Source organism: Bufo bufo, chromosome 4 (assembly GCF_905171765.1).
Source record: "Bufo bufo chromosome 4, aBufBuf1.1, whole genome shotgun sequence".
Taxonomy (NCBI): domain Eukaryota; kingdom Metazoa; phylum Chordata; class Amphibia; order Anura; family Bufonidae; genus Bufo; species Bufo bufo.
In genome coordinates, this window is record NC_053392.1 from 81000387 (window position 1) to 81288744 (window position 288358).

Below are 288358 nucleotides of genomic sequence, written 5' to 3' on the forward strand. Positions count from 1 at the left end.
GGCTGTGCGGGGCTGGAGCTGTGGCAGAGAAAGAAGTGCATCATGGGCTTTGTTGAATACAGCAACAGGAAGTGCTACATACAGGATCGAAGTATACCAGAGTGATGGACAGATGGACAAAAAAAACATGGACAGATGCCGTCCATGTACGGGCTATTTTAATGGATGATTGTAGGGAAATGCAGGGGGGTCATCTTTACTTTGGGGGAGTCCGTTATTTAGGGTCTTCATTTGTTGGCCAGAGTAGAGGCTGTTACAGGATGGTTCTCCTATCTCAGTTGTGTCCAGCCAGTTAATTTATAGCTCAGTGTATTGTGTTACAATATGGAAACTTATGAGACCTGTTTCCCTCCTATGCGTTTTATACCATACTGAAGGTATAAATGGTGGCAGAGCCAGACTTATGAGAAAGTCGCCTCACTCTGGAGGACGTGTCCTTTTCTGTCCTGCATTACACAAACACCCCATTGATGTGACTGGCCACCCTGTAATGCTTTGTTTCCCCTGTTGTGGCGCCACAGGAAAATCGAACACTTACTGGAAGGGTTTTCTCCAAGGTTCCAGCTGAACGCTGGAGAAGTCATCCAAGCAGGAAGAAAGCTTGAGAACAGCTTAACTTTCTAAGAAGTAGGGATTGTACATAGCAGACACCCTCTTTAAACTTTTAAATGCAAGCATGAACTGTGTATATATGATATATATATGTGTGTTTGTGTGTGTGTGTGTGTGTGTGTATGTATATATATGTGTGTGTATACATATATATATATATATATATATATGTACTGTACATATATACAAAGCCTGTCCCAAAAAAAAAGTCGCCACCAAAAGAAAAAGCCTTTAGCTTTGATTACTGCATTGTTTCGATAAGCTTCTGCAATGTCACAAGATTTATTTCCATCCAGTGTTGCATTAATTTTTCACCAAGATCTTGCATTGATGATGGTAGTCGCAAAGCCTTCTCCAGCACATCCCAAAGATTCTCAATGGGGTTAAGGTCTGGACTCTGTGGTGGCCAATCCATGTGTGACAATGATGTCTCATGCTCCCTGAACCACTCTTTCACAATTTGAGCCCGATGAACCCTGGCATTGTCATCTTGGAATATGTCCGTGCCATCAGGGAAGAACAAATCCATTGATGGAATAACCTGGTCATTCAGTATGTTCAGGTAGTCGTTGACCTCATTCTTGGAGCACTTACTGTTACTGAACCTAGACCTGACCAACTGCAGCAACCCCAGATCATAGCACTGTCCACACAGGCTGGTACAGTAGGCACTAGGCATGATGGGGGCATCACTTCATCTGCCTCTCTTCTTACCCTGATGCGCCCATCACTCTGGAACAGGGTAAATCTGGACTCATCAGACCACATGACCTTCTGCCATTGCTCCAGAGTCAAATCTTTATGCTCCCGAGCAAATTGAAGCCTTTTTTTCTGGTTTTCCTCACTGATTAGTGGTTTTCTTACGGCTACACAGCTGTTCAGTCTAAATCCCTTGAGTTCCCTTCACATTGTGCGTGTGGAAATGCTCTTACTTTCACTATTAAACATAGCCCTGAGTTCTACTGTTTTTCTCCGATTTGATTTCACCAAACATTTAAGTGATCGCCGATTACGATCATTCAGGATTTTTTTCTCGCCACATTTCTTCCTCGAATACGATGGGTCCAGTTTTTAAAGGGTTTCTGTCATGGGAGAAATCGTTATTTAGGTGACTGACATTAGCGATGTGCTAATGTCAGCAGTACATAACAGTATGTTTGTTAAAGGGAACCTATCATCAACTTTATGCTGACTAAGGGCTGTATAAAGTAGTGACAGAAATGCTGATTTCAGCGGTGTGTCACACATCAGCTAAAAGTTAGTTTTTGCCGAGAACCAGCATCATAATCATTGCAGTCCAGGCCTTAAAAAGAGTCATGGCCACCTGAGAAGAGTCATGGTTATTCATAATCTCCTGCTCTCCTGCCCATCTGCTGATGATTGGCAGTAATCTCCTAGAGAGAAAGGGAGGAAACTAGGTACAAGCCTGTCCGTCATCAGCAGGTGGGCGAGGAGAGCAAGAATTCATGAATAACCATGACTATTCTCAGGTGGCCGTGACTCTTTTCAAGGCCTGGGCTGCAATGATTATGATGTTGGTTCTCGGCAACCACTAGCATTTCTGTCACTACTTTATACTGCCCTTAGTACGGTCAGCATAAAGTTGATGACAGGTTCCCTTTACAGTATGCAAAGTAAAATAGTGATGGAAGGGTTAAAAATAAAAATAAATTAACTCGCCGAGTCCACTTGATCGCGTAGTTGCGGATCTCTGTCTTCTGTAATGTTGAGCTGCCGGCTAAGGACCTGTGGTGACGTCACATCACATTCATATGTACCCTAAAATAGTACCAACAAAACTGCCACCTTATCCCGTAGTTTCCAAAATAGGGTCTTTTTTTTTTTTTTTTTCTGAGTTTCTACACTAGGGGTGACATGGCAGCTTAAAATTATGCCAGTGAAATCTGCCCTCCAAAAACCATATGGCGCTCCTTTCCTTAGGCGCCCTGCCATGTTCCCGTACAGCAGTTTACGGCCACATATGGGGTGTTTCTGTAAACTACAGAATCAGGGCAATAAATATAGAGTTTTGTTTGGCTGTTAACCTTTGCTTTGTTAGCAGAAAAAAATTTATTAAAATGGAAAATCTGCCAAAAAAGTGAAATTCTGAAATTTCATCTACATTTTACTTTAATTCTTGTGGAACACCTAAAGGGTTACCAAAGTTTGTCAAATCAGTTTTGAATACCTTGAGGGTTGTAGTTTCTAAAATGGGGTCATTTTTGGGTGGTTTCTATTATTATGTAAGCCTCACAAAGTGACTTCAGACCTTAACTGGTCCTTAAAAAGTGGGTTTTGGCTTCTAACGTCCCCAAAAAATAAAATTGCATTCACAAAATAATCCAAACATGAAATAGACATATGGGGGAGATGTAAAGTAATAACTATATTTGGAGTGATTACTATCAATTTTTTTTTTATAAATAAAAATGAAATATTTTTACTCCATTTGACCACTGTCATGAAGTACAATATGTGACGAGAAAACAGAATGGCCTGGATAAGTAAAAGCGTTTTTAAGGGCTCTTTCACACTTGCGTTCTTTTCTTCCGGCATAGAGTTCCGTCGTCGGGGCATTCTGAATGGAGAGAAATCCGTTCAGGATGCATCAGGATGTCTTCAGTTCCGGACCGGAAAGTTTTTTGGCCGGAGAAAATACCGCAGCATGCTGCGCTTTTTGCTCCGGCCAAAAATCCTGAACACTTGCCCCAAGGCCGGATCCGGAATTAATGCCCATTGAAAGGCATTAATCCGGATCCGGCCTTAAGCTAAACGTCGTTTCGGCGCATTGCCGGATCCGACGTTTAGCTTTTTCTGAATGGTTACCATGGCTGCCAAGACGCTAAAGTCCTGGCAGCCATGGTAAAGTGTAGTGGGGAGTGGGGGAGCAGTATACTTACCGTCCGTGCGGCTCCCAGGGCGCTCCAGAGTGACGTCAGGGCGCCCCACGCGCATGGATGACGTGATCACATGGATCACGTCATCCATGTGCATGGGGCGCTCTGACGTCATTCTGGAGCGCCCTGGGAGCCGCACGGACTGTAAGTATACTGCTCCCCCGCTCCCCACTACTACTATGGCAGCCAGGACTTTAATAGCGTCCTGGCTGCCATAGTAACACTGAAAGCATTTTGAAGATGGATCCGTCTTCAAATGCTTTTAGTTCACTTGCGTTTTTCCGGATCAGGCGGGCACCTCCGGCAAATGGAGTGCACGCCGGATCCGGACAACGCAGGTGTGAAAGAGCCCTAAAGTTATTACCACATAAAGTGACCTTTTCAGATTAGCAAAAATCAGCCTGGGATTTAAGCTGAAAAGTGGCATGGTAGTGAAATGGTTGACTGTGTATGTGGAGACTAAAAGACTGCAAGCTTCTATTGGCTGATAAAGGTCATGTGACCAAGCTTCTATTGGCTAATGCATTTTTGGGGTCCTAGAGAGCTGAGACCCGGTCTAAAACCTTCCCGGACACCTAATGTACCTGTGGGCCAAATTTCGACATTGTAAATGCGACTGTGCAGATTCCTTTAGCGGACATACATACATACACTCAGCTTTATATATTCGATATATATATATATTATTATGTTATGCCTATTTTCATCTTCTGTTTTCAGAGTTCAATTATTCACAGAAGTCATCTTGAAGACCTGGGATGTACAGCGTCTGAGTATAAGCTGGTGGCTGACTGCTTCTGCTCCTCATTAGAGGCTGTGGCACGAAGTTTGGAACACGATGGCGGGGAAACACTTACGGACTTACAGGACGGCCATGTGTGGTCTATAACTCATGAAGTCACTGTCGATGTTGAACAGACAGAAGCTGTACATGTGTGTGGCTGTCAGCTTCTCCAGAGGAGAGATGGTCTAACGTGGTCTGTTCTTGGGAGCCCATCTGAGCCGTTCAGCCCCCGGCATCGGACAGAAATCTCTCCACTATTATTAGCTAAAGAACCTCTAGTTTTAGATAGCCTCTCTGCAAAATGTAACGGTATAAGGGTGGCTGTGGACACAGCTGGTCTGATCTTGGATCTGGCATATATTGTTAAAGATGAAAATTAATTTGATAGTTTTACAAATAAAATATTTTATTTCTTTTTGTGGAGAATTATCACTGTTTCCTTGTGTCTACATCTCATACTCATCTACAGGTTCCTGCAGTCCACTCCATGGTCATATGTTTATGTATTTATGCAAGGAACCTGCCAAAAATACATCGATAAACTGGCCATATTATATCTTGTAACGACCATTTATGTACTTGGACAAAGTCATCTTGTATTATCTTTAACCCTTTCACTACTGGAGGTTTTTTCCAATTTTAGCGTTTTCATTTTTCTTCCTTGAGCCAAAACTTTTTTTTTATATATATTTCCGTTAACATAGCATAACAAGTTGTACTTTCTAATGCGACCATTAATTATGGCATACAATGTAGTGGGAATTGATAAAACAATTCCAAATGGGGTGGAATTGGAAAGAAAAAAGCAATTCCTCTACCGTTTTACATGTTTTGTTTCCACAACGTTTTGTTTGCCGCAAAACTGACCCACGCCCTTCATTCTCTGGGTCAGTACGATTACGATACTATATATATATATATCAAAAAATCGGACTGCACTCCAGATGTATCTTCAGTAAAGTGTATATTTATTCACCCATATGGTGACAAAAGCGACGTTTCGGCTCGTACATGAGCCTTTCTGATGTACGAGCCGAAACGTTGCTTTTGCCACCATATGGGTGAATAAATATACACTTTACTGAAGATACATCTGGAGTGCAGTCCAATTTTTTGTTCCGTATAAGTGGGTAAGCACCAGTTACCATACTTGGACGTTGCACCCACCCTCTTTTTTTTTTCTCTACACTGTTTTGGATGGTGCTGCCAGTTATTTTTTTCTAAATAATATATATTATATAATATATAAAAATATATATATATATATATGTGTGTTGTGTATGTCTAAATGGTGTATAAATAAATGTAAACGTTAAGGACAAATTTTTTATTTTTTTACATTACCATAATCTGACCCCCATAACTTTTTTTTTTATACTTATGTCTACTGAGCTGTATAGGGGCTAATTTTTTTGGTGGGACAATCTGTAGTTTTTATTGAGAAGCATTGAAAAAATGGCAGATCGTCCATTTTAATCCTTTTTTTTTTCCATTACGCCATTTATCGTATTGGATTTTTTTTTATTTTTAGATTTTAATAGTACAGGCGTTTTCGGTCGCGGTGATGCCCATGATGTTTATATTTTTTATTAAGGTATTTATTTTATTATACGGAAAGAGGGCTGATTTTAAACTTTTTTATATATTAACTTTTTAAATATTTCTGTAATGATTTTAAAACTTCTATATGAGCCTATAAATCAGCGGTGGGGAACCATTTTGCTGCCAAGGGCCATTTGGATATTTGTAACATCATTCGGGGGCCATACAAAATTCTCAATAAAAAATTTTTACTGCTGTATTTGGTCAAACATATAATTGACTTAGGGATAAGTTACAGAAATTGCACTTCAATTAAAATAATCTAGAGGGCTGTATTTTTGCAGCACAAAATAGCGCCTGCACTATATATATACAGTATATTACATACAATACAGGCGCCATATTGACCACACATAGCAGTCTAATTTTTAAGTTCAGAATGTTACTTATTTGACATTAATGGCAGGAAGCTAAACCCAGGGGGTCCAGAGAGGGGTTCACCCAGCTTTCACTCTCCCTGCCTCTTTCTTCGCAACTGTCCCTGCCTTTGTCCCTTTCTCAGCAAAATATCTGCCCCCACCTCAATCAGCCTGAAATCAGCCTCCTATCAGACCCCCCAGGCCTACATCAGCCTCAGATCAGACTCCCATCAGACCTCTAAGCCTCAGATCAGCCCCCATCAGACCCCCCAGGGTCAGATCAGCCCCTATAAGACCCCCCAGCCTCAGATCAGACCTTCATAATACCCTCCCTAGCCTCAGATCAGCCCCCATCAGACCCTCCCCAGCCTCAGATCAGCCCCCCTAGTCTCAGATCAGACCCCTATCAAACCCCAGCCTCAGATCAGACACCCCCAGCCTCAGATCAGACCCTCCCAAGCCTCAGATCAGACCCCCATCAGACCCTCCCCACCCTCCTTTAGCCTCAGATCAGCCCCAATCAGACATCAGATCAGATACTGTATTTAAGATAAACAAATAAACTTACCTCTCCAGCTCCGTACGGCGCTGCCTCTTGGCAGATTCACTTACCCTCCCTGTTCTTCTTCCTGCCGCACTATATTGTCACCTCACACCGCACAGCGTCAGGTCATAGTGCACGTCTACGTGCACTGCGTCCTGACGCTGGATGTGTCAGGACACAGTGTGGGGCTGAAAGAAGACCAGGGAAGGTGAGGACAGCCAGTGCAGTGCTGTTCTCACCTTCCTGTGCCTCCCGTATGCTAATGACCGCTTCCATAATGGAAGGGGTCATAAGCATTTTCACATTATGTTCTGGCAGGGGGCCGGGGGCCACATGAAATGATACCGTGGGCCGCATACGGCCGGAGGTTCCCCACCCCTGCTATAAATGATGTTTTTAAATTTTTCATTTTGTACAATCAGGGATTTTTAACCACCTCAGGACCGCCGTACGCAGGATTGCGTCCTGGCGGCGGCCCTGTTGTTCTCGCGAGAGGCGAGATTTCCTGTGAACGCGCGCACACAGGAACCGAAGGTAAGCGAGTGGATCTACAGCCTGCCAGCGGCGATCGTTCGCTGGCAGGCTGTAGATGCGATTTTTTTATTTTTTTTTTTTTAACTCCTAAAAGGTATATTAGACGCTGTTTTGATAAGTGTCTAATATACCTGCTACCTGGTCCTCTGGTGGTCCCTTTTGCTTGGATCGACCACCAGAGGACACAGGCAGCTCTGTAATAAGTAGCACCAAACACCACTACACTACACCCCCATCCCCCGTCCTGACACTTATTAACCCCTGATCACCCCATATTAGACTCCCTGATCACCCCCCTGTCATTGATCACCCCCCTGTAAGGCTCCATTCAGACGTCCGTATGTGTTTTGCAGATCCGATCCGCAAAACACATACGGACGTCTGAATGGAGCCTTACAGGGGGGTGATCAATGACATATAGCCCATATAGACTCCCTGATCACCCCCCTGTAAGGCTGGCTCCATTCAGAGGTCCGTATGTGTTTTGCGGATCCGTGGATCGGATCCGCAAAACACATACGGACGTCTGAATGGAGCCTTACAGGGGGGTGATCACCCCATATAGACTCCCTGATCACCCCCGTGTCATTGATCACCCCCCTGTAAGGCTCCATTCAGACGTCCGTATGTGTTTTGCGGATCAGATCCGCAAAACACATACGGACGTCTGAATGGAGCCTTAAAGGCGGGTGATCAATGACATATAGCCCATATAGACTCCCTGATCACCCCCTGTCATTGATCACCCCCTTGTAAGGCTGGCTCCATTCAGAGGTCCGTATGTGTTTTGCGGATCCACGGATCCGCAAAACACATACAGATGTCTGAATGGAGCCTTACAGGGGGGTGATCAATGACATATAGCCCATATAGACTCCCTGATCACCCCCCTGTAAGGCTGGCTCCATTCAGAGGTCCGTATGTGTTTTGCGGATCCGTGGATCGGATCCGCAAAACACATACGGACGTCTGAATGGAGCCTTACAGGGGGGTGATCACCCCATATAGACTCCCTGATCACCCCCGTGTCATTGATCACCCCCCTGTAAGGCTCCATTCAGACGTCCGTATGTGTTTTGCGGATCAGATCCGCAAAACACATACGGACGTCTGAATGGAGCCTTAAAGGCGGGTGATCAATGACATATAGCCCATATAGACCCCCTGTCATTGATCACCCCCTTGTAAGGCTGGCTCCATTCAGAGGTCCGTATGTGTTTTGCGGATCCACGGATCCGCAAAACACATACAGATGTCTGAATGGAGCCTTACAGGGGGGTGATCACCCCATATAGACTCCCTGATCACCCCCCGTGTAAGGCTCCATTCAGACATTTTTTGGCACAAGTTAGCGGAAATTGATATTTTTTTATTTATTTTTTCTTACAAAGTCTCATATTCCACTAACTTGTGACAAAAAATAAAATCTCACATGAACTCCCCATACCCCTCACAGAATCCAAATGCGTAAAATTTTTTAGACCTTTATATTCCAGACTTCTTCTCACGCTTTAGGGCCCCTAAAATGCCAGGGCAGTATAAATACCCCACATGTGACCCCATTTTGGAAAGAAGACACCTCAAAGTATTTTGTGAGGGGCATGGCGAGTTCATGTAAAATTTTATTTTTTGTCCAAGTTAGCGGAAAGGGAGACTTTGAGAAAAAAAATATAATAATAATTTCCGCTAACTTGTGCCAAAAAAAACAACTTCTATGAACTCGCCATGCCCCTCACGGAATACCTTGGGGTGTCTTCTTTCCAAAATGGGGTCACATGTGGGGTATTTATACTGCCCTGGCATTCTAGGGGCCCTAAAGCGTGAGAAGAAGTCTGGGATCAAAATGTCTAAAAAATGCCCTCCTAAAAGGAATTTGGGCCCCTTTGCCCACCTAGGCTGCAAAAAAGTGTCACACATGTGGTATCGCCGTACTCAGGAGAAGTTGGGCAATGTGTTTTGGGGTGTCATTTTACATATACCCATGCTGGGTGAGATAAATATCTTGGTCAAATGCAAACTTTGTATAAAAAAGATGGGAAAAGTTGTCTTTTGCCGAGGTATTTCTCTCACCCAGCATGGGTATATGTGAAAAGACACCCCAAAACACATTGCCCAACTTCTCCTGAGTACGGCAATACCACATGTGTGACACATTTTTGCAGCCTAGGTGGGCAAAGGGGCCCACATTCCAAAGAGCACCTTTCGGATTTCACAGGGCATTTTTTACACATTTTGATTTCAAACTACTTCTCACGCATTAGGGCCCCTAAAATGCCAGGGCAGTATAACTACCCCACAAGTGACCCCATTTTGGAAAGAAGACACCCCAAGGTATTCTGTGAGGCGCATGGCGGGTTCCTAGAATTTTATTTTATTTATTTTTTGTCACAAGTTAGCGGAAAATGATTATTTTATTTTTTTCTTACAAAGTCTCATATTCCACTAACTTGTGACAAAAAATAATAACTTCCATGAACTCACTATGCCCATCACGCAGGGCCGGTTCTAAATGAAATGGGGCCCTGGGGCGGAAAACAATAAGGCCCCCCCCCCCCCCCACATGACACATGCCACCATAATGTACCAGTCTAAAATACCCCTATATAGTGCCCCCAGTAAATGCTGCATAGTGCTCCTCTCCCCACTTCCTCCTAGTGCCCCCATAATGTACCAGTATAAAATGCCCCTATATAGTGCCCCAGTAGATGCCCTCAGTGTCCCCCATAAATAATTTGCAAGCATAAAATACCCCTTCTTAGTGCCCTCCGTAGATGACCCCATAGTATTCCTCTCCCCCCTTCCCCATAGTACCCACCATAATGTGTCCCAGTATAAAATGCCACTGTACAGAGCCCTCCATATAACATACCACTTCTTTGTAGCCCCAGTAGATGCCCCAAAAGTGCCCACCAATAATGTGCCAGCAAGAAGTGCCCCCATAGTGCCACCTAATAATGTGGCAGTAGTAAGTGCCCTCATAGATGCCCCCCAATAATGTGCCAGTAAAAAGTGCCCCCATAGTGCAACCTAATAATGTGCCAGTAAAAAGTGCCCCCAATGATGCCCCCCGGGCCTCAATGTCACATTTCTCCCCCTCCATGTCACGTCATCACCCCCTTCGCGTCACATTATTCCCCCCCTCCATCATGGCAGCACACTTCCCACCCTCCACCCCCCCCAAAAGCACATTTCTCCAGTAAAACTGACTCCAAACAGAACCAGGGCGGGCTAGTACACCACTGGCACGGGTGAGATGGTGCCTGGGATGGATCCGATCCAGTTTAATCAACCAACCTACCAGACTGGGATGGATCACGATCCAGTTTAATCAACCAACCAGTTACTGGTAGGTTGATCGATTAAACTGGATCGGATCCATCCATCCCAGGCACCATCTCACCCATCCCAGTGCCAGTATACTAGCCCCCCCTGGTTCTGTTTGGACAGTTGGACTGGAGAAATGTGCATTTGGGGGTGGGGGCAGTTACTGGTGGTACCAGTAACTCCCCCCCCCCCCCCCCCCCAATGCACATTTCTCTAGTCCAACTGACTCCAAACACAAACAGAACCAGGGCCGCAGGCCGGGCTAGTAGTACACTGGGGCGGCCCGGACGGGTAAGATGGTGCCGGACTAAGTAAGTCATTAAGTGGGAAACACTGGGAATGGATAGATGGATCATGGATCCGATCCAGTTTCATTAACAACAACAAAACAATGTAACCAATGAATTATGAACCTACCAGACTGGAAGTTGGCTGGGGGCTGGCTGCCTTCTGACTGTGGGCCTTCCCTGGCGCTTCTGGCAGAGTGTCAGACTGGGCTCTCTGGGCTGGGCTGTGGCTGGTTCTGGCTGGCATGGCTGCCAAATGCCAATGGTATCCAATCCGTATCCGCTTGCTTGCTGCTTTGCTTTACTAGTTGCTCCTTCTCCAAGTTCTCCTTGCCTTAATGCCATTGCCAATGCCTCCTGCTCAGTGCACCTTAAGTACTATCCGATTCCTCCAAGTTCTCTGCTCTGGGTGGGGGGGCGGAGCCTGTGGCAACGTACGTCAGCCAGACGCAGACGTGCCTGCCTGCGCCATGCATGCCGCTGCTGCTCCAGTCTTGAATCTCTTAAAGAGACAAACAGCGGCAGCGCAGGCACAGTCAGCGGCCACCTGCGCCCGGCGGGGGGGGCCCCTCCACACTTGACTCCAGAGTGACGAGTCCAGACACTCCAGTCACCAGCCGCCCAGCGAGTGAGTTAGTTTAATTTATTAATTACATTACTGACGGCTGCCGCGCGGCGCCGGCCCGCTGAGTCCAGACACTGTCTGTCTGTGTCATTGTTGTGAGTGTGACACTGACACCAAGAAGACCAGAGAAATCGAGAATTAATTATTCAATTATATAGATAAGATAATATAATAATAGGGCCGGCGCTAGGGGCCGGGGGCCCCCTAAGGAGCAGGGGCCCGAGGGCAATTGCCCCCCTTGCCTCTATGGTAGCGCCGGCCCTGCCATCACGAAATACCTTGGGGTGTCTTCTTTCCAAAATAAGGTCACTTGTGGGGTAGTTATACTGCCCTGGCATTTTAGGGGCCCTAATGCGTGAGAAGTAGTTTGAAATCAAAATGTGTAAAAAATGCCCTGTGAAATCCTAAAGGTGCTCTTTGGAATTTGGACCCCTTTGCCCACCTAGGCTGAAATACCACCAAATGAAAGCTCTATTAGTGAGAAGAAAAGGAGGTAAAATTTCATTTGGGTGGTAAGTTGCATGACCGAGCAATAAACCGTGATAGTAGTGTAGTGCAGAATTGTAAAAAGTGGTTTGGTCATTAAGGGTGTTTAAGCTAGGGGGGGCTGAGGTGGTTAAAATGAGTTTGACTGTCAATTGCTCATTTCTTATGTTGGCCTGCCATCTGGTGGCCAAAATAAGAATTGCAGCGAGACTCATAGTATTCAGAGCAAGGAAGGCCCGGAAGTGTGAGCTTGAACACAGCATCTAAAGCCTTTAATTATCGTGATCGGCATTATTGCCAGTCACAGTACTTAGCCGCAGGTCTCTGCTTTTTGAAACAGCAGACTTGCCGGTCCTGACGCCCGCTGCATGTGCAAGTGGGTGCGATGTTCGAACATCGCTCCAGTGCCGTACATGTACAGCGCTGGTAGCAAAAGGGTTAAAGGAGTTTTCTGTGAATTTATATTGATGACCTATACTCTGGATAGGTCATCAATATCAGATCGGCAGGCTATCCTGGAATCAGCTCTTAGAAGAGGATGGCACTCTGTAAGCGCCGCCGCCTCTTTGTAGGCCAGTGATAAAACGCGCAGAGACTATACAATGTACATCGATGTTCTTGGAAAGCTGCAGGAGCCAGTTGCGCTCACCAGAGCTCCGGTGAGTGTGGCAGATCCCTATAACAGGTGATGATGATGACGTATCCTGAGGATCGGCAGTAAAACATGAGTAGAAGCAGCACCACACGGTCCTTGGTCGATGTAAACACATGATGCAACAGCCTCACCATTGACCCACGATCCAGCAGGCCATGAGATAAGCGAAAAACAAGATTGGCATCGGCAGCATCTCACATCATCCAAATTTTATTGCGACCTCAAGACATAGTACGATAAACACAGCAACGTTTCGGCTGATACTCAGCCTTTGTCAAGCCTAATGACATCATCATAATTACACATATATATACCCCACATATAAAAGCACACCCCCTCACGGTCACCAATGATAATCGCTATCTCCTATGTATTAGCCTAATAGGTTATTACCTTTCACCTGATCACAAGCATGGTGTGGCGGTATTAGCTATGTCGGCCTTGTCACATGTGATGTGCGCAAATGCGCACAGCTGCACTTACTTAATAGGGTGTATCCATGGTAGCTGACGGCGCTAGTTCCTACAGCTAATCGGCTGTTCTAATCACATCATGGCGCACGCGATCATGTGATACGCCCGCTGACGTCATCAAGACGCGCAACTGCGCGTCCGATGACCATAGCACGTGATCGGCACTCACGCACGGCGTCATTACAGTGCAGCATCCACAGTGTCATGGTAACGGGGACACATCCTAGATATAATAATTCAAATAGAGTCATTACCACAGCTATAGCAGGAGGGATCCATTTGGATCAACCAATCTGTAAATCGCATGGAGCAACTCCGATTATCATAGCCAAAAAAAAACGCCTAGTCTACATGGTCATATAGCATTGATACATACAAATTATTTACATCAACGGCATTGTAGAACCCATAAATACATTGTATACATCCCCTATTCACAGAGTCTGACACACCGGATTGATTAAAGACCTATGGTCACCTCAGGGAGTGGGGGATGAATCATTAAAAATAATTTTACATGTTTTATAAAAACAAGATGTCCCAATATCCAAGGGACATACTACCAACTTATCTCAATCAATGGAGGTGACGTTAAATTCTATATTAAGGCCAAATGGTTGTAGAGACCTAATGGTGTGAATCCATTTTAGTTCCTTTCTTCTCAGGATTTTCTTTCTGTCCCCACCCCGTCTCAGATATCCTACACTATCAATGGCACGAAACCTTAATTGATTTATGGAATGATTATGTTCAATAAAATGTTTTGCAACCGGTTTATCCAATGCACCCTTTCTTATTGTACTTTTGCGTTTATTAATTCTTTCTCTCAATTCCATCGTGGTCTCACCCACGTATATCAAGCTGCATGGGCACTGTATCATGTATACCACATCTGTGGATCTACATGTATAGTGTCCTCTAATTTTAAACAATTTACCACTATATGGGTGTGCAAAACCGTCGCCTTTCATGATGCCACTGCAGTTGCAACATGAAAGGCAAGGGAAATTGCCACCTCTCAATGGTGCCAACCTCCTCTGTCTTTCAACATCCTTACCCCCTACATCTGCTTTGACAATTTTATCCCGTAGGTTCTGACTTCTCTTATAAGCCATCATTGGGGGAGCTGTAAATTCAATGACATTAGGCAATCCTTTATGCAGAATTTGCCATTCTTGTCTAAGAATGGCGGCAATATTTCCATTATCTCCCCCATAAATGGACACAAAGGGAATCCGAGAACCCTCTTGCTTGTGGGACCTCCTTGTAAAGGTAGAGCCACGATCGGTAGTCACAATTTTCTGTCTAGTGCGTTGAATCAATTTTTTAGGATACCCTCTATTACTGAACTTCCTACACATTTCCTCCACTCTATACTCAAACTGATCTTCATCGGATACAATGCGTCGTACCCTAAGCAGCTGACTCCATGGTAAAGAGTTCACCATACTATGAGGATGGCTACTATCATACATCAATAAAGTATTTTTATCTGTAGGTTTTTGGAACAAATCAGTTTTGATCCTCCCCTCCTGAACCAGAATTCGGACATCGAGGAACTGCAGCTCACTGGCAGAATGTATCACCGTGAACTGCAGGCCCCGGACCCCAGAATTCAGGTGTGCATGGAATTCATCAAGTTCCGATGTGGTACCCGTCCAGATTAAAAATATGTCGTCGATGTAGCGCCACCAGCACAGAACTCTCTCAGCAAATCTGGAGCGATATACCAGCCGATCCTCGACCTCCGCCATGAAGATGTTTGCATAGTTGGGGGCCACATTGGACCCCATGGCCACACCCCGCTTTTGCTGGTAGAAGGTGCCCCCAAAGAGGAAATAGTTCCTCCTCAGGACCACCTCCAGGAGGGCAAGAATCAGCCGGCGAGCTCCAAGAGAGAGATCTGTGCTGGCCAGGGCCACATCGACGACATTAAGACCATAAGTGTGGTCAATGGACGTATAGAGTGATACAACATCGAAACCGACCAACACATAACTATCTGCCATTCTAAGCGAACTCAACTTGGTTAGGAAATGACCAGTATCCCTGATATAGGAGGGGGCCGTGGTCGCATGGATCCGTAGAATTTTGTCCAGAAAGATAGAGACAGTATTAAAGATGGAACCCCTGCCCGACACAATTGGGCGGCCAGGGGGATCAACTAAAATCTTGTGGATCTTCGGTAATACGTATATCACAGGGGTGATCAGATGGTCTACACGCAAATAACTGTTCAAATCTTCCTTGATGATTCCTTTGCTCAAGGCCTCATCCAATATCACCCCTATGGCCAATGCATTTTGTACAAAACCATCTGAGCCTGTCTGCCGAACGTCAAGGCGATCTCTGTTAGACAGGTCCTAACACTAAATACTACCTGTTATGCGCCATAATGGCCGCCATAAAGTTCAGGAAGTGTTGGATCCAAATGCATGCTGGATCCACTTTGCCGTTTACCATTTTTCGTGCCATAATGGCCTCCATTACAAGGGATGCAGGTACCAACATGCAGGCCGAGCCCACTCTATACCTTTCTTTGTGCCAGACAGCTTCCAATGAATGTAGTGAGAGCAGGCTACAGCTTTATACTGAAACTAATTAAAATCAGCCTATGGGGCAGACAGGCTAATCAGGAGTGCACGACTCGCTGGAGTGTCACATCTCCAGCATTGAAAATCTGCAAAGAAAAGGGGGTTAGTCAGCACCTCCCAGTGCGCAGGTGCACGCTGCCATGGCAAAGACCTAGAAGAAAAAAAAGACAATGCAGCAGCACTCTGCAAATCAGTCGTGCCTCAAAAGGTGGAATAAAAACAATCCAAAAAATTGTATGTACCCCAAAATACCAATAAAAACTACATCTTACTGGCAGAACTTTTGAATTGAAAGAACCATTATATATACAGTTGCAAGAAAAAGTATGTGAACCCTTTGGAATGATATGGATTTCTGCACAAATTGGTCATAAAATGTGATCTGATCTTCATCTAAGTCACAATAATAGACAATCACAGTCTGCTTAAACTAATAACACACAAAGAATTAAATGTTACCATGTTTTTATTGAACACACCATGTAAACATTCACAGTGCAGGTGGAAAAAGTATGTGAACCCTTGGATTTAATAACTGGTTGAACCTCCTTTGGCAGCAATAACTTCAACCAAACGTTTCCTGTAGTTGCAGATCAGACGTGCACAACAGTCAGGAGTAATTCTTGACCATTCCTCTTTACAGAACTGTTTCAGTTCAGCAATATTCTTGGGATGTCTGGTGTGAATTGCTTTCTTGAGGTCATGCCACAGCATCTCAATCGGGTTGAGGTCAGGACTCTGACTGGGCCACTCCAGAAGGCGTATTTTCTTCTGTTTAAGCCATTCTGTTGTTGATTTACTTCTATGCTTTGGGTTGTTGTCCTGTTGCAACACCCATCTTCTGTTGAGCTTCAGCTGGTGGACAGATGGCCTTAAGTTCTCCTGCAAAATGTCTTGATAAACTTGGGAATTCATTTTTCCTTCGATGATAGCAATCCGTCCAGGCCCTGATGCAGCAAACCAGCCCCAAACCATGATGCCCCCACCACCATACTTCACAGTTGGGATGAGGTTTTGATGTTGGTGTGCTGTGCCTCTTTTTCTCCACACATAGTGTTGTGTGTTTCTTCCAAACAACTCAACTTTGGTTTCATCTGTCCACAGAATATTTTGCCAGTACTGCTGTGGAACATCCAGGTGCTCTTGTGCAAACTGTAAACGTGCAGCAATGTTTTTTTTGGACAGCAGTGGCTTCCTCTGTGGTATCCTCCCATGAAATCCATTCTTGTTTAGTGTTTTACGCATCTTAGATTCGCTAACAGGGATGTTAGCATATGCCAGAGACTTTTATAAGTCTTTAGCTGACACTCTAGGATTCTTCTTCACCCCATTGAGCAGTCTGCGCTGTGCTCTTGCAGTCATCTTTACAGGACGGCCACTCCTAGGAAGAGTAGCAGCAGTGCTGAACTTTCTCCATTTATAGAGAATTTGTCTTACCGTGGACTGATGAACAGAAAGGCTTTTGGAGATACTTTTATAACCCTTTCCAGCTTTATGCAAGTCAACAATTCTTAATCGTAGGTCTTCTGAGAGCTCTTTTGTGCGAGGCATCATTCACATCAGGCAATGCTTCTTGTTAAAAAAGCAAACCCAGAACTGGTGTGTGTTTTTTATAGGGCAGGGCAGCTGTAACCAACACCTCCAATCTCATCTCATTGATTGGACTCCAGTTGGCTGACACCTCACTCCAATTAGCTCTTGGAGATGTCATTAGTCTAGGGGTTCACATACTTTTTCCACCTGCACTGTAAATGTTTACATGGTGTGTTCAATAAAAACATGGTAACATTTAATTCTTTGTGTGTTATTAGTTTAAGCAGACTGTGATTGTCTATTGTTGTGACTTAGATGAAGATCAGATCAAATTTTATGACCAATTTGTGCAGAAATCCAGTCTACTGATTCCAGCCATTGATCCATCCATCTGATAGACCTATCTGAGAAAGCACCTACAGTGGATATAAAAAGTCTAAACACCCCTGTTAAAATGTCAGGTTTCTGTGATGTAAGAAAAAAATGAGACACAGGAGATGCCCTTACAATCTGACAGATTTGGAGTGTTTTTGCACAGAAGAGTGGTGAAATCTTGACAAGTCAAAATGTGCCATGCTGATAGACTCAAAAGACTGAGTGCTGTAATAAAATCAAAAGGTGCTTCAACAAAGTATTAGTTTAACCCCTTAAGGACACAGCCTTATTTCACATTAAGGACCAGGCCATTTTTTGCAAATCTGACCAGTGTCACTTTAAGTGGTGATAACTTTAAAACGCTTGGACTTATCCAGGCCATTCTGAGATTGTTTTTTCGTCACATATTGTACTTCATGACACTGGTAAAATGAGGTAAAAAAAAAACACATTTTTATTTCTAAAAAAAATAGCAAATTTACCAAAGATTTGTAAAAAATTGCACATTTCCAAGTTTCAATTTCTCTACTTCTATAATACATAGTAATACCTCCAAAAATAGTTATTACTTTACATTACCCATATGTCTACTTCATGTTTGGATCATTTTGGGAATGATATTTTATATTTTGGGGATGTTACAAGGCTTAGAAGTTTAGAAGCAAATCTTGAAATTTTTCAGAAATTTTCAAAAACCCAATTTTTAGGGACTAGTTCAGTTCTGAAGTCACTTTAACCCATTTTTTCCACTAACAAAGCAAGGGTTAACAGCCAAACAAGACTGTATCTTTATTGCCCTGACTCTGCCGAAACACCCCATATGTGGTCGTACACTACTGTACGGCCACACGGCGGGGCATAGAGGGAAAGGAGCGCCGTGTGGTTTTTGGAAGGCTGATTTTTATGAACCGGTTTATTTACACCGTGTCCTGTTTCAAGCCCCCCTGATGCACCCCTGGAGTAGAAACTCCATAAAAGTAACCCCATTTTGGAAACTACGGGATAAGGTGGTGGTTTTGTTGGGACTATTTTAGGGTACATATGATTTTTGGTTGCTCTATATTACATTTTTGTGAGGTAAGGTTACCAAAAATTGAAATTCTTAAATTTAATCTCCATTTGCCATTAACTGTTGAGGAACACCTAAAGTGTTAAAGTTTGTAAAATCAGTTTTGAATACCTTGAGGGGTGTAGTTTCTTAGATGGGGTCACTTTTAGGGAGTGTCTACTCTAGGGGTGCATCAGGGGGGCTTCAAAAGGGACATGGTGTCAATAGAAAAGGCCATCAAAATCGGCCTTCCAGAAACCATGTCGGTCCTTTCCTTTTGCGCCCTGCCTTTTAGTGATACACCAGTTTACGACCACAAATGTGGCGTTTCTGTAAACTGCAGTATCGGGGTAATAAATATTAACTTTTGTTTGGTTGTTAACCCTTGCTTTGTTACCGAAAAAAAAGATTGAAATGGAAAAGTGCCAAAAATAGCTGTTTTGGCACCATTTAAATATTATTTTTTTTGGACCGTGTTAATCTGGGGGGTGAGGTCATGGGGTATTTTTATAGAGGAGATTATTACAGACGCGGTGATACCTAATAAGTCTACTTTTTTTTTTACAATTATTTAGGTTTTAGACTATATTATCCTTTTTGATACAAAAAACATTTTAGAGTTTTTTTTTTGCCGATTTTATTAAGTAGGGGCTCATTTTTTGCGGGATGTGAGGAGGGTTTTAATGGAACTATTTTGGGGGCTATATGACTTTTTGATCGCTTGCTATTAAACTTTTTGTTTTGTAAGGTGACAAAAAAAATCTTTTTTCGCACTTTTTTTTTGGACTGTGTTAATCTGGGGGGTTAGGTCATGGGGTATTTTTATAAAGGAGAATATTACCGACGTGGCGATACCTAATTTGTATACATTTTTTTTTTTTATCATTTTAGTTTTACAAACTTTTTGAACAAATTTTTTTTGGGTGTCTCAAATCTGAGAAGCATAGTTTTTATCGATTGTCAGTGGCTAAATGGAAAAGGGTATTATAAATTTAGTACTCCATGGAAGTGTGGTACTCCCTGAAGCAACCAATAATGCAGAGGCCCGGATGATCGGGGCACGTGTCACACTGAGTAGTGGTGTCCTTCTGTATCCCCCTCCTGTGACACACTCTGCACCTTTTTTGGGTCCGTCCCTTCTTTCCAGTATGGGGGACCACACCTGGAAAGTGTTGCCCAGGGACGATCCGTCCGCCTCCAGTTCCCGAGGTACTCCGGCATGCTCTTTCCTGGTCTGAAAAGATCAGGGCCTTGAGGACTGCCTCATAGAACTGAAGGAATGTCCCTGTGTTGCCAGCGCTCCGGGACAGCACAAAAGAGTTGTACAAGGCAACCTGCACCAAGTAGACCGCAACTTTTTTATACCATGCCCGGGTTTTGCGCATGGCGTTATATGGCTTGAGGACTTGATCAGAGAGATCAACTCCTCCCATATACCGATTGTAGTCGACGATACAATCGGGCTTGAGGACCGTTGCCGCGGTACCTCGCACAGGGACAGGGGTGATGCCGTTACCGTGACTTGTGGACAGTACAAGGACATCCCTCTTGTCCTTATCTGACCAGCAGCAGGTTTTCACTGGTAAGGGCACGGGTCTCACCCCTGGGGATAGGTACCTGGAGGGGGTAGGTAGGGAGGCCGCGTTGATTTTTCCGCACGGTCCCACAAGCAGACGTGGATCTAGCGGCAAGGGACCTGAACAAGGGGATACTAGTATAAAAGTTATCCACATAAAGGTGGTAACCCTTATCTAGCAGTGGGTGCATAAGGTCCCACACAAGTTTCCCGCTAACACTCAGAGTGGGGGGACATTCTGGGGAGTTGAATACGGGAATCTCGCCACTCGTACACACAAAACTTGTAAGTGTACCCTGAGGTACTCTCACAAAGTTTGTACAGCTTTGAGGGAACATACTGGTGGAAAATGAGTCTCCCCTTGAAAGCAATGAGAGACTCATCAACCGCGACCTCCCTTCCAGGTACGTAGGCCTCCAAAAATTTGGCCCCAAAGTGATCGATGACCGGCCTGATTTTGTACAGGCAGTCATAGGCAGGATCACCTCGGGAGGGGAGGGGGACGGGACATGCTGCATTATCAGCGTAATGCAGGCATTTCCGGATGGCCTCAAACCGGGAGCGTGTCATGGCCGTACTGTAGAGTGGGGTCTGGTAGAGGACGTCCCCACTCCAGTACAGCCTGACACTAGGCCCATGTGCAGCACGAGGCTCCAAAACGTCCTCATCTCGGCTGCACTGACCGGAGTCCAGCCACTGGCCCTAGCCAAAAAGGAGCCCAGGTTTTGAGCGACGAACTGTTGGGCGTCACTGAAAAAATGACTAAAAAAGTCGTATTTAGTATAGCCCACTGTGGAAATCTGTATTCCTGGTTGTCCAACAAAATCAGGAATCGTGGGCTCAAAGTTCTCTGGGGTACACCAGACAAGTTCACCTGCAGGGGGCTCAGGTGAACTGACCTGGTGGGCCGGAAAACTAGTACGAGCCCCAGAGCTGCTCGTACTAGGGTGGGCCACAGGGTCCCCTCGATCGGCCTGGCGGCGTCTTGATGTTGATGAGGAGGACGAGGAAGACAAAAGGAACATGGGGTCATCCTCGTCGTCACTGGGGCTCTCGGACTCTGAAGCAAGGAGGGCATATGCCTCCTCGGGCGAGAACGTCTGGCGGGCCATACGGGAGTGTGTGTGTGCGTGTAAATCTTTATTAGGTGTGCGTGTGTGTGGGGGCACGGGTGTTCCCGGACTTTTTCCTAAACCTAACAGGGAAAAAAAATAAATAAACTAAACTAAAAAAAATAAACTAAAAAAAAAATAAAAAGAGCCCGAAAAAAATGGAAAAATAAAATAAAAAAAATCTAACTCGCTGATCACTAACAGTGGCCGGACGCTAAAGTGTGCCGGCCACTGACAGCGCGCCGGCCACTGACAGCGAACGCAAAAAATTTAAAAAAGCTTGCGCCCCAAAAAAAAGCAAGCAGCTGCATCCCTGGGGGGGTCTAGGGTCACACAGCTGTGCTATGGACCCCAGACACCCTAAGAGGATGATGCAACACTAAAAACCTTAACTTTCAATAAAATGTCTCCCTGCCTGAACTAAAACTTTCCCTACCCTGTCCCTAACCTACCTTTTAGTGCCAGATGGCACTGTGGAGGATCAAAAGAGGGGGTGCAGGATCTGAAGATTGGGTAGCAGGCTGCTCTCCAACGGCCGAATGGAGGAGGAGAGGAGAGCACCTAGGCATTGTGCAGGACCCCCCTAGGCATTGTGCCAGGGTGCCTGCCGAATGATTTCGGCAGGCACTCTGTTCCGATCACCGCCCGCCGGTGATCGGGACTACACAGGACGTACAGGTACGCCTTGTGTCCTTAAGGGGTTAAGGGTGTGCACACTTATGCAACCATATTTTATTTTTATATGTTTTCTTCCCTCTACCTAAAAGATTTCAGTTTGTTTTTCAATTGAGTTGTACAGTTTATAGGTCACATTAAAGGTGGAAAAAGTTCTGAAATGATTTATCTTTGTCGCAAGCTAAAATGGAAAAAAAAAATCCTAACTCATGACAACCGTGTAGGTAATAAAGTAATTTTAGACAGCACTCCAATATTAGATTAATGCTTTTTTATTTTGCCGGACATAGAGGTCCTTTTGGGACTGAATTAAAGCAACGTTTCGGGCAAATTATATGCCCTTCATCAGGCTGATGTAATACAAAAAGGAAGAAAAGAAAAAGAAAAACAATAATGACGGGTAATGTATGGATACATACAATATACAAAGGTTCAGTGGGACCATGATTAGAACAGAAAATTAACTAAGGTATTGTAAAGACAATATCTGTGGATACATACAATAGTAAACATGATGATGAAAATGAAAGGATATATGAATACATGATTCAAACAAATAATTGGTTGCAATGCAATCATAATTAACATGATTCAGAAAAAATGCATGATTATTAATGAGATTTCATATGTTTCAAAAAACGAATGTCCAGCCAAATAGCTGACTAACACCATGTACTAGAAGTATGCAGTATTGGTTACATCAGGCATCAGAACAAAAATGGACCACTAGAGTAAAAGTGCACAGCAAGTGGGGTGAGAGGAAAAAAGAAGAAAGAAACAAACAGAGGGAAAATGTGGGTCAGAGTGTATATACACATTGTGCGCAAATGTGCCCATATGTGTATATAGGGAGGGATCCCTGATGAGAAGGATAAACGGCACAGACAGCAGCATGATGTGGGGTCATAGGAGCAAGAGGCATGTAGTCATATTAGGCTTACCTAGTTGCGTGAGTGGATTCGCAGCGGGCCGGCATGCCTGAGCTGCGTTTGTGAGTGATTTAAATAGGCGTGTTCCCGCCTTCTGGATGACGCTCATGATCTCGCGGTATTGCGAGGATCATAGCGCCGGCCGGTCGAGTGACGTGTGGTGTAAGTCGACGCATGCGCACGCTGTCCGGGAGGTAGAGAATAGCCTTTCTGGTTGTAGTAATGGATCAAATGTCAGCGCATGCGCACCAGAGGTGGCTGAGACAAGACAGTCATAAAGGGATACTCTGACTGTGCGTATATTGGGGGTCCAAATGACCGATGCTAATTATTATAATGTAGGTTGGAGTGTCAACATGGGACACTAATGGGAGGTTAGGTAAAGGGAAAGAAGAAATATATCTTGGGACATAGTATATTAAGAAGCACATATCATAAGTCCTAAATTTATAGGAAAAGGATATGAGTGAAATGACTCAAGGAATGTTGCGACCTGAATTAGTGTACGGCCCTGGAAAGAAGTGGATGGATATGTGACGTGTATATGTGACAAAGAAGAGACATCACAGGTACATAATGGATAAATATCACATAAGACATATATACCAACGGCTAGGGCGTGCTTCGCGGGTGTCGCCACCCGTTATTAGACGGCTCTGGCCCTGAAAGAAAAAACATAGAAGGGGGTTAACATAGAAGAATGAACTAGAAAAAAGGGGGGAGAGAGAAAAGGGAGGAGGAAAGAGGATGATTGGTTAGTCTAAGATGTAGTCTTTATTGAGACCATAAGGTTCTAGAGTATTGAGACGTCGGATCCAAGACATCTCTCTCTCCTGTAACAGCAGCTTGCGGTTACCTCCTCGTCTAGGTGGTGGTATCCAGTCAATGACTTGGAATCGAAGTTGACTGACTGAATGGCCATATTTGGTAAAGTGTTGGACAAGGGGAGCTTCTAATTTAGTAGTGCGTATATTAGACTTGTGTTGAGATATTCGTTCTTTTATTTATTGGATGGTTTCCCCGACATATCCTAATCCACATGGGCATTTGATTAGATAAACAACATAATTGGACACACAAGAGTAGTGGCCATGAATGTTGAACCTTTTACCGGTGGATGGGTGGGTGAAGGTGGGGCCTTTAGTGACATTCCCGCATTGAGCGCAGGATAGGCAAGGGTATGTGCCTTTAATGGGAGAACCAGTAATTGTAGCTTGTACACTGTGTATTTTGTTGGAACCAAGATCAGACCGTATGATATTATCCCTAATATTTTTTGCTCTTTTGTAAGACATGAGAGGTTTGTCTGGGAAAATGATAGGGAAATTTGATAAGATGGACCAATGTTTATATATGATCCGTTTGATGTCAGGGCTCAGATGGGAAAATGTAGTGACGCACGGGATGCGTTTCTGTGTCGATCTAGACTGTTTGGGTTTGAGAAGGTCAGTTCTGGACAAATGAGTGGTTTTTTCAATATGTTCTTCCAGAACATGTTTGGGGAAACCTCTACTGAGAAATTTGTTCGCCATTTCTATGATTCGGGAATTAATGATATCCGGATCTGATACAATGCGTTTGACTCGCATGAGTTGTGAACAAGGTAAGGAGTGAATGAGCCCTGGAGGATGAAATGAATTGTGCCTAAGGAGACTGTTCCTGTCTGTGGGTTTGGTGTAGAGGTCTGTTTGCAGTGTATTGTTGCTTACCCTTACTAGGACATCCAAAAACTAAATCTCAGTGTCGCTGCAGGTCAAGGAGAGAGAGATAGAATCTGTGGCCGAGTCGATGGTACTATGGAAAGTGTATAGGTCTTCCATTGGGCCCTGCCAAATGCAGAAGATATCATCAATATATCTACACCAACATTTCACATGATGGGCAAATAATTCATTAGTATATACAAACGACTTTTCAAAGTGGTTCATATAGAGGACTGCAAAGGTTGGTGCTACATTACAGCCCATGGCTGTCCCGGAAATTTGAAAGTAAAATTGATCTTCAAAAAGAAAATAATTCCTTTTAAGTACAAATGTCAGAAGGGAAATTATAAATTCTTGTTCTGGGATAGAGAATTCTGCTTGTTGGCAGATAGTTTCTCTAACACATTCTATCCCGGCATCAGTGGGGATGTTGGTGTACAGGCTACTGACATCCATAGTTACCAAAAAGATATTGTCACCCTCCAGGTTCAGGCATTGAATATTATTAAGAAAGTCAGTGGTGTCCTGGATAAAGGAGGCACCCTGTTGTGCATAGATCCTTAATAGGTAATCTAGCATTTTGGCTGCTGGTTGAAAAACGGACTCGCAACCGGAGACTATTGGTCTGCCTGGCGGGTGATCAATATTTTTATGAATTTTGGGCAACACATAGATGACCGGAATACGGGGGTAGGTTGGAACAAGATAATCTGCTGCTTTTTTGTTAATAATACCGTCGTTGAGAGCAGTCTCAACTATAGTAGAAAGTTCATTAAGGCATTCTCTAGTAGGATCATAGTCTATAGGTGAGTAAATCCCTCGATCACCAAGTTGCCGAAGGATCTCCTGTCTATAGTCCATTTTGTCCATCACGACAATGCCTGAGCCTTTATCAGCCGGCTTGATGATTATGTCCTTATCATCACGCAGGTTTTTCAAGGCTAGAGTTTGGTTTTTAGTTATATTATGTCTTACCTTGATAGAGGAGGATTTTTTCTCTAGTGATCTGAGATCTTGTAGGACGTGTGAAATGTAGTCTTCAACCACCTCATACCTTGTAGGGGGGAGAAATTTACTGGGAGGTTTGCACCTTTTGATGCGATCCTGAAATGGAGGAAGGACATCTTGGTTTGTTTGGGTCCATGATGGTCTTTCGATTTCGATGTAGGCCCGTAGTCTGATGGCCCTAAAAAACTTTGACATTTCTTTGTCTAGGAGATAAGGGTCAGTGAGATTCGTCGGGACGAATCCGAGTCCCAGGCTCAATGTGGAAATCTCATCGGTCGACAGGGTTTTATGTGATAAATTGATGACTAGATCCTGCGGGATGGATTCCTCAGTCTGGGTGTTCATAATTGGTAGGTAGATCTCATGCGAATTGGTTCCCGCTGTTGTTGATAGTAGTTGCGCAACTACTATCAACAACATAGTGCATCGCCCACCCCAAATTTTACTTTCAAATTTCCGGGACAGCCATGGGCTGTAATGTAGCACCAACCTTTGCAGTCCTCTATATGAACCACTTTGAAAAGTCGTTTGTATATACTAATGAATTATTTGCCCATCATGTGAAATGTTGGTGTAGATATATTGATGATATCTTCTGCATTTGGCAGGGCCCAATGGAAGACCTATACACTTTCCATAGTACCATCGACTCGGCCACAGATTCTATCTCTCTCTCCTTGACCTGCAGCGACACTGAGATTTCGTTTTTGGATGTCCTAGTAAGGGCAAGCAACAATACACTGCAAACAGACCTCTACACCAAACCCACAGACAGGAACAGTCTCCTTAGGCACAATTCATTTCATCCTCCAGGGCTCATTCACTCCTTACCTTGTTCACAACTCATGCGAGTCAAACGCATTGTATCAGATCCGGATATCATTAATTCCCGAATCATAGAAATGGCGAACAAATTTCTCAGTAGAGGTTTCCCCAAACATGTTCTGGAAGAACATATTGAAAAAACCACTCATTTGTCCAGAACTGACCTTCTCAAACCCAAACAGTCTAGATCGACACAGAAACGCATCCCGTGCGTCACTACATTTTCCCATCTGAGCCCTGACATCAAACGGATCATATATAAACATTGGTCCATCTTATCAAATTTCCCTATCATTTTCCCAGACAAACCTCTCATGTCTTACAAAAGAGCAAAAAATATTAGGGATAATATCATACGGTCTGATCTTGGTTCCAACAAAATACACAGTGTACAAGCTACAATTACTGGTTCTCCCATTAAAGGCACATACCCTTGCCTATCCTGCGCTCAATGCGGGAATGTCACTAAAGGCCCCACCTTCACCCACCCATCCACCGGTAAAAGGTTCAACATTCATGGCCACTACTCTTGTGTGTCCAATTATGTTGCTTATCTAATCAAATGCCCATGTGGATTAGGATATGTCGGGGAAACCATCCAATAAATAAAAGAACGAATATCTCAACACAAGTCTAATATACGCACTACTAAATTAGAAGCTCCCCTTGTCCAACACTTTACCAAATATGGCCATTCAGTCAGTCAACTTCGATTCCAAGTCATTGACTGGATACTACCACCTAGACGAGGAGGTAACCGCGAGCTGCTGTTACAGGAGAGAGAGATGTCTTGGATCCGACGTCTCAATACTCTAGAACCTTATGGTCTCAATAAAGACTACATCTTAGACTAACCAATCATCCTCTTTCCTCCTCCCTTTTCTCTCCCCCCCCCCCCTTTTTTCTAGTTCATTCTTCTATGTTAACCCCCTTCTATGTTTTTTCTTTCAGGGCCAGAGCCGTCTAATAACGGGTGGCGACACCCGCGAAGCACGCCCTAGCCGTTGGTATATATGTCTTATGTGATATTTATCCATTATGTACCTGTGATGTCTCTTCTTTGTCACATATACACGACACATATCCATCCACTTCTTTCCAGGGCCGTACACTAATTCAGGTCGCAACATTCCTTGAGTCATTTCACTCATATCCTTTTCCTATAAATTTAGGACTTATGATATGTGCTTCTTAATATACTATGTCCCAAGATATATTTCTTCTTTCCATTTACCTAACCTCCCATTAGTGTCCCATGTTGACACTCCAACCTACATTATAATAATTAGCATCGGTCATTTGGACCCCCAATATACGCACAGTCAGAGTATCCCTTTATGACTGTCTTGTCTCAGCCACCTCTGGTGCGCATGCGCTGACATTTGATCCATTACTACAACCAGAAAGGCTATTCTCTACCTCCCGGACGGCGTGCGCATCATGCTGCTGTCTGTGCCGTTTATCCTTCTCATCAGGGATCCCTCCCTATATACACATATGGGCACATTTGCGCACAATGTGTATATACACTCTGACCCACATTTTCCCTCTGTTTGTTTCTTTCTTCTTTTTTCCTCTCACCCCACTTGCTGTGCACTTTTACTCTAGTGGTCCATTTTTGTTCTGATGCCTGATGTAACCAATACTGCATACTTCTAGTACATGGTGTTAGTCAGCTATTTGGCTGGACATTCGTTTTTTGAAACATATGAAATCTCATTAATAATCATGCATTTTTTCTGAATCATGTTAATTATGATTGCATTGCAACCAATTATTTGTTTGAATCATGTATTCATATATCCTTTTCATCATCATGTTTACTATTGTATGTATCCACAGATATTGTCTTTACAATACCTTAGATAATTTTCTGTTCTAATCATGGTCCCACTGAACCTTTGTATATTGTATGTATCCATACATTACCCGTCATTATTGTTTTTCTTTTTCTTTTCTTCCTTTTTGTATTACATCAGCCTGATCAAGGGCATATAATTGTCACGGATGGTGTACAGGAAACAATATGATACAAATAACAAACGATGACTAACTGGATCCACAACTAAGGAACAAAAGGGAGACCCCTGCAATCGACCTGCCGCTCTCCCTTATTGCTCAGCCTATGCGACCACTCTAAAGGTGAATGGGCGCATATCCACGTACCTCGGCTATCTTAACCTGAAGGCCCTACAATAGTGAGGGGACACGACCACCGGCTCCCTACACAGACACGGAGGGAGTCAGGGTCACCTGGATCCAGACAACAGAAAATCATAAATACTAAAACAGCACTTATCTGCAGACGACTGTGAACTGAGAACTGGTAGCTGGAAGCTGGGAGCTGATCTGCAGACGTTGCCATTTGGCAGGAGAGGAACCCTGAGACAAGACCGCCCCCACCCCTACCTCAGAAGCATCAACCTCAACTATGAAGGGTAAGGAAACATCAGGTTGTACTAGCATGGGAGCGGAAGCAAAACTCTCCTTGATATCAGAAAAGGCCTTACGCGCCTCTACCGACCAGGAAGAAAAATCTACCCCCTTTCTGGTCATATCCGTGAGTGGTTTAACAACAGAGGAATAATTCAAAATAAATTTCCTGTAATAATTAGCAAAGCCCAAAAAACGCATCAGCGCCTTCTGATTCTCAGGAAGCTCCCACTCAAGCACAGCGCGGACCTTCTCGGGGTCCATGCGAAAACCAGAAGCGGAGACAAGAAACCCCAGAAATTGGATCTCTGGAACCGCAAACACACATTTTTCCAGTTTCGCGTATAATTTATTCTCCCGCAGGATGAGTAAGACCTGACATAAGTGTTCCTTATGAGTTTTGAAATCAGGAGAAAAAAATCTAAATGTCATCCAAATACACTAATACAAATTTTCCCATTAAATGATAAAAAATGCTGTTGACGAAATGCTGAAAAACGGCTGGGGCATTCATCAAACCAAAAGGCATAACTAAATTCTCAAAATGGCCCTCAGGGGTATTGAAAGCCGTCTTCCATTCTTCTCCTTCTCTGACCCTAACCAGGTTGTATGCCCCTCTTAGGTCTAATTTGGAAAAGACTTTCGCCCCAACAACCTGGTTAAGCAAATCTGGGATTAAAGGAAGCGGATAAGGGTCACGAATAGTGATACTGTTCAGCTCCCTGAAATCCAGACAAGGTCTTAAAGAACCATCTTTTTTCTTAACAAAGAAAAAACCAGCGGCAACAGGTGACTTCGAGGGTCGTATGTGTCCCTTTCTCAAACTCTCAGAGATATAAGCACGCATCGCGACCCTCTCAGGTTGGGAAAGATTGTATAAACGAGATTTAGGCAGCTTGGCACCTGGGATAAGATCAATAGGGCAATCATACTCCCTGTGCGGAGGCAAATCCTGAACTCCACTCTCAGAGAAGACATCCAAAAATTCAGAGAGGAAAGGTGGTACAGTTTTAGTAGAAACCTCAGAAATAGATGTTATGAGGCAATTCTCTCTGCAAAAGTCACTCCAACCATTTATTTGCCTCGCTGGCCAATCAATGGTGGGGTTATGTTTAGAGAGCCAGGGTAGCCCCAACACTAGAGGAGTAGGCAAACCGCTGAGGACGAAACATGACACATCCTCAACATGAGTATCATTCACAACTAAACGGATATTGTGAACTATGCCCTTTAATGATTTCTGAGAAAGTGGAGCTGAATCAATAGAAAAAACAGGAATATTTTTTCGCAAAGTGCATACCTGGAAACCATGAGTTATTGCAAATTGGTTATCAGTGAGGTTGACAGCTGCTCCACTATCCACAAAAATCTCACAAAAAATGCTCTTGCTCTCTAGCGCCACCCTAGCAGGCAGGACAAAACGGGAACTACAAGCAAAAGACAATTCTTCAATTTCCGCCTCAACCCTGCCAATAGTAACAGACGGAATATTCTTAAAAGATTTCATCCTTTTTGTCTCTTTATTACTCCCAGAAAACTGCCTGAATCTCCTAGAGGGACAAACATTTGCCAGATGATTTATACCTCCACAACAAAAGCAAACCCTGCCCTGCGGGCTGAATCCTCTATTGTCAGAGGCAATCAACCCCAGCTGCATGGGCTCCTGCTCAGAAGGGGCTGACAGCGACTGAGACCCCTGTGCACAGAATGACACTGGTGCACTGTCCCGGGACTGAGCATGACAAGAAGGAGAAATCTCTCCTCTTTCTCTAAGACGCCTGTCAATACGAACAGCCTGAGACATAGCAGAATTCAAGGAGGTAGGTCTTTCATGAAAGGCAAATGCATCTTTCAATCCCTCAGAAAGACCATAGCAAAATTGACTTCGGAGTGCAGCATCATTCCAACCCGTATCTGCTGCCCATCTCCGAAATTCTGAGCAGTATATCTCTGCGGATTGTTTACCCTGGCATAACAGACGTAGTCTAGACTCAGCCAGAGCAATACGATCCGGATCATCATATATCTGACCCAGGGCTAAAAAGAATTCATCCACTGAACGGAGGGGTTGTGCCCCCTCCGGCAGCGAAAAGGCCCAGGACTGAGCATTACCCCTGAGCAGCGATATAATGATGCCCACCCTTCGTTCTTCATCACCGGAAGAATGGGGAAGAAGGCGAAAATGGAGTTTGCAAGCCTCTCTAAAACGTACAAAATTCTCACTACCGCCGGAAAACGTATCCGGGAGCGAAATCTTAGGCTCAGCACAAACTCCATGAACGCAAGCTGAACCGGTCACTTGAAACTGAGAAAAAGTCTTACGGAGATCAGCTACCTCCAATGAAAGACCCTGGAAGCGTTCAGCCAAAAGTGAAACCGGATCCATGCTTGAGACGGTTTTGGTTGCTGATAATGTCACGGATGGTGTACAGGAAACAATATGATACAAATAACAAACGATGACTAACTGGATCCACAACTAAGGAACAAAAGGGAGACCCCTGCAATCGACCTGCCGCTCTCCCTTATTGCTCAGCCTATGCGACCACTCTAAAGGTGAATGGGCGCATATCCACATACCTCGGCTATCTTAACCTGAAGGCCCTACAATAGTGAGGGGACACGACCACCGGCTCCCTACACAGACACGGAGGGAGTCAGGGTCACCTGGATCCAGACAACAGAAAATCATAAATACTAAAACAGCACTTATCTGCAGACGACTGTGAACTGAGAACTGGTAGCTGGAAGCTGGGAGCTGATCTGCAGACGACTGTGAACTGATAGCTGGTAGCTGGGAGCTGAAGACAGCATGCACACTCATTCCAGGAAGTTGTATCAGCCACACCCAACTACCTTATGGGGGAGAATATAAAGGGAGGTAATGAGTCTGACTGCATGACAGCTGAGATAGCCTAACGAGGTGAGGAGCAGAAACCAAAACAAAGAAACTCAAGGGGGAGGATCTGAACGGCTCCTGTCAGAGCTTCTCAGCTGTCTGCTTGTGACAATAATTTGCCCGAAACGTTGCTTTAATTCAGTCCCAAAAGGACCTCTATGTCCGGCAAAATAAAAAAGCATTAATCTAATATTGGAGTGCTGTCTAAAATTACTTTATTACCTACCAGTTCCAAGAGGTGGAGCCAGGAACGTACCTAGACGCGCACCCTAAATCTACCATACTTAGATAGAGTGCCGTGGTCGCCTTGTGATTTCTACAATGACAACCGTGTATGTCATGAGTTGGGTATCAGAATGGAGGAGTTACAGGATGTTCAACTACTGGCGGGTCTATGTGATGAGGGTCAGAGAGACATTGGGGATGGCCCATTCACAGATTTGAGGAATCCTTCAAAAATATTTCCACCCATGAATGACATCACGCCTATTGACACCTTTATCTCGGTTGTCACCCAGGACCTTCAAAAATTTAAGGGTCAGTACTTTAGTGCTGACAACCTCAGTCCCCATGAAAGAAAAGCTTTGGGAGACTTAGAGGGAGATTCTAATATAGTCATAAAGCCCTCAGATAAAGGGGGCAATATTGTCATCATGGATCAGGAAACATACTGTGAGATGTGCCTCAGAATTTTACAGGATACCACCACATATAAACGTCTCTCGTCGGATCCGACTCCCATTTTTGGCAAACAGCTATCTGAACTTCTCAATGAAGCCCTAAGGGATAAGCTTATTAATAAAGTGGAACTGGACTTTTTGTTACCTAAGTTTCCGGTTCAGGCTGTGTTCTATAGCTTACCCAAGCTTCACAAGCAGAGCACACCTATGAAAGGCAGGCCCATAGTGTCAGGTATTGGCAGTCTCACGGCCAATGTCAGTACCTACATTGACGTGATACTAAGGCCTTTTGTGGCAAGTTTACCATCTTTTGCACGTGACACTATGGATGTCTTACAGCGCCTGGAGGGATTCAATGTGATGAAGATACCTGGCTTGCGAGCTTAGATGTGGAGGCCTTGTACAGCTCTATTCCACACGACACTGGTTGTCTAGCTGTACGGGCCTTCCTTCAACAGAGGGGTGCACACCTCAATCAACATAACGCTTTTCTAATGGAAATATTGGACTTTGTCTTGAGTCATAATGTGTTCCTTTTTGATAGTCAATTTTTCCACCAGCTCAGGGGAGTTGCGATGGGCAGTCCCTGTGCCCCTACCTACGCAAATCTCTACCTGGGCTGGTGGGAAAAAGAGGTCGTCTTCAGTGATGCCATGGAGCAGTACACGTTGTCGATAATAATCTGGATCAGATATATCGACGACGTGTTTATACTGTGGAAGGGGACCAAGGATTGGTTCACCCAATTCGTAGCTGAACTTAACAACAATCAGCTAGGTCTATTCTTTACGTCTGAGATTAATGAGCGGGCCATTACGTTTTCGGACCTAACTGTTGCTGTGGGGACAAATAGGAAGATCACGACTAATTTATTTCGCAAGCAGACCGCTACTAACAGCCTATTGAGGTGGGATAGTGGCCATCCCCTGGCTCTCAGGAGTGGCATTTCCAAAGGCCAGTACCTGAGAGCCAGGAGAAACTGCTCAGAAATGAGGGATTTCAAAGTGGCTGCTAATGACCTGAGGACACGGTTTAAGCGCAGGGGATATCCTGAGCAAACACTCAAAAGAGCATACCATCACTCTATGAGTGTTAGCCTTGACCAATTACTGATTCCTAAACAGAGGCCGCAGGGCCAGAATTTTCCAAGGATTATAGCAACGTATGATAAAGCAGAGAAACGTGTACGTGATATCCTTCAGAAACATTGGCCCATTTTGCAGTCTGACCCAGACATTGGCGAGTTAGTGCTAGATCGTCCCCCCCATCACATTCCGCCGTAGTTCTAATATACGTGATCGTCTGGTCCACAGTACTTACTCACACCTAACATCTGACACATGGCTCAATACACTTACTGGCACCTTTCCTTGCGGTACATGCATCATTTGTGGTAACATCATGAAGGGGGCATACTTTACCAGCCAAGTGACTAAGGAAAGATTTTCCATCAGATCTTTCATTAGATGCAGATCAGTGGGAGTTGTGTATCTATTGACTTGCCAATGTGGTGTACAGTACGTGGGTAAGACCAGACGTGAATTATAGAGACGTATTAGTGAACACCTACTGGACATCAAAAATAAGCGTGATACATCTATGGCACGCCACGTGTGTGATCATCATGGGGGCAACCCAGATGTGCTGAAGGTCCAAGGGATCGAGCACATTGTCACATCTATTCGCGGAGGGGACATTGATGTGCCATTGCTCCGCAAAGAGACCGAATGGATTTTTAAACTGGACAGTATATCCCAAGGGATTAAATTAGGCAGTTTCGTTTTCCTGCTTTATTTAGATACCAGATGTGTGAAATACGTGGTCCATAATCTTGCCACAGTGACTTTGGGTGGCACTCATCTATGAGTGTCTATTGATTGATGCTACAACCTCGCATGGTTGCAGAATGGTGGCTCAATTTATAGTCACTCAGCTTAATTCATATGCTGTCTGTGTGGACTATCTAAGCAATTAGGCACTTCTCATGTTTCGATCCTCCTTGTAAACCCTGATCAATTCTTCTAAGGCTACTTTCACACTAGCGTTCGGGGGCTCCGCTTGTGAGGTCCGTTTGAAGGGGCTCACAAGCGGCCACGAACGGATCCGTCCAGCCCTAATGCATTCTGAGTGGATGCGGATCCGCTCAGAATGCATCAGTCTGGCAGCGTTCAGCCTCCGCTCAGCAGGCGGACACCTGAACGCTGCAAGCAGCGTTCGGGTGTCCGCCTGGCCGTGCGGAGACAAGCGGATCCGTCCGGACTTACAATATGGCTCAATCTTCAAACGGATCCGTCCCCCATTGACTTTCAATGTAAAGTCTGAACGGATCCGTTCAGGCTACTTTCACACTTAGAATTTTTTTTAAACTATAATGCAGACGGATCCGTTCTGAATGGATCCAAACGTCTGCATTATAGGAGCGGATCCGTCTGAGGAAACATCAGACGGACCCGATCTGAACGGTAGTGTGAAAGTAGCCTTAGTGTGGTCATTCGACGATTCAAACCGCATTCGAATATTCCCCCATATAATTGAGCATAGTTATGCTCCTCCTTGCGAGTGTATGATGCTGTACTGTGCGACGGTCTTGTCAGGGAGTGCGTCAGAGGACGCGCCTCCATCCCTGATTGGAGACCAGAGCCGGCACACACTCTCGGGGGGCGGGGCTTAGATTATTTATACCCGCCGTGTAGCTGGCCGCACACGGCCATCACAGCGCCGATGCATGCACGTCACAGTGCAGTAGCTTCACCTTACTTGGCACTGTAATGTAGCAATCTTGCTCCTGATGATACATGAGATACATCCGTCATGTTGAAACGCGTTGAGCGATTGCTGTGTCATCTATTGCTCACGTAAGAAGGCAGTTTTATCAAGTGATAATCGTGTCATAAGAACTGTCTATATGTGAGCGCATTTAAGCAGACACATTACTCAATTGTGAGGGCAGCAGTGTCAGGGTGCACCACTAGAGCTGCTTTAACTGCATTGACTGTCCACGGCATTGCTAGGAACTTTGAGCAAGTGCAAATGATAAGTGGATCAGATCAATAGCGTCAGTCCCTGTACTGAGTGGGTGTGTTCACAATACCCTGTGGATATAGGCTATACGTCAATCAGTGTGCTCCAACACTGGACGCTGACCATATACACAGGTTACTAGTCAGGCTCCCAGAGTGCCGGATGGACTATTTATTACCTGATCCCTCTCCGCATCTCTGATTTCCTGTATGCCTGATTTTATATATACCCCTTGATTGAGTTCTAATAAAATATTTATTATTTTCATATTTAACGTTCCTTCAGGCTGTGAATCATATTTTCCATTGAACGTGTACCGCCAATATCACCCTTCACTGTGAATTTACATTTTTTTTTACATCACAGAAACCTGACATTTTAACAGGGGCATGTAGACTTTTTATATCCACTGTAGCTGTGATATATCTTAGATACCTATAGCTTAGATATAGATGTAGCTTAGATGCATATAGCTGATACATATAGCTGAGATACATAGAGCTCTGATATAGCTTAGATACATATAGCTGTCCTATAGCTTAGATACATATAGTTGAGATACATACAGCTGTCATAGAGCTTAGATACATATAGGTGTCATAGAGCTAAGATACATATAGCCGTCATATAGCCTAGATACATATAGCTGTCATAGCTTAGATACATATAGCTGTCATAGAGCTTAGATACATATAGGTGTCATATAGCCTAGATACATATAGCTGTCATATAGCTGAGATACATATAGCTGTCATATAGCTGAGATACATATAGCTGTCATAGAGCTGAGATACATATACTGTAGCTGTGATATATCTTAGATACCTATAGCTTAGATATAGATGTAGCTTAGATGCATATAGCTGATACATATAGCTGAGATACATAGAGCTCTGATATAGCTTAGATACATATAGCTGTCCTATAGCTTAGATACATATAGTTGAGATACATACAGCTGTCATAGAGCTTAGATACATATAGGTGTCATAGAGCTAAGATACATATAGCCGTCATATAGCCTAGATACATATAGCTGTCATAGCTTAGATACATATAGCTGTCATAGAGCTTAGATACATATAGGTGTCATATAGCCTAGATACATATAGCTGTCATATAGCTGAGATACATATAGCTGTCATATAGCTGAGATACATATAGCTGTCATAGAGCTGAGATACATATACTGTAGCTGTGATATAGCTTAAATACATATAGCTTAGATATAGATGTAGCTTAGATGCATATAGCTTAGATACATATAGCTGTGATATAGCTGATACATATAGCTGAGATACATAGAGCTGTGATATAGCTTAGATATATATATAGCTTAGATATAGCTTAGATACATATAGCTTAGATATAGATGTAGCTTAGATGCATATAGCTTAGATGCATATAGCTTAGATACATATAGCTGTGATATAGCTGATACATATAGCTGAGATACATAGAGCTGTGTTATAGCTTAGATACATATAGCTTAGATATAGATGTAGCTTAGATGCATATAGCTTAGATACATATAGCTGTGATATAGCTGATACATATAGCTGAGATACATAGAGCTGTGATATAGCTTAGATATATATATAGCTTAGATATAGCTTAGATACATATAGCTTAGATATAGATGTAGCTTAGATGCATATAGCTTAGATACATATAGCTGTGATATAGCTGATACATATAGCTGAGATACATAGAGCTGTGATATAGCTTAGATACATATAGCTTAGATAAAGCTGTCATATAGCTTAGATACCTATAGCTTGACAAAAACATGATGTGAACACAGCCTGACAAGCACCCCATCAGGTCACTCTCCGGCTGCTGGCACAGTGGCAAGAGTTTGCTGCAGCACCGTTAAAATAAAAAAAAGGCACACTGGCAGTCACTAAGGGGTTAATATAAAAAGGCCTGACTTCTTACAGAAAAAATAATGAGTTTTGTGTAACTGCTGACTGCTCAGGGTATTATAACGCACTTAGGGTACTTTCACACTTGCGGCAGGACGGATCCGACATGCTGTTCACCATGTCGGATCCGTCCTGCGGCTATTTCGCCATGCCGCCGCTCCGTCCCCATTGACTATAATGGGGACGGGGGCGGAGCTCCGGCGCAGCACTGCGAAAGGCCGCCGGACTAAAATTACTGCATGTCAGGCTTTTTAGTCCGGCGGCTTTTGCCGTGCTGCGCCGGAGCTCTGCCCCCATTATAGTCAATGGGGACGGAGCGGCGGCACGGCGAAATAGCCGCAGGACAGATCCGACATAGTGAACAGCATGTCGGATCCGTCCTGCCGCAAGTGTGACAGTAGCCTTAGGGTCCATTCACACGTCTGCAAAATGGGTCCGCATCCGTGCAGACCCATTCATTTTCAATAGGGCCGGAATGTGCTATCCGCATCCACTGATCCGCACTTCCGCATCCGTGCTTCCATTTCCACAAAAAAATAAAACATGTCTTATTCTTGTCCGCAATTGCAGACAAGATTAGTCATTTTCTATTATAGTGCCGGCGATGTGCGGTCCACAAATTGCGGAATGCACATTGCCGGTGTCCGTGTTTTGCGGATCCGCAGAACACTTACTGACGTGTGAATGGACCCTTATTCCCCTCAGTTTCTCTCCTCTCCTCCTCATAAATCCTTCTCCTTTTCCTCCTCGGTTCATTTTTCTCACAAAAACCGAGAACTTTGATAAACAAACGCCTATTTTGTTCTGAAATGTACGCGCATCCCCTTCACACACGGTAGCGACTAAACTCCAGACACAAAACTGACCTTCTGACGTCACACTATCACGTGACCTTTCTAGGTCACGTGGGTCGGCAGCCAGCGCGCGCTTAGTATTACAGTCAGGACTGTCAGTGCTGCTACCATTACAGTAGGAAGGTTAGGCATGGCTGCTCTGCGCACCAGCGTCTTTAGCACTGACAGGGGAGAGTGTCTGCCTGAGAGGTACATGTGAAGCTTGGGGGCTGACAATTCTGTGAGGGGGGACTGTCCTGTGGGATTGTATGATGGGGGGGCTGCCATGTGGGATGGGGGGGTACTACGGTGTGAGATTGTACCGTATGATGGGGGGCTGCTGTGTGGGATTGTATGATGGGGGCTGCCATGGGGGAGGGGGGACTATGGTGTGGGATTGTATGATGGGGGGCTGCCATGGGGGAGGGGGGACTATGGTGTGGGATTGTATGATGGGGGGGCTGTCATGGGGGAGGGGGGACTATGGGGTGGGATTGTATGATGGGGGCTGCCATGGGTGATGGGGACGACGACTATGGTGTGGGATTGTATGATGGGGGGGCTGCCATGGGGGATGGGGACGACGACTATGGTGTGGGATTGTATGATGGGAGGGCTGCCGTGTGGGATGGGGGGGACTACGATGTGAGATTGTATGATGGGGGGGCTGCCGTGTGGGATGGGGGGGACTACGATGTGAGATTGTATGATGGGGGGGCTGCCGTGTGGGATGGGGGGGACTACGATGTGAGATTGTATGATGGGGGGGCTGCCATGTGGGATGGGGGGGACTACGGTGTGAGAGGGGGGCTGCCATGTGGGATTGGATGGGGGGGGACTGCCGTGTGAGATTGTATGATGGGGGGCTGCTGTGTGGGATTGTATGATGGGGGGCTGCCATGGGGGGACTATGGTGTGGGATTGTATGATGGAGGGCTGCCATGGGGGAGGGGGGACTATGGTGTGGGATTGTATGATGGGGGGCTGCCATGGGGGAGGGGGGACTATGGTGTGGGATTGTATGATGGGGGGCTGCCATGGTGGATGAGGGGGACGACTATGGTGTGGGATTGTATGATGGGGGGCTGCCATGTGGGATGGGGGGGACTACGATTTGAGATTGTTTGATGGGGGGGCTGCCATGTGGGATGGGGGGACTACGGTGTGAGATTGTACCGTATGATGGGGGGCTGCTGTGTGGGATTGTATGATGGGGGCTGCCATGGGGGAGGGGGGACTATGGTGTGGGATTGTATGATGGGGGGCTGCCATGGGGGAGGGGGGACTATGGTGTGGGATTGTATGATGGGGGGGCTGTCATGGGGGAGGGGGGACTATGGGGTGGGATTGTATGATGGGGGCTGCCATGGGTGATGGGGACGACGACTATGGTGTGGGATTGTATGATGGGGGGGCTGCCATGGGGGATGGGGACGACGACTATGGTGTGGGATTGTATGATGGGAGGGCTGCCGTGTGGGATGGGGGGGACTACGATGTGAGATTGTATGATGGGGGGGCTGCCGTGTGGGATGGGGGGGACTACGATGTGAGATTGTATGATGGGGGGGCTGCCGTGTGGGATGGGGGGGACTACGATGTGAGATTGTATGATGGGGGGGCTGCCATGTGGGATGGGGGGGACTACGGTGTGAGAGGGGGGCTGCCATGTGGGATTGGATGGGGGGGGACTGCCGTGTGAGATTGTATGATGGGGGGCTGCTGTGTGGGATTGTATGATGGGGGGCTGCCATGGGGGGACTATGGTGTGGGATTGTATGATGGAGGGCTGCCATGGGGGAGGGGGGACTATGGTGTGGGATTGTATGATGGGGGGCTGCCATGGGGGAGGGGGGACTATGGTGTGGGATTGTATGATGGGGGGCTGCCATGGTGGATGAGGGGGACGACTATGGTGTGGGATTGTATGATGGGGGGCTGCCATGTGGGATGGGGGGGACTACGATTTGAGATTGTTTGATGGGGGGGCTGCCATGTGGGATGGGGGGACTACGGTGTGAGAGGGGGGCTGCCATGTGGGATTGGATTGGGGGGACTGCCGTGTGAGATTGTATGATGGGGGGGCTGCTGTGTGGGATTGTATGATGGGGGCTGCCATGGAGGGGAATATGGTGTGGGATTGTATGATGGGGGGCTGCCATATGAAATGGGGGGGACTATGATGTGGGATTGTATGATAGGGGGCTGCCATGGGGGAGGAGGGACTATGGTGTGGGATTGTATGATGGGGGGGCTGCCGTGTGGGATGGGGGGGACTGCCGTGTGAGATTGTATGATGGGGGAGGCTGCTGTGTGGGATTGTATGATGGGGGGACTATGGTGTGGGATTGTATGATGGGGGCTGCCATGTGGGATGGGGGGGACTACAGTGTGAGATTGTATGATGGGGGGGCTGCCATGTGGGATGGGGGGACTACGGTGTGAGATGGGGGGGGACTATGATGTGGGATTGGATGGGGGGGACTGCCATGTGAGATTGTATGATGGGGGGCTGCAGTGTGGGATTGTATGATGGGGGCTGCCATGTGGGATGGGGGGGAACTATGGTGTGGGATTGTATGATGGGGGGCTGCCATGGGGGATGGGGGGGACTATGGTGTGGGATTGTATGATGGGGGACTGCCATGTGGAATGGGGGGACTATGGTGTGGGAATGTATGATGGGGGGCTGCCGTGTGAGATTGTATGATGGGGGGGCTGCCATGTGGGATGGGGGGGACTACAGCGTGAGATTGTATGATGGGGGCTGCCGTGTGGGATGGAGGGGACTACGATGTGAGATTGTGGGATGGGGGGGACTACGGTGTGAGAGGGGGGCTGCCATGTGGGAAGGGGGGGACTATGGTGTGGGATTGGATGGGGGGGACTGCCGTGTGAGATTGTATGATGGGGGGGCTGCCATGTGGGATGGGGGGGACTACGGCGTGAGATTGTATGATGGGGGCTGCCATGTGGGATGGGGGGGACTATGGTGTGAGATTGTATGATGGGGCTGCCATGTGGGATGGAGGGGACTACGATGTGAGATTGTATGATGGGGGGGCTGCCATGTCGGATGGGGGGGACTACGGTGTGAGAGGGGGGGCTGCCATGTGGGAAGGGGGGGACTATGGTGTGGGATTGGATGGGGGGACTGCCGTGTGAGATTGTATGATGGGGGCTGCTGTGTGGGATTGTATGATGGGGGGCTGCCATGGGGGGACTATGGTGTGGGATTGTATGATGGGGGCTGCCATGTGGCATGGGGGGACTATGGTGTGGGATTGTATGATGGGGGGCTGCCATGTGGAATGGGGGGTACTATGGTGTGGGATTGCATGATGGGGGGGCTGCCATGGGGGAGGGGGGACTATGGTGTGGGATTGTATGATGGCAGGCTGCTGTGTGGGATGGGGGGGACTGCCGTGTGAGATTGTATGATGGGGGGCTGACATGTGGGATGGGGGGGACTACGATGTGAGATTGTATGATGGGGGGACTACGGTGTGAGAGGGGGGCTGCCATGTGGGATGGGGTGGGACTATGGTGTGGGATTGGATGGGGGGGACTGCCGTGTGAGATTGTATGATGGGGGGGACTGCCGTGTGAGATTGTATGATGGGGGGCTGCTGTGTGGGATTGTATGATGGGGGGGCTGCCATGGGGGGGACTATGGTGTGGGATGGGGGGCTACGGTGTGAGATTGTATGATGGGGGGCTGCCGTGTGAGATTGTATGATGGGGGGGCTGCCGTGTGAGATTGTATGATGGGGGGCTGCCGTGTGAGATTGTATGATGGGGGGCTGCCGTGTGGGATTGTATGATGGGGGGGCTGCCGTGTGGGATTGTATGATGGGGGGGCTGCCGTGTGGGATTGTATGATGGGGGGGGCTGCCGTGTGGGATTGTATGATGGGGGGCTGCCGTGTGGGATTGTATGATGGGGGGGGGGCTGATGGTGTGAGAGGGGGGGCTGCCATGTGGGATGGGGGGGGACTACGGTGTGGGATTGTATGATGGGGGGCTGACATGTGGGATGAGGGGGACTACGGTGTGAGATTGTATTATGGAGGGCTGCCGTGTGGGATTGTATTCTTGGGTGGTTGTGTAATATTGTATGCGGGGGGCCCCGTATAATATTGTATGCAGGGGGGGGCCCTGTATAATATTGTATGCAGGGGGGGGCCCGTATAATATTGTATGCACGGGGGGGGGGCCCCGTATAATATTGCATGCAGGGGGGGCCCCGTATAATATTGTATGCAGGGGGCGGGCATTGTAATATTGTGCAGAGAGGGGGCCGAGTAATATTGGATGCAGGGGGGGTGCTGTGTGATTTGGTATGTGGGGGGGGGGGCAGTGTGATTTTGTTTGCAGGCTGCTATCTGGGGGGCCACGTTGTATGTCACATATTTTACTAAATAGAACAGGTTTTCATCTTCTCCGCACCCGATATTTATTCTTATATATTTTCTAATGTACAAGTCGAAGTGAAAGCTGCAGGTTTTACTGTTTTTAATAAAAACTTATTGTTGAACCAAAAAAAAATGTATTCTATATTTTTATGTTCATTTCTCAATTTTTTTTATTAATTATTTTTTATTGCAGTTCTTCTGTATTCTCGGCGCTTGTAGCTGTAGACGGACGCAGACGTAAATAATGGTCAGTGTTGAGTGAAGCTTCAGATGCTTCATTCAAAACTTGGGAATAATACTGTACAGTGATTCGTCTCTGTACAGTCTTACAATGTATGGGCTCCTCGGAGCCGAAGTAAGTTATTCACGAAGTTGCGCGAGACTCCATTGAATAACTCAGGTAGTTGATTTTTAAAGTGGAAAAACACTTTAAAACTTTAATCAGAACTCTGCTTCGGTTCAGAGGTTCTAGACGGGACCGAAGCCGAGTTCGGTTTCAAGTTTTAAAGTGTTTTTCGACTTCAAAAATCAACTACCTGAGTTATTCAGTGGTGTCTCGCGCAACTTCATGAATAACTAACTTCGGCTCCTCGGAGCCCATACATTCTAAGACTGTACGTAGATTAATCACTGTACAGTATTAATCCGAAGTTTTAAACAAAGAGACTTCGGATGAAGCCTCCAGCGCTCACTGCCCTTGACACCAACAATGGCCTAACAGACGCACACATTACACCGCCGCGCGGATCTGTGAGGAGCAGCATTTACCGCTACAAGGGGACTCCCTGTACAATGCTTTAACCCCTTTCTGACCACCCAACGTAAATATACAGTCCTGATCAAAAGACCACTTGAAAAATGGCAAAAAATCCTATTTATCATGGCTGGATCTTAACAAGGTTCCAAGTAGAGCTTCAACATGCAACAAGAAGAAATGGGAGTGAGACAAAACATTTTTTGAGCATTCAATTAATAAAAACAACAAATAAACTGAAACAGGCTGTTTTTCAGCTGATCAAAAGTTTAGGACCACACCTCCAAAAAAAACTAACCCCCCCAAAACAGAAATCCAACTTCCAAACATGAACTCAGGAATGAGTAGCTCCGCCGTTATTGTTTCGGCATGCTTAATGCAAGCGTTTCCATGAGGCGAGTGGGAACATTTCTCCAAGTGGTAAAGACGGCCGCACGAAGGCCATCTACTGTCTGGAACTGTTGTCCATTTTTTGTAAACTTCCCTTCCCATCCATCCCCCAAAGGTTCTCAATTGGATTTAGATCAGGGGAACACACAGGATGGGCCAAAAGAGTGATGTTATTCTCCTGGAAGAAGTCCCTTGTCCTGCGGGCATTGTGTACTGTAGCGTTGTCCTGTTTAAAAACCCAGTCGTTACCACACAGACGAGGGCCCTCAGTCATGAGGAATGCCCTCTGCAACATCTGGACATAGCCAGCGGCCGTTTGACGCCCCTAAACTTCCTGAAGCTCCGTTGTTCCACTGCAAGAAAAAGCACCCCAGACCATTATGGAGCCCCCTCCACTGTGATGCGTAGAAAACATCTCAGGTGGGATCGGCTTGACATGCCAGTAACGTCGGAAACCATCAAGGTTACATTTTTTCTCACCAGAGAATAAAACTTTCTTCCACCTTTGAATGTCCCATGTTTGGTGCTCTCTTGCAAAGTCCAAACGAGCAGTTCTGTGGTGTTCAAGGAGACGAGGTCTTTGAAGACGTTTTTGTTTTTGAAGTCCTTCAGTCTCAGATGCCGTCTGATGGTTATGGGGCTGCAGTCAGCACCAGTAAGGGCCTTAATTTGGGTCGAGGATCGTCCAGTGTCTTGACGGACAGCCAATTGGATCCTCCGGCTCAGTGCTGGTGAAATTTTTTTGGGTCTTCCACTTGACTTTTTTGTTCCATAACCCTCAGGATCATTTAAAGGGTTTCTACCACCAGAAATACTGTTATGTAGCTGACTGATATAGCGATGCGCTAATGTCAGCACTACATAACAGTATGTTCCTAACATTAGTCCCTGCAGCCGTTTTTTGTAAAAAAAAAAGCACTTTTATTATATGCTAATGAGCCTCTAGGTGCTATGTGGGCGTAAAATCAGCACCTAGAGGCTTCGTCCACTCACCCTTTATCCCGCCCAGGTCTAGTGTTCAGCCCGCCCAGCTCCTCATGATTGATGCCACTGTTCCCTGCATCGTTGGCGAAATCCTGCGCCTGCGCCGTTCACGCAGGCGCAGTGAGTGAAGGCCGCTCTCCTGATGCCGGCTTCCTCACTGTGACGTATCCGGCACCAGGATCGCATCATTCACTCACTGCGCCAAAGACAGAAGTGAACGGCGCGGGATTTCATCAACGATGCGGTGGACTGTGCCATCAATCAAGAGGAGCTGGGCGGGCAGAACAGAGGTCCTGGGCGGTATAATGGGTGAGTGGACGGAGCCTCTAGGTGCTGATTTTACGCTCACATAACACCTAACGGCTCATTAGCATATAATAAAAGTGCTTTTTTTTACAAAAACGGCTGCAGGGACTAATGTTACTGTTATAGCGATGCGCTAATGTCAGCACTACATATCAGTCAGCTACATAACAGTATTTCTGGTGGTAGAAGCCCTTTAAGAAATTCCAAATGACTGTCTTACTGCGTCCCACCTCAGCAGTGATGGCGCGCTGTGAGAGACCCTGCTTATGCAGTTCAACAACCTGACCACGTTCAAAAAGGGAGTTTTTTTGCCTTTGCCATCAAAACGTGTGACTACCTGACAGAAAATGACAATGAATCCACATCTTTACACAGATTTGGCCTTTTAAAGGCATGTGTTCCTAAACTTTGGATCAGCTGAAAAACACCCTGTTTCAGTTTATTCGTTGTTTTTTATTAATTGAATGCTCAAAAAATGTTTTGTCTCACTCCCATTTCTTCTTGTTGCATGTTGAAGCTCTACTTGGAACCTTGTTAAGATCCATCCATGCTACATAGGATTTTTTGCCATTTTTCAAGTGGTCTTAAACTTTTGATCAGGACTGTACCTTGGTGGGTGGGTATTTAAATATGGCAACCGCTCTCGAGCACCATAGCTGCTGGGTGCTGTTTTAACCCCTTAAGGACGCGATTGATCGCGTCTGCTCAGTTTGCGCTACAAGTAATTTTATTTTTTTTGCAGAAAATGTTTTTGTTTTTTTAGAACTTTTCTTCTAATTTGAAATGTATTACATGTATGTCATATCTTGATGGGACTTAAAGACCCATGACGTACATGTACTTCATGAGGTCTGGGGGAAGATCGGGGTGGAATCTCTGCACCATGGCTGCTCTTACCGGTAGGCAGCTATGCCGGGAAAGAGCAGCATGGTGCCGATCCACCCCCCCCTGCAGCTCCAAGCGCTGCGATTGGATGGGTCACATCGCAGCACAGGAAGCTGTCAGCAGCTGCGGGGAGGGTCGGGAGGAGGTCAGGGGACAGTGGCTGGTGCTGAACTGGTCAGCACCGGTCACATCCGAGGTGAGGCAGGGGACACCAGTGTTTTGGGTCCCCTGCCAGCGCTGCGATTATCTGAAACAACGCTCCAGCCAATGGCAGCGCTATAGCTGCACAGGAAGAGGCAGAACGTCCCTGCATGCAGCCATTCTAGCTAGTGACTGCCTGCAGATAGGTTCTGTGCTGCTGTGGCTTGCTGGGACTTGTGCTGTACCAACACTACGAATTTAACGCCTTTGCTGCTGAAAAGAAGAACGAACAACAACATCTGGATCTGGAATAGCTGCACAATTTTTTTTTTTTCATTTGCAGCTGTTCCAGATCCCTCTGTTCCTGTCCCCCCCCCCATTCTTTTTTTTACGGACACCATTTGGACGTGCCTTTTGCAGCCACTGAGCACCGATCAGTAGTGTCCATTATTGATCGCGTCTGCTTAGTTTGCGCTACAAGTAATTTTTTTTTTTTTGCTGAAAATGTTTTTGTTTTTTTAGAGCTTTTCTTCTAATTTGAAATTTATTACAAGCCCCTTCACGTGTGAAAACACTACATACACTCCCCACACTAAATAAAGGTTTACACGTTTCACACGTTACACCCCAATAAAATAAAAATGTCCCATTCATCCCAACGACTATACTCAGCTGAAGAGGCATACGCCATGCTTGCCTCCGATACAGAGTCTGCCAGTGGAGAAGAAGAGGATGCCACTTTCCTCTACTCCCTCATCATCATCCGCTGATGAGAGACCCTTTAGAACAGGCATGCTCAACCTGTGGCCCTCCAGCTGTTGTAAAACTACAACTCCCACAATGTCCTGCTGTAGGCTGTTCGGGCTTGCTGGGAGTTTTAGTTTTGCAACAGCTGGAGGGCCGCAGGTTGAGCATGCCTGCTTTAGAAGGCGCCACAGGGTAGCAGCGGAGGCAGCCCCCCAGAGTGAGCCCACATGGACCCCACCCCCTGACGATTATCAGCCCCAAAATCCGGAGTTCATGGGCCACTCAGGATTTCTGATAGATTGTGCGGACTTCACTGAGCTATATAAGTTGGCCCAAACCAACTTATACGCCCAACAATTCATTGCTCAGAACCCTAGTTCGCCATACGCTAGACCCCTAGGTTGGACCCCAGTAGATGCAGCAGAGATGATGAAGTTTTGGGGACTCGTGCTGCATATGGGCGTAGTAAAGAAGCCAAACGTCAGACAATATTGGAGTTCTGACATTTTCTACCAGACTCCAATTTACAGTCAGACCATGAACTGGAAGCGGTTTGAATGGCAGCTAAAATTCATGTCTGCCAATTCAGGCCTGCAAAAACCATATTTTGCACTTTGCCTGTAGAGGCCTGCTGTGCGCCAATACAGCAGGCTACGAGCACATATGGGGTGTTCGCAAAATGGGGAACATATACTGGGGTGCATTTTCTCCTTTAACCCCTTGTGTAAGTGAAAAATTGGGGTCTGCTAGTAATTTTTCATTTTTACAAATGTGTGCTTTGAAATCCTCTCTCTAGTATTTCTGCCTTCTGTGAGACACCTGTTTGGTAAAAAGTACCCTTTCCACCACGTAAAATGTTTGTACGAGGGTGTAGATTCTGGAATGGGGTCACTTTTGGGGGTTTCCACTCTAGGGCCACCTCTGGGTGTCTTCATATGCGACATAGCTCCCAATTACCATTCCAGCTAAATCCTCTCTCCTAACCGCCACATGGTGCTTCTTCCACTCTGAAGCCTGCCGTGCGGCTATACATCATGTGGGGTGCATTTTGTCCTGTTACCCCTTGTGAAAGTGAAAAATGTGTGTGTAAAGCAACTGTTTCTAAAAAAAATTGTGTGTGGTAGACAGAGGTAGATTTGGTTAGCAAATGTTTGGCAAAAGAAAATCATTTCTAGGTTCGTCTACTAGTAACATGTCCGCTCCTGCCGCCACTGCAAACCCACCACAGCCAGACATCATCTCCTGCACCTTGTCCGTCATGTTCCACACTGTCACTGCTACTACAACTGCAAGGCCAGACATCTTCTGCACCCGTATTGCTGTCTGGTGTATGGGAAATAGACAGTTCACTGTGAGCAGGCTAAACTCCATGTCTGAAGAGGACCTCACCAGCAGGAGACCTCTCTGTATATAACACATAGAAAAGGTCCGTCTGGTGTATGGGAAATAGACATTACACTGTGAGCAGGCTAAACTCCATACCTGAAGAGGACCTCACCAGCAGGAGAACCTCTCTGTATATAACACATAGAAAAGGTCCGTCTGGTGTATGGGAAATAGACAGTTCACTGTGAGCAGGCTAAACTCCATACCTGAAGAGGACCTCACCAGCAGGAGAACCTCTCTGTATATAACACATAGAAAAGGTCCGTCTGGTGTATGGGAAATAGACAGTTCACTGTGAGCAGGCTAAACTCCATACCTGAAGAGGACCTCACCAGCAGGAGAACCTCTCTGTATATAACACATAGAAAAGGTCCGTCTGGTGTATGGGAAATAGACAGTTCACTGTGAGCAGGCTAAACTCCATACCTGAAGAGGACCTCACCAGCAGGAGAACCTCTCTGTAGGTAACACATAGAAAAGGTCCATCTGGTGTATGGGAAATAGACAGTTCACTGTGAGCAGGCTAAACTCCATACCTGAAGAGGACCTCACCAGCAGGAGAACCTCTCTGTATATAACACATAGAAAAGGTCCATCTGGTGTATGGGAAATAGACAGTTCACTGTGAGCAGGCTAAACTCCATACCTGAAGAGGACCTCACCAGCAGGAGAACCTCTCTGTATATAACACATAGAAAAGGTCCGTCTGGTGTATGGGAAATAGACAGTTCACTGTGAGCAGGCTAAACTCCATGTCTGAAGAGGACCTCACCTGAAGGAAAAATGATGGGGCCACATGCTGAGCTTTCCTTTGACCATGATGACGGTGAAATCACAGGTTACCGCCAGAGTATTGCAATCTGAATGTATACTTTGATAAGAACATTTCACAGATAACTCTTGATGAATAGAAAATTTGAGCCGATACTTTAGTTTTCTCGTACACTGGAAGGCGGACATTTCTCAGTGATTAGAGGCTCCTCTGCAGCATCATCTGAGCTCAAACCTTGTTCTCACAGGACTCGGGGTGAAGGGCGTCCATGATACGAATTTATGTTTGATGGCGATATTAAACAGTTAGGCCTCCTGCACACAAACGTTTTTTGTTTCCGTTTGGCAGAACGCTTTTTCAATCCCATATATGGATACATTAATTTCAATGGGTCCGCAAAAAAACGGAATGTACTCCGTATGCATTCAGTTTCCGTTTTTCAGTTCAAAGATAGAACAGGTCATATTATTGCCCGCAAATCATGTCCCGTGGCTCCATTCAAGTCAATGGGGCTGTAAAATGAACGGATACAGAATGCATCCGTATGTTTTCCGTATTTGTTCAATGTTTTGTGGAACAGTCTATTGAAAATGTTATGCCCAGCTGAATTTTAGAATGTAATTACTGTATATGCCTTGTTTAAGTTCCTCAAAAAACACAACCCAAACGGAAAAACGGAACGGAAACTGAGACAGTACTGAAACAAAAAAAAATGTAAAAACTGATCTTTTAAAACGGACCGCAAAACCATCCAGTCTTCTGCAGGAGGCCTTATAAGGATTAAAAATAAAAAAGATTTTCTACCACTCATCTGTTCAACTTTATTTGGCAAAATTAATTGTAATGGATCACATACCACAAAGGGTTAATAAGGTCCTTACGGAGTATGGAGTTTAGCCAATTCACTTTGAATCAGCTACATCCCATCAATAGTTCCGTACCTGACCACCAGGGGGCCGAGAGGTCCGTACCGTGTCTGGAGTTTAGCCAAATCAATGTGAGCTGGCTAAACACTAGCTCTGTTCCGGACCCGTCCACTAGGGGGCTAAAAGGTAATGAGTCTGGAGTTTAGACAGCTCTTAGAGACCTGGCTATTTCCCATACTGCAAAAGGACCAGGTCGGTTTGGTGTCTGGAGTTTAGACACAACCCTTCACACACCGGCTTTAAAATGGTCGCTCTGCGCGTCGCGCCCCGCCTATTTATACCGTCTCGCATCCTCCTTCCCACAATGCACCCTGTCTCCCAGGAGGTGGAGGACCAAGATGGCCGCCGTTATTTTTTTCCTCCCCATTATTATTATTATTATTATTTTTTTTTTTTATGGGCGGGAACAGTGGGAGTACTGGGAGGAGTCTGGAGTAAAGGAGGCTGAACCTAGGCCTGTGCCCGGGCATCCCTGTCCATATGGTGGATGCTAGAATGGAATTGTTAGAAGGAGGTTTGTGACGTCGCTGGTCACCTGCTCTTTCATGGTCACATGACCAAAAGTGGGCAGTGCTGGCAAACACCGACTGCGAGAGCTTGTGGAAGGAGGAGGGGCTGTGTTCCCGCAAGCTCCTGCAGTCGGTGTTTGCCAGCACTGCCCACTCTTGGTCATGTGACCATGAAGGAGCAGGTGACCAGTGACGTCACAACCCTCCTCCGGAGAGACTGGCAGGAAGACTGCGGGGACAGGCGGCAGCGGTGCCAGGAGGTCAGTCCGTGCTATGTTCTCTCCTCAGGTGACATGTTATATGTAAGGCCAGGGGTAGGACATGTATGTATATTGTATGTCCGGAGATACAGGTGACATACTACTGGTAGGTGGAAATTTGCAGGTGGCATGTTCTGGCTCCATGGGTTTGGATATGTGTCATGTATGTAACCAGTCCGTGTGTGGAGACATGAGAAGCGCATGTAATGAGTCTGAGGGGTTAGGACACGTTACATGGATGTGCTCCATAGGACATGTAATATGTATGTACATTCTGTATTGAGGAGCTGTAGGTGACTTGTCACATGTATGTAATCACCATGTATGCACAGGTTAGGTCATGTTCTCCTTCCTAAGTCCTCAGGTACATGGGTTGGGACATGTACTGTGTATGTATGGAGGGATAGGTGACATATATGTATGAGCTTAGGTGATATGTTATATATGTGCTTAGTGCACAGGTGATGAGATATCATATGTACGTGCTAGTTCTCTAGGTGACATCTACAACTCTGTTTATGTGAAGTGACAGATTACATATATGTTCTCAGTCACTGCATATACGATGTCATGTATGTGCTGAGTACACGGAATAGGACATGTTCTAACTATGTACATAAGTGATTAGTCCATTGATAGTTACAGGTGGTAGTGCCTGCGGAGTGACATGTGCTGGTCACCTGCCCGCTCCCCGTACCTGTAGACTGTCCTGCGTGATCAGTAATACATTACACGGTCATACATGTAGTGCAGACACCAGCCTAATGGGTGGCTGCATTCTTTAATCCGGCATTTAATAATCCAGAATGTCTGATAATCCACCACCTTCTGCACAGAAGCGCCATATTGTGTGATCTGTCACAGGACCTGGTGCAAGAGGCTGAGCAAAGTGTGAACAGGTCTCTCCCATACGAGTTCATGTATTTCTCATAATCCAGAATATCTGGTTCTCCTGCACCTATCAGCTCTGGTGCTGACCCCATGCTGTAGGTTGAAGCTTTCTTTCCCGTGTCCCATCAGGCCGGGCGCCGACCTCACCAGCTGTAGGCTTAGTGCCGGGCGCCGACCTCACCAGCTGTAGGCTTAGTGCCGGGCGCCGACCTCACCAGCTGTAGGCTTAGTGCCGGGCGCCGACCTCACCAGCTGTAGGCCTAGTGCCGGGCGCCGACCTCACCAGCTGTAGGCCTCGGGCCGGGGCGCCGAGCTCACCAGCTGTAGGCCTCGGGCCGGGGCGCCGAGCTCACCAGCTGTAGGCCTCGAGCCGGGGCGCCGACCTCACCAGCTGTAGGCCTGGGGCCGGGGCGCCGAGCTCACCAGCTGTAGGCCTGGGGCCGGGGCGCCGAGCTCGCCAGCTGTAGGCCTGGGGCCGGGGCGCCGAGCTCGCCAGCTGTAGGCCTGGGGCCGGGGCGCCGAGCTCGCCAGCTGTAGGCCTGGGGCCGGGGCGCCGAGCTCGCCAGCTGTAGGCCTGGGGCCGGGGCGCCGAGCTCGCCAGCTGTAGGCCTGGGGCCGGGGCGCCGAGCTCGCCAGCTGTAGGCCTGGGGCCGGGGCGCCGAGCTCGCCAGCTGTAGGCCTGGGGCCGGGGCGCCGAGCTCGCCAGCTGTAGGCCTGGGGCCGGGGCGCCGAGCTCACCAGCTGTAGGCCTGGGGCCGGGGCGCCGAGCTCACCAGCTGTAGGCCTGGGGCCGGGGCGCCGAGCTCACCAGCTGTAGGCCTGGGGCCGGGGCGCCGAGCTCACCAGCTGTAGGCCTGGGGCCGGGGCGCCGAGCTCACCAGCTGTAGGCCTCGGGCCGGGGCGCCGAGCTCACCAGCTGTAGGCCTCGGGCCGGGGCGCCGAGCTCACCAGCTGTAGGCCTCGGGCCGGGGCGCCGAGCTCACCAGCTGTAGGCCTCGGGCCGGGGCGCCGAGCTCACCAGCTGTAGGCCTCGGGCCGGGGCGCCGAGCTCACCAGCTGTAGGCCTCGGGCCGGGGCGCCGAGCTCACCAGCTGTAGGCCTCGGGCCGGGGCGCCGAGCTCACCAGCTGTAGGCCTCGGGCCGGGGCGCCGAGCTCACCAGCTCTAGGCATACCAAAACTTAGAATTCGATTTCGATACCCTAAAAAAAAGTATTGCGATACTCAATGCCATTTGATACCATGCGAAAGAAAAATAAAATGCCAAATCTGTGTGCAATCCACATTTTTGGGAAAGTCCAGCATATAACAGAACAGTCCTATCTTATTTTGTGAGGGGACAAGGTGACAAAAAATGGCGAATTGCTTTTTTTTCATTTTTCTGTTACGGCGTTCACCGCATAGGAGATATTTTTCAATAGTTCAGTCTTTTTTGGATGCGACAATAAGTAAAATGTTAATTTTTTTTATTGTTTTATATATTTCTATATGTAAAATTGGGAAAGGGGGGTTATTAAAACTTTTAATATTTTGGTGTTTTTCAACTTTTTAGATCCCTTGTCCTATTCACCCTAATAAAGCTTTATTATGGTGAATAGGACTTAACATTCTCCCTGCTGCCCTGTGCATAGTACACAGTAGAGCAGCAGGGAGCTTACCATGGCAGCCAGGGCTTCAGTAGCATCCGGGCTGCCATGGTAATCGATCAGAGCCCTGCGATTTCACCGCAATGACTGAGAACGGCGATCTCGACTAACCCCTCAACCACCTCTGCGGCGCTCCATACATTTGCATTTAGGGGTTAATTATTTTCATTGATGGCGCAGTGGCAGCTTCACAGTTCCCTCCCATTAATGTTTTAATTGGTGTCAGTGGCGGCCGTCTTACAGGCACCGGGCGGGGCGCTGACCTCTCCAGCTGTGGGCATCGGGCCGGGGCGCTGACCTCTCCAGCTGTGGGCATCGGGCCGGGGCGCTGACCTCTCCAGCTGTGGGCATCGGGCCGGGGCGCTGACCTCTCCAGCTGTGGGCATCGGGCCGGGGCGCTGACCTCTCCAGCTGTGGGCATCGGGCCGGGGCGCTGACCTCTCCAGCTGTGGGCAGCACCTCTTGCTGGCGAGCGCTCAGTCTCTGTTCTCACAGCCCCTCACATATATACAGTAGCTATGTTGTTCCTATCTACAATGGGAAGGGGAAAGCAACAGGAAAGACGGGGGGGGGCAGTGTTTCCTTGCATTGAAATCCCTTGAAGGGGTCTTCGAGTCTAGATAACGCATTTTCATAGAGCTTATTGGGAAATTCTCACTCGCTGTTTTACCACTGCTTGGCCCTGTCAATTAAAGCCATGAGGGAGGGACTGGACACAGAAAGGAGTGGAGCTTCAGTGCAACAAGAGCAATGGTGACGCCCTCATTGCACCAACAACCTACTTTGCATATTGAGAAAATGTCGTAACTCTGAAATGGAGCCTCGGATCAACAAAAGAAAAAGAGCATCATCCACACAAAAGAAAAACAGCGTGATCCACCGCTATGTGTCTGTGCAAACAGTTTGATAGGGAGGTAGCTGCTGACAGATTCCCTTCAAATTTATTTATATATTTTTTTTTAACAGAAGGGTGTGGGGGTTCCCTTCTAGAGGTCCTGCCCTGTTTTACGGGCATAGTGCAGTGCTTCATTTTCCCTGTGGTGGTGCTAACATAGGGAGTGTTCAAAGCAGGTAACCCCTTTAAAGGGCATCTGTCAGCAGTTTTGTACCTATGACACTGGCTGACCTGTTACATGTGCACTTGGCAGCTGAAGGCATCTGTGTTGGTCCAATGTTCTTATCTGTCCACATTGCTGAGAAAAAGAATGTTTTATTATATGCAAATGACCCCCTAGGAGCAATGGGGGCGTTACCATTACACCTAGAGGCTCTGCTCTCTCTGCAACTGCCGCCCCCTCTGCTCTTTGATAGGACCAGGCAGTAAAAACATCTTCACGCCTGGCTATGACAATGAATGTGCAGAGGGCGCAGCAGTTGCAGAGAGAGCAGAGCCTCCAGGTGTAACGGCAACGCCCCCGTTGCTCCTAGAGGCTCATTTGCATATATTAAATCTTAATTTTTCTCAGCAATGAGGACATATATGAACATGGGACTAAGGCCTCATGCGCACGACCGTTGTTTGGGTCCCCATCCGAGCCGCCGTTTTGGCGGCTCTGATGCGGACTCATTCATTTCAATGGGGCCGCAAAAGATGCGGACAGCACTCCGCGTGCTGTCCACATCCGTGGCTCTGTTCCGCGGCCCTGCAAAAAAATATAACATGTCCCTTCTGTTTTTTGCAGATCCGCGGCTTGCGGACCGTAAAAAAACGGCGCGGTCGTGTGCATGAGGCCTCACACAGATGTTTTCAGCTGTCAAGTGCACATGTAACAGGTCAGCCAGTACCGTACCGGCGCCTCTTCATTACTCCGGCGGACCCGGTCCTGGGGCCATTAAGACCGGCGTCTCACGCAGTGTAACACATCTCCGTCGCATAGAGTTGATCAGGTTGTTGATTGTGGCCTGTGGAATGTTGGTCCATTCCTCTTCAATAGCTGTGCGAAGTTGCAGAACATTGGCAGGAACTGGAACACGCTGTTGTATACGCCAATCCAGAGCATCCCAAACATGGTTACACGTGGTCTGCGGTTGTGAGGCCGGTTGGATGTACTGCCAAATTCTCTGAAACGCCTTTGAAGACTGCTTATGGTAGAGAAATGAACATTCATTGCACGGCCAACAGCTCTGGTAGACATTCCTGCAGTCAGCATGCCAATTGCACGCTCACTCAAACGTTGCGACATCTGTGGCATTGTGCTGTGTGATCAAACTGCACATTTAAGGCTACTTTCACACTTGTGGCAGAGAGATCCGGCAAGCAGTTCCATCGCCGGAACTGCCTGCCGGATCAGGCAAAATGTATGGCAAGTGATGGCATTAGGGCTCTTTCACGCTTGCGTTCTTTTCTTCCGGCATAGAGTTCCGTCGTCGGGGCTCTATGCCGGAAGAATCCTGATCAGTTTTATCCTAATGCATTCTGAATGGAGAGAAATCCGTTCAGGATGCATCAGGATGTCTTCAGTTCCGGACCGGAACGTTTTTTGGCCGGAGAAAATACCGCAGCATGCTGCGCTTTTTGCTCCGGCGAAAAATCCTGAACACTTGCCGCAAGGCCGGATCCGGAATTAATGCCCATTGAAAGGCATTAATCCGGATCCGGCCTTAAGCTAAACGTCGTTTCGGCGCATTGCCGGATCCGACGTTTAGCTTTTTCTGAATGGTTACCATGGCTGCCAGGACTTTAGCGTCTTGGCAGCCATGGTAACCAAAGTGTAGCGGGAATCGGGGGAGCAGCATACTTACCGTCCGTGCGGCTCCCCGGGCGCTCCAGAGTGACGTCAGGGCGCCCCACGCGCATGGATGACGTGATCACATGGACACGTCATCCATGCGCATGGGGCGCCCTGACGTCATTCTGGAGCGGATCCGGCATTCAGGCAAGTCTTCAGTTTTTTTTGCCGGAGATAAAACCGTAGCATGCTGCGGTTTTCTCTTTTGCCTGATCAGTCATTAGACTGAACGGATTACTCTCCATTCAGAATGCATGGGGATAAAACTGATCAGTTCTTTTCCGGTAATGAGCCCCTGTGACGGAGCTCTACACCTGTGCAATATTCATGCTGTCTAATCAGCACCTTGATATGCCACACCTGTGAGGTGGGATAGATTATCTCGGCAAAGGAGAAGTGCTCGCTCACAGATTTAGGCCTCGTGCACACGACCGTGCCATTTTTTGCAGTCCGTAAACCGCGGATCCGCAAAAAACGGAAGCCGTCCGTGTTGCCTTCCGCAATGAATGTAACGGGCGCCAGCAATATAAATGCCTATTCTTATCCGCAAGGCGCGGACAAGAATAGGACATGTTATATTTTTTTTGCGGGGCCGTGGAACGGAGCCACGGATGCGGACAGCACACGGAGTGCTGTCCGCATCTTTTGCGGCCCCATTGAAGTAAATGGGTCCGCGGCTCGGATGCGGACCCAAACAACTGCCTTGTGCATGAGGCCTTAGACAGATTTGAGAGTAATGGGTCTTTTGTGCATGTATAAAATGTTTCAGATCTTTGAGTTCCGCTCATGCAAAATGGGAGCAAAACCGAAAGTGTTGCGTTTATATTTTTGTTCAGTGTATAATGGGGTCTGGCAGAGATTCGGCTGCTATCTGGCAAAAATGGTGAGAAGCAGCCGGATAGAAATAGCTGCAGTTTTTGTTCCGCCGATTCCCGACATTCTGTGCCGGATCTTGCTGCTGGATCACGATGCCAGTGATGTGAAACTAGCCTAAAGCCTATCACAGATATGTACTTTCTGTGGTCTCCGAGCACACCTATCCATTGACTTCAATGTTTGGTCTTCCACTGTCCGAGATGACACCATTATTGTGGATTTCTCTCATACATTATAGTCTGTGAAAACCACGGACACAACACCGGTACCATCCGTGTTACGTCCACCGCTAGCCTGTGCTGTGGAAATTAATTTTCAGCCTGACGGTGTCTGTTGGATACGCATAATACACGGAGGGCTTTAAATGGACGCACAGACCAGACACGGATCCTTCATGGATGAACCCCTGACCGTCTTGTCACAGATGTCATCACGGACGTGTAAATGAGGCCTAACCGTCTTGGACCCCTCCAACCTATCCTCAACTCTGCTGCCCGGGTAATCCACCTGTCCCCTCGTTTCTCCTCTGCCAATCCCTTCATGGCTTCCTACTGCGCAGCAAAGTCAGTGCAAAATGCTAACAACTACATACATGGCCGCCCACAACCTGTCCCTCCTTATTAGGGCTCATTCAGACGGCCGTATGCTGTCCGCAAAAATACTGAATGCTATCTGTTTTTTTGCGGATCCGCAAAAAAACGGATCTGCAAAAAAACGGATAGAATTCAGTATTTTTGCGGACCCATAGACTTCAATGGGGCCATGTCCTGATTTTCACGGACAAGTATAGGACATGTTTCATTTTTTTTTTTGCGGATCCGCAAAAAAAACGGATAGCATTCAGTATTTTTGCGGACAGCATACGGCCGTCTGAATGAGCCCTTACTCTGACCTGCTTTCCCGATACATCCCTACACGTAATCCCCGATCCTCACAGGACCTCCTCCTCTTGTCTGTTCTTCACACAGTCGTCTACATGATTTCTCATGTGCATCCCACCGACTCTGGAACTCCTTACCCCAGTACATCAGACTCTCCAACCCAACATCCAAACCCACCTCCTGTAATGAGCAGCTTCTACCCTCACCTACCGTCTCTCTCCCTTGTAGATTATACGGCCTGGCGGGCAGGGTATGGTAATAAGTTTATGCCTATTGCACTTGTTTTATATTATGTATGTGTAAACCTCTCCATGGAATGACTGTAATGGTACTTAAAGGGGTTATCCAATTTCACGAACAGCCATCCCCCCAATGTGTCAGGACCCTCACAGGTAATATACTTAACCCGCTGCTGCTTCTCTCTGTACACGGATAATAATATCCGGTGTCTTTGGAGCCGCCAATGGCAGACGGGGATGAGCCTCCCTAGCGTCACCCGCAATGCTAGGGAGGCTTGTCCCCATTCCCGCCTGCCATTGGCTGCTCCCCCCGACCCCGGATGTTTTTTCATCAGTGTACAGGAAGAAGCGGGGACCAGGAGCGGGGTAAGTATATTACCTGTGAGGGCCCGGCACATGGGGGGATGTCTGTTTGTGAAATTGAATAACCCCTTTAAAGGGAATAGTCACACTGAACATGGTGTCTGATCTGCCGGCAGCAGGTTATAGAGCTGGAGGAGCTGAGCAGATTGATACATGGGAAAATATTATATTTCATGCATTTGTATCTCTGCTCATTCTGGGCTTTGAAGTCAAGGAGACGGTCCTATCAGTGATGACGGCCTTCCCTCTATGACTGTGTAGACAGAGAAAGCTGTCAATCACGGATAGGACCGCCTCCTGGACTTCAAATAATTTATTACGTTTTACTGAATATTTTCCCATACAACTATATAGTAGTCTGCTCAGCTCCTCCTGCTCTAGAACATGCTGTCTGCAGGTTATACTGCATTTTGGGGGGGGGATAGGTTTCCTTTAAAAAAATATGCAACAATCCTCGTCGCAGAGTCCTGGGAGCGCTGACGCCGGGTCCCTCCACCATGGATCAGGCAGTGATGATGAGCGTGGAGAAAACCCGGTAATGATTTATTAGACATGCACTTGTCCTGCGGTACGTTAAGAGAGGAATGAAAGTTATATTCAATGTCCTAGAGCAAGGCGCCAGCAATGTCTGCCTGGGCTTCACAAGAAACCTGACTGCTGCTATTAAATCATTGTAATGAATCAGCTGTGCCGTCGGTATCCGCATCGTGCGCTCTGCAGAGCTGGCCGTACAGTATAGAGCCGGCACCACTGAGGTCGGCATCTATAGGAGACGGGCACACATGGAACCTACTTACCGCTGCAGGACCGCAGTCATGTGCTACTCATGCCGTTGTGGCCGCAGCCGGCGTGGGACCGGGCCGCTTCCTGGTCCTTCGGGGACTGGAAACAGCTGGGAAAGGATCAGCACCAAGACCACGGACAGGTAGGGGGGGGGGTTGTCATTTTATGGTCAAGGGTAAGACCGTAAAGGTTGTCTGCTCCGAGGCTGAGCAAGTCTGGGAATATGTAAGTGAACAGATGATACTTACCTGCTTCGGTCCTCCGTGCTGGCTCCTGCGTCTCCATCTTCCAGTCATTGGCATGGCCGCCAGATCCTGTTTAGCCAACCACTGGCTTAAAGGGTATGTGCAGTCAGTATACATTGATGGCCGATAGGTCATCAATATTCGATTGGTGGGGTCTGACACCCAGCTGTTTGAAGAGGAGGCGGCGAAGCGTGCAAGCGTTTTTCCTGTTCATTACATTGCTAGTCGTCGTAAAAGTCATCAGTATCTGATCGTGGGGGTCTGACACCCAAGACTGCCGCCGATCAGATGTTTTTCGGAAGGCGCTGGCAATCGCAGTAGCGCCGTAGCCTTCTCTCAGCTTTTCCTAGGACATTGAGTACACGTTCATTGGTCCTGTGGCCGAGGAGCAGCTCGGCTCCTTAGGGGCTGAGCTCCAATACCAAGCACAGCCACTATGCAATGTATGGCGCTGTGCTTGGTGAGAAGGCCACGGGCTCCTCAAACAGGTGATCGGCAGTGATCCCGGGTGTCGGACCCCCACCGATCACATACTGAAGACCTGTCCGGAGGACATCAATATTAAAATCTTGGAAGGCCCTTTTAACCGGGCCATCTTGTCTATGGAAGGAGCTGCAGTAAAGTATCGTCGTAGCCTCTTGTTTCCTCCATTACGCACATTGTAACAGGAGTGTACAGGCGATGTGGTGATTAGGACACCTGTGAGTCACTGTGATCTCTTCTAGAGTCAGGGAAAGGGGTGTATTTGTAGCTCCAGTAACTAACCAGAAATACAGCAATGTTGACAGTGATTTATACTGGGGTTACAGGTTTTCTGTGGTATTGCTTTAATTCCAGTGGCTCTACAAGAAATCGCAGTCTACGTGACATCCCTTTACTCTGCTTCTGTACAGTACTGTAAAAACACTACTGCACCCAACAGGATCCACGTCATCACTAATTCCCTAATACATGCTGTAAAATAGATGTGTACTTCATCATTAGAGAGGATCTGTCAGCTCTCCTGTGCGGTGTAGTATAGAGGATCTGTCAGCTCTGCTGTGTGGTGTAGTATAGAGGATCTGTCGGCTCTGCTGTGTGGTGTAGTATGGAGGATCTGTCAGCTCTGCTGTATGGTGTAGTATAGAGGATCTGTCAGCTCTGCTGTGCGGTGTAGTATAGAGGATCTGTCAGCTCTGCTGTGCGGTGTAGTATAGAGGATCTGTCGGCTCTGCTGTGTGGTGTAGTATAGAGGATCTGTCGGCTCTGCTGTGTGGTGTAGTATAGAGGATCTGTCGGCTCTGCTGTGTGGTGTAGTATAGAGGATCTGTCGGCTCTCCTGTGTGGTGTAGTATAGAGGATCTGTCGGCTCTCCTGTGTGGTGTAGTATAGAGGATCTGTCGGCTCTGCTGTGTGGTGTAGTATAGAGGATCTGTCGGCTCTGCTGTGTGGTGTAGTATAGAGGATCTGTCGGCTCTGCTGTGTGGTGTAGTATAGAGGATCTGTCGGCTCTGCTGTGTGGTGTAGTATAGAGGATCTGTCGGCTCTGCTGTGTGGTGTAGTATAGAGGATCTGTCGGCTCTGCTGTGCGGTGTAGTATAGAGGATCTGTCGGCTCTGCTGTGTGGTGTAGTATAGAGGATCTGTCGGCTCTGCTGTGTGGTGTAGTATAGAGGATCTGTCGGCTCTGCTGTGTGGTGTAGTGTAGAGGATCTGTCGACAAGTTCTCCTATAAATAAAATCTCCATAGAGAATTGGGGCAAGTGAAGTATAAATATAGGAGGTTACGTAGGCCTTGAAGATCCTCTGGACGTCGGACTGAATCCTACATGAAGACTATTTGGCTGACGTCAGCTATTCCAGAAGTGATGTCTTTGGTTGCAGGACCAGGACCTGTCTCCATGGTTCTGGCGGTCCTATCCACTTCCTCCCTAACTGACGGACGACATGTATAAACATTTGTATAGTGGAATCTGTCGCTTTATTACGGCTACTTTGAAGCATTCTGTTGGTTTCCCTTTTCTTCCGATCTGTCCCTGGAGGTATCGGGTGTTTCCTTGCACGCAGCAGGATTTGTGGCTAAAACCTGAGAAGAGTCACATGATCTCGGTCCGTGAAGCACGCGCCGCGCAATGGCTGCGTTTCCTGAACCGGACACTGCTCCTCGGACGAACATTCGCCCTGTGAAAGTGGTGTTGCCCGTCCCGTCCGTCCCGCTGTGGTCTCTGGCGTAGATCAGGCTGCAGTGCACTATGACACACATCTGGGAACCAACCTTTCTTGTTTTACATCCTGACATTCGCTCGGCAGCGCTATCAGCCCATCTTACGCTCTGAGGAGTTCATTGCGTCTTACTTAATCGTTTTATAGATATACCTGTGATCACGTGAAGATTTTAATGTGGATTTCACTCTTCTACTTTTAAAGGAGTGAAATCTGCACTAAAAATCTGCAGACCGGAGCATAAGTAGAAAACCCGAGATCCTCCAGCCACAACTCTCCCCGGCTCCATTCTCCTTGTAGGTGCGGGTCCCTGCACCTGCACCTATCAGATATCGCCTAGCGATATGCCCCCATTGTCTAAGATGGGATAACCCCTTTAAGGCTACTTAAATACCGGATCTGTCTCTCCGGTGTCATCTGGAAAAACGGATTCGGGTTTTTCTTTTTTCACATTTTTAAAGGTCTGCCCATGCGCAGACTGCAAAACCGGATCCGTCAATGCGGCAATTTCCTGAACACTTGGTACCGGATCTGGCATTAATACATTTCAATTTGCATGCTGCAGTATTTTCTCCGGCCAAATACCGTAAAAGGGACGGAATGGAAGATATCCTGATGCGTACTGAACGGATTGTTTTCCATTCAGATTGCCTTAGGATAAAACGGATGCGTTTTTTTTCCAGTATTGAGCCCCTAGGACGGAACTCGGTGCCGGAAAACTATTGTGAAAGTACCCTAAGTAGAGTTAACCTTTTTATAAGATGTGTGGATATAGGGCCTGGTGTCTAAGGGGGCCGATAGCCTTAGGGCTCATGCACACGATTGTATGTATTTTGCGGTCCGCAGAACACGGATCCGCAAAAAATGTGGATGACATCCGTGTGCATTTCATATTTTGCAGAACGAAACAGCTGGCCCCTAATAGAACAGTCCTATCCTTGTCCGTAATGCGGACAATAATAGGACATGTTCTATTTCTTTGCGGAATGGACACGCGGAGTAACTTTATTTGTTTTGTTTTTTTGCAGACCCATTGAAATGTATAGTTCCGCATACGGTCCGCAAAAAAAGGAATGGACACAGAAAGAAAATACGTTTGTGTGCATGAGCCCTTACTAACATATAAGGCGCCACCTGGTTCACCCATTGGGGAAATTGTAGATCGGCGGGATCCTAGTTCCTCTTCCGCCGCTCGATGGCGTGGTTTTTATCACTATGCGTCACTAGCTTTGTGGTCGTGAAGGGGTTACTCGCACGTTGCTAAATGCACAATCTGCTTACAGCTTGGAATTGCAAATGAAGGGCTGCCATGGGTTCACATAATGTGTTTTTTATGGAAACTAAAGCACGGAGGCAGAATGTGCTGCTTACCCGTGGAGCGAGAGCAGGCGTTCCCATGAGATCTCTAATTATAGCGTGTCTGGGGTATAGGATCTGTATCTACGATGCGCATACATTTCTCGCATTCATCAGTGTTTTCTAGGAGTGTTAATTGGTACACGGCTTATGCAGTAGTCAGGGTGGAACAAACCAGGATGCATACAAAATATATCCTTACAGAGCGGTATTAATAACCCTGGCCGTTCTCCGCTTTCTGCTCCCAGTGCACATGATTTGCAGGCTTTCTGGTTCCCGTCCTCCATATTGTTATACTACGTGACCGTGTGCATTCTAGTTTCTGCTTCCTGTTGCTTTGTGGGAAGAACCTAAAACCAGTATGTGTACTGTACAGCGCCAGTCTCTTGTATAGCAGTGGACTACAACTCTCAGCATGTTTTGCCAGAGAATTCTGCGAGGTTTAATGCACTACAACTCCCAACTACAGAGCACTTGCATCTACAGAAGGGGCCATGAGAGACCTGGAGCAGTTGTCCGAGAGGGCAGGCGAATCCACACGCGTAGAAATGTTTGGATAGCCCGTAAAGGGGTTGTCCCACGAAAAATATAATACTTTTTTCAAACCAACACCTGGATCCCAATACTTTTGTAATTGCACTTAATTAAAAATTCTATAAAATGTATCTGTATAGCGCCACCTGCTGTTTGTTCTTTTTCTTATTTCTTTGTCCGGTTCACTGAGATGGCCGCACATGCTCAGTTTAATCCTTAAACTGCGTCCTGAGCTGTGATTGGGAGAGCTGAGACACGCCCCCAGAGTTGATAGGGAGAGCATGGACACGCCCCATTAGCTGCAGCAGAGAAGACACTCCCCTTGAGCTGTCAGCTTGATATAAATCTAGCGGAGCAATGAATGGGGAGATCTCTGGATCCATGTGCAGTCCAGGGCTGGTTCTAGCTTTGTCAGAAAGAGATCGTCATGTTCTATATGAGGTCTGATTTTAATTTTTTACATTAATCATGGCGTAACCCCTTTAAAGCATCACAAATTTTTCAGAAAACTTTTGATATGTCATAGAAACATAGTTTAGATCAGTGGTGGTCTGAGTGCTGAGAACCCCACCGATCTCTAGAATGAGCGGAGAGAAGCTCTGCAAATGGCGTGCTCTCTTACCTCGCTGCAGGAGATGGTCTCCATAGAAGTCTATGGGCCATCTCCATCCTCAGCAGTAAGGAGAGAGAGATATGTATGTCCGATGTATTGGAGGCCATTTGGCACCAGGAGAGGTAGAGAGTGGGCTCAGCATGCATGTTGGTTCCTGCGTTCCTGGATTTAATGGAGGCCGTTATGGCACCAAAAATGATAAAAAGCAGGGTGGACCCAGCATGTACGTGGAACCTGCACTCCCTGAATTTTATGGTGGCCATTTTGGCACATAACAGGTAGGATTTAGTGTTAGGTTCCCGTCTGATAGAGATCGCCTTGACGTTTGGCAGACGGGCCCAAATAATGTTGTACAAAATGAAGAATGTATTTGCCAAGAATCTCAAATTTGCTAAATAAGCGCAGCATTAGCACCAGAATGTTTTCCATAATTATGGCATTATTATTGGTCTCGGCACTCGGAGCCCTCCCGATCACAACTTTTTATGTCTCCATGAAACATAATAAGTTTTGTGGAATGTTAGTGATGCTTTTAATTGTTATATCTCCAGTTATAGGAAACTGGTAATTGATTGATGGGGTGTGGGAGCAGTGACATCCCCCCGGCAGTCACAGACCACCTTGCCCCTTTGGCTTATTTTGTCTTAATTCTGGCGAGGTAAAAGTGGATTATTTACTATCATTACAGTCTACGGCTTTCTCCACCTCTCATACATAAAGGCGAAGGAAGCCGGACAGGGCAGATTGGGAACTTAAAGCGCCTTGAGAAGAAAAAAAACTTAAAGTGGTCCCAAGTTGTACTGCCATCAGAACCAGATACCACGGTGCAGCACAATATACTGCCCCAGCAGAACCAGATACCACGGTGCAGCACAATATCCTGCCCCAGCAGAACCAGATACCACGGTGCAGCACAATATCCTGCCCCAGCAGAACCAGATACCACGGTGCAGCACAATATACTGCCCCAGCAGAACCAGATACCACGGTGCAGCACAATATACTGCCCCAGCAGAACCAGATACCACGGTGCAGCACAATATACTGCCCCAGCAGAACCAGATACCACGGTGCAGCACAATATACTGCCCCAGCAGAACCAGATACCACGGTGCAGCACAATATACTGCCCCAGCAGAACCAGATACCACGGTGCAGCACAAGAACCAGATACCACGGTGCAGCACAATATACTGCCCCAGCAGAACCAGATACCACGGTGCAGCACAATATACTGCCCCAGCAGAACCAGATACCACGGTGCAGCACAATATACTGCCCCAGCAGAACCAGATACCACGGTGCAGCACAATATACTGCCCCAGCAGAACCAGATACCACGGTGCAGCACAATATACTGCCCCAGCAGAACCAGATACCACGGTGCAGCACAATATACTGCCCCAGCAGAACCAGATACCACGGTGCAGCACAATATACTGCCCCAGCAGAACCAGATACCACGGTGCAGCACAATATACTGCCCCAGCAGAACCAGATACCACGGTGCAGCACAATATACTGCCCCAGCAAAACCAGATACACTTTGCCAGATTTGATAGGTCCCTGGGACTGGTAATGCCCTATACGCGGGCACGGTTTTTCTTCTACTTGCAGCTGCTTCTATGTGCAAACATTAGATGTTGTGTTGCTCACGTGTAGGAGGGAGAACTAGAAGACATGTAATTTACTCCCCACGTTGGTTGTGATACCGGCTGACTCACTGTAGCTTCTTATTGTTCTCAGCACTGTTACGCCCAGAAGTTTCGTAAGAGAAAGCAAAAATATCATGTCCAAGACATCTAACCTAAACCTGCCCTCCACTATTGAAACCACTTAAAGGGGTATTCCGTGTGTGAGATGTTATCCCTTAGCCACAGGATAGAGGATAAGTACTGGATCGGTGGGCATCACTAGATCGGTGGCAGTCATACCACTGGGAACCCCCGATCATGAGGACAGGGATCCATACCCCTTGGAGGCCACCCCCCTTCCCAAAATGAATGGAGCATGCGCATTGCCTCTCTTGTTGCTTCTTTCATCTCTATGGCCGAGTACAGCGATCCGCTATTTGCGTAATTCCCATACAGATGAATGGAGAGTCGGTGTGCACTCCCAGCCAGTGGCTCCATTCATTTCGGGGGGCTTTGAGGGGGTACAGGATCCCTGTTCCCGTGATTGGTGAGGGTCTCCACCAATATCCTATTTGCACTGGTTTACTTTGCTGATAAATGCAAGACGCGCCGCCCTGTTCCCACCTCGCCCACTGGCGGTATAACATTATTAACTCAGATAATCCTAGCGGAAAATTCCATTATTCAAATTCTTCTACATTATTAACCTTCCCATTGTAATCTTTACTGCATGTGCTCAGACTACCAGAGGTGGCCCAAGTACCTTTGTCTGTGGATCTCCCGGCGCTTGCTCAATGGGTTTAGGCGGTGACGACCACATTCCTGAGCTCAGGGCAGTTGTCAGTGCTCAACAGGGGGGCAATAATGAGCACAAAAGGAAGATTATGAAATCTGCTTTTTTTTTCCTTAACACGTTTGCAGTATAAAAACTTTGTTCCAATAAACTTTTTGTAAAATTACTTACAACTTTCAAGATCTCTGCTTGCTGTCATTCACTGGATACCTTCACAGTTTACCCTCAGTGGATAAAAATCTATTATCTTTAAAGGGCATCTGTCATTTTTCAGACTGTAAAATTTCAGAAGTTTTGACTAGTGGGGTCTGGATGCCGAGACCCCCTACAAAAAAAAAAAAAGTTCTCAGCGGAGCGCTGTGCCCCTTCATTTGTGCTCGGTTCTCCCTGGAGATCGGAGCGAGCGGTAAATGGATTTGTAGGAAGTCTATAAGCTTTCTGTGGATTTATGCTCAGAATGTATTTTATTTCTGTGTCCCGTTCTGTTTATTTTGCGGACTGTATACGGAACCATTCAACTCAATGGGTCCGCAAAAAAAACTTAAGGTATTCTGTGTGCATTCCGTTTCCATATTTCCGTTCCACAAAAAAAATAAAACCTGTCCTATTATTGGCCGCATTGCGGACAAGGATAGGACTGTTCTATTAGGGGCCAGCTTTTCCGTTCGACAAAATACGGAATGCACACGGACGTCATCTGTATTTTTTGCGGATCCACAAAATACATATGGTCGTGTGCATGAGCCCTTACTTTCTGGAATTTCTTGGGGGGGGGGGGGGGGGGTCGTCTCAGAGCCCAGACCCTCGCTGATCAAAACTTCAGCCATGTCATAGTCGGTAAAAATGATAGTTGCCCCTTAAAGGGGTTGTCCGGGTTCAGAGCTGGACCCGGACATACCCATATTTTCACCTAAGCAGCCCCCTTGATGTTAGCATCGGAGCATCTCATGCTCCGATGCGCTCCCTTGCCCTGCGCTGGATCACGCAGGGCAAGGGCTCTTTTTTTGTTTACAATAACACACTGCCGGGCGGAAGCTTCCGCCCGGCAGTGTGTTCGGTGACGTCACCGGCTCTGATGGGCGTGCTGGCTAGGGCAGCGCTAAGGCCCGCCCATCAGTGTCACCGGGCTTCCTGGTACCCCATGGAGAGCCTGGTTCGTCACCGAAACTCCTGAAAATGCCTAAATTGCGCAGGGCAAAGGAGAGCATCTGAGCATGAACTGCTCCAATGCTCAAGTCGGGGGGCTGCCTGGGTGAAAATGGAGGGATGTCCGGGTTCAGCTCTGAACCTGGACAAACCCCTTTAAGACTGTTAATAAGTAGCGCCCCCCCAGCTGCGGGGTGTAGGTCTTCTGCCTTTTTCTTCTGGTTGGGTGCATCGGAACATGGTTTCCTAGTACCACCCAGTGTAATGACATGTTGCAGCACATGCATGAAGCTGACGGAGTGACTAGGGTGAGGTGGAGGATTGTGCTGAAGACGCCAAAAAATTTGGATACCAGCCCTTTATAAATCCTGGACCGGCCCTGGTGTCAGATTTGCTTCTAGGTATTATCAGAGTGATCAGTCATTGGTTAATTCCGGGTTACAATGACGTCTTGTCATAGATTGCTTTTATTCAAGGGGAGCTGTCGCCTCTCCTGAGATGTCTGCTTTATCCGTTACTTGCATCCCCCCCCCATGTAGTAACCATCTACGAACATCTGTTCTTATGACTGTACGTTGTGCCGCTCCTCTGTTATTCCTACCAGAAGCTTATGAATGAATTGCTGTTTCAAAGATTCTCTCAGGATGCGTTCAGGGTGCATTCACTAGAACTCGCAAAATTTCGCAAGCAAGTTCAGTGAGTTTAGTCTGCAATTGAGTTCAGTGTTTGAGTTGTTTCCCCGCACGGGTGCAATCAGTTTTGATGTGTTTTTCACGCACGTGAAAAAAAATAATATGAATAATTACATCTCCTAGCAACCATCAGTGAAAAACGCATTGCGTCTGGACCGCATCCAGGTTACATCCGGATGCAATGCGTTTTTCACTGAAGCCCCATTCACGTCTATGGGGCCAGGGCTGCGTGAAAAACGCAGAATATAGAACATTCTGCGTTTTTAACGCAACGCAGAACTGATGCGTGAAAAACAACGCTCATGTACACAGACCGGTCAGGATTCAGTGCGGGTGCCATGCATTCACGCATCGCAACGGCGCGGAAAACTCACTTGTGCGAAAGGGGCCTTAGCTTTCTAGTAGCAATAATAGAGGAATCGGTACAACTTAGTTATATGACAAGATTCTCCAGAATGATTATTTCACGCGGGTTAAAGTAAGTTACTAAGACGCACGTGAAGGGTGGCCGGGTTGTACAGAGACCCCTATGGGACCAGACAAGGGAGCCGCCTAAGCGCCACGGGAGTTGAATATTCAGATTTTATTTTCGTCACGTTTTCTGCAAGTGAAACCCACAAGTAAATCTGCTGCAAAAATCCCCCTGGTTTGGTGCAGATTTGCTGCCGCGGGTTACCCTATAAATTGGTGTGAAAATGATGCAGCAGTTCCTCTCACACTCGGACATTGATCTAGACTACAGGGATACGGGGGCACACTTTATGGCCGCCTCGTGTATCCATGCAGCAGATCACAGAGTAGGTGTATGTAGCATCAGGCCTGGTTTACACATTATATAGACGGGTATTGCTAAAGTCTCACTAGCTGAGTGGAGGTTTAGGCCTCATGCACACTGCTGTAAGCATGTCGCACTCCGCAAACCACGGAAGGTGTGTGTTGTGCCGTTTTGGAACCTTTTGTCTTCAGTAGGTCCGCTGTCCACATTTTGAGGACAAGTATAGAACATTTTCTGTCTTTTGCAGAATGGAGATCCCGATGCGGAAATCACCCGGAGGTCCTCCATGTGCTTTCCACATCCATATGTCTGCAACAAAATACGGCGTGTACACAGACCGCGTCCATCTTGTGCAGCTCTGCGGAGAGCAGAATGGTTGTGTGCATGAGGCCTTAGGCTACTTTCACACTGCCGTTTGGTGCGGATCCGTCATGGATCTGCACAAACACATCCGTTCAGATAATACAACCGTCTGCATCCGTTCAGAACAGATCCATTTGTATTATCTGTAACATAGCCAAGACGGATCCGTCTTGAACACCATTGAAAGTCAATGGGGGACGGATCCGTTTTTTATTGTGCCATATTGTCAGTGAAAACTGATCCGTCCCCATTGACTTACATTGTGTGTCAGGACGGATCCGTTTGGCTCAGTTTCGTCAGACGGACACCAAAACGTTGCAAGCATCGTTTTGGTGTCCGCCTCCAAAGCGGAATTGAGACTGAACTGATGCGTTCTGAGCGGATCCTTTTCCATTCAGAATGCATTAAGGGCAAAACTGATCCGTTTTGGACCGCTTGTGAGAGCCCTGAACGGATCTAACAAACGGAAACCAAAACGGCAGTGTGAAAGTCGCCTTAGATGGATGTCACTATGTCATAGCTGTACACGTGGCCGCCATGGATTATCTCCCAGAGACTTTCCAGCACTGACCAGTGATCGCTGATCCCACCAGACCCTATAAATCTATACTGGAATCGTTTAACCCTAGTATTGCTTTACGTATAAGTCTTATCTTCTGATATTTATGTGAATGCGCCGTTAGTGGCTTTTCTCATCCACATCTTCTCTTTGGGGATCCAGACTAAAGGGGCTAAAGATCGGACAACAACCCCAAGAACGGGGCGTCTGGTCCACCGTCCCTGGTGGCCCCTTTCCTTGGGGAGATCACCAGGAAAAACTGCTTCAGAGCAGAAGATTTTTTGCGGCATTTTTGTCCTGATCTGTTCGCCTGTGGACTTGCGTTTCCCTGGTCTCTGCAGACCTTTCCTCTGAGTCCATCCACATGCCGGAGGAACAGTCACTCTGCACTTGCTATGTTTTTGGCGGGGCCACTATGTCATCACATAAACCAGCCTCTTCCCACCCTCTACAAGAATGCAGCAGGCGACGTGCAAAGTCAAAGTCCCTGCAGAGTAATCACAAGGTCAGTCCTTAGTACCTTGCCTGGTCCCTGATTCTAGTGGACATTGGGTGCATTTTACAGATCAGTTGCTCCCATAAGTCCCTGAGTTGTCCTTATGTGTGGCCCAAAGTGACATGGTACTCTGCGTACACTCTTGCTGATTAATATGTCATTCATGGTGTCTGGAAAGCTGAGTGATACTCCCAGTTGCCTTGGTAATGACTACCATCCCTGTTAGGGTTGCAGGAGATTACAAAAACATGGCTGCTCTCCTCCAGAAACAGTGCCACGCTTGGTCATAGGCTGCATCTGGAATTGCAGCTCAGCCCTATTTACATGAATGGGGTAATGCCGTAATACCAGACACGTAGAGTGGCACTGTCTATGGAAGAGATCGGCCATTTTTTTGTTTGTCCTACGCAGGCGCTCTCACTAGGGAGAATGGAGTAAGTAGCTTAACCTTATGACAACAAGGATCGGACATGTTGAAATCCCGCAGCCTGCTCTTTCTCTCCCTCAGCATCCTGAGGATAGGTTATCAATATTTAAAGGGCATCTGTCAGCAGTTTTGTACCTATGACACTGGCTGACCTGTTACATGTGCACTTGGCAGCTGAAGGCCTCTGTGTTGGTCCCATGTTCATATGTGCCCGCTGAAGTATAAGGAAAAGTTTCTAGTCAGCAGTATTATAACAAGAGCTGCCTGTCTGTAGAAGGAACTGCTATTATTGTAATCAGAGCTGCAGCTATTCTCGTATGTATGCATGGATGTATATAAGGCCTGTATGACAAAACAATAAATAGAACTGTTACTGACATGTTCTCCAGACGTCTGTCTTCGGGGACAAAGGATGGAATCGAGGTGCATTGAGACGGAATATACTCTTTCACCCGCATTGCTGAGAAAAATGATGTCTTAAAATATGCTAATGAGCCTATTGGAGCAACGGGGGTGTTGCCGTTACACCTAGACACTCTGCTCTTTTTGCAGCTGCCACGCCCTCCCCACTTTGACAGGACCAGGCAGTGTAAACATCCTAATGTGTGGACCTTTCAATCAAAGTGGAGAGGGCGCAGCAGTTGCAGAAAGAGGAGAGCCTCCAGGTGTAACGGCAACGCCCCCATTGCTCCTAGAGGCTCATTTGCATAAATTAAAACTTTTATTTTTCTCAGCAATGCGGGCACATATGAACATGGGACCAACACAGATGTCTTCAGCTGCCAAGTGCACATGTAACTGGTCAGCCAGTGTCATAGATACAGATCTGCTGACGGATGCACTTTAATCCCCAGAAAACACGTCTAGGCTTTGTTGGCAATGCGGCTTTTGACATTGGAAATTTGGCAGATTCGGCAGCATAAAGCTTGCAGAGGCCGTGCAGAATCTCCCAATCTACCACTAGAGGGAGTTTACCGTATACAGTGTTTTCTAGTTGAGCTTATACACAGTTTGCGGTAATCTCCCCTTAGTGGTGAACTTTATAATGTAACTATGTTTACTCAGAAGCAGGGTGGATAAAAATCTATGATTTTTTTTTATTTAAAATGCTTTTTGAGGAAAATAATTTACCATCTAAAGGTTATTGAAATAAAGATTAGTTTTTTTAATTATGTAGAATAAGGCTGTACGTGGACTCCCATATTGTTGAATGGATTAGGCAGTGGCTGAGGGACAGACAACAGAGGGTTGTAGTCAATGGGGTATATTCAGACCATGGTCTTGTTACCAGTGGGGTACCTCAGGGATCTGTTCTGGGACCCATATTGTTTAATATCTTTATCAGCGAAATTGCAGAAGGCCTCGATGGTAAGGTGTGTCTTTTTGCTGATGACACAAAGATTTGTAACAGGGTTGATGTTCCTGGAGGGATACACCAAATGGAAAAGGATTTAGGAAAACTAGAGGAATGGTCAAAAATCTGGTAACTAAAATGTATTGTTGATAAGTGCAAGATAATGCACCTGGGGCGTAAAAACCCAAAAGCAGAATATAAAATCGGTGATACAATCCTTACCTCAGTATCTGAGGAAAGGGATTTAGGGGTCATTATTTCAGAAGACTTAAAGGTAGGCAGACCATGTCATAGAGCAGCAGGAAATGCTAGCAGAATGCTTGGGTGTATAGGGAGAGGAATTACCAGTAGAAAGAGGGAGGTGCTCATGCCGCTCTACAGAGCACTAGTGAGACCTCATTTGGAGTATTGTGCTCAGTACTGGAGACCATATCTCCAGAAGGATATAGATACTCTAGAGAGAGTTCAGAGAAGAGCTACTAAACTAGTACATGGATTGCAGGATAAAACTTACCAGGAAAGATTAAAGGGAATCTGTCACTAGCAATTTACCAATTTTTTTTTTTCACGAATCCATGTTTAACAAAGTACCTTATTTCCATATGTCTTGTTCTTTTGATTGTCAGTCTTGTCATTTCTACTAAAAATTGATTCTTATGATATGTAAATGACGCTGTAAGGAGCCCAGAGGGGCGTTATTCTTTCTCCACGGTGCCCAGGAACGCCCCTCTGAAGTGCCGTGCCCGCCGAAATTTGAAAACTAATAACGCCTCCAAGTTCATCTAAATCGCCTCCCAGAGGCGCGGCTAAGTGCTCAACACCCCCCCTCCTCAGCGCCGCGCTCTGCGGCAAACACCCTGATCCTCCTCTCGCCGGCATCCCAAATCCCGCGCAGGCGCAGTGCCGGCGATTGCCTGCGCTATGATAAGATGACTGACGGCACTGCGCCTGCGCGGGATTTGGGATGCCGGCGAGAGGAGGATCAGGGTGTTTGCCGCAGAGCGCGGCGCTGAGGAGGGGGGGTGTTGAGCACTTAGCCGCGCCTCTGGGAGGCGATTTAGATGAACTTGGAGGCGTTATTAGTTTTCAAATTTCGGCGGGCACGGCACTTCAGAGGGGCGTTCCTGGGCACCGTGGAGAAAGAATAACGCCCCTCTGGGCTCCTTACAGCGTCATTTACATATCGTAAGAATCAATTTTTTGTAGAAATGACAAGACTGACAATCAAAAGAACAAGACAGATGGAAAAAAGGTACTTTGTTAAACATGGATTCATGAAAAAAAAATTGGGGTAAATTGCTAGTGACAGATTCCCTTTAAAGGACCTTAACATGTATAGCTTGGAAGAAAGACGAGACAGAGGGGATATGATAGAAACTTTTAAATACATAAAGGGAATCAACAAGGTAAAAGGAGAGAATATTTAAAAGAAGAAAAACTGCTACAAGAGGACATAGTTTTAAATTAGAGGGGCAAAGGTTTAAAAGTAATATCAGGAAGTATTACTTCACTGAGAGAGTAGTGGATGCATGGAATAGCCTTCCTGCAGAAGTGGTAGCTGCAAATACAGTGAAGGAGTTTAAGCATGCATGGGATAGGCATAAGGCCATCCTTCATATAAGATAGGGCCAGGGGCTATCCATAGTATTCAGTATATTGGGCAGACTAGATGGGCCAAATGGTTCTTATCTGCCGACACATTCTATATGTGTAATTTTTTTGGTAAATAAATTCCATTAATCCATTCACAATGTCATGCTCTTCCAGAGGTTTTTGTAAGATTATTGGGCAGTTTCTCTGCCTACAAGATATTATCACAGATGCTTGGTTGACTTTTGCAGTTCTCAAAACTGAATTTGACTCAGCAGAGATCACATGCCTCTTCACAGCAAAAATGTTATAACATGAACAGAGTTGAGAAAAAGACCTTAATCCTAACTTCTACAAACCTATCAATGCAGAATCAACCTAATCAAACTAATATGAAAAGTTGTTATTCTAAAAATCTTCATCTACTTGCATATTATAAGTTATACCAGCAAGAATTAGTCTTTATGTAGAAAACTAGGATTTAAATCAAGCCTTACTAACTAGTGATTTAAATTGTGATTTAAATCAAATCCACGCTGCTCAGAAGGTTTGGAGCTGTGCTTCAGGAACATTAGAGCTATGATGATGTTTGGGGTCGCTGCCAGCTCTGCAGGAGAGGATGTGGAATTTCACAGCCTGATCGCTGCTCAGATAGATAATAGGGAAGAATTTCAATAATGCCCCGATTACAGGAATGTATTCATGTGCTGTAATTTATGGACAGAAATGACTTTGTGCCAGGTGTGAATATTAACCCTGTGATACCTACTTCTTCCGCCTGCTGCAGCGGTTTGGTGGCCGCTCCAGCCTATATAAGTAAAGGTTCATCCTCCTCTGCATAGGATACTGTTCCATACAGATAGAAGTGCAAGGAATTTGTAGATTTTGACTAAATATTTAGTTTAATGGGAGCCTGTCAGCAGTTTGGATCATACAAAAAATAGTAGGGACTAAACAGAGAGCAGGACAAACATACCATTTTGCAGAGCTTTTATTAGGAGTAGTGAAAAGATGAAGTTTTCTGCCAGTGCCCTCCAGGCGGAGCTTCACTGTGAAGTGCTTTATCTAGCCCCTCCCCTCCCGGAGTTGTACTGGTCTCTTGTTTGGATGCCACACTTAACACTCAGCAGCTCCGCCTCCTGGTCACTTGCAGGAGCAGTTTCGGGCAGAATAAAACATAATATTCTCACTATATTCTCCTGATAATTAAAGCTATGTTTGTGCTGCTCTCCCCAGCCCCTAGTTGGTGCTATCAGAAGTTTAGCCTGGTTAGCACTGCTGGTGGATTCCCCTTTACTCACTTAAAAAGCATAGAGTGAATTTTCCCCTGTAATTGCGAGATTAATCAAATATCAAGTATCAATGTGACTAGGCCATAGCATCACAATCTAAGAATACACAAAGAGATATAGCATATACTTGTACATAGGAGGCAGCAGTATAGCAGTTATATACGTGTACATAGGAGCAGTATTATAGTAGTTATATTCTTGTAGATAGGAGCAGTATTATAGTAGTTATATTCTTGTATATAGGAGGCAGTATTATAGTAGTTATATTCTTGTACATAGGAGGCAGTATTATAGTAGTTATATTCTTGTACATAGGAGCAGTATTATAGTAGTTATATTCTTGTACATAGGAGCAGTATTATAGCAGTTATATTCTTGTACATAGGAGGCAGTATTATAGTAGTTATATTCTTGTACATAGGAGGCAGTATTATAGTAGTTATATTCTTGTACATAGGAGCAGTATTATAGCAGTTATATTCTTGTACATAGGAGCAGTATTATAGTAGTTATATTCCTGTACATAGGAGGCAGTATTATAGTAGTTATATTCTTGTACATAGGAGGCAGTATTATAGTAGTTATATTCTTGTACATAGAGGCAGTATTATAGCAGTTATATTCTTGTACATAGGAGCAGTATTATAGTAGTTATATTCTTGTACATAGGAGGCAGTATTATAGTAGTTATATTCTTGTACATAGGAGGCAGTATTATAGTAGTTATATTCTTGTACATAGGAGGCAGTATTATAGTAGTTATATTCTTGTACATAGGAGGCAGTATTATAGTAGTTATATTCTTGTACATAGGAGGCAGTATTATAGTAGTTATTTTCTTGTACATAGGAGGCAGTATTAGGCCCCTTTCACACGGGCGAGATTTCCGCGTGGGTGCAATGCGTGAGGTGAACACATTGCGCCCGCACTGAATCCGGACCCATTCATTTCTATGGGGCTGTGCACATGAGCAGTGATTTTCACGCATCACTTGTGCGTTGCGTGAAAATCGCAGCATGCACCTCTTTGTGCGTTTTTCACATAACGCAGGCCCCATAGAAATGAATGGGGTTGCATGAAAATCGCAAGCATCCGCAATCAAGTGCGGATGCGATGCGATTTTCACACACGGTTGCTAGGTGACGATCGGGATGGGGACCCGATCATTATTATTTTCCCTTATAACATGGTTATAAGGGAAAATAATAGCATTCTGAATACAGAATGCATAGTACAATAGGGCTGGAGGGGTTAAAAAAAAAATTATAATAATTTAACTCGCCTTAATCCACTTGTTCGCGCAGCCGGCATCTCTACTATTTTCATCTGTGAGCAATAGGACCTTTGATGACATCACTACGTTCATCACATGGTCCGTCCGCACACGCGCTAAAAACTGAACAACTGAAAACTGACTGCAATTGCATACCTACGTGCGCGAGTTTGCCGCAACGCATCCGGGACGCATCCGGACGTGCTTTTCTGCAGGGGGCCTTATAGTAGTTATATTCGTGTACATAGGGGGCAGTATTTTAGGAGATGTATTCTTGTACGTCGGAGGCAGTTTTCCTATACTTTTTACTCTGGGTCCCCAGTTTTCCTTGCTGTTTTTTGTGCATTTACGTTGTTTCTCCTCCATAATAGACTGAACGTGTCGGGGCAGTAAATAAAGGTGTTGTCTGGAGGGTGGATTGAAGAACATATGGTTTATCAGATGCCTTTGTTTGTATGTGTGATTGATTTTGTGCAAAACATATGGAAGTCAGTGAGTGTTTGACTTTCAGCACATGTTTTATTGCTGTGGAGCTATACCATAGATCTGAGGTCTGCACACTGGATGGGATATGCCTGTCTCCCCACTGAGAACACCTGCATGCTCAGTCGGGCTGTGCATGCATGTGTACGGAGGAATCAGAAGGAACAACCAAATAATCATTCAGCACATGGCCACCAAACGTTTATGACAGGTGTGAACAAATTCCAGGAACCAGGTATCAAGTGAACTTAGAAATTTGCTGCTGGCATCTAAATTTTAGGATTTTTTTGTCTCAATTTACTGTAGTAGCTTAAACATCATCCAAATGTCATACTGATATAGAGTACCTGAGAATATTGCTTCTCAGATCTGACATCCCCCGCTCCGTTTTGGGGTACGGCCACACGGTCAGGTTTTGGAAGCTAAAACCAGTTGTGAATAAAAAAAAATATAAGAAGTATTATTTATCTGTCCTTTTAATACTTTCCCTTTTATGATCCACTCCTGATTTTGGCTTCCAAAACCACATGCAGAAATCTGATTGTGTGACTTCCTGTGAAGAAATGGCAACCTAGGCTGCATAGTCCCATCGAATATGAAACCGTGCTGAATTTAATGATTAATAAAAGATATCAATCAAATAATATGAGGCTTTAAAAAAGTCAGTATTGCCCCCTATGTTTACACTGCTGAGCAGCTTACTGTGGGCAGGATTGTAATTCAGGCAGTGAGATGGTCAGCTAGGCTTGTTTGTGATTTTCATTCCTTGGGGCTCGTAATCTTATTTTTGCAGATCTGTGACCGTGAAGAATGGTAGTGCATTATAAGCCACACCCCTTCCTGATTAGCCATGCCCCTTTCTCGTGAAGACATCCCCCTTTCCTAATAAGCCATGCCCCTTTCTTGTGAAGCCACGCCCCTTTCTCGTGAAGGCACACCCCTTTGCTAATAAGCCATGCCCTTTCTCGAGAGGGCATCCCCCTTCCTGATAAGCCATGCCACTTTCTCGTGAGGGCATCCCCCTTTCTTGATAAGCCATGCCCCTTCCTTGATAAGCCATGCCCCTTTCTCGTGAGGGCATACCCCTTTCCTAATAAGCCATGCCCTTTCTCGAGAGGGCATCCCCCTTCCTGATAAGCCATGCCCCTTTCTCGTGAGGGCATCCCCCTTTCTTGATAAGCCATGCCCCTTTCTTGATAAGCCATGCCCCTTTCTTGATAAGCCATGCCCCTTTCTTGATAAGCCATGCCCCTTTCTTGATAAGCCATGCCCCTTTCTTGATAAGCCATGCCCCTTTCTTGATAAGCCATGCCCCTTTCTCGTGAGGGCATCCCCCTTTCTTGATAAGCCATGCCGCTTTCTTGTGAAGGCACACCCCCTTCCTGATAAGCTATGCCCCTTTCTCGTGAAGGCACACCCCTTCCTGATAAGCCATGCCCCTCTCTCGTGAAGGCACACCCCTTCCTGATAAGCCATGTTCCTTAGTGGACAATGTGTTCACTGACAGCTTTTTGGTGCAAATTGCGCTAGAGTTCTGCTGCATTTGTGATAATAAATCTCTCCCACCGTCTCCCATTAGTCTTCCCACCTTCCTTCTCCCTATAGTGAATCACAGCAATAGTTGTAAGGAGGATAACGAAGTGTGACTACTAGGAAATCCCATGACTTGTGTAATTAATGCTGGTAAGTGTAGTAACACGTTGGGGAATTATGGATGAGGTGGAGGAGATGTGAGGAGAACAGCCGCTCAGGACCTCTCCATCTTCTCCTATCCCTATGAAGGTGTCAGGAGGGAGCCATCAGGGCTTGGGTAACGCTCTCCTACAAGCTGGGACCTGCTCCTGCTCAGCATGGACAATTGCACCTCTGGGATGTTGTAGATAGTAAAACGAATGTATGGGGTCAACTTCATACTTTTTGGTTTTGTTTTTTTTACATTTTTTTTTTTTATTTTTATTTTTTTTAACCACTCATCCAGATGGATTGGGAAACTGATGATAAAATCATTCGGCCCACGTCTCCTTCATTCATTGTCGTAATAGAAAAAAATCTACTCGTAAGTTCTGAATTTAGTTGGATCCCAAAGTAAGTGGATGGAATCCGTAAATTAAAGGGGTAATTCCAGGTTTGGATTTTTGATGTGGAAAGAGAGGCAGAGACCTGATGATACAGACCGTCCATGTCAGTCTTGCATCAGGGTGGGGGTCACATATCACAATTATGCTGGAGGACTCCGTGCCGATGTTCACGGGCATCCTGCCCAACTCTGATGGCGCAAGCTTTATCATCGCAGCGTGACGGGCCGCCCAGCAGTCTCAGACCCGGCCGATTTTCACGATATCGGCTATTCACTCTCAATTAAGAAAATAATGTTTCCATTCACTTAGAGCAAGCAGCGATCTAGAAGATGGCCCAGGAGCCTGGCCTTATAAAACTGGTATAAGGGCTCATGTACACGACTATATATTTTGCAGTCCACAAATCACGGATCCGCAAAAAAAAATACGGCTGACGTCCTTGTGACATCCATATTGCATCCGTTTTGGAGTTTTTTTTTGTTTGAGGATCCATTGAAGTGAATGGTTCCACATACGGGCTGCAAAAAAAAAAAACGTAACCGACACGGGGGCGGGGAATACATTAGTGTGCATGAGCCCTGATGCAGGTGACTTACCTCCGTATAATATAAGCAGCCCTTGGTGCCCTCTTGTGCGCCCTCCTCCTCTCACACAGCCGCAGCCAGCTAGGTGTCTGGCTGGGGCTTCACGGCGACCCAAGATATAACTGGACTTGTCGCAATGTGACTTGCAAGTTGCTGCGACCCAATCTGCCCCCGATTCTGGGGTTGTGGTCGTGCTTCCTTGCAAGTTGTGTTGCGACCCCATTCGCCTGCCTTATTTTGCAAACCCGCAGCTCTACACAGCGATCTTTAGTCGCCATGCAGCCCCAGCATGAGGCCTCTTTCACACGTCCGTGTCTGTGATGACATCAGTCAAGATGGTCAGCGGTTCATCTGTGAAGGGTCAGTGTTTGGTCCCGGTGTCCGTTTTTGCCCTCAGTGTGTCATCTGTATTCTACAGCAGTGCTTAGCTGAAAATCAACGAACAGATAAACCGTAATAGGGCATGCTTCCGAAATAGTAACCAGAGCCCCACTGACCATGGAAACTTATGGATGTGTGAATACACATATTAAAATCAATGGAGAACACAGACCGCGCACATCCGTGATTCCGTGACGTGTGAATAAGATGCAGGACCATCCATGTAGTACAAGGACAGCTCAAATCTGCCGCTACAGGAGGAGTTCCGACAGAGCAGCTCCCCATTGTGGCTGATAGGGCGGCCCTGAGCGGGGGAACCCCTCTCTCATGTCCGTATGCCCTAATGGAGTATATGGACAGGGGTTACCTTAAAGTGGTTTTCCAAGACTTTAATACTGACGACCTATCCTGGATAGGTCATCAGTATGTGATCGCTGGGGGTCCGACACCCGGGAACTTTGCCCGACAAGCTGTTTGAGAAGGCAGCAGCGCTTGTGGGCCTTCTCTCAGCTTTTCCTAGGCCAGTCTCATGGCTTAGGCCTCTTGCACACTCGCCGGGCCGGAGCATGCGCACTGCGATGCCAATTGTTGGCACGGCATCGCTTTAACTACTGCGCATGCTCCGGCGAACGGCGCAAAACCAGCGGCAATGTGGCGTTTTCCGGCTCATGCGCAGTAGTTGAAGCGATGCAATGCCCACAATGGGCATGCTCCGGCCCGGCGAGGCAGTGCACAGTCGCAGGATCTCGGCCGGACCTTAGGATGACACAAGGGAATAGGAGGGCGGGCATATGCAGAGGTCGGGGCGGGGGAACAATGAAAAAAGGCAGGGCAGCTTGGGCACCAACACAGTGAACGCTGCCCCTGGGCACTTGCGGGGGCTCATTTGCATATCAATCAAAGTTCGTTTTTCCAGCTTCTGCAAGTCTAAAGACAAAGGTACCATAACATTCATGTATAGGTGTGCTATAGGGCAATGTAAGCGCTGTATATGGCCATATGGAGAGGACAGACTTCCTATAAACGCTTCTATGCAGTCATTTTCCTTGTTGAATTGAAAAAACATACTCTTTCTTTTCCCGTAGATCTGTATGAATAATGGAGTTGGGCTCCTGGGATACACTGCGATCTTGACTAATTCCCGTTTCATGTTTATTAATGGCATACTTGGCCATGCATGGGAAAAATCCTAAAGGGGTTGTGGTTCATGGGGACAGAAAGGGTCAAGCAGAACTGGCGAGGAGGAGATCCGGTTGCAGCAATTAACCGCCGGAGGTGGAATGGATCTTCAGAATGCGGTCTCTACAGCCGGATGGTCTGAACATCGACCTAGATTTGAAACCTTGTTTGGTGGAATAGTAATTTTTATTTTATTTTTATTTATTTTTTATTTTTTTACTGCTGGTATTAATTGTGAGGGTTAATGCTCCTTGTGAGTAATGGTTTGATCATATATCATCAGAGACGAGAACTAAGATGTATTGGATAAATGAAGTTATTTTAGGTGGAGAAAGATGTGTGAATAAGAAAATGACATTAGCTGCTATGTGATTTATTATTTATTATATTTTGTTTAAATTTTATTCGGACATTATGAGAGGAGTTGGTATTGTGACTAGAAAATTGCTATTTTATATTTTTTTAAAAATTCTATATTCTATTTTTATATGGATTTTCTGTGATAGTACCGTATAAAAAATAAAATAAAATTGGGATTTTAATTGTTTTAAAAAAAAAATCTGTCAATTTATAATGGAAGGGGGATGGGAGAAGATTTGAATGTTATTTTGACACCCATATAAAAGGAACGCCCATATGTGGGTGTATCATTCACTCCTGATGAAGCCGGGTCAAGCGGAGATTTTATTCTGTTTTAGGGCTCTTTCACACTTGCGTTCTTGTCTTCCGGCATAGAGTTCCGTCGTCGGGGCTCTATGCCGGAAGAATCCTGATCAGGATTATCCTAATGCATTCTGAATGGAGAGTAATCCGTTCAGGATGCATCAGGATGTCTTCAGTTCCGGTACGGAACGTTTGTTGGCCGGAGAAAATACCGCAGCATGCTGCGCTTTTTGCTCCGGCCAAAAATCCGGAACACTTGCCGCAAGGCCGGATCCGGAATTAATGCCCATTGGAAGGCATTGATCCGGATCCGGCCTTAAGCTAAACGTTGTTTCGGCGCATTGCCGGAGCCGACATTTAGCTTTTTCAGAGTGGTTACCATGGCTGCCGGGACGCTAAAGTCCTGACAGCCATGTTAAGTGTAGTGGGGAGCGGGGGAGCAGTGTACTTACCGTCCGTGCGGCTCCCCGGGCGCTCCAGAGTGACGTCAGGGCGCCCCAAGCGCATGGATCACGTCATCCATGTGATCACGTCATCCATGCGCATGGGGCGCTCTGACGTCATTCTGGAGCGCCCCGGGAGCCGCACGGACTGTAAGTATACCGCTCCTCCGCTCCCCACTACTACTATGGCAACCAGGACTTTAATAGCGTCCTGGGTGCCATAGTAACACTGAAAGCATTTGGAAGACGGTTCCGTCTTCAAATGCTTTCAGTACACTTGCGTTTTTCCGGATCCGGCGGGCACCTCCGGCAACGGAAGTGCATGCCGGATCCCAACAACGCAAGTGTGAAAGAGGCCTTATGCCTAATGATCTTATACCTTTTGTGAGTATAATAAAAGCTATTACCATTGGGAACCTTGGCGGACCTTCACTATGTGCCTGCACCTTTATATCTACAGAGGGGTAGAGGTTTTGTGACTGTGATTATCCTCCTGATCAAGCCCTAAAAGCTGTCTTATCCAATCCTGATCAAGCCCTTTGAATCACAGCCAAGTGAGGCAGCGCGACACCTTCCTTTGAACTATGTCATCTATAGGACTTATCGGGGCCCTGTCTCTCGCCACTAAAATAGAGAAGGTGATGTAAAAGCACAAAGGTCTCTTTCACATGAGTAAGGCTACTTTCACATCTGTGTTTTTCTTTCCGGTATTGAGATCCGTCATAGGGTCTTAATAGCGGGGGAACACGCTTCCGTTTTGTCCCCATTCATTGTCAATGGAGACAAAACTGAACAGAGTGCACCAGAATGCATTCCGTTCCGTTTGGTTGCGTTCCTATAGTGGACAAAAAAACAAAGCAAGCAGTTTTTTGAGCACATCATGGGATGCAGAGCAAGACGGATCTGGCTTGAGACACAATGTAAGTCAATGGTACCAGATCCGTTTTCTCAGACACGAAAGAAAACGGATCCGGCACCCATTGACATACAATGGTTTCAGAGACGAATCCGTCATGGCTATTTTAGAGATAATGCAACTGGATCTGTTCATAACGGATGCAGACCGTTGTATTATCCTGGCGGAAACGTTTTTTTGCTGATCCATGACGGATCCAGCAAAAACGCAGATGTGAAAGTAGCCTGAATTTTCCGTCCGGATGTGATGCATCTAGAGAACGCATCGCATCCGGACTGAATCCTGACCCATTCATTTCGGTGTCTCTGTGCATGTGTTCTACGCATTATCTCTGCGTTCAGGAAAAATCGCAGCACGTTCTATATTGTCCGTTTTTAACGCAGCCCTTGCTCCAGAGAAGTGAATGGGACCTGCGTGAAAAACTAAAGACATCCACATGCAATACATTTTTCACTGATGGTTCTAGGACAGGCATCCTCAAACTGCGGCCCTCCAGCTGTTGCAAAACTACAACTCCCAGCATACCCAAACAGCCTACAGGTATCAGCCTACAGCAGGGCATTGTGGGAGTTGTAGTTTTACAACAGCTGGAGGGCCGCAGTTTGAGGATGCCTGTTCTAGGAGATGTAGATTGTTATTCCTCAGTTTTTCTTGACACGCGTGAAAAACGCATACAATCCGGACGGAAAAAATCGCACACACAGAATGCAATCGTAGAAAAAAACGGACTGAACTTCCATGCAAAACCATCAGTTTTTCCTAGAGCAGATCCGGACACAATCCGTATTATTCATGAGGCCTGAAACTGAGGTTCATTTGTGGGAACTTCTGCAACAAAATTCTCAGTGTGTGATGGCGCCCAAAAGCCTTGTTCACACGTCAGTGTTTGATCAGTGATTTCTATCAGCGATTGTGAGCCAAAACCAGGATTGGAGCCTCCACAGACATAAGGTATAAGGCCTAGTTCACACGAACGTTTTTTTTGCGGGTGTACGGGCCGTTTTTTTGTGTTCCGTATACGGAACCATTCATTTCAATGGTTCTGCAAAAAAACCTGAATGTGTTCCGTATGCATTCCGTTTCCGTATTTCCGTTCCGTTGAAAGATAGAACATGTCCTATATTTGGCCGCAAATCACGTTCCGTGGCTCCATTAAAGTCAATGTTCCGTTTTTGCTGAACCATCTATTGAAAATGTTATGCCCAGCCCAATTTTTTCTATGTAATTACTGTATATGCCATACGGAAAAACGGAACAGAAACGGAAACTCAACGGAACTCAAAAATGGAACAACGGATCCGTGAAAAACGGACCGCAAAAAACTATAAAAGCCATACGTTCGTGTAAACCAGGCCTAAGGCCTAGTTCACACGAAAGTTTTTTTGCGAGTGTACGGGCCGTTTTTTTGTGTTCCGTATACGGAACCATTCATTTCAATGGTTCGGCAAAAAAAACTGAATGTGTTCCGTATGCATTCCGTTTCCTTATTTCCGTTTTTCCGTTCCGTTGAAAGATAGAGCTTGTCCTATTTTTGGCAGTAAATCACGGGTCGTGCCTCCATTCAAGTCAATGGGTCCGCAAAAAAAATGGAACACATACGGAAATTCATCCGTATGTCTTCCGTTTCCGTTCCGTTTTTTCTAAACAATCTATTGAAAATGTTATGCCCAGCCCAATATTTTCTATGTAATTACTGTATACTGTATATGCCATACGGAAAAACGGAAAAAAACGGAAACACAACGGAACTCAAAAACGGAACAACGGATCCGTGAAAAACGGACCGCAAAAAACAATAAAAGCCATACGGTCGTGTGAACTAGGCCTAAGGCCTCCTGCACACGAACGTATTTTTTTACGGTCCGCAAAAACGGGTCCCGTTTTCCCGTGATCCGTGACCGTTTTTTCGTCTGTGGGTCTTCCTTGATTTTTGGAGGATCCACGGACATGAAAAAAAAGTCGTTTTGGTGTCCGCCTGGCCGTGCGGAGCCAAACGGATCCGTCCTGAATTACAATGCAAGTCAATGGGGACGGATTCGTTTGACGTTGACACAATATGGTGCCATTTCAAACGGATCCGTCCCTATTGACTTTCAATGTAAAGTCTGCAGTCCCTTTTATACCATCAGATCGGAGTTTTCTCCAATCCGATGGTATATTTTAACTTGAAGCGTCCCCATCACCATGGGAACGCCTCTATGTTAGAATATACTGTCGGATATGAGTTAGATCGTGAAACCTCATTTCCGACAGTATATTCTAACACACAGGCGTTCCCATGGTGATGGGGACGCTTCTAGTTAGAATATACTACAAACTGTGTACATGACTGCCCCCTGCTGCCTAGCAGCATCCGATCTCTTACAGGGGGCGTGATCAGCACAATTAACCCCTCAGGTGCCGCACCTGAAGGGGTTAATTGTACTATCATATCCCCCTGTAAGAGATCAGGGCTGCCAGGCAGCAGGGGGCAGACCCCCCCCCCCCCCCTCCCCAGTTTGAATATCATTGGTGGCCAGTGCGGCCCCCCCCCCCTTCCTCCCTCTATTGTAATAATTCGTTGGTGGCACAGTGTGCGCCCCCCCCCTTCCTCCCTCTATTGTAATAATTCGTTGGTGGCACAGTGTGCGCCCCCCCTCCTTCCTCCCTCTATTGTAATAATTCGTTGGTGGCACAGTGTGCACCCCCATCGGCCCCCCCTCCCTCTATAGCATTAACAACATTGGTGGCCAGTGTGCGGCCTCCCATCTAACCCCCCCCCCCCCGATCATTGGTGGCAGCGGGTTACTAGCAATAGTACAATAGTAAAAGATTCATACTTACCTGGGAGCTGCGATGTCTGTGTCCGGCCGGGAGCTCCTCCTACTGGTAAGTGACAGATCATTTAGCAATGCGCCGCACAGACCTGTCACTTACTAGTAGGTGGAGCTCCCGGCCGGACACGAACATCGCAGCAGCCACCAGCAGGTAAGTATGAATCTTCTACTATTGTACTATTGCTAAGTAACCATGGCAACCAGGACTGTAGTAGCGTCCTGGTTGCCATGGTTACCGATCGGAGCCCCAGCGATTAAACTGGGACTCCGATCGGAACTCCGCTGCCACCAATGATGGGGGGGGGGGGGGGGAGATGGGAGGCCGCACACTGGCCCCCAATGTTGTTAATGCTATAGAGGGAGGGGGGGCCGATGGGGGGCGCACACTGTGCCACCAACAAATTATTACAATAGAGGGAGGGAGGGGGGGGGGGCGCACACTGTGCCACCAACGAATAATTACAATAGAGGGAGGGGGGGGCCGCACTGGCCACCAACCTATTATTACAATAGAGGGCCGCACTGGCCACCAATGATATTCAAACTGGGGAGGGGGGAGGGTCTGCCCCCTGCTGCCTGGCAGCCCTGATCTCTTACAGGGGGATATGATAGTACAATTAACCCCTTCAGGTGCCGCACCTGAAGGGGTTAATTGTGCTGATCACGGCCCCCTGTAAGAGATCGGGTGCTGCCAGGCAGCAGGGGGCAGACCCTCCCCCCTCCCCAGTTTGAATATCATTGGTGGCCAGTGCGGCCCTCTATTGTAATAATAGGTTGGTGGCCAGTGCGGCCCCCCCCCTCCCTCTATTGTAATTATTCGTTGGTGGCACAGTGTGCGGGGGCAGTCTTGTACACAGTTTGTAGTGTATTCTAACTAGAAGCGTCCCCATCACCATGGGGACGCCTCTGTGTTAGAATATACTGTCGGTTCTGAGTTTTCACGAAGTGAAAACTCAGCTATGAAAAAGCTTTTATGCAGACGGATCTTCGGATCCGTCTGTATAAAAAGTAACCTACGGCCACGGATCACGGACACGGATGCCAATCTTGTGTGCATCCGTGTTCTTTCACGGACCCATTGACTTGAATGGGTCCGTGAACCGTTGGCCGTGAAAAAAATAGGACAGGTCATATTTTTTTCACGGCCAGGAAACACGGATCTCGGATGCGGCTGCAAAACGGTGCATTTTCAGTTTTTTCCACGGACCCATTGAAAGTCAATGGGTCCGTGAAAAAAAACGGAAAACGGCACAACGGCCTCGGGTGCACACAACGGTCGTGTGCAGGAGGCCTAAGGGAGAGATCTGCACCTGTTCTGTGTTTAGAGCCGCACCTGGTTTGGGCTCAAAATCCCTGACCGAACACTGACGAGTTTTCTGTCCGGATGAGTCCTGGCCCATTCATATCAATGAGTCTACGTACATGAGCATAGTCCTAGAATTGCAGCATGTTCTGTATTGTCAGTTTAACCACTTGGACACGCCGGGGTCTGCTCGGTGTTGACGTTCATGGGGGGTTCATTTATCAATAATGGCGTAATTTGCGCCAGAAACATACTAACGCTACAAATCAAAAGTGGTGATTTGTTTCCCCTCCTATATCCAAAGGCACACACCACGTGTGAAATGTGAATTTTTTTAAATATCGACTTGATTATTCGGCTATTTCTCTTAATTTGTGACATTTTAACACCAATAGCACTAAAATAAGACTATTTTTTAAACCGAAATGCGCCACCCCTGTCCAGACCACACTTGCCACTTTTGAAGCCTTTTTTGCAGTGGTCAATTGTGACTTTTGTCTCTGTCTCGGGACGTTTTTCTCATTGTTTTGTTTTTTGACAATTTACTGACCAAGCCTTGCTGTTTAGCTCATTTCTATTCTATAATAAACGCCTCCTGTTTTGATACTTACCCATCACTTGTTCCCACAACAGGTTGGTTCTTCTTTTCATAAATGCGACTTTTTGCCATAGATGCGACTTTTTACACAAAACGCCACCACATAAGCTGTTCCTAGGCTACTTTCACACTTGCAGCAGAGTGATCCAGCAATCTGCATGCCAACGAACAGCATTTGTAGACGGATCCGCATCGCATTGCAAGAACGGATCCGTCTCTCCGTTTGTCATACGGACTAATGGATCCGTTTCAATTTTACATTTTTTTTCTTCACATTTTTAATGGTCTGCGCATGCACAGGACGGATCTGACATTCCGGTATTTTTAATGCACTAATACATTTCAATGTAAATGAATGCTGATCCAGCATTCCGGCAACTGATCCGGAATTTTGGACGGAGATAATACCGCAGCATGCTGCGGTATTTTCTCCGTCCAAAACGCCGTTCAGTGACTGAACTGATGCATCCTGAACGGATTGCTCTCCATTCAGAATGCATTAGGATAAAACTGATCAGTTCTTTTCCGGTATTGAGCCCCTGTGACGGAACTCAGTGCCGGAAAATAAAAACGCTTGTGTGAAAGTACCCTTAATTGTCTGCAACAATTTGAGCCATTTCTGCCCATAAGAGGATGATAAATGAGGTGTAATATGCGCCAATTTGATATAAACGCCAAAGTGTGCGGGGCTAACTTATTTCTGGCGTGATGCATTTGTTATGGTGAAAATTGTGGAGAAAACAGTTGATACATTTGGTGCAAATTAAAACGCTATTCTTTTTGGTGCATTTTACAACATAATTCTGGCGCAGCATACTTAATAAATGTCCCCCATGGTATTTTGGGTGGGTTTGTCCCTTTTTTATGTTACTTTTCCCCTCATTCATTTCTATGTAAAGTCTTTCTGTCCATTAGCAGTCAGTGTGCACCAGCCTAGTGTGGAGCCGGTGCCAGCGCCTTTTTACTACCATCCGGTGCCACTGACTCATCCCCCGACGGGCAGGGTCCAGTGCTGGTGCCGTGTCTGCCATCTAATGTACAGTGACCTCTCCCAGCCCCCATTCATAGACCACCATCAGCCCTGTCATTGTCTTCCTGCGGGGAGAGTCAGTCATTAGGAAGCGGCGTTGTGTGCGCACAGCGGGGCCCATGCTCTGCATCCTTATTAACAAGGGCCGTGTTTGTGTGTTGTGCTTGCAGATGGCCCGGAGTTAACGAGATGCTGCGGAACACCATGCCTCACTTTCCCACGGCCCTGAATGGTGAGTACCTCTCTCCATGGACTGAATATTGCTATATTGGGGTTTAGCAGAGCTGGATTTGCTTTTTGGGATTGCATTGTTGACTCATAGCGATAACCTACTGCAGTCTTCTATGATGCATTGAGAGATTACAAAAAGTAGTAAAAAAAAAAGCAACAGGCTCCACTCTGCTACATCAGACGAGCAAAAAGAGCAGGACGCCTTCCCTGGCATTGCATATTGATCACACTGAATGGCTTATGATCTTTTATTATATAAAACCTGTTATTACACCAGGGGTCGGCAACTTCTGTTGTAGCTGGGTGTTGTAGTTTCCAAACAGCTGGAGGCTGCTGACCCCTGCATTAGACCAGCAACGAACGAAGGCATGCATCAAGCAAGCGAAAAACTAATTGACAGTTATAATACACTGCAATACATGAGTATTGCACGGTATTATAGAAGCAAACAGAGTCGCCTTATGGGACAAAAAAAATAATTAAAAAAAATTGAAAAGTAAAGAAAAAAAAAAGTTAAAGAAATACAGAAACTGAGTTTTGTTGTTGGAAATAAGAAAAGATCTATACATAATTACCGTAATATTACTGTATATATTATAAAACCTGTACTGCAAAATTATCCTGCATGATTACTGCTGTAAAGAAAAAACTGAAAGCAATGCCAGAAATGTTTTTTTTTTTTTTTTTTTTTTTTCCCACCCTGCTTCCAAAAACTGGAAAAGCAAAACTTTGGGTTCAACAAGCCAAAACGTTGACTGGGTCAATCCCAATGGCTTAAAGGGGGTTCTCTGGGGATGCAGTATTGATTCATTGCTCTGCTAGATTTATATCAAGCTGGCAGCTGAAGAGGAGTGTCTTCTCTGCTGCAGCAGCTCAGGGGGCGTGTCTCGCTCTCCCTATCACAGCTCAGGAGTTGAAGGATGAAACTGAGCATGTGCGGCCTTCTCAGTGAGCAGGACAAATAAATAAGAAAAAGAACAAACAGCAGGTGGCGCTGTACAGATACATCTTATCGAATAACTCAGTGGCTATGCAAATTTTTTAATTACATTCAATTACAAAAATATTCAGATCCAGTTGCTGGTTTAAAAACTGTAGAATATTTGTCGTGGGACAACCCCTTTAATTAAGTGACCACAGCAGAGGTTTTGAAAGCTGTGAGGACACAGGACTGGATTTGTATAGATTAATCTCGGACATGTCACTCTTGTGATCTGGCCCGGTGCCCGTCTGGACTTACCTAGAGGGCTTTACAGTATTTGCACCACAGACAGAGCCCAGTTTTTGGCAGTGTGTAGTAAATAGAGGCAGGGCCTGGCGTCTGGGTTTTGTGACAGTGTCTTGTTCTGCCCAGCTCGGAGTAATTTATTCTGCGTCTATTATAATCCTGCCTGCAGATTATAGCGTCTTCTCTCTTGCTGAGTCTTTATGATTGCATTTCACAAATTTTGGGCTAAAAATTATTCAGCCGTTCTGTCACAAAGAGTTATCTAGCTGTGTAAATCGTGCTTTCACTTTGTGCCATCATCTAATAACCCTTATTTCTAAGATGAGAACTGAGCTATAATGAGTGTTTATAAGGTCCGAGATAATGAGCCGTCACACTGATCGGAAACCGTAAAAATACAGAGCCTGCTACTAGAGAATCTCAAGGCTGTACAGAGAAAGGGGCTCAACATTTTTAATAAAGACTAATTTGAAAAAATTATTATTAGTTCAAAATTAGTACAATGCAATAACAATAAAAATTAAAAAATTGCCCCAAAGGTGTCCATAGCCTTTGTGTCCTAAGATATAATAAACTTGGATTTTCAGTAAAATTTTGTCTGTATCACTTTGAAAACTTGCATTGGACATCCATTGCACTGCTTATCTTGCAATGACCTGTGTGATAGTCCAGCGGTTCATTAACAATTGTGCAGGCTTCGGAGCTCAACTCTCCCATTGTCTGTACTAATCCTTCCTCTGGTAATTTCTGGGAAGTGCCATCTTTATAGCAGGTCTCTGTGCATTAGGCCTCATGCACAGGAACGTATTTTTCTTCGGTTTCTGTTCCGTTTTTTTACAGGTCTGTATGCGGAACCATTCATTTCAATGGGGCTTGAAAAAAAACGGAACTGACTCCATGTGCATTCTGTGTCCGTTTTGCAAAAAAATAGATGTCCTATTCTTGTCTGTTTTTGCTGACAAGGACAGGCATTGTTAAACTGGATCCGCCAAAAAAAAAGATGCAAAACGGATGTCACACAGATGTCATAATTTATTTTTATTTTTTGTGTTTGCGGATCTGTGTTTTGTGGACTGCAAAATACATACGGTCGTGTGCATGAGCCCTTACAGGAGCTTGGTCAAGCAATTGCTGGGTTCATCTGACAATAAGATTGCTGACTGTTTCCAGACCCCATCAGTGGGGTCTGACTCCCGGCACGATTGAAGGGGCTGTGGCACGCCACCGAGCGCTGCATCCTTTTCAGTCAGCAAGTGGTAGTAGTATAAATACCGCCGAGGTCTGGAGTAAGGCCTCCTGCACACAAAGGTTTTATTTTCCCGTTTGCTTTCAGTTTTTTGCGTTCCGTATACGGAACCATTCATTTCAATGGATCTGCAAAAAAAACTAAAGGTACTCTGTATGCCTTCCATTTCCGTATTTCCGTTCAAACATAAAACATGTCCTATTATTGCCTGCAAATAACGTTCCGTGGCTCTATTCAAGTCAATGGGTCCACCAAAAAGCGGAATGCATCCGTATGTCTTCCGTATCCGTTCCGTTTTTTGCGGAAACGATCTATTGAAAATTTTATGCACAGCCCAATATTTTTATGTACTTACTGTTTAAACATTATTCCAAACGGAATGGAAGCGGAAACACTACTGAAACAAAAAAAAGATCCATGAAAAACGGACCGCAAAATACTGAAAAAGCCATACGATCATGTGCAGGAGCCCTAAGCATGAGTTTCAGGTGGAACCCAAGCCCTGGCGTTTGAGGGGTCCTGAAGGTCCTCCTGCCATATAAGACACCAGTATAATAAACGGGACGGTCCGGGCTTTAGTACAGATTTTACATTGGGCCCCAGGAGCTTCATGTTACGCCTCTGGTGCACACTCAGCAGCCATGTGTAGAATAAGCGTGAAGGACGTTCACATGTGGATCTTGGAGACAGAAGTGATGCACACAGTGCCATATCTGATCCCTGTCCGTGTGGATAGTTAATTGCACCCTAAGATCAGGATCCCATGACTCCCGCCCGCAGCAGGTAAACCTGTTTGCACTTACTGGGGCGTTGCATGCTCTTACAACTTTCTTAAAGCTACAGCATGACCATTGTAAATCCCTGTTGCAGTGTGATACAGGTTATGCAATTGGCAGTCTGACGACGAAGGGCGAGAGGGCTGGAGGCAGACCAGGGGCCCCTGAAGGACCGTATTCCCTGTTGTTAGAGCAGATTTAGATATACACCAGTACATTTTAGAGGACCTGTCACCTCTCCTGACATGTCTGTTTTAATAGTTTCATGCCTTGCCATGTAATTATTTTGGACCCACTATTCGTATAGCTCTATATTGTGCCATTCATGTATTATTTCTACCAGAAGTTATGAATGAATTGCTAGCAGTCTGCAGTAAGGGTACAGAGGGGTGGTAACCAGTTGGGGGGGTGTGCCTGCACAGTCTGACAAGAGCAGCACTGATTGGATAGTGTCAGACTGTGCAGGGACACACCCTCAAGTGGTTAACACTCCTTACTGCAGACTGCTAGCAATCCATTCATAATTTCTAGCATGAATAATAAAGGAATGACACAACACAGAGCCATATGAACAGATGTTCCAGAATTGTTATTACACGGGGAATACATGAAGCTATGAAAACAGACATGTCAGGAGAGGTGACAGGGCCTCTTTAACCACCTCCGGACCGCTGTACGCAGATTCGCGTTCCGGAGGTGGCAGCGCTGCGCACAGTCACGCATATACGCGTCATCTCGCGAGACGCGAGATTTCGCTCAAAGCCGGCCCGCGCATGCGCATCGCGGGCCGGCAAAAGTTAAAGAACAAGTTCGTCGCCTGCCAGCAATGATCATTGGCTGGCAGGCTGGCGATTTTTAAAAAATCCAATGACAAGCCATATAACAGATCATATTAGTAAATATGATCTGTTATATGGCTTGTCTGCTTCTCTGCTGGTCCTTTTCGTCGGTTGGATCCAGCAGAGAAGCAGACTGAACTGTGAGTACACCAAACACTTCACTGTAGCCCCAGATCACCCCCTGCACCCCAATTAACCCTTTGATCACCCCTTTGATCGCCCCTGTCAATCACCAGTGAAAGGAAAAAAAGTGATCAGTGTAAACTGTCACTTTTTTTTTTCACTAGTATTGGCTGTTAGGTTTTAGGGATAGTTTAGGCCCCTTGGTTAGGTAGTTTAGCGTCAGTTAGCGCCCAGCCCACCGCACCGCAGTCACTTTTATTCGCTGATTAGCGTATCGCTAATCAGCATTTGTACTTTTATAGTATCTGTAAGTGATCAAAACTGATCACGGTCAGATCTATAATAGTATTAGTGTCACTTTAGTTCGCCCTCCACCCAAAACGCAGTGTTTGCCCGATCAGGCCTGATCGGTCGCCCACACGTGCGTTCACCCACGCCCGCCCCACCGCAGTGACAAAAAATATATATTTTTTGATCACTGCACATTCATTTTACACGCACTGCGGCGATAAAAAAATCAGTTTTGATATTTTTTATCAACCGCAGCGGCCTCCGGTACTTCGCTAGCCTCCCCTTTGTAAGACAGGCTTGCTTTTTTTCTTGGGTAGTCTCAGGGAATACCCCTAAATTTAGTAGTCCAAAATGTCAAACAGGGGGTATTCTTCTGAAGAGGCCTACAGGATTCTGACCCAGTCGGATGAGGAGTGGGAACCCTCATCTGATGAATCTAGCGGGTCAGAATATGAACCTGTGGAAAGCAGTGGCTCTCTGACCCAAAGTTCGGACGAGGAGGTGGAGGTCCCTGGCAGCACCAGGCGTACCCGGCCCCGTGTCGCTAGACCACAGGTTATGCAGGATCCGCTTCAAGAGCAGCAGAGTGGGGCTGTCGCTGCCGGATCACGTGGTGAGGCATACACCAGCAGCGCAGCCCTCCCTGGACCTAGTACCAGCACTGCCGTACAACATAGTGACGTGGCGAGCACCAGAAGGGCAGTTGAAGCTGGTACGGTGGCACGTGCAGTAGTTACCCCGTCGCAGCCACCGCACAGACAGGCCCGTAGAGCCCCTAGAATCCCTGAGGTGCTGGCAAACCCTGATTGGCAGTCACCAACTTCAGCCGCACCTGTAGTTCCCCCTTTCACCGCCCAGTCTGGAGTTCGGGTTGAGACGGCTCAAATCGGTTCGGCCCTGGGATTTTTTGAGCTGTTCTTGACTGCGGAGCTCTTGGACTTAGTCGTGGCAGAGACCAACCAGTATGCCACACAATTTATATCCGCCAACCCGGGAAGCTTTTATGCCCAGCCTTTCCGGTGGAAACCAGTCCAAGTTTCCGAAATTAAATTTTTTTTGGGCCTTCTCCTCAACATGGGCCTGACAAAAAAGCATGAATTGCGGTCCTATTGGTCAACGCACCCGATTCATCACATGCCCATGTTCTCTGCTGCTATGTCCAGGGCACGATTTGAGGCCATCCTCCGTTTCCTGCATTTTAGCGACAACACCACCTCCCGTCCCAGAGGCCACCCAGCTTTTGACCGGCTCCACAAAATTCGGCCCCTCATAGACCATTTCAACCAGAAATTTGCAGATTTGTATACCCCCGAGCAAAACATCTGCGTAGACGAGTCCCTAATACATTTTACCGGGCGCCTTGGCTTTAAACAGTACATCCCAAGCAAGCGTGCCCGGTATGGGGTCAAATTGTATAAGCTCTGTGAAAGGGCCACAGGCTATACCCACAAATTTCGGATCTATGAGGGAAAAGATCAGACCCTGGAGCCGGTCGGTTGCCCTGACTACCTGGGGAGCAGTGGGAACACAGTCTGGGACTTGGTGTCACCCTTATTCGGCAAGGGGTACCATCTTTATGTGGACAATTTTTACACAAGTGTGGCCCTCTTTAGGCATTTGTTTCTAGAACGGATTTGCGCCTGTGGCACCGCGCGAACTAGTCGCGTGGGCTTCCCCCAACGGCTTGTAACCACCCGTCTTGCAAGGGGGGAGAGGGCTGCCTTGTGTAACGAAGAACTGCTCGCGGTGAAATGGAGAGACAAGCGTGACGTTTACATGCTCTCCTCCATTCACGCAGACACGACAATCCAAATTGAGCGAGCAACCCGTGTCATTGAAAAGCCCCTCTGTGTCCACGACTATAATGCGCTCATGGGAGGGGTGGACTTCAATGACCAGATGTTGTCTCCGTATTTAGTTTCCCGCAGAACCAGACGCTCGTATAAGAAGGTGTCTGTATATTTAGTTCAATTGGCGCTCTACAATAGTTTTGTTCTCTACAGTAAGGCTGGGAGAACACGATCTTTCCTCAAATTCCAGGAAGAGATCATCGAGAACCTCCTTTACCCAGGAGGTTCCGTGGCCCCATCCCCCAGTGTAGTTAGCCGTCTACACGAGCGACATTTCCCCAGTGTCGTTCCTGGTACCTCAACCCAACCGTCACCCCGAAAAAGATGTCGTGTCTGTAGCAGGAGTGGAATAAGGCGTGACACCCGCTATTTCTGTCCTGACTGTCCGGACCACCCTGCCCTATGCTATGGAGAGTGTTTCCGGAAGTACCACACACAGGTACACCTAGCATAGGGATTGCATCTCACAGGACAGGCACACAGGGCTATTAGGGCCCTTTTACTCTCAGCTGCTGCAAACCTCTCCTTTCACCTGGGATAAAGTGCATAACGTACTTCGCCACATCTTTGGGCGATTTGCGCTTTGCACATTGTCCCATGGGGAAGGAGAGGTTTGTTCTATAAAGGTAAAAAAAACTAAACAAAAAAAAAAATACCGGTAAGTAAAAAAGTTAAAAAAGTTTAAAAAAGTTAATATGTTCTGTTCTAAAGTTAATAAAGTTATTGCTTTGCGGCCTGGTTTTTTCTTTTTTGTTTTGTTTTTTTTACCTTCCAGGTGGACCAACCGATCGACCAGCTGCAGCACTGATGTGCATTCTGACAGAAGCATTGCGCTGCTGTCAGATTACACGCAAGTCGGTGTATGCGGCGCTGCAAGACGAGATTTCTCCTCTGCAGTAAAAGATATGTTTGCCGAGGCATATGAGCTGAGGAGGTGGCGGTGTTCATATGCTTTGGCAAACACTTTGTATATATAAAAAAAAAAATCCCGGCAATGATTTATTCATCCACATCGATTGATGTGAATGGAGAAATCGGGTTTGCCAGGGCATACGAGCTGAAGTGGGTATGGATGTTGGGCGGAGCTCCTATGTCCTGGCAGACGCCTTTCCCCTCCTTTTTCTTTTTTTGGCAGAGATTTTTTCATCCACATTGATCGATGCGAATGAAGAAATCTGTGCCGTTCATTTTTTTCTTTCAGCCCAGAGGCTGAACGGAAAAAAAAAAATCTCATTACCCGTATGCTCAATATAAGGAGAATAGCAGAAACTCCTAATGCTGGGCATACATGTAATGATTGCGGAGACCCTCAAATGCCAGGGCAGTACAAACACCCCACAAATAACACCATTTTGGAAAGAAGACACCCCAAGGTATTCGCTGAGGGGCATATTGAGTCCATGAAAGATTGAAATTTTTGTCCCAAGTTAGCGGAAAGGGAGACTTTGTGAGAACAAAATCCAAAAAATCAATTTCCGCTAACTTGTGCCAAAATTTTTTTTTTTCAATGAACTCGCCATGCCCCTCATTGAATACCTTGGGGTGTCTTCTTTCCAAAATGGGGTCACATGTGGGGTATTTATACTGCCCTGGCATTTTAGGGGCCCCAAAGCGTGAGAAGAAGTCTGGTATCCAAATGTCTAAAAATGCCCTCCTAAAAGGAATTTGGGCACCTTTGCCCACCTAGGCTGCAAAAAAGTGTCACACATCTGGTATCTCCGTATTCAGCAGAAGTTGGGGAATATGTTTTGGGGTGTCATTTTACATATACCCATGCTGGGTGAGATAAATATCTTGGTCAAATGCCAACTTTGTATAAAAAAAATGGGAAAAGTTGTCTTTTGCCAAGATATTTCTCTCACCCAGCATGGGTATATGTAAAATGACACCCCAAAACACATTCCTCACCTTCTCCTGAGTACGGAGATACCAGATGTGTGACACTTTTTTGCAGCCTAGGTGGGTAAAGGGACCCACATTCCAAAGAGCACCTTTCGGATTTCACAGGTCATTTACCTACTTACCACACATTAGGGCCCCTGGAAAATGCCAGGGCAGTATAACTACCCCACAAGTGACCCCATTTTGGAAAGAAGACACCCCAAGGTATTCCGTGAGGGGCATGGCCAGTTCCTAGAATTTTTTATTTTTTGTCACAAGTTAGTGGAAAATGATGATTTTTTTTTTTTTTTTTTTTTTCATACAAAGTCTCATATTCCACAAACTTGTGACAAAAAATAAAAACTTCCATGAACTCACTATGCCCATCAGCGAATACCTTGGGGTCTCTTCTTTCCAAAATGGGGTCACTTGTGGGGTAGTTATACTGCCCTGGCATTCTAGGGGCCCAAATGTGTGGTAAGGAGTTTGAAATCAAATTCTGTAAAAAATGACCTGTGAAATCCGAAAGGTGCTCTTTGGAATATGGGCCCCTTTGCCCACCTAGGCTGCAAAAAAGTGTCACACATCTGGTATCCCCGTACTCAGGAGAAGTTGAGGAATGTGTTTTGGGGTGTCATTTTACATATACCCATGCTGGGTGAGATAAATATCTTGGTCAAATGCCAACTTTGTATAAAAAAAATGGGAAAAGTTGTCTTTTGCCAAGATATTTCTCTCACCCAGCATGGGTATATGTAAAATGACACCCCAAAACACATTCCTCACCTTCTCCTGAGTACGGAGATACCAGATGTGTGACACTTTTTTGCAGCCTAGGTGGGTAAAGGGACCCACATTCCAAAGAGCACCTTTCGGATTTCACAGGTCATTTACCTACTTACCACACATTAGGGCCCCTGGAAAATGCCAGGGCAGTATAACTACCCCACAAGTGACCCCATTTTGGAAAGAAGACACCCCAAGGTATTCCGTGAGGGGCATGGCGAGTTCCTAGAATTTTTTATTTTTTGTCACAAGTTAGTGGAAAATGATGATTTTTTTTTTTTTTTTTTTTTTCATACAAAGTCTCATATTCCACAAACTTGTGACAAAAAATAAAAACTTCCATGAACTCACTATGCCCATCAGCGAATACCTTGGGGTCTCTTCTTTCCAAAATGGGGTCACTTGTGGGGTAGTTATACTGCCCTGGCATTCTAGGGGCCCAAATGTGTGGTAAGGAGTTTGAAATCAAATTCTGTAAAAAATGACCTGTGAAATCCGAAAGGTGCTCTTTGGAATATGGGCCCCTTTGCCCACCTAGGCTGCAAAAAAGTGTCACACATCTGGTATTGCCGTACTCAGGAGAAGTTGAGGAATGTGTTTTGGGGTGTCATTTTACATATACCCATGCTGGGTGAGATAAATATCTTGGTCAAATGACAACTTTGTATAAAAAAATGGGAAAAGTTGTCTTTTGCCAAGATATTTCTCTCACCCAGCATGGGTATATATAAAATGACACCCCAAAACACATTCCCCACCTTCTCCTGAGTACGGGGATACCAGATGTGTGACACTTTTTTGCAGCCTAGGTGGGCAAAGGGGCCCATATTCCAAAGAGCACCTTTCGGATTTCACAGGTCATTTTTTACAGAATTTGATTTCAAACTCCTTACCACACATTTGGGCCCCTAGAATGCCAGGGCAGTATAACTACCCCACAAGTGACCCCATTTTGGAAAGAAGAGACCCCAAGGTATTCGCTGATGGGCATAGTGAGTTCATTGAAGTTTTTATTTTTTGTCACAAGTTTGTGGAATATGAGACTTTGTATGAAAAAAAAAAAAAAAAAAAAAATCATCATTTTCCGCTAACTTGTGACAAAAAATAAAAAGTTCTATGAACTCACTATGCCCATCAGTGAATACCTTAGGGTGTGTACTTTCAGAAATGGGGTCATTTGTGGGGTGTTTGTACTGTCTGGGCATTGTAGAACCTCAGGAAACATGACAGGTGCTCAGAAAGTCAGAGCTGCTTCAAAAAGCGGAAATTCACATTTTTGTACCATAGTTTGTAAACGCTATAACTTTTACCCAAACCATTTTTTTTTTACCCAAACATTTTTTTTTTATCAAAGACATGTAGAACTATAAATTTAGAGCAAAATTTCTATATGGATCTCGTTTTTTTTGCAAAATTTTACAACTGAAAGTGAAAAATGTCATTTTTTTGCAAAAAAATCGTTAAATTTCGATTAATAACAAAAAAAGTAAAAATGTCAGCAGCAATGAAATACCACCAAATGAAAGCTCTATTAGTGAGAAGAAAAGGAGGTAAAATTCATTTGGGTGGTAAGTTGCATGACCGAGCAATAAACGGTGAAAGTAGTGTAGGTCAGAAGTGTAAAAAGTGGCCTGGTCTTTCAGGGTGTTTAAGCACTGGGGGCTGAGGTGGTTAAGGTAATCTAATTTATTTTATTTTTTTAATCCCCATATAGATTAAAAATAAAATGAATAGCCCCCTCACAAATGCAAATTTTTTGGCAATAAAGTGTTATTACCCCTTAATAACCTGGCAAGTTTTGGCCTTTAAAGGGAACCTGTCAACCTAAAAATGCAGGGTATCTGCAGGCAGCATGTTATAGAGTAGGAGGAGCTGAGCAGAAATGGGAAAAGATTAAGTAAAACTTGCACTTTAAAGGGCATCTCAGTCCACACCCCCACCCGAGTTCTTAGCAGCCAAAATTACTGTGATCCCCAAACCTCATAAAGACCCTCTTTTACCCTCCAACTATAGACCCTTTTCACTTTTGAATATAGACGACAAGTTGTTCACCTCCATCTTAGCGCGTAGACTTAATAGAATTCTCCCTAGCCTGATACACAAAGATCAGGTGGGTTTCATCCCCAGCAGGGAAGCCCCAGATAATATACTGAAGGTCTTGGGATTAGTTCATGAGGCGAACAGGACTTCAACTCCAGTAGCTTTACTAGCGCTGGATATAGAGAAGGCCTTTGATACAGTCTCTTGGACCTATCTTTGGAGGACTCTCTCCCACTTTAACATTTAGAGGCCCTTTTCTCTCTGCTATTCAAGCTTTGTACTCTTCGCCCCAGGCTAGTCTCAAATTACCTTCCTCACATCCGTCATCTATACCAATTTTTAGAGGAACGCGCCAAGGTTGCCCCCTCTCCCCAGCCCTTTTTGCACTAGCCATGGAACGAACCATTAGCGTTAAAAATTAGATCTCACCCAGACATAACAGGAATCTCGGTTGGGTGTGTGGAATATAAATTGAGCCTTTTTGCTGACGACCTTTTGTTAACAGTCACCAATCCTATCATTTCATTTCCCTCCCTTTTGTCCCTACTAAAATTTTTCTCAGATGCATCAGGCCTACTAGTCAATCAATCTAAGTCGGAGCTTTTGTTGGGTAATGTCACCTCCCAGGTTTCTGAGATTCTTCAGAGCGAGTTTCCATTTCAACACAACATGCACTTCCTTCCATATTTGGGCATATCGCTGACCAAAACACTTAACACCCTGTATAAATATAATTATCTTCCCATGTTCACTCAAATACGGAGGGACCTGCAGTCATGGGAATCTCTTCCAGTTTCCTGGGTGGGTAAGATCCATATAGTAAGAATGGTATTCCTTTCACGGCTACTATACCTATTCCGCACCCTACCGATCCCAGTCCCAGCGTCAGACCTAGGGGCTCTCCAGGCGGACATCCTTAAATTTCTTTGGGCCCATAAACGAGCTCGTATTTCTAAGCTTGTTATGTGTCGTCATAAGGCTTGTGGTGGCCTTTCAGTGCCAGACTTAGCTCAGTATTACAGGGCTACCAGATTAGCTCAACTATTTCTGACTCACCTCCCTGCACAGGCTCAACCTATATGGGTTTCCCTTGAACAATCGCTGCTGGGGCCGTTCTCCTGGAGAGCCCTTATTTGGACCACCTCCTCATTACCCTCCTCACTCCGTACCAAATCCCAACTCTCATACTACGCTTTGCTCCTATGGAGATCCATTAGGTTCAAGCACTCCCTCCAATCTAAACCGTCCCCCTTAGAATACCTTTTGGGTAATCCGGCTTTCTCCCCTGGACTCCAATCTGGGGCTTTTTCATGGTGGGTCGAAAAAAAATTGTGCTCCCTCCGGGATTTCCTAGTACGGGGTAAAATCCTAACTATGCCTGACTTCCTTGAGAAATTCACCCCTCCAGCTCGTGAGCAATTCAATGTCCGGAGAGTATTCTCCTTCCTTCACTCCCTAAAGAATGGTTCCCATAATATTGATTATACACCTTTTTGAAAGGCTAATGTCCTTCTCTCTACATAAGAAGGGTTTATTGTCCCGGATTTACTCGGCTCTCACTGCGCCTCCAGAGGATTCTAAGCTTCGTTATATGTTTGAATGGGAGGCTGATCTGTTAGAGGAATTCAGTGTATCTAGGTGGCACCAACGTTCCCAGACACTCTTTAAAGGGTCGTGGCAAACTACCCTGGCAGAGACCTCTATTAAGATTCTCCACCGGACATATTTGGTTCCTGCCAAATTGCACCACTTCTACCCAGAGGTCCCCTCTACTTGCTTCCGGGGTTGTGGGGAGGAGGGCACTATGTTCCACACGTGGTGGACGTGTCCCATGGTTTCCAGGTTATGGGGTCGCATTTGTGATCTGCTCTCATCCTTGTTGGAGCACACCCTCCCCCTTACACCCCCGGTATTTCTGCTTGGAGACAAGCCATCTAAACTAACGAATGCTAGGTTCAAGTTAGCCCAATTCATCCTGCTTGCTACTAGGATACATATTGCTTCTCAGTGGCGTTCCTCAATTTTGAGCTACCAAGCAGTGATTGATAGAGTTAACAGGATTTACCAATACGAACGGATGTCAGCTATCCGCTCTGATACATTTCCCTTGTTTGAGACTGTCTGGGAGCCTTGGTCGTCCTCTCCCCACTCTGCCAATCTTTCGCTCTACTCTGAACTTTGATAGGTTACAGTATATATCGTATGCAACTAAGTGATGGAGGTAAATATGGGCCTGCTTTTTGCTGATCGCCATCCAAGACTTAACTCACGTAATTTTGAACTGCATGACTGCTACCCCTGACTACTTGATATTTTCCTTATTTTTGATTAATTTATTCTATGTCTTTTTGTTCTTTGTATTATTTGTTTATGCCTACTTGACTGGACGCTATGTCCTTTATTTTATGCACAATGTACTGTGTACCTTATTATTGTGAAAAACTTTAATAAACATCATTAAAACATAAAGGGCATCTCAGCAGATTTGTACCTATGAAACTAGCTGACCTAGTAAATGTGCACTTACATGTGTGTTGGTCCCATGTTCATATGTGCCCGCATTGCTGAGAAAAATGATGTTTTAATATATGCAAAAGAGCCTCTAGGAGCAACGGGGGCGTTCCCATTACACCTAGAGGCTCTGCTCTCTCTGCAGCTGCCATGCCCTTTGCACTTTAACTGACAGGGCCAGGTATGATGACTTTTTTTACTGCCTGGCCCTGTCAATCAAAGTGCAGTGGGCACAGCAGCTGCAGAGAGAGCTGAGCCTCTAGGTATAATGGGAACGCCCCTGTTGCTCCTAGAGGTTAATTTGCATGTAATAAAACATAATTTTTCTCAGCAAAGCGGGCACATATGAACATGGGACCAACACATGTCTTCAGCTGCCAAGTGCACATGGAACAGGTCAACCACTTTCATAGGTACAAAACTGCTGACAGATGCCCTTTAACATTAGTAATCTAGTAAAGTGCAGCTCCGCTAAATCTTGGCATAGCACATGTCTACAGGGTCTCCCATGTGCTCTGCCAGAATTTAGCCAGGCTAAGGGGGCACAGGCAGGAGCAGCAATGAAGGTTATGAATGATTTGCCAGCAGTCTGCAATAAAGGTCCATCTGGGTGATACCAGGAATGGGGGTGGGGGTAGTCCCTGCACAGTCTGACACAGGTAGAACTCATTGGATAGTGTCACACTATTCATTCATAACTTCTGTGCAGGACTAATAGAGGAATAGCACAACATAGAGCCATAAGAATGGAAGCTCCATTTAAAGGGGTATTCCAGTCCAGTAAGAGAAAAGATGATCTGCAAACAAATAAAAAAAAAAAAAAATTAGTACATCTGTCTCCATCCTCTGTTACAATGGTGCCAGAGTCTGTGGTTCGCCCCCCTTCCTACTTATGTCTCACCGCTTCAGGAAATGGCTGGGAATGCTGCTCAACCAATCACTGTCTGCAGCGATGACCCGCCAGTGATGAGTGTCATTGCCAGCCATTTCCTGCTGTGTCGGGACGTCAGCAGGAAGAGGAGCGCAGCGGCGACTTGGACAGTGTTGAAGCAGCAGTAGCGGGGGAGCTGCAGGGTATATATAAGTTTTTTTTTTTTTTTACATTGTGCTGGAACACCCCTTTAAGTTTAAATGGCGTCCTATGAATTTGACACTGAGCCTGCCCTGCTTGCATGGACCTCCGGAGATTGAGGTGTGCACATCTTAAAGGGGTTGTTCCACGAGAAATATTCAACAGTTTTTAAACCAGCACCTGGACCAGAATACTGTTGTAATTGCATGTCATAATTTTTTTTGCACTGAACTGTATCCGTATAGCGCCACTTGCTGTTTGCTCTTTTTCTAATTTCTCAATCCTACTCGCTGAGACGGATGCACACTAACTACAGCAGAAAGGTCATGCCCATGAGAAAGGACACGTCCCCTAAGCTGCCAGCTTGAAATAAATCGAGCAGGGCAATTGGAGCAATAAGGCTCCATTCACACGTCCGTATAATGGGTCCGCATCGCGGAACGGGTGCGGACCCATTCATTTTCTATGGTGTGCTCTCCGCAACCTCATTTCCAGAGCGCTCCCCTAATCTTCCGGTCCGCGCTCCGGAAAAAATAGAACATGTCCTATTGTTGTCTGCCATTTCGGACAAGAATAGGCAGTTCTATGGGGGTACCGGCTGGGTGTATTGCAGATCCGCAATGCACTACGTATGTCTAAATGGACCCTTAAGGGTCCATTCACACGTCCGTATGTGTTTTGCGGATCCGCAAAACACAGACACCAACAATGTGCATTCCGCGTTTTGCGGACTGCACATCGCCGGCACTCTCATAGAAAATGCCTTTTCTTGTCCGTAATTGCAGTCAAGAATAGGACATGTTCTATTTTTTGGCGGATCCGCAAATGTGGATGCGGACAGCACATATATCGGCCCCATTGAAAATGAATGGGACCGCACTTGTTCCGCAATATTGCGGAACGGATGCTGACCCATTTTGCGGATGTGTGAATGGACCCTAATGGGGAGATCTAGGACTGGCCGTAATGTCTGCGTTCCCTCGGGTTTGTGTGGCTCTCCAGCCGTGTGCCCTGCCAGTCTCTGACTGGGAGTTGTAGTTGGAGAACACTGCTCCATATCGTATTCGGAGAGGGGGAGCCCCATGAATATTCACAAGGACTGATTAGGAAACACATGACAGCCAGTGAATCATTTGAGGATCTGGGAAGAGAGCTCTTGAAGCAGCAGGAAGTTGCAGAAATCAGCGGGCAGCAGCGTCTTGCGTTGTGTGACTTCCCCTGTAGACATAGGAGGGACGTCTTCTATCGTACTGGTGATCGGGGCAGGTGATGGCGGCTTCATACGCTTCCTGTGTGTTACTATAAGAAGCCGACCTCCTTCTCACAGCTGTATTTAATTGTCAGTACTGTATCTTGCTTGCAGGAGGGCCAAACATGTGGGCGATCACCATGGAGGAGCGGACCAAGCACGACCAGCAGTTCGCCAGCCTGAAGCCAGCAGGTGGACTGATAACCGGTGAGCTTCCTCTTCTTTTTTTTTTTTTTTTTTTTTGTTGTTGTTGTAGGATTTAGCGTTTTGTGGAGATTTTGCTTTTTTAAATTAATGTATAGACACCTACTGCTGACTCTGGATCAGTAATTTATATGTCGATACGCACCCCCATTCCCCCGCTGTGTTCCTGCAAGCCAGGCATGGAATACACTGAGAGGACTCCTAGGCACGCACACATAATAGAGAGGATTCCAGGAGGAGTCCTCTCTATGCATTCTTCAGCTGGTCTGTAGGTGCACAGCGGGGGAATGGGGAGGGTAAGAATTGACATACAAAGTACTGATCATGAGACTTGGACAGGTGTTTTTTTTTACGTGTATTATTGGTCTTGCTGTGGGAGACAGATTCCATTTAAAGTAATGCTAAACTGCTGACAGCCCTAGGTAGGGCAGTACAGACATACCTTTTGTGGAGCTTTTCTCATCAGGAGTAGTGTAAACATGAACTTTTATTCTGCCAGATTCTGCACCTGCAACTGCCCTGGAGGCGGAGCTTCACTGTGAAATGCTTTTTAAAATCTTTTTTTTTTTTTTTTTCTTAAGAAGTAGATTACACCCTTTAAGTCAGGCTTAGAACATTGGAATCACAATTCAGAGGGTGCAGATATACTTTTTTAGTGGAGGGTTGTCTTCAAAATAAAGAGGCTGTCTGTTATGAAGAGCTGCACCGAGATAAGCCAATAATTCGAAGTTGAACTTGTTGAGTTTATGTGTTTGAGTGTTGAGTCTCATGTTTATTAGTAATTACCTTGTTTTTCGCCCTATAAGACTCACCCGCCCATAAGACGCACCTAGGTTTTGGAGGAGGAAAATAATAAATAGACCAATGTTAATAAGTCTGACAAATAGACCTCCATGTGAATGACCCCCAATCAGACCTCTACGTGAATGACCCCCATGCTCACATCAGATTAACAAAAAAAAAATCTATTTACCTCTCCTGCTCCGGGCACCGCCTCTCCTCACATCCAGCACTCTTTTTCTTCCTGCCGCACGCTATGCTGTGACCCGACGTGCATAGCGTGAGGTCACAGTGCGCCAGTGTCCTCACGCTGTGCGCAGTTACAGCACATCAAGCAGCCAAAGACCAGGAAGCAGTGAGTACAGAGCCCGGGGAGCGCTGCATTTACCGCTGCCCGTTCCTCCTGTACTAATGCGTGCATCCATAATAGGGCGAAAAATCCTGTAGTTATCTGAGATGATAAAAAAAAAAAGAAAAATCTTTCATGACCTCAACAATGTCTTCAAGTAATGATCATGTTTACACTGGCTGCTCCTGTCAATCAAAGTGCAGAGGACACAGCAGTTGCAGAGAGAGCAGAGCCTCTAGGTGTAATGACAACGCCCCTGTTGCTCCTAGAAGTTCATTTGCAAATATTAAAACATTATTTTTCTCAGTAATGTGGACACATATGAACATGGGACCAACACAGATGCCTTCAGCTGCCAAACACACATGTAACAGGTCAGCCAGCGTCATAGATACAAATCTGCTGACAGAGGCCCTTTAAGTAGGGGTTGGTTTTTAATTATCTCTGACAACTCCTTTTTTTCCTGGACATTTTCGGTATTTTATTTCTAAACTTCTCTAATTTTATGTATTTTTCAAGACTGTGCTGTGCTGGCAATTTGTGACAGGAATGAGTTATTCACCCTCTCATCCAGGCAGGGAGTTCATTGAAGGCTTTGCTTTGATGGCAGATTCCCAACATAGTCCATTCACGTAGTGTCCCAGACTAATCCACAGATTAGTGTCCAGCCGCTGAGCTAACGTGGTGATCACATCATAGTGTCTGCTCTCTAGTACTCTGCATGAGGGATGAGATCTGCATATATGTACAGTATCTACCTAATCTATCACATTATCTATTTATCATCTCCTATCTATCTTTATCTCTGCGTCATCTGTCTGTCTTTTATGTACCTATAGCTTTAAGTCCACAAAAAAACACCACTCGCCTGTTAAAAGCCCCGTCATTCCAGCACCACAGCTCTAGTCACTGTTGGACCAGAAGTGATAAGTTCACGTGACCACTGCCAATGCTGGCCTCAGCGGTGACTGGAGCCATGGGGCTGAAATTACTAGACTGACCAAGTGGCTGTTTTTTTTTATTTTTTTTTATTTTGTGGAACACTTTTTCATGTCAGTCTTTCATTTTGCAGTTATGTGACCATGACCATGCTAATCTGCTAATGACTAGGTAAGGGCTAGGGAGAGCAGGAAAAATATTCATTTTGTAGTGTTTTTCTCATCTGGAGTAGTGTGAATATGATGTTTTATTCTGCTACTGCAAGTGCACTGGAGGCGGAGCTTCACTTGCAGGTGCTCTTTGCATTAAGTTGTTTCACAGCTCCACTACAGCTGTCATTCAGAGCAGAGGGGAGGAGCTGTGAAGCAGCTCAATGCCGATGCATTTCCCGCCACCAGTGCATTTGCAGGAGCAGAAAAAAACATCATAGTTAGGCTGCGTTCACACGGGCGAGATTTTCGCGTGCGTGCAATGCGGTAGGTGAACGTATTGCACCCGCACTGAATCCCGACCCATTCATTTCAATGGGGCTGTTCAGATGAGCGGTGATTTTCACGCATCACTTGTGCGTTGCGTGAAAATCGCAGCATGCTCTATATTCTGAATTTTTCACATAGAAGTGAATGGGGTTGCGTGAAAATCGCAAGCATCCGCAAGCAAGTGCGGATGGGGTGCGATTTTCATGCACAGTTGCTAGGAGACTATCGGGATGGAGACCCGATCATTATTATTTTCCCTTATAACATGGTTATAAGGGAAAATAATAGCATTCTGAATACAGAATGCATAGTAAACTAGCGCTGGAGGGGTTAAAAAAATAAATAAATAATTTAACTCACCTTAGTCCATTTGATCGCGTAGCCCGGCGTCTCCTTTGCTGAACAGGACCTGTGGTGAGCATTAATTACAGGTAAAGGACTTTTGGCGACGTCACTTTGGTCATCACATGATCCATCACATGATCTTTTACCATGGTGATGGATCATGTGATGACCTGAGTGATGTCACCAAAAGTCCTTTACCTGTAATTAATGCTCACCACAGGTCCTGTTCAGCAAAGGAGACAGAAAGAGATGCCGGGCTACGCGATCAAGTGGACTAAGGTGAGTTAAATTATTTTTTATTTATTTTTTAACCCCTCCAGCGCTAGTTTACTAATGCATTCTGTATTCAGAATGCTATTATTTTCCCTTATAACTATGTTATAAGGGTAAATAATACAATCTACAGAACACCGATCCCAAGCCTGAACTTCTGTGAAGAAGTTCGGGTACCAAACATGCGCGATTTTTCTCACGCGAGTGCAAAACGCATTACAATGTTTTGCACTCGCGCGGAAAAATCGCGGGTGTTCCCTCAACGCACCCGCACATTTTCCCGCGACACCCGTGTGAACCCAGCCTTACACTACTCCTGATGAGAAAATCTCCAAAAAAGCTATGTTTGTATTGATCTCCCCAGCTCCTACCTGCTGCTTGCAGATGGTCAGAACTGCTGGCGGACTAACTCTAATTCCGGGGAAAACTTTGAGATTCAGGCAGACTGCAGTTCAGCCCAAAAATAGCAGCTTTGCAAGTATTCATTTCTTTTTTTAATTTTAACCCTGTGTATCTGCACTTTTTTTCTAGTCGGGGAGGGACGACTACCAGTGACCACGGTGTTAGGTGGCACTGCAGCTCCACAGTGTGAGATCTCTTCTTGTTTCCCCCTGGGTGTTACGTGGCAGGAGCACAGAAATTTGAGTTACCACCAGTGACCACAGTGTTTCCTCACAACTCCTAGTGTAAAATCTGTAACCGGATCACAACCCCTATTGTCGGGCAACGTTTATTGCGCTAATATACTTTTAATTGGGCATAGGGTGTGTTTTAAGCTTTTGCACCCCTATGTAGCCAACACTCTGCTGTTAATAACATTTTTAGGATGTAACTGTCCGCTATTTAGTCAGTCATGGCTGAGCTGCCATCCTTCACACAAACCATGGGCTGGAGTGGCACTGTTTTTGGGGAAAATAATTTCTTATGGATGATGCCTAAATGATATGAATTTATCTGACTACAGCTACCACTAGAGGGAGCTAGGAGCTTATTACACTTGGCTATGCACAGTGGATATAAAACTATGCAGTAAGCTCCTGGGCTCCCTCTAGTGGTGCCTGCAGACAGCATGAGTTTTATGTATTTATTTTTTTTTCTGCATCTTTATAGGGAATTTCTAGCTCTGTGTATGGAAATCTAAGCTCTAACCACTATGAATATTAACATAGTTTATAAGGCTGAAAAAAGAAATCTGTCCATCCAGTTCAGCCTGTTATCCTACAATTTGATCCAGAGGAAAGCAAAAAATAAAACTGTGAGGTAGAAGCCATTTTTCCCCACTTAAGGAAAACAAATTCCTCCCCGACTCCAATCAGGCAATCAGAATGACTCCCTGGATCAACGACCCCTCTCTAGTAGCTATAGCCTGTAATATTATTACACTCCAGAAATACATCCAGGCCCCTCTTGAATTCCTTTATTGTACTCCCCATCACCACCTCCTCAGGCAGAGAGTTCCATAGTCTCACTGCTCTTACCGTAAAGAATCCTCTTCTATGTTTGTTTACAAACCTTCTTTCCTCCAGACGCAGAGGATGTCCCCTCGTCACAGTCAGTCCTGGGGATAAATAGATGATGGGAGAGATCTCTGTACTGACCCCTGGTATATTTATACATATTAATTAGATCTCCCCTCAGTCGTCTTTTTTCTAAAGTGAATAACCCTAATTTTGATAATCTTTCAGGGTACTGTAGTTGCCCTATTCCAGTTATTACTTTAGTTGCCCTCCTCTGAACCCTCTCCAGCTCTGCTATGTCTGCCTTGTTCACAGGAGCCCAGAACTGTACACAGTACTCCATGTGTGGTCTGACCAGTGATTTGTAAAGTGGTAGGACTATGTTCTCATCACGGGCATCTATGCCCCTTCTGATGCAACCCATTATCTTATTGGCCTTGGCAGCAGCTGCCTGACACTGGTTTCTACAGCTTAGTTTGCTGTTCAGTAAATTCCAGAATGTTATCTACACAGAATTTTGGACTTTGCTGGAGGTGGAAATTTGCTGCCCACAGTACAGCAGTAGAGCTCGGCTGATATTGAGAACTTGCAGGTGGCGCGCTGACAAACGCTTCGTTAATTATTAAACGCACTGCAGCGATGCAGACTTTCCTCTACATACATGTGTGCCGGTGACTCAGAAGTTTAGAGTTCAGAATTATGTATTTTTGTGACACTTTGGGGGTCATTAATGGGTTAATTCCGTGCACTCTGAGCTTTTCTCTGCTTTGGTGAAATGTTGCGCAAACACAGCAGAGCCAGGTACGGCGCGGCACAACATGTCGACTGTCGTGTCAGGCAGATGCTCTGTGCGTGGTTCCTGCATACGCTTTGTATTGTTGGCGCTTTTATTGTACTTCGTTGCAGAATTCAGGTTATGAATCTTGACCAAGTACCGAAAATTACCACGAGCATAAAATTAATTATATACTCCCACAGCGATTTAAAAAAATGGCCCCCCCAGAGTCCCCTGTGAGCGTGGAGAGGTATTGCGCATTTGTGACCTCTGCTCCGCTGGCAGTCCCATAGAAGTGAATGTAACGCTTCATTCTCATAGGGGACTGTGAGACCCCTGTTTTTGTGATCGCTGGAGGTCCAGTCACTTATCTGCATAGGGGATGAGTGCTGTTAGCGAGAACTCTTCTAGGTGGACGTACACTTACAGTATAGACATACCTTTTGTTACATAGTTAATACGGTGGAAAAAAGACATAAGTCCATCAAGTTCAACCAAGGGATCGGTGGGGACGGGAACCTCAGAAGGAAGTGAGACTCAGATTTCTACACTTTTTCATAAGCATTAATGTTGGTTACTTTTAAGAATTCGTCTAAACCCTTTTTAAAACTGTCCACTGTTCCTGCTGTGACCACGTCCTGAGGACGTCTATTCCACGGATTCACAGTTCTCACAGTAAAGAAGCTTTGACGCTTCTGGAGACTGTTACCTGCTCAGACCTTGGTGTTTTAGCATTTATATATTTAAAGAATTATTAGGGATTTGTTTTGCTCTCTTTTGCTACCTGCTGTTCATTTAGTATTTTTGCTAATTTTATCTCCTTTTTACAGATTTTATTAAGCCCTTTGTAAACTTCAAACGAAACAGCTGACCCCTCAGATTTGTATTTTTTATATGCCCTCTTTTTGTCTTTTATTGCTCTTTTTACAGTAGCTGTAAGCCACGGGGAGTTTAATTTTACCCGTTTATACTTGTTACCTAAAGGAATAAATTTTTTAGTGCAATTACTCAATGTGGATATAAAGTTCTCCCATTTATCCTCAGTATTATTATGTGACAGTAGCGGCTCCCAGTCTATGCCCTGAAATGCTGCCCTCAACCCAGGGAAATTAGCCTTTTTTTAATTCAGTGTCTTTGCTCTGCCCAACAGAGTTTGCTTCTTATAGTTTAGGGGGAATATAATTATATTGTGGTCACGATTACCTAGTGTTTCTCGAACAGTAACATTACCAACAAGCTCTGCATCATTAGAGATTACCAGATCCAGCAGAGCATCGCCCCTGGTGGGAGCTTCTACAAACTGGCCCATCAAGTGGTCCTGCAGCAAGTTGAGGAATCTTCTCCCCTTTGCGGTTGAGGCAGAACCATGACCCCATGTTTTGTTTTTTTTTCGCCATTTCAACATCATTTCACAGTGTAAATGTAGAAATATAGAATAAATGTACACTCCTCTAACTAACAGTCAAATTGCAACACCAAGAAGGAAAAGTCGTAGACTTATGGAAATTACAGGGTCGATAGATATGCTAATGATCTGCAAATAAAAAATACAGATGTAAAAAAAATATAGTTTGTTGTCAGCGCATCCAGAAGTGTGAACCAGGCGTTTATAATGAAGGCGAGCACGAATGATCACAGTGATGGAAGAAATACACGATTATTATAACCTACATGTAGAATATACAGTCTGAGGAGATCCTAATGGCTGACACTGTGACCTTTCTCTTACAGGAGAGCAAGCTAGAACCTTCTTCTTACAGTCAGGCCTTCCGCCCGCCATCCTAGCGGATATATGGTAAGCTGGTCCGGTCTTCATAAACCTGTTCTTTAAGGGTCTGTTCACATTGCGATTTAGCTCTTCACTGAGCTTTGTGCCGAGAGGATGTGTGTCAGTACCCAAAACTGATCCCACATGCATCCCTCAGCCGATCCATGCACTGCAATGGGGCAAACAGAGTAAAAACAGTTACATTTTGGTCTCTGTTTGTCCTGCTTTCCTTCTGGTCAGGACACATTTGTATGGTGGACTCGTGCCCCACAAAGAAAGACATAGATGCACAGAAATCTGATCAAATGGAGACCAAACTTTAAGGCCCCATGCACACAGCCGTATTTTTGCTCCGCATCCGATCCCTTTTTTTTAATTTATTTTTTTAGCAGAATGGATGCGGACCCATACATTTAAATGAGTCCGCAAAAAAATGTGCTGTCCTCCTCCCTGTCCGTTCCGCATCTCCGCAAAAAAGATAGAACATATCCTATTCTTGCCTGGTTTTCAAAAATGAATACAATGGATGCAATACAGACACCATACGTATTTTTTGCGGTATTTGACACATACTTCCAGTTATTTGCTTGGTGTGACTGTCATTTATGTTTATTTTAATATAGTGTAGGGACAGGGATATTAAACATTTTTATAATAGACTTCATTAGGGAAAGATGTTTATTTTCTTAGCAAAGCTCTGACTGAGCCTTAGTAAGGAGAGTCCTTCTTCAGTCTGCAGTTCTCCCGATCTCTGAAGATGCCTGTGTGTAAGAAGTAAGATAGGCAGGGAGATGGGACACATAGTCAGGGACCGGGGTGGTGACAGGAGGCGGCTGGAAGCCTCTGTATGTTGCACACAGGTGTCTTCAGCGCTCAGTAGAACTGCAGACTGAAGAAGGACTCTCCTAAGTAACGCTCAGTCACAGCTTTGCCAAGAAGACACTTTACACCCTGTTTTCTAGCACAAAGAACTATCTTTCCTTAATAAAGTATATTACAAAAATGTTTACCATCCCTGTCCCTTCACTACATTAAAAATAATCTGAAATCACTGTCACACTTTAACATAATGCACCGCACCTTGTATTATTAAAGCCTGTGTTTTGTAACCAATATTCCGCTTGGCTACCAAACAAAAAAATATATAAATTAAATTGTTTCAAGTTTATTCACAGGGGTCTGATCAGTGCTGGGGCTAGCATATGGACATTGCTTTGTAAGGGAATGTTGAGTCACACTGTCACTTTGACACAGCTGAACTAGGCCAGAGCACAGGAAGTGTTGTCATAGGAGCAGCGACGTAAAGCCGCTTCAGCCTTTGTCTGTAGGAATAAGTGAGCACTTCCTCTGCTGGGACTTCATATGTTATATGTGTAGTTTGGCTTTTTAGTTGCTCTTCTCGGTGGCTGTGTAAGTTAATTCTCCTGCTGTTTATAGATTTTTTTCGCTGATGTTTTGTTCCTCTGTGTCACTTTGTTGCTGCTCAGAGAAGAATCTTCAAGACTGTAGTTCTCATCTGAGAACCAGCCTTGGAGAGCGCAGTGTTAATTCTTCTGAATCTTCCTATTAATATGCCTGTGCCTCTACTGTGTTCATATACTTTACTGCATGTTTAATTCATGAGCGTTCTCCCCTGTGACGCACCCAGGACTTACATAACTTCTGTCACTGACATTTTCTGAGATTAAGATTTTGGAGCTCATGTACGGATTACAGCATTTATTGTACAATACATCTGGAATATAAATGTATATGTTCACATTCTAATATTTTATGTTTAGATAATCTGCATAAAATATTCTGAACCTTTGTAACTACATTACTTATCCTGTACTGATCCTGAGTTACATCCTGTATTATACTCCAGAGCTGCACTCACTATTCTGCTGGTGGAGTCACTGTGTACATATATTACTTATCCTGTACTGATCCCGAGTTACATCCTGTATTATACTCCAGAGCTGCACTCACTATTCTGCTGGTGCAGTCACTGTGTACATACATTACATGTACTGATCCTTAGTTAGACAGCTGTCTAATCTATATGACCAGTCTTGGGCTGGGTTTCCACAGGATGACGCACAGGTTTGCAGGTTACCAGACATAGTACCTTTGTCTGGCTGTTGGATGCTGTGGATATACAGCCGGGTCCATTCACACGTCCGTAGAATGTGTCTGCACCTGTTCGTCAATTATCCGGAACAGGTGCGGACCTATTCATTCTCTATGGGGCAGAAATGGATGCGGACAGCACACCGACTTCCGGTCCGCGGCTCCGGATAAAAAGAGAACATGTCCTATTCTTGTCCGCAAATGTTGACAACAGTAGGCAATTTTATGGGGGTGCCGGCTGGGTGTATTGCAGATCCGCAATTTGCGGACGTGTGAATGGACCCTTAAGGCTTCATTCACATCACCGTTCAGCTTTTTCGTTCTCCTGCTCAGTTTAGGAGCAGGAGAACGGAAAGGACGGAGAAGGCACATAACTGAGCTGAATGGAGCCTATATAAGACCTAATACAACCGGATACGTTCATGACGGATCCGCAAAAAACACTAGTGTGGAAGTAGCCTTATGTTTTAGTGGTCTCACTGGTCATACTTGGTAGAAGTTTTGCATGGTATTTCTGCCATTATACACCCATTGTTTATCTTCATCCATTGTAGTCACTGAGGCCCCTTTCCATGTATGCCCACCCTTTGGGAACATACACACGGGACGTATCTTGGCCCATCACAGATTTTGATACAGATCCAAAGCAAAATCTGTGTTTAAAGGGGTTTTCCAAGTGTTCCTTTTACTGATAACCTGTCCTTTCTGGATAGGTCATCCGTATCTGAAGGGTGGGGGTCCAACACCTAGGACCCCCGCTGATCAGCTGTATGAAATGGCTGCGGTGCGTGCGGTAGCGCCACGGCCTTCTCTCAGCACACCAAGCACAGCACCGTACATTGTATAGTGGCTGTGCTTGGTATTGCACCTCAGCCTCATTGAAGTGAATAGGGCTAAGTTTCTCCTAGGACACATGGCCTAGAAAAAGCTAAGAGAAGGCCGCTGCCCTACTGTGAGCGCTGATGCCTTCTCAATCAGATGATTGGCGGGGGTCCCAGGTATAGGACCCCCACTGATCAGATCATCTGTAAAAAAAAAAAAAAACACTTGAAGAACCCATTTAAAGACAGATTTGGCAGCAGGTTTGTCTTGGATTTCTACCTTTTAATTCCAAAGGGTTTAATTAGCAACATAAATTGACATTCTGCAGATTTAAAATGCACTGCGGGTCAATTTACGCTGCCGTTTTTGGGGGGTTTTGCAGCATGAGGATGACCTTTCTTTAAAACGTCCTCCACATTGTTGATGCTGTAAAAGTCTGCGAGCCTGTGCGCGTTTCAGTCCAGCGTGGATGAACCCTTGAGCACGCCTGGAGTCAGACGCCTGCTGTGCAGATGACTTGGTCATAGTAATGATTCTCATCTGCTTGATGTCTTCAAGGGCCCTGTCAGACCTGAACAAAGACGGAAAAATGGACCAGCTGGAGTTCTCCATCGCGATGAAGCTGATCAAACTCAAGCTGCAGGGTCACACGTTGCCAATGATGCTCCCGCCAGTCATGAAGCAGCCGCCAGTCTTCTCGCCATTAATGTCCTCCCGCTTTGGTGTGTCTTTCTTTGTTCCTCAATGTGGTATCCATTGCAATATACTTCATACGTGTCATAGAGCAGGAGATGCTGAGACAAATATAATCTAGTGTGGTGAGAAAAGATCCATTGTCATTTGTAATCAGGTGATGGACAATGAAGAATTTTTCAGTTTGTGACCATAGAGATTGGCCAATTATCAAAACTCTTAGGTCAGGCTGTAAGGCAGCTGGCTGCAGCAGCAGCCCTCCCCCAGTTCAGTCTGCAATAGGGGAACAAGAATGCTCTCCTGGCCCATTACCCTCTGTCAGCTGAAAACGGAGGCGATCAGGAGAGATCTAAAAGGAGATTAGAGGGGGGCGTCTCCCTTAAGGGTTGACAGACTTTCATGCATTTGTTGTCAGTCCCCTCCCTCGGGACTCCGATTCGAGAGCATGCATGCTCAGCTCCCCCTGCTCTTTATTCTACTGCAGATAGAGGGGGTAACATTTTGGATGTGACAGATCTACTTGCTCTCTTGTCCTTCTGTTAGTGTCTTATGGAATTTGGTGAGACCGTATCTCGTAATCAAGTTCCTCAGATGAATGCGTTTTCAGTGTAATGTTAGTCCTTTGTGTTCTGCGCTTAGGAATGGGAAGTATGCCAAACCTGTCCATGCCGCCATCTATGCCCACGCTGTTACCCATTGCTCCCACTACTTCGTTGACCTCAATGAGTCCTCTGCCACCCATGCCTATGTCTAGTCCTCTGGTGCCTTCTGTCGGCTCATCATCAACATTGCCAAATGGAACATCCACCCCCCTGTCCTCTTTCACTGTGCCTTTGTCCTCAAGTAAGTGTCCGTGTAAGTCTGTTTTTATAGGAGATGTTTTTAGGATACTGATGTATAGAAAAAATGTGTCTCTCAAGATTAATTCTGACACTCAAAGGGTACATTAAAACGTGATGAGCACCCTGTGGTTTTCCACAAGGAATTGCAGGCAGAAAATCTTTTGTATATTAGTGCACCAGCGTAGTGGGTGAGATATTTCGAAATCTGGTCTGCGCGCTTCAGAAAAAATCCTCGCCATTAATTGACCTGTGGTGTGGATTTTAAATCTGCCGCTTTCTATTTTCTGCTGCGGTTTTCCCCCTTTGCATTGCATAAGGTGAAATGTGCTGCAGATCCACAGGAATATCCACGCCAAATCTCCATGTGACCCTTGTACTTTGTTAAAGGTGTGTTCCGGTAGGAATAGGGGATTAGCTATCAGATCAGTACTGCTAGGACCCCCCCACGATCATGAGAATGGGGGCCCTGTACCCCCTGTAGGACCGCTACTGCTCCTCTGAAATGAGCGGAGGGACCGGTTGCACATACACGCGGTTGCTCCATTCATCTGTATGGGAGTTCTGAAGATAGGTGAGCGCTCCGCTATCTCCGGAACTCCCATACAAATATATTGAGCGTTCGTGCAAATGTGCGATCAACTGCTCTGCTCATTGCAGGGGTACGGGGCCCCCCGTTCTCATGATCGGTGGGGACCCAGCTGTAGGACCCTCACCGATCTGATAGTTACACAGGATAGGGGATAGCTTTAAGGATCCGTGTCAGAAGTTTCTACTCAGTCATCAAACCACCCCCCATGTACCATAAATGTTGTACATATTTCCAAAAGTCTCGCACCATACTTCTTGCAGATGCATGCGCAGTACATCTGCACCTGCTTTCCCCGGTGCACAGATGACTACGTTGCAGGCGTGGGATTATGGGGCCAGGAAAGAGGAAATAAAAACAAAAGTCACGACAAATAAAAAAAAATACGGTGAACATAAAAACATTATTAAAAAATTGACAATTTTCTGATGACACATTCCTTTTAAATTGTCACAAGAGAAACAAAAGAAATCTCTTTTATGATGAATATGTCATGTTGACAGGAGTCTGAGCTCTGCCCTTTAGATGCAGTGGTCCAAAAAACCCTAAATAACTGTTGCTGTATGCACTGAGCCACTAAGCTCCCCCTAGTGGTGGCTGCAAACAGAAGTTTGTCATTTTATTGCTGTGGTTTAGGGAGGGGAAGCTGGAGATTTGGAGGTCATTATCATAAAAAACATTCCAACTATTATAAAGAGAGATTATGAAATGAATCAGCGGAGAATGGTTTTGTACGTTGTCATTGTTGTGTTTAGTTGTTATCTGTCGTTCTATCACCTCAGATTATATTGCAGTCAAAGCATGTCACAAAGTAAACTGCTGCAAAAAACATGTGATGTTGTTGGGATCCTTTGCATCCATTTTAGTGTTCAGTACACATCAGTAAGGTACATTCATTTCACTCCAGGTTAGAGGAAGGGGAGGATTCTGTCAGACTGAATTCTGCACTGAAAATCCACAACAGCGTAGAGTTCAGAGAGATGAGGATTTGAAAGCAAGCTGTGGATTTTCATCATACCCATTATAACACCGGTTTGCCTTAGCTTTTCACTGTGACTTCACCCTTTCCCAGTGCTAAGGGTTAAATCTTTTGGCAAATCTGCAGCAAAATTCCAGTGTTGGGCTACATGCACATGAACGTTGTTTGTTTCCGTGTCCGTTAAGTTGTTTTTTTTGCGGATAGGATGCGGACCCATTCATTTCAATGGGTCCGCAAAAAATGTGCTGTCCGCATCAGTATGTCCGTTCCACAGCCCGGCAAAAAAAAACAAAAAAAAAATGTCCTATTCTGGTCCGTTTTGCGGACAAGGATAGGCATTTACAATGGATCCACACAAAAAAAAAATGGATGGCATACGGATGTCACTTTTTTTTTTTTTGTGGACACATACGGTCGTGTGCATGTAGCCTTGAAACTTACATTTTCTATGAAGGTTATGGACGCCGCTTCTGCAGAGTGAGTGTAAATCCTTCTCATAGGTGCTAAGCTGTTGAATGTGATATAAATCCGCCAGCTCTCTGCTGCCCCCCTCCATTAGCTTAGTGTTAAAGATAGCAGCAGGCGGTTGTACATAGTGGAGAGGGGGGAGAAGATCCAAGGAGGATGGCTCAAACTTTCTGTATGGGAAGGCTCACAAGAGGCACTTGGCAAGGGGAAGACATGCGCATCCTGGACACACAGATCCAGCATGTATTACAGGGTGGGAGACGTCCACATGAGAAAAGTCTGAAACGAAGAAGAATGTTAACCGCTGTTCTAACTTTTAAGATGTTACTAGTATTTACTGATCATGTATGTATTGTATGTTTCAGCGCTGCCTCACAACAGCTCGCTCTCATTAATGGCCGGAGGATTTGGCAGTGCCGGAATGCAGAAGACTCAGTCCATGATAGACCTGGGCTCTAGCAGGTAACAGTCTGCAGGTCTTCATCTAATTTAAATTCCCCAAACTGTCTTTATCCCTTTCTGCCCCTGTGGCTTTTCTAGTGTTTGAGACTGATTGCTAGGTGCCTTCTGCCTGACAGCCTTCATTAAAACATCTGTGGTTGTCAGTTCTAGCAACCAGACTGTCAACCATGACTCAGATCAGTCAGCCGACCCAAGCTCCTAGGCCCATCAGGTTATGGCAGTTTCTACACCGGCTTATAGCAGACGTAGATTTATGTTATTGTCAGACCCAAATGCACCAGGTTTATTGGAGGTCTTTTACATGGGCCGATGATCGGGCAGATTATCCGTGTTCTCGATAACTGGCCTGTGTGAAAGGTGCTGATGATCACCTGATGAATGAGCAAACGCTCATCTGGTGCAGTTTATTGTACTGTCTAAACGACTATCTGTTGCGCAGGAACAATGAATTGCTATGATTGCCGTATCGATCTTCGGTCCCCACACAGCGGAGGTGATTGCTACAAGTAAATCCAGCCCTCCTCCCCGCTGACGATCAGGCTATTATCTGCTTTGTTTCCATTAATCTGCCTGATCAGTAGTCCATGTAAAAAGACCTTAAAGTGCAACGGTCTTCTTAGCAAAGCCGTCTTCAGTGTTCTTCTGAGCGCTGAAGACACCTTTGTGTAACAAGTCAGATAAGCAGTGTGATGGGCAGTGATACTGGGCACGTCTACATAGTCAGGGACTGCGGTAGTGACAGGAGGTGGGCTGGAAGCCTCTGTATGCTACACACAGGTGTCTTCAGCGCTCAGTTAAAACGCTGAGGACAGATTCTCCTAAGGGCTCATGCACATGAACGTATTTAAAAAAAATTTCCGTGTCTGTTCCGTTTTTTTTTCCATACGTGGAACCATTCATTTCAAATGTGCATTCCATTATGTATGTCCTTTCCGCGAAAAAATACATGTCCGCATTATGGACAAGGATAGGACTGTTCTATTAGGGGCCAGCTGTTCCGTTCCGCAAAATACAGAATGCACACGGACGTCATCTGTATTTTTTGCGGATCCGTGTTTTGCGGACTGCTAAATACATACGGTCGTGTGGATGAGCTCTAAGGCAGGGTTCATTTGTTCAGTTATTTCGATTAGCTATTGTGAGCCAAAACGAGGTGCGGGTCAAAAAAGCAGAACAGGAGGAAATCTTTCCGTTATACCCGATCTCTGAGATGGCCTCACAACTGGTTTTGGCTCACAGTTACTGATGGAAATAACCGACCAGATAACTGAAGTGTGAACTTGGCCTTAGCGACTCTGTTAGAGCTTTGCTAAGAAGACTCTAGTACAAAGAATTTTTTTTTTCCTAAAAACTTGTTTGACATCCCTGTCCCTGCACTATATTAAAATAAACATAATTGATAGTTACACTTAGGGCTCATGCACATGACCGTATGTATTTTGCGGAACCGAACAGCTGGCCCCTAATAGAACAGTCCTATCCTTGTCTGTGATGCGGACAATAATAGGACATGTTCAAATTTTTTTATTTTGCGAAACGGACATACGGAAATAGAATGCACACGGAGTAACTTCCGTTTTTATTTTTTTAAATGAATGGTTCCGCGTGAGTTCCAGAAAAAAACAAAACTTAACGGACACGAAAAGAAAATACGTTTATGTGCATGAGTCCTAAAGGACATCTGTCAGCAAATTTGTACCTATGACACTGGCTGTTCCATGTGCACTTGGCAGCTGAAGCCATCTGTGTTGGTCCCATGTTCACATGTGCCCACATTGCTGAGAAAAAAGAAGATCTAATATATGCAAATGAGCCTCTAGGAGCAACGGGGGCGTTGCCATTACACCTAGAGTCTCTGTTCTCTCAGCAACTGCTGCGCCCACTGTTCATTCTCGATCAGTCCCCGCTTATCTATCAGCATTCACATGCAGCAATCACCCCCTCTGTGTAGCGATGAATGAGCATTACGGCAGTCACCCGTCCCTGTTTACACAGGGCGATGTGCTGCCCACAGACCAGGAATTTGTGTGCCGTATAAACTATCGAGTCACCCGACTGATGTCTGTTCAGAGCCAAGCTAAACAATACTGATAACGCAGTAGACTTGCAGATTGCTTACACGCAGTAAACGCGCAGGAACCTGTTTCCTGTATCATTCGCAGCATTCATCGCCGTCATATGATCCAGGATCTTACAAGAAGGGGCGCATTTATGTTGTATATAAAGACATGATAGGACTGTGCAGTCTTGGGAGACCTGGGCTAAGTACGGCTTTCATCCTGAAGCTGTGCTTCCTGTATGTGAACAGGAGTCAGATGGAAAGGGCTTAAAGGGGTTGTGCAGTGGGTAAATATTGAGGACTCATCCTTAAGATAGGTCACAAATATCAGATTGGCGGAGTCTGAGTCCTGCCACCCACACGGATCTGCTCTTGTGCAAGCTCTGTTTTCTCTTCGTAATTACCTATGAGTTGTCTCGCTTGTAGAGGTGGCGCACAGTAATTACTGATGCACGTCCCAGTTGGCCGACACATTAATGGCACATAGCTATGGGTAATCCCATAGGGAGGGATCTCTAGATTTCCAATCTCTACCTGGCTAAGCTGAATCCCTACTTTATCTAGTGAACTTATCATGGTAGACTGGAATGCTTTGTGTTTTCTGTAGCTCACTGGTCAGCTTTGCTGTATAGATTGAGACAGAATGTACAGAGTCATTTCATTATCATTAGAGGGGGTGGGCAAGTTATGGACAGCTTTGTTTTATTGCTGGTTGTCTAGATAAGGCAGGGTAGGAACGCTATAAACACAGATCTGTAGGCAGCTCCCTTGTCACAGCCTCGTCTTTTTTGGGATGAGGCAGTGCTTTGTCACTTACTGGATCCTACAGTAGTTTTTTTTATTTTATTTCATTTTAGCTACAATGTTTAAATACAGAGAGCCACATTCTTTATCTTCTACAGACTTCCCTCGAATTTATGAAACTAAAACCAAAAAAATGAGAAATCGCCTTAAAGACAGAAGTCCTAGGTATCCACATGCAATGGTTTGCTTTAATTATTTTACTTTTTTCTATTAATGTCCAGTTCCAACTCATCTTCAACCACTTCATTGACGGGTAACTCCCCAAAAGCTAGCACCCAGGACTGGGCCGTGCCTCTACCCGCCAGGCTGAAATACAGACAGAAGTTTAACGGCCTTGACAAAGCCATGAATGGCTATCTTACAGGTCAGTGCATCATTTTACATGGGTGTTCTATAGTCTGGGTGGCACAATTACTCTCTCTTCTGCCTGACTGACCAGCCTTCACTTCAGCTGCCCACAATTGAGTAAAACCGTCCTGGATTGCGGATAGTGCCCCCCTAGTATAATAAATCAGTGATTTGCCTGACTTAACCCCCCCAATGCGGATCTCTCAGGTGGCAGAAACATGAACATGTATCAGTCCATTTTTACACTGATACATTGCAGCAAACTATCTAGATGGGAGACTGTAGCTCACTGGTCAGCTTTACTGTGTAGATATAGACATAATAAGCAGAGTCATCCCATTATAATTAGAGGATGGGTAAGGTATTCACAGATTTGTTTTATTGCTGGAGGCCTAGATAAGGCAAGATAGGAAAGCAACACTATACACAAAGATATGAATTTGTATGCAGCTTCCCAAAATCCTGGACTTTTAGGGGATCATTTACGATCAGACCTACGCCTATATTAGGCGTATTTCTGGTTCAGATTGTGCTGCAATCTGCGACTTTTCACCACTCATGCCCCCTCTAATTCATCATTTTCTACACCTGTTTTAGACGTAAAAAATGGTCTAAATGTAAGCCAGCAAGGAAGCTGTCTTACATTTAGACCAGCGCTGGATACGCCGAAGTTATGTAGAGGCCGGTGCTTCTACATAACGTCGGTGAATCCACCGCCAGCGCAAGGGGTTAAGACCGGCGTCTAAAACGGCAGTCTTAATAAATGACCCCCTCAGTTCATAGAAGATTGTATTGATTCAGTTGTACTAGCCTTGAGCGAATCGGGTTCAGATTGCTTTATCCCAACCAGATAGGTTTGAAAACTTAACTTACAATATCTCCTCCGTATTGCGCTATAATGTATGGGCTCTGCTGAGGCCTGAAAACTCTTGCTGCAAATAACGCGAGACTAGCTTCGTCTCCCATCTATGACGTTACACTTCAGTTATGTGCAGATAAATTATTTATCAAAATCTCATTGACGAAGCCGAGTACAGCTCCGGATTTTGGAACAGTATTTTATGTCATAGACACAAGACGAAGCAAGTCTCACGTTATTTGCAGCAAGATTTTCCAGGCCTTAGCGGAGCCAATCCATTTTAGCGCACTGAGGAGGAGATACTGTCAGCAAAGTTTTCAAACAAATATGGTTTCGATAGAGCAATCCGAACCCGATTCGCTCAAGCCTAGTTGTAGCAAGACTAATATGGTGTTTGTTCTCATTTTTCAGGGTCTCAAGTGAAGAACGCTCTGTTAAATTCCAACCTCTCCCATACTCAGCTGGCTACTATATGGTAAGATGCATAAACGCCACCATTGCAGCATTGAGGTGCATGAACGCAGCATTGTCTCTAACACGCTCCCTTTTAGGGTAGAAAAAGCAGATTACAGATGCATGGACCCTACATGTGGCATCCTATGGCTCCTCCATAAGGCGATGTATTGTACCCTATAAGCAATATGGATGTTACATCAGTGTGAATGAGGCCTAAGGGTCTATAACACGGCACATGTTATGTTACTACTCCTGGCTGTTGCTTTTCCCATGTAATAACCAATATGAGCATCTTGCATTGTGTTAGTATGAATAAATCGATGAATAACTCTGTTTTACTGTTCCAACTGTCAGAGGGCCGTGTCTCTGCACAGTCTGACACTGGCAGCACTGACTGGACATAATCAAACTTTGTAGGTACACACCTCAACTAGTAACACCCACTTGCTAATGTAGTCATACATTTTTAGAAAGCATGACAGAGAAACGGTACAACATACTATTTTAAAGGCTCTGAAAACCCTTCGGGGTAAATTTTTTTTATGATTTTGCATTTTACTCATTTTGGGCTAAAAATAATTTTTTCAATTGGTCTTTATTAAAAATTGTCAGCAGTTTTTGTTCTATAGGGCTAAGTTTCAGCCTGCCTGGAGAGTGTCTTACTTTCAGTTTCACAGTGAACCATCGGGTTGATGCTCTGACGACTCAATGTATAGTCCTTGTCTCTGAATTCCTGACAACTAATTATAGCTAAACTCTTATTAAATTAATAAACTGATAACATTATGGCCTATAGGAATGCTTATGAGCTGTCAGGAGTTCAGGAATCAGGGCTGTCAGAGCAGCTCCCTGAAGGAGAGACTGAAACTTAAAGGGTTGTCCTGGTTCAGAGCTGAACCCGGATATATCCCCTTCTTCCCCCACTCAGCCCCTGTGACATGAGCATCTGAGCATTTCATGCCCCGATGCTCTCCCTTGCCCTCTGCTGATTCACACAGGGCAAGGACTATTTCTGGAGATCCGGTGACATACCAGGCTCTCCATGGGTATAGCTAGGTGGAGGCTTCCGCCTAGCAGTGAGCCTGTAAAACGTCTAGGGCAGCACTAAAGCCCACCCATCAGTACCAGTGACATCACTGGGAACACTGTTAGGCGGAAGCCTCCTCCTAGCAGTGTAAAAATAATATAAACAAAAAAGCCCTTGCCCTGCGCGATCCGTCGCAGGGCGGGGAGAGCTTCAGAGCATGAAATGCTCCGATGCTTATGTCAGAGGGGCTCAGTGGGGGAAGAAGGGGATTTGTCTGGGTTCAGCTCTGAATCCGGACAACCCCTTTAACCCTGTAGAACTAAAAATTGCCCCTAAAGGTGTTTGAGAACACACGATCCAGAATTTTCTGCGGTTCATTCAGACAAGCGACACAATTTGTGTTGAATCGGTTTGGTCTCTGTTCCATTGAACCGTTTTTCTGTCCGTGCGGCATCATCAGGTCACCTGTTTTTCACAGCCATAAAAACAAAATGGAAGAATGGCTGCCCATTGTTTCCTAGAAACCACCAATGAAAAAAGGAACAGCACACAGATGACCTCTGTGTGCTGTCCTTTTTATCACCCACCCATAGACTTCAATGGTCCAGTCTAGTGACCAAATTAGAGCATGCTGCGATTCTTTCTGGACGGGCTGAGGGTCCATAAACAAAATTGCCATTGTTTTGCTCATTAACTGTAATAGGTCAGTGTTCAGTCCTTGTGTGATCTGTTCTGCACTCTGACATGGCTGTCCAGGCTTTTTAATATTGATGACCTATCCTCGGGGTAGGTCAGCAATATCAGATCGGCGGGGAGGCGGCGCTCTCCGTGTGCACGTGCTGTCTTCCTGTCCGCTCCTGTATGTCTATGAGACAGCAGCAGCGGACAGGAAGAGAGAAGGGAAGGTGGCACGTGTGCACTGTTCGCGCCGTCTCCCAGTACAGCTGATCGGCGGGGGTGCCAGGTGTCAGACCCCTGCCGATCTGATAATGATGACCAATCCCAAGGAAGGGTCATCAATATTAAAGAGCCTGGAGAACCCCTTTAATGACAGGTCCTATTTAAATGTGTTTAAAACATTTAGCAAAAATAGCCATAATCTCGTCCTGAGCCGTACATAGCAATAAAAATACTACTAATTAGTGCCCTGTAAGAAGTTTTCTTAGGGGATTGGTCGGAAATATTTTTCATAAAATAATCTCCCTGTTACGGTGCATAGAGGGGGCAGATATTAGAGCAGTCTCATCGTGCAGGGAAATAAAGGCCAGTCATGAGACCGGACATGAGCAGGCAATGTCTTGTGCGCTGCGAGGCTTGATTAGAAAGAAAGGAAGGAAGACGGTGGATGTTTAGGGAAATCCTCCGCTGTTTCTGCTCCGTGAGGTCTAAGAAATGCATGTGACCTTTATCTTCACGCTCCACCAGCGTGAGGACACGGCCGCAGCGTGCTGCCAAGTTCAGAGCTGCTTGCTGTTTGCACTTGTTGCTTACTTTGCAAACATTTCTTTCCAACTATAATAACCCCGTTCACCTTATCTTTCAGAAACTCGTCAGAAAGTGTACTTTCTGACAGGTTCTCTTTAAGGCCTCATGCACACAAACGTATTTTCTTTCTGTTTCCGTTCCGTTTTTTTTTTTTTTTCTTGCGGACCGTGTGCGGAACCATTCATTGGGTCCGCAAAAAAAAACGGAAGTATCTCAGTGTGCATTCAGTTTCCGTATGTCCGTATTTCCATTCCGCAAAAAGATAGAACATGTCCTATTATTGTCCGCATTACGGACAAGGATACGACTGTTCTATAAGGGGCCAGCTGCTCCGTTCCGCAAAATACGGAATGCACACGGAAGTCATCCGTATTTTTTTCGGGTTCCGTTTTTTGCGGACCTCAAAATACATACGGACGTGGGCATGAGGCCTAAAGTGAATTTTTTTAAGATTGAAGGCTATGGACACCTTTGCTGCACTTTTTAGGATTGCATTTTACTTATTTTGAGCTAAAAATCATTTTTTTTATTGGTCTTTATTAGAAATGTTTAAAGTTTAAATTTTTTTAAAAAATCAGTCTATCTTTAGAGTATCACTTTTCAGTCCCGTCAGCTGATGGCTCATGTGTTATCTCTGACATCCTGACCTCATAAACACTTATTTAAGGCAGATTCCTATTAGTTTTCTAAGAGTTTAGCTATAATGAGTGTTTATAACGTCAGGGGATCAGAGATGAGGCTTCACATGAGCCGGACGGAACTCAGGAGTGACAGTCTGCACCCATGTATCTCAAACATGGAGGAACTTTATTTTATCTTTATTTTTTTTATAATGACCCATTGCAAATGATTTTAACCCAAAATGAGTAAAATGCAAGCATAAAAATTGCCCCAGAGGTGTCTTTAGAGGTATTATCCCATGACTGATGTAAAAAGTTAAAATCAGACATCATATAGTACTTGACAATAGATTTCTAACGAAGCTAGAACCAGCCCAGGACCTCACATGGATCCAGAGATCTCCACATTCATTGCTCCAATTGTTCTGCTAGATTTATTCAGGCTGGCAGCTCAGGGGGCGTGTCCTTTCAGGGGAGGTGTACTTTCTGCTGCAGCTCTCTCCCTCTCACAGCTCAAGGGGCGTGTCCTTTCTGGGGAGGTGTACTTTCAGCTGCAGTTCTCTCCCTCTCACAGCTCAGGGGAGGTGTACTTTCAGCTGCAGCTCTCTCCCTCTCACAGCTCAGGGGGCGTGTCCTTTCTGGGGAGTTGTACTTTCAGCTGCAGCTCTCTCCCTCTCACAGCTCAAGGGGCGTGTCCTTTCTGGGGAGGTGTACTTTCAGCTGCAGTTCTCTCCCTCTCACAGCTCAGGGGAGGTGTACTTTCAGCTGCAGCTCTCTCCCTCTCACAGCTCAGGGGGCGTGTCCTTTCTGGGGAGTTGTACTTTCAGCTGCAGCTCTCTCCCTCTCACAGTTCAGGGGTCATGTCCTTTGCAGTTGAAGATTTAAACTGAGTGCGTGCGACCAGCTTAGTAAGGTGGATGGAGGAACAAGGAAAAGAATAAACAGCAGGTGGCGCTTTACAGATACATTTTATTGAATAACTCACTGGCTATGATTTTTTTTTAATTACATGCAATTTGTTAAGTATCCAGGTGCTGATTTGAAAAATGTAAAATGTTTCGTGCACAACCCCTTCAAAGAAAAATATGGCTGCTTCCCGAAACAGTGCCACAACTGCTCATGTGTTTTGTTTGGTGTTGCAACTCTTGTTTTTGGGAGTAAGTAGCCATGTTTAATAAAGTTGTGGCGGAGGCTCTGTTCAGGTCTTCTGTCGCAGATTCTACCTAAACGAGTGGATGTAAAAGTCTTGCGCAAAAAAAAGCGTAAACCAAACTGACACCATTATAGTCAGTGGGGTCTGTTTGGCTCTGTTCATGTCCCTTATTTGCCAGATCCAGCACTTCCATTATTTTTGTTGTTCTGACCCTGTAATTGAGCAGAACAATGGAAATATCGAGCGCTGGTGTGGACATGCTCTAATCCTGCGCAACTGTATAAGGATCGTTGCATAACAGGCCCTCTGATCCTCACCGTTGCCGAGAGCATGGGTCCTGCTGACGAAGCCTTCCTACAGCAATAGCAGCTAGCCACTGGAGGTTTTTAGCAGCTGGGCCCCTGTTCGTTTTTAAAAGGAATTGTCCAGTTGGATCAATCCTTTTTTATTAGGGATGTTTTCTGGGACTTAAATACGCAGGATAGGTCATCGGTACCTGATCAGTGGAGGGCAGACTCTCTGCACCCCTGCAGGTCAGTGGAGGGCAGACTCTCTGCACCCCTGCGGGTCAGTGGAGGGCAGACTCTCTGCACCCCTGCGGGTCAGTGGAGGGCAGACTCTCTGCACCCCTGCGGGTCAGTGGAGGGCAGACTCTCTGCACCCCTGCGGGTCAGTGGAGGGCAGACTCTCTGCACCCCTGCGGGTCAGTGGAGGGCAGACTCTCTGCACCCCTGCGGGTCATATGCAAGGGGCGCCTTACCCCAGGGCCTCTATAACGCGTCCCAGGTTTAGTAGGAATGCCGAGTTGTGTAGTGCGGCCTAAATGTCTCTATGTGTCACGGTGCTCCTACCTGGATACTGCTGGACCCCATGTTTTGTCTCCGAAGCAAATAATAGGGGGAATAATTGAGGGATTGGAAAGAATAACTTGAGTCCAGACCTTGAGATAAAGTTCAATGGCAGCTTTTACTTTGAATAAACGTTTCTTCAAACAATTTTACAGCAGGCTTTAGCATTAAACTGGCAGGCAAACTCAACTCTGCTATAACTGTTTCTCTCTGACTCTGCTGTACTGACAGGCTTGCTGTATAACTCGGCTTCTTCTGTATGCTGCACTTCTTCTCTGTAGTCTGACTCTAGGTTATGCCAGGGAAGTTTCCTCCTGGCTCCTGAGGGTTCAAGCTTTGGCCTCCATGGCCAGCATAGCTTAGAGTGCTCTGGCTGGCATGGGCACCTTCAGCAGAGACGTGCCCCTGCACACTCTTCCCCTGTCTAGGGAAGACTACACTGCAACTAACTGGTCCCCACCCTTCCTGCAGGAAATAGGACTAGCCCACTTCTCTCCAGAGGGGGGTTAGAATGGAATGATAAGTTCCTTCTATCTAAGATATCTCTGCCATATTTCCTGACACCTGCTGGTGAACCAGGCATATTACATGAACATAACAGTTGCGTAAAGATATTAACGTTGCACAGTTTATAGGACCTGGATAGAAATACATAAGATGACAGCCCAATAAAGACAGTAGCAGGGTGCAAAAGTTGTAACGCCACTCTGGGGTGCTACATATTCCCATATACCCAGTGCAGGAGCTTTCATTGGACCAGTACCTTTTTATATGTTAGATGAGAAAAAGTTTTGGTGTAAAGAATAAACAAAATTTTCCTTTTGTGTCCTCTTAGGTCTCTCGCTGACATTGACAGGGATGGAAAACTGAAAGCTGATGAGTTTGTGCTTGCCATGCATTTAACAGATATGGCCAAAGCCGGCCAGCCGCTCCCTCTGACTCTGCCCCCAGAACTGATGCCACCATCATTCCGGTAATTAATCACCTACAGTCAAACGTGGAAACCGCTATATAATCATGGACATATTGAAACTGATGGTTATACATGTATATGGGGTATTTCTTAACGCATCTTTATAGCAGACAGAGCGAGCTCTGAATTTCCAAGCCTACACCTACAGATGCAACATCAAATTCTGGTTTCTTGCAGCCACCACTAGAGGGAGCATACTTGTTTGTACGTTGGACTCGCATGCAGTATGCTCCTAATCTCCCTCTAGTGGTCACTGCAGGCAGCCATAATTTAATATTTTAATTTTACTTCTGTGCAGGAACTTGAGGCTTCTATCAGAAAAACAGAGTTCAGGTAGAGAGATCCAAGATGTATTAAAGGGGGTTTTCCCATGAACACAGAACTATGGGAATAAATATGGGATTGTTGTGGTTACAACCCCCCTCCCTCTCCCACCCCCAGCGTTTATAAGAACTGAGATCCTCAGTGTGAGGAGAGGGGTTATGTGCATTCACTTACATGGGACTGCTGAGCACAGGGGTTGGTCTCCAGCAGTCCCAAACATGTGCGTTCTATTCACACTTAGCACTCATGTTCTTGTGATTATTGGGCGTCCCAATGTTTGGACCTCCAGTAAAAATACATTTATGATTTATCCTATGGACAGGTGGTAAGTTTTATGGTTATATGAAAAGCACAGAACATGACGATGAAAGTGAGGAACTTTATTTAGGCTAATTTGGCAGTGCTAATGAATGTGAATAGGATCATGTTACCACATCACAAGCAATGTAAACCCGCTGGATTTCTTGTGGCTGTCGCAGCAATTCGCAGGTAGCAGCGCAACGCCATTCCCTTTCATTAGTTCCAGTGCAGAATGTGTTGCACTGCAATCTTTGGCTGTATGAAGTGTGTTGCGGCTAGAGTAGCCGCAGCCTCACCGGATATGAAGAATGGGTTACCACAGAGTTTTGAGTTTCCGGTCAGCAAATGTAAGCTCAACATATGGGATTGTCGTCCAGCCTTACAATCCTCTCACCTGTATCGAACCCTAATCTTCTGCAAGCGAAACGTCATTTTGTTTTGAAGACACCAAACAAAACTGCAGATATTCCAAGATCACAACAGTAGGTTTGGAACTCGCCCACTTAGGGTTCATGCACACGGTTGTTGCTCGGTGGTCCCCAATGCATGGGCAACATCCGTGCACATTCCGCAGATGGATCCAGAGCCATTCAACTTGAATGGGTCCATGCACTACTTTTTTTGTGGTGCGGAGGCACGAAGAGAAACACCACAGAAGCCCATTCAAGTGAATGGGTCCGCACCCGTCCTGCAGCGCAAAAGCGTCCTTATATTGGGGGCCACAATAAAGGGCCTAGCCGGCACATGGTCGCGTTCATGAGCCCTTAATAATATCATTTTATAGAATTGCTTTTTATGCACTTCCCTGGGTTTTTAGTAGTGGAGCATCAGTGTAAGCCTGTGGTTTATCTCTCACTAGCAGCCGTTATATGACGGACGTTGAACTTTGATAAGAGTTTGGTGACTTCTGTCTGTTGTATTCTGCTGCTCGCTGCCCCTCACAAGGCACACGCAGAACACAGGACACAGAGGGATGGGTTGTACTGTGTGCATGAGGAGGGTGAGGTAAGTACACACTGGATAAACTGATTTATGTCTACACTAAAGCTGTAGGTATACAGCAGTGATAGGGCAGTGGTCTCCAGCCTTGGTGGTCACCAGCCGTCGTCCACGACTGCAAAACTACAGCACCCAGTGTGCTTGTCAGGGAATACTAGGACATGTAGTTATAGGAGTTGCAGACCGCTAACATAGATCAAATATCCATGAGTCTGTGGATGGCGTCCCGATGTAAAGTATTGGTTCAAATGAGATTTTTATTAATTCTTGTAAAATAAACATTTTGCAATAATTATAAACCATGTTAAACTATTGTAATCTGGAGGCTTCAGTGACCGCCATGTGTTACTACTTTGTGGTTATTATTTGTGTTTTGTAGCACATCTTGTCAAAATTATTTCCTGCAGGTCTTAGGCTACTTTCACACTTGCGGCAGAGTGATCCGGCAAAACGTAGGCCAACTGATGGCAATTGTAAGACTGATCAGGATCCTGATCAGTCAGAAAAATGCATTGAAATGCCGGATCAGTCTTTCCGGTGTCATCTGGCAAAACGGATTCGGCATTTATTTTTTTCACCTTTTTTTTCGGGGTCTGCGCAGGAAGGACGGATCCGGCACTAATACATTCCTATGGAACAAAAATGCCGGATCGGGCATTCAGGCAAGTCTTCATTTTTTTGGGCCGGCGATAAAACCGTATCATGCTGCAGTTTTATCTTTTGCCTGATCAGTCAAAAGGACTGAACTGAAGACATCCTGATGCATCCTGAACGGATTACTCTCCATTCAGAATACATGGGCATATAACTGATCAGTTCTTTTCCGGTATAGAGCCCCTAGGACGGAACTCTATGCTGGAAATGAAAAACGCTAATGTGAAAGTATCCTTGGCAAAATATACAATGCATTCGGAAAGTCTTCAGATCCTTTCACTTTTTTTCACATTTTGTTATAATATGGCAGCCTTTTGCTAAAATTCGCAAAATCAACAAAATCAAGTTTTTTTCCCCCATCAATCTGCACTCAGTTCCCCCTTAATAAAAAAAAAATGAAAACAACATAATTTTAGACATGTTTGCAATCGTATTAAAACGGAAAAATTAAAATTTGGGCTGTTTTCCAACACTTTGCCATGACACATGAACTTTATCTCTGGGGGCCTCCCGCTTCTCTTGATCATATATGAGATGTTTCTACACCTTACTTTGAGTCCACCTGAGGTCAGTTCAGTTGATTGGACATGATTTTGGAACATGCACCCCTGTCTTTATAAGGTCTTGCAGCTGACATTGCGTATCAGGGTAAAACCAAGCCATGAGGAGGAAAGACCTGCCTGTAGAGCTGGAAGAAGTTCAGTGGTCACTCTGGCTCAGCTTCAGAGTTCCTGTGTACAGATGGAAGAAACTTCCACGAGGTCAACCATCACTGCAGCACTCCACCAATCTGGGCTTTATGGCCAGAAAGAACCTCTCCTCGGTAAAAGACGCATGAAAGCCACCTGGAGTTTGCATAAAAGCACCTAAAGTACTCTGAGACTGTGAGAAACAAGATTCTCTGGTCTGATGTAACCAAGATTTAACTTTTTGGCCTCAATTCCAAACACCATGACCCCAAGCACACAGCCAAATGTCTTAAGGTAGATTTAGACTGCCCAAATTCCGAGCAGATTATCGGGATCAATCATTCCTGTTAACACTTGTTCACGACAATCTGCCCGTCTAATTGTGCCGCCGATCACCCGAGTGAGCCCTGACTTGAACCCAATCGAACACATCTGGAGAGACCTGAAAATGGCTGTCCACGACGGTCCCCATCCAACCTGACGGAGCTTGAGGGAATCTGCAGAGAAAAATGGCAGAAAATCCCCAAATCCAGGTGTGCAAACCTTGTGGCATCATCCCCAAGACAACTGGAGGCTGTAATCACTGCCAAAGGGGCTTCAACTAAGTCCTGAGTAAAGGGTCTGAATACTTATGTCAATGCAAGATTCTAGTTTTTTCATTTTCAATAAATTAGCAAAGATTTCAAACATTATGTTTTCACTTTATTATTATGGGGGAATGAGTACAGAATGTTGGGGGGAAAAAATAGAATGTTTTATTTTAGGTCAAGGTCACAACATAACAAAATGCTGCAAAAGTATAAGGGTTCAAAGGCTTTCCGAATGCATTGTTGGAGCGATCAGATAATTAAAGTGGTTGTCTCACATCAGCAAATGGCATTTAGCATATTTTTCGCCCTATAAGACGCACGTTTTTTCCTCCCAAAATGTCAGTGCATCTTATGGGGTAAATACTAATGAGCGCTTCCATTCTGGAAGTTCTCATTAGTACAGGAGGGCCGGGAAGCGGTGAATGCAGCGCTCCCCAGGCTCTGTACTCACTGCGTCCTGGTTCTTGGCTGCTCGCTGTGCTGTGACTGCGCACAGCGTGAGAACCTTGGCGCTCTGTGACCTCAGGAAGTGCAGGAGCTGGATCCCCAGAGTGCGGCGTCCAGAGTAGGACAGCTAAGGCTACTTTCACACTAGCGTTCGGAACTGGTCCATCTGATGTTTCATCAGACGGATCCGCTCCTATAATGCAGACGTTCGCATCCGTTCAGAACGGATCCGTCTGCATTATAACTTAGAAAAATTTCTAAGTGTGAAAGTAGCCTGAGCGGATCCGTTCAGACTTTACATTGAAAGTCAATGAGGGACGGATCCGCTTGAAGATTGAGCCATATGGTGTCATCTTCAAGCGGATCCGTCCCCATTGACTTACAATGTAAGTCTGGACGGATCCGCTCGCCTCCGCACGGCCAGGCGGACACCCGAACGCTGCAAGCAGCGTTCAGGTGTCCGCTCACTGAGCGGAGCGGAGGCTGAGCGCTGGCAGGCGGATGCATTCTCAGCGGATCCGCGTCCACTGAGAATGCATCGGGGCCAGACGGATGCGTTCGGGGCCGCTCGTGAACCCCTTCAAACGGAGCTCACGAGCGGACACCCGAACGCTCGTGTGAAAGTAGCCTAAGTTGATTTTTTTTTTTCTTTTCCCTAAGTGTCTGAATAGGGGTCTTATTAACAAGGGGCATCTGATCTGAGGTCTGAATAGGGGTCCTAACATTAGGGGTCTGATCTGAGTGCCTGAATGGGGGGTCTTATTAACATTGAGGGTCTGATTGGTTCTCTGAGCTAAGATCTGATGAAAAATATTTTTTTTTCTTATTTTCCTCCTCTAAAAACTAGTTGCATCTTATAGGGCAGTGATGGCGAACCTTTTACAGACCGGGTGCCTAAACTTCAATATAAACCCACTTATTTATCGCAAAGTGCCAACACAGCAATTTACCTTGAATACTACAGTCCAATATAGAATATCTTCCATGTACTTTATCATTTATGCAAATGGACTGATCCCCTAGATGGGACCAAAGGGAATAAAACGTAACATTTAATCATAGATGCTTTAGAATAAGTGGCACAAAAAAGGACAATCACAAAACACATAAATGGACAAGCCCGAGTGGGCCAAAACAAGAGCACGGAAAAGAAAACCACTGTAAGAGAAGAACGTTCTCACCCAAGATGAACTTGATGGAGGAATGGGTAGGTCTTTTCAGACTGTGCCAGAGCAAGAATACATCATGGGAAACTTCCAATTCTTTGAGGTGGTGATCACTGGAAACCATGCATAGAAGATAATCGTACAGAGCATTGCTGGGTAGTAAGCAGGGCCAGGAACAGAGTCCCTAGTGTATCCCTAAGAGGAGGGAAGGGGCTAGTAGACCCTGTCTACCTATACGGAGTGCTTGCCCCGCAAGGAGCGACCCCGTCCAGATACCTATCCCTGGTGGGGGGCGGTATCCCTAGTGTGCCCTATAGATGTCCCGACGTGTCACATTTCAGTTGAAAAAACTCATCAGGGGACGTGAAAATTACAGGGTAACAGGCAAAGAGACGCCTGTAAAAATAACAAAAATAGCAATACTGGTAGCCAAGTGGGCTAAAAATGTTACAATATCCTGCCTACATTCAGTGCGCTGCCTGTGCTGTTCATAGTGCGCCCTGCGCTGCTGAATGGCAGGAAAAGTCTAAGGCATATTGATACACCATAGACTTTTTCCAGGGTGTGGGTGCCCACAGAGAGGGCTCTGAGTGCCGCCTCTGGCACCCGTGCCATAGGTTCGCCATCACTGTTATAGGGTGAAAAATACGGTATCATGTAGACTATGTGAATACAAGGCTCTTACTAATGTATTGTGATTATCCATATTGCTTCCTTTGCTGGCTGGATTCATTTTTCCATCACATTATACACTGCTTGTTTCCCTGTTTACGACCACCCTGCAATCTAGCAGCGATTGTTTTGCTTGCACAATATAGGAAAAAGCATAATTTTTTTTTTTAAATGTGTATGATTTGGATATGTTGGTGGTCATTTAGCGCTTCGAATTTGTATATATATTTTTTTTCTCTTTTATGCTTTGACATAGTAAATTATAATGATTTGTATTGCAATGTGAGCTTCACTTTACTTGTCCAAAGCACTAAAGAAAAATATGGCTTCTGCTTTCTTTCTTACAGTGGTGACGATAACATTAATGGGACCTTGCCAACGTACAAAAGGATGCAAGATGAGGAGCCGCCTCAGAAGAAATCAGCAGGTGAGTAGACCTTGTCTGCTGGGACAGATTATTTTTGTTTTGTTTTTGTTGCAGGACTATTTTTTTTTTTTTTTTTTTGCCAGTAGCACCATTTTGGAATACTTGCTAAATTATTGATTGAAGGGAACTGGTCACCATGAACGTGCAGTATAATCTACAGGAAGCATGTTATAGAGCAGGAGGGGGTGAGCAGACTGATACTTTAGGTTTATGGTGGAAGATTCATCAAAACCTGTAATTTATTTAAACCTCTGCTCATTCTGACCTTTTTGGAGTCATGTGGGCGGTCCTAATCAGTGATTGACAGCTGTCTCTGTATGCCTAAGCCTATAGAGAGCGCTGTAAGTAAGTAGGAGGGCCCACGTGGCTCCTAAACATTACATGATGATTGCATAGTGTGGGTCGTTACGGATGCAGTGATACTAAATATGTGGGGGAGATTTTATCTTTGCAAAGGTTTTTTTATTTAAAAAAAAAGAAATTTGTACACTATTTTTTTTTTTTTTTTTTTTTTTTTTTTTTTAAACCATTCAAGAGGGGACTATAATAGGCAATCTTTTGATCACTTCTAAAATATACTGCACTGTTCATGCAGTGCAATGTATTTTAATGTCAGTGCAGTACTGATATTAACGGACATGCAAAAGGCAGACCTGGGGCCTTCCCTAGGCCCTGCCCTACCAGCACTGACCTCAGCACCCTACCATCTCATTTTCAGTGTGCTGATGGGAGACAGAGGAAATCCACTCCCTCTTTAACTGCTTACATGTCATAGGCACTATTGCCCGCAGCATGTAAGGGGTTTAACGACGCAAATCGGGGCTCCTGCTGGTTCCGGGCTGTTAGAGTAGGAGTGCGGCTGTTATGTTACAGCCCTGCCAATGATCTCCGCTGCAAGGGAGACCCATGCAGTATTTAGGCCACTGTCAAAAGCCAGCGGTCCAGCCTAAGGTATTAAAAAAAACTTTATTTAACTTGTTTTTTTAAGTCCCACCAGGGGACTTAACAATTTGATTTGCTGATTTCTTATATAATGCTTTGTTATACTTGGTAAACCAAAGCATTTCTGCCTGTCGGTAATTAACAAGCAATCTGTTAGGCTGCGGCTTTGGCATATAGCCATTGAAGCCCAAATGTTTTTGATAGTACCCCGTTTGATGTGGCAACTTTTTGGCATCCTTTGATCCAGTCATATTTGTGTTGATGGGGTGACAGATGTGTACCCACCCAGGCAATGCAGTCATTTTGGACCTGGGCATCTAAGTCTTTGGACAGCTAAGATCTGAGTTATCTCTATTGCCAGCAGTTTCAAGTGGTTTCGGCTGTATACTGCAGCCGTCACCCGCTGCCAATGCTGCAGGCACAGCTGTTGTACCCATGCCAGTCACTGGATGTAAATTTGCACCCATATGCGGAAATGCACCCCCCAGATCGGACATACAGTTACATCCATCAGCGTGAATGGGTGTGCAGTTGGGTTGCCACCAGTGGTTACACTACCGGACGGGTTGTATCTGGTGGAAAAGCATGGCTGTGTTTCGTGAAGAACTTCCTAGGCCAGTGCCAAATTTGTTCGATGGTTTTAGTGCGGCCAAGGAGATTCCACCTCTCATTTTACATTAAAGCTGCTGTCCATGTGCCCTATGCCTAGGCCTTGATATAATGTATGTACTGGTTTTCTGCTTTATAATGGATAGTGACGTTTGAAGAGAAGAGGAAGGAGAACATGGAGAAAGGTAACCTTGAGCTGGAGAAGAGGCGCCAGGTTCTACAGGAGCAGCAGCAAAGGGAGGCCGAGAGGAAGGCACAGAAGGAAAGGGAAGAGCAGGAGCGCCGGGAGCGGGAGCGCCAAGAGCAGGAACGTAGGAGACAGCTGGAAATGGAGAGGCGCATGGAGCAGCAGCGGGAGCTGGAGCGGCAGAGAGAGGAGGAGAAGAGGAAGGAAATAGAGAGGAGAGAGGTAGCTATCTTGTTATCTCTGGGGTGGATCTCACATGCTGTATTTGTCATGGTCATTTGTCATTTTTTACTATCTTTACCATAGGCCGCAAAGCAAGAACTGGAGCGACAGAGACAGCAAGAGCTGGAGAGGATCCGACGTCAAGAGCTTTTCAACAAGAGAAATAGAGAACAGGAGGAAATTGTGAAGCTGAAGTCCAAGAAGAAGAGCCTGCAGTTAGAACTGGAAGCGCTGGTAAGAATCCTGTCACCAGGAACATGTACAGGACTCGAAATTGTGCCTGCTGCTCAGCTAGGGCTTTGTACCCCATAATTTACTGGTAAGTGCAGCTTTACCCATTGCACCTCACAAGCCAGCGTGTTGGAAATATTACTAAACATTAGCCCTGTATGCATACATGTGCATCACTAAATCTTAATGCACTTCTGAACACCATTGTTGTATATAAAACCTAAATCTGCATGACAACTTTTGTAAATACGTTTAGTATCTTTTGGTTACTACCTACTTACATTACTTATCCTCATTTTGATCCTGTATTATACTCCAGAGCTGCGCTCACTATTCTGCTGGTGCAGTCACTGTGCACACACATTACATTACTTATCCTCATTTTCATCCTGTATTATACTGCAGAGCTGCGCTCACTATTCTGCTGGTGCAGTCACTGTGCACACATATTACATTACTGATCCAGAGTTACATCCTGTTTTATACTCCAGAGCTGCACTGACTATTCTGCTAGTGGAGACACTGTGTACATACATTATTATCCTGTACTGATCCTGAGTTACATCCTGTATTATACTTCAGAGCTGCACTCACTATTCTGCTGGTGGAGTTGAACACACCTTATCCTGTGTTGATCCTGAGTTACAATCCTGTAACAATAATGCAGGTTGTTACAGAGTTCCTATAATGAACAGGGGCAGTCAGTTTTTCCTACATTAGATTTTTTTTTTTGTAGTTCCTGGTATAAAGACTACGTCTCCCAGAAAGCTTTGTGGCAGCATTGAGACATCAAGGATCTCAGCTCAGAGTTAGAGAGAGTTTTGAATGCACTCTGGACTGTAATAACGGCTGTAATTAGGAAATCATCTACGCAGTGCAGATATCTTGCGATGGAGACTAATATTTAAATGGTTCTCATGAAAATAACCACAGAATATATTTATTAGGTCATATTAAAGGCATCGTTAAAGGGGTTTTCTGGGAAGAACTAACTTTTAAGTGGTGCCCACAGCCTTACCTGCTCCCTGCTGCTCTGGTCTGAACGCCAGCTCCTCTGTCCATCTTCTTGTCCGTGGCTCGTTTACTTCCTTCTGGGCATGGGCATCTGCTCTGCTAAAGCCAATGACTGTCTATAGTGGTGACAAGTCCACACTTTACGTGTCACTGCTGAAGCCAGTGGTTGGCTGCAGCAGATCAGGTGCCCTTACCCGGAAGGATGTAAACGAGCTACGGACAAGAAGATGGACAAACGTTAGCCAGCATGCAGTACTGGACCAGCGGGGAGCAGATAAGTATGAATCTTTGAATCACTTAAAGGGGTTATGTCATGATTAACCACTTACCGCTACTGTAACGCCGAAAGGCGTCATCTCTGCGGCTCCCCCAGGCTACGCTAACGCCGATTGGCGTCATCTCGCGTGAGCCGAGATTTCCTGTGAACGCGCGCACACAGGAGCGCGCGTTCACAGGAACGCATAGTGCACAAGTTCTTCTGCAGCCTGCCGGCCGCGATCATTCGCTGGCAGGCTGTAGATTTTTGAATGGACGAATGAAATGCTTATATCAGACGCTATTTTGAAAATAGCGTCTGATATAACTGCTGCCTGGTCCTCTGGTGGTCCCTTTCGCTTGGATCGACCACCAGAGGACACAGGCAGCTCAGTAAGTAGCACCAAATCACCACACTACACATTAGACATTACCCTGTCATTTATTTAACCCCTTATTTAGCACCTGATCGCCCATATTAGACTCCCTGATCACCCTGATCACCCCCTTGTCACCCCCCTGTCACTGATCACCCCCCCTGTAAGGGTCCCTTATCACCGCCAGTTAGTTAGCCACTTGTTAGGTAGTTTAGCGCCCACCGCACCGCAGTCACCGATTAGTCGCTGATTAGCGTCATCGCTGTCGCTAATCAGCACTAGTACTATATAGTATCTGTAAGTGATCAATACTGATCGCAATCAGATCTATATAAGTACATTAGGGTCACCTTAGGTTCTACAAAAAACGCAGTGTTCGCCCGATCAGGCCTGATCTTGTGCCCACACTTGCGTTCAGTCCGCCCCACCGCAGTGACAGAATAATTTTTTTCTGATCACTGCAAAAACACCGTAAAATCGCTGCGCCGCTATAAAGATCACTTTTGAGCTTTTTGGATCTTTATTAGCGGTCGCAGCTTTACTTCGCAAGCACTCCTTTTTACTAGGTAGGTTTGCTCTTTTTCCTGGGTAGTCTCAGAGGAATACCCCCTAAATTTAGTGAACCCAAAATGTCAAACAAGGGGTATTCCGCTGAAGAGGCCTACAGGATTCTGGCCCTGATGGATGAAAGCGATGGGGACGACTCACCCGCTGAATCCAGTGGTTCAGAATATGAACCTGTAGACAGCAGTGGCACTCTAACCGCTAGTGAGGATGACGAGGTAGAGGTCCCTGCTACGGCCAGACGTACCCGATCCCATGTCAGGGTTCTGCCTACCCTGCATGATGACCCTCATTTGCAGCAGAGTGGTGCTGGCGCTGATCTTGTTTATGGTGCGGCATACACCAGCAGCGCAGCACATCCTGGACCTTCTACCAGCACTGCCGTATTCCCTGGTGAAGTGGCGAGCACCAGAAGGGCAGTTCCAGCTGGTACGGTGGCACGTGCAGTAACTCCCCTGTCGCAGCCACCGCGTTCACAGGCCCGTAGAACCCTTAGTCTCCCAGAGGTGCTGGCAAATCCCAATTGGCACTCCCCTGCTTCCGCCGCACCCGTATTGCCCCCTTTCACCGCCCAGTCTGGAGTTCGCGTGGAGACGGCTCATTTAGGATCGGCCCTTCAGTTTTTTGAGCTGTTCTTCACCGCGGATCTCTATGACCTAGTTGTGGCAGAAACCAACCGCTACGCCACACAGTTTATTACCGCCAATCCGGAAAGCTTCTATGCCCAGCCTTTCCGGTGGAAACCAGTCACCGTTTCCGAGTTAAAAAAATTTTTGGGCCTTCTCCTCAGCATGGGTCTAACAAAAAAAAATGTATTGCGGTCATATTGGTCTAAAGACCCAATACATTACATGCCCATGTTCTCTGCTGCAATGTCTAGGGCACGTTTTGAGGCCATCATGCGCTTTATGCATTTTACGGACAATAGCACCTGTCATCCAAGAGGCCACCCTGCTTATGACCGGCTCCATAAAATTCGGCCCCTCATAGACCATTTGTCATCCAGATTTGCAGATGCGTATACCCCTAATCAAAACATCTGCATAGACGAGTCCCTAGTACATTTTACCGGGCGCCTTGGCATAAAACAGTACATCCCCAGCAAGCGCGCCCGTTATGGGGTCAAACTGTATAAGCTCTGTGAAAGGGCCACAGGCTATACATATCGTTTTAGGGTCTATGAGGGAAAAGACTCAAAACTGGAGCCGGTCGGATGTCCTGACTACCTGGGGAGCAGTGGCAAGATTGTTTGGGACTTGGTGTCACCCTTACTCCACAAGGGGTACCACTTATACGTGGACAATTTTTACTCAAGCGTGGCCCTCTTTCGGCACTTACATCTAGTCGGAATTCAATGCTGTGGCACCGCGCGACCTAGTCGCCGGGGCTTCCCCCAACGGCTCGTTAGTACCCGACTAGCACGGGGGGAGAGGGCTGCCTTGTGTGACCAAGGACTGCTCGCGGTGAAGTGGAGGGACAAGAGGGACGTTTACCTTCTGTCCACCATTCACGCAGACACGACTGTCCAAATTGAACGGGCAACTGGAGTCATTGTGAAACCCCTCTCTGTCCATGACTATAACCTTCACATGGGAGGGGTGGACTTCAATGACCAGATGTTGGCTCCCTATTTAGTTTCCCGACGCACCAGACGCTGGTATAAAAAGGTGTCTGTATATTTAATTCAATTGGCGATGTATAATAGTTTTGTTCTCTACAGTAAGGCTGGGAGAACAGGATCCTTCCTAAAATTCCAGGAAGAGATCATTTCGGAACTCCTGTATCCAGGAGGGTCCGTGCCCCAAGGCCCTGATGTAGTGAGCCGGCTACATGGCAGACACTTCCCGTCTGTCTATCCTGGTACCCCAACTCAACGTTCCCCAAGAAAAAGATGTCGTGTCTGCAGCAGGGCTGGAATAAGGCGTGACACCACCGTTTTTTGTCCTGACTGTCCTGACCAGCCTGCCCTATGCATAGGGGAGTGTTTCCGCAAGTTCCACACTCAGGTACACTATTAGTGTAGGGATCGCGTGACACAGGACAGGCACACAGGGCTATTAGGGCCCTTTCACACAGAGCTGCCACAAACCTCTCCTTTCACCTGGGACAAAGTGCATAACGTACTTCGCCACATCTTTGGGCGATTTGCGCTTTGCACATTGTCCCATGGGGAAGGAGAGGTTTGTCCTATAAAGGTAACAAAACAAAAAAAAAATCACCGGTAAGCAAAAAAGTTATTGTTCTGTTTCAAAAGTTTATAAAAGTTAATGTTAATAAATTTATTGCGTTGCGGCCTGTTTTTTTTTTTTGTTTGTTTTTTTACCTTCTAGGTGGACCATGCGATCGACTAGCTGCAGCACTGATGTGCATTCGGACAGAAGCATTGCGCTGCTGTCAGATTACACGCAAGTCGGTGTATGCGGCGCTGCAAGACGAGATTTCTCCTCTGCAGTAAGAGATACGTTTGCCGAGGCATATGAGCTGAGGAGGTGGCGGTGTTCATATACTTTGGCAAACACTTTGTATATATAAAAAAAATTAAAAAATCCCGGCAATGATTTATTCATCCACATCGATTGATGTGAATGGATAAATCTGGTTTGCCAGGGCATACGAGCTGAGTGGGTTTGGATGTTGGGCGGAGCTCCTATGTCCTGGCAGACGCCTTTCCCCTCCTTTTTCTTTTTTTGGCAGAGATTTTTCCATCCACATTGATCGATGCGAATGAAGAAATCTGTGCCGTTCATTTTTTCTTTCAGCCCAGAGGCTGAACGGAAAAAAAAAATCTCATTACCCGTATGCTCAATATAAGGAGAATAGCAGAAACTCCTAATGCTGGTCATACATGTAATGATTGCGGAGACCCTCAAATGCCAGGGCAGTACAAACACCCCACAAATGACCCCATTTTGGAAAGAAGACACCCCAAGGTATTCGCTGAGGGGCATATTGAGTCCAGGAAAGATTGAAATTTTTGTCCCAAGTTAGCGGAAAGGGAGACTTTGTGAGAAAAAACGAAAAAAATCAATTTCCGCTAACTTGTGCCAAAAAAAAAAAAATTCTTTGAACTCACCATGCCCCTCATTGAATACCTTGGGGTGTCTTCTTTCCAAAATGGGGTCACATGTGGGGTATTTATACTGCCCTGGCATTTTAGGGGCCGTAAAGCGTGAGAAGAAGTCTGGGATCCAAATGTCTAAAAATGCCCTCCTAAAAGGAATGTGGGCCCCTTTGCGCATCTAGGCTGCAAAAAAGTGTCACACATGGGGTATCTCCGTTCTCAGGAGAAGTTGGGGAATGTGTTTTGGGGTGTCATTTTACATATACCCATGCTGGGTGAGAGAAATATCTTGGCAAAAGACAACTTTGTATAAAAAAAATGGGAAAAGTTGTCTTTTGCCAAGATATTTCTCTCACCCAGCATGGGTATATGTAAAATGACACCCCAAAACACATTCCCCAACTTCTCCTGAGAACGGAGATACCACATGTGTGACACTTTTTTGCAGCCTAGGTGGGCAAAGGTGCCCACATTCCAAAGAGCACCTTTCGGATTTCACAGGTCATTTACCTACTTACCACACATTTGGGCCCCTAGAATGCCAGGGCAGTATAACTACCCCACAAGTGACCCCATTTTGGAAAGAAGACACCCCAAGGTATTCCGTGAGGGGCATGGCGAGTTCCTAGAATTTTTTTTTTTTTGTCACAAGTTAGTGGAAAATGATGATTTTTTTTTTTTTTTTTTTCCATACAAAGTCTCATATTCCACTAACTTGTGACAAAAAATAAAAACTTCCATGAACTCACTATGCCCATCAGCAAATACCTTGGGGTCTCTTCTTTCCAAAATGGGGTCACTTTTGGGGTAGTTATACTGCCCTGGCATTCTAGGGGCCCAAATGTGTGGTAAGGAGTTTGAAATCAAATTCAGTAAAAAATGACCTGTGAAATCCGAAAGGTGCTCTTTGGAATATGGGCCCCTTTGCCCACCTAGGCTGCAAAAAAGTGTCACACATCTGGTATCTCTGTATTCAGGAGAAGTTGAGGAATGTGTTTTGGGGTGTCTTTTTACATATACCCATGCTGGGTGAGATAAATATCTTGGTCAAATGCCAACTTTGTATAAAAAAAATGGGAAAAGTTGTCTTTTGCCAAGATATTTATCTCACCCAGCATGGGTATATGTAAAATGACACCCCAAAACATATTCCCCACCTTCTCCTGAGTACGGAGATACCAGATGTGTGACACTTTTTTGCAGCCTAGGTGGGCAAAGGGGCCCATATTCCAAAGAGCACCTTTCGGATTTCACAGGTCATTTTTTACTGAATTTGATTTCAAACTCCTTACCACACATTTGGGCCCCTAGAATGCCAGGGCAGTATAACTACCCCACAAGTGACCCCATTTTGGAAAGAAGAGACCCCAAGGTATTTCGTGATGGGCATAGTGAGTTCATAGAACTTTTTATTTTTTGTCACAAGTTAGTGGAATATGAGACTTTGTAAGAAAAAAAAAAAAAAAAAAAAAATCATCATTTTCCACTAACTTGTGACAAAAAATAAAAAATTCTAGGAACTCGCCATGCCCCTCATGGAATACCTTGGGGTGTCTTCTTTCCAAAATGGGGTCACTTGTGGGGTAGTTATACTGCCCTGGAATTCTAGGGGCCCAAATGTGTGGTAACAAGTTTGAAATCAAAATGTGTAAAAAATGCCCTGTGAAATCCGAAAGGTGCTCTTTGGAATGTGGGCCCCTTTGCCCACCTAGGCTGCAAAAAAGTGTCACACATCTGGTATCTCCGTACTCGGGAGAAGTTGGGGAATGTGTTTTGGGGTGTCATTTTACATATACCCATGCTGGGTGAGAGAAATATCTTGGCAAAAGACAACTTTTCCCATTTTTTTATACAAAGTTGGCATTTGGCCAAGATATTTCTCTCACCCAGCATGGGTATATGTAAAATGACACCCCAAAACACATTCCCCAACTTCTCCTGAATACGGAGATACCAGATGTGTGACACTTTTTTGCAGCCTAGGTGGGCAAAGGGGCCCATATTCCAAAGAGCACCTTTCGGATTTCACTGGTCATTTTTTACAGAATTTGATTTCAAACTCCTTACCACACATTTGGGCCCCTAGAATGCCAGGGCAGTATAACTACCCCACAAGTGACCCCATTTTGGAAAGAAGAGACCCCAAGGTATTTCGTGATGGGCATAGTGAGTTCATAGAACTTTTTATTTTTTGTCACAAGTTAGTGGAATATGAGACTTTGTAAGAAAAAAAAAAAAAAAAAAAAAAATCATCATTTTCCGCTAACTTGTGACAAAAAAAAAAAAGTTCTATGAACTCACTATGCCCATCAGCGAATACCTTAGGGTGTCTACTTTCCGAAATGGGGTCATTTGTGGGGTGTTTGTACTGTCTGGCCATTGTAGAACCTCAGGAAACATGACAGGTGCTCAGAAAGTCAGAGCGGCTTCAAAAAGCGGAAATTCACATTTTTGTACCATAGTTTGTAAACGCTATAACTTTTACCCAAACCATTTTTTTTTTACCCAAACATTTTTTTTTTATCAAAGACATGTAGAACAATAAATTTAGAGCAAAATTTACATATGGATGTCGTTTTTTTTTGCAAAATTTTACAACTGAAAGTGAAAAATGTCATTTTTTTGCAAAAAAATCGTTAAATTTCGATTAATAACAAAAAAAGTAAAAATGTCAGCAGCAATGAAATACCACCAAATGAAAGCTCTATTAGTGAGAAGAAAAGGAGGTAAAATTCATTTGGGTGGTAAGTTGCATGACCGAGCAATAAACCGCTAAAGTTGTGGAGTGCCGATTTGTAAAAAAGGGCCTGGTCTTTAGGGGGGTATAAACCTGTGGTCCTTAAGTGGTTAATGAAAATCAGACATCATATAGGACATGACCGTCTCTTTCTAACAAAGCTAGAACCAGCCCTGGACCGCACATGGGTCCAGAGATCTCCTCTCTAGTTGCTCTGCTAGATTTAAATCAAGCTGGCAGCTCAGGTGGCGTGTCCTTTCTGCTGCAGTTCAACGGGCGTGTCCTTTCTGCTGCAGTTCAACGGGCGTGTCCTTTCTGCTGCAGTTCAACGGGCGTGTCCTTTCTGCTGCAGTTCAACGGGCGTGCCCTTTCTGCTGCAGTTCAACGGGCGTGCCCTTTCTGCTGCAGTTCAACGGGCGTGCCCTTTCTGCTGCAGTTCAACGGGCGTGTCCTTTCTGCTGCAGTTCAATGGGCGTGTCCTTTCTGCTGCAGTTCAACGGGCGTGTCCTTTCGGCGGCAGTTCAACGGGCGTGTCCGTATATTTTTTGTGGGACAACCACTTTAAACAGTTATTCCCAGAAAACCCCTTTAAAGGTTCTTTCGACCTTCAGGGAGCTTTGGTTTGAAATGGTTTGTTTTGTCGCATTTCTTAGGAGGGGAAACATCAACAGATTACCCTGAAAGTTCAAGATGTCCGGAATAGGAAGCAAATGAAGAAAAATGAGCTGAACGCCATCGACAAGAAGTGTGATTTGGGAGTCGGTGACATCAGACAGCTCCAGCAGCAGCTCCAGGTAAAGGGCAGAAATCCATACCTCTGACGCAGGTGTGAACGCAAGCCGCCGGTTGAGATCCACCTTGACATATGTCTAGCCTAGACATCGTTGCCTTGTGATTGCTACAGGTGTGACCACCTCCTCGTGTACTGTGCTTGGTATTACAGAGCTGTCCCATTCACGTGGTGGAGGGGTGCAGCTTCTTCGTTCTTGTGATCGGCTTTGTCCCTGCACAGTCTGGTACTGATCATTTCGTGCTGACAGTCTCAGACTATGTAGGTACGCACATCTTTGACAAGGGACATGGTAACACCTAGTTATCAACTTATTCATAAATTTATAGCAGGAATAATAGAGGTATGTCACAACATACAGTTATAAGAGTAGATGCTCCAGAATTCTTATTACATGGGAAATGAAAGGGGTTACTAAAACAGACATGTCAGCAGAGGTGACGGGTTCTCTTTAAAGGCTATGGTTAACGCTAGGGCAATTTATTTTATTGCATGTATTTTGGGCTAAAAGCAGTTTTTGTGTTTTGTTTTTTTTAAATGAAAAATTCTGTACAGTATTCTAATATATTGCATGCTGCAGAATGCTATTCTCCGTGAAATAAAATCTATAGGGGCTGATGGTTTGCTCTCCAGCTGCTCCTATGATCTCCTTTAGGGCTCATTCACACGACCGTATGAATGAGTCCGCATCCTTTCAGCAATTTTGCTGAATGCGTGCAGCCCCATTCACTTCAATACGGCCGTAAAAGATCCGGACAGCACACAGTGCGCTGTCTGCATCCGTAGTTCCGTTCCGTGGCCCCACAAGAAATATAGAGCATGTCCTATCATATTGGCAGCCATGTGCGGTCCACAAATTGCGGAACGCACACGGGCCGGTATCTGTGTTTTGCGGATTCACAATTTGCAGACCACAAAACACTACGGTTGTGTGAATGCGCCCTAACTGTGATCAAATTGAAGTTGATCAACTATAATTTGATCGGAAGTAACCTCAGATCCAGTGTCAGCCTGAATGATGGGATTTCACTTTGAATGACAGTCCGCAGCCTGCTAGTTATTGTAGTACATACAAAAAAAAATAATAGCATTTAATACAAAGCAATTACAGAAATAATTTTTTCGACAATATATTGATAATATAATAAAGAAAAATCACCCCAAATGTGTCCATTTCCTTAATATGTTGAATTGGACATCAAAACAGGTACGTTTTGAAGGTTGAAGGAAGAATCATTGATCTTGTGGATATTACATCCTTTACTGTAAATTAAAGGGACATCAGAAGTTACTAATGAGTTCCCTTATCAGATGAAACCTGAAGAATACAGACTGAGTGCAGATTTTTTATATTTATATAATTTTTTTAATACCTCAGCTGTTGCAGAACCTCTTTCTGAAGAGTCCACTGTTCAGTGATATGGAATGCCATCATAAAGGATTTATGGTTTTATTTTATGATGATCTGCAGAAGCTTAGGAGTGTATTTATTATGAGGTTCTGCAACATCTGAGGTGTGTATTCTGAGGTTCTGCAGCAGCTGAGTTGTGTATTAGGAGGTTCTGCAGCAGCTGAGGTGTATATAACAAGGTTCTGCAGCAGCTGTGGCACTGTGGTGCTGTATAATACTGAATCTGCTGGAGAATATCTTCTTAAATAGAGGGGGAGATCTAAACGTCAGTCAAACACTGGTTTAGGGGAACGATCTTCCTGATAAAGTGATCTGTGACCGACTGCCACTGCAGGAAGAGATAAGCAGCGCCTGTGTACCCCACTGGTCTCTGTATAATGATCAGGTTCTAGGACGTGCTGATTATACAGATATTATTACAGACGTGACAATGGAAAATTAACATTAATGTGTTTTATAGAAATATAATTTTTACTTTACGATACTAACCGACACACAAAAATTCTGATACAATAAGATATACTTTATTATAAGCAATGAAAACGTGGAATTTATATTTCATGTAATAGATTTACTAATGACCAGAAAAAATAAGTATAGAAACTATATAATTCTTTACATGTGGTCAGCTATATTATCCCAAATTATACTGGAGAATTTCCTGCATGGCATTCCCAGTATCCGAGTGGACCTTGTGATTTCCAGTAGACCTGTATAAGACAGTGAGCATGTTCAGGATTAGGCAAGCGTGGCTGCTTTCTTCCTAAAACAGCACCACATCAGTACACAGGTTGTGTGTGGTATTACAGCTCATCTCCATGCACTTCAATGGAGCTGATCGGCGATACCAGACACAACTCATGCTTTAGGTGACAACTCTGCATAATTTGGTTGCTCTGAATTTGCTGTCATTTTTTTTTTCTAATTTTTGACCTTCTGTGACTTGTGTTTTAGGAATATCAGAATAAGCTGAGCAGTCTGCACCCCGAGAAGCAAGCACTGAACGAGAAGATAAAGCAGATTCAGCTGATAAAATCCCCTGGTAAGTGACTTTCCTACCTGAGTTTTGCCCAGAATGTGGACCTGTGAGAGGTTAGTGACCTATCTGGAGATGCTTCCTCTAACCCAGGGTTATATTCTCTGACAGATAACGTAGGCTCTAGTCTGCTTGGCATTCAGAAGAAAAATATGGAGAAGGACGGGTTGTGTCAGAGGCTTCGGGAGCAGCTGGACGCCCTGGAGAAAGAGACCTCTGCAAAGTTATCAGAGATGGACACGTTCAGCAACCAGCTCAAGGTGGGGAAGAACGCGAAGCGCTGTAGACACACAGTCAGGTGGCGGACACACAGATTTTATTCTATTATTTTCTTTCATTTAGTGGAAACAAATTAATGCTTAATTTTACTCAGATCTTACTTTCAGAGGATTCAGATCTTCCCAAGGCAGACAGGTTTTTCACGCGTCCTCACCACCCGGCAGGCAGACTGACTCCTCACTGGCCCTCCTCCAAGGCAGGCAGACTCCTGGTGGGCCTTCATGTAAGGCAGGCCCACCCTCCAAGACCACTTCTCAGGGGGCCTCCCTAGTGTTGCACGAACTTGTGTTTTCAAGTTCGGCGTACAATGTTCGGTTTATCTAAGAATTCCGTTATGGATTCCGCTGCCACGAACCGGAATTCTTAGATAACCCGAACCTTGTATGTCGAACTTAAAAACACAAGTTTGCTCATCACTAGTGCTCCCCACTAGGTAGCCAGGCTTCTTGCAGTTCCTCAAGTAGGCAAAATCTTCATCGGCCCATCCCCCAAAGCAGGCAGACTCTATCCCCAGAACATGTAAACTCCTTCCAAGGCCTCCCCGCATGGCAGACAGACTCCTTATGGTACTTACCCTCTCCAAGCTCAGCCAACTCCTCATGGGCCGTCCCCTTGTATGCAACAGGAAATAACATTTTCCCCTTGATTTATCCAGCGGTGGCTTAAAGTGTAGGCCAAGTATTATATTCATAGGGAGAAGTTGTGAAGTGTTTGACGTACCTGTGGTCTTCGTGCTTCCCAGCAGCCCCAGAAGCGGAATCCCCAGTACTTACCATGCCTTCTCTGCCTTATCTTGCAGTGTGAGAATATGGATGACTCTGTTCTGCAGTGCCTTATGTTTCTCCTCAGCTGTCTCAGCAATCTCTTCCTCTTGCTTAAGGTTATTTCAATTTCCATGTCTCCTTCTCCTGTCGTTCTGTCACTTTCATTCTCTCCCTTGTATTTTCATTTCTCGCTTTCCATTTCTCGTATGAATGTGCTCATTTTTGGATGGGGAGGCCCAGGTGAGTAGAAAGGAGAGGTCTAGGGGGCTCGTCAGCTTTCCTTCAGTGTACAGGTGCATCATGATGTTCTGCAGAAGACATGACATTTACTGTTTCCTTCATTGCATGTGTGCAAAAGCCTTAGTGCCATCCTTTGTTCTGCCGAGACTTGGAGTAGATCCGTTAAAATGTCCGCAAAGTTGGAATGTGCCCTATATATGTGTAATAGATTTCAAGGCTTTAGGATCTTAAAGGGGTTGTCCACTTTTTTACAACTAATGACCTATCTTCGGGATAGGTCTTCAATATCAGATCGGCGAGTGGCCGGCTTCATCTGTTCAAGTGAATAGGACGGAGCTCCCCCATAGAAGTGAATGGGGACGCCATACTTGTAATTACACCGCTCCAATTGCTGCGGCAAGCAGGTAAACAGCGCAGAGAAGGCAGGGCTCATACAAGCGCTGTCTTCTCTTCAAACAGCTGGAGTCGGACCCCCGCCGATCTGGTATTGATGATATTGATATAGGATATCAACTGTAAAAAGCGGACAGCCCCTTTAAATATGTAAAATTTGTGGGTTTCTCGGGATTTACACATTGATGACCAACAAAATAAACAGTAAGTACATAGGTAGAGAAAACTGGTGGCCAGAGCCCAGCATTAGATTGTGACTTGCCAGGTAAGTATATACACGGGGCACAAGATTTTTTAACTTCATCTTTAAAGGCTTTCAACTTCATCTTAAAAGGGTCTCACCCTTGGCCCCCCGCGGACGGTTTGCTGTTCAAACGGGGCGAGTGCTGTGGCCTCCTCACAGCTCAGTACATTGTATGGTGGCTGTGCTTCATCTTCTAGATTAATCCCATTGACTTCAATGGGAGTGTGCTGCATAAAGACATCACTGGCCTAGGAAGAGGGCAGAGCGCTCGCCCAGAACACCGCAGCACCTTTCAACAGCTAATCGGTGGGAGTGTCAGGAGTCGGACCCCCACCAATCTATTGATTACCTACTGAGCAAAAAATGGCAGCACCAGGAAAAGGATGAGGTGCAAAACCCAATGGAGCTAGACCAATGTCCAAAATATCAAAAAAAGGTAAATAGGCAGCACACTCCAAACTGAATAAAAATGAAAAATGTATTGACCCTGCGACGTTTGGGCTCAGACACTAGAGCCTTTCTCAAGCCCTTGAATCCATTTTTCATTTTTATTCAGTTTGGAGTGTGCTGCCTATTTACCTTTTTTGATGACCTACTGAGGATAGATCATAAATATTTGAGTTCTGGATGACCCCTTTAACTGCTCTTAGACCTCCCAGATCATTACATGTGGCCGCAGAAGAGGTCCGACATCCGGACTGCCCATAGAGAAGCCAGAGCCTGTATTTCACAGTCACTGCCTTCCTGATTGCTGTATCTGCAGTACACTCAGAATTGCTGAGAAACTGCTAATATGAAATTTTTTTTAGCTTTTTTCGGTGTTGCAGGGACAGTGGTGTAGCAAGACGTGCAAATCTTTTGAAAATGACCAGACGTGAAACTTGAAGCATTCTGGGCCCCACCACAAAATAAGGCCCCCTACTAATCATGTATGATACGGCTGTCTAGTGTAGCAGTGAGGGTGCAGCTCGCCACTCCCTTCCGCATTGCTCCACAGGCTGCATTTTCCAGATACTCACTGAATAGTCAAATAAACAGCGCCACCTAAGGACTAAAGTTGAGATTACACTTGTTTGAAAATGGGGTTGTGTTGTTTTTTTTTATACTCATCAGAATCAAATTGTCAGTAAAAATGAGTCCCATTTCTTAGTTCATGGCAGTGCCATAGTGTTTCTCTGTATGTTGGGTTCTTCATCTACACATACGCCGTCATGTCTGTGCATGCCACACAGCACGGCTCTCCATTGCCGCCGGATTTTGTGCTCCCCCTGCCCCCTTCCTTTTTTTTTTTTTTTTTTTATTATTGTCTCATGAAGTATTTTTGTCTTTTCCAGGAACTGAGAGAAAGTTACAGCAAACAGCAGGCCGCTCTCCACGAACTGCAGAAAATCAAGCAAGACAAGCTGAGGGACCTGGAGCGAAAGAAAGCGGAAATGGCCCAGAAAAAGAAGGAAGAGGAAGAAGCTGCAAGGTAACGTGTGTCTTCAGGTCTAGGGGCCCCCCACGATCACTAAAACGAGGGGGGAAATTGCTCAGCTGACCACTTTGCCTCTTCATTGCTGCTCCGTGCAGCACTCCTCAGAGAGAGAAGCAAGTGCAGTAAGCCTACAGACTTTGGCCTCATGCACACAGCCGCTGTGCGGCCATTCCGTGCATTGGGGACCGCAATTGCGGTCCCCAATACACGGGCAACATCCGAGCAGCGGGCTGGACCCATTCAACTTGAATGGGTCCGTGGTCTGTCTGCACCGTAAAAAAAATATGACATGTAATATTTATTTGTGGTGCGGAACAACGGAAAGAAACGCCACGGAAGCACTCCGTAGTGCTTCCGGTGTTCCGTTTCGTAGCTCCAATCCGCATCTCCGGAATTGCGGACCCATTCAAGTGAATGGGTCCGCATCTGTGATGCGGGGTGCACACAGCCGGCGGCCGTGAATTGCCGACCCGCCGTTTGCATGAGGTCTTTCTATGAATCCTTATAACACTCGCTCAAGAGCTGAGCAAAGCCAAACAGAAATTAAGAGGCACACTTTTACCTCTTCGTTTTAACGATTGGTATGGGTCTTGGTAGGGGGACTGCCACTTATGAAAACTTATGCCGTGAGCAGTTTGGGAAAACTATAGGTAGCTACCCTTTAAAGGTAATCTGTCACCTCATTCATGGGTGTCAAACCAAGGGAAGTGCATTATAGCACATTGTACATTTGTTATAGAAAGAGCTGCTTCCAATCTTCGCAAAAATAACTTTGATTGAAATGCAAATTAGGCTGCAGCATGATTCTCTGCTGTAGCAGCCCAAGCCCGCCTCTTGCTAGTGCCGGAGCCCGCCTCTCGACGAGTTCCCAGTGACGCCACTTGCACTATTATGTCCGCCCCCTCCTCTGAGATGTCACATTCTTGCCACAACCCCGCTAACCTGGTCCCGGTACTTCTCTTAGAGCTCTCACGCATTTGAAGAGCAGGAAACTGAGTGCCCTACTGAGGGCATCAGACGTAACTCCTTATCTGCGCATGCGCCGGGCCAGTCATAAGGAGCTGAGTCTGATGCCCTCAGTAGGGCGCAAGTGCAGTCTCCTGCTCTTCAAATGCGTGAGATTTCTACAAGAGGTACAGGGACCAGTCAGGCGCAGAGGAAGGGGGTGGACATAATGGTGCAAGGGGCATGACTGGGAAATTGTCGAGAGGTGGGCTTGGGCTGCTACAGCCGAGACTTAGAATTTCACAAGTATTTTTCTGAAGATTGCAAACAGCGCTTTCTATAAAAAAGGTATAGTTGTGATGAAGGTACAATGTGCTACAATGCAGTTCCCTTGGTTCGATACCGTTGAGCAAGGCGACAGATTTCCTTTAACCAGTAGCAATTGTCACCCTGGTAAATATGCATACTGGATCAGCCAAGGAAGTATGTTCACTGACATAGGGATAGGGGATAAGGGGCGGCATTTGATACCCATATATCCCCCAGGGAGCAATTGATTGAAGATGGGGAAAAAAGAAAAATTAAACTGCCCCCATTCACATGACAGCGCCACCTTTATGTTATAGTCCTGTGAAATCAATCATCTGTTTTGTTCTACAGGAAAGCCAAGCAGGAGAAAGAGAATCTATGGAAGGAGAGAGTGAAAAAGGAAGAGGAGGAGAAGCAGAGACGTCTGGAGGAAGAGAGGAGGAAGGAGCAGATGCTTCTGGAAAAACAACAGGCAGAGGAAGAAGCAGCTAGGATTAAGGAGCGGGAAGCGCAACAGCAGAAGATGGCAGAAGAGAGGCAACGGGAAGAGGATGAGAAGAGGAAGCGGACAGAGATACAAAGGGAGGCAGAGCAGAGGAGGAAACAGGAAGAGGAAAAACACAAGCAGGCACAGCTGAAGAAGGAAGCGGAGGAAAAAAGTAAAGAGGAGGAGAAGAGGCGGAAAGACAGCAGCAGGGAACCAGAGAAACGCTTCTCCAAACTCAACATAGACGAAAAGTTTGCAGACAAGCTCAAATCTATTGGGGGAAGACATGGCAGCATCGACAAAGGGAGAGATGGTAAAACTTCAGCGAGTGCCCCCTCATATCGCTAGTGATACAGCTATCAGCTGGCATAGATTTGAGCTTTAATTTACACCAGTGTATTGTGTAAATTACAGTAAATCTGTCTAGCCGTGGCCTGCCGTGCCCTCTCATGCTAAGCCCAACACACTTTTCTCTCCAACTTTTAAGACATCTGTGTTGGTCCCATGTTCATATGTGTCTGCATTGCTGAGAAAACTGAAGCTTTAATATATGCAAATCAGTCTCTAGGAGCAACGGGGGCGCCTCTGACAGCGCCTTATGTGTTGATGTTTTAACTGCCGGGCCCTGTCAATCAAAGTGGAGAGGGCGCCCCAGTTTCAGAGAAAGTTGAGCCTCTAGGTGTAATGGTAACGCCCCCGTTGCTCCTAGAGGCTCATTTGCATATAATAAAACATCATTTTTCTCAGCAATGCGGACACATATGTACATGGGACCAACACAGATGTCTTCAGCTGCCAAGCGCACATGGAACAGGTCAGCCAGTGTCATAGGTGCAAATCTGCTGACAGATGGCATTTAGAAATGGAGCAAACCATAGAAGTGAATGGGAGCGGTGGCCGCTGTGTTGTGTCACTCTGAAATTACTATAGCTTGCCTAACATGAAATAACCCGTAGTCACCTATTTCCTTATGTCCCGGTCACGGATGTTATGTTACATCATCCTGCAGAACTTGTAATGCAGCTTTGGTTGTGACTAGAGTAGAGGGCATGACGTATACATTTAAATAGTAACAGTACAATCCCAGTCTATTATGAGGAGTGTACTGAGGATGGCAGCCCCTAATACCATCTTTGCCTGTGTCATCAGGAGGGCTTAACTTTGTAACAAGCTCATGGGTCGTACTTTTCAGGTGCTGCTGCTGGAACCTCTGAGAACAGAAAGTCTTCGGTGTTTGTAAACTACACAGCTCTTTATCCTTTTGAGGCCAGAAATGCAGATGAGCTGAGTTTCAGTGCTGGCGATATCGTTCAGGTAAAGACGAGGTTTGGCTCCTGTTTCTCTTAGACTGCAGCACGTTTTGTACACTACATACTATCTAACTGTACCCTTTTCACTGGTTTATCCCCAAAAATTGGCCTTAAAAGGCTGTGGTTTATGCAAATTGACTCGAAAATGGGTATTTTTGGAAGAATGGACATTTCCAGTTGTACTGGAGTGAGGCTGAAAATGTCCCACTGGTTGAGATTCAAATTTGGGAGGTATTATATGGTTCCTTTAGGGCGCATATACACACTCCATGGAGAAGCTGATTGTCTGGGGGGAAAGTGTTCATTCCCAACATTCGGCTGCTCGTCAGTGGAGGTGAAGTGTTGCATTTACATGCAGTCATCGCCTCCACAGTATGAGGACGAGAGATCGCTGCTGCTATCGCTCGTCCCCATACAAAATCATTGCTCCTGGGCAGCAGAGGCTGTTTAGATTGCACAATCTGCTGCCCAGGAACGATGATTGAGTTGTTTCGCTCGTTCATCAGGTGATCCGCACCACCTTTACACGGGCTGATTATCAGGAACGAGTGTTCATAGGAGCGTTTGTTCTTGATAATCTGCACTCTATTCGGGCCAGATCGCATTCAATCTAGTAAATCTAATAATCTGGCACTTGCGGAATTGCATTGCACATTGCAGTTCTTTGCTGGCCGTACACAGTCTTTTCAGCCGAACCCACAGATGAGTGGGGGGCTCCCAAATAAATATTTCCTTTTGTTCTCTGAGGAGATCAACTGCTGTCAGAAGTGTCAGGCAGCTGCTCTTCCCATAGAATACATGTACCCGTTCAGCGGAGCTAAATGTGTAAGTGTATGGGGAAGCCAGGATGAGGTCAGGAGAGAGAGCTGTCGGCCCAGCAATCATTCAGCTGACAGCTGTTGAATGTGTATGGATGCCTTAAAGGGGTTGTCTCATCTCAGACAATGGGGACATATCGTTAGGATATTCCCCCATTGTCTTATAGGTGCGGGACCCACTGCTGGGATCCCGCACCTATATCGGAAACGGAGCCCGCAAAGGTGGTGGCTGGAGGACTCCAGTCCAACCACCACCAAGCGTGCTCCCCCCATAGAAGTGAATGGGATCGCACCGCACGTGACCGGCCACCGCTCCCATTCACTTCTATGGTCCCGACGGAAATAGCCAAGCCAGCGCTTGGCTATTTTCAGAGGCCCCATAGAAAATTAATGGAGGGCGGCTGCGCACGCGCAGTGTGCCTTCCAACGTGTTCGGGCTCCGTTCTCGACATGGATGCTGTGGGACCAGCACCTGTCAGACAATTGGGAAATATCCTAGCGATATGCCCCCATTTTATGTGATGAGACGACTCCTTTAAGAGCAAAGTGAACCACTAACCATGTCTGAGTACATGTCTATGATTGGGCCTAGGTTGCTAAGATTTGATGTACTCCTCTCTTCTCACCAGGTGGATGAAAATACTACTGGAGAGCCCGGTTGGCTGTACGGCTGTGTCCAGGGAAATGTCGGCTGGTTTCCTTCAAACTACACTGAAAAAGTGCCGGAGGCGGAGAAGTCAGCATCTCCGAAGAAGGCCTTGCTGCCACCAACCATATCTGTGTCATCTACCTCACCGCCTGCCAAGTAAGCAGCATTGAATTTGCCATTTATAGCATAGGGGCTGTAGTATTTTTATTAATTCAGCAATAGTTACAGGGGTTTTCTGTTTGATTGGTGGGCAATTAATTGCCTGAGCACACGCCACCTAACAGTGCAAAGTAGGGCTCCAGCGCTTCAGCGCGTGCCACATCCCCTTCATTGTTTACCCAGGTGCATGTTGGGTAGTGACTGTGCTTGGTACTGCAGCTCCATCCCATTTAATGTGGACCTGTCATGACATGTCTGTTTTAGGCTACTTTCACGCTTCAGTTACTGATCATACAACCGTCTGCTTCCATTATGAACGGATCTGGTTCTATTATCTGTAACATAGCCAAGACGGATCCGTCATGAACTCCATTGAAAGTCAATGGGGAACGGATCCGTTTTCTATTGTGTCAGAGAAAACTGATCCGTCCCCATTGACTTTATTGTGGGTCATGGTGGATCCGTCTTGCTCCGCATTCCCATGACTGAAAGAAAACCGCAGCTTGCTGCTCTCCGGTATGGGAACGCAACCAAATGGAACGGAATGCATGTTTTGTCCCTGTTGACGATGAATGGGGATAAATCGGAAGCGTTTTCTTCCACTATTCAGGGCTCCAGATGGCGACCAAAATCGTCGCCAATGCGACTTAGAATTTACAAATGGCAACAAGACTTTTTAGTCTTGTCGCCATTTGCGACTAGACCCGCGCGCCAATGGGAAGAGAGACAGGAGGAGGAGGAGGGGCTGTGGCCACTGCGCCACCAATGAAGATAACTGACCTGTTAATACAAATACAGGAGGCGGCTGCCGGAATCAAATAGCCGGCACCTGACCTCTATGACAGGGAGCTGAGATCCGCTGCAGTTAACCCTTCAGGTGCGGTACCTGTGGGGTTAACTGCAGCTGAATAGACTTTCAGCCTAGCAACAGTGAATAGACTTTCATCCTAGCAACCAAGCGTGAAAATCGCACCGCATCCGCATTTGCTTGAGGATGCTTGCGATTTTCACGCAGCCCCATTAACTTCTATGGGGCCTGCGTTGCGTGAAAAACGCACAACATAGAGCATGCTGCAATTTTCACGCAATGCACAAGTAATGCGTGAAAATCACCGCTCATGTGCACAGCCCCATAGAAGTGAATGGGTCCGGATTCAGTGCGGGTGCAATGCGTTTTTTTTGCGTGGTATTGAGTATCGCAATACTTTTTTATGGTGACGAAAGCGAATCAAAATTTTGGTATCAAAACAACCCTACGCCGATGTGATCGGCGTAGCGTTGTCACAATACTAACATTTTGATTCGGTTTCGATTTGCCGACTAAAAATTTAATTTGGCTCCTAAATTTTTCAGTTCAGGAGCCAATGGCTACTAGGTTTTTTTTTTTTTGTCTGGAGCACTGCTATTGAGATCCTATGACTGATCTCATCCCGGAAAAGAGAAACTCTGGTGTGAAAGTAGCCTTAGTAAATACATGTATTCCCCCATGAAATAACAATTCTGGAGCATCTGTTTAAGAACTCTATTGTGCCATCCCTCTGTTGTTCCTCTTGGAAATATGAATATCTTGACAACTGGACATTATCATTGTCCTTATCAAATGTGTGTGTCCCTACACAGTCTGACATTGTCACCACCGATTAGATAGTGTCAGGTTGTGCAGAAAACACCCTACAACACCCAGTTGTCAATGTCCTACATTTCTAGGAGAATTAACAGAGGAACAGCACAGCATCTTAAGAAAAATATGCCCCAGAATTGTTATATTATGGAGAATAGGATTTTTTCCTAAAACAGTAATCTCAAAGGAGATGACCGGTTCTCTTTTTAAAAGGCTTGGCTTATCTCAGACATTGGTGGCATATCGCTAGACCTCATGGTGGAGCCACTGGTCAGACTCCCACTATCCTACACATGAGTTATAAATGTCCTTTATGGAGAAATGCACTTTTTTAAATGATATTTTGCTGCAGCGTTTAGTTGCACTAGATGCAGGTCAGTGCCTTGCTCCAGCCACCATGGTTGAATCCAGTCTTATATATATATATATATATATATATATATATATATATATATATATATATAATTATTTTTTTTTTGCGTTCTTTTAATCTCCAGGTCACTTTCACCACCTAAGCCCTCTGAAGTGGATACTGAGTATCAAAATCTGCCTTTCTCCAGCCTTAACGTCAATTCTACATGGCAGAAAACGTCTGCGTTTACCCGCACCATCTCACCAGGCTCCATCTCCCCACTACATAGTCAGGTAGGTGTCCGAAGTGCCTTGACTTTACATTTTCTGCAAAGCCGTGCCAGAATCCTAAGTTCTGCTATTTCCTTACTCCTCCATAAACATGCACGTTTGGCTGAACGTTCATGTGGAGAGCGCTAAGTCGCTGCCCAACACTGCAGCTTATCTCCCATGGGATCGATGGATTAGGCATGTTAGAATCCAACTTGTCTGATCCTTCTGCCACCAGAAAATAATCAGACGGCCCCCATACACAAGAGATGTGGGCTGATTTCACTGATCTTGGTGGGTTCAGCCAGCTATGATAAATTTTGGCTTGCGTTGAAGCCAGGTTGGTGATCATCTGATTGCTTGAAGTCCAGCTTCAGAAATCGCCAGTGGTCCGCCATTATAATTAGGAAAGCCTGCAGATGGCCATACATTTTCACTGCAGAGACCACATGGGGAATGTATTATCATATACCAGGCATTTGGATTACTGGCCAACCATATAATAGATGGCTGGGCCTGGTGTGATAAGCCACTCCAGTCTGGGAAGAAGGTCTTGGGCAGGAACCCCTCTCTGCAATGTCCATATGGATACTTACCTGGTCCCCGACAATAGTTTCTTTCCGGATCGCTCTATGGCTGTCTTTGCATCTCCCCTGCGTGCAGATAACATCCATCAACGGCGGGGTACAGATGGCCGCGGCGGTGACCTGCTCCCCTTACGGCCACTTCATTAAACCACCACGGAAGGTTAAATAAGAAAATATATACTGTATATATTTTCTGCGGTCTAAACCTGGGGTACGTCTTATAGTCAGGTGTATCTTAGGGAAGACACACGAGCGAGTACAGTGTGAGAAACTCTCTTCATGTGCCTCTGAAAGTTCCTGTTTTGATCTCTGCTCCTCTGACAGGATCACACAGTGTTATAATAATTTATAATGCTGTGTGACCCTGAAAGTCCTGGAATCTATTGTATTACAGTGACAGCATTATGTCAGTGTAATTCAATAGACTCTCTGACTCTCGGGGTCACACAGCATTATAAGTAGTGTTGAGCGAACTTGTGTTTTAAGTTCGGGGTCTAAAGTTCGGGTTATCGAAGAATCGCGTTATGGATTCCGCTACCACGGACCAAGTTATGGTCCGTAGTAGCGGAATCCATAACTCGATTCTTCGATAACCCGAACTTTAGACGCTGAACTTAAAACACAAGTTCGCTCAACACTACTTATAAGTCATTATATACCGCCGTGCTTTTCTGTCAGAAGAGCGGAGGTCAGAAGGGGACCTTACACTGACACTAAGCGAGTTTCTTGCATTGAACTCGCTTGTGTGTATCTTAATAGTCAAAAAAATACGGTAATCCCATTTTTCTAGTAAATAAATTTAGGTAGAAGTTTTATTTAAAATGGCGGAAATGTTTCTCTGTCTGTGTCTCAGGGTCAGCCGGTGGAGGAGGTGAAGGCTCAAGCACTGTGCTCCTGGACTGCAAAAAAGGACAACCACTTGAATTTTACCAAAAACGATACAATTATTGTACTGGAACAGCAAGAGAATTGGTGGTTTGGGGAAGTTCGAGGTCAAAAGGGATGGTTTCCAAAATCCTACGTCAAGATCATCCCCAATGAGGCTAAAACCCCCGAGTGAGTAGATTTCAAAAATTGTCCTGAAAAGCAGCATTTTAATTATCCCGCTCCAGATTCTGTAACCTGTAGTGAGCAATAATGGAGCTGTGTGATGCATATCTTACATACGTGTGTATATTACAGCGTTACAATGTGTGCTATTTGTTCCATTCAGATCTGAGCCTGTGTACGCAGCTGTCAAAAAGAAACCGACAACCCCTTCTTATACCGCTGACGGTGAGGAAACGCATTGAGCAGAGTTCCCTCCAGGGATCCCACACTCTTCCTTATCTGGGTTTGATTCTGCAGGATTAACACTTGGTGGTCATTTTGGTGCATTTTCCACAGGGCCATATACCGTAGGTAGTGCTTATATTGCTTTACATGTGCTCACGCATAAGGCTTGCTCTATGGACGTGCCATCTACATTAATCCCCATGGACACGCGCATTCATTTGTGTGGGCAAGTATTTGTATGGCAACATTTTTAGCCAATGCCACCTGCTATAGAAGTTAATGGAGTTTAACGGTAATGTGGGCAAATAGGACTGTTTCGAGGGCAAACCAAAACCAGTGCGGAGCTGAGCACATTTGGGACAGCATTGGGTTTTTGCTATATTGTCCCCCTTCGTTTTGTTAATATACATTTAGTAGAAGAGCAATCATTTGTGATAGATAGAAAGGAAACTTGACTTCAGGATCTGACTACAAAGGTTTGTTTGTGGTCTGTAACCATGGAATCTAATTGAAGCAATTTTGCAAATTGATTACATTAGGTGGAGTGGAGAAATACAGTGTATTGGTTGCAAAGATGGACATTTATTATTGTGATCTGTAACCTTTTGTTTTTTTCCTTTTTCCCAATGTAGAATATGTGGCCCTGTATCCCTATTCAAGTAGTGAACCAGGCGACCTCCTATTTAATGAAGGAGACCTTATCCAAGTGATACAGAAAGAAGGCGAGTGGTGGACTGGTACAACTGGTGACAGGACTGGAATATTCCCGTCCAACTATGTGCGCCCACGTGATCAAGAGGTAAATGCCGGGTTCACTTAAAGGGCTTATCACACTAACACTACCTATTCCCTATTCACATATTGTAAGTGTATGATCGCTGGGGGGATCGGTGTTGGGCAGCAAAGCACTGTGTGAGCCCTCTACCAGATCACTAAAGGGGTTGTGTCATCTCAAGCATTGGTGGCGTATTCCTGAGATATGCCGAGCGCGGCCGGCGCTCCATTCACTTCTACGGGGCTGACGGAAATAGCCGAGCCAGCGCTCTTATTTACGGCAGTCCTATAGAAATGAATGGACCCAGAGGTGGGTCACGCACATTTCATTGGGAGCATATTCTAGCTATATGCAGACCATGCTTGAGACAACACCACCCCTTTAAGGAAGTAGTCAGGGAAGTCTGGCACTGCTGACTCTGACGGCAGACTATAAAATGCAAAAGAGCACGTTTTTTTGATTCTGAAAAAGCCATATAGAGTGAGGGACTTTGTGTTTCATACAGCTGCTGGCAAGAAATGCGTTACAAAATCCTGCTAAAACCTATTTTTTTTTCTGTAAATGGACAGCCTGGCAGTTTTTTTTTTTTTTTTATTTAAATAAAATTTTTAGGTTTCTACAGTTCATAGGCTTTTTGCCAGCACCTCTTATAGTCCAAAAATACTATATATTGCAAACAGTTTTTTGTTCCATTTGGGTGGGCTTCATGGTTGTCAGAAAACTTGTATACTTATCCTCCCCCCTAAATAATAATCATCTTCTTGTTTTTTCAGGGTTTCGGCAGTGCTGGCAAGGCTGGAACTCTAACCAAAAAACCCGGTATGTGGCATTTGATTTTGCGTGGAATCTGTGTTCTGTTCCACATGGTGTCTTACTTGAACGCGCAGGCCTACTTGCTGATGATCTCCCTGTTACACTGCAGAAATTGCCCAGGTTACCACAGGATATACAGCAACAGGAACAGAGCAGCTCAGCCTGGCTCCAGGACAGCTCATCCTCATTCTAAAGAAGAATCCATCCGGCTGGTGGCAAGGAGAACTGCAGGTAATAGATATACACCAATCCGGGGCTATAGGTCGGAGGAAAAACCCTCATCCCATTCATTTTAACCCCTACCTGCTTTGACCTTAATGACATGATACTTTTTTTTTTATTTTATTTTTTGCCTCTATAGCAATTTTCTGCATTTTCTTCAACATATTTTTTCATCACTATAACAGAGTCTGTTTTTAAGGCAACTTTGCGTGTGTCCTAATGTTGGACTTCATACAAACAGACAGTCCTTCCTAGGTCCCTGGGACTCTCTGCACAAGGGTCCCCAGTCCCTGATCGGGACACTAAGAAGCCTGGTGAACCAGTCAATGGGGGATTCCTCAAGAGCCTTAAAAGCCTTTAATGACCATAAATGGAATGGAGGTTGTCTCCGATCCTGGCCATTAGAGCAGGCGTTAGGATAGTGTCAGCCATCCTGTAAGGGCCCCGGCGGCCGCCATCCTGTAAGGGCCGTAGTAAGTAGTCAGTATCTTCCTTAGTCAGTGTATTAGCAAGGGTAGCAATTTAAATTTTTATCTTACGTACTACTATTATAGTGATGTTCTGTTTTCAATACGTGGCTGTATGATCATCTTCTTCAGGCCAGAGGGAAGAAGCGGCAGAAGGGATGGTTCCCGGCTTCCCATGTCAAATTACTAGGACCAAGTAATGACAAGGCAGCTCCAGCGTTCATTCCAGGTAAGAAGATCCTTGAAATGAAAATGTTCTTTTATTCATAGGGAGAATATAAAAGATTACCATTTAATAATGTTATACAGGGATTTATACTTAAAGGGGATGTTCACATGATGGATTTTGAAAACACAGAAAAAATCAGCACGGAATTTGCATGTGGTTGTTTTTGTTTTTTGTGTTTTTACCACTTTTTTGTGCTTTTCATGCTTTTTTTTTTTTTTTTTTTTTAAGCCAATAGGTGTTCAATTCAGTACAAAGCTGCTTTTTCTGCTTGAGGTTTTTGGAGGGGATATGTGCAAAAAAAAGCTAAGAAAACGCATGGACTTTACAAGGAGCCGTTTTTTAATTCTTCCCATTGATTTCAATGAGAGATTCAGCGCAGATTCTGCCCCGGATAGGGCACACTTCTGCGTATTTCCATGTGCAGCTTCCCATTGAAATGAATGGAAAGCCGTTCTGAGATGTTTTTTGAAGTGGATTTTTAGGCAGAAACGTTCCAAAATCAGTGCCAAAAAAACTCTGAACTGGCCCAAATGAGTTTTTTTTCCTCAACTGGAATGAAAATGACTGGGGTCTGACTGCGGGGACCCCCACTGATCCTCAGTGACGTCCACATTCTCCCAGAGTGCAGGAATTTTGTTCTCAGGATTTGCAGGGGTCTCAGAGGTTGAACCCTAGCGATTGTCTACTGGCAGAAGTACTGGAAACCCTGCTGCCCCCACTGAACACAGGAATTGGGGTCCCTGAGCTGCGGTCGAGCATGTGAGCCCCCGTCCTCCTGATTGATGGGGGTTCTCCTTTCTAAAGCATCATGGCGCCGAATCTTACCCCGTTATTGGGCTCTCTGTGCTGACACCCTGTCTCTTTACCCTCCGCAGTGTGTCAGGTCATAGCCATGTATGACTACGTCGCCAAGAACGAGGACGAACTGAACTTCAGCAAAGGACAGCTCATCAATGTCCTCAACAAGGACGACGTAGACTGGTGGCAGGGGGAGATCAGCGGCGTCACAGGCCTATTTCCTGCTAATTACGTCAAGATGACGACAGAATGTGACCCCAGCCAGCAGTGTGAGTACTGACTCATCTGTATTTCTGGACGTTGCTTTTCTTTCAGGGTCCTGTTTGGCATGTGGGGTGGGGTGTAATTGTGCCAATTGGTGACCATTTCGAAGTAGGGTTAAACTGACCACCAGGGGATCCTTTGGTGGAGCCTCTCACAACTTGGCCAGTGAAATCTATCCGGCAGTGGAGCAGGTCCTAATTCATAATCTGACCGAGGTGTGTAGTAAAAACACCATCTACAACGCACTCACCATAACCACAGAGGTGGAGAATACCTAGTGCTATATATTGTGTTCTCAGTTTGTTGGTGCAGCACACACATTTTCTCTCTGCACTGTATTTCGGTACTCGGATGTATGCCATGCACAGCTGACCGAACCATATATTGTCCATTAGGTCTCCTGCTTTATGGGTTTTGCCTTCTTGATCTAAATTTTATTTTAGCTTTTTGAAGCAAATTCATTCATATCCAAAAAGTAGTTATATTCTTATCTGTAGCAGAAGTATGGCAGTATTATAGTAGTTATATTCATGTACATAGGAGGCAGTATTATAGTAGTTATATTCTTGTACATAGGGGGCAGTATTATAGTAGTTATATCCTTGTACATAGGAGGTAGTATTATAGTATTTATATGCTTGTACATAGGGGGCAGTATTATAGTAGTTATATTCCTGTACATAGGAGGCAGTATTATAGTAGTTATATTCCTCTATTCATGTACATAGGAGGCAGTATTATAGTAGTTATATTCCTCTATTCATGTACATAGGGGGCAGTATTATAGTATTTATATGCTTGTACATAGGGGGCAGTATTATAGTAGTTATATTCCTGTACATAGGGGGCAGTATTATAGTAGTTATATGCTTGTACATAGGGGGCAGTATTATAGTAGTTATATTCCTGTACATAGGAGGTAGTATTATAGTAGTTATATTCCTGTACATAGGAGGCAGTATTATAGTAGTTATATTCCTCTATTCATGTACATAGGAGGCAGTATTATAGTAGTTATATTCTTGTACATAGGGGGCAGTATTATAGTATTTATATGCTTGTACATAGGGGGCAGTATTATAGTAGTTATATTCCTGTACATAGGAGGCAGTATTATAGTAGTTATATTCCTGTACATAGGAGGCAGTATTATAGTAGTTATATTCCTGTACATAGGAGGCAGTATTATAGTAGTTATATTCTTGTACATAGGAAGCAGTATTATAGTAGTTATATTCTTGTACATAGGAGGCAGTATTATAGTAGTTATATTCTTGTACATAGGAAGCAGTATTATAGTAGTTATATTCTTGTACATAGGAGCAGTATTATAGTAGTTATATTCTTGTACATAGGAACAGTATTATAGTAGTTATATTCTTGTACATAGGAGCAGTATTATAGTAGTTATATTCTTGTACATGGGAGGCAGTATTATAGTAGTTATATTCTTGTACATAGGAGCAGTATTATAGTAGTTATATTCTGTACATAGGAGCAGTATTATAGTAGTTATATTCTTGTACATAGGAGGTAGTATTATAGTAGTTATATTCTTGTACATAGGAGGCAGTATTATAGTAGTTACATTCTTGTACATAGGAGCAGTATTATAGTAGTTATATTCCTGTACATAGGAGGCAGTATTATAGTAGTTATATTCTTGTACATAGGAGGCAGTATTATAGTAGTTATATTCTTGCACATAGGAGGCAGTATTATAGTAGTTATATTCTTGTACATAGGAAGCAGTATTATAGTAGTTATATTCTTGTACATAGGAGCAGTATTATAGTAGTTATATTCTTGTACATAGGAGCAGTATTATAGTAGTTATATTCTTGCACATAGGAGGCAGTATTATAGTAGTTATATTCTTGCACATAGGAGGCAGTATTATAGTAGTTATATTCTTGCACATAGGGCAGTATTATAGTAGTTATATTCTTGTACATAGGAGCAGTATTATAGTAGTTATATTCTTGTACATAGGGCAGTATTATAGTAGTTATATTCTTGTACATAGGAGCAGTATTATAGTAGTTATATTCTTGTACATAGGGGGCAGTATTATAGTAGTTATATTCTTGTACATAGGGGGCAGTATTATAGTATTTATATGCTTGTACATAGGAGGCAGTATTATAGTAGTTATATGCTTGTACATAGGAGGCAGTATTATAGTAGTTATATTCTTGTACATAGGAGGCAGTATTATAGTAGTTATGTATATTCTTGTACATAGGAGGCAGTATTATAGTAGTTATGTATATTCTTGTACATAGGAGGCAGTATTATAGTAGTTATGTATATTCTTGTACATAGGAGGCAGTATTATAGTAGTTATGTATATTCTTGTACATAGCGGAATCAAAAGAATTCATCCTTAGACCCTTTTTGTCCTGCTTGACGTTGGTCTACGTCTTCTTTGCCAGACAGAATTAAGCTATGCTAATCTATCCGGGAAAAAAGACTGAAACAAATGGCTCAGATCAAGCTAAGAGTCTAAAGATGAATCCCTTGGACTTTGTTTGCCTCATTGAAGTGAATGTTTCCATCCCTCTCTACATTTGGATATATTTTTCTGGATATTCAAACATGCCCATCAGAAAGCCTGGCTGAGTGCTAAGGGGTGCATTCAGTGTAAACCTAGCCTAAGGCTGGGTTCAGACCTGAGCGTATTTGATATGCGCGTTTAACGTGCGTTTGTGTCGCGCGTTTTTGTCGCACGTTTTTGTCCATAGTCAACGAGCGTATTACGCGCGTTTGTGTGAATAACAGCAGTGTCCTATGGCTGCAAACGCGCGACAAAACGCCCCAAAGAAGCTCAAGAACTTGTTTGAGCGTAGGGCATTTTTCAGCGCGTTCAAACGCGCTGTAAAACGCTCAAGTGAGAACCAGGGCCATAGGGAAGCATTGGTTTTCATGTGTTGAGCGTTTTACAACGCGTTTGAACGCGCTGTAAAACGCTCAAGTGTGAACCCAGCCTTAGACTGTTGTGTGCCTTACTGCAGACGTCATATACATCATTGTAAATCGTTTTGCTCCCCCTAGTGGTGGCTGTAGGCAGCTAGAATATTATTTTTAACTTAAAAAAAAAAAAAAAAAAAATTTTTTTTTTATAACTTGTGGTTTCACTGTCGGTATGTTCTCTGCTTTATTTCCAGGACACAGCCTTGACTACCAGTATGAAAGCACCACAGAGACCCACTATCCAAGTGTATGACTATAGCTTGGAGAGCGCCTCGGTCATTGCCATCCAATCCACTCGAAAAAAAAAACGTAGTCCTCTGACGAGATCAAGCCGAAAGTCACGTTACCATGTTGCCTTTGGGTTTCATTTTATGTGTGGAAGGATAGTGGGTCTTTGTGGGTCTTCCATAGCTTGCCGCTTGGCTTGGTGTGGTTTGCTAGCTTCGCCTATTAGCCAGTGTCTATTTGGGAGCAATGAATTGTCAGGACCTCGTGCCTCTGAATGTCGCATTACTTGCCGCACCTCCCTGCAGCTTCAATTTATGGGGTCTGGCCTCACAAAGACCCACTAAACCCCTCCTGATGTCATTTTGTCATAAATTATTCCTGCCTACGATATCACATTTGACTAGTTACACGAGGACCACCTTTTGTCAAGATATGCTGGGACTTGTAGTCCCCCCTTGGTTCCATTGCAGCCTCATATATTGGTTCCCACCGCTCTTTCCTATAAAGGAACCATGTTTAATGGCTCAATGTGACTATGTTACCAGTGCAATAGCTTTCTATGTCGGTGATGGGGAGCACAGTATATATATTCTTCTGCAAAACACAACTCTCAGCATGAACAGGCATGCTGGGAGTTGTAGTTTTGCTACAGATAGTTAGTTACAGGTTGGGGACCTTTATTCTATAGCTTCTTCACCTACAATTGCAAAAAATGACAGAATTTTTGCATTTTCTGCATTGTATCTCATTACTAGGAAGCTGAGGAGCAGTCAGTATGGCCACCCGGTTATGCAAGATTATGGCATTGACTTGTATCACTGTGCGGGTATTGATTTTAGGAAGACTGGAAAGCTGGGAGAGAACCCTGGGGGTGCTGTAATATTGGTCCTCTTAGTTGTCACCCAGCTTTTCCAGAAACATATATGTAATTTACTATAGAAATATAAACCGGTTCAACTTTCACCGGTGACTCTGCAATATTAGGCGGAAGCGCTCTTAATGGGGTTGTCTCACTTCAGTAAATGGCATTTATCATGTAGAGAAAGTTACTACAAGGCACTTACTAATGTATTGTGATTGTCCATATTGCTTCCTTTGCTGGCTGGATTCATTTTTCCATCACATTATACACTGCTGGTTTCCATGGTTATGACCACCCTGCAATCCATCAGGAGTGGTCGTACTTGCACACTATAGGAGAAAGCACCAGGCTATGTGAGCTCCCACCGTCTTGGTCACCAGAGAGGCCGGAATTTTTTTCCTATAGTGTGCAAGCTTGGTCGTATCTATGGAATTGAGCCGTGTAGAATGTGATGGAAAAGGGAAGCAATATGGACAATCGCCATACATTAGTAAGTGCCTGATACTTCAGTCTACATAATAAGTGCCATTTGTTGGAGTCAGCAAACCCCTTTAAGACGGACGTTTCTACTGATGTTTATATAGCTATGTAGTCAGAATGTTCAAGTGTTAAATGCTCCGCTCGGATGACATTGTATTTTTTGTGCCATTTTTGTCTTTTTTTTTCTCTGTTACCATATGATTGATAAAGAAAGGTACGATATTACCAAAAAAAGTGTTTGTTACCCCAAAAAAAGTATTGCACTCATTTCTAGGCACTGCTGTCTCATGGGTGACATACAGCACAGGTTATCATCACATGTAGCAGAGCTGCTTTTATGCTGCCTTATCTTGTGGAAAAACACAAGTAAAAGCATTGTCCAGAGGAATAAAGGGTTTGTTCTCTCAGGAAACAGCGCCACTCTAGTCCATGGGAAGGGTCTGGAATTGCAGCTCTGAATCCGTACTGCAATACCAGTCGCAGCCATGGACTAGAGTGGCGCTGTTTCTGGAGATACTTTTTTTTTATGTAATCCTGGACAAGGTTCTACTGTGTGGTACCAACTGACAGTCAGCTCTGCTGTATCTGGATAATAGTACAGGTTTTGGGATGCAGTGTTTCTTTGATGCTACCTATTGAACTGGGATCCTGGTGGGCACACGTTTAAATGATGGTTATGTTTTACGTTATTTATTGCTATTGTATATCCGCTTCTGGGTTCACTACTTTACCCCTAAAGAGGACCTGTCACCTCTCCTGCCCTCCTGTCTGGCACATCTACTCTTTGGTCCCTTTCACACGGGCCAGTTTTCCGCGCGGATGCGATGCGATGTGTGAGGTGAACGCATTGCACCCGCACTGAATCCGGACCTATTCACTTCTATGGGGCTGTTCACATGAGCGGTGATTTTCACGCATCACTTGTGCGTTGCGTGAAAATCGCAGCAAGCTCTATTTTGTGCGTTTTTCACGCAACGCAGGCCCCATAGAAGTGAATGGGGCTGCGTGAAAATCGCAAGCTAGTGCGGATGCAGTGCGATTTTCACGCACGGTTGCTAGGTGACGATCGGGATGGAGACCCGATCATTATTATTTTCCCTTATAACATGGTTATAAGGGAAAATAATAGCATTCTGAATACAGAATGCATAGTACAATAGGACTGTAGGGGTTAAAAAAATAAAAATAAACTCGCCTAAGGCTACTTTCACACTAGCGTTCGGGTGTCCGCTCGTGAGCTCCGTTTGAAGGGGCTCACGAGCGGCCCCGAACGCATCCGTCTGGCCCCAATGCATTCTCAGTGGAGGCGGATCCACTGAGAATGCATCCGCCTGCCAGCGCTCAGCCTCCGCTCCGCTCAGTGAGCGGACACCTGAACGCTGCTTGCAGCGTTCGGGTGTCCGCCTGGCCGTGCGGAGGCGAGCGGATCCGTCCAGACTTATAATGGAAGTCAATGGGGACGGATCCGCGTGAAGATGACACCATATGGCTCAATCTTCAAGCGGATCCGTTCCCCATTGACTTTCAATGTAAAGTCTGAACGGATCCGCTCAGGCTACTTTCAGACTTAGAAAATTTTCAAAGTAATAATGCAGACGGATCCGTTCTGAACGGATGCAAACGTCTGCATTATAGGAGCGGATCCGTCTGATGAAACATCAGACGGATCCGCTCTGAACGCTCGTGTGAAAGTAGCCTAAGTCCACTTGATCGCGCAGCCCGACTTCTCTTCTGTCTCCTTCTTTGCCGATTGTAGGAAAAGGACCTGTGGTGACGTCACTCCAGTCATCACATGGTCCATCACATGATCTTTTACCATGGTGATGGATCATGTGATGACCGGAGTGACGTCACCACAGGTCCTGTTCCTGCAATCTGCAAAGAAGGAGACAGAAGAGAAGTCGGGCTGCGCGATCAAGTGGACTTAGGTGAGTTTATTTTTATTTTTTTAACCCCTCCAGCCCTATTGTACTATGCATTCTGTATTCAGAATGCTATTATTTTCCCTTATAACCATGTTTATAAGAGAAAATAATACAATCTACAGAACACCGATCCCAAGCCTGAACTTTTGTGAAGAAGTTCGGGTTTGGGTACCAAACGTGCACGATTTTTCTCATGTGAGTGCAAAACGCATTACAATGTTTTGCACTCGCGCGGAAAAATCGTGCATGTTCCCGCAACGCACCCGGGCCTTTTCCCACAACGCCCGTGTGAAAGAGGCCTTAGAACTCTGCATTGTGCTGTTCCTCTGCTATCCCTCCTTGAAATTTATGGGTAAATGAACAACCGGGTGTGACCATTACCATTGCCGAAGGAGTGTTACCCTGAACAGTGTTAGCGCTGATTAGACATTGAACCATTAGAAATAACGGGTACACTGCAGAATTCTAAGAGAAGATGCTTCGGAATTGTTACTTTATGAAAAATGTACCTGTATCTAAGACAGATATGTCGGGAAGGGGGGGTGACAGGCCCTCCTTAAAGGATTGTCTTGAATCGGGTGTGCACAGAGACAAAACCTAAAGAGTTTCTCCACTTAAATAATTTTTCGGAAAAATCTGATTACTAGTGCAAGCTGGGACGGAGAACCTACCCTTCCATTGCTTTTTATTTAGTGTTACATCTGACAGACTAGTTGCTAGGGATACACTGCATAACAACCACCGTTTTGACAGGACAGCACATCCATAGCAACCAGTCTGCCCTTGATTGCTCTGGTTTTTAGTCCAGAGTAGGTTTACCACCTTCCTGACCAGTAGTCACCGCAGTGCCCCCACCTCTGCTGTAGTACAAATTATGCCCCCCCCCCCCCCCCCACTTCTCTAGTAGCGCCTCCCAACTCTTTTCCAAGTATTTAAATCTGGCTCCCTCCCTAGTAGTCATGGCCGACCCCATTGCCCCCTAGTAGTCACAACCTCCCAAGCCAGCTTCTAGGAGTCACAGCAAATACCTCATGTCCAGGCAGTGCGCCTTCTGCTGGATGGAAGCTATACACGAGCAGCCTGTTGCATGAAGTTTCCTGTAGTCTCTGCTAGCGAAGGGGAAATGTTTAGTGGGTCTTGTTTTGGGGTCTTATTTTTTTTTTTCTCCGCCCTTTATAAGGGGAAAGAACATAGAATACAGAGGTGTGACCAGTATAAAAGCTGCTATTATTGTTACCCATTTCGCATTGATACAGAGGCGGACGCCTCGTTCCGTACATGTAGGACCATACAGCGATATGCCGTCCATATCTACGATGAACGGCAATTTCATGAACCAGTGATTAAATTCCAGGACGTTTTCCGTCGGAGCCGCCGCGACCCTAGGATACGTAATTTAGTGCGCAGATAGTGAGCGGTAACTCTGCAAGTACTTTTAGCTTTCAGTGAATGAATGTAGTAGTGTGACTTATACACTAGTCACCTCCAGAGCTGAACTCCGCATTCTGCTGCCTGCTTCTTGGCGTTTATTATTAGTGTCTATCTGCTATAAGCGTTCACATCACGTTTTTCCCATCCGTTTAACGTATACAAAAAACATATGTGTTAACAGATTCCTCAGACTGATGTCATACAGGGGCATCTATTCACCATAGAGTTCCATTGTAAAAAAAAGTATAATTTTTCTTTTTATATATATATTTTTTTTTTTTACAGGACTGCAGCGTGCTGCGTTTTTGTATCTTTTTTTTTTTTTTTTTTTTTAGATCGACCGTATGAATGAGTCCGGGTGCTGACCGATTCCTTTCAATGGGGCCACAAAAGATGCGGACAGCACACGGTTGTTCCGTTCTGCAGCCCTGCAAAAAATATAGAGCACGTTCTATTCTGGACAAGAATAGACAATTGTATAATGGGCTGCCCGTTACGCAATTTGCGGAGCGCACACGGGTGGCTTGTGGACCGCAAAACACGACACGATTGTGTGAATGCACCGTAATGCCACCTACAGACCTCAGTCTTGGATATGACACCTGTAGGTTTGGGCCCAAATCCTGGGATCCCCACAGATTCCTAGACCAGGCCTCCTGTGCCTTCCATCAGCAGTGAGGAGCAATTGCAGAACATGAATGGCCACTGTGAACAGCTGGAGTGTCCCTTTAAAGAGGACCTGTCGCCTTTTCTAACATGCATACCCCATGGATCGTCTTTCCATATACTACATGTTGTGCAATTCCTCTGTTACTCCTACTAGAAGTTTATGAATTACTTTCCTATAGTAAAGGTACAGATGGATGTTACCAAATGTGATTGGGCCCCTGCACAGTCTGACACTGTCCATCTGGGCCTTTATTGCCGACTGCTGGAAATTCTTTCCTAAACTTCTAGTAGGAGTAATAGAAGGAACATCATATGAAAAGTCATTACTAAAACGGGCTTGTTGGGAGAGGTGACAGGTCCTTTTTATAAGTTTTGTCAACCGCAATTTTCAGCTCTGTCTCAAATGATTTCGTGGGTTGAGCTCTGGACAGTAGTAGTTTCTATGTAGCTTCTTGTACATGAGGCGCAGTTTTCATGCAGACAGCAGCAATTTTTTTAATACTTAAATACTTAATACTTCTGCACTCATTAAATTGATGAAATAGTAGAATATTCGGTGCATACATGAAAAGGACCTGTCACCTCTCCTGACGTGTCTGTCTTAGTAACTACTTGCATTCCCCATGTAATAGATATTCTGGGACATCTTTACGTATAACTCTTGTGTTGTGCTGCTCCTCTATTATTCCTCCCGGAAATGTAGAAATAAATTGGCAACTGGGTAATTACCATTCCCCTTGTCAGAAGGTTTTCATGAATAGTGAGCAGAATGGACAGTGAGTGCGTGGGACACACCCATTATTAATGACAACCATTTGGCAATTTATTCATACATTTATAGTAGGAATAACAGATGAATGGCACATGCCAGTGTAATAGGAATAGAGGCTTCAGAAATGTTGTTTTTATTTTTTACAGAGAATTAAGGTATCCAGAGAGGTGACAGGTTGTCTTTGAGCTACTGGTAAAGTTCTAGGTTTGTAGAAGTCCAGCAAATTGTGAGTCTTAGGCCTCTTGCACACGACCGTATGTATTTTGCGGTCCACAAAAAACGGATCCGCAAAAAATATGGATGACATCCGTGTGCATTCCATATTTTGCGGAACGGAACAGCTGGCCCCTAATAGAACAGTCCTATCCTCGTCCGTAATGCGGACAATAATAGGACATAACGGAAATACGGACATACGGAAACGGAAAACACATGGAGTAACTTCCGTTTTTTTTTGTTGTGGCCCCATTGAAATTAATGGTTCCGCATACAGTCCACAAAACAACTGAATGGACACGGAAAGAAAATACGTTTGTGTGCATGAGCCCTTAAAGGGGTTCTCCATCTTAGGCCACTCCCTGCTCACAAAGGTCTTGTAAGGGTGAGTCCTCCCCATATCTAGAAGTTCTCATTCTGACACGTGGACAAAGGGAGGCGAAGTTCATGAGGGCAATTATTCTGTGCACTTATGTTTATTTACCTGTTATTTACCTTCAAATCAGAGTATTTATAGAGTATATTAATTTATTCATTTGTTGGGTTTGAACTTGGGTACGTTTTACTCATTTACTGGTTTGTGTTTTGTTTTTGTTTTTTTAACTTTTAGGAAAGCTTAAAAACCTAATCTACTTATTTCTCTTCTGTGAATTGACTGTAAATTAAAAAAAATGATGAATGTATTTTCTGCGAGTATAATTTTCTAAAAATGGTTATTTTATTCCACACTGACGCAAGGTGTAGCACAGTTCGGCTTTCCAGTAAAGTGGAGGTGAATTTGTCATGTGGCACCAAGTGTCTTTTTTTCCCACAGAATTCTGATATTTTCAAGAGGACTTGTCGGTGCTGGTGACATGCCTGTGTGTAAACACTTGTGTCGTTTTTGAAATTCTACAAATCAGAAGCATCTGTTCTTACCACTGCGCTGTGCCGTCCCTCTGTAATTCCTCCTGGAAATGTATGGATAACTGGCCTTACATTTCTCTTTGCCTCTGCCCACTGACCCCGTCCATTGCTGACTATTTCACACACACTTGATAAGGGGAATGTTAACATCCCGCTCTTAATTTATTCATATAGTTCCAGGAAGAATAACTGAGGAACGGCACAATGCAAATATTTAAGAAAATGCTTCAGAATATTTGATGGTTGATGCAAGTATTTGCTGAAACGGACACGTCAGGAGAGGTGACCGCTCCTCTTTAACTGTACGATGACAGATTATGGCCTCTTTCACACGGGCGTCACGGATTATTTGGGCCGGATAAGATGTGGGTGCGTCGTGGCATAATGCGCGATTTTTCCGCGCGAGTGCAAAACATTTTAATGCGTTTTGCACGCACGTGAAAAAAATCGGCATGTTTGGTACCCAAACAGGTGTTGTGTAGATTTTATTATTTTTCCTTATAACATGGTTATAAGAGAAAATAATAGCATTCTGAATTCAGAATGCTAAGTAAAATAGTGATGGAGGGGTTAAAATAAATAAATAATAATTTAACTCACCTCATCCACTTGTTCGCGCAGCCGGCATCTCTTCTTTCTCCTTCTGGTGATGGATCATGTGACAGACCATGTAATGAGCGCAGTGACGTCACCACAGGTCATTTTCCTCCTGATCATCAAAGAAGAGACGCCGGCTGCGCGAACAAGTGGATGAGGTGAGTTAAATTATTTTAGATTTTTTTTTTTTTTTAACCCCTCCATCACTATTTTACTAAGCATTCTGTATTAAGAATGCTATTATTTTCCCTTATAACCAAATAATAATGATCGGGTCCCCAACCCTAGCAACCGTGCGTGAAAATCGCACCGCATCCGCACTTGCTTGTGGATGCTTGCGATTTTCACGCGGCCCCATTCACTTCTATGGGGCCTATGTTGCGTGAAAAACGTACAAAATAGAGCATGCTGCGATTTTCACGCAACGCACAAGTGATGCGTGAAAATCACCGCTCATGTGCACAGCCTCATAGAAATGAATGGGTCCGGATTCAGTGCGGGTGCAATGCGTTCAACTCGCGCATTGCACCCGCGCGGAAATCTTGCCTGTGTGAAAGAGGCCTAACAAATTCAGCCCTTTCGGTTTTTGGATAATTTCGTAACCGGGCTGTTGATTTCTTTTTTTTTTTTAAGAAATTAATTTTTAATTGAAAATGCAGCAATTATATTATTTATCACGAGAGATTATTAAAGAGTATAAAAAAGTGTTAAAAGCTTATATCCAGTCTATATGGACTGGAATCCATTCCTATATTGTCTATAGGTGTTAAAGGGGTTTTCCGGGACTTCTATATGCATGACCTTTTCTCAGGATCGGTCATCAATATCTGATCGATGAGGGTCCAATATCCGGCACCCCCCACAAACATTTGATTTGTGGGGGTGCCGGGTATTGGACCCTCATCTGTTAAAGGGGATGTCCAGCCATTCATATTGATGACCTAACTTCAGGATAGGTCATCAATATCAGATCGGTCGGGGTCCGACACCCGGCACCCCCTCCAATCAGCTGTTTGGCGAGGAGGTGGTGCTCCATACGAGTCCCATCTCAGAGTCATTACACTGCGCTACCGCTCCACAGGAGACGAGACGTAGAGTAATGAAGAAAAAGCGCATGGAGCGCTGCCTCCTCGTCTCACAGCTGATTGGGTCGGACCCCTAAAGATCAGCTATTGATGACCTATCCTGACCATAGGTCATCAATGGGGATGAGCAAATTGACTTCAGATAAAACATCCAAAGTCGATTCGTATAAAACGTTATTCTAATACGGTACAGAGCAGGAGCTCCGTACAGTATTAGAATGAATTGGCTCCGATGAGCCGATTTCGGGAAATGTTTTTTTACAGTACAAATTAATTTATGAAGTTATTGCTTCGCGAAGCAATAACTTCGGCTCATCACAGCCAATACATTCTAATAATGTACGGAGCTCCTGCTCCGTACAGTATTAGAACGAAGTTTTATGCGAATCGACTTCGGATGTTTCATCCGAAGTAGATTCGCTCATCCCGAGTCATCAATATGAACAGCTGAAACAACCCTTTTCACCACGCACAGCGCCTTACATTGTATAGTGGCTGTGCATGGTACTGCAGCCCAGGCCAATTCACTTGAATAGAACTGAGCTGCGCCCCAGGCCATATGACCTATGAATGTGATGTCGCTGGCGTAGAAAGGAGCATAAGCGCTCACTAGAGTGCCACAGCGTCTTCTGATAGCTGATCGACAAGGGTGACAGGAGTTGGACCCCCACCACTTCAATATTTCTGTCCTATCCTGCAGATAGGTAATCAATATATGAATCCTAGAAAACCCCTTTAACTTTTTTTTTTCATAACTCAGTAGTAAATGTAAGTACAGGAAACTTTACCTCTCCTTACACTCTCTGTAAATGTATAGAAACCTCTTCTTCAAGCTCTAAACTCTTTCAAAACACAATAGGAAAAAGGGGGGATGCAGCTGCAGTCTATCTGTCTCAGCCTATGTGTATGACTACATGCTGTGAGAGGGGAGAGGGGGTGATCATCTATACAGTCTCTGTTCCTGGGTCTTTCAGACCGGGTGAGACACCCCTAACTGGTCAGACATAACATTTATGGCTGCAGTATTTCTTATAGACGTCTGCCTACGGGATTGGGGTTCATTTTATATATTTGTCATTTCACTACTGAGTTTCTAATAACGCGATTTTCTATTTTTTTTTTCCAAAGAAGTTTTAAGCTGTCCCACCAATCCTATGGGTAGTTGACAAATGTCTGCACGCTGGGGGCTCCACCGCCAGGAACCTCACTGATCACTAAAATGGGGCTCCTAAGCCCCCCCGTTCCTCTTCACTGCAATGAGCAGTTTATATGATGCTGTGGTCGCGCATGCGTCCTGCTGCTCCCTTCAATATCACCTCAGTCATTGAATGTAATGGCACCGTGCAGTGTGCACACACTGCCACCTATTCAGACTCCTTTGAAGGAACTGGTGGCTCATGAGACCTGTCCTTATGGCCACGGCGGTCCCAGCAACAGCAGCCATTAGAAGATGCATTTATCAGCATATTTGATGCAAAGGAGCTGGAAAGATTCCTAGCAGCACATTTTTCTGCATTGTTTTGCTGCCTGAAGTCTGTCCTGATCTATTCTTAAAGGGGTACCGCACTTTTACTGTCCCCATACAATCTGACTTTGCGGCACAGCAAAGTGAATGTACTTGGCAACTGCACTAATTAGGTCAGTGAACCAGTAGATGCTAATATCGCCTAGAACAAAAGAATGGGGCATGTTGAAATTCATCATCTCCCCCCCACCCTATTTTTCACCAATATTTGCTGTTTGGGGAGCGTCAGGGCAACACCATACACATTAGATGGTCGACCAGTACCGATGTGTGGCTAGCTGTAGTCAACAAGCACAAACTGGATGCTTACTGTACACTAAAGGAGAAAAGCAGTTATCCCGTTCTGCCGTAGTAATCAGATTTTTCAAAAAATTTGAATCTTATGTAGAGGCTTTGAGGGAATTTCACCAAATCTTTCGGACTGTCTTATTAAAAGATTTACAGGAACGTTGTTATGTAACTATACTAGTCTATTCCCAGTGCTTCTTCATCATTACCATCCAAAATGTATCACGTTTTCTCCATAGATGTATGATGTGAAGCTCCAAAGGCAAACCATTCCATGCCCGTACCCGTTATATTCATTGTTGTTCCCTCCGCTCTCCACCCGCCTTTGCTGTACAGTTGTTATATAAATGGGAAGTCTGTTGACTATAATTTTGTGATTGTATCCCATTAGCGCCAATATCGCCGCAAGCTGGGCTCGTGGTGTCCTTCACTTAGTGACGCTTCCGTGGCCTTAAATTGTGAATTTTTAATTTTTTTTCATTTGGTTATCAAAACTTACTGTATGTGATAATTGTGCACTTGCAGCTTGTTCTCGGCATGTGTGAAATTGCGTTCTTGTGTATGGGGGGAGGTAAATGTAACTATGCAAACGTGTAAGTTTATTAAAAGATCGCTTCATTGGGACTTGCGTGTCTCGTCTTTTTGTTACATGAGCTCAGTTGTTCATTGATTCTTCCGTATTTCTGGGTCATATATCGGCCACTAGCCAAATAGCTAAGACGCAACAAAAATCATGCTGTAATCTTGCTTAGGCCTCTTTCACACGGCCGTTTTTTTTTCCCGTTTACTGGCCGTTTTTTGCGGTCCGTATACGGTCCGTATACGGAACCATTGATTTCAATGGGTCCGCAAAAAAAACGGAATGTACTCCGTATGCATTCCGTTTCCGTTTTTCCGTTCTGTTTTAACATAGAACATGTCCTATATTTGGCCGCAAATCACGTTCCGTGGCTCCATTAAAGTCTATGGGTCCGCAAAAAACGGAATGCATACGGAAGTGCATCCGTATGTCTTCCGTATCCGTTCCGTTTTTTGCGGATCCATCTATTGAAAATGTTATGCCCAGCCCAATTTTTTCTATGAAATTACTGTATACTGTATTTGCCATACGGAAAAACGGAACGGAAAAACGGAACGGAAACGGAAACACAACGGAAACGGAACAACGGATCCGTTTAAAACGGACCGCAAAACACTGAAAAAGACATACGGTCGTGTGCAATAGGCCTTACCTGTAGAACGCCTTAAAAAGGAAACCCATAAAACAATAATGGAACTGCGGGTTATTTTCAGTTCCACCCCATTTAGATTAGTTTTTTTTCTGGCTTCCCACTATGTTGTACAGTCGTGGCCAAAAGTTTTGAGAATTACATAAATATTGGAAATTGGAAAAGTTGCTGCTTAAGTTTTTATAATAGCAATTTGCATATACTCCAGAATGTTATGAAGAGTGATCAGATGAATTGCATAGTCCTTCTTGGCCATGAAAATTATCTTAATCCCAAAAAAACCTTTCCACTGCATTTCATTGCTGTCATTAAAGGACCTGCTGAGATCATTTCAGTAATCGTCTTGTTAACTCAGGTGAGAATGTTGACGAGCACAAGGCTGGAGATCATTATGTCAGGCTGATTGGGTTAAAATGGCAGACTTGACATGTTAAAAGGAGGGTGATGCTTGAAATCATTGTTCTTCCATTGTTAACCATGGTGACCTGCAAAGAAACGCGTGCAGCCATCATTGCGTTGCATAAAAATGGCTTCACAGGCAAGGATATTGTGGCTGCTAAGATTGCACCTCAATCAACAATTTATAGGATCATCAAGAACTTCAAGGAAAGAGGTTCAATTCTTGTTAAGAAGGCTTCAGGGCATCCAAGAAAGTCCAGCAAGCGCCATGATCGTCTCCTAAAGAGGATTCAGCTGCGGGATCGGAGTGCCACCAGTGCAGAGCTTGCTCAGGAATGGCAGCAGGCAGGTGTGAGCACATCTGCACGCACAGGGAGGCGAAGACTTTTGGAAGATGGCCTGGTGTCAAGAAGGGCAGCAAAAAAGCCACTTCTCTCCAAAGAAAACATCAGGGACAGATTGATCTTCTGCAGAAAGTATGGTGAATGGACTGCTGAGGACTGGAGCAAAGTCATATTCTCCGATGAAGCCTCTTTCCGATTGTTTGGGGCATCAGGAAAAAGGCTTGTCCGGAGAAGAAAAGGTGAGCGCTACCATCAGTCCTGTGTCATGCCAACAGTAAAGCATCCTGAGACCATTCATGTGTGGGGTTGCTTCTCATCCAAGGGAGTGGGCTCACTCACAATTTTGCCCAAAAACACAGCCATGAATAAAGAATGGTACCAAAACACCCTCCAACAGCAACTTCTTCCAACAATCCAACAACAGTTTGGTGAAGAACAATGCATTTTCCAGCACGATGGAGCACCGTGCCATAAGGCAAAAGTGATAACGAAGTGGCACGGGGACCAAAACGTTGACATTTTGGGTCCATGGCCTGGAAACTCCCCAGATCTTAATCCCATTGAGAACTTGTGGTCAATCCTCAAGAGGCGGGTGGACAAACAAAAACCCACTAATTCTGACAAACTCCAAGAAGTGATTATGAAAGAATGGGTTGCTATCAGTCAGGAATTGGCCCAGAAGTTGATTGAGAGCATGCCCAGTCGAATTGCAGAGGTCCTGAAAAAGAAGGGCCAACACTGCAAATACTGACTCTTTGCATAAATGTCATGTGATTGTCGATAAAAGCCTTTGAAACGTATGAAGTGCGTGTAATTATATTTCACTACATCACAGAAACAACTGAAACAAAGATCTAAAAGCAGTTTAGCAGCAAACTTTGTAAAAACTAATATGTGTCATTCTCAAAACTTTTGGCCACGACTGTATACAATATTGAATGGTGCTATTGGAAAGTACAACTTGTCTCGCAAAAATGCATACTCTCCTACAGCTATGTTGGAAAAATAAAAAAATGTATGACTCCTGGAAGGCCGGGAGTAAAAAAAATAAGGAAGAAACATAAAATTCCTGGGGGTTAAGTGCAGTGACACTATGGGAGACTATGCCACAGGATTTGGGACTCTGTGTAGCTATTCCAAGGCTTTTTGGGGAAAGGGGGGCCCACAACAACGTTTTTTTTTTACTTTTTTGGGTAGTCCAACCATTTCTAGAGCAGCACTTCCTTATTTGATGTCTACGTAGTCGAGTCTTTTTGGCACTGGATTACTATCACGTCTGAGATGACAGGTAACAGACATGCGGAGCAGAGGGGAGGGAAGAGGAGTACCCTTCCACTAGGAAGAGGGAGGAGTGGTGACCACTGGCACCTGGCTGCCCTGACGTCCCTAGACTGGCTGCTAACCCCTACTCTGATCACGCGCCTTGTCCCTGGCTAACCCTGAAATAAGCCCTAGGTAGTGAGTAAGGCGGTGGGAGCACTAGTCCTCACCACTGACACCTAGGGTAACAGGGAAAGGACAAACAACACTAACGCCACAAACAATCCCCGAAGGGAGACAACAACAGGAGTGAACCCTGGAGTTCCAACTGCTCCAGTTCCAACGGCTCCACGGCAACAGATGTCCACCTGAGGTCAGAATAGAATCTATATCTGGCAACAAGGGAAGCAGAAAGGGAGAATATACAGTAGCTGGGAGTGGCTGACAGAGAACAGATGAAAGGAAAAGCTACAGATTCCTAACTGGGACAAAAAGGATTGCAAACCTAAGCAGGAAAACCTGGACCGGAATCCATTCTCACCATTAGGTCATGGAGTGATCTCTTGAGAAACTGAGCGCGTAGCCACCCACGGCCACCTTTTGACCCCAGGCACAACAGGGTCAGCCATAGGTCGTGACAATTACTCAAAAAATATACATTTGTACACAAACACTCCATTAATCCTTCCTGTTCCCATGTAATAGCCTTGTGACTACCAAAGAGAAGGCAGTGGGATTAGGTTACAACCAAATGGTAGCCCTAAAGCATGCTGGGAGCCAGAAATGACATTTAGATGTCTTAGGGGGGTTGCAGTCATTTCAGTAGATCGTTTCCACTGTACTGGAGGGTTTTTCTATTACCATATACAGGGCAGCGCTGGGGTCCTGGGTTTGAATCCGACCAAAGACAACATCTACATGGAGTTTGTATGTTCTCCCCGTGTTTGCGTGGGTTTCCTCCGGGTAAACCGGTTTCCTCCCACACTCCAAAGATATACTGATAGGGACCTTATATCGTCAGCTCATTTGGTGAAAGCGTTGTGAAATATGTCAGTGCTATAGAAGTGAGTAAAATATATAATAAATATACAAATTAAGTGTATTGCATCACCGGCTGTAGGCACAGAATTGAGAGATCTCTCGGCATACCATTTAAAATACTAGAAAGATATAATCGTTTATGAGTAAACCACTAGACGTTGCGTCAGGTTTCAGGATGTACTGACCTTACCACAGGTTAATCTTCACAACTAGGACATGGGTGATACCAATCCTGCATCTCAGGCTGCGTGAACTCCAGCAGCCCGTTCTGGCGGAGGAACAGACTGACGGCGTTCACGGTATCCAGCATAGCCGGATTGTAGTGAATGGGGATCCCGCCGCTTTCCTGCATGTATGCCGGCTTTTGGCCAGACAAAAAAATGCTGCATGTAGTATTTTTGTCCATCCGAAAGCCAACATTTATGCCGGATACAGTGACCGGAACCAGAGGTGAACCTGGACTAGCACACATTTCTAGTTCTTTATGGAAATGGCGAAGCTGCCCATACATGAGGTAGCTGATGGGTGGACGCTCATTTGGCTGATGTCTATTTCTCTCGATTACACAATGATGCATTCAGGTCAGTTGAGCAAACATGTTTATTTCGGTAGGAAGAGAGAAATTGGAGGCCCCTAGATTCCTCTGACAGACCCTTATTTGCCATGGAAAACAAAAGATGGAGCATGATGTCCAATCCTTCTTTCCTCTGACAAGAAGCGTCTTGAAAGGTGGCAACCATTTTCTTTTGAGCCAGTAGTGAGTGGCTTTCACCCTGATGGACCGTGGATCCAAACCATGTGTGTAGTACATGGTTGGCCTTCCATTTAAAGGGAGTCTTCAGCCAGGAAATTTACTGTGAAACCAGACTGGTCATCTTCATGAGACCTCCTACCCCCAAGTAAATGGATGGAAATCCTTCTCGTTGGTCTATCACTTTCACTGGATGTTGCTGAAGTTTGAGTTTTCACTTGACATACGGTACATAACTGAGCTCCAGAACGTCCTGTAGAGAGTTTGTAAGATGACTGTGTGCCATCACGTTGAAGTTAACTTGAGGGATGTTTCCCTGTACCATGCTGCCTGGCAGGTACATCTGATTCATAGCCATGTTCAGGTACACGTCTGTGACGGCATTCTTTCGGCCGGGACATCTTCCATGTGCCTGTGTGGTGACATGAGGTGGAGCAGGGCTCCTCAAGCTCCAACATGAAACAGATGTTCTGCATTGTGACCAAGAAGGACTCCGATGAAATGTATCGGAGGGCTGTTAGATCGATCCCCAGCCCTCTGATCCTCCGGGAGAGGGAGGCTCTACGGCTGTTGATTGAGAACTGTGACAGGAATGTTAGAGGTTCGAGGACAAGTCTGGACAGCTGTAAGTACTTCATCTGTCTTATTTCCCAGCGGCAGGGATGTTATTATCTATGTCCTATTTCACGTGAACGCTCAGGTCTATCTCAAGAATGGAAGCCAACATAATGGACTTGTTCCAGTCTCACGAACTGGGTCAGAAATGGAAAACCTTGTATTTTAGAAAAGACTTTGATAACTAGAGTGATCTAATCTATCAGATTCATTTATTAGTATGGAATAGTGGCTCAGTGGTTAGTATCGTTTTTCCAAGAGACCAAATGATTAAAAGCCAGTGCGACTATTGGTATGTCTTTAGATTTTGAGAGAAGACTTGCTGCCTAGAAATCTGAAGGCATCCCTCTACCAAATATTGACTTCCTTTTCATTTATTGTTGAACCATTTGTCAGGATTTGGACCCATGAACCCTGGTTTGCAAAGCACTGATCCATCTAGGGAGGTCTGTAGTTTACATATATTGTGATCACTGATGATGTCTGGTGAAGCCCCTGAGATATTGGACACGGTGGTGTAGAGTAATTTATGTACATACATAGACGGATAGATATATAGGCAACCTAAAGTACTGAACATGTAAAGAGTACTCCACATAGCAATGATCCATCTGAGGACGGTGCGGGGATGGACTAGACATACCTTACATTATAAACTTAGAATATGCTATTACTTATAACATCTGAAAAGTTTAGAAACTCATTAATTTATAACTTTATTGCTCTGAATTACGCTTGGTTATGGTAGTACAGTACAGGGCATGGACTAATACTCCAGAGATGTAGTCAGCGAGAAGATGGTGCCAGTTGGAGATAGGTTCAGGGACTAAATGTGCTAAGAAAAATAGGACTCTTCATCAGGAGGGCGTAGAATGGTGATCTAAACGTAGAGTTGAGCTCATGGGTGGAAGGAGCACAAGGGGCTTGGATAAAATGGACAATGCTTGATGTCTGAGCTACAGATATTGATGACATCTTCAGGATATGTCATTAATATCAAATTGTGGGGGGTCTGACACCTCCATTGATCAGCTGTTTTGGTGTGCAGCTGCTGTGCCAGAAACTGTACCGTGTCTGGAGCTGGAAGCAGACATCTACATACACGGTGTAGTGGCCCGCTGGGGTACTGCAGCTCAGCCCCCATCCAAGTGAATAGTTCAGCTCCAGTGCCTCCATAGTGTATGTAGCATTCTGCTTCCACTCGACACTGTATAGTTTCCTGCTGCCCGAAACAGCTGATTGGTGGGGGGCCAGGCGTCAGATCCACACAGATCTGATATGGATGAGCTATCATGAGGTTAGCTCATCAGTATCTGGATTCTGCTAGATAACCCGTTTAAATACTATTGACGCAGCCACTTGTGCACGTTGTATGCATTCATGTGAAAAAGCGAGGACACCCCATGTACAGTGAAAACAATTTGAAACAACTGCCAGCTGACCCCAGCCGGACGGTGGATGCTGAAGTTGCTAAAAAAAAAAGTCGCTTAGAACCCCAGAATTTCCAGAAATCCCCACAACGTGAGTCTGCAGGTACCTACCATTACAAAAGTAGATCTATGTGGTGGTGCAGTTAGTAGTTCTTTACTGTCCAGAAAGAGGGAAAGACTGTATCAGAATAACCTAATACCAGCACTGTAAAGCATGGTGGTGGCATGTTCTGGTTTGAGCTTGCTTTTTTGCATCAGGGCCTGGGCAGTGCACTGATTGCATTATAAATTCTTAATTGTACCCAAAGATAATATGAGGCCATCTGTCAGGCTTGTCAGAAAGTGGACTTTGTAATGTAATGACCCTAAGAAGACCAGCAACAGGCCGGATATATAGGAAAGGAGGGGCCACCTAAGTCAAAAAGAGCTGAGATCTAAATACCATGGAGGTGGTGTGGTGGAGATTTGAAACTGGCTGTGTATGCAAGAAACTTCTCAAATATGACAGAGCGAAAATAATTCTGAATGGAGAAGTGGGTAATATTACTGCGATGTACCGGAGGTAAGACCCTCCATCGAGTCTGTTCTGATCTCTGAGAATGAACTTTACATCAGTGCAAGACCACAGTCTTTTAATCTTGTCGGTCAGAGAATAACTATGAAGAGAACCTGTGAAGAACGTGTCCCTTTTACTAATTTGCATTTTTGTCTTCATGACAAAGAACAAAACATCAATGCAAAAGTAGGGAAATAAAGTGGACCAGTCAACAATATGGCATTGTCTGCTGTAAGTTGAAGATGTCCAGGCGCAGGTAAAACGGTGGCTTCACATGAAGTAAGCTGCCCATATATATATATATATATATATATATATATACATACAATAACCATCTGTCAGCCGCTAACCTTTCTGGCTCCCCAATACACATGCACGCATGTTTAGTGGGGGGGAGAGGGGAAGCAAGCTTGGACTGGCCCATCGGTGATCAGGTGAACCCCTGGTGGTCACGTACTCCACCACCCTCAGCACAAGCCGCAGTAGCATAACTAGAGTACATACATATAGGCAGTGTATAGCATCCCAACGAGACTGTTGATATAAAAACTGGTTAGATTAGTTATCAAACTCCTCAGTTTATTATTATAGAAGGATTGGGTGGCTGAGATGACTTCTAGGTGCTAAGGCAGCATCCTCTTTCTCCAGGGAGCTGCCTTCTTGAAGTCTGTAGGGACTCCCATAATGAATCATCCTGAGCGTCTTGCATCTGCTGCCACTTTGTGAGCAGATAGTATTTGTATGTAGCTGTTTATTTGGCCCCCACAACAAATTTTACTGGTGAAGGTGCCCTAGTCTGACACTTCCAGATGCCTCTTAGAATGTCTGCTTGGTCTGCAGTATACAGCTGGACAACTTGGAAGACAGAAATACTTTAAAAAAAGAGTCTGCTTTCTCCACTGGAGGTGACGTGTCTCTTGCTCTGGTGGACCCACTGTGACTATACATTACATAGACATCCCCATTCATTTTAATTAGAACTATGTAATTCTTTCTTTCCCCTGTTGGGGCGCTGCAGGTAAATTGAGCACTTGCTGCTTTATTATAGCTGGTCGCTGGAGGTCTAAATAGAGCAGCATCATTAGTTACTCATGATATGTGATAAATGTAAAGGGCCAAATCTTAAAGGCTATAGACAGCTTTGATGGCATTTTTTTATGATTGCATTTGATTATTTTTGGGCTAAAAATCATTGTTTGCAATTGGTCTTTATCAAAAAAATTCAAAGTTTTTTCCTCTAAGCTTTGAGTTTTATTACATCTGCAGACCATGGCTTTCTGTCTCACACTGAATCCATCAGACAGCTGCTCTGAAGGTTCGATCTGTAACCCTTGTCTCTGAACTGCTGACAGCTTATATATAACGCCTATTATAGCTACATTTTTATAAAAATAATAAAACTATGGCTTAAAACATAAGCTTTCAACAAACTTTACATTAGTCTATAGGACAGTGTGTGTAGATGAGGAATAATGCTATTTCTGGCCACTATATCACTGGTATCTGGCATTATTCTGAAGTTTTCCTCTATGCATAGTGAATGTCTAGTTTGAAGTTCCCTCAGAGATGGTGGGAAGAGATTAGCTGCCATCTAATGCACACACAGAAAGTAGAGGAGAATCTGCTTCCTAAATATTCTCTTACTTGGAAGCAGCCCCAGGGTCATGCAGGACATTACATACTGACCTGTATGGTTGTGACTAAAGAACTTGTACTGAGATATAAACTTCCTATTCAGCTCTTTGTCTATGCATTTCTTCTCTGTCTCACTTCTGCTGCTGCTCACTCCCCCCCCCCCCCCTCCTCACACCTCCATAAACTTGTATTGACACGTGGTAGTATGGTATTTCAGCTTTGCTGGTCCCATCCTGGATGATTTTTAAACATATTTCAAAGTGGAAAGCAATTAGCAATGGGGAAGGGGGGGGGGGGGAGACACACACACACACACACACAAATAAACAGCTGATAACATGAGAACTAGTCATTTCTTACAGATAAGACATATTACAGAGTTTCTTGTGGTTGCTTGTACTATTGATTTATGCAATGTTGTGAAAAGTTAGCAACATTTTAAATTAGTTTTTGGAGCTGTCAGGTGTTCAGAGATTAGGGCTATACATCAAGCTGTCTGAAAAGCTCCCTGATGGATTCATGGTCTGTACATGCACTGAATCTGAAAGCTGTAGAGAAAAAACTGTTGAAAATGTTTAATAGAGACCAATTGAAAAAAATATTGACAAAATAAAAAAATGCCCCCAAAGATGGCATAGCCTTTAAATCTTTATTTTCACAAAGCTACTCATGATTGAAAATAAGATTGACAGTTTTGGGGGGATTAATTCTGAATGAGTGAAAGGGATAATTAGTATATGGACTCATTGTTACTACACGCCTTCTATGACTAGGAGTAGTAAATGGTAGTATACAGTATATACTGTACTCTTACTCTGTGTCCAGGAACGAAGCGTAATTGGCACATGTTCTGCGTATAATGATTTCATCTTTTTGAAATGGCTAATTGGCGTCATTAAGGCCGTCGGGTTTGTGTAAATGCCAATGAGCGTAATGTAGTGTAAAGTGTCCCAGAGCTTGTAAATTCCTATCTCGGAGGCCTTTGTTTTTGTAGTTGTGTTGATGGGACAGTGGCGGGTAGGTCTTTGAATCCTATACATCTAGGTTTAGGGTTGTCACCTAGAGATGGAATTCTCAGCTATGGGGAACCACCAAAAATATTTCCCTCTTGGGGAACCTTTCCTCCTCCATTGTGACCGTGACAGCTCCTGCTGTTGCTGTCTTCCATGGAAATCTTAGGGATCTTTCACACAAGCGGATCCCATGTTTGGAATCCACTGCAAGAAAGAGAGCCAAGCCCCGTTCTGGACAGCAGAGACACGGAGCAGTAACATGATTGATAATGCTCTGTGCCTCTCTGTGATCTTTTAACTACAAAATCACAGTCACCACTTTATCTCACTCTGATTTTGTAGTAAAAAGGTCACAGAGGCACGGAGCAGATTACCCGCACAGCATCCGCTCGTGTGAAAGAGCCCTTAAAGCGACCCTCCAGGCCTCCTGTCTCCTAAGGCTCATCCCTGTCAGTAGATAGGCAGCAATTACCTGGTAATCATTATCTCACTTGAGGTCAGCTCTAACTAACGCTAAATTCCACCTACGTTTAGGTGGAGACAGTCAGCATTTATGTAAACATACAGTTGCAGGTCACTGTAGCTTTTCTGCTTGTAGCACTATTCATCCATTTTCGGCGGAGGCCTCCGGACAGTGGAGGACTGGCCACCGAACATAAAGAGAAATTAACCGGTGGGCTGATACCCAGGGGGCCGCCTGAGCCCCCTCACGCCTGCTGGCCAGGTGCATAACCCCCTTCAACTACTGTGACATACAGTTATATGGTTGAGGTAGTGTATGGAGCTGGCTGCTGCAGTGAGCCAGCTCCATACGTGGCGTGTGCCAGCTGCATCATACAACAGGCACTCCAACATAATTACGGAGAACGGTGATCCCGCCGAACCCCTTCATTTAACCCCTCAAGTGCCACGATCAACACTGATCGCGGGACCTGTGATGCAAAGCAGAGGGATGTGGTTCCCTCTGCCTTCCAATTAGTACCCCTGCAGTGAAATCACGGGGCTCCGATCGGTTACCATAGCAGCCTGGACGCTACTGAAGCTCTGGCTGCCATGGTAATCTCCCTGCTGCTGTGTGCACAAAGCACAGCTTCAGCAGGGACAGTGTAAAGTCCTATTCACCCTAAGGCTGCGTTCACACGAGCGTGTCCAGATTAGTTCCGGATGCGTCCCGGTGTGTTGCGGCAAACCCGCGCAAGTAGGAATGCAATTGCAGTCAGTTTTGACTGCGATTGCGTTCCAATGTTCAGTTTTTATCACGCGGGTGCAATGTGTTTTGCACGCGCGTGATAAAAAAACGACTGTGGTACCCAGACCCGAACTTCTTCACTGAAGTTCAGGTTTGGGTTCGGTGTTGTGTAGATGTTATTATTTTCCCTTATAACATGGTTATATGGGGAAAATAATAGCATTCTGAATACAGAATGCTTAGTAGGTGATCAATTGAGGGTTAAAAAATAAAAAAAATTAACTCACCTTGTCCTCTTGTTCGCGTAGTTCTCCCGGTCTTTAGTTCTTTAAAAAGATGAACTATGGGCTAAAGGACCTTTTGGTGACGTCAGATCACATGCTCCAATCACATGGTACATCACCGCGGTGATGGACCCTGTGATTGGAGCATGTGATCTGACGTCACCAAAGGTCCTTTAGCCCATAGTTCATCTTTTTAAAGAACTAAAGACCGGGAGAACTACGCGAACAAGAGGACAAGGTGAGTTAATTTTTTTTATTTTTTAACCCTCAATTGATCACCTACTAAGCATTCTGTATTCAGAATGCTATTATTTTCCCTTATAACCATGTTATAAGGGAAAATAATAGTGTATAGACAGTCACCTAGCAACCGTGCGTGAAAATCGCACCGCATCCGCACTTGCTTGCGGATGCATGCGATTTTCACGCAACCCCATTCACTTCTATGGGGCCTGCGTTGCGTGAAAAACGCAGAATATAGAGCATGCTGCGATTTTCACGCAACGCATAAGTGATGCGTGAAAATCATCGCTCATCTGAACAGTCCCATTTAAATGAATGGGTCCAGATTCAGTGCGGGTGGAATGCGTTCACCTACCGCATTGCACCCGCGCGGAAATCTCGCCCGTGTGAACGCAGCCTAATATATCTCTATTAGGGTAAATTGGACAAGGGATCATAAAATCCCAGGTTCTAGCCTAATAGTTAGTAAATAAAAAGTAAAAAAACAATAACCTTTTAAGTTTAAATCACCCCCTTCCCTATTTTACATATAAATATATATATATATATATATATATATATATATATATATATATATATATAAAAAAAAAAAACTGAAACATATCACCGCATCCAAAAATGTCTGAACTATTAAAATAATTTTTTTTAATTCTTGTGCGGTGAACACATGAATAAAAAAAAAATTTAAAACATACGATTCGCCATTTTTTTTTTTTTTTTTGTAATCTTTCCACCAAAATTTTTTTAATAAGTCGTACATACCACAAAAATGGCACCAATAAAAACTACAGTTTGTCCCACAAACAACAAGCCCTCATAGAGCTCTCTTGATGAAAATATTTAAAATAAAAAAATTTTTTAAGGTTTTTTATTTATTTTAGGTAGTAAAACAAACCAAAAACCTATACAAGTTAGGTATTGCCGCATTCGTAATGAGCCACAGAATAAGAACGGCATGTCCGGAACGGCAGAATTTGTTTTATTTTACCCCACAAAGAATTTTTTTCCCGTTTTCCAATAACAGACCTGGTAAATTTAAATGGTGCCCTTAAAAATATGAGTTATCCTGCAAAAAATAAGCCCTCATATGGCTATATGAACGGAAAACAAAAAAAATTATGGCTATTGGAACATGGGGAGGAAAAAACAAAAATGCAAAACCAAAAATAGGCCCGTTACTTAAGGGGTTAATTAATGCCAAAAGTATCAGGTATTTATACATCTCGGCGCTCATAGGTATCCTCCGGCATTCAACTCAGGATGGTGATACAGTTGAATACTGCAGAGGGGTAGCAGTATTTTGTGCTTCACTGTGGTATTTGGTTCTGCTGGGGCGGGATTTTGTGCTGCACTAAGGTATTGGTGGCCCCGCCTACTTATCTTGTCACACCATCTGTCCATTTGGAAACCCCTACAACATGGGGCCACTTTTAGATTGTTTTCCAGGGCCACTTTAAGGTCCCAGTCCGCCCCTGCCTCCAGGGATTCTGTGAACAGAGCCTACACCATGCGGATAAACAGAACAATTCTTCACATTTCATACTGGAAATAATGTCCGTAATTATAAGGCTGCATTCCAGGACATCACCGCTCACATTCCTTGTGTCACATCTGGAAGCCTCTGTGATTGTAATATCATGACTAATGGCATCGTACCTTCCTGTCCTGAGAACGACAAAGAACAGCTTATGTAATACCTACTGTAGTCATCATGCTGGGGGTTGTAGTTACTGAACAGCTGGAGCGTCCCAGGTTGGAGAAGAGGAGCTGTCCTGTCCACGGAGCATGGATATCGCTGCATTATTAATCCTGGGGGCCAATAATGGGGCATTATTAATACTGGGGGCCACTAATGGGGTCCTTATTAAAATACAGGGGGCCGCTACTGTGGTTTTATTAATCCTGGGGGCCTTATTAATACTGGGGTCCATTTAATAGGGCATTATTAATACTGGGGGCCACTAATGGGGTCCTTATTAAAATACAGGGGGCCACTACTGGGGTATTATTAATCCTGGGGGCCTTATTAATACTGGGGGCCACTAATGGGGTCCTTATTAAAATACAGGGGGCCACTACTGGGGTATTATTAATACTGGGGGGCACTAATGGAACATTTACTACGAAGGGGCACCAACGCGGGCATTTATCGGGGGCCTGTGTTAAGCCCCTCCCCCACAGCCGTTCTTTTTCAGTTTTTAGGTTAAATTGTCGTGTTGGCAAATAAGTGGCTTTTGAGTTGTAGTTTGGGCACCCGGTCTTTTAAAGGTTCTCTATCACTGCCCTATATTATATGCTATTTGTATAGGCAAACTTGGTTTTTCTGACTTCATAAATGGTAATTATAATTCTGGCAGCACACAGCCACCACTAGAGGGCACTATATGTGAAAAGAAATATGCAACTCGTATTGAATCTATTGTTCAAATCTGCATGTAGTGAGCTCCCCCTAGTGGCAGATGCAGGAAGCCTCTGCGATGTATCATGGCGAGCAGTTCGGTGCCAGGCACTTTTCTGACTATCATTCATTGTGGCTGTCATAAAAGGTGCTCATGAGACTCGACACCTGCTTAGAGGGTAAGGGCAGCGACCGTTGAGTGCTATCATTTTACCTTCCACTTCACAGGTGTGTTACTGTAACGAACTTCTAGGTCGTTCTTTAGTAACCATCCATAGTGTATTCTTGCAGGGTGTGCTGACCTCCAGACGTTGGATACCATGCCCCCCATGGAGAGGAAAAGGCAAGGCTATATACACGAGCTGATCCAGACTGAGGAGAGGTACATGGACGATCTTCAGCTTGTGGTTGAGGTAGGTGACAACACAAAGCCAGGTCTGTGCTTCATCCTGCTGAGCAGAAGACAACCGAGCTGGTGGGAATTTGCATTCTTCTAGGTTGGGGGATTGCAACAGGCAGCCCCAGCGTGTTAGTCCAGTAGTGGTTGGTTTCAGAGGTTTCTCGTATGCTGGTTGTTTCATGTAGGTTTTCCAGAAGCCAATGGCAGAATCCGGTGCCCTAACTGAGGCGGAAATGGTGATGATATTTGTCAACTGGAAGGAGCTCATTATGTCCAACACAAAGTTACTGAAGTGAGTATTGCACATCTTCAAGGTTTTGTAGAAAAGGACTCAGGAACCCTCTCTGGGCGTCATGCAGTTGCCTCCAAAGCCATAGGATGCACTAGTATACATGGACTTAAAGAGAACCTATCATCAACTTTATAATGACTTAATTGAGGTCAGCCTGACGTAGTGAAAAGCATGCTGATCTGAGTCCTGTGTCAGTCTTGGGCAAAAAGTAAGCGGTTGCCGAGAACCAGCATCATAATCATCGCAGTCCAATCCTGGAAAAGAGTCATGTCCACCTGAGAAGAGTCACAGTTTTTTATGATCTCTTGCTCTCCCTGCCCACTTGCTGATGATTGGCAGTTCTTTCCAAGGGAGGTCACTAAGAAGAAGACTCAATCATCAGCAGGTGGTCAGGAAAGAAGGAGATCATGAACAGCCATGATTCTTCTCGGGTAACTGCGACTCTTTTCCAGGCCTGGGCTGCGATGATTGAGGCTGATTCTTGGTTCAAACTCATGAATAACAAACTGCTGAAATTAGCACATCTATCACTACATTATGCTGCCCTCAATAAGGGTAGCATAAAATTGATGACAGGTTCCCTTTAAGGACTGTTTAACACGAGTGAGTCCATTACGGGAATCGCGCTCCGTGTGTGAGCATGAACCTCCGTTCTGGACACCTCTCGTCTTGCAGGAGCGCACAGCATTGTACTGATTTATAATGCTATGTGCCTCTGCATGACCTTACTGATACAGAATCGTAGGGACGGCGTTATGTCACCATGATTCTGTAGAAGTAAGTCTTCAGACAAACTTTGTAGCCACCTGCTTTGTAGCTGTGGATAGGGTTCCCAGCCCCGTCAACTTTATATAGTAAAATCACAGCAATACGTTTTCTGTAGAAGTAAGGTCATGCAGAGGCGCACAGCATTATAAATCAGTATAATGCCAGCTCCTACAAGTCCAGAATGGAGGATCATGCTCACACACTGAGCGTGATTCCTGCAATGGACTCGCTCATGTGAAACAGCTTTAAAAGCCTCACATCTTCATGTCTTCACATCTGTTGGTTGGAGAGACATCTTCCCAACCTCAGGTCTATAGAGAAATAAATACCATCCAGGTTCATCACTGGTATCAAGCATGCGGCAGATCTGCTACTGCATCGTGGTGTCCGTTACAGGCGACAAGCCACGATGCAGTTGTGAACAGAGCCTTCTTTGAAAGTTCTTCCTCTCCTTCTCGGGCTGAGATGGAGATGTGTGTGGCTAACTCTAAGGGCTTGTCCTTAGATTTAAACATTCTGTGTCCATAGGACTGCTGGAAACCACTGACGATGAGAACTGGGGGCCAGTGTCTTCCCGTATGAATGGATCTGGTCGAGCATTGGCACTGTCGCACCATTCATTCTCTATGGGATTGCCAGAGATTGCAATGAAGATCTCATAATGGAGCACAGGATGCATGCCTAACCACCACTCCATCCATTATGCAGAGTCAAGACCCTCGTTCTCATGATCGGTGGGAGTTCAAACCTCCAGTCATTTGATACTTATTCCCTATCCTCTATATAGTCCCAAATGAGATTGCCTTCAGACAATTCAGTCAAAATGACTTTGCGTAGATAATGCAAGCAGAGCCCATTGACTGCTCTTAGTCCACCACTGGTTTTCAGACTGAGAGGTCTCTATAGAGATGACCAACCCCTCTGCCACTGCTCTGTGGTTTCTGGTACCGTAAATCTGACACCTCATGAGAATATACTTCCAGCATCCATTCCTCATTGGATGTCAAGATCTCGGCTTGCTGTCCTTCTGATTTACTATGCTCCGTTTACTTCCAGAGGGTAAGACAAAAACTGTCCTGGTCATGTGATGGACACACTGGAGAACAGTTTCGCTGATAACGAGCCCTGCCGCTGTGTGTCCATCACATGACCGGGACAGAATTTTAGCATTACACATAGAACGCCACTTATTTGCTGAAACCAGAGAGTATACCTTTAACCAGCTGCACCCCTTTTTGAGAGTCTGCACGTTTACACATGGTTGCAATTCTTGCAGGGCGCTACGAGTGCGCAAGAAGACGGGAGGGGAGAAGATGCCTGTGGAGATGATTGGAGACATTTTGGTCACCGAGCTGTCACATATGCAAGCTTACGTCCGATTCTGCAGCTGCCAGCTCAATGGAGCTGCCCTGCTACAGTCCAGAACTGATGAAGTACCAGAATTTAAGGATTTCCTGAAGGTTGGTTCCTAACGATCCTCACACCTCGTCTCATTTGTAATAGACTTTGACCAGAATGGGACCCTAAATCCAAGAGCTGTTTACAGTGGAGTGGTGGTCGCCTGGGCACGGTAGGGTGTCCAGTGCCATCACCCCCTGACATCCTAGTATTAGGTGGAGTAGTCCCTTCAGGCCCATAACATACTGTTAGATCAGGGTACAAATTCTGTGATTTTCTTGCAGTAACCCACAATGTCTTATCCTAATATACTTGTTTTCTTGCTCTGCAGAGACTAGCCACTGACCCGCGCTGCAAGGGAATGCCTCTGTCCAGCTTTCTGCTCAAACCTATGCAAAGGATAACACGGTATCCCCTCATCATAAAGAACGTGAGTGTCCGGCTGGGGTTGGAGGGATTTATTTTTATTTATTTTTTTATCTTAAAGGGGTATTCCCATCTCAGACATTGATGTCATAGTACTAACTCTGGGGCCTACCCTATCTCAGCATGCTCTCCATTCACCACTATGGGAATTCTGAAAATAGCCCTCTGCTATTTCCAAAACTCCTATAGGGGTGAATGGAGGGTGGCTGCACATGTGCAGTGTGCTTTCCTTGACTTTGTGGGGGAAGGGGGGGGTGCTCTGGAGATAGGAGCAGGTCCCACCACTTTTCTGAAATGCAGCAACATAAGACAATATTTTTTTTGCATGAGATGTGCTATTATTCTGCAAAAGTTGTAAAAAAAAATAAAAAAATCTAACTATACATTCTTGGTATTGCCATCATCGTATTGACCCATAGAGTAAAAGTAACATGCTAGTTATACCGCACGGTGAATATGGTAAATTTAAAGTGCAAAAACCCATGGCGGAATAGTTTTTTTTTATGGGTTGTTTTTTTTAGCCCCTCTAGGAGACATCAATTTATTAGGTTGTCTTTATAATGTATGATATATCTTGTAACAGTGGCAGGCATGTGGCACAGCATAATAGGCATATAGTCATGGCAGGCCTGTGGCACAGCATAATAGGCATATAGTCATGTCTAGACTAGAGTTGAGTGAAGCGAGCTTTGGATGCTTCGTTCAAAACTTCGGAATAATACTGTACAGAGATTCGTCTGCGTACATAGAATGTATGGGCTCCGATGAGCCGAAGTAAGTTATTCGCAAAGTCGCGCTTAACTTCGTTGAATAACTTCGGTAGTTGATTTTTAAAGTGGAAAACCACTTGAAACCAAACTCTGCTTCGGTTCCAAGGTTTTCCACTTTAAAAATCAACTACTGAAGTTATTCAATGAAGTTACGCGTGACTTTGCGAATTTGATTAATCGCCCAGCCTTATCTGTATGCAGGCAGGAGGCACCATCCTCAGATCTAATCTTTATGGTTTCACCAGATCCTTGAGAACACACCGGAGACCCACCGTGACCACGGTCATCTGAGGGATGCTCTGGAGCGGTCAGAGGAGCTGTGCTCTCAGGTCAATGAAGGCGTTCGAGAAAAGGAGAACTCCGACAAGCTGGAATGGATGCAGGCACATGTTCAGTGTGATGGACTAACCGAGGTAAGGAGACCAGCGATCACCTAGCGGCTGGGCCAGGCCTGTGATCCAGTGTCTGGATGAGAATAGGATTTACTACGTGTCTGTGAAGTGTATGCTCCGCTGTGAGCAGGTGAGGAGTATAGTTTATAAATTGTTATATGGTGTAGTGGTATGTGTTATAATATGTACTATAGTGTTATATACTGTATTATAGCATAGTATAGTGTTTTATGCCATACTATAGTTTCATATAGTTTTATACTGTATTATAGTGTTATATAGCGTACTATAGTTTTATATAATGTAGTATAGTGTTAAATGGTGTAGTATAGTGTTATATACTGTATTATAGTGTCATATAGCGTACTACAGTTTTATATAGTGTACTATAGTGTTATGCAATGTAGTGTACTGGTGTGTTATGTAGTGTAGTATAGCGTTATATAATGACGTATACTGTTATAGACTGTATTGTAGTGTTATATTATGTAATGTACTGTTATAGGCTGTACTGTTGTGTACTGTACTATAGTGTTAGATAATGTTGTGTACGGTTATATACTGTACTGTAGTGTTATGTAGTGTAGTATGTTAGTTTTATCGACTGTACTGTAGTGTTAAATAATGTAGTGTGCTGTTATAGACTGTACTGTAGTGGTATATATTGTAGGTATAGTGTTATATAATGTAGTGTGCTGTTATATACTGTACTGTAGTGGTATATAATGTAGTGTGCTGTTATATACTGTACTGTAGTGGTGTATAATGTAGTGTGCTGTTATATACTGTAGTGTAGTGGTATATATTGTAGGTATAGTGTTATATAATGTAGTGTGCTGTTATATACTGTACTGTAGTGGTATATAATGTAGTGTGCTGTTATATACTGTACTGTAGTGGTATATAATGTAGTGTGCTGTTATATACTGTAGTGTAGTGGTATATATTGTAGGTATAGTGTTATATAATGTAGTGTGCTGTTATATACTGTACTGTAGTGGTATATAATGTAGTGTGCTGTTATATACTGTACTGTAGTGGTATATAATGTAGTGTGCTGTTATATACTGTAGTGTAGTGGTATATATTGTAGGTATAGTGTTATATAATGTAGTGTGCTGTTATATACTGTACTGTAGTGGTATATAATGTAGTGTGCTGTTATATACTGTAGTGTTATATAATGTAGTGTGCTGTTATATACTGTACTGTAGTGGTATATAATGTAGTGTGCTGTTATATACTGTAGTGTAGTGGTATATATTGTAGGTATAGTGTTATATAATGTAGTGTGCTGTTATATACTGTACTGTAGTGGTATATAATGTAGTGTGCTGTTATATACTGTAGTGTTATATAATGTAGTGTGCTGTTATATACTGTACTGTAGTGGTATATAATGTAGTGTGCTGTTATAGACTGTACTGTAGTGGTATATAATGTAGTGTGCTGTTATATACTGTAGTGTAGTGGTATATATTGTAGGTATAGTGTTATATAATGTAGTGTGCTGTTATATACTGTACTGTAGTGGTATATAATGTAGTGTGCTGTTATATACTGTAGTGTTATATAATGTAGTGTGCTGTTATATACTGTACTGTAGTGGTATATAATGTAGTGTGCTGTTATAGACTGTACTGTAGTGGTATATAATGTAGTGTGCTGTTATATACTGTACTGTAGTGGTATATAATGTAGTGTGCTGTTATATACTGTAGTGTAGTGGTATATATTGTAGGTATAGTGTTATATAATGTAGTGTGCTGTTATATACTGTACTGTAGTGGTATATAATGTAGTGTGCTGTTATATACTGTAGTGTTATATAATGTAGTGTGCTGTTATATACTGTACAGTAGTGGTATATAATGTAGTGTGCTGTTATAGACTGTACAGTAGTGGTATATATTGTAGGTATAGTGTTATATAATGTAGTGTGCTGTTATATACTGTACTGTAGTGGTATATAATGTAGTGTGCTGTTATATACTGTACTGTAGTGGTATATAATGTAGTGTGCTGTTATATACTGTACTGTAGTGGTATATAATGTAGTGTGCTGTTATATACTGTACTGTAGTGTTATATATTGTAGGTATAGTGTTATATAATGTAGTGTGCTGTTATAGACTGTACTGTAGTGTTATATATTGTAGGTATAGTGTTATATAATGTAGTGTGCTGTTATATACTGTACTGTAGTGGTATATAATGTAGTGTGCTGTTATATACTGTACTGTAGTGGTATATAATGTAGTGTGCTGTTATATACTGTACTGTAGTGGTAGATAATGTAGGTATAGTGTTATATAATGTAGTGTGCTGTTATACTGTACTGTTTACTGTACTGTAGTGGTATATAATGTAGTGTGCTGTTATATACTGTACTGTAGTGGTATATATTGTAGTGTGCTGTTATATACTGTACTGTAGTGGTATATAATGTAGTGTGCTGTTATAGACTGTACTGTAGTGGTATATAATGTAGTGTGCTGTTATAGACTGTACTGTAGTGGTATATAATGTAGTGTGCTGTTATATACTGTAGTGGTATATAATGTAGTGTGCTGTTATATACTGTACTGTAGTGGTATATAATGTAGTGTGCTGTTATAGACTGTACTGTAGTGGTATATATTGTAGTGTGCTGTTATATACTGTACTGTAGTGGTATATAATGTAGTGTGCTGTTATATACTGTACTGTAGTGGTATATAATGTAGTGTGCTGTTATACTGTACTGTAGTGGTATATAATGTAGTGTGCTGTTATACTGTACTGTAGTGGTATATATTGTAGTGTGCTGTTATAGACTGTACTGTAGTGGTATATATTGTAGTGTGCTGTTATATACTGTACTGTAGTGGTATATAATGTAGTGTGCTGTTATATACTGTACTGTAGTGGTATATAATTTAGTGTGCTGTTATAGACTGTACTGTAGTGGTATATAATGTAGTGTGCTGTTATACTGTACTGTAGTGGTATATAATGTAGTGTGCTGTTATACTGTACTGTAGTGGTATATATTGTAGTGTGCTGTTATATACTGTACTGTAGTGGTATATAATGTAGTGTGCTGTTATATACTGTACTGTAGTGGTATATAATGTAGTGTGCTGTTATATACTGTACTGTAGTGGTATATAATGTAGTGTGCTGTTATATACTGTACTGTAGTGGTATATAATGTAGTGTGCTGTTATAGACTGTACTGTAGTGGTATATAATGTAGTGTGCTGTTATAGACTGTACTGTAGTGGTATATAATGTAGTGTGCTGTTATAGACTGTACTGTAGTGTTATATATTGTAGGTATAGTATTATATAATGTAGTGTGCTGTTATATACTGTACTGTAGTGGTATATAATGTAGTGTGCTGTTATATACTGTACTGTAGTGGTATATAATGTAGTGTGCTGTTATAGACTGTACTGTAGTGGTATATAATGTAGTGTGCTGTTATATACTGTACTGTAGTGGTATATATTGTAGTGTGCTGTTATAGACTGTACTGTAGTGGTATATAATGTAGTGTGCTGTTATATACTGTACTGTAGTGGTATATATTGTAGGTATAGTGTTATATACTGTACTGTAGTGGTATATAATGTAGTGTGCTGTTATAGACTGTACTGTAGTGGTATATAATGTAGTGTGCTGTTATATACTGTACTGTAGTGGTATATAATGTAGTGTGCTGTTATATACTGTACTGTAGTGGTATATAATGTAGTGTGCTGTTATATACTGTACTGTAGTGGTATATAATGTAGTGTGCTGTTATATACTGTACTGTAGTGGTATATAATGTAGTGTGCTGTTATACTGTACTGTAGTGGTATATAATGTAGTGTGCTGTTATACTGTACTGTAGTGGTATATAATGTAGTGTGCTGTTATAGACTGTACTGTAGTGGTATATAATGTAGTGTGCTGTTATATACTGTACTGTAGTGGTATATATTGTAGGTATAGTGTTATATACTGTACTGTATTGGTATATAATGTAGTGTGCTGTTATAGACTGTACTGTAGTGGTATATAATGTAGTGTGCTGTTATATACTGTACTGTAGTGGTATATAATGTAGTGTGCTGTTATATACTGTACTGTAGTGGTATATAATGTAGTGTGCTGTTATAGACTGTACTGTAGTGGTATATAATGTAGTGTGCTGTTATAGACTGTACTGTATTGGTATATAATGTAGTGTGCTGTTATAGACTGTACTGTAGTGGTATATAATGTAGTGTGCTGTTATATACTGTACTGTAGTGGTATATAATGTAGTGTGCTGTTATATACTGTACTGTAGTGGTATATAATGTAGTGTGCTGTTATAGACTGTACTGTAGTGGTATATAATGTAGTGTGCTGTTATATACTGTACTGTAGTGGTATATAATGTAGTGTGCTGTTATAGACTGTACTGTAGTGGTATATATTGTAGTGTGCTGTTATAGACTGTACTGTAGTGGTATATAATGTAGTGTGCTGTTATAGACTGTACTGTAGTGGTATATAATGTAGTGTGCTGTTATATACTGTACTGTAGTGGTATATAATGTAGTGTGGTGTTATATACTGTACTGTAGTGGTATATAATGTAGTGTGCTGTTATACTGTACTGTAGTGGTATATAATGTAGTGTGCTGTTATATACTGTACTGTAGTGGTATATAATGTAGTGTGCTGTTATAGACTGTACTGTAGTGGTATATAATGTAGTGTGCTGTTATATACTGTACTGTAGTGGTATATATTGTAGTGTGCTGTTATAGACTGTACTGTAGTGGTATATAATGTAGTGTGCTGTTATATACTGTACTGTAGTGGTATATATTGTAGGTATAGTGTTATATACTGTACTGTAGTGGTATATATTGTAGGTATAGTGTTATATACTGTACTGTAGTGTTATATAATGTAGTGTGCTGTTATATACTGTACTGTAGTGGTATATAATGTAGTGTGCTGTTATAGACTGTACTGTAGTGGTATATAATGTAGTGTGCTGTTATATACTGTACTGTAGTGGTATATAATGTAGTGTGCTGTTATATACTGTACTGTAGTGGTATATAATGTAGTGTGCTGTTATATACTGTACTGTAGTGGTATATAATGTAGTGTGCTGTTATATACTGTACTGTAGTGGTATATAATGTAGTGTGCTGTTATATACTGTACTGTAGTGGTATATATTGTAGGTATAGTGTTATATACTGTACTGTAGTGGTATATAATGTAGTGTGCTGTTATATACTGTACTGTAGTGGTATATATTGTAGGTATAGTGTTATATACTGTACTGTAGTGGTATATATTGTAGTGTGCTGTTATAGACTGTACTGTAGTGGTATATAATGTAGTGTGCTGTTATATACTGTACTGTAGTGGTATATAATGTAGTGTGCTGTTATATACTGTACTGTAGTGTTATATAATGTAGTGTGCTGTTATATACTGTACTGTAGTGGTATATATTGTAGGTATAGTGTTATATAGTGTGCTATGTTGTCCTGTGCCCTTTCATCCATCACCTACCGATGTGTTACTTTATCCCTCCCTCCTTGTTATAACCGTTTCCGCTCACCGTTTGTCTCTTGCGTTGTGTAGCAGATCACATTTAACTCCCTGACGAACTGCCTGGGGCCCCGCAAGATCCTGCACAGCGGCAAACTGTACAAGACCAAGAGCAGCAAGGAGCTGTACGGGTTTCTCTTCAACGACTTCCTGCTCCTCACGTACATGGTGAAGCAGTTCGTCTCCTCGGCATCGGACAAGCTCTTCAGCCCCAAGTCCAATGCCCAGTACAAGATGTACAAAACGGTAAGTAAGGGGTTAAGGGCCCACCATGGAGGGGGCAATCTGATAGAGGTCTTCTCCTATTCAGCTGTTTTTTAGTTGTGTCTCACCGCAGATAAACTGGATGACAATCATTATAACGGTGGGAATGTCACCCAGCTTTCCTAGAATCCACTGAATTACTCTCTGTAATGGCAGCCATATTGATTGTCACCTAGCAGAAAAGTTAAGGGTACAGGATAAGAAACATGGCTGCTTTTTTTTTTTGCCAAAACAGCGCCACCTCTGTGCCCTGGTTTTGTGTGGTATTTCAGCTTGAGAGAAAATACAGTGTCCGCAGGTTGTGAGTAATGCTGCGGTGATGCCTCTGCGTAGACGGTATACATTAAAGAGTGGGGCTTCCAATCTAGACTTTTCACTTGTAATATCAGGGTTGCGATACAATTCTAGGATTCATATATTTGTTTGTTTTTCCTGCTTCTTAAAGCCCGTTTTTCTAAATGAAGTGCTGGTCAAGCTGCCGAGTGACCCCTCCAGCGATGAGCCTGTGTTCCACATCTCCCACATAGACCGGGTGTACACCCTGAGGACGGACAACATAAACGAAAGGTGGGCTCTAGTCATCGGTGGTTGAGGGAACCGGAAATGGCATGAAGGGTGCAGTGGTAACACCACGTGTCAGCACACAGTGCGGGTTTATGTGCCGACACTAAAAACCACATATAAATCCGCACTATTTATTGCAGTTTTTATGCTGTTTTTAATGCTGATTTTTTACGTTTATATTAACAACCCTACTGAACTCTATGGGGAAAACCACTGTACAGAAGGTGCGGAATCACACAATCGACATACTGTAGATTTTAAGATCCGCACGGCAGGTCCATTTCTGCACGCAAAGTGTGCACGTATATAGGATTTGGCAAACCTCATTCACTTGCTGCCTTTTTTTCCCCACACGTAATCTGCAACGTGTGCAGTTACCCTAAAACTGGTCATACAGTTTAGAAAGCTGTTGGCTACAGCAATCCCTTCTGAGCCCCCCGCAGCCCCTTGTACGTGCATGCTCAGCGGAGGGGGCGTTCCACTGACATCTGTCTAAGGTAAATGGGATGATGCAGACATTAAATGGCATCTGTCAGCAGTTTTGTACCTATGACACTGGCTGACCTGTTACATGTGCACTTGGCAGCTGAAGGCATCTGTGTTGGTCCCATGTTCATATGTGTCCACATTGCTGAGAAAACTGAAGCTTTAATATATGCAAATGAGCCTCTAGGAGCAACGGGGGCGTTGTCATTACACCTAGAGACTGTTGTCTCTGGAACTGCTGCTTTCTCTCGAATTTGATTGACAGGGACAAGTATGATTATGTTTTCATGCCTGGTCCTGTCAAAGTGCAGAGAGAGCAGAGCCTCTAGGTGTAACGGTAACTCCCCCATTGCTCCCAGATCCTCAGTTGCATATATTACAACATAATTTTTCTCAGCAATGCGGCCACATATGAACATGGGACCAACACCGACGCCTTCCGCTGCCAAGCGCACATGTAACAGGTCAGCCAGTGTCATAGGTACAAAACTGCTGACAGATGCCATTTAAGTTGCTGTCAGACTCCTCTGGCAGTGACATCTCAAAAAGATCAGACGTGTTGAAAGCCAGCATGCCCAATACGTCGCCGGATGAAATTTTTGAGGCCCCCATACAAACTAGATGTTTGGTCAGTCCCACCAAAATCTCCAGGTTCATCTGGGGTAGCGTGAATAGGTATGGCCAGCTTCAGTCCTCAGGCACAGGCCACCTGATGATAACAGAGCCTGTGTGTAGACGGATGGAGGACGGGCTGATGGTAGCATCTTCTAGAAGCCAGCATGGCCTCACGGCAGGAGTTTGAAGCCATGACTCAGATGGCAGGTAACCAGACACGCTCCCCTGTGGACAGATCTGCACTGCGCAGGATCCGTGGTCGGCAATGGGCGTTGCCTCTAAAATACCTCATTAGGAATATTTTTCTTCTTGAGGCTATACATGAGTATACGTCAGGATGTCGGCTGTATATTACAGCCTGCACCCGCTCCTGTGCCCATGCCATCCACTGCTCATACTATTGCTGTTAGAACATGGCAATTAGGACATAATTGGGATTTCCTCTTAGGAGGAAGAGTGACCTTCATTTATCAGCACTGTGTAATACAAAATCATTACAACCAATTAGATCCCAGCTTACATTTTTTCAGGGCAGGTTAAGAAATGTAAAGTGAGCTCTGTTTGGATGCTGTGAGCAAAAAAATAAATGAGGCCCACAGTATTCCTGATGTGATACCAGATCTGGACGGTGGTCTGGTTCATAGCATCGGTGTATGAAGCCGGTCGTCTATTCTCCACCGCTATGATGAAGGATCTCATTAGCCATTCTTCTCTTTCTCAGAACCGCCTGGGTCCAAAAAATCAAATCTGCCTCTGAGAACTACATTGATACCGAGAAGAAGAAGCGGGAAAGGGCGTATCAAGGTATTAGGAATATTCATGGAAATTCTATTTTAACCTGACAACTCATAATCCAGAAAATCTAATAATCCGGCACTTGTTACCGCATGAAACCTGACTTAAAGGGGTTATCCCATGATTAATGTAAAAAATGAAAATCAGACATCATATAGTACAGGGCTGGCCAACCTGCGGCTCTCCAGCTGTTTTAAAACTACAATTCCCACCAGGCCCTGCTGTAGGTTGATACCTGTAAGTAGTCTTGGCATGCTGGGAGTTGTAGTTTTGCAACAGCTGGAGAGCCGCAGGTTGGCCATCCCTGATATAGGACATGACAATCTCTTTCTAACAAAGCTAGAACCAGTCCTGTACCTCTCATGGATCCAGAGATCTTCACATTCGTTGCTCCACTGGATTTATTTCAAGCTGGCAGCTCGGAGGGTGTGTCCTGTATGCTGCAGCTCTCTCCTAATTACAGATCAGGGGGCGTGTCCTGTATGCTGCAGCTCTCGTCTAATCACAGATCAGGGGCGTGTCCTGTCTGCAGCTATCTCCTAATCACAGCTCAGAGGGCGTGTCCTGTGCTGCAGCTCTCTCCTAATCACAGCTCAGAGGGCGTTTCCTGTCTGCTGCAGCTCTCGTCTAATCACAGATCAGGGGCGTGTCTTTTCTGCTGCAGCTCTCTCCTAATCACAGCTCAGAGGGCGTTTCCTGTCTGCTGCAGCTCTCGTCTAATCACAGATCAGGGGCGTGTCTTTTCTGCTGCAGCTCTCTCCTAATCACAGCTCAGAGGGCGTTTCCTGTCCGCTGCAGCTCTCTCCTAATCACAGCTCAGAGGGCGTTTCCTGTCTGCTGCAGCTAGTGACAGTTGGAGGATGGAACTGAGCATGTGCAGCGACCTTAGTGAGGGGGGCAGAGAAATTAGCAAAAAAGAGCAAACAGCAGGTGGCGCTATACAGATACTCAGTGGTTATAATACATTTTTAATTACATGCAATTACGGATTCAGATATTGGTGCTGGCTTGAAAAGTAGCATCATTTTCATGAGACAACCCCTTTAAGGCTTCTCAGGGACACCCTTGTGATTTCTGTCTGCATTGTCACTGTCGTCTTTATATTCATTTTATTTGTGTTTATTGTTACAAGTCAGTTTCTCGTGTTTTATGTCCTCGTTGTGTTGAATGGAAGCCGTATTCTTTACTGTGTGCACCTCCCATAGATTATATAATAAGATTATTACGCTACAGCAGGATTAACGGAGGCTGTCATTGCTTTCCCGTCTGCAGCGAGGTCTCACAAGTCTTCCGGAATTGGGCGTCTCATGGTGCAAGTCAATGAAGCAGCGGAGCTAAAAGCCTGTAAACCCAATGGTAAGGGCCCTCTGGTGTACATGGAAAGGTGGGGGTCATTATGACAGTCCTACTGAAATCAGAGATCAGTGTGATATCCTTATATATTATAATCGACGTGATGGGGACTTATAGGCCATACACGCACCTCTGTATATGGCCTATAAGTCTCCTCATGCCAATGAAGGCGCTTCCTCCCCAAGAAGTGATGGTGCCCCCCAAATCCTGACTTAGGCCTCTCACCCAGTTAAGCCAGTACTCTCTGCTCTGCACTGGTGAGGGGCAATCACACTGAAACAGCTGTCTGCAGAAGAGATGCTGGCTTATTTAATATCCGAATCATGTCTCAAGGCCTGTTTAAAGGGTTGCATCAATGGCGTAGCTACCAGGGAAGCAGCTCACAAGGGGCCCGGGAGCACAGAGCTGGGAACAAACAGTAGGCTAATGACAGCAGCACTATTAAGTTTATTTTGCCTGGTCCGTGTGGCGATCTCGACCCCAGCTGTGCTCCTAGCAGATCTATTCCCCATTGCTGAGAGGATCAAGGGCGCTGCACATGGAATCAGCCAGAAGCAGTGCTGGAGATGGCAGCGCCAGGAACATCTCAGCAATGTCAGGGACCGCCCCCTTAGCAAGGAGCAGGCTAACCAATCAGCATCAGGATAAAAAGGGGTGTGGTGATTGGCTGGTGTGATCCAAGGGGAAGAGACCTGTGCACTCTTAAAGGGGTTCTGCACTTTGTTTAAACTGATTATCTAGATAGATCATCAGCATCTGACCGGCGGGGGTCCGACACCCGGGACCCCTGCCGATAAGCTGTTTGAGAAGGCAGCGGTGCTGGCAGTAGTGCCATGGCCTTCTCGCTGTTTACCGCTGGCCCAGTGACGTCACGACTAGTATCAATGGCCTGCACGCGGCTATGCTCCACTCAAGTGAACAGAGCTTAGCCCGGCCCAGGCCATTGATACTAGTCGTGACGTCCCTGGGCCAGCGGTAAACAGTGAGAAGGCCGCGGCACTACTGCCAGCACCGCTGCCTTCTCAACAGCTGATTTGCAGGGGTCCCGGGTGTCGAACCCCCGCCGATCAGATGCTGATGATCTATCCAGAAGATAGATCATCAGTTTCAACAAACTGCAGAACCCCTTTAAACAGATTCTTGCAGGAGTCCTCCCACCTCAGGTTAGTGGATCGTCCTTCCTCTCCCTGCACTAGTTGTTTCCTCATGCCCCTTATAATCCCCTCTGCTCCCAGGTGCCTCACTGCTTGCCTCTGCTCCCTCCTGCCCCCAGGTTCCTCACTGCCCATTGGGTTCCTAACTGCTCCCAGGTGCCTCACTGCTCTCTTCTGCTCCCAGGTGCCTCACTGCTCTCTTCTGCTCCCAGGTGCCTCACTGCTCTCTTCTGCTCCCAGGTGCCTCACTGCTCCCCTCTGCTCCCAGGTGCCTCACTGCTCCCCTCTGCTCCCCTCTGCTCCCAGGTGCCTCGCTGCTCCCCTCTGCTCCCAGGTGCCTCGCTGCTCCCCTCTGCTCCCAGGTGCCTCGCTGCTCCCCTCTGCTCCCAGGTGCCTCGCTGCTCCCCTCTGCTCCCAGGTGCCTCGCTGCTCCCCTCTGCTCCCAGGTGCCTCGCTGCTCCCCTCTGCTCCCAGGTGCCTCGCTGCTCCCCTCTGCTCCCAGGTGCCTCGCTGCTCCCCTCTGCTCCCAGGTGCCTCGCTGCTCCCCTCTGCTCCCAGGTGCCTCGCTGCTCCCCTCTGCTCCCAGGTGCCTCGCTGCTCCCCTCTGCTCCCAGGTGCCTCGCTGCTCCCCTCTGCTCCCAGGTGCCTCGCTGCTCCCCTCTGCTCCCAGGTGCCTCGCTGCTCCCCTCTGCTCCCAGGTGCCTCGCTGCTCCCCTCTGCTCCCAGGTGCCTCGCTGCTCCCCTCTGCTCCCAGGTGCCTCGCTGCTCCCCTCTGCTCCCAGGTGCCTCGCTGCTCCCCTCTGCTCCCAGGTGCCTCGCTGCTCCCCTCTGCTCCCAGGTGCCTCGCTGCTCCCCTCTGCTCCCAGGTGCCTCGCTGCTCCCAGGTGCCTCGCTGCTCCCCTCTGCTCCCAGGTGCCTCGCTGCCCCTGATGCTTCTTCCTGCCCCCAGGTGCCTCGCTGCCCCTGATGCTTCTTCCTGCCCCCAGGTGCCTCGCTGCCCCTGATGCTTCTTCCTGCCCCCAGGTGCCTCGCTGCCCCTGATGCTTCTTCCTGCCCCCGATGCTTCTTCCTGCCCCCAGGTGCCTCGCTGCCCCTGATGCTTCTTCCTGCCCCCAGGTGCCTCGCTGTACATAATTTAAAATTTTCACATAGGGGCCGGCTCACCATGCCCAGCCACTCTGCATCACATTCATTAAAATGGTGCCCGCACCGCCCAGCATCTGCCCTCCCCATACATAATGATGAGTTAAGCTGCCACTTCTGCCTGCCTATATAGCGCACTGCCAGCCAGAGAACAAGCTGGCAGCACGCTATGTAAATGAATCTCATCCGGTAGCGCAGTTGCATCCCGCCCACTAAGTGAAGTCCTCCTCAATGGGTGCAGCAAGCAGGAGAAGCAGCACGGCGGAGGGAGGCGCAGCAGGCATGCACTCCCCTCTCTGCTCGCTGTTCCGCCATCTACTAGTGCTTATTATGGCACTCTTAAGTTACATATACATACATGTGATGCCAGGATGGTCATGGGCTGGCATGGGGTGCGTGCGTATGTGTGCCATAATAAGCACTAGTACATGGCGGAGCAGTGGAGGCAGAAAGGGGAGGCTGCCATGTACCGCATGCTATAGTACTGGAGGCTGGCAGAGGAAAGAGTGGGTAGAGGTTGGGATGAAAATTCCAAACACCCCACTTTCCCAATGTTTTAAATAAAGATAACTAAACATAAAAAAAAAAATCATTGCCATGTCCAAAAGTGTCTTCACTATTAAAAAATAAAAATAATTTTCATGCACGGTGTACGCCGTGACTGAAAACAATCAAAACACGATTCAACATTTTTTTGGTTACCCCAAAAAATTGAATATTAGTGATCAAAAATTGGTCCAATAAAAACTACAGCTTCAGCTCTTTAGGCAGAAATATAAAAAAAAAACTTTTAGCTGTCAGAAAATGGCGATACAAAGACAAATAGTTTTTTGTTTTTTTCAAAGGTTTTATTTTAAGTAAGTGAGGGGGGCCCTGTAAAAATTTTGCTGTGGGGCCCAGTCAGTTCTAGCTCCGCCCCTGGCTTGAACATTGACATATAAGATAGCTGCCTTACATCTGGTGGCATCAGAGGCCGAGATCATTTGTTTCCCTTTCTTCCCAAATAAGTTCCATGTAATGTAGTAGGGATCAGTAATCTGGGTCAATTCTTGAGATATTTCAATATGTTGGATTTTGTCGCACAGGGAAGAGTAACCCGTACTGTGAGGTCACCCTGGGCTCCCAGTGCTACACGAGCCGCGCCGTGTCCGATACTCTCAACCCAAAGTGGAATTTCAACTGCCAGTTCTTCTTGAAGGATCTCTACCAGGACGTGCTGTGCATCACCGTGTTTGACCGAGACCAGTTCTCCCCTGATGGTGAGTGTCCATGGCCTGGATTCACACCTCACTGCTTTGTGTTGAGGTGGAGATTTATCAAACTTAGAAACATCCTGCGCTGCCGGACAGTGCACCTAATTTATGACGAGGAGCAGGCCTCCTATATTAGGTGCATCGTCTGCCAGCGCGTGCACCAGAATGAAATCTGCATTTTATGCCCCAAAAATGGTACAGGGAGATGATAAATCTCACTGTGTTGTGCATCTGTTCAGTTTAATCCTGTCCTTTGGAGATCACAAAGACCCACCGATCAGCTGCGATCTGATTGGGGAAACCTGGCAGTAAGTGTTCCATTTCCCTGCAGCGCCACCACAGGAGAAACTGAGCATTACACAATGCCATGCAAATGAATGGGTTGTCTGAGTAATGTGGGAGAAGACAGGTCCTCCAGAGCAAGAGAGACATTCATTATAGCCGCTTTCTTCTCTGGCCAAGACTTGAGGATCCTGAACAGAGGATTCCCTTGTATTCACTCACAATTTGCTTAAAGGGGTTTTCCCATCACAGACAATGGGGGGCATATCGCTAGGCTATGCCCCCATTGTCTTAGAGGTGTGGGTCCCACCTCTGAGACCCGCACCTACCCTGAAAACGGAGCAGGGAAAGGTGGTGGAGGGCACACTGCGCAGCCGCCCTTCATTCATTTCTATGGGGCCGCCGAAAATAGCTGAGCGCTTGCCACATAGAAATAATTGAGAGTGGTGGTACCATTCACTGGTATGGAGAGAGCCACCACTCTCCCCACTCCGTTCTCGGCGTAGGTGCTGGACCTACCTCCTAGCAATATGCCCCCATTGCCTGTGGTGGGAATACCCCTTTAATGCAGTGGATTGTGCCATCAAAATCCACTGTTGGTGATTTGTGTTCTTGCACCCTACAAATTAAAAGAAGCAGTATTGGATCGACTGCAAAAATGACTAAACTATAGCACATGACAATTTTAAGCAACTGGGATCTACTACACATCTGAGTTACCTAAAGGCCCCTTTCACACGGGTGTTGTGGGAAAATGTGCGGGTGCGTTATGGGAACACCCGCAATTTTTCCGCGCCAGTGCAAAACATTGTAATGCGTTTTGCACTCGCATGAGAAAAATCGCGCATGTTTGGTACCCAAACCCGAACTTCTTCACAGAAGTTCGGGTTTGGGATCGGGGTTGTGTAGATTATATTATTTTCCCTTATAACATGGTTATAAGGGAAAATAATAGCATTCTGAATACAGAATGCATAGTAAAATAGTGCTGGAGGGGTTAAAAAAATTAAAAAATAATTTAACTCACCTTAGTCCACTTGATAGCGCAGCCCGGCATCGTCTTCTATATCCTTTCTTCAGGACCTGGGTAAAGGACCTGTGGTGACGTCACTCCGGTCATCACATGGTCCATCACATGATTCATCACCATGGTAAAAGATCATGTGATGGATCATGTGATGACCGGAGTGACGTCACCACAGGTCCTTTACCCAGGTCCTGAAGAAAGGAGACAGAAGGAGATGCCGGGCTGCGCGAGCAAGTGGACTAAGGTGAGTTAAATAATTGTTTTATTTTTTTTTTAACCCCTCCAGCGCTATTTTACTATGCATTCTGTATTCAGAATGCTATTATTTTCCCTTTATAACCATGTTAAAGGGGAAAAAATAATGATCGTGTCTCCATCCCGATCGTCTCCTAGCAACCGTGCATGAAAATCGCACCGCATCCGCACTTGCTTGTGGATGCTTGCGATTTTCACACAGCCCCATTCACTTCTATGGGGCCTGCGTTGCGTGAAAAACATAGAATATAGAGCATGCTGCGATTTTCACGCAACGCACAAGTGATGCGTGAAAATCACCGCTCATGTGAACAGCCCCATAGAAATGAATGGGTCGGTATTCAGTGCGGGTGCAATGCGTTCAACTCACGCATGGCATCCGCGCGGAATACTCGCCCGTGTGAAAGAGGCCAAAGGGGTTGTCTCACTTCAGCAAATGGCATTTAGCATGTAGAGAAAGTTTAATACGAGGCACTTACTAATGTATTGTGATTGTCCATATTGCCTCCTTTTCTGGTTGGATTCATTTTTCCATCACATTATACACGGCTCGTTTCCACGGTTATGACCACCCTGCAATCCAGCAGCGGTGGTCGTGCTTGCACACTATAGGAATTAGCGCCAGCCTATGTGGGCTCCCACGGCCCTGGACACCAGAGGCTGGCTCTTTTTCCTATAGTGTGCAAGCACGACCACCGCTGCTGGATTGCAGGGTGGTCATAACCGTGGAAACGAGCCGTGTATAATGTGATGGGGAAAAAAAAATCTAGGCGGCAAAGTAATTAGTAAGCGCCTTGTATTCATTTTGTCTACATGATAAATGCTATTTGCTGAAGTGGGACAAGCCATTTAAAGGAACACTACAGGCAAATCTTGATACATTGGCCCAGATTTACTAAGGTGAGACTGGCGGTCTGGACCTGCACCAGATTGATCACAGGGGCTCAGGCTGGAGGATAAATGTGGTGCAGGGACAGGCACTTTTTTCTGACTCTGTACCAACTATTGGTTGGCTTAATTCGGGACAGATTTTTATGCCAGAATTGGACCAGAACAACCCATTGATTTTAATGGGCAGAGTGTAATGCTTCATTTCTCCTGTGGTGGCACTGCAGGGAAACTGAACACTTACTGACAAGTTCCCCCGGAGATTTCAGCTGCTGACTGGTAATCACAACAGCATAATCCCCCCTCGAATTCCCTTAAACCCTCTATACATGAGAGCTGAGAACCTCATGTACCGTCTGGAACTCTATCGAGCTGCATAAACGTAATCCTTTCTCTTTCAGACTTTCTGGGCCGGACTGAAATCCCAGTAGCGAAGATCAGGTCTGAGCAAGAAAGCAAAGGCCCGACCACCAAACGTTTACTCTTACACGAGGTGCCAACAGGGGAGGTGTTTGTGCGGTTTGATCTGCAGCTGTTCTAGATCTCAAACAGCGCCCCCTACAGTCAGTTCTATGGTTGTGCACTAGAACCGTTCACGCCAGACGTCACAATCCTCCGCTACTGACCTATGCAAACGCGGGTTACACAATCACAGTGCCTTGCACCGAGCAGAACGCCACGCTTTTTGTTTTGCAACCTTTTTAAGGGTCTGTTTTAAACGAGGGAAACGAACCGATCTTCTGTGAGAGTGCACGTGGCATCTGACTGGTGCCATGATCGTGAAGGTCCTCATCATTATTATTACACGCCAGGCTTCCCTATGGGAACAGGATAATTTATGATCTCAATTCTTTTTCTTTCTTTTTTTTTTGTATTAAAGTTATAAAACTATCAAAAAATGTATTCTGGATGCTCGTTTCAGAGACGCTAAAAACGAGGTGGAAATTTAGATTTAAGAAGAAAAATGTATCTTAATTTTGCAAGAATCTGAGCGGGAAAAGAATGAAGACAATAAGCAGATAGAAGTCTATATTTATAGCTGTGTATATATTTCTATATGATACACTGGGAAAGTTTTTTTCTTTTTTTATATATATATATATATTTATGATGTGACAGTTGTCCACATTGACTCTCTTAAAGGGACAGGTTTATTTTATATTATTTTTATGATGGTTCGGACAGGCCTTACAACGTCAGACTCTAGTAACGTTAAGAATCGCGGAGAAGATTCCTTATACAGGGAGGAGACCTGGAACTCTACTTCTGCAAGGGCTATGGGAAGGGGGTTGTTATTACGATGCAGAAGACTGTCGGTAACTGCTATTATTGGACCATTTTACAGTTTAAATCAATGTATATTGTTCCGAATCAATTACATCACCATACTCCATTCACATGCAGATGTATGCAAATTGTTGATTAAAGGGATTGTCCTACTTATTTTTTTTAAAAATGTCACCCAATGCAGGCGTCTTGATAAATTAATATAAGAATACATTCTTACTCATTTCATTCCCCACCGCTTTCAGCACTACTGCTCCGATTCTCCCCGCCGATGCAGCCTTAATGTCGTCTTCTTGTCGTCATATATGCCATGTGACCACTGCAACCAATCACTGGCCTCAGTTGTCACGTAGTGGGAAGGACTGGATCAACTGCGCTGAAAGTGGCGGGGAATGAAACGGGTCAATAAGCATTTTTTTTTATTAAAGGGATTGTCTGCTTTTTACTATTGATGACCTATCCCCAGATTGGCGGGGGTCTGACTCCCCTCATACGAGTGCTGCGTTCTCTTCTAACAGCTGATCCTCGGGGGTGCCAGGAGTCAAACTCCCGTCAATCTGATATTGATGACTTATCCTGAGGATAGGTCATCAGTAGTAAAAAGTGGACAACCCCTTTAAGTCGGACAAAGCCATTAAAGGGCTTCTGTCACCCCACTAAACTCTTTTTTTTTTTTTTTGTGTACTTGTAATCCCTATCCTGCCATATTGCCATACATTATGTTATTAATAATTTTCGTTCAGTAGATTTAGCAAAAAACATACTTTTATAATATGCTAATTACCTTTCTACCAGCAAGTAGGGCGTTTACTTGCTGGTAGCAGCCGCAGAAGTCCGCCCCTCCTCCTGTTGATTGACAGGGCCAGCCGCGATCTCCTCCTCCGGCTGGTCCTGTCAGCATTTCAAAAATCGCGCGCCTGTGTTGATTCGGCGCAGGCGCTCTGAGATAAGGAGGCTCGGCTCCTCAGCACTCCCTCAGTGCGCCTGCGCCGTTGACGTCTTCTCTTTCGGTGACGTCATCAGCGCAGGCACACTGAGGGAGTGCTGAGGAGCCGAGCCTCCTTATCTCAGAGCGCCTGCGCCGAATCAACACAGGCGCGCGATTTTTGAAATGCTGACAGGACCAGCCGGAGGAGGAGATTGCGGCTGGCCCTGTCAATCAACAGGAGGAGGGGCGGACTTCTGCGGCTGCTACCAGCAAGTAAACGCCCTACTTGCTGGTAGAAAGGTAATTAGCATATTATAAAAGTATGTTTTTTGCTAAATCTACTGAACGAAAATTATTAATAACATAATGTATGGCAATACGGCAGGATAGGGATTATAAATGAGTTTAGTGGGGTGACAGAAGCCCTTTTAAGCTTGTGAATATTTAGCTTTTCCTAACTTGCACTGTTCCCGAGTTACACTGCTTTTTCTTTCCTGTCACGTCCAAAGCTTCTTTCAGAATCTAATGGTTGTATGTGTAATGTTGATTACTTTGTAATTTGCTTTGCTTATCTTACATTGTTCCTGAGTTACATTATACTCCATTCACATCCAGAGCTGCATTCAGAATTAGGCCTCATGCTCACGACTGGATCTGTTTTGCTGTCTGCAAATCACGGGATCCGCAAAATATGGATGAGGTCCTTGCTGCATCTGCATTTTTTGCAGACCCATTGACTTTAGGGGGTCTGTGGTCTGCATTTTGCTGACAAATAGGATGTTCTATATTTTTTTTGTATAATGGAAATACGGATGCGGAAAGCGCATGAATCATCTGTGTGCTTTGTGCAGCCATGTCCATTCCGCAAAATACGGGCCTATTGAAGTCAATGGATCCGCAAAAAAATATGCAGATAGCACATGGACCATATCAGTATTTACAGATCCAAAATTTGCTGACCGCAAAGCAGATACAGTTGCCTGCATGAGGCCTTATGTTGGTTGAACATATAATGTTGATAAGGGCTCATGCACACGACCGTATATATTTTGCAGTCTGCAAAAAATATGGATGCCGTCCGTGTGCATTCCGTACTCTGCAGAATGGAACAGCTAGCCCCTAATAGAACAGTACTATCCTTGTCCGTAATGCGGACAATAAAAGGACATGTCTATTTTTTTGCAGAATGGACATATGGAATGCACACGGAGTAACTTCCGTTCATACGGTCCGCAAAAAAAAATGAACGGACACGGAAAGAAAATAAGTTTCGTGTGCATGAGCCCTTATCCTGTTATGTTATGTCTTAAAGGGGTTGTCCAACCCTGTACCAGTGATGTCCAGGATCCGTCACCCTACACCACCGCAGATCAACTGTTCTGCAGTAGCTCCGGCGCTGGAACTACACAGCTCCGTCCGTTGTGCGGTGGACAGAGGCGAATCTGTGCATCTAATGGATGGAGCTGTGTATTTCCGTCGCCGCTAACAGCTGATTGGTGGGGTTTTGGGGTGTTGGTCCCCCACCAATCAGATAGTGATGGCCTATCCCGTGGATACACCATCACTTGTAAAGGGTTAGACAGCCCTGAGTGATGTACAGGATTAGAAATGCTGAGGTGATTTAATTCCAAAAACAGCGCCACACTTGTCCACAGGATGTGTACGATATTGCAGCTCAGCCCCATTTACTGCTATACAGCTAAGCTGCAGTACCACATACAACCTGTGGATAGCTGGGGAGCTGTTTCTGCAGAGAGCATTAGTGTTTTTTCTAATCCCATAAAACCCCTTTAACTCCATGCACAACCAGAGCTGTATTCGTAGTTATGTTGATTTTAAATTTGCTGATGATTTGCATTACTTATCCTGCACTGTCCCTGTTATACTCTGTGTCACACCCAGAGCTGCAATCAAAATCATTCTGGTGAAATGTATAATGCTGACTAACCTGTTAAATTATTTCACAATTCTTCTGATTCTGTGTTTAATATTGACTAACCTTGCAAAAATATTTGGTTTACTTATCTTGCACTGTTCCTTTGTTATATTTGGTCTTCTACTCCAGTGACACCCAGAGCTGCATTTAGAACAGTGCTGTTGCTCAGTAGGTTTAATGGCCTTCTATATATATTTCCTGTTGTCTTCCTAGTCGTTCTCAGCATAGGTAAGATCTGCCGCTGCCCCCTGCTGTCTCTATGGGGTATATGCATGGGAGATGTTGCGTTTATACCAGGTCAGCTATGCTATTTGGGGTGTATTGGTCTGCTAGTTGCAGCCAGCAGAATTCTGAATGCAGCATTATATGCGACTACAGTATAGGATGTGTCATTGATTTGCTTAAACTGTAAAATGATGTCCAAAAGCAAAGCTAAATATTAGCGAGACGAATCATAAACGACAGAAAACGTAATGTCCTAGACAAAGAAGTGCCTGTAACAGGATAAAGCGTCTTGTGCCATTAAAGAAGATCTTCTGGAATAAACTAAAGCTTTGCCCAAAGAGGACTCTCGACAACCTGTGGATCTCCAGCTGTAGTAAAACTACAACTTCCTGTATGCCCTGACAGCCACAGGCTTAAATTAGGTGGCCTGTCCCTTTAAATTAGGAGGTCTTGGATTAGGTGACCTAATAAAGGTCAGTTAAAGGGGGCTGTAGTTAGACTCCGGATATCATCTGGTCTGAATACATTATATATTGTGTGGTCTCAACCAAATCCTCTTATAAACTGACCACTAGGGGCGCTGTAACACTGACCATTAAAGGGACATGGAACCTAGAATTGCAATAGGGATTAAATGCTGGTTGTTCTAGAGGTCTTCTGCTAATCCCGAAAGTCTTGTAGTAATCTGACAAAATTTGTCCTTTTAAAGACCCAGTCTAGGACAGGGCTTTACCTAGAAGAGAGGATTGAAGATATCAAGGTCAGTTTTGCTAGATTTTAGTACTGTCCCTTTTAAGGCCTTGAGTTATTTGGTCAGTTATTCTCTTCAGTTATTGTGAGCCAAAATCGGTAGCGAATATAAGATGAGATATAATGTAAAGATTTCCTCCTGTTCTGTGATTTTGATCCACTCCTGGTTTTGGCTCCCGATAACTGATGAAAATAACTAAAGTGCGAACTTGGCCTAACGTGCATATAAGCGTGTAGCGATCAAGTAATTTTTTTCTTTTCCATCAGGCAAAAAAAAATAAAAGATAGCATCCTATGGGGGTGCTATGGGGTACAACACATTGTCCTGCATGATCAATATTGATAGAAACCATGAAAATTACATTGTAGAATGACTGAGAATGAGGTATTTGGTCGGAGATATCTAAATGTAGTAAGAAGACCCTCATGTCCTTTCACGCAGTGAGCTGCTTCATCCAGCCTCTTGACCTTCCCATATCGTGTGCTGTGCCGATAGAATACAATACAAATAATTGTATAGGGTAATTCACTGTTTATATGGTAAAGGGTGTTGTTGGTACCCATGGCGGGACCTAAACTCCAGGTTGAAAATCCTTCTGCACCTCAGAAGTGGGGTAGGCTCGATGTATCATGTCCCAACCATATTTTACCCAGTACCCTTGTCTGACAAAAAGGAGCATGAGCTCCACAGGTGCTGCAGAGCCACCGCCTGCTCCAAGCCAAAGTGGAAAAACCAGTGTAAATGCTGCAGCTTGACCGCCTCTGGTTAATAGACTCTTGCTGTCAATCACACTCTGGCATGTTTGGAAATGACCGGTGACTAATACTGAATAGGGCATTATGGGAAGCTGCATGGCGTGACCAGTTGGATCTGACTTTAATGCGCTCGACTAGATGATTATCATAGATGACTGAAGAAGATTTATGATTTATTACAGGATGGTTAGACTGGAATGTGTAGTAAATATGTAGCAGAGTTAAGCGCAGAGAAACAGAGCTTGTCTTTATCGGTGGATTAATCTACCAGGGTAAAGCTTTGCTAGCTGGAACATTAGAGGTTGTTGCTATGTGGGCACACATAGGAAAGGGAGCGATTCTTCACTTTTCTTGAATATTTATGGGTAATACTGATGCACTCAATCTGCCTCCAATGTGGCCCAAGTTCCAGTATCAGACAGGATGGAAAGTTTGTTGCATCTATGGCAGCTCTATCATTCACTTCCATCAGTTAAGAGTCTTCGGTAGACTAAACCACACCTCCTGCCTCATCCAAGACTGAGAATACTGCAGTCCATCCTCCATGCTTTACACTTCAGCTCTGCTTGTTCACATTGTGAATAAGTCTGTAGTGTATTTACGGCTGCAGAGACAAACCAACACTTGTAGACTGAAGGCAATGAGCCTCCTGGAAACCCACTTCTAATACTGTGGCCTTTAAAATGTATGCAACATGCTGAAAGCCATCAGACTTGCTATATCTATAGCACCACTTACAGGAAAATACCAGTAGCTATAAAACCGTGTCCTTAGACTAGTTACTGCATCTCCCTCCCCTGCTTAGAGCTGTCAGTAGTGCAGTCTACTTTGACATTGACACTCCACCCGGCCGGTTGTCTGAGTAGGTCATGTGAAGTGGTGACATCTCGGAAGCGGCCATAGACACAACTGTAGAACACTTGATGCTCGTGCTAAGGAGCCATAGGGCAATAAGTGGCAATTAATCCCCCCCCCTACAGTCAGCCATAAAAACAGTCAACCTGCCAGAGGATTCCATTGAATCAAACAGAGCAATCTGCTGACAGATATCCAATGTCTATGGTGGCTTAGCCCAGGCCCCTCAGTCCACGACTGATCGTGACTTCCAGAATAAGTAAAATGTACTGCCTATGGGAACTAAGCTGGGAATTCTGTTAATTTACCGACTGGTAAAAAAATGGCTTCTGTGGCAACTTGAGTTTAGTAAATGCACTTTCTGCAACTCCACCCCATTAAATTAAAGCTTGATTCTAATGAATAGGAAGAAGTGTGTATTTGATAACCTTGCACTGTGTGTTTATAAGCAGATATCTAATGTACAATTGCCTTAACCGAGAGACCGGGATGTAATGACGTCTACAGAATCAGTGTTCTTAACCTTGTTTCTCGCCTTTATCTGACCTGAATTAACACTGGCTAGAATATTATTCTATGTATTTTTAACTTAATATTTTGACTGTTCCACTTTAAGCTCAGGCAAAATGGTTTGTGGAATCAGGTGCTCAGCGAGGAATCAGTTTCTTTTAGATGCTGTGACGTGGCAATCCTTTGTGTCAGATGTACAGTAAGAATGTATTTGTTGCTAATCCGTATGTTTGTTCTGCATGTTATTGAGTTGATGCTAAAATGTATATAAAAGAAAAGACTGATTTATGGCTCCTGACTATTTCTTTACACTCAAAAGCCAGGCATTTGGTTAAAGCTGCTGAAGGGCGGTTGTGCTGGGATTTCCTCCTGGGAGAGGGGGAAGAGAGAGCTGTATCTTTTAAAAGTTTGTATAGCTGCATGCTTGGCAAAATATTGGGTCTATTGAAGAGTCTGGAAAATACTGTGACCACTTGGATCTTATTCACGCTACAGACAAAGAATGTCCAGGTCTGTACATAGTATACCTATATGGACAAAAGCTTTGGGACACCTACACACTACATCTGCAGGAGCTTTTATGACATCCCATTCTAAATCCATAGGCATTAATATGGAGTTGTTCCTCCTTTGCATCTAAAACAGCTTCTGCTCTTCTGGGAAGGCTTTCTACAAGATTTTGAAGTGTGTCTGTAGGAATTTTTGCCCATTCATCAAGAAGAATTTTTTTGAGGTCAGACACTGATCTTGGATGAAACGATCGGACTCTCAATCTCCATTCTAAAGGTGTTGGATGGGGTTGAGTCAGGTTCTTTCACACTAAACTCATCGGACCATGCCTTTATGGACCTTGCTTTGTGCACTGGGCCACAGTTATGCTGGAAGAGGTCTGGCGTATAGGAAGGCTGTATCTTGGTGGTTAGCACTGTAGTTTGGAACATTGGCCCACTTTTACACCATTCTAAATAAAGGATATTGTTGGGGTGATTTGAGCCAAAAAGGACCATGGCTCATAATACATTTGCCGCGTTTTTACCTGTCTGACCGAGAGGAACTGATACACAAGCCTTGCATGAGCACATGTAGATTTTTACCGGAATTCGGACATAGTCCCCACCCCAGAGACACAAGTTAACCTTACTGATGGAATCTTGCCCCGTATAAGATCTTACATGGACTGAAGATACGGCTGGGATTCTGGTATGTTACAGTGAGAAAACCATAGCAAAATGTTTATTTCTTATGACTTTTCAACAAATAGAATCCCACCAACCGTCCCCTAGTAATGAATACACCGAGCGCCTATACTGTAATGGTGTCTGCGGGGTCAGGCCCCCAGTGAGGACAATACGCAGGGAGGGAGGACGGTCTTACAGGAAACTTTCTCTTCTGACTGATTTTCATCTCGCTGCTAAAGATCTCAGGTGGGAATTTTTTATCTGTCCACAGCTTGAAATCCAGACTCCCCTCATTACAGGACCCTCTTACTCTCTGCCTGTAAGACATCGGAAGAAAACCATTCACTGTCATGACTCAGACCCGTCTCCTAAACACAAGGGAGGCAACCATCCTAAGGTTCTTATGTTTTTATTTTACCATTATCTTTGGACCACTCTTCATCAAGAGGTCACACCCTAAGGGTCCATTCACAAGTCCGTAGTGTATTGCGGATCCGCAATACACCGGGCCGACACCCCTATAGAAATGCCTATTCTTGTCCGCTATTGCGGACAATAGGACATGTTCTATTTTTTTCTGGAGCTGCGGACTGGAAATGCAGATGCGGACAGCACAATGTCTGCTGTCCGCCTCCTTTCCACCCCAATTGAGAATGAATGGGTCTGCAGAATTGCGGAATGGATGCGGACCCATTCTACGGACGTGTGAATGGACCCTAAGGTGGAGTTCACATTGTTGGCTTCTGGAGGGCATGTGGCTCTTCCTACCTTAATGTACAGTGTTCCCTCAAGATACAATGGCCTCAGGATACAATATTTTGAACATACAATGTTCTTTTCTGGGACATCGTAAGTTGAAATCAGACTCAGATCCAACCAATCAAGGCCACTTCTCTGGTAAATATCTGTATTAGTTACTGGTTAGCAGTTAGTCCTAGAAGTTATGTGTAAGGAATTGATTTATCTTAAATCTTCATTTTCTCTTATCTTGGATGACGTTTTGGGGCTTTGGAACCAATTACTCAACTTACAATGGTTTCAACATACAATGGCTGTCCTGGAACCAATTAATATTGTAACTTGAGGGACCACTGTATTGGTGAACATGGAATTACTAAACTGACAGATGGGCAGGAGGATGCATTTTTACATAGTTGGGTGCAGGTGGTCCATTGCCGCTTAAGGTGACCTGCCAGCCATGAGTTACCAGCAAGTTTATTATTTGAGGCAGGGAGGTCTCATATGAAGTTATATCTTTTGTTATGGAGCCCAGGATTACTCACAGTACGAACCATGAGGTTCCTCACCTGCTCTTCAGCCTAGTCTCACTCTCAATATATCCAAATGGAGTCTTCAGCCATTCAGCTCCATTCATACTGTGACGACCCAGAGGAACCTGTGGAAGCTTCTGCAAGTTCAGTTCATGGATTTCCTTGGCAGAAAACACCCTGCCTTTTAAGAGAAAATCAAATGATCAAAGACGTGAATCAAATACTGACAGCCCTGGTAAGGTACGTGCCTCCAACATCTCGGTAGGACAAAATGACTATACAGTCCTTTAAAGGGGTTGCGCCATGAAACACATTATACGTTTTTCTAACCTGGATCAGAATACTTTTTTTTTTGTAGCACGTAACTGAAAATTTAGCATAGCCACTGAGCTACTCAACAAAAATCTATCTGTATAGCGCCACCTGCTGTTTGTTCTATTCCTTATTTCTTGTCCACCTCACTAAGGTGGTCGCATGCACTCAGTTTAAATCTTCAACTGACACCAGACCCATCTACTGTATAAAGCTGTGACAGCTGGAGGGAAAGGAGCTACAGCAGGAAGGACATACCCCTGAGAAAGGACAGGCCTCCTGAGCTGCCAGCCTGAAGATAGTCTAGCAGAACAATTGAATGGGGGAGATCTCTGGTTCCAGTTGAGGTCCAGTGCTGCCTCTAGCTTTGTGAGGAAGAGACCGTCATGTACTATATGATGTCTGATTTTCATTTTTTACATCAATCATGGAACAACCCCTTTAAGTGGAGCAGGACAACCTCTCTTGGTGTGCAAATAACGACTATTACAGCATGTTACAAACGCGTTTTAAACCAGAAAGCTTTCTATACCTGTCTCGCAGTGCATGGCAATCTTCTCCTCCTCATACCTCTTCTGGGAATGCTGGAGAAGAGGGTCCTGAAACTTTGGAGTAGAAACCTGAACCATAAAACACATGAAACGTGAAGAGGACGGATACAGTGAATAGAAGGCTGCAGCTTAGGCTCAGGGGGGATGTGCTAATATAAGAGGTCCAGTGAAATGCATGGGGTGACCATAAAAGAGACCGCATGAGCAGCTCTCCACACTGGCTAATAGTGGGGTGTCTGGAGCAGGAGACCACCCCCTCTACATCCTGAGGATTTCCCATTAGGGCTTACTGTATTAATTTCTTAAAGGGATGCGATAAGGAACCATTTTAAATTGTCGAGAATCGGACCCAGGGCTTGTAAGAATAAAGGGGATGCATAATGTAAAATAGAGCGCAAATGGGATCGTTTTCAAAGGTCTGTTCACACTAAATAGTTACATAGTAGTCAATAGGAATTCTAGAAAATCCCTTTCACCTGATGCTACCTGTGTTTGTTTCTCATCGGCACAATGGTGTATTTTATATACTGCTCTCATGGTGCTAGCGATGCAGAATTGTCACCTACGGAGCACTGCGAGTACTGGCGCTTTGTTACCAGGCGCTCCCACTGCACTCAGCTCACTGGGGTAGGAACTAATAACGCTCGAGTAGACGTCTCTTACCCAGAGGTATTGCTTGTAAAGGCGATTAATGAATGGGTCATACTCGGAGGAGTCATAATCTCTCATAAATGCGCTACCCTGGAGGAGAAGAACATCATATGAATATTAATGAATCCCACAGCTCTGGCCAAAACAAACCTCATCATCATTTCTAGGAACAGGATGTAGAATAAATAACAACCATATCCTGAAGAGCCAGGTTTAATAGAAAGTTTTGCTAAATATATTTTTTATTAAATAAAGTTCCCTCACATCATACCTCAGGGTGGATAATATACCTACTAACAACTATAATGCTGCCCCCTATGTACGAGAAAACAACTACTATAATAATGCTCCTATGTACAAGAATATAACTACTATAATACTGCCTCCAATGTACAAGAATATAACTACTATAATACTGCCCCCTGTGTACCAGAATATAACTACTATAATACTGCCCCCTGTGTACAAGAATATAACTACTATAATACTGCCCCCTGTGTACCAGAATATAACTACTATAATACTGCCCCCTATGTACAAGAATATAACTACTATAATACTGCCCCCTATGTACAAGAATATAACTACTATAATACTGCCCCCTATGTACAATAATATAACTACTATAATACTGCCCCTATGTACAAGAATATAACTACTATAATACTGCCTCCTATGTACAAGAATATAACTACTATAATACTGCCTCCTATGTACAAGAATATAACTACTATAATACTGCCTCCTATGTACAAGAATATAACTACTAATACTGCCCCCTATGTACAAGAATATAACTACTATAATACTGCCCCCTATGTACAAGAATATAACTACTATAATACTGCCTCCTATGTACAAGAATATAACTACTATAATACTGCCCCCTATGTACAAGAATATAACTACTATAATACTGCCTCCTATGTACAAGAATATAACTACTATAATACTGCCCCTATGTACAAGAATATAACTACTATAATACTGCCCCTATGTACAAGAATATAACTACTACAATACTGCCTCCTATGTACAAGAATATAACTACTATAATACTGCTCCTATGTACAAGAATATAACTACTATAATACTGCTCCTATGTACAGGAATATAACTACTATAATACTGCCTCCTATGTACAAGAATATATCTACTATAATACTGCTCCTATGTACAGGAATATAACTACTATAATACTGCTCCTATGTACAAGATTATAACTACTATAATACTGCCTCCTATGTACAAGAATATATCTACTATAATACTGCTCCTATGTACAGGAATATAACTACTATAAGGGGTCTTTCACATGAGCATGTCCCGTGCGGGAATCACGCTCTGTGTAAGAAAGGTATTGTGCGGTCTGGACTACAGAAGTGCAAGGCATTACCATGATTGATAACGCCTTGTGCCTCTGCCTGACCTTTCTGTAACGGAATCATACTAGTACTGATGTGCTACACCTAGAATAATAAGGTCCCAAGGGTGACATGCCAAGGTGGGGTCTCCAAAGTATGTCACTAGAATAATGGAAAGCAGCTATTTTATATATGCAAGAACCTGTGTCATGCTGCATCGGGCATAACACAGTTTAAAGGGAACCTGGGATTTTGTGTATAGAGCTGAGGACATGGGTTGCTAGATGGCCGCTAGCACATCTGCAATACCCAGTCCCCATAGCTCTTTGTGCTCTTATTGTGGAGAAAAAACTATTTGATCCATATGCAAATTAACCTGAGAGGAGTCCTCTATGTGAGAAGAGTCAGGGACAGGACTCATCTCAGGTTAATTTGCTTATGTATCAAATCGTTTTTTTTGACACAAAAGAAGCACACAGAGCTATGGGGACTGGATATTGCGGATGTGCTAGCGGCCATCTAGCAACCCATGTCCTCAGCTCTATACACAAAATCCTGGTGACAGGTTCCCTTTAGTGACCTGCTCCGGGACAATAGTAAACACCTGTGCAGTTTTACCTTCTTATTACAGTATCTCAAGTACTGAGTCAGAAGACGTCTTCTCCGCTTCTCTATGTCCTCGCTGGATTGGGTATCAATGTATTTCTCGATTACTTTCTGCAAAGGATCCGCCACTCGTTCCATCCACCGCTTGTGCTGGATCTCCTTCCTGCACTGCTCAGCCTGCTCTACCTGCTTCACATATTCATCTACTCTCTAAGGAAGAATGCAAAAAAAAAGTTAGCCATCAGTTCTGTCAGAGCCGGACTGGGAAACATGGCCGCCATAGAACAAGTCTTCTCCTGATTGGTCAATGTTACCTGAACATTTCATGGCTTTGTAACCACAATGCCATAAGAGAAAGTACCACCATCCCCCATCCACAGTCATAGGCACTAAACACTCACCTTAGGGTTGGCCAGACTATGCCAGTTTACCCTTGCCAACAGGAAGTTACTTCCATGCGATCAGAGCACATGGCTTCTTTCTTCCAGAAACTGCACCGCTCCTGTCGATGGGTTGGCTCTAATATTACAGCTCAGCCCCATTGAAGTGAATGGGGATGAGCTGCAATACCACACAGGACCTCTGCATAGGTGTGGTGCTGTTTGTGGAAGAAAGCAGCATGTTTTTCTAAGGCTACAGGCACACGACCGTATGTGTTTTGCGGTCCGCAAAAGAAACGGATGACGTCCTTTTTTGTTTTTGTGGATCCATTGTAACAATGCCTATCCTTGTCCGCAAAACGGACAAAAATAGGACATGCTCCGTTCTGTAGCCCTGCAAAAAAAAAATTGACCAACGGATGCAGACAGCACACGGAGTACTGTCCGCATCTTTTATGGCCCCATTGAAGTGAATGAGTCCGCACCCGAGCCGCAAAAAATGCGGCTCGGATGTGGAACCAAACCACGTTTGTGTGCATCAAGCCTAATTCGGGACAACACCTTTAATTCCAGTTTGGTTCTTGGGATTTTGGTTTGATGGTCCTTCTGGCTTTGAGTCTTGGCTACATTTTCTGATGGTTCACCGTCTGGTACATCTGGTACATCCGCTCATCCAATATCTGTTGATTCTTATTGTCCTCATCTAGCTCCACCACATGTGATACACCCCAGTCTAGCCTCCACCACTGCGACCACACCACAGGGCTTCCACAACCAGGTTCATGATATATCCCTGACTACAGCCGTAGAGGTGTATGATCTATCTGGGGTCAGGGGTCATCGGTGGCCCCTCTAAGGTGGTTCCCAATGTTGACCTGAGGCTTTGACCACAGACCTGACCATTAGGTATATTGACCATCTTAGCCAGAGCTCACAGGTCATCGGTGGCCCCTCTAAGGTGGTTCCCAATGTTGACCTGAGGCTTTGACCACAGACCTGACCATTAGGTACTTTGACTTGTCTTGGACCATCAGACTGTCCAGACCAGGGGTAGGCAACCTCCGGCACTCCAGCTGTTGAGAAACTACAACTCCCAGCATGCATACTGGCTCTACTGTTCTAAGAACTCACATAGAAATGAATGGAGCATGCTGGGAATTGTAGTTTCACACAGCTGGAGTGACGAAGGTTGCTGATCCCTTGTCCATACACAAAAATTAACTTCTCGACCAAACACTATGAATACCAGACCAGCAGGAATTTTAACCAGTTAGTTTCTGGACTAAAGGAATTTAAAGTAAAACTGAAGGCTGAGACAAGGATGACCACAGACAGAGGAAGTAAATGTGCAGAAGGTAGGTTCCTCTTCTTTTTATGGCTTATGTCCTGTCCCCTGCGAGTACCTGGTTGTAGAGGTTCTCCGTGTCCAGAACGCACTGGGTCATTGCACTGATCTCCCGGCTTTCTTCATCCACCAGTAGCTGGGGAGATAAAAAAGACATCTCAGAAAGGACATATTAGAGGTAGATGTCTAGCTAGAAGATATGAACCTCTAGGATATGTACTGCCATTTGTAATGATCCAAACACATCCAAATCTGCATTAAAAAGTGGACTTTCTGCTGTCGGCTCTAGAAAAGTGTTCACTGACGTATAGCGGGATTACTACGCCCGCTGGATCCATAGCAACCACAGTCCAGCTCTAATTGTTCAGAGGCCTGACTGGTTGCTATGGACAACTGCCCCATTTCCCCTTGCACTAGTTTTGTCTAATAAGGGTTAGGAGATGTCTTAGTAAGGAATGGGAATCTGCCCCGCGTCTTTACCTGGACGTAAGGCTTGTGTGACAACCAGTCTCCGGTCTTCCGCAGGGATGTGGTAGACAGACTTCTGGTTACCGGACGTGGTGCCGCCATTGTCTTGGGCAGGGGCAGGCTGTTCTGTTTTAGGGATGAATTCCTAAATGTAACAGACTGAGAAATGATGGAGAATCAGAAGAGGAATATATAATGGTAACAAACCCTCCTCCGGGGAATAGAGTATTAAAGGGTATCAGCAGATTTGTCCCTATGACACTGGCTGACCTGCTACATGTGGCAGCTGAAGACATCCGTGTTGGTCCAATAATGTTATATTATTATGTTTTAATATATGCAAATGAGCCTCTAGGAGCAATAGGGGCGTTACCATTACACCTAGAGGCTCAGCTCTCTCTGCAACTGCCGTGTCCTGTGCACTTTGATGGACAGGACCAGGCAGTGTAAACGTCATCACACCAGGCCCGGTCATAAAAAGTGCAGAGGGCACAGCAGTTGCAGAGAGAGCAGAGCCTCTAGGTGTAATGGCAACGCCCCCGTTGCTCCTAGAGTCTCATTTAATGCATATAATAAAACATAATTTTTCTCAGTAATGCGGGCACATATGAACATGGGACCAACACAGATGCCTTCAGCTGCCAAGTGCATATGTAACAGGTCAGCCAGTGTCATAGGTACAGAACTGCTGACAGATGCCCTTTAATGTCTGCATCATCCTATTTACCTTAGACAGATGTCAGTGGAGCCTCTGTGTATTTTCAATGGGAAGAGAGGGATACGCCACTGCCAGACACTTGTGCCGACTGTTCGTCTCCAGCACTTTGTCCGGCCTTGGAGCTGACAACCCTTATGGCCCTAACCAGCTGCGACTTATCATTCAAGCCGATGTGACCGGCCCCCAACAGTCATAGGACTAAGCCGCTTCTTGGTCCTGCAGGGAACGGTAGCGGCCTGTAATGGACAGCGGAGGGGCGAGCTGGATTTTTTTTTATGTTAAAGCAGGTTAGGACCCCAGGGGTTGTCGGCTCCAAAGCCGGACAACCCCTTTTAGATCGGCGTTGTATTAATTTGTCCTACACTGGCATGAGACAAGCCACAGAGGTGAATGGTGGGCTGCCCGTGCCACGGAAAGTGAAATCTACTGAAGAAAGGAGCTGGAGTAGATTTCTAGTGTAATGTTCACCATTATTCCGGCACTCATGTTATATAAGTTGGGTCGCAGAGGTCACGCCCACGGCCTTCCTCCTCCAACCGACATTTCAAAAGTTGCAAATTTTGTAGCAAACCGGGATTTGTGCCCACATTTGTGACTCTTTCAAGCCAGCTAAATAAATCTCCCCCCCTCTGGTGTGTATACCACCTTCACGGGCCGTGGGCGATCGGAATAAACAGTGTAAAGAGCGGGCGCGCCATTGCAATTACACCGAAGGAAACTGACGATTCTTGTTACGGCTCAGACAAAAGCCTCAAGACGTCAGGCCTGTCAGGTTACAGCTCTATTGTCTACCCCCCTGACAACCCCGAAATGACCCCCTAACACATCAATCATCCCCTGACAACCCCGAAATTACCCCCTAACACCACATCAATCATCCTGGAGATACTTGAGGACACCTCCCTTCCCCCCCTCCATGAACTAGCGTCCCCAACCATATGGAGATTTGCAGGTGCACCAATCAGAAGGAAGCGGTGCCGAGGAGGGCGGCGTATACGGCACGCTATATGCTACACAAGGGTATTCATTCATTTCATTAATTCATGCAATATTGTAATTCATAAAGTTCTGCACATTTGGCAACGCAGCAAAGTTGAGGTTGTCATTTTGACTGCGATAGCACTGTATTTTATCACTAAATCGGGGGTTAATTTTCTGTATAGGACAAAGTCAGCTCTGCTACATCAATACGCAAGCAGGTAGGTGGGTGTGATGACATACGAGATGCTACGATAATAAAATAGTAATCGGGCTCTTAAATAATTCATAAGGCCTCATGCACATGACCGTTTTACGGGTCCGCATCCGAGCCGCAGTTTTTGCGGCTCGGGTGCAGACCCATTCACTTCAATGGGGCCGCAAAAGATGCGGACAGCACACGGAGTTGCACCGTTCCGTGGCCCCGCAAAAAAAATATAGCAGGTCCTATTCTTGTCCGTTTTTTGGACAAGAATAGGCATGTCTACATTGCGGAAGGCACACGTGCGGCTTCCGTTTTTTGTGGATCCGTGGTTTGCGGACCGCAAAAAAACGCACGGTCGTGTGCATGAGGCCTAAGGATGAGGAAAACACAGGACCTGTCACCTCTCCAAGGAGAATGCAACAACTCGGGAGCATCTCTTATAACACTAGGCTGTGCTGTTCCTCTTTTATTCCTACTAGAAAATGTAGTTAAAAAAAATTGACAACTGGGTGTTACCATTCCTCTTGTCAAAGGGCGTGTCCCCGCACAGTCCGGTACTGCCAGCCCTGATTCGACAATGTCAGTTTGTGTAGGGAGACACCTCCAACTGGTAACACCTACTTGTCAATCTATTGAGTTGGAATAATAGAGGAACAGCATATTTCTAAGAAACAATGTTCCAAAATTATTACATGGCGAATATAATTGGTTACTGAAACAGACAATTCAGGAGCGGTGACTTTACATGGGTTTTCTGACTATTTGTAGCTGATGACCTATCCCCTGGATCTGCTCAGTGGTTGAGGGGGGGGTACGGACAGTGTTTTACGCCAGCCGTCAGGCGATTCACAAAAACCTGGTTCCTTTATGGAGGGAAACCAGCGAAAAGCTAAAAATAAAAAAAAATCAGCAAGGCCACCTACCTACTATCCTCAGTACTATCCAGGCTAGGCGCCTTTCTTTACACCGGGTCGTGGCTGATGTAGAACACCCTCAGGAGGCCGCAGACCTACCTTCATCTGCTCCGGGGCGCTCTGGACGGCCACCATTCCTTCCTTCCTTGTTCCTCTGCACCCCGGGATCATCTCGTCGGGCGACACATCCCCTTAAGGTGACAAAACCATGAGGATTAATTACATTAAAAAATTAATTAAAAAAAACATGCTTCCCCCATGGTGTGACCCTCCACGGGACGTCACCGCCACTTTATTCATCAAATGTGGGGCGTCCCAGTCCTGACCAGTCCTAGGGTGCATGCTCAGCTAGGACCATGGGGGGGGACTTGTGGGGAGCATTAAAGAGGGTGCACCTGTGGCATACTAGCAACGTGCAAATAATGGGGGTGAGAGTCCTAATGTTACATTGTAACTAAGGCAAACTCAGCTCTGCTACACCGGCAGTATCTATAGTATGCTGTACATACCTGCATGTATCCCCTTCTCGTGTATTACAAGCACTTACCGTTTGTCCTCCCTCCTCTGAAACACCAGTCTGCCCAAGCCCCTTCACTCACCTGTGTATCCTTCCGCGGCCTCTCCATCACATCCCACAGTACTATTAAACTCTTCTATACCAGGTTTAAACTCTCATAAGCGGCACTGGTGAAATGGGAGATAATACCAATGCTCCCTGCACACGGACATCACTATTTATTCATCGTCCCTTCCTATCCTCCATGTTATGAGCTCGTTATTTTCACCTTCTATTGCTAGTCTACATGGTAAAGATGTAATATATATATATATATATATATATATATATATATATATATATATATATATATATACACACACACACACACACACCATAAAATGTCCTTGCAATTTTACAATCCCGTTTATGGAACTATTTTACGTCGATCTGTATCACTCCGCCATAATAGTTTAGCAGTGTACAGTTACCATAGCAACGCGTTGTTACTGTTGCCACTGGCAGAAGCCGGGGTGAGTGAGTGGCAGCAGTAAGAGCCAATGGTATGCAGGAAAATATTTGTAGGCGGGGTTATGGAGACTTTGGCCAGCCAACCGGGAGTCTGGTGAGTAGTAGCCGCGCCTTCCAGTCTCTACTGGAAGCCGGGGGAGTGAGTGGCAGGAGTATGAACCAATAGGTTGCGGAAAAGAATTGTAGGCGGGGTTATATCTGCCAATTGGGAGTCTGGAGAGTGGTAGCCACGCCTTCTGCAGTCCTGAGCGTGATGCTGTGTGAACGCGGTGCTGGGGCGCAGAGCGGTGAGCCGGTTTATGTTATGGCTACTATGGGCTAACAGTTGTTATTCATTAGGATTTTAGCCTTAACCCTTTAATGACTAGATCTGTTACCACATCATTTTACATGCATTTTTTTTTTTTTATGTCAGCGTCAATATAGGGCTTGCTTTTTTTAGTTGCAAGATGAGTTGTGTGGCACCATTTTGGGGAGTAAATCTGATTTATTACTGAGCTTTTATTACATTTTTTTGGGGGCGGAGGATGCAAAAAAGGAGCAATTCCACCATTGTTATCTGAGTTTTTTTTTATTTTATTCTAGTGGTCGGAGGGAAAGTATTTTTACATTTTACTACATTCACACAATAGACGCTGTGATTTCTGGGGCTCCACATCACCAGAGTCGTAACCGTTTTCTTTTTGTCATCGTACCCGTATTAATCCTCATTCACACGTCAGTGTTTCACGGACAGCACACGTCCCCATTCATTTAATGTTTGTCTTCACACGTCAGTGTATTACCGCGGTCCGTGCTCTATTTTGTCCGTGTTCATGGATCCATCACACCCATTATGGGTCCGTGTTTCACGGATCATCAGGAAGAGATGCTTTGAAAATTATTTTTCAGCTGTGCAGTGTCAGTGAAACACAGATGACGGATACACGGACCCTTCATGGACGCGTAACTGACCACCTTCTCACGGACACGGATGTGTGAATGAGGCTTTAGGACGTCTTTTTCTGCGGGATGGATTGTAGTTTTTAGGCTACTTTCACACTAGTGTTTTTGCTGGATCGGGCAGAGTTCATCAAAACCGCTTCCATTACTGATAATACAACCGTCTGCATCCGTTATGAACTCCATTAAAAGTCAATGGGGGACGGATCCGTTTTATATTGTGTCAGAGAAAACGGATCCGTCCCCATTGACTTGCATTGTGGGTCACGGTGGATTCGTCTTGCTCCACATCTCATGACGGAAAGAAAATCGCAGCAATCTCAATACCGGAAAATAGAAACGCTAGTGTGAAAGTAGCCTTATTGATGCCATTTTGGGGTACTTATATTTAATGGACTTATTTTGGGGGGGGGGGGAAACCGTTGAAATTCTAAGTTATTTTATATTTTACAGGTCGGCATTACCAAATATGAATATTGTTATGGTTAATTCCACTTATGAAATTCGTTCACGCTTCGTTTACTGGTAACAGGTGAATTGCGGTATGGATTCTGTTACCACGGACCATAACGCAATTCTATGACGGGATGCATAACGGAATGCCTTTATTCCGTCATAGAATTGCGCTGCCGATCAGCTGTTTGAAAAAGCTGCTGAGAGCTGTGACCTCCTCACATCTTACCATGAACAGCGCCATCCATTGTATAGTGGCTGTGCTTGGTATTGCAGCCCAGGCTCAATCACTTAGAGGCCCTATCACCTCTCCTGACATGCCTGTTTTAATAGCTTCATGCATTCCCCATGTAACAACAATTCTGGAGCATCTATTCTTATGGCTCTATGTTGTTCCATTCCTTTATTATTTCTACCAGAAGTTATGAATGAATTGCTAGCAGTCTGCAGTAAGGGTACAGAGGGGTAACCAGTTGGGGGGGTGTACCTGCACAGTCTGACAAGAGCAGCATGGATTGATACAGTGTGTCTGTGCAGGTACACAGATCCACAAAAAATATGCATGACGTCCGTGTGCATTCTGTATTTTGCGGAACGGAACAGCTGGCCCTTAGGGCTCATTCACACGAACGTAAGGGCTCGTTGCCCATGCTGCATATGGCGGTTCTGCAATACACCGGGCAGCGGCCGTGTGCATTCCGCATCACTGATACGCAAATGGGTCCGCAAATCCGGAGATGCGGATCGGAACGGAACCGCACGGAAGCACTACGGAGTGCTTCCATGTGGTTCCGTTCCGTGCTACCGTTCCACAAAAAGATAGAACTTGTCCTATCTTTTTGCGGAACGGACGGATCGCGGACCCTATTCAAGTGAATGGGTCTGCTATCCACATGCGGCTGCCCCACAGTCGGTGCCCTTGGCATTGCGGACCGCAATTTGCGGTCCACAGCACGGGCACTGAGCCCTTACGTTCGTGTGAACGAGCCCTTAATAGAACAGTCCTATCCTTGTCCGTAATGCGGTCAATAATTAGGACATGTTCTATTTCTTTGCGGAACGGACATACAAAAACGGAATGCACATCAAGTACCTTCCGTTTTTTTGCAGACCCATTGAAATGGAAAAAAAAAACTGAACAGACACAGAGAAAATACGATTGTGTGAATGAGCCCTAAATGGAACTGAGCTGCATCTAGGCCGCGTGACTGATGAACGTGACATCACTGACCTAGGAAGAGAGTACAGAACTCACCGGAGCACCGCTGCCTCTTAGAACAGCCGGCGCCGGGAGTCGGACCCCCAGCGATGTGATATTGGTTATGGGAATTGCCCTGTATGGACACTGAGCCGATCCCCGAGTGATAAGCATATAGTGCGAGCTCCTAGACTGACTAATAATCCATGTAATTAGCTTTCCCTCATATAAATATATTACTTTTAACAGGTGTAACAAGAAATGAACCAGATACAGAATCTATTGTATGACGCCCTAATAAAAACACAACACGTGGAGAGCGCTGCACTCATCAAAATACGAGAAGCCACCGCCCTGATGTCACCGCCAGGATTCCATGTAAGGACAGGGGCGCACTTGGGAAGAGGGGAGACTGAGAACCCCTCTCTCTATGAGTACCGTAGTTCTGGGGGGAGAAATCAAGTTACTAGTTGTAATTCTCCCTGCTACCACTAGATGGCATATAAGTTAGATTTGTGAAAATCTCTATCCAGCTAGCACCCCCTGGTGGCAGCTGCAGGAACATTTATTAACTATCATTAAATTATTGGTGCACTTTCCTGCCCAAGACCACCACTAACCCCTGCTCCATCCTAAATACACTCGTGGAAAAAATAAATAAAAAAAATAGCCAAGCAGGAGTCGTTGGAATGGAATTAAACTATCTATCTGTAAAGAATAAATCAAGGCAACTGGACTTGCTGTAGATTTCTTGAAAACGTTTCACTCGTTCTTCCAACGAGCTCTCAATTCTGAGTGAAAGCTCGTTGGAAGAACGAGTGAAACGTTTTCAAGAAATCTACAGTAAGTCCAGTTGCCTTGATTTTTTCTTTACAGATATACCATGACCTGGATAAATGAGAACCTTCACAGACATAAACTTTCTATGTGTAAATGTAATGATGATATATGTAAGTGGTTACAATATTAGAGTGAAGGGGAAAACTGTACAACTGAAAGGACCCTGATGGGCTGCCTAAAGCCTGGATACAAAATGAGATACGGTCTCTAGCCTGGATAGAAGATGAGATACGGCCTCTGGCCTGGATACAAGATGAGATACGGCCCCTAGCCTGGATACAAGATGAGATACGGCCCCTAGCCTGGATACAAGATGAGATACGGCCCCTAGCCTGGATACAAGATGAGATACGACCTCTAGCCTGGATACAAGATGAGATACGGTCTCTAGCCTGGATAGAAGATGAGATACAGCCTCTAGCCTGGTTACAAGATGAGATACAGCCTCTAGCCTGGTTACAAGATGAGATACGGCCTCTAGACTGGACACAAGATGAGATACGTCCTCTAGCCTGGATACCAGATGAGATACAGCCTCTAGCCTGGATACCAGATGAGATACGGCCTCTAGCCTGGATACCAGATGAGATACGGTGTAACAATCCTACAGGCTCACCTGAGTCAGAGGACCGCTGGCTGGAGGTAGGAGTGGAGCCCAGTGGCAAGGACCGCAGGCAGGTAGTAGGTAGGGACAAGCAGAAGAGTAGTCGGTAGGCAGGCGGTGGGTCAGGGCAGGCGGCAGTAAGCGTGGTCAGACAATCCGGATGGCAACGGTGGTAGCAGTTCAGTAGGTAGGGACAAGCAGAAGAGTAGTCGGTAGGCAATTCCTGGTCAGCAGTGGACTTTCAGTAGTAGCAGGAGCAGCAGATGAGGAGAAGCTTGATCAAGGCTCAGGAGCTCAATAATCAGCAAGCTAGAGTGCAAGGGGCTGGACTTGTATAGGGAAGTACCAGGTGTGGGGAATCAAGGGTGATGAGCAAGGCTTGGCAAGACTGAGGTTACATAATAGGTTTCAGGGAGTAATGTCCAGAGAGGACGGTAGCCTAGTAAGCAGGGCTACCGCCTGGGATGTGGCTGGTCATGGGTTCGAATCCCGACAGTACTCCCCCCCCCCCCCCCCCCCTTCCAAGGTGACCTCCGGGCACCGCAGGGGCAGGCTTACCGGGGTGCCGTTGGTGGAACTCTTTTACCAGTCTGGGGGCGTGGACATTTTCTTCAGGCTCCCAGGAGTTATCCTCGGGAGGGTAACCCTCCCACCCAATTAGGTATTGTAGTCTTCCCCAGTGGATCCTGGAGTCGAGGATCTTTGCGACAACGTATTCTTCTTCACCCTGTACCCTCACGGGTGGTGGAGGGGGCGAGTGGCGGCCTGTGAAGGTGTTCTCCACGTATGGCTTGAGGAGTGAGCAATGGAAGACAGGGTGCACCCTAATGGAGTCCGGAAGGTCGAGCCGGAACGTGACCTCGTTGATTTGTGCGGTGATCCGAAACGGACCCATGTATCTTTGGGCCAACTTTTTGGAGGGGACCTTCAATCTGAGGTTCCTGGTGGACAGCCACACCTTGTCTCCCACATGGAAGCCCGGGGTGGGTTTGCGACGTCTGTCTGCTCCCTGTTTAAAACGCCTCTGGGCGAGCTGGAGGTTGTCTATAATGTTCTTTTGTGCCTCCTGTAGGGTTGTTAGGCGTTCGGCCACTGCTGGGAGGGTGGAGGCGACGGGCAGGTGGGGAATGAACACCGGGTGCAAGCCTGTGTTAGCAAAGAAGGGGCTGTGCTTGGTTGAGCTATGCTCAGCATTGTTGTAGGCGAACTCGGCCGTGGGGAGATGGTCAAGCCAGTCATCCTGCAGGTGGGAGCTGAAACAGCGTAGGTACTGCTCTAGGGTCTGATTAGTTCTCTCAGTCTGCCCGTTTGACTGAGGGTGGAAAGCGGAGGATAGGTTCACTTTAACCCCGAGCGCCAGGCAGAAGTACTTCCAGAACTTTGAGGCAAATTGTACGCCTCGGTCGGAGACCACGTCGTCCGGGATCCCATGCAGCCTGAAGACCTCTCTGAGAATTAGATCGGCCGTCTGTTTGGCGGTGGGTATGCCTTTGTAGGGGATGAAATGGGCCATCTTGGTGAGACGGTCGACCACGACCAGGATAGTGTTCATCCCTTTTGAAGGAGGAAGGTCTACCACAAAGTCCATGGAGATCGAGCCCCAGGGGCGGGAGGGAATAGGGAGGGGTTGTAACAGACCCACGGGGGAGGAACGAGGAGTCTTATTGCGGGCACAGACCGCGCACGAGGAGATGTACCTCTTGATGTCCTCCTTGTATGTTGGCCACCAGAAGGAGCGGGAGAGAAGCTCCTGGGTCTTTCTTGTGCCAAAATGGCCGGCCAGCTTGGAGTCATGGTTGAGTTTGAGCACTTCGAGCCGTGCGATTTCTGGTACATATAGTTGTAGGTCCTGATGAAACCAATGACCGTTCTTAAACGTAAGGCTGACATTCCCTGTGGGGTGGGCGAGGAAGGGGTCATTTTCGTATCCTTCTTTGATTGTGCCCAGGAGTTCTTTAGAGTAGGTGGCCCCTACGACCCTTCTCTCGGGTAAGATGTTATTTTGGCCCTTGTTACTCTGTGAGGGCTCGGAAAACATTCTGGAGAGGGCGTCAGCCTTGCCGTTTTTTGATCCAGGGCGATAGGTGATGAGATAGTTGAAGCTGGAAAAGAATAGGCTCCATCTGGCCTGTCTGGCTGAGAGTCTCTTAGCGCTGCGGATGAACTCTAGGTTCTTGTGGTCCGTTAGTACGATTATGGGGTTGGTGGCTCCCTCCAGCAGGTGTCTCCACTCGGAGAAGGCATCCTTGATCGCCAGTAGTTCTTTGTTCCCGATGTCATAGTTCTTCTCGGAGGGGGACATCTGGCGGGAGAAATATGCGCACGGGTGTAATAGCATCCTCTCCCCTGTCCGTTGTGACAAAACTGCCCCCACCGCAGAGTCTGATGCATCCACTTCGACTGTAAATGGGAGCTCGGGGTTCGGGTGGATTAGGATTGGGGCAGAAGTGAAAAGGAGTTTCAACTTGGTGAAGGCCTCCTGGGCCTCGGGTGTCCAGGAGAAGGGGACTGCCTTCTTGGTGAGTTGGGTGATTGCTGCTATGACCTTGGAGAAGTTCCGGATAAACTTCCGATAGAAGTTGGCGAAGCCAATGAATCTTTGTATCTCCTTCTCGTTTTTCGGAACGGGCCAGTTCATCACAGCTTGGACCTTCCCCGGGTCCATACTTAGGCCCTCTGGGGAGATGATGTATCCGAGGAACTGAGTGGTGGTTCGCTCAAACTCGCATTTCTCTAGCTTGATATAGAGAGAGTTCTGTCTGAGTCTCTGCAGTACCCTGCGGACGTGTTCGCGGTGCTGCTCGAGGTCTTCAGAGAAGATCAAGATGTCGTCCAGGTAAACGACTACAAACAGATCCAGCATGTCCCTGAGGACGTCGTTAATGAAGTGCTGGAAGGTGGCGGGAGCATTGCAGAGTCCGAAAGGCATGACCAGGTACTCGAAATGACCATAACGTGTCCGGAAGGCGGTCTTCCATTCGTCCCCAGGGCGGATTCGGACGAGGTTGTAGGCCCCTCGAAGGTCGAGTTTGGTGAAGATCTTTGCTTCCCGGAGTCTCTCAAGGAGTTCGGAAATCAGTGGGAGCAGGTACCGTTTTTTTACGGTTATGTCATTAAGCTTTCTGTAGTCTATGCAGGGACGCAGGGAGGAGTCTTTTTTCTCTACGAAGAAAAAGGGGGCTCCCGCGGGGGAGGTGGAGGGCCGGATGAACCCCTTCCTCAGGTCCTCGTCCAGGTAGTCTTTCAGAGCCTTGAGTTCAGGCTCTGAGAGGGAGTAGATACTGCCAAAGGGTATTTCGGCCCCGGGCAACAGTTCTATAGGGCAGTCGTAGGGTCGGTGTGGTGGCAGCTTGTCTGCGTTTTTCTTGTCGCAGACATCCTGGAACTTGCGGTATTGAGGGGGTAGCAGATCCTTGACGGATAGTTTTGAGATGGTGGTGTCTTCGGGTGGAAGGACGGGTTTGTGGGAGCAATTTAGCGTGCAGAACTCGGATGGGAATCGTATGCAGCGGGTTTCCCAGTCCACCGAGGGGTTGTGGGTGGCCAACCATGGGATGCCCAAGATCACTGGGAACTTCGGGGAGGCGATCAGAGAGAAGTGGATCTTTTCACGGTGATCTGGTTCTATGAGGAGTTGTAGTTCGGTAGTCTCGTGAGTGGCCGGCCCCGAGGAGAGTGGGGATCCGTCGACGGTTTCCAGGTCAACGGGGGCTGCCTTGATTGTCAGTGGAATGTTCTTTTCGCGGGCGAAGGTTAGGTCCATGAAGTTGCCTCCCGCCCCGGAGTCTAACATCGCTGAACAGGGGAGTTGTCGCCCCTCAATGTCGATGAGGATGGGGACGATGAAGTGGGATCCATGAGCCGCCGTGTTGTTATTTTCAGGGGCTGCTGGCGGGGTTGGAGTCTGTGGTTGCTCCTTTTAGCTCCGTGACGGCAATAGTCTTTCGGATCTTATGAGGACATTTGATGGCAAAATGACCCGGCTCCCCACAGTAGAGGCAGAGGTTTTCGGCCAGCCTTCTCTCCTTCTCAGCTGTGGATAGAGACCTACGTAGAGCGTCGACCTGCATAGGTTCAGTTACTGACTGGGGGTCGCGCTGGGCGGTGGAAGAGAAGGAGTAAGTGGGTCTGTGGTCCGAGGACCAGAGTCTTTCTTTCTTCCTCTCGGAATGTCTTTGATCTATCCGGATGCATAACTGAATGAAGTCATCCAGATCGTCCGGGGCCTCAACTCTGGCGAGTTCGTCCTTTATTAATTCTGACAGGCCTCGCCGGAATTGCCTTCTCTGTGCCGCTGGGTTCCAGGTGGTGTCCGTGACCCAACGGCGAAACTCGGCGGTGTATTCGGCGACGGAGCGTCTCCCTTGCCGCAGACCATGTAGTCGCGCCTCGGCTGTCGCACAGCGGTTGGGGTCATCGAAGACTTGGCTCATGGTGGTGATGAAGTTGTTTAGGTTGTCCAGGAGCTGACTGTTAGTCTCCACGTATGGTGATGCCCATGCTAATGCTTCATCCGTCAGGAGATTGACCACGAATAGCACCTTGTTTTTCTCGGTGGTGAAGGGGGCCGGGTACATCTGAAAATAGATGCAGCATTGGTTTAGAAACCCCCGATACTGGCGTCTGTCGCCGCTGAATTTTGATGGGAGTGGCATGCGGGTGTCTGCGGGTGCTTGGCAAGACTGAGGTTACATAATAGGTTTCAGGGAGTAATGTCCAGAGAGGACGGTAGCCTAGTAAGCAGGGCTACCGCCTGGGATGTGGCTGGTCACGGGTTCGAATCCCGACATACGGCCTCTAGCCTGGATACCAGATGAGATACGGCCTCTAGCCTGGATACCAGATGAGATACGGCCTCTATCCTGGATACAAGATGAGATACGGCCTCTAGCCCGGATACAAGATGAGATACGGCCTCTAGACTGGATACAAGATGAGATACCGCCTCTAGCCTGGTTACAAGATGAGATACGGCCTCTAGACTGGATACAAGATGGGATACGGCCTCTAGCCTAGATACAAGATGGGATACGGCCTCTAGACTGGATACAAGATGAGATACCGCCTCTAGCCTAGATACAAGATGGGATACGGCCTCTAGCCTGGTTACAAGATGAGATACAGCCTCTAGACTAGACATAAGATGAGATACGGTTGGGCATGGAGGCATACAGGTTCTGTATGGTATCCAGCAGTATATTTGCCCACAGATGTTATAGGTTGGTCTGTAGATCCTGCACACTTGTAGGTCGGTGAAGCTGACGTCCCAGCTGGTCCCATAAATGCTCGGTGACCGGGCAGCCGAAGAAGTCTTGTAATCTGGCGAAGACATTCCTGGGAAACCCTTGCTGTGTGTGGTGAGCATCATCCTGCTGATAGATGCCAGTTGGAAGCCCTGCCATGAGAGGAACACATGTGGTGGCAGGATGTCCTGCACTTATCACTGAGCTGTCAGTGTCCCTCATATCACTACTAGGGGTGACCAACTGTCGTATATGATGATGCCCCAGATCATCCCACACGCAGTTGGGGCAGTGGGTCCTCCACAGCAAAGGCAGGGTTGAAGCGCCCACAACGAGGCCTCCATACTGGAATCCGACCGCATTGGGATCCCAAACAGAACCTGGATTTGTCTCTAAAGATCATATGGTTCCAGTACATGGAAGTCCAGGTTTCTGATTAACGACACAACTGCAAACAAAGATGACGATGGCTGGCTGTCAATGGCAGGAAACTTAATGGGCACAATGACATCCAATTTCCTTCTGCTAAGTGCCTGGAAATAGTCCAGGCAGAGACAGAGGAGTGCAGTGAAGGAGCCACCTGTGTGTGGATGGTGGACAAGAAAGCTGTAGTAGCTGCTCGTGTTTGTCAGTGGTCTTCTCTACTGGTGGTCTGTCTGGGCCATCCGGAGCCTGTTCACCGTATGTGCGTGACCTCGTGTAACCACTGCACCTTCTAACAGCTTGATTGGAACAGCCTAGATGGTGGGAAATTCATTGAAACGATCATCCTTCTTCTTTCAGTCCAATGAGGTGCCCCCTCTCGCAGTCTGTAAACTAGGCAACATGTCTTCAAGTGCATTGTAGAAGCATGTCTAGCAGCGATCTCTCAGTAAGAGGTACACTACCCAAAAGTAGCCTCTAAAAGCCTTTTTGTAGGACAGCGGGGGAAACATTTTTACTACCTCTTGTGGAAAGAGCTAGTGTTTAATCAGAGCACACCTGTAATCATTTCCATATCTGCCTGAGACGTAACTGCTGGACGAGTTTTGCAGCAATCTGACATATCTATATGGGTGCGGTACTTATTTTTTTTGGCAATGAGTGTAATATAATTAAAATACAGGATTAAGGGTTAAAGGGGTTGGCTGCTCACCAAAAAAAGGTTTTAGTGTTTTCATAGGCAGGATTGCAGCAACTCCTTCATAGGAATACTGTCACTAACACCAAACCGACCCATAAAAGGGAATGATGTCATTTATGTAGAAAGTCCATAAATCGGCAGCATTTCCCTGCCTCCGTTGCTTCTCCAAGACACTTAGAAACCCCCTTGAAAAATCCTGTACTTGCCCCTCTAGGGAAGTCTATGTGATTGTACGGATGGGATCCTGATGGGATCTTCTGTCAGTTAAGTTTATTAGATCTCCCTGGATGGTGGCGACTATGGAGAATTATAACGGTATATTCAGTAGTCCAGAGAACCTGGATTATCGAGTATTCAGATACCTGTCCATCTGTGTTGTGTACTGTATATGTGGTTTTATGGGATTTGTTGTACTTTTTTCTGTTCCTCTTAGCAGCTTCAACCTCAGCAAGTCCAGGTGATCATCAATGCCTTCAGGAACAGCTCAGTCCTTAGAAGAGAAGGCTTCCATTTTCTGGACAAGAATTACAAGTGCCTCCGTGCTGATAAGAACTCCATCTACGCTAAATGTGTGAGTGGTTTGTGGTAGTTGTGTGATGTCAGCTCAGGTTATTCCATAATAGTCACTGCCAGCGGAGGGACACTTAGACCTAGGATTTGGAAATCTCTCTGCGAGACTGGAGAGAAGTCGTCTCCTCTCTGGGGTCACTAAAGTGTGAACCTAAATGCTAGAAATATTTCTTCCTGCATCCACCACTAGGGGGAGCGCTCTGTATAGAAAACTCATCTGTATAAATCTATATCTCCTTGTAAGATATCTGTAGTACATGTACTGCGGATGTGTGCAGGGATGGTATGGCATGGGCTTATCCCACATGGGGAATGGCATAAATAAAAATCCCAAAATCCCAATCCAGAATTTTCAAATTATCAAAAATAGTGCCAATATAAATTATAGCTCTTCCCGTAAAAAAACAAGTCCTCATGCAGCTCCATTAACGGAAAAAAATTTAAAAAAAATGGGTGTCAAATGGCGAGACAAAGCCCAATTTTTTGATTATTTATTTTTGAAAAGAAACATAGAAAGAATAAAAAAAATTGTATCAGTCTTTTGACTGCACAGTGACAGTAAAAATGACACCCGCCTCGGCCCCCCCCCCCCCCCCCAAAATTATTATTATTTTTTTTTATTTAACACCTCAAAAACACATTTTTCAGCACCTTGAATGGTAGATCAAATGGTGCCATTAAAAATACGGCTGCAGTGCAAAGGGGAAATTAACATGTAGCTCCCCATAATGGTGGCTGCAGGCATCAGAATTGTATAAGAACAGGGAATTTGAAGCTCTGAATAAGAAAATAAGAAAATTGAAGATAAAATATATATTATAAAATTATGCCATAAACCACGATATGTAAAAAAAATAATTGCCCTGGACTAGTGTCCATCACCCATGATGGATGGCCAACCTACGGCTTTTAAGCTGTTGTAAAACTACAACTCCCACCATGCCCTGCTGTAGGTTGATAGCTGTTGGCAGTCTGGGAATGCTGGGAGTTGTAGTTTTGCAACAGCTGGAGAGCCTCAGGTTGGCCATCCCTGTCATAGTTTCCCCTAGGGATGCCATTATATTTTAGAGATCGGGCTCATTATATAGAATAAACATGATCAATCGACCCTGCTAGGAACCCATGTAATGATACAGCGTCCCCTACAGTCACAACCCTGAAGACCAGGCATGTAATATTAGTTTAGTCAGCTCTAGCACCTCAGGTTATGTAATCCTGGAGAAACCCTTTAGTCATCTGCCGGGTAGGAAGCCTTTACCTTGGCTATAATGCTGAGACATTGTGTAAATTATATTTCTCATTTCAGGGTAATAATGGAGTCATAATGGTAAAAACCAAGTCCAATATCCTCCTTGCTACATACCGTGACGGCATGTACCCCAGTGTGTGTGTGGAGGCCACAGAGAAGCTTGGTAGGTTTTTCACTTGTTAAACTTTTTAATACCCTATATAAAAGACAAAAAAGGTGCGATAAGCAGCACTATGAAGGTAAGACTAGTTATACTCTTGTACATAGGAGGCAGTATTATAGTAGTTATATTCTTGTACATAGGAGGCAGTATTATAGTAGTTATATTCTTGTACATAGGAGGCAGTATTATAGTAGTTATATTCTTGTACATAGGAGCAGTATTATAGTAGTTATATTCTTGTACATAGGAGGCAGTATTATAGTAGTTATATTCTTATACATAGGAGCAGTATTATAGTAGTTATATTCTTGTACATAGGAGCAGTATTATAGTAGTTATATTCTTGTACATAGGAGGCAGTATTATAGTAGTTATATTCTTGTACATAGGAGGCAGTATTATAGTAGTTATATTCTTGTACATAGGAGGCAGTATTATAGTAGTTATATTCTTGTACATAGGAGGCAGTATTATAGTAGTTATATTCTTATACATAGGAGGCAGTATTATAGTAGTTATATTCTTATACATAGGAGGCAGTATTATAGTAGTTATATTCTTATACATAGGAGCAGTATTATAGTAGTTATATTCTTGTACATAGGAGCAGTATTATAGTAGTTATATTCTTGTACATAGGAGCAATATTATAGTAGTTATATTCTTGTACATAGGATGCAGTATTATAGTAGTTATATTCTTGTACTTAGGAGTCACATTTGATTTTTGTTTTCATATAGAAGCATAGACATGAACACTGACACTTTTTCTGAACCAGAAAGTCCTGTACTGCAGTTGTCACTTCCCTTTTCCCGATCTTGCTGGCATCTCTGTAGGTGACTACAATGAGCACAGGAAATGTCTTCCATAAACGGGATTAGCATTGTATATTAACCCCTTAAGGACTTAGGGCGTACCGGTACGCCCTATTTCCCGAATCCTTAAGGACTCAGGGCGTACCGATACGTCCTAAGTTTAAATCGAGATTGCGGAGCTGCGGGGGTTAATCCGAACAGGATGCCGGCTGAAATCATTCAGCCGGCATCCTGTCACAACGCCAGGGGGGTCATGTGACCCCCGTATCAGCGATCGCCGCAAACCGCAGGTCAATTCAGACCTGCTGTTTGCTGCGCTTTCTGCAGTTTCTGATCCCCACGGTCCCTGACCGCGGGGATCAGAAACGTTAAAATGCCCAAAATGTCGATTTTGCACCCCTGCATGATTTTATGCCGGCGGGTGGTGCAGGGAGGGGGTTGCGGGAGGCGGGCGGTAAGGCAGGCGGGATCGCGATTCCCCGCCCACCTCCTCTTGAAAATTCGTTGGTGGCCAGTGGTTATACCAGAGTGTCAGCACATTGCTGACACTCTGGTATAAACGGCTGACATCTGTACAGATGTCAGCCGTTTAACCCTTTCCATACCGCGGTCCGTACGGGACATGGTGTAAATAAACCAGTCCAGCAAAATCTGCCTTCTAAAAACCATACGGCGCACCTTTCCCTCTGCGCCCTGCCGTGTGCCCGTACAGTAGTTTACGGCCACATATGGGGTGTTTCTGCAAACTACAGAATCGGGGCATTTTGTTTGGCTGTTAACCCTTGCTTTGTTACTGGAAAAAATGGATTTAAATGGAAAATTTGCCAAAAAATCTAAATTCTGAAATTTTAACACCATTTGCCATTAACTCTTGTGGAACACCTAAAGGGTTAACAAAGTTTGTAAAATCTGTTTTGAATACCTTGTGGGGTGTAGTTTATAGAATAGGGTCATTTTTGGGTGGTTTCTATTATGTAAGCCTCGCAAAGTGACTTCAGACCTGAACTGGTCCCTAAACATTGGGTTTTTGAAAACTTCTAAGCCTTGTAACATCCCCAAAAAATAAAATCTCATTTCCAAAATGATCCAAACATGAAGTAGACATATGGGGAATGTAAAGTAATAACTATTTTTGGAGGTATTACTATGTATTACAGAAGTAGAGAAATTAAAACTTGGAAATTTGCTATTTTGAAATTTTTTTGGCTATATTTGGTATTTTTTTTATAAATAAAAATGAATTTTTTTTACTTCATTTTACCAGTGTCATGAAGTACAATATGTGACGAAAAAACAATCTCAGAATGGCCTGGATAAGTCAAAGCGTTTTAAAGTTATCAGCACTTAAAGTGACACTGGTCAGATTTGCAAAACATGGCCAAGTCCTTAAGGTGAAATAGGGCTGAGTCCTTAAGGGGTTAAACTCATTTCCTCTGAGATAGCAATAAATGTCACAGTATTTGCTGTCTAATAGATGCTAAACGTGGGACAAAAATGGAATGTGAACACAGCCTTAATACAGTATATGGGTGGATTGGCCATCTCTGCTGCGTGTATTATATAAGTTCAGAAAATGATTGAAGGTACAATATACAAGATGTCACCGATATCCTCTGCTACTTACAGTACTGGAGAGGTGGTAGACCAGGATAAGCACATAACACCTACACCCATACCTCTCGCCAAGTTTGCCTAAAAGATGGATTGCCTCAGCCGTCCTAGAGCTGGAATGTACGGACTCCCAGGCTCAGGTGTATAACCTTCAATATGGTAAAACTCAACGCGTTTCGGGGATCCCCTCAATACTATTATATATAATTGTAAAAAGGAAAGTTCAGCAGCTCTCACCTGCCCCTCCTTCACCTGTGAGCACGGAAAGCCCGAATCAGGCCCGGGTAGCAGAGATGCGAAAAAGATTCAAGAAATCCAGCTCCACTTCGATAAAAGGAATCTTTATTTTGCTTGCGGTAAAATCTCATCCAAATATGGTTACAAAAAGTCTTGTCTACGCGTTTCGGGCTACCAGAAACAATTCCAGCCCTTCCTCATGACACAGTAAGACATTAAAAGTGGCACCTTTTAAAAGGGAAACTGCACCTGTTTTCACTAATTGTGTTCACATGACTGCAAATGCCCTCATAAGAGTGCCACGCCTCTGAACAACTCTTCTCATGAAAATAAAAAGAGAAAAAACCATACAATACATAGTAAAAGAAACTATGCAAGAAACACATAAGGTATATACTGGCTAGGAAAATAATAGAATAGAATAAAAAAAAAGGAGAGATTATGTTCCTAAATATGGAAGCCACGTGGGCTCTGAAGGTGGGAATTATTGTTGCAGGATTAAGTCCAAACGTTTATTCAGACCACCTGGTTGGCGCGTATTTAATGCAAAAATCCAGAAGGACTCTCTATTTAGTAATACTCTTCTGTGGTCTCCTCCACGTTTGGGCAAAAAACCTCTTTCTATGCCCTGCACCACCATATCCGATGTGTCCCCACCATGGCAAACCGCAAAATGCAGACTGGCTGCAGATACATTGCGACTGCCATGGTGGGGCACATCAGAAATGTGTTTGCGTATTCTGGCTTTGATGGTGCACCCCACATACTGCAGCTTACATTTTTTGCATGTAATTAAATAAACTGCATGAGTTGTGTTACAATTAAGATACGATTTCATTTGAAATACTCTGTCATTTGAAGCTGAAACAAAAGTCTTGGAGATCGACATATGCGTGCAACAGATGCACTTCTGATGTCCGCACCTGTAGCTCCCTTTGGTCTTAAGCCAGACTGGTTGAGATTTTTTTTCTTTTCCTGGTATAGACTGGGGCTGACATAGTTTGCGATTGTGGGTGCTCTTCTAGCTGCACATTGGACCCCATCTGCAACTATGTCAGTCCATTCCTTGTCATAGGCCAGGACAGGAAAATGTTTTTTTATAATGCAACATATTTGTTTAAACTCTGTGCTGTATTGTGTGACAAACAGATTGTTCTTCCTGTTACTTTTAGAGTTTTTGTTGTAATTTCTGTTTCTGTTAGTGACTGTACTGCGGGATTCACCCCCCTTCAGGACATTTTCCTGTCTTGGATAAACCAGGAATCCTCTTTCAATAGTTGAAACCTGTCGTATTACATCCTCAACCTGTTTTGTGCCATAAGCTCTTTTATATAATCTGTGTGAGATATTTTCAGCCTCAGTCGAGAAGCTTTTTTCATCCGTGCAGTTTCTTCTTGCACGTATTATCTCACCCCTTGGTATATTGGCTATGACATGTTTAGGGTGACATGATGTAGCATGTAGTGTGGTATTCCCTGCCATGGGTTTTCTATAAGTGCATGTGAGGACTTGATTGGTAGAGGGATCTCCCCTCAGGTGCAAATCCAAAAAAAGAAATCCCCGTATATCATGGTGGACACTAAAAGAAATAGTGTCCACACAGGAGTTGATATAACCACAGAAGGATGGTATGGCGCCACATCAGCCGTCCAGATTAGGATCAGGTCCTCAATGTAACGGCCATACCACCTGATGTGATGCCAGAAAGGGTGGATGTCGATGAGGAGAATGCTCCTCTCCCACCATGCCATAAATATATTGGCTATGGAGGGAGAGAACTTAGCCCCCATCGACACCCCCGATATCTGAAGATAAAACTTGTTGTTGAACATGAAAAAGTTGCGCCTATTATATATAATTGTTTTTTATATATATATATATATATATATATATATATATATATATATATATATATAATTTGTTTTTAGGATCCTATTTTCGTGAGAAGGAAGTATGACGAGGAAGCACTATGGACATGAAGTGCAGCTTCTCTGCAGGACATCACGAGGGATGCAGATTGTTATATTCCAGAGGAAAGCATTCATTGCATTTCATGATTCACATGGAGTATAAAATAAATCACTCAAATGGTGCTAGAAAGTTTGTGAACCCTTTCAATGTTTCTGAATTGCTGCATATAAATTTCACCATGATACATCATTGTCCCTAATAGATCAGATGATACACAACTTCATGTTCTTACCAAACAAAGCAGCATTAAATGTCTTTTCTATAAAGTATGTGAACCTTTGCTTTCTGTAGTGACCTTCTCAAGTCGCGATGACTTCAGCCATTGATCAGTCCCACCCTTTTGTGTTGTGAACCACTAAAAATTGGCATTACCAAACTGCTTCCACCCATAGATGTTGGTGGGATTTCACGTATGATCATGACTCTTCAATATCTGCCAAAATGTATTCTGATTAAAGGAATAGTCCGGTATAGAAATCCTATTTTCATTTACCCTGTTATGGAGTTAATAGAGGGTGGTCTCCGTTTAGGACCTTCATCTTTAGGCCAGAGAGTGGTTACAAATAGAATCTGGAGGACCTGTCCTTCCATTGATTTGAATGGACATTATGTAATTCTTCATCAGCCCTGTGGTGGCACTGCAGAGAAATTGAACCCTTCCCACTAGAGTCACAGCTGATCATTGGATGTCCAAGCAGGGGGACACCTTTTGATCAGCTTATTGACAAAAGGCTTTTCTAACAAGTATGGATTGCCCAAGGCTGAGAACCTCTTTAAGCTAATTCGAAAACACAAATGAACTCCACACTGCGTGGAAACGTTCCTAGATTTTCCAAAATTTTTCATGCAAAGGTGTAACTTGAAGATCCCAGGACCCATTTATAATGCTGGTGTCTGCTTATGTGACAAAGGGGCTTTAGGTTTTCTGAAGCAACATGGCCTGATTCCAACTGCTACCTCTGCACCTCCCCCTCATCATGTCCATATCCACATGTGGGAGAATCCCTTCTATTACCCAGACCAGAGAGCCACTGCAAGATGGGAGGACAGGAATGAATGCAGTGGGCTTCCTGTAGAACTACATGATCACTGCAAAATATGTAGAAACTTAAAGCTTTCCGTGGCAAAATCGGCAGATTATTGGGAGTTTCAGGAGCCTGCCAAATAATGGTGCGGCCAGGGCTGATTCTAGCTCTTCTTCTGCCTGAGCCAAAAATTGTAATGGCGCCCCCCCCCCCCCCCCTTCCCTATAAAAAAATAGTATGAAAGCCAAGTAGCCACCAAACTCCAAGACTGTCCTGCCAGATCTGGGGCGGTACAAGTACAGATAATGTTGTTGATATCACCTGCAGTCCTATGTAACACCACAGGTAACACAGTGATAAATCTCTGAGTACAGATACTATAGTAGATGTTATCTGCAGTCCTATGTAACAGCACAGATAACACCGTGATGGTTATCTCAGTACAGAAAATATAGTAGTGTTACCTGCAGTGCTATGTAAAACCACAGATAACACTAGTGCTGATAATGTGGTAGTGTTACATGCAGTCCTATGTAAAAACACACTAGTGCAGATCATGTGGTAGTGTTACCTGCAGTCCTATGTAAAACCACAGATTACACTAGTGCTGATAATGTGGTAGTGTTACCTGCAGTCCTATATAAAACCATAGATAACACTAGTGCTGATAATGTTGGATGTGCTATCTACATCCTTAGTGTGCCTCCCTGTGCCTCTCCCACGGGACTCCATGCTGGCGGCGCTGCCTTCTCTTTCTTCTTTTTTCTCCACACAGAACACCCTGTTGCAGCTGCGTCAAGGCATAGGAACACTGTGGGCATGGTGATGGTGACAGACACATCTGTGCCCCCTTTACAGTGGTAATACCCTCTTTTTGCCTGCTCACAGTAGTTATGCCCTCTCTGTGCCCCCTTCACAGTAGTAATGCACTCTGTGGCCCCTTCATAATAGTATTTCCCATTGTGCTGCCTTCACACTAGTAATGCCCACTCTGTGCCCCCATAATAGTTATGCCCCCTCACAGTAGATATGCCCTCTTTGTGCCCCCTTCACAGTAATAATGCCCATTGTGCCTCCTTCATAGTAGTAATTACCACTGTGCCCCCTTTACAGTAGCAATGTCCTCTGTGCCCTTTCACAGTAGTAATGCCCATTGTGCCCTCTTCATAGTAATAATGCCTATTGTGCCCCCTTCATAGTAGTAATGCCCACTGTGCCCTCTTCACAGTAGTAATACCCTCTGTGCCCTATTTATAGTAGTAATGCCCTCTGTGTGCTTTTATAGTAGTAATGCCCTCTGTGCCCCCTTTATAGTAGCAATGCCCTCTGTGCACTTTTATAGTAGTAATGCCCTCTGTACCCCCATTTATAGTAGCAATGCCCTCTGATCCAGGGAGTTATTCTGATTGCCTGATTGAAATCGGGAAGGAATTTTTTATTCCCCTAAAGTGGGGAAAATTGGCTTCTACCTCACAGGATCAACTTGCAGGAGGACAGGCCGAACTGGATGGACAGATGTCTTTTTTAGGCCTTATGTACTATGTTACTATGTTACCCCCTTTATAGTAGCAATGCCCTCTGTGCCCCCTTTATAGTAGATAAGCCACCTGTGCCCCCTTTATAGTAGTAATGCCCTCTGTGCCCCTTTATGGTAGTAATGCCCTCTGTGCCCCTTTATGGTAGTAATGCCCTCTGTGCCCCTTTATAGTAGTAATGCCCTCTGTGCGCTTTTATAGTAGTAATGCCCTCTGTGCCCCCTTTATAGTACCAATGCCCTCTGTGCACTTTTATAGTAGTAATGCCCTCTGTACCCCCTTTATAGTAGCAATGCCCTCTGTGCACTTTTATAGTAGTAATGCCTTCTGTACCCCCTTTATAGTAGCAATGTCCTCTGTGCACTTTTAGAATAGTAATGCCCTCTGTACCCCCTTTATAGTAGCAATGCCCTCTGTGCCCCTTTGTAGTTGCAATGCCATCTATGCCCCCTTTATAGTAGAAAAGCCCTCTGTGCCCTCTTTATAGTAGTAATGCCCTCTGTGCCCCTTTATGGTAGTAATGCCCTCTTTGCCCTCCTTATGGTAGTAATGACCTCACCTCTATGCCCACTTTGTAGAAGTAAGGCCCTCTCCTCTGTGCCCCCTTTGTGGTAGTAATGCCCTCTCTTCTGTGCCCATTTTGTAGAAGTAATGCCCTCTCCATTGTGCCCCCTTTGTAGTAGTAATGCCTTCTCCTCTGTGCCCCCTTTGTAGTAGTAATGCCCTCTCCTCTGTGCCCTCTTTGTAGAAGTAATGGCCTCTCTGTAGTAGTAATGCCCTCTCCTCTGTGCCCCTTTGTAGAAGTAATGCCCTCTCCTCTGTGCCCCCCTTGTAGTAGTAATGCCCTCTCCTCTGTGCCCTCTTTGTAGTAGTAATGCCCTGTCCTCTGTGCCCCTTTGTAGAATTAATGCCCTCTCCTCTGTGCCCCCTTTGTAGTAGTAATGCCCTCTCCTCTGTGCCCCCTTTGTAGTAGTAATGCCCTCTCCTCTGTGCCCACTTTGTAGAAGTAATGCCCTCTCCTCTGTGCCCCCTTTGTAGTAGTAATGCTCTCTCTGTGTTAAAAAAAACACACAACAAAAAACACAGTACCTACTCACCTTGTCCCGTTCCTGAAGCTCACAGTCCTCTCTCCCCTGCAGACACAGATGTCTGTAGCCCTGGATGGGAGAAGCTTATGAAGATTCCTAGGCTGTAGGCTCCTCCCTCACAGTCCGGCAGCGCGATCTGTGCCTGCACCATTCTGTGCCCCACTGGCCTGAAGGAGGGGAAGAGCGCGGGGAGCTGAGCGGTGGGTGACAGGACCCAGCGCTCCAGGGTGGGTGGAAGGAACACTGGTAGCATAGCAGAAACGGCCCTGGGTGCGGCTGTGATTGGATAGGAGACCGTCCTCTGTGTGATGTCCTCTGGTTTTATTTCTGCCCATCTCATTGTTTCATCATCGGTTGTCCTTCCAATTTTGCTCCCCTGAGTTACAGACACATTGAGGAAAAGAAACTGCAGCTGCACCCCCCTCCTCCCCCTCTAGTATTTAGGGAAATAAGAACTACAACCTACTAGAAGGTTAGAAAAAAATGCCATAATAACATAGAGTATATTGCAAAGCTTCATATATTCACATTTATGCAAAATTTAAATTACTTTGAGTCTAATAAAGCTTTACTCCACCCTACTCAATCCATTCTCTGTTCTGGTGGATGCCCAATGAGGGTTGTGACTGACTAATATTATACAATGCTTTATTTTTCTACAATCAAATACAGTTATTATTCACATTTCATCTGTCACCAGGCAGACCTTTGATGTGAAAAGTGAAGAAAAATCTGTAGTTATCTTTACCCACTATGCCCCCACCTCCCCAAATACTCTAAAGTGAGTTCAACCAGAAGGAGCCAACAAATGAGCCCTCTCAGGACTTGGAGTACTTTGTGCAACATTTATCAAATGTCTTATGTTACTTGATAAATTTGTCTCATCCTCAGACCCAACACTTCTGTCTAGAGAAGCTCCTCCAGTTTTCCTACTCCACCCTCCTCCTGGAGTGAGAGTGCGACTTTTTGCAACTGTATTAAAAAGTATCAATGATAAAACTGGAGTGAAACTCATTAACATAGCTAACCACACACACTTTCCCACCCATATTAGGCTACTTTCACACTAGCGTTCGGGTGTCTGCTCGTGCGCACCGTTTGAAGGGGCTCACGAGCGGCCCCGAACGCATCCGTCTGGCCCCAATGCATTCTCAGTGGAGGCGGATCCACTGAGAATGCATCCGCCTGCCAGCGCTCAGCCTCCGCTCCGCTCAGTGAGCGGACACCTGAACGCTGCTTGCAGCGTTCGGGTGTCCGCCTGGCCGTGCGGAGGCGAGCGGATCCGTCCACACTTACAATGTAAGTCAATGGGGACGGATCCGCTTGAAGATGACACCATATGGCTCAATCTTCAAGCGGATCCGTTCCCCATTGACTTTCAATGTAAAGTCTGAACGGATCCGCTCAGGCTACTTTCAGACTTAGAAAATTTTCTAAGTAATAATGCAGACGGATCCGTTCTGAACGGATGCAAACGTCTGCATTATCGGAGCGGATCCGTCTGATGAAACATCAGACGGATCCGCTCCGAACGCTAGTGTGAAAGTAGCCTTACAAAACTGGAGTGAGTGACTTTTTGAAGCCAGAATTCTGGATTAAAAAGGTATGATAAATCAGGGCCATTGAGTGGGTGCAGTTTGTTCCCACTAGTCAATCTGAATCAGATCAGGGGGCAGCCTGGATCTGCAAGTGGGATGTATACCACCAAAAAGCACCGCATCTCGACAGGAGTCAAAGTAGTTGAAAACACTGAAAGGGGTTATGCCATGATCGATGTAAAAAATGAAAATCAGACATCATATAGTAAATGACAATCTCTTTATAACAAAGCTAGAACCAGCCCTGCACCTCACATGGATCCAGAGGTCTCCCCATTCATTGCTCCAATTCTCCTTCTAGATATTTCAGGCTGCCAGCTTAGAGTGTGTGTGTCAGCTGGTGACAGCTAAAGATTTAAACAGAGCACGTGTGACCACCTCAGTGAAGTGGACAAGAAATAAGGAAAAGAACAAACAGCAGGTGGTGCTATACAGATACAGTTTATTGAATAATTCAGTGGCTATACAAAATTTTAAAAATGACATGCAATTATAAAAGTATTCAGATCCATGTGCTGGTTTTAAAAATAAGGAATATTTTTTTGTGGCACAACCCCTTTAAGGAGTGCACTTGTGACACAGAAGCGGGAACAGGCCCCTATAGCAAAGATTAAACCGTGGTATTGAATTTTACCACAATCAAACCATGCCCTTTCTACAACCCTTGGGTCAATTCCCCACTGCCATATTTGCTAGTGGGTCCTCTTTACCTCTCTCCAAGGGCCCCATTGCAGCTGCAGGGGCTATCTATATGATAAGCACGCCCTTGAAGGTTATATGCAACATTACCTGCCTCTGTGGTAAAGAAACGAGACAGGACATTGGAGCTCTAAATGTGGTATGGACACGTCAAGCAGCAAGTGGGGGTGGTCCTTGATTTTGTCCTGTTATCCCGCTCTATTTTATATGCTCTGTGGTTTTCCAACTTCTTGATTTTCCTTTCATCTAATAACTGTTGCTGGCATGTACAGTATATTACAGGTGTTGAATTGTCAGCGTCCACCTATTCCAGCTTCCGGAGGAATCGGTGCACTTTCTCCTGCAGGGCGGTGTCCAGCGATCGTTTCATTTGCTGTTTTTGCATCTGTTTCTGTTGTTGTTGCCTCTCAGCCTCCCTTATGGAAATGTTCTCCAGACAGGCAATCTGACTGAGCTCTTTATACGTCAGAAAATCCTTGCCCTTTTGGGTCCTCCTCTGTCCCGGTGACATCACTGTCACTTTTCTTTCGTGTTTTTGAATATGTTCGGTAGACTTCACCTTTGCGTCATCCATGACTGGAAATCTTCTGTCGCCTGCTTCATCCCTTTTCATGCTTTCCCTTTGGTTAAATGAGTTGTGAGCAAGACTTGGCAAATAGGATGGAGAAGGCGGCCATTTTGAACTCATGTCATGCTCCACATACAGCTCTGTACTTGCAGGGAGCTTGCTTTTAGTGAGGCCGGGGCGGCTCCTATCCTTTTTGTACGTATGGATTTCATCCATAATGTGGTCCAGTGATGACTGAGGTGTGATAGCCCTTTGGGTGAGCAGGTTCCTTCTATGTCTGACAACGTCGCTCGCGGCTTGCTTGAGTCTGATGATACTTGCGTGGTGCTGATAGTGTAAGCTGTCCAATTGAACACACAGGCACTCATCCTCTCTTTTGTTCTGGACGTACGCATTGGTTATAACAGGAGCAGACTTGGGTCGGTGTTTCATGGGTTTCTCCATGGAGCTCTGTTTTTAGGAAGAAACAAAAAAAAAATTCAAAACTAAAAGACCTGGTCTACATAACAAGTGGCTGGTCAGTGATTCATATGAACAACAGCAAGATCTACCGACAATCTGATGTTTATGGTGACCAGCAGACTGTCCCTCGAATTTACCATTAGTGGAAACTGGACAGGTTGAAATTGAACAAACTTCCCTGAGAATCGGTAGCCTATAATCCAACAGAGGAAACAAAGACATGTTGAAAAGCTGGAGAGACAGAGGTTAGGGACAGGGGCGGACTGGGAACTTAAACTGGCGCCGGAAAAAAACTAAAAGTGGCCCCAATGTTGTAGGTGGGTTGAAACTGACAGAAGGTGGGGCAATACAAGTAGATGGGGTCAATACACTTTCGCCAGGGTCAGTAATACCTTAGTGCACCACAGAATACCATCCCACAGGACCAAATACCACAGTGGAGCACAAAATACCTCTCCAGAAGCTGTCCTTCTGTGGTGGCCATCAATAGCTGCGACATTCTGTCCTCCTCCTCCAATTGTCTCTAATATGGATATGGAGCAGGTGGCTTAGGAGGTGAGATGTGAGCCACAACACCAAGTCAGCCCTACCTTCAGCATACTGCCTGGAGCTCCTGTAATAATGACCCCTATAGTTCCCCCAGTAGTATGTACCCGGCCAGCAGGAGTGAGGAGGGCTCGGGTGGCCCTATGGGCATCGGGAGAATTTCCTATAGGGTCTATAGTCAGTCCACCCATGGTTATGGACCACTTCTGAATTCTGCAAGCTGCTCTTCAGGGAAACTGTGAACTGGAGTAATTCATATGAGATTATAGTTGGGAATTCCTTTTTAAGCAATTTTTTAACATGTCTATAGTGAAGCATTTGGGTATGTTCACAAAATTATTGCTTTTTTTTTGCAACTGGCCCCTTCAACTCAACGGGGCTTTGCAAATGTCCATGTACATGCTGCAGTATCAATCTCATTCAGATGTGTGGATGGAATTTTCAGACGCAGAAATTTCTTCTACAAATCTGCCGCATGTGAATATACCATTTCAATATCGTTTCAGATCATAGCTTACCTATAGTAGGGGATGGAGATCTCAGGCTGTTTTATTGCAGCCTGTAGTCTGCAGGCAGCTTCTGTATGGAGTTTCAATGCCCCACAACTTATTGGAGCAAACAGGGAGTTGCTACTTGAGTGATTCTCTCCAGTTCATATTAGTAATTATTCTGCATGTTCCAGGTGATCGCTTACCTGTGGCTTCTAACGTTCTGCAGCGCTGAGGGAGATGTGTCTGTCTCTGAGGACGAGCCCTGCACTGCACCCTCCCTGGTACTTGAGAATTGATCGTGCTTTGTTTGCAGAGGTCACGTCTTCCCGTTAATAAGTTGTGGGAGGTCTGTACTTTGCTCACTGTTTGGGTACAGAAGTATTTACCAACTGAAAGAGGATACTGCATTCTGTTCTATGGGGTAGACGGGTGCTTTCCACCACAAAGGGCTAACAGTAGCGAACAAAAGGTAAAACACGTACATGTCATAGTATAAAAACCGCACTATGTGTGAAATGCAGGGTAGCTGGTAAATAACCGGTTCATACAGTACCCCAATATATAACATAGACCATGATCCTATCAACAGCATTTAAAACGTTAAGTTTGTAGAAAATGTTGAGCTGACTTCAGAATTCTGCTGGTTGCCCTTGGAAACAGACAACAGTTTAACTCTGCTCTGCTGTCAGACATGAGACATAACCCACTGAGGACCAGGAAAATTGTGGCCTTGGGTACAGTACGGTCACATGGCCTAGTTGCAGCTGAGCCCTAGTGAAGTGAATGGTGCTGAGCTGCAATATAAAGCACAGCCACTATACAATGTACGGCGCTGTGATTGGTAAGCTGCCTGTAGTCCCCGTGATCACCAGACCGCTGTGGCTCCCTGCAACAGTCCCGGCAAGGTGGCTGGACATAAACCCCCCAATGATGTGATGATGACAACCTATCTTGAGGACAGGTCATTATTAACATTTCCTGGATAGCCCCTTTAAGGCATGCCTTAACCCCGCCCCCAGTCCCTGTCCATACACGACGAATACCACCGAGTACCCGTTCACAGTAAATATGCTCTTGTAATGCCATTGTGCCCCTAGATAAGTTATTGTATGCCCTTCACACAGCATGATACCCCTTAAGTGCCCCGACATAGTATGACAGCCAATTAAGTGCACCCCACTCAGTATGATGGTCCCTTAAAGGGCCCCAAATGTTTCCTCCTCTAAATAGTATAATGTGCCCTGTGCCTTCCAACATAGCATGATACCCCCTGCTCCCATAATGGCCCCTCATACAGAGTGATGCCTCCTTAGATACCTCCAAAAGAAATACCTACAACATATTAAAACGACAAACATAGTGGCGCAGGTCTGCTCCGGTCTGTCTGAGGGGCGGCACTGCAGGTGCAATGATCTGCATGGTGCTTGCCTACGTCCAACCACCAATGGCAGGGGTCTGGTGGAGCAAGGAACTGACGGCTCCATGCTTCACCATTATATTCAGTTATATCTGCGTCCTGAGGATGCAGATACAGTTGAAATCATGACTGCAGCTCTCCCAGGACCGAGGGACTATGGCCGACATTCGAGACTGTCCTGCCAGAACCGAAGGGACGGTTGTGAGGCATGGTCACCGCAGAATTGTGAACTTAATTTGAGAAACCCTGGAAATATCATGTACCATGAGTACAAGGCAAGGAAAGCAAACCATTCACAACATATGATGTAGATTTACAAGAGATCCACTTAAAGGGGCTGCCTTTAGGGGTGCACCCCCAATGAGGCCATGTGAGGCGATCGCCTCAGGCAGCACCAGGAAGGGGCAAGAGGGGGGGTAGCAGAAGGGCCATGGGCAATAAGTGCTTTCATTGTGGCAAAGGGGTTAGGTTAAGAAATTGGCATTGGGGTGGGGGAGGGGCGCCGTTTCAGTTTTCGCCTCCGGCAGCAGAAAAGCTAGGTGCACCCCTGGCTGCCTTGTTTAGGCAACCCCTCTTTCCATTTTCCCAATCAGTCCATATGACATAATAGAGAAGAGTCCCCCGCTAAGTAACAGGGACTAGAAAAAGGTTTGTTGCCCATACCAACCAATCACAGAGCAGCTTTAATTTTTTCAAGAGCAGAACACAAATGAAAGCTGGGCTGTGATTGGTTGCTATGGGCAACAAAGAGAGTTTCATAAATGCCCCATGTTTTCTGTGGTAGTAAATGGGGCAACAGCTTACATTATCCCATATAGCGAAATATCCAAATGTTAACCCATCAAATGTATGCAGGGGGCGCGGTTTTGGCTCATAGAAAAAAACTAAAAAACATAGAAATAATAAAGACCACCTTATGACAAGTCTTTGGTGATAAATCAGTGATATATTGTATTTTTCCAACCGTTTTAGTTTTTTTTTAATGAATTGTCCCAAAAAATAAGTCTCTAAGGAATGAGACTTATACAAATGGGTCACAAAATGGGTGGTAAAGCCTTAGGAGGTTTCGTGGACATTTCTATGCATGCAAGGGCGGCACGTCCCGTGAAGGGGGGAGACCAATGATGCGATGCAAGGTTATGTAGCCATGACAAAATGGCTGCCATGTACATAGGGTGGCCACTTGCAGAACCCCGAAAAGGAGGACATCGTACCGGAGACAATGGCGCACAATAGTTCAATTCTACAGCATGCACGATCCTACAATATACAGAAAACATATGTACAGATACTACTATGCACTGAATGGCAACAATAATCTATATTACATCATCAGCTAAATAAAACCAGAAATCTGTAAGATTTATACACTGTACACAATAAGATGTGTAACTTATACCAGCTGTACATATAATTATATACAGGAGATGCCCAGGTTATACCAGCATGCTCCATATCACTATATACAAGAAGATGTATAACTTATACCAGCTGTACATATATACAGGAGATGCCCAGGTAATACCAGCATGCTCCATATCACTATATACAGGAAGATGTATAACTTATACCAGCTGTACATATATAATTATATACAGAAGATACCCAGGTTATACCAGCATGGTCCCTATCACTATATACAGGAAGATGTATAACTTATACCAGCTGTACATATATAATTATATACAGAAGATACCCAGGTTATACCAGCATGGTCCCTATCACTATATACAGGAAGATGTATAACTTATACCAGCTGTACATATATAATTATATACAGAAGATACCCAGGTTACACCAGCATGGTCCCTATCACTATATACAGGAAGATGTATAACTTATACCAGCTGTACATATATAATTATATACAGAAGATACCCATGTTATACCAGCATGGTCCATATCACTATATACAAGAAGATGTATAACTTATACCAGCTGTACATATAATTATATACAGGAGATGCCCGGGTTATACCAGCATGGTCCATATCACTATATACAAGAAGATGTATAACTTATACCAGCTGTACATATATAATTATATACAGAAGATACCCAGGTTACACCAGCATGGTCCCTATCACTATATACAGGAAGATGTATAACTTATACCAGTTGTACATATATAATTATATACAGAAGATACCCATGTTATACCAGCATGGTCCCTATCACTATATACAGGAAGATGTAAAACTTATACCAGTTGTACATATATAATTATATACAGAAGATACCCAGGTTATACCAGCATGGTCCCTATCACTATATACAGGAAGATGTATAACTTATACCAGTTGTATATATATAATTATATACAGAAGATACCCATGTTATACCAGCATGGTCCATATCACTATATACAAGAAGATGTAGAACTTATACCAGCTGTACATATATAATTATATACAGGAGATACCCAGGTTATACCAGCATGGTCCCTATCACTATATACAAGAAGATGTATAACTTATACCAGCTGTACATATACAGGGAGTGCAGAATTATTAGGCAAGTTGTATTTTTGAGGATTAATTTTATTATTGAACAACAACCATGTTCTCAATGAACCCAAAAAACTCAATAATATCAAAGCTAAATATTTTTGGAAGTAGTTTTTAGTTTGTTTTTAGTTTTAGCTATTTTAGGGGGATATCTGTGTGTGCAGGTGACTATTACTGTGCATAATTATTAGGCAACTTAACAAAAAACAAATATATACCCATTTCAATTATTTATTTTTACCAGTGAAACCAATATAACATCTCAACATTCACAAATATACATTTCTGACATTCAAAAACAAAAACAAATCAGTGACCAATATAGCCACCTTTCTTTGCAAGGACACTCAAAAGCCTGCCATCCATGGATTCTGTCAGTGTTTTGATCTGTTCACCATCAACATTGCGTGCAGCAGCAACCACAGCCTCCCAGACACTGTTCAGAGAGGTGTACTGTTTTCCCTCCTTGTAAATCTCACATTTGATGATGGACCACAGGTTCTCAATGGGGTTCAGATCAGGTGAGCAAGGAGGCCATGTCATTAGATTTTCTCCTTTTATACCCTTTCTTGCCAGCCACGCTGTGGAGTACTTGGACGCGTGTGATGGAGCATTGTCCTGCATGAAAATCATGTTTTTCTTGAAGGATGCAGACTTCTTCCTGTACCACTGCTTGAAGAAGGTGTCTTCCAGAAACTGGCAGTAGGACTGGGAGTTGAGCTTGACTCCATCCTCAACCCGAAAAAGGCCCCACAAGCTCATCTTTGATACCAGCCCAAACCAGTACTCCACCTCCACCTTGCTGGCGTCTGAGTCGGACTGGAGCTCTCTGCCCTTTACCAATCCAGCCACGGGCCCATCCATCTGGCCCATCAAGACTCACTCTCATTTCATCAGTCCATAAAACCTTAGAAAAATCAGTCTTGACGTTTCAGCTTGTGTGTCTTGTTCAGTGGTGGTCGTCTTTCATCCTTTCTTACCTTGGCCATGTCTCTGAGTATTGCACACCTTGTGCTTTTGGGCACTCCAGTGATGTTGCAGCTCTGAAATATGGCCAAACTGGTGGCAAGTGGCATCTTGGCAGCTGCACGCTTGACTTTTCTCAGTTCATGGGCAGTTATTTTGCGCCTTGGTTTTTCCACACGCTTCTTGCGACCCTGTTGACTATTTTGAATGAAACGCTTGATTGTTCGATGATCACGCTTCAGAAGCTTTGCAATTTTAAGAGTGCTGCATCCCTCTGCAAGATATCTCACTATTTTTGACTTTTCTGAGCCTGTCAAGTCCTTCTTTTGACCCATTTTGCCAAAGGAAAGGAAGTTGCCTAATAATTATGCACACCTGATATAGGGTGTTGATGTCCTTAGACCACACCCCTTCTCATTACAGAGATGCACATCACCTAATATGCTTAATTGGTAGTAGGCTTTCGAGCCTATACAGCTTGGAGTAAGACAACATGCATAAAGAGGATGATGTGGTCAAAATACTCATTTGCCTAATAATTCTGCACGCAGTGTATAATTATATACAGGAGATGCCCAGGTTATACCAGCATGCTCCATATCACTATATACAGGAAGATGTATAACTTATACCAGCTGTACATATATAATTATATACAGGAGATACCCAGGTTATACCAGCATGGTCCCTATCACTATATACAGGAAGATGTATAACTTATACCAGCTGTACATATATAATTATATACAGGAGATACCCAGGTTATACCAGCATGCTCCATATCACTATATACAAGAAGATGTATAACTTATACCAGCTGTACATATATAATTATATACAGAAGATACCCAGGTTATACCAGCATGGTCCCTATCACTATATACAGGAAGATGTATAACTTATACCAGCTGTACATATATAATTATATACAGAAGATACCCAGGTTATACCAGCATGGTCCCTATCACTATATACAGGAAGATGTATAACTTATACCAGCTGTACATATATAATTATATACAGGAGATACCCAGGTTATACCAGCATGGTCCCTATCACTATATACAGGAAGATGTATAACTTATACCAGCTGTACATATATAATTATATACAGGAGATACCCAGGTTATACCAGCATGCTCCCTATCACTATATACAGGAAGATGTATAACTTATACCAGCTGTACATATATAATTATATACAGGAGATACCCAGGTTATACCAGCATGCTCCATATCACTATATATAAGAAGATGTATAACATATACCAGCTGTACATATATAATTATATACAGAAGATACCCATGTTATACCAGCATGGTCCATATCACTATATACAAGAAGATGTATAACTTATACCAGCTGTACATATAATTATATACAGGAGATGCCCGGGTTATACCAGCATGGTCCATATCACTATATATAAGAAGATGTATAACATATACCAGCTGTACATATATAATTATATACAGAAGATACCCATGTTATACCAGCATGGTCCATATCACTATATACAAGAAGATGTATAACTTATACCAGCTGTACATATAATTATATACAGGAGATGCCCGGGTTATACCAGCATGGTCCCTATCACTATATACAAGAAGATGTATAACTTATACCAGCTGTACATATATAATTATATACAGAAGATACCCAGGTTATACCAGCATGCTCCATATCACTATATACAAGAAGATGTATAACTTATACCAGTTGTACATATATAATTATATACAGAAGATACCCATGTTATACCAGCATGGTCCCTATCACTATATACAGGAAGATGTATAACTTATACCAGTTGTACATATATAATTATATACAGAAGATACCCAGGTTATACCAGCCTGGTCCCTATCACTATATACAGGAAGATGTCTAACTTATACCAGTTGTACATATATAATTATATACAGAAGATACCCATGTTATACCAGCATGGTCCATATCACTATATACAAGAAGATGTATAACTTATACCAGCTGTACATATATAATTATATATAGGAGATACCCAGGTTATACCAGCATGGTCCCTATCACTATATACAAGAAGATGTATAACTTATACCAGCTGTACATATATAATTATATACAGAAGATACCCATGTTATACCAGCATGGTCCATATCACTATATACAAGAAGATGTATAACCTTTACCAGTTGTACATATATAATTATATACAGAAGATACCCAGGTTATACCAGCCTGGTCCCTATCACTATATACAGGAAGATGTCTAACTTATACCAGTTGTACATATATAATTATATACAGAAGATACCCATGTTATACCAGCATGGTCCATATCACTATATACAAGAAGATGTATAACTTATACCAGCTGTACATATATAATTATATACAGGAGATACCCAGGTTATACCAGCATGGTCCCTATCACTATATACAAGAAGATGTATAACTTATACCAGCTGTACATATATAATTATATACAGAAGATACCCATGTTATACCAGCATGGTCCATATCACTATATACAAGAAGATGTATAACCTTTACCAGCTGTACATATATAATTATATACAGGAGATGCCCAGGTTATACCAGCATGGTCCCTATCACTATATACAGGAAGATGTATAACTTATACCAGCTGTACATATATAATTATATACAGAAGATACCCATGTTATACCAGCATGGTCCATATCACTATATACAAGAAGATGTATAACTTATACCAGCTGTACATATAATTATATACAGGAGATGCCCGGGTTATACCAGCATGGTCCATATCACTATATACAAGAAGATGTATAACTTATACCAGCTGTACATATATAATTATATACAGAAGATACCCAGGTTACACCAGCATGGTCCCTATCACTATATACAGGAAGATGTATAACTTATACCAGTTGTACATATATAATTATATACAGAAGATACCCAGGTTATACCAGCATGGTCCCTATCACTATATACAGGAAGATGTATAACTTATACCAGTTGTACATATATAATTATATACAGAAGATACCCAGGTTATACCAGCATGGTCCCTATCACTATATACAGGAAGATGTATAACTTATACCAGTTGTACATATATAATTATATACAGAAGATACCCAGGTTATACCAGCATGGTCCCTATCACTATATACAGGAAGATGTATAACTTATACCAGCTGTACATATATAATTATATACAGGAGATACCCAGGTTATACCAGCATGGTCCCTATCACTATATACAGGAAGATGTATAACTTATACCAGCTGTACATATATAATTATATACAGGAGATACCCAGGTTATACCAGCATGCTCCATATCACTATATACAAGAAGATGTATAACTTATACCAGCTGTACATATATAATTATATACAGAAGATACCCAGGTTATACCAGCATGGTCCCTATCACTATATACAGGAAGATGTATAACTTATACCAGCTGTACATATATAATTATATACAGAAGATACCCAGGTTATACCAGCATGGTCCCTATCACTATATACAGGAAGATGTATAACTTATACCAGCTGTACATATATAATTATATACAGAAGATACCCAGGTTATACCAGCATGGTCCCTATCACTATATACAGGAAGATGTATAACTTATACCAGCTGTACATATATAATTATATACAGGAGATACCCAGGTTATACCAGCATGGTCCCTATCACTATATACAGGAAGATGTATAACTTATACCAGCTGTACATATATAATTATATACAGGAGATACCCAGGTTATACCAGCATGCTCCCTATCACTATATACAGGAAGATGTATAACTCATACCAGCTGTACATATATAATTATATACAGGAGATACCCAGGTTATACCAGCATGCTCCATATCACTATATATAAGAAGATGTATAACATATACCAGCTGTACATATATAATTATATACAGAAGATACCCATGTTATACCAGCATGGTCCATATCACTATATACAAGAAGATGTATAACTTATACCAGCTGTACATATAATTATATACAGGAGATGCCCGGGTTATACCAGCATGGTCCATATCACTATATACAAGAAGATGTATAACTTATACCAGCTGTACATATATAATTATATACAGAAGATACCCAGGTTATACCAGCATGCTCCATATCACTATATACAAGAAGATGTATAACTTATACCAGTTGTACATATATAATTATATACAGAAGATACCCATGTTATACCAGCATGGTCCCTATCACTATATACAGGAAGATGTATAACTTATACCAGTTGTACATATATAATTATATACAGAAGATACCCAGGTTATACCAGCCTGGTCCCTATCACTATATACAGGAAGATGTCTAACTTATACCAGTTGTACATATATAATTATATACAGAAGATACCCATGTTATACCAGCATGGTCCATATCACTATATACAAGAAGATGTATAACTTATACCAGCTGTACATATATAATTATATATAGGAGATACCCAGGTTATACCAGCATGGTCCCTATCACTATATACAAGAAGATGTATAACTTATACCAGCTGTACATATATAATTATATACAGAAGATACCCATGTTATACCAGCATGGTCCATATCACTATATACAAGAAGATGTATAACCTTTACCAGTTGTACATATATAATTATATACAGAAGATACCCAGGTTATACCAGCCTGGTCCCTATCACTATATACAGGAAGATGTCTAACTTATACCAGTTGTACATATATAATTATATACAGAAGATACCCATGTTATACCAGCATGGTCCATATCACTATATACAAGAAGATGTATAACTTATACCAGCTGTACATATATAATTATATACAGGAGATACCCAGGTTATACCAGCATGGTCCCTATCACTATATACAAGAAGATGTATAACTTATACCAGCTGTACATATATAATTATATACAGAAGATACCCATGTTATACCAGCATGGTCCATATCACTATATACAAGAAGATGTATAACCTTTACCAGCTGTACATATATAATTATATACAGGAGATGCCCAGGTTATACCAGCATGGTCCCTATCACTGTATACAGGAAGATGTATAACTTATACCAGTTGTACATATATAATTATATACAGGAGATGCCCAGGTTATACCAGCATGGTCCACATCACTATATATAAGAAGATGTATAAGGAGATGTACAGCATAGGGTAGGCACTGACGTCCTGACCACAGATATACATAACATATGTAATAATGACTCATCCCTGGTATTCTCCTCCTGCAGAATAGACGTACATGTCACAACAGCCACCCTCCTGGCAAGAGACAATTGTTGCTTGCTTGCTGACACCCTCCGTGGTTCCTTACGGGAAGAATCTGTTCCTTTTGTCAGTCTTTGGTAAATTGTCAAAAGAAACATATGGCCTGACAGGGAGAAGGATATAAACCTTCTTGTGTACTAATCACAGTGGTCAGGGTGATGTGAACAATGTCAAGTTTCATTTCCCTGTTCTTCTAGGGGCAAACGGGACAAAACAAATCACTGAGGGTATGTGTGAAAACAATGGGACCTCGTATCAAAACCCAGAATGGGCTCCCTGGGCACATATAGTGTATACTGTAAACATTGAGGTCAGAGCTCCAAATCCCCTGCTTTTCTTCACATGGTCATAGAATTAACAGAAGAAACTCTGGTTGACAGCCACCACCACTAGGGGGAGCTCACTTCATATACATTTATGGGAGCTGTAAATATATCTCCATGCAGCGAGCACCCCCTAGTGGTGACTGCAGGAAAACATGACTTTATGTCAGGAAACCAGAGATGCAGTTCATCTGTGGCACCCCCTTCTCCACAGGGCCACTCTAACTATAGGTAGAATGGTGCACCATGCCCCCTAGCAGCCAGCCTCTCACATTTGGCGGTTCGGCAAAGGAGGCTCATGGTGAAGTCACTGCATTGTGCTGCCTGAATGCTTCCTCAAATGGGCGCGCAGGCTAGGTAAGTATCTGTGGGGGGCATGTTAGGGTTATCATATTGTGTGGAGAAGCGCTAAAGGAGCATTATAATCTCAGGGGGGCACTAAGGGTGCAACATACTGTCTATGGGGGCATTATACCCTGGGGGGGGCACTAAGGGTGCAACATACTGTCTGTGGGGGCATTATACTCTGGGGGGGGGCACTAAGTTGGAATAATACTCTGTGAGGAAGTGCTAAAGGGGCATCATACTCTGAGGGTGCCCTAAGGTGTCATCATACTCTGAGGGGCACACTAAGGGAGAAACATACTGTGTGGGAGTACTTAGAGGGAGGAGGCACTAAAAGGGCATCATACTCTGCAGGGAAGTGCTAAAGGGTCATTATACTCTGAGGGGGCACTAAGGGGGCATCACACTGTGTGGGGAGGAGCTAAAGGGACATCATACTCTGAATAGGACACTAAGGGTCATCATACTCTGAGGGGGCACTAAGGGGGCCTCACACTGTGTGGGGAGGTGCTGAAAAGGGCATCATACTCTGAAGCAGACACTAAGGGAGCATCATACTCTGGTGGGGTACTAAAGGGGCATCATACTGTGTGAACAGGCACTAAGGGTGCATCACTAGAGGAACTATTTCTGTTTGGGAAAATCTGTAATCAGGCATTATTACTATACTATATGTGGGGCATTGCTACGGTGAGGGGCACTAGGGCAGTGGTGGTGGACCTATGGCACGGGTGCCGAAGGTGGCACTCAGAGCCCCCTCTGTGGTCACCCGCACCCTGGAAAAAGTGTATGGTGCACCAATATGCCTTATACTTTTCCTGCCCTGCCATTCATCAGCGCAGGGCGCATTATGGACAGCACAGGCAGCGCACTGAACGTAGGCAGGCTATCATAGCTAAATGATAAAGTACGTGGAAGATATACTATACTGGACTGTAGTATTCAGGTTACATCGCCGTGTTGGCACTTTGCGATAAATATTTGGTTTGTAGGGTTGCAGTTTGGGCACTCGGTCTGTAAAAGGTTCGGCATCACTGCACTAGGGGCTATCATGACTTGATATTGTCAAGAAGAATATTAACTCCAGTTTGTGCGGTGTAATAGTATAATACAATGTTGTCTTTATACACTGTTTTTACCACTATCATGTTTCACGCTTGTATGTAATATACCTCTTTTGATTATTTTCTATGTATATCACAGTCTGATGAAGGCCGGATTGTGGCCGAAACGTCACGTATATGATATGCCGCATTTCTAATTAAATGAAAACTATTACACCGCACAAACTGGAGTTAATATTCTTCTTGACGAAACGGGGTGGAAACCCGACTTCCAGTAGCGTACTAACAGGGTTCCACAAAGTTTTTTCTTCATGACTTGATATTGTATCATTGTATCCATCTCCAACAGGATTCGGGAGGTCTCTAACAGAAAGGTAAGACTAAGGCCTCATGCACACAGCCATATCGTGTTTTGCTGTCCGCAAATCACGGATCCACAAAACACAGATACCGGTTGCGTGCATTATGCATTTTGGGGAACAGAAGGTCTGGCCCTCAATAGACCAGTCCTATCCTTGTCCGTAATACAGACAAGAACAGGACATGTTCTATCCATTTGGCGGGGGCCGCAGAACGTAGGTACAGATGCGGACAGCACACTTCCCCAACATTCATATGCCATTAAATGCCTACATTACACTGCTCACAAAAAGTTGGGGATATTTGGCTTTCGGGTGAAATTTATGGAAAATGTAAAAAGTTCAGGCTCCAGTGATATTATATCATGAACGTAAGACATTTAAATAGAAGCATGCAATGGGGATTTCCTCATCTCAAACAATTTATTAAACAAAAGCCAACACCAGTGGTGGGTATACCTCCACAAAAATGTCAATTTCTCAAAAACTTGTCATGTGGCCTTGAGCATCACTTACAGCTTGACAACGATGTCTCATACTGTTGACAAGTTGGCTTGGCATCCCACTCTCCTTGAAGGGCGGCCCTCAGGTCATTGAGGTTCTGGGGTACAGAGTTACGAGCCTCTACACAGCGACTCATCTGATCCCTTAGGTTTTCAGAGGGATTCAGGTCTGGAGAAAGTGCAGGCCACTCCATTTGAGGTTCCCCGAGTCTCCAGCAGCCATTCCCTAATGATGCGACCTCGATGAGCTGGCGCATTGTCGTCCATGAAGATGAAATTAGGCCTTGTTTATGCAGAGACACAATGACTGGATTAATGATGTTCTTCAAGTAGTATGGGCTTGTCACTGTACCATTCACAAAGTGTAGGGCAGTTCTGTATTGACTAGACAGAGCTACCCACACTGTAACACCACCACCACTCGTCTGGTGACAACAGTGGCTGATGCATAGCAATCTCCTTGGCGTCTCCAACATCGTTGGCGGCCATCATTTCTGCTCAGCATGAATCGACTATTATCAGTGAACAGCAATGAGGCCCACTCAGGGCTGGCCTTAGGTGTTCAGGCGCCCTGTGCGAGCTAACCTTGTGGCGCCCCCCCCCCCCCCAAAAAAAAAAAACACTGCTTGTTGCTGGCATCATGGCATAGGCTGGCTGACTATCCAACCAAGTAGTTACCAGCCCACACACCCCAAAGGCCGGTGTAATGTCATACTTCCCTACTTCGTGAGATTTCCCTACACTCGTCACTTCCGGTTGCACCGGACATGATGTGAGGAGGTGTGCAGCGCCGCGCAGGCGCACAACGTCAGGTTAGGGAAGTTTCACAGCAGAGTGCGCATGCGCCAGGAGTCTCGCCGGCGGTTAGGGTAGGGAAAAACTATGGGCCAGTGCGCAGGCGCAGTGATCGGATGGATGTTCTCAGCTGGACACCGGCCGACACTGCGCATGCACCGGGAGCCTCACCAGCGGTTAGGGAAGGGAAAAATTACGTACGGGCCAGTGCTTTTTCCCTACCCTAACCGCTGGTGAGGCTCCCAGCGCATGCGCAGTGTCGGCCGGTGTCCCGCTGAGAACATCCATCCGATCACCGCACCTGTGCACTGGCCCATAATTTTTCCCTACCCTAACCGCCGGCGAGGCTCCCAGCGCATGCGCACTCTGCTGTGAAATTTCCCTAACCCATCGTTGTGCGCAGTGCGCCCCCCCAATATAATAAACATTGGTGGCACAGTGCGCCCCCCCCAACACCCCAGTATAATAAACATTGGTGGCGCAGTGCGCCCCCCCAACACCCCAGTATAATAAACATTGGTGGCGCAGTGCGCCCCCCCAACACCCCAGTATAATAAACATTGGTGGCGCAGTGCGCCCCCCCAACACCCCAGTATAATAAACATTGGTGGTGCAGTGCGCCCCCCCAACACCCCAGTATAATAAACATTTGCGCAGTGCGCCCCCCCAATATAATAAACATTGGTGGCGCAGTGCGCCCCCCCAACACCCCAGTATAATAAACATTGGTGGCGCAGTGCGCCCCCCAACACCCCAGTATAATAAACATTGGTGGCGCAGTGCGCCCCCCCTCAATATAATAAACATTGGTGGCGCAGTGCGCCCCCCCTCAATATATTAAACATTGGTTGCGCAGTGCGCCCCCCCTCAATATAATAAACATTGGTGGCGCAGTGCGCCCCCCCTCAATATAATAAACATTGGTGGCGCAGTGCGCCCCCCCTCAATATAATAAACATTGGTGGCGCAGTGGGCAGTGCCAATGAGGGTTAAAAAATAAAAAAATAATTAACTCACCTCCTCCAATTGATCGTCTTCTGTTCTTTCTTCATGACCTGTCAAAGGACCTGTGGTGACATCACTGTGCTCATCACATGATACATCACATGATCCATCACCATGGTAATGGGTCATGTGATGAGCTCAGTGACGTCACCACAGGTCCTGAAGAAAGACCGGCAGCTACGCGATCAACTGGAGGAGGTGAGTTAATTTTTTTTAATTATTTTTTAACCCTCATTGGCACTTCCCACTGAGCCACCAATGTTTCTTATACTGGGGGGGGGGGGGGGGGCACACTGTGCCAACAACGTTTCTTATACTAGGGGGGGGGCGCACTGAGCCACCAATTATGTTTCTTATACTGGGGTGTTTGGGGGGGGGGCACACTGTGCCACCAACGTTTCTTATACAAATACAGGAGGCGGGTGCCGGAATCAAATAGCCGGCACCCGACCTCTGTGACAGGGAGCTGCGATCAGCGGCAGTTAACCCCTCAGGTACCGCACCTGAAGGGTTAACTCAACTGCAGCTGATCGCAGCTCCCTGTCACAGAGGTCGGGGGCCGGATATTTGATTCCAGCACCCGCCTCCTGTATTTGTATTTCAGGTCAGTTTTCTTCATTGGTGGCGCAGTGGCCACAGCCCCTCCTCCTCCTCCCGTCTCTCTTCTTATTGGCAGCGGCGGGGGCAGCAGGCAGGTCAGACAGGGGAGGGGGAGATGGAGGGGGCGCCCCGAGGGAGAACACAAGTACAGCCTCGCATGCCGCAGATTACATTGCGAGCTGTCGGCCGCCCAGCGCCCCTGTTACTATGGCGCCCTGTGCGGCCGCACAGCCCGCACACCCCAAAGGCCCGCCCTGGGCCCACTGGTCGCTCGTACAGCGTAGATGCTCCTTGGCCCATGCAAGACGATGGCGTCTGTGCCTGGTGGTGTGGTCCACACTGATGTAAACAGTTTTGAATGATCTGACGTGACACTTGGGTCCCTGTCACCTCCCTTAAATGTGCCTGGAGTTGTGTGGCATTCATCATCCGGTTCCGCAGGGCACAATGAAGCGGTCATCAGTGTGGGATGTGGTCAAAGGACGTCCTCTTCTATGCCTTTCTGTGACTCTTCCAGTCTCTCTGTATCTCTGATACAAGCTGCTGATGACATTCTGTGACACCCTAAGCTCAGTGGCCTCTTCCGTCTGAGAACATCCTGCTTGAAGCCTCGCAATGGCGAGTTCCTGTTGATTGTTAGGTGTCGTCTTGGTCTCATGATGTCAAAATGTGAACAGCGTGATGAGGAGGACTGTTTAAATACCAATTCTAATTGAAGCAGGAAATTTATTGGCCGATTCATGGATCAAATACCTGTTGTGAATTTTGCTATTAAGCTCCTTGTTAGAGAACAGCAAGTTGTGCAAAAAGTACTAAAACATTGAACAGTTGGACATGTGCATTCAAAAGTTTAGAGAAGGTCACCTGTAAAGGTTAGAGTGCATTTTAGGTTTATTTATTTTATGCACTTATATAGCGCTACTATATTCTGCAGCGCTTTACAGACATTATCATCCAACTGTCCCCAATGGGGCTCACAATCTAAGGTCCCTATCAGTATGTCTTTGAAATGTGGGAGAAAACCCACGCAAACACAGGTAGAACATACAAACTCCATGCAGATGTTGTCCTTGGTCGCATTTGAACCTAGGACCCCGTGCTGCCCATGATTGCAACAGTTCCCTACTTCATTTCAGGGGAATTGACCAGGTGACTATATCACCCAGAGGTAGTAATTGGAAGAAGCTACTGAGTCAGAAGGAAACATGTTGGATTTTCGTGTTAAATATTACGTCACCATTCGGTTTAAATGATGGCAACAGTTTTGTTCCGTTCCTCTAGGCAACCTGACAGTTCCTCTTTTTATGTGATCATCAGACCACTAGGTATGATTTCTATTTTAACTCTGATTTTTTTAATCATTGTAATTATTGTTTTTATCAGTTATTTGTGGTCTTTGCTTTTACTTACTGTCTTATCTTACCCTCCTAGAATTATATGCTCTTTGGATCTATGCAGATGGACTTTCGCAACAACCTCTGGGCAGCTACTCTATCTTTGATGATTGAATGATTTAGTATAGTAGGGGATCTACATGTCCCTGGTTGATTTTATAATTATGTCTACAATTATGTTACATGAATTTTTAGTTTAATCATGGTACTGCACTATATACAGTACATGTATGCACATGCATTTTGGCAGTTTTATACTTTATATTTACACATTTTTGATGCGTTAGTATTGTTTTCACGTTGTGGCACTTGTCACTTTTAGTCACTGCACTTGGCACTTTTTTTTGCGATTTTTATGTGTATATGTTTTTCACATTATCAATTACACTATTATTAATTATTGTATTAATTGTATTCATTTATTGGAGGGTATTCCCTCCATCTTTTCACTGTGTCATGGTTATTCATTTTTAGTATTTTCTATCACATGTTTGTCATAAATTGCATTTTAATCATGTATTTAAATATATACACTTATTTATTATATGCAATTCTTGTGTATTTTGGATGCTGTATATGCATATGTATACAGTACAGACCAAAAGTTTGGACACACCTTCTCATTCAAAGAGTTTTCTTTATTTTCATGACTATGAAAATTGTAGATTCACACTGAAGGCATCAAAACTATGAATTAAAACATGTGGAATTATATACATAACAAACAAGTGTGAAACAACTGAAAATATGTCATATTCTAGGTTCTTCAAAGTAGCCACCTTTTGCTTTGATTACTGCTTTGCACACTCTTGGCATTCTCTTGATGAGCTTCAAGAGGTAGTCCCCTGAAATGGTTTTCACTTCACAGGTGTGCCCTGTCAGGTTTAATAAGTGGGATTTCTTGCCTTATAAATGGGGTTGGGACCATTAGTTGCGTTGAGGAGAAGTCAGGTGGATACACAGCTGATAGTCCTACTGAATAGACTGTTAGAATTTGTATTATGGCAAGACAAAAGCAGCTAAGTAAAGAAAAAACGAGTGGCCATCATTACTTTAAGAAATGAAGGTCAGTCAGCCGAAAAATTGGGAAAACTTTGAAAGTTAGGGCTATTTGACCATGACGGAGAGTGATGGGGTGCTGCGCCAGATGACCTGGCCTCCACAGTTACCGGACCTGAACCCAATCGAGATGGTTTGGGGTGAGCTGGACCGCAGAGTGAAGGCAAAAGGGCCAACAAGTGCTAAGCATCTCTGGGAACTCATTCAAGACTGTTGGAAGACCATTTCAGGGGACTACCTCTTGAAGCTCATCAAGAGAATGCCAAGAGTGTGCAAAGCAGTAATCAAAGCAAAAGGTGGCTACTTTGAAGAACCTAGAATATGACATATTTTCAGTTGTTTCACACTTGTTTGTTATGTATATAATTCCACATGTGTTAATTCATAGTTTTGATGCCTTCATAGTCATGAAAATAAAAAAAACTCTTTGAATGAGAAGGTGTGTCCAAACTTTTGGTCTGTACTGTACATGTTTTTGTTTCTGTTTTTATACTCTTGGTTGCACGGCCACTTAAATTTCATTGATTCCTGGTATTGCATGAAGTATTTAATGGTGATTGAATTATGGCTCTGCTCTGCCGCTTTGTTTTCACGGTCTGTATCTATGGGCGTTAATGCGGCGGGTTTATTTATTATAACAGGATCCCATGCGTCCTGCCAGCCAATCCCTTCCTTTGGTGATGTGCTTGTGAGGCGTGGTTACTCGGGCCTCATTCAGCATATGCAAATCGTATAGAAGGTGAAGCGGGGATTTGAGTTGGGATCACGTGTTCGATCATATGACATTGTCACGTGATCTCACGTCGTGATCTCGTGATATTTGCGCCGCCAAGATGTAGGTTTTTGTGACTCTGTTCCCGCGATACTGGGTTTCCATTCGGCGATTCGTAATGTGCTAATTGATATATAGGGACGGCCATTGGATAACTAGGATCTTATTGGTACTAATTAAGAAGCATATATATGTGGGTTAAGGACACAGTAAAAAAAAGCCCCCCGGAAGAAGCGCACCAGCGAAACGTACGTCGGGCTTCTGGCTCTCCCCAAACTGGTCAGTATTTTATTATTTGCATTGTGCCACTTGTTGGCTTCGGTTGGATATACAGTGGGTTTCTGGCTTTCATATTGTCAGCAACACCATTATCTGTATTTTGCCACCAATTGGCCCGGTATGGGCCTGTAGTTATTCACTTTATGGGATTTGATTACATTTGCTATTGTGACCATCTGGCCTCCTCTCATTACTTGATTTCCATATACAGTCCTCCTGATCAAAAGTTTAAGACCACTTGAAAAATGGCAAAAAATCTTATTTTACATTGTTGGATGTTAACAAGGTTCCAAGTGGAGCTTCAACGTGCAACAAGAAGAAATGAGAGTGAGACAAAACATTTTTTGAGCATTTAATTAATTGAAAATAACGATTAAACTGAAACAGGCTGTTTTTCAGCTGATCCAAATTTTAGGACCACATGCCTTTAAAAGGCCAAATCTGTGCAAAGATGTGGATTCATTGTCATTTTCTGTCAGGTAGTCACACGTTGTGATGGCAAAGGCAAAAAAAACTCTCCCTTTTTGAACGTGGTCGGGCTGTTGAACTGCATAAGCAGGGTCTCTCACAGCGCGCCATCGCTGCTGAGGTGGGACGCAGTAAGACAGTAATTTGGAATTTCTTAAATGATACTGAGGGTTATGGAACAAAAAAGTCAAGTGGAAGACCCAAAAAAATTTAATCAGCACTGAGTCGGAGGATCCAATTGGCTGTCCGTCAAGACACTGGACGATCCTGTCACGACCTTTGGTTGAGTCGTTACTCTGTGTCTACACGTGCGGTTGCCGTTGGCAACGGTGTTTGCATGTGAGGCATTTTCCCTGGGTTGTGGTGTTTCCCCATTTTGGTGTGCACGGTGTTAAGGTATGTCTGCGGTCTGGTGTTGTTGTTCAGCCACAGGTGAGAGTCGCTAGTATGTTGCCTCACTTGTGGTTGCCGCTGACAACATGTGGTTGTTTTGCAGTTTGGCAGCCTGAGCTGGTGCTGGGCAGCTTGCTGCAATGTGCATGCGGTTGCGCCTGGCAACCTGCCTTTATGTGTGCACATTCCCTGTTTGGTGTGCACAGGGTTTGAGTTGCGTGCACTTTCCCTTTAAGTTGATGTCTTCCCTTCCCTGGTGTTGGAAGGGTTAACTTCGTTCCTAGTGTGTGTGCACTGGGTGTGTCCGATTGTGGGTGTGGCTACATAAAGCCTCAGTTAAGACCTGATGTCTGAGGGGTACTCCAGCCTTGTAGTAAGCTGGAGGCACTCTCCTGGTCACATATACCATCTGCCAGTGAGGGCCACCCTTGTGGTCATAAATGTTATGTGATGTTAAATCTTGTTTGATGTTATGAAGTTCATGTATGGTGTTTAGTAGATGTTTGTTTGGTCTTTTGTTATTGCAGCATATGGTTTCCTGGGTTCCCGTGTGATGTCTGTTGTGTGCTCTGTCCTTTGTGTTGTTGTGGACAGCAGCACTTGCACGTGGGTTCCAGGTTGTGTGTCTGTGGCAGGTAGGTGTGGTACTAGTCTCACTTACCTGCCATTGCCATATGTCTGTTTATGTTCCCCTGTCTTTGTAGCTTGGCCAGTGAGACTCCTGTTCCTCCGCATCTAGCAGGAACAGGTCGTCTTAGCCTGCTCCTAGTCTAGGGCCACCCTGAGGGCTAGAAGGGACTCCAAGGTTCCGGAGTATGAGCCCTCCCACCATCAGGGTCGACTCATACGGCTAGGAGACAGGCTCAGAATTAGGGATTGACAGGAGGTGACCTGCTTCCTGATTCCTGTCCTGGCCTTGCACTGACCATCCATCTGCTGATACCGCACGGCTGAGGGTTTTCCCCATCCTCAGCCGTGACAGATCCTCGACCCAAATTAAGGCCCTTACTGGTGCTGACTGCAGCCCCATAACCATCAGACGGCATCTGAGACTGAAGGGCTTCAAAAACAAAAAACGTCTTCAAAGACCTCGTCTCCTTGAATGCCACAGAACTGCTCGTTTGGACTTTGCAAGAGGGCACCAACATTCAATGGTGGAAGAAATTTTTATTCTCTGATGAGAAAAAATTTAACCTTGATGGTCCTGATGGTTTCCAACGTTACTGGCATGACAAGCAGATCCCACCTGAGATGTTTTCTACGCGCCACAGTGGAGGGGGCGCCATAATGGTCTGGGGTGCTTTTTCCTTCAGTAGAACAATGGAGCTTCAGGAAGTGCAGGGGCGTCAAACGGCCGCTGGCTATGTCCAGATGTTGCAGAGAGCATTCCTCATGACTGAGGGCCCTCGTCTGTGTGGTAACGACTGGGTTTTTCAACAGGACAACGCTACAGTACACAATGCCCGCAGGACAAGGGACTTCTTCCAGGAGAATAACATCACTCTTTTGGCCCATCCTGCGTGTTCCCCTGATCTAAATCAAATTGAGAACCTTTGGGGATGGATGGCAAGGGAAGTTTACAAAAATGGACAACAGTTCCAGACAGTAGATGGCCTTCGTGTGGCCGTCTTCACCACTTGGAGAAATGTTCCCACTCACTTCATGGAAACGCTTGCATCAAGCATGCCGAAACTAATTTTGGAAGTGATAAACAATAACGGCGGAGCTACTCATTACTGAGTTCATGTTTGGAAGTTGGATTTCTGTTTTGGGGGGGTTTATTTTTTTTTTTAGGTGTGATCCTAAACTTTTGATCAGCTGAAAAACAGCCTGTTTCAGTTTATTCGTTGTTTTCATTAAATTGAATGCTCAAAAAATGTTTTGTCTCGCTCCCATTTCTTCTTGTTGCATGTTGAAGCTCTACTTGGAACCTTGTTAAGATCCAGCCATGCTAAATAGGATTTTTTGCCATTTTTCAAGTGGTCTTAAACTTTTGATCAGAACTGTATCAGGCAATATTCTAATGATGGCAATAGCCGGTTTTATCTATATAGGTTTATATCCAATACATAGGGGTGGTTCACTAATTTGGGGGATCACCCTGTGGTAACAAATTTTATTGTCGTTATAGCCTCCTGATTGCCATCATGTTGTCTGTGGAATAAACATATTATGTGATTTGGTGATCACATGGGTCACATGTAACTACCCCATGTATTTATATACAGTAGCTACTTTTATCTTGTGTTTGCATACTTACCTATTAATTTATGGCCATTTCTCCTACTGTCGGGGGGTTGAGGGGGGGGGGGGGCTTTTGCTCTACATTTTAACACTCCTTGCATTTTATTGTTATTGTTTTTTATATTGACCAATAAAGATGTAATTTTTTGTATTTTTATGTGTGGTTTTGCAAATTAATTTTGGAGTTTTAGGTATGATCCCACACATGTTTCATTACTTTTTTGTATTTGCGGATGATTAATATGACTATCTACTTTAGCCTAAATAATAACGCAGCCGGGGCCATGATGTATACCGGCCACCAGGAAGGACATGTCAGCCGGTATATTTTGGCATTCATCAATGATACAGTAAGATGCGTCGGGGACAGGGATATTTCTGCAGTTTGTGTGACCAGTTAGGCCTATTACACACGACCGTATGGCTTTTTCAGTATTTTGCGGTCCGCAAAAAATACGGATGACATCCGTGTGCATTCCGATTTTTGCGGAACGGAACATCTGGCCCTAAGGGTACTTTCACACTAGCGTTTTTCTTTTCCGCCACTGAGTTCCGTCAAAAGGGCTGATCAGTTATATCCCTATGCACTCTGAATGGAGAGTAATCTGTTCAGGATGCATCAGGATGTCTTCAGTTCAGTCTTTTTGACTGATCAGGCAAAAGATAAAACTGCAGCATGCTACGGTTTTATCTTCGGCCAAAAAAACTGAAGACTTGCCTGAAATGCCGGATCATTTTTTTTCCCCATAGGAATTCAAAATACCAGAATGCCGGATCCGTCCTTCCAGGCTGCGCATGCGCAGACCGAAAAAAAGGTGAAAAAAATAAATGCCGGATCCGTTTTTCCGGAGTACACCGGAAAGACTGATCCGGCATTTCAATGCATTTTTCTGAGTGATCAGGCATTTTTCAGACTGATCAGGATCCTGATCAGTCTTACAAATGCCATCAGTTGGCCTACGTTTTGCCGGAATAAGGCTGCGTTCACACGGGCGAGATTTCCGCGCGGGTGCAATGCGGTAGGTGAACGCATTGCCCCCGCACTGAATCCGGACCCATTCACTTCAATGGGGCTGTTCAGATGAGCGATGATTTTCACGCATCACTTGTGCGTTGCGTGAAAATCGCAGCATGCTCTATATTCTGCGTTTTTCACGCAACGCAGGCCCCATAGAAGTGAATGGGGTTGCGTGAAAATTGCAAGCATCCGCAAGCAAGTGCGGATGCGGTGCGATTTTCACGCATGGTTGCTAGGTGACAGTCTATTCACTGTATTATTTTCCCTTATAACATGGTTATAAGGGAAAATAATAGCATTCTGAATACAGAATGCATAGTAAAATAGCGCTGGAGGGGTTAAAAAAAATAACAAATTAACTCACCTTCTCCTCTTGATCGCGAAGTTCCCGGTCTCTTCTTTACTTCTTTAATGATGAGTTGTGGGCTAAAGGACCTTTTGGTGACGTCAGATCACATGCTCCAATCACATGTGATTGGAGCATGTGATCTGACGTCACCAAAGGTCCTTTAGCCCACAACTCATCATACCAGGAACTTCGCGAACAAGAGGAGAAGGTGAGTTAATTTTTTTTTACTAAGCATTCTGTATTCAGAATGCTATTATTTTCCCTTATAACCATGTTATAAGGGAAAATAATACAATCTACACTACAACTAACCCAAACCTGAACTTCTGTGAAGAAGTTTGGGTCTGGGTACCACAGTCGGTTTTTTATCACGCGCGTGCAGAACACATTGCACCCGCACGATAAAAACTGAACATCGGAACGCAATCGCAGTCAAAACTGACTGCAATTGCATTCCTACTCGCGCGGGTTTGCCACAACACACCGGGACGCATCCGGACACGCTCGTGTGAACCCAGCCTAATAGGACATGTTCTATCTTTGAACGGAACAGATAAACAGAACTACGGAAACGGAATGCATATGGAGTACCTTCAGTTTTTTTTGCGGACCTATTGAAATGAATGGTTCTGTATATGGACCGTATACGGAACGCAAAAAACGGAACGTAAATGGAAAAAAAAAAAACGTTTGTGAGCAATAGGCCTTAGCCATATTCTCTGTGCCTCGTAAAGATCAGGGCCTTTCACTTGGGTGGTTTCCAATAAGCCGCGGGGGTGCGACATTCATTATCCAGTGCAATGTGATCTTCTCTTCTAAGGTTTCATCTCCTGTTTGTAAAGCTAAATGGACAATGATAGAAAATGCTGGTGTTATTGTCTGCCGGCGACTACTACTCCTCCGGTGATGGTGCGTGTGGCAGCAAACACTGTAGTCATGACTGACGAGAGAGTGACCTCGTGTATACTAAAATAATAACACATGCTATAAAACATCATGTCAGGGAAGAACAGGATCTAGGCATTTCTGTTAGGCCTCATGCACACAGCTGTGTGTATTTTGCGGGTCACAAAATACGGATGGCGTATTTTTGGTCTGTGTTACATCAGTTTTTTTTTTTTTTGTTTGTTTTTTGCAGATCCATTGACTCCAATGGGTTCATGGCCAAGCGTAGGACATGTTCTATACATCTTTTTGCGGAAGGGACCTACGGATGCGATGATCCATGTGCTTTCCACGTCCGTATGTCCATTCTGCAAAAGACAGAACATGTCCCATTCTTGGCCACAAAATGAAGACCACGGACCCATTGGGGTCAATTAGTCCACAAAAAAAGGATGCAGCACAGAGTTTTTTTGCGGAGTGCGAAATACATACAGTCATAAAGCTTAAATAATCCATAGCGGCAATAAAATGGAAAAATCCATAATCTATATGCAAATTAGGTACTTAGTGCACTGAGGGCGGGCCTGAGACCGCTGGTGCCAGTGTTGACTCCCAGTGCCTACTTCTGTAGGTTGACAGGAGCAGGCTTTCCTATTGTTATCACGCCTGACTCTGAATGCTTTACCATCGCTTTAGACCCCGGCGCATGCACAGTACTATCCAGTGAGGCCGGGACTGAGTGATCTACAACGCATGCACCAAAGTCTGAGGAGTCAGTGCAAGCGCCAGATCTCAGTGCCAGGTGCAGTGATGATGGAGAAGCCTGTTGAAATGAATCGGTCCGCATCCGATCCGCATGTGAATGGGGCCTTAGATGACCTAGCTAGTTTCTGTCTCCGGCAGCAGCACCAGCTCACTCTTCCATGTCCTGACTGCTGCATGACCGTGAGGTCTATAGAGCACCGCCATTTATGTTGTCCCTGCGATGTGCTCTCAATTCTCTGGGTGCCGGCTCTCACGGGGGTGCCAGCAGGCCCAGAAGCAATGAGCGCTTCCATCAATACAGATGGAAGCGCTCATTGCTGAAGCGCTGACACCCACATACTGCGGCGGGGCAGGGAGCGGAGCGCATAGTTCCCTGCCCCGCCGCCGATCACCGCCACAGGCTTTTCTTTTTTTTTTTTTTTCATGTGCCAACTTTGGGGGACATGAGGGGGCCGGGGTGCACACAGGACAGAGGATGTGTGGGGGTAAAATATGGTGGGATACTGTGTGGGGGCAAATTTTTTTATTTTATTTTATGTGCCAACTTTGGGGGACATGAGAAGGGGTGCACACAGGAGGACGTGGGGGGTGGGATATGGTGGGATACTGTGTGGCACAGTGGGGGCAAATTATTATGGGAGGGATTACTATGTGGGGGGGAAATTCCTATATGGGCAATGTGGGGGTCACTACTGTGTGGGGGACACTACTGTGTGGGGGCAGTGTGGGGGACACTACTGTGTAGGGGGCAGCGTGGGGGACACTACTGTGTGGGGGCAGCGTGGGGGACACTACTGTGTGGGGGACACTACTGTGTGGGGGTGGTGTGGGGGACACTATTGTGTGGGGGGCAGCGTGGGGGACAGTACTGCGTGGGGGACACTACTGTGTGGGGGACACTACTGTGTGGGGGGCAGCGTGGGGGACACTACTGTGTGGAGGGCAGCATGGGGGACACTACTTTGTGGGGGGCAGCGTGGGGGACACTACTGTGTGGAGGGCAGCGTGGGGGACACTACAGTGTGGGGGGCAGCGTGGGGGACACTACTGTGGGCGGCAGTGTGGGGGGCACTACTGTGTGGGGGGCACTACTGTGTGGGGGACACTACTGTATGGGGGCAGTGTGGGGGACACTACTGTATGGGGGCAGTGTGGGGGACACTACTGTGTGGGGGGCAGTGTGGGGGAAATTACTGTGTGGGGGGCAGCATGGGGGCCTTTCTATTGGGGAGGCACTGTAAGGGCCATTATATTATTTCTGGGGACACTATACAGGGATTATTACCTGGAGCACAATACAGGGTATTATTATTACAGGGGGCACTCTAGGGGACATTATAACTGCTGTGGACCCTATAGGGACATTTGGGGTAATTTATCAAACTGGCGTAAAGTAGAACTGGCTTAGCTGCCCATAGCAGCCAATCTGATTTCACCTTTCATATTTGACAGCTCTTTTGGAAATCCAGTTCTACTTTACACCAGTTTAACCACCTCAGCCCCCTTAGCTTAACCACCTCCCGACCGCCTAACGCAGAGGACCAGGTAGCAGGTATATTAGACGCTGTTATCAAAACAGCGTCTAATATACCTGTTAGGGGTTAAAAAAATCACATCTCCAGCCTGCCAGCGAACGATCACCGCTGGCAGGCTGGAGATCCACTCGCTTACCTTCCGATCCTGTGAACGCGCGCGCCTGTGTGCGCGCGTTCACAGGAAATCTCGCCTCTCGCGAGATGACGCACTGATGCGTCCAGGAGGAATGAATCAACCACCTTCCCGACGCATCCGTGCGTCATCTCGCGAGAGGTGAGATTTCCTGTGAACGCGCGCACACAGGCGCGCGCGTTCACAGGATCGGAAGGTAAGCGAGTGGATCTCCAGCCTGCCAGCGGTGATCGTTCGCTGGCAGGCTGGAGATGTGATTTTTTTAACCCCTAACAGGTATATTAGACGCTGTTTTGATAACTGCGTCTAATATACCTGCTACCTGGTCCTCTGGTGGTCCATTTTGTTTGGATCGACCACCAGAGGACACAGGCAGCTCAGTAATATGTAGCACCAATCACCACTACACTACACCCCCCCTGTCACTTATTAACCCCTTATTCACCCCTGATCACCCCATATAGACTCCCTGATCACCCCCCTGTCATTGATCACCCCCCTGTCATTGATCACCCCCTTGTAAGGCTCCATTCAGACGTCCATATGTTTTTTACGGATCCACGGATACATGGATCGGATCCGCAAAACACATACAGACGTCTGAATGGAGCCTTACAGGGGGGTGATCACCCCATATAGACTCCCTGATCACCCCCCTGTCATTGATCACCCCCCTGTAAGGCTGCATTCAGATGTCCGTATGTTTTTTACAAATCCACGGATACATGGATCGGATCCGCAAAACACATACGGACATCTGAATGGAGCCTTACAGGGGGGTGATCACCCCATATAGACTCCCTGATCACCCCCTGTCATTGATCACTCCCCTGTAAGGCTCCATTCAGACGTCCGTATGTTTTTTACGGATCCACAGATACATGGATCGGATCCGCAAAACACATACAGACGTGCCCTGGCATTCTAGGGGCCCTAATGTGTGGTAAGTAGTTTGAAATCAGAATCTGTAAAAAATAGCCAGTGAAATCCTAAAGGTGCTCTTTGGAATGTTGGCCCCCTTGCCCACCTAGGCTGCAAAAAAGTGTCACACATGTGGTATCGCCGTACTCAGGAGAAGTTGGGCAATGTGTTTTGGGGTGTCATTTTACATATACCCATGCTGGGTGAGATAAATATCTTGGTCAAATGCCAACTTTGTATAAAAAAATGGGAAAAGTTGTCTTTTGCCAAGATATTTCTCTCACCCAGCATGGGTATATGTAAAATGACACACCAAAACACATTGCCCAACTTCTCCTGAGTACGGCAATACCACATGTGTGACACTTTTTTGCAGCCTAGGTGGGCAAAGGGGCCCACATTCCAAAGAGCACCTTTCGGATTTCACCGGCCATTTTTTACAGATTTTGATTTCAAACTACTTCGCACGCATTTGGGCCCCTAAAATGCCAGGGCAGTATAACTACGCCACAAGTGACCCCATTTTGGAAAGAAGACACCCCAAGGTATTTTGTGATGGGCATAGTGAGTTCATGGAAGTTTTTATTTTTTGTCACAAGTTAGTGGAATATGAGACTTTGCAAGAAAAAAAAAATAATAATCATCATTTTCCGCTAACTTGTGACAAAAAATAAAATGTTCTATGAACTCACTATGCCCATCAGCGAATACCTTAGGGTGTCTACTTTCCGAAATGGGGTCATTTGTGGGGTGTTTGTACTGTCTGGGCATTGTAGAACCTCAGGAAACATGACAGGTGCTCAGAAAGTCAGAGCTGCTTCAAAAAGCGGAAATTCACATTTTTGTACCATAGTTTGTAAACGCTATAACTTTTACCCAAACCATTTTTTTTTTTATCAAAGACATGTAGAACAATAAATTTAGAGAAAAATTTATATATGGATGTCGGTTTTTTTTGCTAGGCTCCGGTGTCTGCAGCTGAGCTGTGCGCTGCGATTGGCCAGCGCTGCAGCAAGGGACACGCCTCATACAAGAAATCAGTCAGAGGGAGCGCAGACACCGGAGCCTATACCGGGCGAACGGAGCGGCGCCCAGACATACTAGTAAGTGCAGGGGGACCCCTGGGCACCGCTCTGCCCATTGATCTAGTTAGTTTTTAGTTTCTACAGTAGTGAAAGGTCCTCTTTAAGGGTGTTTAAGCTAAGGGGGCTGAGGTGGTTAAACACCCTTAATGACCAGGCCACTTTTTACACTTCTGACCTACACTACTTTAACCGTTTATTGCTCGGTCATGCAACTTACCACCCAAATGAATTTTACCTCCTTTTCTTCTCACTAATAGAGCTTTCATTTGGTGGTATTTTATTGCTGCTGACATTTTTACTTTTTTTGTTATTAATCGAAATTTAACGATTTTTTTGCAAGAAAATGACATTTTTCACTTTCAGTTGTAAAATTTTGCAATAAAAACGACATCCATATATAAATTTTTCTCTAAATTTATTGTTCTACATGTCTTTGATAAAAAAAAAATGTTTGGGTAAAAAAAAAAAATGGTTTGGGTAAAAGTTATAGCATTTACAAACTATGGTACAAAAATGTGAATTTCCGCTTTTTGAAGCAGCTCTGACTTTCTGAGCACCTGTCATGTTTCCTGAGGTTCTACAATGCCCAGACAGTACAAACACCCCACAAATGACCCCATTTCGGAAAGTAGACACCCTAAGGTATTCGCTGATGGGCATAGTGAGTTCATAGAACTTTTTATTTGTTGTCACAAGTTAGCGGAAAATGATGATTTTTTTTTTTTCTTACAAAGTCTCATATTCCACTAACTTGTGACAAAAAATAAAAACTTCCATGAACTCACTATGCCCATCACAAAATACCTTGGGGTGTCTTCTTTCCAAAATGTGGTCACTTGTGGGGTAGTTATACTGCCCTGGCATTTTAGGGGCCCTAATGCGTGCAAAGTAGTTTGAAATCAAAATCTGTAAAAAATGGCCGGTGAAATCAGAAAGGTGCTCTTTGGAATGTGGGCCCCTTTGCCCACCTAGACTGCAAAAAAGTGTCACACATCTGGTATTGCCGTACTCAGGAGAAGTTGGGCAATGTGTTTTGAGGTGTCATTTTACATATACCCATGCTGGGTGAGAGAAATATCTCGGCAAAAGACAACTTTTCCCATTTTTTATACAAAGTTGGCATTTGACCAAGATATTTATCTCACCCAGCATGGGTATATGTAAAATGACACTCCAAAACACATTCCCCAACTACTCCTGAGTACGGCGATACCAGATGTGTGACACTTTTTTGCAGCCTAGATGCGCAAAGGGCCCCACATTCCTTTTAGGAGGGCATTTTTAGACATTTGGATCCCAGACTTCTTCTCACGCTTTAGGGCCCCTAAAATGCCAGGGCAGTATAAATACCCCACATGTGACCCCATTTTGGAAAGAAGACACCCCAAGGTATTCAATGAGGGGCATTGCCACAAGTTAGCGGAAATTTGTTTTTTCTCACAAAGTCTCCCTTTCCGCTAACTTGGGACAAAAATTTCAATCTTTCATGGACTCAATATGCCCCTCAGTGAATACCTTGGGGTGTCTTCTTTCCAAAATGGGGTCATTTGTGGGGTGTTTGAACTGCCCTGGCATTTGAGG

General features: G+C 45.0%; 4 protein-coding genes and 1 long non-coding RNA gene across 11 annotated transcripts in view; 4 read left to right on the top strand and 1 right to left on the bottom strand.

The window, feature by feature from the left end:
* LOC120997374 (McKusick-Kaufman/Bardet-Biedl syndromes putative chaperonin-like) overlaps positions 1-4711 on the top strand; it is a 23674-nt gene extending 18963 nt beyond the window's left edge. For both annotated transcript variants that reach the window (XM_040427428.1, XM_040427427.1), the window contains one exon: positions 4230-4711. In XM_040427428.1, the coding sequence (XP_040283362.1) occupies positions 4230-4673 (444 nt within the window). In that variant the 3' untranslated portion in view covers positions 4674-4711. The remainder of the gene's footprint in view (positions 1-4229) is intronic.
* A 45811-nt stretch (positions 4712-50522) lies between these two features.
* ITSN2 (intersectin 2) lies at positions 50523-215757 on the top strand. Of its 5 annotated transcripts, none has more exons than XM_040427429.1 (39): positions 50523-50825; positions 89219-89280; positions 105286-105378; positions 112504-112567; positions 116033-116196; positions 116807-117010; positions 119408-119504; positions 122589-122731; positions 123986-124049; positions 129999-130136; positions 136325-136404; positions 138102-138364; positions 138449-138598; positions 147257-147397; positions 149759-149846; positions 149952-150100; positions 153095-153231; positions 154843-155291; positions 156171-156292; positions 157736-157911; positions 160033-160180; positions 161597-161799; positions 161957-162018; positions 162651-162817; positions 163567-163612; positions 163716-163837; positions 164428-164524; positions 165400-165591; positions 194222-194343; positions 194516-194622; positions 196667-196850; positions 197120-197218; positions 198230-198397; positions 204003-204215; positions 204679-204800; positions 206620-206702; positions 207927-208049; positions 211429-211602; positions 214450-215757. In XM_040427429.1, the coding sequence occupies exons 2-39, from the start codon at positions 89238-89240 to the stop codon at positions 214587-214589; spliced, it is 5337 nt and encodes a 1778-aa protein (XP_040283363.1). In that variant the 5' UTR covers positions 50523-50825; positions 89219-89237; the 3' UTR covers positions 214590-215757. The 5 variants fall into 5 exon arrangements, with proteins under 5 accessions (XP_040283363.1, XP_040283365.1, XP_040283367.1 ...); XM_040427431.1 differs by having other exon boundaries at positions 207966-208049; positions 214450-214589; XM_040427430.1 differs by lacking the exon at positions 50523-50825 and adding an exon at positions 70576-70647.
* On the top strand, positions 170071-173728 carry LOC120997379. Its single transcript, XR_005778160.1, has 2 exons — positions 170071-170916; positions 172359-173728. It is a non-coding gene; the product is annotated as an uncharacterized LOC120997379 (long non-coding RNA).
* Positions 215758-222564: 6807 nt separating the features above from the next.
* FAM228B (family with sequence similarity 228 member B) lies at positions 222565-232816 on the bottom strand. The gene is made up of 9 exons (XM_040427434.1): positions 232784-232816; positions 232336-232427; positions 229434-229580; positions 229012-229089; positions 227241-227438; positions 225271-225348; positions 224589-224676; positions 223781-223925; positions 222565-222790 (listed from the first exon to the last, which is right to left on the bottom strand). Exons 2-9 carry the CDS (start codon positions 232405-232407, stop codon positions 222598-222600), a joined length of 999 nt encoding a protein of 332 aa, XP_040283368.1. The 5' UTR covers positions 232408-232427; positions 232784-232816; the 3' UTR covers positions 222565-222597.
* A 683-nt stretch (positions 232817-233499) lies between these two features.
* PFN4 (profilin family member 4) lies at positions 233500-250517 on the top strand. 2 transcript variants are annotated; one of them, XM_040427435.1, is made up of 5 exons: positions 233500-233550; positions 236106-236234; positions 244103-244237; positions 245543-245648; positions 250240-250517. In XM_040427435.1, exons 2-5 carry the CDS (start codon positions 236118-236120, stop codon positions 250266-250268), a joined length of 387 nt encoding a protein of 128 aa, XP_040283369.1. In that variant the 5' UTR covers positions 233500-233550; positions 236106-236117; the 3' UTR covers positions 250269-250517. The 2 variants fall into 2 exon arrangements, with proteins under 2 accessions (XP_040283369.1, XP_040283371.1); XM_040427437.1 differs by having other exon boundaries at positions 233532-233587.
* Positions 250518-288358: the final 37841 nt, after the last annotated feature.

Bases quoted from the DNA above. Each gene is read 5' to 3' on its own strand.
- ITSN2 (XM_040427429.1), top strand. From the start codon at position 89,238: ATGCTGCGGAACACCATGCCTCACTTTCCCACGGCCCTGAATG. The intron at 119,505-122,588 runs GTAACAGTCTGC...ATTAATGTCCAG, and splicing joins ATAGACCTGGGCTCTAGCAG to TTCCAACTCATCTTCAACCA. The intron at 204,216-204,678 runs GTAAGTAAGGGG...TGCTTCTTAAAG, and splicing joins AGTACAAGATGTACAAAACG to CCCGTTTTTCTAAATGAAGT.
- PFN4 (XM_040427435.1), top strand. From the start codon at position 236,118: ATGAACCAGATACAGAATCTATTGTATGACGCCCTAATAAAAACACAA. The intron at 236,235-244,102 runs GTAAGGACAGGG...TCCTCTTAGCAG, and splicing joins TGTCACCGCCAGGATTCCAT to CTTCAACCTCAGCAAGTCCA. The intron at 244,238-245,542 runs GTGAGTGGTTTG...TTCTCATTTCAG, and splicing joins ACTCCATCTACGCTAAATGT to GGTAATAATGGAGTCATAAT.
- FAM228B (XM_040427434.1), bottom strand. From the start codon at position 232,407: ATGATCCCGGGGTGCAGAGGAACAAGGAAGGAAGGAATGGTGGCCGTC. The intron at 224,677-225,270 runs GTAAGAGACGTC...TTTATGGTTCAG, and splicing joins TTTACAAGCAATACCTCTGG to GTTTCTACTCCAAAGTTTCA. The intron at 222,791-223,780 runs GTGAGGAACCTC...GATGTCTTACAG, and splicing joins GAGACTAGGCTGAAGAGCAG to GCAGAGAGTAAGAGGGTCCT.